This window comes from Schistocerca serialis, chromosome 2 (assembly GCF_023864345.2).
Source record: "Schistocerca serialis cubense isolate TAMUIC-IGC-003099 chromosome 2, iqSchSeri2.2, whole genome shotgun sequence".
In the NCBI taxonomy this organism is placed as follows: Eukaryota; Metazoa; Arthropoda; class Insecta; order Orthoptera; family Acrididae; genus Schistocerca; species Schistocerca serialis.
In genome coordinates this window covers 891,467,455-891,754,797 of record NC_064639.1, presented here as the reverse complement: position 1 = coordinate 891,754,797, position 287,343 = coordinate 891,467,455, and the positions used below count along the sequence as shown (strand labels likewise).

The following is a 287,343-nucleotide window of genomic DNA, read 5'->3' as shown; positions in this document are numbered from 1 at the left end:
TGGGAAATTGAAGATTTCATTCTCAGAATGTATGTAAATTATAGTGTAAAATTGCATCACACACAGTAGGCCATACTCTGTTGATAGTAAACATTCTCTAATATCAAGGAATACTTGTAATAAGTAGTGACTAAAAGCTACATATTATTGTGAATAAGTTAATTAACAGATGCTGCATTTAAGTGAGTGCTGAGTTCTCATTTTAAGTGGAAATAATTAACTTTGATGTCGTATCATATGCCTGAAGCACTAACCTTTAGTCCTAATTTTTGCAGCTCATATATAACATAATTTGTCCAGTGGAAAGTGGGTTAAGTGATTTATTATACTTTTACCATGTTCTACAGATTATAAGAGGTACCTAAATTTTTAAGCAATTTCTTTTTAAAAAAAATAACATTTTACTCATTTTTATTACTAGACTGCAAAGCCAAGTTAAAAAATTCTTAGTTTATAAAACTGAACTGATCTTTCTTCTTCTTCTTCCTCTTCATCCTCATCATTGTTCTCTTGATATGTACAATGGTCTTCACTGCCATCAAGAGCGTTACTTATGCTGCACTTCTTGAAAGATTTAGCAACAATGTCTTCTCTCACTTTGGACCACAACTCTTTTATCCACTGGAGCACTTCTTTGATTATATGAATTCACGATGAGTTCATCCATTTGTTCCATTCCTCCCTCACATACACTTTAAATGGTTCTATCAAGACATCAAGAAGTTGCAATTGTGGAGTAAGTCAGCAAGCTCTGTATTTCCCTGTCTCAGTTTCTCTTTCACAGAATTTTTCAAATGACTACTAAATTGGTCTAGCACAAGAAGAGAATTCTTCTTCAATAAAGCATCTTTCCTTCTCTCCCATGCTCTGTTAATCCATAATTTTGTACCAACCATGTTCATCCAACCCTTGTCATGTACATGAACAACAACACCTAGCGGTATTTCAGAAAGCTATGGCATTGTTCTGCACTTGAAACTGACCATTGGAATAAGTTTAGTACCTTCTGCACAACATGAAAGACTACAGTGTAATGCATTTTTTCATGTCCACTTATTTTGATAGGTACAGTTTTAGCACATTTCATGGCAACAGTTCTGTTATTCGGCACATCAAATGTCAGAGGAGTTCCATCCATAATTTAGCTTAGTTCCACACTGGTTTTCTTTCAATGTTGAATAATAAAGTGATGGAAAGATAATATTTTCTCTTCATACTGTTCTGGCATTTTCTGATATATTTTGGTTTTCATTCGCATGCTAAGTCCATGATGCTTTATAAACCTGTAGCAACAACAAACTCCACCCTTAAAGGCTGTTAAGTTCCACTATAGCACTAGCTTAAGAGCCCATATTTTATCAGTTTTGTATTAATTCCAATGCCAGTTTGATGGCGCCTTTGAATCCATTTCAATATGTCGTCTTCAAGTTTTGGCCATTCTAGATTCAGTGCTTTATTTGCACAATTAGTCTTCCCCATCTTTTTCAGTTTTTCTTTACTAGCCCACCAACTACAATTCGCCCTGCCCCCGACATGCTGCTCTGTTTCCATGTTCTTCTGCATATGCAATTACTTTCAATTTATAGCTGGATCAGATGAATACCTTTTTTGCATTACAAAACTAGCTACTAACAAAAATATTGTACTGTTACCAATAACACAAATAACTTTGAATTCAAGTTCACTGGCACTATGGACTGCAATGATGCATCATGGGCTACGGTGTTCTGGGTTTGTGATGGCGGGGTGGGAGCGAGATAGTCAAGCTCGCCAAACCCAGCAATTCACTTTCCTCAGAGTGGTGCACTGCTGCTGCCAGTTGAATCCAATGTTGCCCGATTGAGATAGGTTTTCTGCAGCATTGAATATGTATCCATTTTTAAGACTGGTGGTAATTTTAAATAACCACTGGACTTTTTATATTAATTTTGAGTAAAAGGCACACCTAAACTTTAGAGGCAATTTTTAGACTAAAAAAGGTGCGTCTTATAGTCTGTAAAATACGGTAATTGTTTAATCTGTGTTGTAATGTGTGATAAGTGTGAATTTTGGCTTGGGATAGTCAGATATGGAATGGTATGTAGATTGTGGGTTGGAATTCTATTGGAGCAACTGTGTTTGGTGAGGAAGTGAATGAGGGGAACTCAATGAGGCTTTCCCATGGAACTGTAGGCTCTGCAAAAAAGTTAAAAGAATTGCTGAACAGAAAGCGAAGATTTGTGCCTGTCAGGCTGAATCAGGTTATGTGGAATTTGAACTAAACAGCTTAAAGGTGGAAAAAAAACTGTGGGAATGGGCTAAAGCAACAAGTAATGGGCAGAAGGCGAACAACACTTCAACTTCTTCATCTATATTTGATCTCACAGTATCTAATAAGTCTGCCTTGTTACCTGAAATAGGAGGGAAAGAGCCTCATCCAGTTTTAGGTCACAGTAGGGTGCAGACGACTTCTAGCGAAGAAACTAAGTGTAGGTCAATACCAAAAGACAGTAGGAATAAACGAGTCTTCCTGTTAGGTAGTAGCCATGGCAGAGCAGTATGCCAGATGGTACAGGATGAATTAGGAACAGGGTTCCAGGTCACAAATATTGTGAAGCCAAGTGCTAGTCCCAGCCAGATCCAGAGGACATAGGGAGTTCGTGTAAAGATTTTAACAAAGAGGATCAGGTTATTACCGTTAGTTGGAGCAGGGAACAGCTTGGGTAAGGTCAGAAACTATAGCATTAGGGGTGACCTGGATGAAATATTAATAGCAAATACACACCCAAGTGCGAGTTGTGTGGAAGTTCTACAAGCCATAACTAGCCCTGGTAAACACTTTGGCGAGCCGTGCGAACACTTGAGTTGAGCAGGCTGCTGCCGACTGAAATTAAATCTCATATGAGAACAGTACCTGTTGCTACAATTGAGAGATGGCGCTATACTAGACAGGGCCTACACCTGAGTAGGAGGGGGAGAGAGAGGTTGGCTGAGCTTCCTGCAGATAATATATGTCTCTGGACATCTTCTTGGATTTTTCCTTGAATTATTGTCAATTATATATAATCTGCTTCCCACGTACATCATGTCACCAGTTAATCATGTAATATAGTACCCCTGCCTTGTAATTTTACCTTAATGCCATTTTTATCTTTATAATTTCAAAATTCACTTGGATATAGAGATCAGTTTTTTTAAGATTTCTGGGGTTATATTCTTTTGGCAGGTCTACAATCTGGCTTGCTCATGGTGATGTTTTTGAATTATGTACTGTACCAGTAACTGTCTTGATATTTACTAATGCATGTCACCATATGACTACATCTAAAGATGCTTTCCAATGCATATTCACTATTTTGAGCAGTATGTTATCTTATAAACTTTAATATATTTAGTATTACACCGTTAAATGGATTTGTCAAACATTCACTTTTATTATAGGAATTGGTTCCCCATTATATTTTTGGGCAGCTTTTATACAGTGTTTTTATATACCATTTCACTGTACAAAATTTTCTTACACTACTTTCCTCCATTTGTTTGCAGATTTGAAGATAGTTGTAGATAGCAACCAAAACTAGTTATTGTACTCTAACTGCAATAGGAAAATTGTGGTCTAGGCACTAAAGGTTTTTTAAAGTGAAAAACTGTTGTCGGTAACAGAACAAGTACCAGTAGACAGTGTTGTGGGAGCTTAGCTCGGTAAAGAGGAAGAAGCGGTGGATTTGATGATGCTAAATAATGTGACTGATGTTTAATGGGCATGGTGAGAAAATGGCAAGGATATATAAGAAAGGAAGAATTTAAATTAACATTTGAGGAAACTCGAAAGAAAATCGTGATGCTATTTGAAGAGGGAGAAGAAGTGTAACACACAGATGTAAGTAATGAAATGCAGAAGCCATGTACTGTTCTTACAGAAAAATAGTCCTAGTGGAGCACAAAGAAGGTGAATATGCTCTTATTTAAAAGATTCTGGCTGAAATGTGCGGTACTAGCTGACTCATTCTACCTCCCTCCACACCTTTAAAAATTTTCCCAAAATTTTTGGCATGACAACATATTCGCACTCTTTTTAACAAGCAACTCACCTTTCACTCCCTCAAGCTCCCCTAACTGTAACTCATTCACACCCACAAGTCCATCATTGTAAGTTGCTCATACCCATCCACTCTTGCTGACTTTTCATACAAAAATCATAAAGTGGATGAATTACAAATTATTCTGTCTGAATGTAGAAATGTCAGAGTTATTTGCCTCAATGAACATTGGCTTACATTTTGTGACGAAGCAAGCTGGGATAATTTTAATTCCCCTCTCGTTACGCCATCTGCCTCTTTAAATTTGTTTTGTTACTTTTAATTATTTACCATTAGCATATGTGAATATAATCTGCATTTTTCATAAAAGAGAAAGGTCGGCCCTTAGGCTTAAAGAATATAACTCCAGACCTAATGTTGTGCTTAGTTTTTTGTATGTAATTGAATTTCCAATTTATTTCAACTATTCCTACTAGTTGTGAATCTTCAGGTTTTGGTGGCGCAAAGACTGTTCCATTAAGTTTCGGGTGTGCAGCCGCAAGAAATCTCCTTCTTCTCCTAATCTGTGGCCGCATGCGCAGTCGTGCGGTACAACAGTATAAAGGGACAAAGCGAGCACTGGAGGGGCAGTCTTGCGGCTCACTCTGAAGATGGCTGAACGTTATACAGCCAAAATATTAGAAGAAGAAGGAGATTTCTTGCGCCTGCACACCCGAAACTTAATGTAACATCCCTACTAGTGTCTTTCATTGTAGGGTGAAATCAGTAATTGTTTCGTAACTTAAATTCTATTGTTGACATATAAACAAATGTAAATTCTGTACTAATTGTAAACACATGGAAGATGAAATACTAGTAATCTTAAAGTATCTATTTGGCTCTATTTGAAAACATGTTAGCAAAACCAGCCCTTCATTAATTCCAAAGTAATTAACAGTTTTGTACAAAGTATTGTTTGCGTACTTATATTTGTTAATTTCATGATTTAGACAAACAATTCGGCTAACTCTTGCAGGAAAAGAAAGTGTTAAAAGGAATGAAATTTACATTGTATTCAGTTAATTTAATGATTTAGTTTTAATTGTAATTTCTGTAAATTTAACTTTGAACAATGCGTAGTTTCAGCACCTATTATTGTGATGATATATAAGGGCCCGATTTTTGGTCATGAGACAGTCAGTCCACGGCCGAGTTTCAGATGAGGAACCTGTGTTGCTTATAACAACAACAATGTATCAACTTAACAGCGAAATAAGTGTTACATCAATAGGCCATGCGTAAAAACAAAGACATTGTCTGTTTCCATACGTACCTGTTTATTCTTCAAGAACTGTGAACATTGTGGTTAGGTTTTACTGACCATAGATGTTCAACAGTAAACTATAGTAGCAGTATGTGGAGGTTCGCCTGCTAACTATTAAGGAGGCTTATCGAAAGTTTAAACAATAGTGCACTGGCCATATAACTGTATATTATGAGGGGGTTGAGAAAAGTGAAATTAAAGTACTGTGAAACGCAACTGTGCACCAGTCGGCTACATTATTTACAGTACTCAGTGTCGGAATCCACAACCCAGTTGTCAGCCAGTGTAGCAATGCAGTACATCGCCACTGAGGACAACAAACGAAATAAATAAAACAGGCAGAACCGTTACAATTTGACAACATTAAAATTCTTAATAAAACTGAAAACTTAAAATCAGCCAACGGCTTTTGTTAAAGAGTGAAATCACATGGAGGCTCTTGCGTACTTACTCATTCTGATATGACATGAAATAATAAATGATTTTAATCATTTGAATAAAGAGTGTATATTTGAAAGCTGCTGTATTGAGTTGAAGGACCTAAATGTCACAGTATTTTCTGTTTACAGAGTACCAGAAAAAGCTACAATTGAAGCTATTCTGGTGAAGTTTCATTCCTTGCTTGAAAAACTCAATAAAGAGAAAAGGAAAAGATAGTAATAGCTGCTGACTTCAATATTAATATCATAGTTGAAATCAATGATGTGCCCAAATTCAATGACTTAATAAAAAAACTTTGGCTTCAAAATAAACTTCATGCAACCCACTGGACAAATGCACAGTCAGCTACCTGTCTTGATAATATTCTAACAAATTATGTATTTGAAGATATTTACAAATTTTTGCATAGATTTAGGAATCTCTAACCACTCTGCATTATTAATTGAACTACCAAAAATTAAGAATAAAACTTCATGTAACAAAAGCCATATGAATAGGAACTTCAATGAAAAAAAATCATTTACATTTAGAAATAAGTTAAGAGAGGTTGAATGGCCTTACAACAGCTGTATTTTGAGTATGAGTAACTTAAACTATTTTTAAGTACCTTTCTTGAAATATTTAATGAAAATTTTCCACTTACAACCACATGTAAGGAAACGACTAATAAACTTAAATGGTATAAAAATTTCTAGTGACAGAAGGAGGAAACTTCATAATGAATTGAAATATAATAAAAACAGACATTTTACTGAGCATCTTCATCATTACAAAGCTTTATTTAAAAAAGTTGTGAAGACAGACAAACAAATGGCAAACAAGAAATTCATTGTAAAACATAAAAGTAAAACAAAATCAATGTGGTCAGTTGCCAAATCAGAGTTAGGTATTAGAGTTGGTAGTAATGAAATATCTAAGATTAAAGAAGATAATAGAGTGTTTACATGAATTCATCATAAATGTGGCAAAGTTAGATGTTGATGTAGCAGAGTATCAGAGTAAAGTAAATCCCTTTGGAATCCACCAAGAAGCTGAATATCTTAAAGATTTTAAAAAAGTCACAACAAAGAATGTAGAAAATGTTATACTATCATTAAAAATAAAAACTCTGCTGGGAGGTATGGGATACCCACTGAAGTGATTAAAACAGTGTGTGGCATAATAGCACCTCCCCTAACTGAAACATTCAACCAGTCTTTTGAACAGGGATGCTTTCCCGATGTTTTGAAGTATGCCAAAGTCAGACTACTGTTGAAGAAAGGATCAAGGGAAGACATGAGAAATTATCAGCCTGTCAAAAGTGTTAGAGAAAGTATCCGCAAACCAGAGAAAGCAGCTGCAAACTGGATCAAAAACTTTATTGTAAAAAATGATATTATTACTAGTTACTAATTTGGATTTCAAACAGGAAACTCCCCTCTGGATGCTGTGAATAACTACTGAAAAGATAGGCAAATCTTTGGATCAGGGGAGTACAATTGCAGGTACCTTTTGCGATCTCACAAACGCATTTGACTTCATCAACCATGACTTGCTTATCTACAAATCAGACAAATAAGGGATTAAAGACAACGCTCTAAATTGGCTGACATCATACTTACACAACAGAAAAAAATGGGAACTATCACCTCAGATGCAGGTAATTATTATTCCAAATGGAGTATAGTACCACAAAGTGTGCCTCAAGCCACCGTTTTGGGCCCAATGCTGTTCCTATTCTACATAAATGACTTACCTGTAAATACAAACTCGCCATCAGTTATGTTCGCAGATGATACTTCTGTTTTAATTGAAGATGATGATGCAGAAAAAATTCTGAGCTCCAAAATAAGCACACTGGATACCTTAGAAAACTGGTTCCAGTTAAATGGGTTGAAACTGAACATCGCAAAAACACATATGGTACATTTCAGTACCAAGGATTCAAAATGTGTGGAACTCGAAATACAATGTAAATTCAACCTATGACAGAAGTTGATAGGGTCAAATTCCTGGGACTAAATGTGGACAAGAACTTTAGCTAAAATACACAAATTGACTTCCAATCAAATACACTAAGTAGTTTTGCATTGCAATGTGAATACTAGCAAATTCATTGACCTCAGTAAACAAAAAATTGCTTATCATAATTATTTTGAATCTGTCATTAGATACAGGATCATTTATTCAAGAAGTTTGAGTAGTGTACCTCGAATACTGAGACTGCAAAAGAAAATTGTCCGATACATGTGCACTGCACAGCAAACAGTCTCTCCCATTATTTCAGAAACTACAAATCCCAACTGTTCCGTCCATATACATTTAGGAGAATCATTTTAGCCATACATATAACACAAGAAATGAAAATAATTTTATGCTACCCACATACCAGTTGAAATTATCCGCATGGACTCCACAGTATATGGGGATGACGATATATAAGAAGTTAATGGCCAAAAACATATTTAATATGAAGCCAGAAACTTTAAGAATGAGGCTAGAGCAGATTCTGGGGCAGAAATGCTAGTATTCAATAGAAGAATTAATAGAGGGTGTTAGATTTTATTGGATGTACATACAACAAAACTGTCTTATTTTTCTTACAATCATATTGAACAACTAGGATCACATTAACAACTTCAGTTCCTCTTCTTCCTTTGTTGTTGTTTCTTATTTTTCCAGTATTCCCTCATTGTCTCACCATGAAGTCCTTCTTCTGTCCACGTTATTCCCGATTTTTTATTTCTTCTGTTTTGAAAAAGCCTTCCAAATTTACTATTTTATTTTTAAAATGGCTTCTTTCTGATATTCCTGATTCTTTGATGTTGTTTCTTTCTAGATCTTTCCTTACTTCTGTAATCCATGCTGTTGTCAATTTCTTCTTCCTTATTATTATTTTTATTATTATTATTATTATTATTATTATTATGCTGTTTGTTAACAGCTGTTCTTTGTTTATAGTGAAATTTTACCACAATTTGACATGTCTCCTGTATCTGAATTAAATGATTTATATCATGTATGTTATGAGACAAATAAATCACAATTAACTTGCTCATTCTCACTCACTCATTCAGCGCAGCTCATTGTCATTAGCTCTTTGTGTCTCTCGAACTGTCACTGTATCCTGTTTCACAGGCGGTCTCCTTCGTTCTATCCTACTACTACTGCCTCCTCTCACCGTCTCCCTCTTGCTTTCTGTTAAGGCTGCTATCTCATTTGTTCCTTCCCACTGTCACTATCTCTCTCTTCTTCATTGCCATTGTCATAGACTCTGTCCCTCATTATCACTGGCTCTCACCCACTTTCAGTCTCTCCATTTCTTTATTGCTATTCCACTGGCACTCTCTCCTTCACTCTTTTCCCAGCAATGTTTTGTTACTGTCAGATATGTTCCACTGCCAGTGTGTCCCTCTCTTTCTCTCATACTGCCACTGTCACCTTCCCTCTTTCTATACCACAACCACTGTCTACTACCTCCCAGTATTTATTACTTTCTGATCTATTTCCCACTGCCACTGTCTCTCTCGTCGTAAAAAAGCATGTATATGTTCACATGATTTTATTTTTGGGAACATTTTTAAAGGTGCTAAGGAAAGTAGAACAAGGCAGCTGGTACTGCACTATACAGTCAGAGTCTTTTAAATAGGAGCATATTCACCTTTTTTGTGCTCCGATAGGAGCATTTTTCCACCGGTTCCCTTTTTTTCCCTACCATGGCAGGGAGAGACACTTGTATGAAAAGAACTTTATGGGTCAGTACAATTTTGATAGTTTACTTATGTGAAACAGAAGCAATGAACAACTAATTTTAACCTCAGATCAGATTTTACACGCACAAAAATTCAGCATGCGCTCCCTTAGTACAAAATATGGTTCCCAGAATCCTCATGATGATAATGGAGAAACTTTACAGCTTATTTCTCCAGGTACTTCACTTCATAAACTACGTTTTAGATTTAAACAGAGAGAAACTTTGAACCTCTGTATCTCAGAAACAAATAAATATGTCACGAAAATTTTCAACGTTGTTAGAGATTGGGATCTTAGGAATATATTGTAAAATTTACACCCATTTGCTGTGTGTAACCAACCGGGTATTTCTCGGTAATGGAAACAGATTTTTGAAAATGGTAAGCTGACATATCCAGATAAGTGTGTAGAAAACATAACAATAAAATTTGAGGAAGTTGCTGTGGTCACTAGCGGTGACTAGGTAAGCCTCTTAAAGGCCACTGTAGACCACATCATATGTAAACAGAACCAACTGCTCTGCTTCATTTGCATTAGCAGGAGAAAAGGTGTAATATTCGTACTTTGATCCTGTGCTGTAGGATAGTGATGCTAAGGCAATCCTTCTGTTGGGTTTAAAAATGGTCCCTGGCCCAAAGACAATTCAAAACAACTCACCCTACCTTTCTATCACCAACAGAACCTGAGTAATGCATGTGTTGCATGTGTACCTATTACCTATGGAGTCACATTTGGAAGCAGCTTCAGACACATACTACTTAACTGAAATATCTAGTTCTGACGTTAGCTTGTCATCCAGAATGACACAGATACTACTATCTTAGATGATGAAATGAGTAGTACATGAACAGACGGTGAGAATAGTGAATTGGATGCTTACATTCTCAGTATGGATTCAGATGTATTGTCCATGGTATAAGAGGCACATATTCACATTAGGCACATGGTCAGGATTGTTTAGTAGCACAGCATGTTCTCTCAGTAAAGCTACTACATCTGAGTCTGACAGCCGAAAAATAACTAAAATAACAAGAAAGTAGCTTTACAATGTCACTATTGAATTAAATGGAAGAGCTACAAATTATCAGTAACATATAGCACATACATGTAATCATAATTTACTACATGTAGTGGAAAATAAAGGGGCAAACAGTTCATGAGAAAACTCACAGCACTATTTTGAAAATGCAACTCTCAAAAAAAATCAATCATATGAATGTTTCCTAATTTCTCCTTCTTAAATGGGGAGAATTATACAAGGTGTATCGAAAAGAACCACCTGATTTGGCACATCTATATTTCTGAAGCTAAAAATCAAATGCAATTAATTTTGTTTTTGAAGAATGGGAAACTTGAAAAGTTTATTTTCATACCTTTTCATCGGTGTTCAATATGCCCCCCCTTGAGATGCGCAGCATATGTCAATGTCTTATTCAAATTGTTCCCACATTGCAGTGAGCATGTCTTAAGTTACAGCTTCCATAGGTGCTGTTATGCGATGTCTCACTTCATTCGCTGTTGTTGGTAATGGAGGCATATAAACAGAGTCCTTTATAAACCCCTACAATAAATAATCACACACAGTCAGGTCAGGTGACCTTGGAGGCCAGTAATGTAAGGCTGAATCATTTGGTGCAGTGTGACTGATCCATTGTTCAGTAATCCTTTCGTTAAAAATTCCTACACCTCTATATGCCAGTGCAGAGGTGCCCCATCCTGTTGATAAATAAAGTCACTCAAATCAGTCTCCAACTTTTGGATAAAAAAGTTCTCAAGCATATCGAGATATGTCCTTTCTGTAACAGTGTTCTCGGCATTCAACGTCTGTGTCAAGACACTCATGGACGGTCCGGCGATTTGCCTTTACACAAACAATCTGTTTCTCAAAATTGTTCATGACATCATCTAATGCTCTGTGCTGTACGCGGATCCACATCATACCTAATATGAAAGTCATGCTGAACACTTATTACTGACCCACACTGTGCAGACATAGAACATAAAATGCTTTCTGTTGTCCTGACACCATTTTTACTAGAAATCCTGACACCATTTTTACTAGAACTGAAGTGGGTGCACACTGCTGCTACCTAGTGGGAACCATGTAAGACTCAAGAGTTTGCTCTTTCCAACAGTGCATTGCTCACACACATATCTTGAATTACATAATAGTTATGATTTTTTAAAAATCAGATGATTCTTTTCGATACACCCTGTACATTCTCCAGAAGTGAAAGCTCATTTGGATTTGATGGTGTTTCGAACTCAGTACAAGAGATTTGTTCCCATATAACAAGCCCTGTTTTATCTGAAATATGGAACGCATCTCTAACTCAAGGAATTTTCCCAGAGAGATTGAAACGTGCCATAAGACAGGTGATGGAGACATATTAATAACTACTGACCTATTTCACTACTGACATCACTTTCAAAAATTTTTGAGAAGGTGATGTATTTTAAAACAGTATCCCACCTGAGAAATAATTTTATCCTCAATAAATCACAGTTTGTATTTCAGAACTGTTGCTCAACTAAGAATGCTATTTACACATTCAGCCACTAAATTTTTCAAGCATTAAATAACAAATACCATTGACTATTATTTTTTGTAACCTATCTAAGGCATTTGACTGCGTGAATTACAATATTCTTGTAGACAAATTTCCTATCTAACCAAAGACTGCAGAAAGTTGTACTCAGTAATTCAACCAATATAATCAGTGAAGATTTTCTGATTGGAGTGAGACTGTGTAAGGGATTCCCCAAGGGTCAATCTTAGATCCTCCACCACTCCTCATATATGTAAATAAACTTCTGTCTAATTGTTCCTCAAATACGTAAATGAACTACTGTCTAATATACAATAAGTAGAATTAGGTATTTTTGCAGATGACACTAGAATTGTAAGGGGATGTCCATTAATTATGTGAGCTCAAAATGGGTGGGAAGGGTCTGGTAAAATCTCATTTCAAGGGGGAGGGCGGCAATGAAAATCTCACATAAGCTTTTTAATTCAGAAAATATACATTACTATAACAGGCAAAATTAAAATGCCTCTCTGACTGGACTGAATGCCTTACATGTGGGCCTGCCTGGGATTCAAATTCTGCACCAAGTGTCAGATTTCATTCATTTCAGGGAGTTTTCTGTCACACTGGTTGAAATAACTGCATGTCAAGCAGTGGTATTCTGTAACGAATATAAACCTGATGCCATTATGTTCAACATGAATTTGTATCAAAACTCCTACAATGTGAATCTTAAGCTGCATGCCAACAAGTCGAAATACACGTGCGAACAAGAAGTTCATTGCTTGTGGAAGGAAGCTAAGTTTGAAGTTCACTAACAAGAATTCTCTAAGTGAACATACAATTCAAGACATAGAAAAAGCTACATAATCATACCGTTCACAGGAAGGTACAAACAATGTTGTATTTCATCTGCAAAGTGAGAAAATGTTCAATGACATGTAATATATATAATATACTGATAAGAGGCCAATTTTTTAGGGATCCACCAAAATGGTTAATATAATATTATGAGCAGGGGAGACTGAGAGATGAATCATATGCAGGCACAACAAAAAGACTGCTAAACAAGTGAGACTCAACATATGCGCTGTACAGTGAGTAGTAATCTATCCTTTTCACAATATTGTCATTATTCCATGCTGGATTTTCCATTGTTTGATTTTGCACCACAAAGGTTAATATTATTTTCTTGTAGAGTTTTTTGTCCATCTGTCTCTGCCTGTCCGTCTCAATAGCACAGAGGGTGGTCAGTTTATTTTCTGGTGCTATGTCACTTTATAAACTACGTTCCCACTTCACACTAGATTTTGCATGTACATTTGAATCCCTGTATCTCAGAACCAGATAAAGATGTCAAGAAAATTTTCAGTGTTGTTTGCGATCGGGCTCTTAGGAATATATCATAAGAATTACACCAATTTGCCTTACAGAACCATCTCGGAATCCATGGCCATTTTTAGTACCAAAAGCCATGTTGTTGGGATGTTTCTCAATAACTGATAATATTTTTTAAAACAAGAAAATGGCACTTCTAGATAAATGCATTGAGAATATATTGTAAAAAGATGAGAAATTTACTGCAGTTAGTTATTTAGATATCCATTGCTGATGGTGAAAAAAATGATGAAAAAGGCTTTTTTCAGGTTTTCTCAGGAACTGCCCATTAACTAATGGTGCCTCCATAACTCCCACCAAGCCCACAGGAGACCGAATCACATGCAAAAAGAACCAACTGATCTGCTCCATTTTCCTAAGCTGGAGGAAGTCCAATATTGATACTTTGGCTCTGTACTGCAGGATGATGACACTAAGATGATCCTTCTGTTGATTATACAAATGGTCCCGAGCCCAAGGGCTATCCAAAACACTTGAGACTGAACCCAAGTATGTGCAACGGAAAATCCCGCTTTTATGCGTAGTGTTTTGGAATATGTTAAGTATGCTGTTACATGCATACCGATAAATGTGAAAAAGTTTTACAACTTTTGCTATAAGAACATACACTAGCAAGCTTTGCTTGCCTTGAGTATTCATGAAGTTTAGGTAGAAGACTAGACCGGAATGAATGCTGTCTTCGCCGGCCATTGTGGCCAAGTGGTTCAAGGCGATTCAGTCCGGAACTGCGCTGCTGCTACGCTCATAGGTTTGAATCTTGCCTCGGGCATGGATGTGTGTGATGTCCTTAGGTTACTTAGGTTTAAGTAGTTCTAAGTCTAGGGGACTGATGACCTCAGATGTTAAGTCCCATAGTGCTCAGAGCCATTTGATTTGAACGCTGTCTTCTGGGCAGAAAAATCTCACGCTACAATGCTAATGTTTCTGCAGGATGACCACAGGCTCCGGCCTCATCGTCCAATACACTGAAGAGCTGCGAAAGATACACGGGTTGAAATTAGTCACCTGATGCGAAATGGTGGTGTCAGTAACAGCTCATGCATCCAAGTTGCTGACAAGAAAAATATACAAAAGAGTGAAAAAGAAAACTAAAGATCTGTTACATGACGATAAGTTTGGTTTTACGAAAGTTAAAGTCACCAGAGAGGCAGTTGGTGACGTTACGGTTGATGATGCAAGCAAGCGTGAAGAAAAAATCAAGACACACCCGGAGGTTTTGTCATCCAGGAAGAAATGTTCAACAATGTAAAATGGTACAAGATATTCAAAATTCTACAAAAAATAGGAGAAAGTTATAGGGAAAGACTGGTGATATACAGTATGTACAAAAATCAAAAGGGAACAATAAGACTGGAAGACCAGAAATGAAGTGCTCGGATTAAAAAGGATGCCTCTATCGTGCACAATATACAGATGAAAGAAGCAATGACAGAAAGAAAAGAAAGGTTCAAGAGTGGGATTAAAATTGAGGTTCAAATAGTATCAATGGTAAGAGTCACTGATATGTTGCTAACCTCACTAGAGGTGAAGAAGAATTACAGGTTCTGGTGAGTGTAACGAACAGTCTAATGTGTACAGAATAAGGATTAGAGTAAACTGAAAAATGAAAAAAAGTAATTGGAAGCAGTGAAAATGAGAATGGCGAAAAAACTTAACATCAAAATTGGTGAACAAGATGTAGACAACATTAAGAAATTCTATTACCCAGGCAGCGTAATAACAGATGATGGACAGAGCAAGGAGGATATAAAAAGCAGACTAGCATTGACAAGAAAAGGGGCATTCCTGGTGAAGAGTAGTCTATTCGTATCAAAATATAGGCCTTAACTTAGGGAAGAAATTTCTGAGACTGTAGGTTTAGAACACAGCATTGTATGGTAACGAATTATGGTCAATGGGAAAACTTTAACAGAATACTGAATTTTCTCATTTACAGAGTATTGAAAGGTGATCTGTTTCAATTGTTTAAAACCATTCAAAAGCCAAGATAGCATAAAAAATCACAGGCTCTCACCCACTTCCCCTTCCTCCATCTCTCTATTCCTCTCCCACCGGCACTGTCTCCTTCACCCTTTTCAACCACTATCTCTCACTGACTGCTGTGTTCCGCTGCCACTGCATCCCTCTTTTTCCCTCATACTACAGTTGTCTCTTTCACTCTTTCTATACCAGAAGCACTGTCTAGTATCATCCAGCATTTATTACTTCTCCGTCTCTTTCCTGCTGCTGCTCTTTCCTTCTCTCTCCATATGAAAAAGGTCGAATATGTTCACATGACAATATTTTTGTGAAAAATTATAAAGGTGCCGAAGAACGTGAACTGAGGCAGCTGGTATCCTACTTTTCCGTCAGATTCCTTCAATAAAGAGGAGCATATTCCTCTTTTTTGTGCTCCGAAACGATCATTTTTCCGATGGTTCCCTTCTTTCCCCTGCCACAGCAGGACGTCTCTCATACAAAAGGAACTTGAGGGGTCAGTAAAATTCTGATAGTTTACTTAAGTGAAAATTAAATAGTACAAAACTAATTTATCATCTCAGACCGGAATTTACGTGCACAATAATTTTACATGTGCTTCAGTACTACAGCGTGGAGTTCCCAGAATGCTACTGACAATAACGGAGACATTTTACATCATATTTCTCCATGCTATATCACTTTATAAACGAAATTCTTGTCTTACATAATATTTTACTATTTTACGTGGACAAGTAGGTTAACTCTAAACCTCTGCATCTCGCAAACGGATAAAGAAATCTAGAAAATTTTCAAGGTTGTTTGAGACTGGAGTCTTAGGAATATATCGTAAAAATTACAGCCATTTACTGTGCATAGCCATCTTGGAATCGACGACTGGGGTTTGGTTTGATACTTGCAGCAGAAAAATGGTGAAAAATGCTTTATCAGGGGTTTCCTTCGGAAACATCCACGTAATGCATCACTCGTTCGTTCATTCATTCATTCATTCATTCACGGGTATACCTGTCAGTTTAATTGAACTGTGGGCTTATCATAGATATACCATCATCAATCAGTTTATTTAATTTTTACATAGATATTTTATATGTACAAGTTGGGTAACTCAGAACCTTTGTGTCTGGGAAAGGAATAAAGATATCAAGGAAATTTGGAAGTTCATTCGATATTGTGATTTTATGAGTACAATTATAATTTCATTCATTTTCTGTGCATAGCCATCTTGGAATCATCGGCTGGATTTTGGTCCACAAGTGAAGGTGAAAATATAGTAAAAGAAACCTTTCTTGATGGTTTTGTGAGGAATCGCCCATGAACTAATGATGCCTCCATAACTCCCATCAAGCCCACCAGAGACCATATCAAATGCAAAATAACCAGCTGATCTGCTCCATTTTCCTAAGCTGGGGGAAGTGCAATATTGTTACTTTGACCCTGTACTGCAGGATGATGACACAGGTGATCCTTCTGTTAGATACGTTAATGATTCCTAGCTGAAGGGTTATCGAAAACACTTGACCCTATCTTTCTATCAACAACAGAACCTGAGATATGAGCCCCAGAAAAATCTTTGTTTTAAAGAAAACATTACATGAAATGTTTGTTTATTAGTCCTTTTCATTGACAATAACACCGACTACTGTAGATACTGAACATGTCAAATACACTTAAGTTGTGCATATCTACTGGGGCCTGTGGGAACCATGCCCTTCTGGTACTGTACAGTACTGGTGCGAATTATGTGGAGGTTTTTGTTCTGTTTGGTATTACTGCATACACTAAAGTTTCTAAGCAGTCTTGTACTTTAAAGAATATAAATACATTTTATAAGAAAAAATGCTTTGAAACCAGGTTTCCATGATTCTTTTTTTTGCACTCCATAAGCATAGACTGCTATTGAGGAAGCTTCCTCTCAATATTGCACAATAATACTCATAATTGTTCCCACATTGGTGCAAAGTTGCACAGTTCTTGTGGCATAATACATGACTTTGAGCATGTTTCAGTCTTGAGTAAAGCGAACATTATTTACAGAATTTCACTTTTGTTACATGTAGACTGTCAGTTAAAATTATGTCAGGTATCAGTTGTCTCATGACTTACTGTTAGAGATCATTCATATAACGTTTTGTATCCAACTTTGTACATGCAATAAGTTACATTCAACCGAATAATATATTAAAAAAAATACACTCACAAAATATAAGGGGCATTCAAAAAGAAACAAGCCAGAGGCATAATTACAGAAACCAGTACCTGTATGTTAGAAGCATTGACCCTGGCTGTTGAGACACTTGTTCCACTGTGACACAAGGGGGTGAATGGCTGTCTCATAAAATTCCTGGGCCTGCAATGTTAACCAGTTCCACACGTACAGCTGGCCGTCGTAATCTGAAGTGAATTGTTTGCCCCTCAGAGCATTTTGAGTGGAGCAAAAATGGTGTGATCACAGGGAGAGAGGTCTGGACTGTATGGAGGGTGGCTGAGAACCTCACATATGAATTTCTACAAGAGTGCCACGACTGTGTTGGCCATATGAGACTTTGCATTGTCATGGAGCAGAATGACCCCATGAGTGAAACTGCCTGGTCGTTTTGATTTGATCACTTGGCAAAGGATGGTCAAGGTCTGCGAGTAATTATGGTCACTCACTGTTGTCCCAGGCTGCAGGAAGTGAATCAGAAAGAGGCCATCTTGGTCAAAGAAGAACATCAGCATAACCTCTCACGCACTCGTGTGGATGGCCTTGGCTTTTTTTGGTGACCAGGATTCATCTCCAGCCACCACTTGTGCCAGGAATGCATTCCCTTCCAGAGCATAGCACTACAGATGAGCAAGACAGTGAGCCATTCAACATGCTTCCTGGTGTGTTGGAAGACAGTGGGGCATCCATTGGGCACACACTTTGCACATGTGCAGTCGTTCCTTCATGATGGTGTCAACACTTCCGACACTAAACCCGACCACGGCGGCTATGGCTTTCACTGTCACTCGGCAGTCCTGGGTAACGAGTGCATCCACTAGCTGGAGGATGTAATTGGGAATGCAGTGTGGTACTCCAGACCGTGTATCATCGGATAATGACACCCGTCCTGCCCTGAAGTGATTGTGCCACACACTGACCCTTGCAAGGGACATACAGTGTTAGCTGTACACTAGTGACATTCGTTGATGAATGTCCGTTCCTCCGACTCCTTCCACAGTCAGAAATAGAACAACACCTCTTTGCTCTTCTTTTGACGCCTCCATGTCACTGTTTGCAATGTGACTGGCAGCTTTGGACGATTGATGCATGTTGCTGCTAGGTCTGTATAGTCATGTGACGTGCACGCGTGCCCTCTAGTGATGGGCTGTGAACTTCCAAGCTCTGGTCAGATCCACACCTCTTTACACACACCATGATATTACCCTCCTGTCACCGGTTTGCACATTCCAGACTCTGTTTCATTTCTTTTTGAACGCCCTTTATACGATATTAAGCAATGGAAAATCCAGGTTGGAATGTCAGCAACTACGGAAAGAATAGATTGCTACTCACTGTAAAAGTGACACACAATGAGTTGCAGACAGGCTCAAAAAAAAAAAAAAAAAAAAAAAAAAAAAAAAAAAAAAAAAAAAAAAAAAAAAAACACTATTGTTCAAAATCTAGCCTTCCACATCAATGATACCAATCACTTCTTTCGCCGACTCTCCACCATCCCCACCCCTTTACCTCCTGCATTCCTATTCATCACAGGTGAGCCAATCCTCAAGCCCGTGGTTTTGCCACTAATGAGCACAACCTCTCTGAATGTCCTCCCTACCTCATTTCCCATTTACCTTACTAACTACATCCACATCCATAACTACTTCCCCTTCGCACGGAAGGTACACAAACAAATCCATGGCACAACCATGGGAACCTGTATGGCACCCTACCATGTCAACCTGTTTGCGCACTGTCTACAGAAAACCTTCATAGCCTCCCAAACCCTTGATCTGGTTCAGCTTCGTGGACGATATCTTCATGGTCTGGACTCAGGTTCAGGACACTCTATCCTAATTCCTTCACCACGTCAAAACCTTCTCTCCCATTCACTTCATTTGGTTCTTCTCAATCCAGAGTGCCACCATGGAAGGTGGAACGCTGATCTGCCCCTCTCTGAAGGCTCCATCTGCACCTCTGTCCACATCAAACCCATCGACCAACCATCTGCGGACAGAGTATCTACAGCAATGGCAGCTCCCTTACCCAGTATGCTGAAAGTCTCACAAAGGCCTTCACAGACAGGCACTATCCCCCAGACCCAGTCCACAAACAGATTTCCCATACCATATCCCAATGGATCATATCCTTGTGAAAGACCCAGGTGCAATACCTGCTGAATCCACCCCCCAGCACTTCCTATTCCAGTCCTGTCACAGGCTTATCTTACCCCATCATAGGCAGGCCCAGCTGAGAAAGCAGTCATGTAGTGTACTAATTCTGCTGCAATCATAGCTCAGTTTTTTGTATAGGTATGAGCACCAACCAGTTACGCAGCAGAATTAATGGCCAGTGCCAAACTGTAGCCAAGAGCATTATGGACCATCCTGTTGCACAACATGCAGTTATCATAACCTCCTTGATATCAGTGGATCCTCCCTTCCATCGCCTTTTCTGGACTGCAAAGATGGGATTGATCCTTACAACAAATTCTCCACTCCCAAAATAATCCTGGCCTCAACCTACAGTAATCTACTGTCTCTGCGCCCTCCACCCGATAATTTCTGCCCCCTCTAACCTACCACCTCCTCCCAGCTCACATCCCCTTGCCCTCACTGTGCACTGCTCTCTTCCAATGCACACACTGATCTCTTCCCCTTCTCTGTCCTCTCCTTTCAGCTCCCTGTTTTTTCCCTTTCCTTCCTTCCCACAGCTTCCCGATGGGGCACCAGGTATCCTTGTCTGCCACCTCTAGTCCCTTCATGCTCCACCAGGAAGCACTGTTCCTCTTCCCTCACCCACACTCTGTTATGCCTACCCCTTCCCTTCTCCACTATGGATTGTTGCTCTCATTCGACGCATTTCAGTTATAGCCTGGCCTGAACTGCCAGAGATAGCGGTCAGGTGTATGTAAGGAGTGTTTGCTTGTGTGAATACGTTTGTTTTTCTTTTCTGATGAAGGCTTTGGCCGAAAGCTTTGTGTGTAACAGTTGTTCCTGTCTACAACTCAACATGTCATCCTTACAGTGAGTAGCAATCTATCCTTTCCATAATTGTTAAAAACACAGTATTAGATACAGAAATTAAATGAGTTTTTTATAATAGGCCAATGGTCTTGCCGCAATGGATACACCGGTTCCTGTCAGAACACCAAAGTTGAGTGCTCTTAGGTATGGCCAGCACTTGGATGGGTGACCATCATTACACACAATTTCAAATCTTTATGAACCTTTTTCTCACTTATAATCTCGGCAAAATGATGAAAGGAAAAAGGTTTACTGCTTACTACATTTTTGCTGTTCATGCAGTGAGACTGCCTGATGTTTTAATTAATTACTACTTTACTACTAACTGTATTTGTGACACATTTTGCAGACAGTTTCTCGTGTACCACTCAATGTACTTGCAAAATTATATCATTGTATGACACACAGTCCAGGATATATGACATCATAAACACCGAGGTGCGTGAAAAATTGCCACATCATGCATGATATTTAAATTATTGTTACTAACCCACTGAACTGATTTCAAAGAAACCTTGTAAGGAGATAGCTTGAACTCTGTGGAAGAAAACATACTACTTCATAAAATGTGTAGTGCAATATACTTACTGATTTGAAGAATATTACACAAATTATGAAAAAAAAATTTATTCTTTGACTTTTGATCTTCATCAAATTTGTGAAAACGCTTTTATTGGTTGATCTGTGCTACATGATACAACTCAAAGTAATGAATACAATGCTTTAAAATCTTCAGTGTATTTAATCCAGACTTCTATGCTACTTCAATAGCACAATGCACAGATGTGCATTCCTGCTGATGATCCACTGTTCCCACTGTTTGGCAGCAATGCTGCACACGTCAACGCATCATGTATTGGGACAGCTTTGGCGGGGGGAGAGCAGGGAGTGTATCACAAGCTATGTTTACCCAAACAGGTAAAAATGTGAGGTATCTGCTGTTACTGCACATAGAGCAGAGCAGCTTACTTATTCAATATCACTCATCATAACAAAACTACTGATACACGAGTGCAGCTGTGTGCAACAGCTAGTGCTATAGAAATAAACATTATGACTGACACAATAACATAAGTGAGTTACAAATTACTTACAGTTCTTTCACCTGCACCTCCTCTTTCATCAGAACAGGTACCATTAATATCTGGATCAGTCACAGCAAAGCCACTCTCCTCTTCTGCGGAATGTTGTTCATTTGCTTCTTCTCCCAGTGTAATATCTAATTGTTCATGGTTATTAATGGTGTTCTCTTGATTAATGGAATTTTTGTTTTCTTCTCCTATGCTAGGAGACTTGCTATTAAAATGTGCTATTTCACTTTGTTCGTTCAGATGGTTGGATTCAAAATACAGATTGTAATTAGTTTCCATAAAATTATGTATCAGGACACCAGTTTCCTTGATGATGTTGTACCTAAAATCATTAATTAATTAACTCACTCCACATATCAACATAAGGCTTTTATCCACAATGTCTGCAATATACCAAATGTCAGTGATGATTTCAGTGACATATTCTGAAACTCCTAAAACTTGAACATACCTCTTTTGCACATTTTCCAAACGGTCTTCAATATTAAGCAGAGCAAATTTCTTTCGCTCCTTCCGTTCATATAATGGAGTTGTAGACCAAGCACCCATAAGATCTCTGATTTTTTTAATATTTGATTGTGCATTAGTAACTCTCTCATGAAGTTGTTTTACCATGCTTTTGAATTTATCAACAAAATCCCAAACTGAAAATAAGTAAAAAAGCAGAAAATCTTGCAAAAGGTTTTTAAGGTCTGCAGCCATTCTTCCTCAGTTGGCAAAGAAATGCAGTTTATCTGGTATATAATATCTATTACTTACCTTTTGCAACTGAAATGACCAAATGTATCTTGCCTGACTGTTTAGACATCTTCAGTGGTTTTAAATTCTTCCCATCTTTTCTATATGTCCACTGGCTCTTCTGTGAGTAGTTCTGATCTCATGAAACTGGATGTATATAATTTTCTTGTATAAAAGTTAGCTTTGTAACAAAATTAAATGCAGCAGTAAGAGCTGTACCACATAATACAGTTCAGTACAAACAATTATACAAAGAAATTTCATAATTGTGAGTCCAGAAGCACTACTAGAGGAGCTAGTAGACGTATACAAAATATGAAAAAGGGGGGGCAAAACCATAAAAGATGCCTACAACAACTAGGCGCAAGACGTTCAAAAACCATCAGTTGCAAAACACAAGTAACAATTATTTTTGTAAACAAGGAAACAGAACTGATTCCTAAGAAGTTATGAAGAATTGTTCTACAGACAACATGAGTTCAAAACTGTACATGACATAGAGGAATACTTTGATTGTGCAAACAAAGATCTTAAATTTTAACTCATACTCTTTGGATTTTTGCATGCAAATCAGTATGGTCTGGCTGTTATCTTTATTATCTAAGTAAACCACTGCACATGGCAGTGGGTATGTCCCATTATACCAATTGTTAGTGCTTTCTCCCATTCCACCCACGTATGGATAATGGAAAAATGATCACTTCACTGTCTGTGTGTATGCTGTAATTAGTCTAATTATGCTGTAATTAGTCTAACCTTGTCTTCACAATCCCTACACAAGAATTCCACAGGGGGTTGTAATACATTCCTTGATTCATCGCTCAAAATTAGTTTTAGAAACTTTCTAAATAGGTTCCCCACGGGCTAATTTGCCTCTAACTTAAAACGTCTGCCAGGTCACTTATTTCAGCTTTTTCCTGATACTTTCCCAATGGGTCAAACAAATCTGTGACCATTCGTGCTGCCATTCTTTGTATCCATTCAATATCATGTTACTCCTATCTAGCATGGGTTCCACACACTTGAGCAGTATTCTAGGATTGGTCACAAAAGTCTTTTTATGCAATCTCTTTTGTAGACTGACTGCATTTCCCTAGTTTTCTACCAATGAATTACAGTCTGCCACCTGCTTTACCTATACTGAGTCTAATTGATTGTTCCATTTCACATCCCTACAAATTGTTAACCCCAGCTATTTGTACGAGTTTACCAATCCCAACTGTGACTCAATGATATTATAGTCATAGGATATTAGATTTTTTTTTCATTTTATGAAGTGCAGAATATTACATAGCAGAACATTTAAAGCAAGTGCCAGATCTGATTAAATATTCATGCAGCTTCTTTCAGACAGTATTTCATTATAGATAACCGTTTGCTGCAAAAATCTGAGGTTATAATAATATTGTTTGCAAGGTCATTAATATGGAACATACACAGCAAGGGTTCCAACAAGATTCAGGTGACAAAAGTCATGGGACACCTTCTAGTATCATGTCGGACCTCCTTTTGCCTGGTACAGAGCACCAATTTGACAGGCCCAGAAGATGTTCTGAGCCATGTTGCCTCTGTAGCTGTCTATAATTGCAAAAGTGTTGCCAGAGCAAGATTTTGCTTATGAACTGACCTTCGATTATCTCCTATAAATCTTCAATGGGATTCATGTCAGACGATCTGGGAGACCAAATCATTTGCATGAACTGTCTAAAATGTTATTCAAACCAATTGCGAACAACTGTGGCTCGCTGACATTGCACATTGTCATATAAAAATTCCATCATTGTTAGGGAACATGAAGTCCACGAATGGCTGCAAATGCTCTCCAAGTAACCTAACATAACCATTTCTAGTCAATGATCAGTTTATTTGGACTAGAGGATCCAGTCCTTTCCAGTAAACACAGCCCAAATCATTATCAAGCCACCACCAGCTTGCACAGTGCCTTGTTGACAACTTAGGTCAATGGTTTCAGGGGTCTGCGCTATCCATAAATTAAAGTAGCTTTCAAGCTACATACATCCATGTGTAATAAAGCTGGTTTCTGATATACTATTTCTGGAAAATGAGCTGTACACAATGCACTGTCAGAGTATTTTCAACATACATAATTAAAATATCTAAACAATCATTATTTGTCTAGTTATTTACCTTAGATATATTTGTTTTGTGTTTATAATTATTATTTTATGTTTTACATAGTTTACATTTTTTTAAAAAAATTTCTTAAATACATACAACCTGTTCATTAAAAATAATAAGTAACTCATTATTATGATATAAAATCATTACAATAGTGATAATCTGCTTAAAACATAATATTTTCTTACACCATGCACATAAAATGAACAAAATTTCGTTACATAACAGGCGCAATAGAGAACGTAATACTAAACAAAATTTTGCAGGATTTCAAATTATCATGGATGATCCTCAAAATACACTGATTTGCAACAGGCATATTTCAGTACACTGGTAAGCCTTAGTCAACAGAATGAATTATGTACTAGTGACTGCAGCTTGATTATATTGTTTCTAAAATTGAGACTAACACCATAATCATTCAACAGAACTAAATTTGAAAATCTCCTCACAGAGGTCTTCCAACATTGAAAGCCGTATACATCCCGACTGTAACTGTGCTGTCAAGCCCTTTGGAACCACCAGATGAACAAGTTCCTTGTCCCCAGTTAAGATGGTCAAAACAGTTGTCTCACAGTGACAACCTGCCTTTTTTAGTTTTAGAAGAATCAAATGGTGAGTCTGGACAAATAATTCAAAAATCTCATGTGAAGCATTTGGTGAACAAATGTCTGACCAGGTCAAAAGATATCTTCCAATGAGGGAGAAATATCTGTGTTATTGTTCGAGTCGTGGGCTGTCTATGTGAAATAACTGTATAGAGCACTGTACCTGAGGACAAGGAACTTGTTCATCTGGTGATTCCAAAGGACTCAACAGCACAGGCACAGTCATGAGATGTACACAGCGTTCGATGTTGGAAGAACTTTGTGAGATTTTCAGACCGAGTTTTGTGGAATGACCATGATGTCAACCTCCATTCAAGAAACAATATAATCACACTGCAGTCACTAGTATTATGATCAATTCCCTTTGCCAAGGGTTATCAATGTACTGAAATATGCCTGATACAAATCAGTACATTTAGAGGGTTACCCACAAAAATTTTAAATGCTGCAAAATTTTATTTTATATTGTGTCCTCTCTTATGTACATTATGTAAAGAAATTTCATTCATTTTATGTGCAACATGGAATAAAATATTATGTTTTAAGCATTTCTTTATGTCTTACTATTATTGTAATGATTTTGTATCATAGCAATAAGTTACTTTTTATTCTGAACTAACAAATTCAACATACATGAAATGGTACACAAAGGGTATGTAAAACATAAAATAATAGAGATTATATTAGATTAGGTTCAGTTCTCATTCCTTAGGCCCAAAAAATGAGATGATTCTCATGGGTGTGGAACATGTCAGAAAGTAGAACATAAAAACATAAAACATTTGAATATAATACTCACTACCCTGATCAAACCAAGTTTTTAATGGTTGCTGGCAATTTATTCAAAATGTGTGTTCCTGAATATTGGACCCCTTTTTGGATGAAGGTAAGTGATTTTAGGTCTTTATGTAGGTTGTTCTAATCATAGTATTGATACTATGTATTGAGCTATTGGTTGGAAATAGAGATGTATTACTTGCAACAAATTTCATTAAGGAATAAATATACTGAGAAGCAGTGGTTAGAATACAAAGTTATTTGAACAGGTTTCTACAAGATGTTCCTGAATTTACACCATACATGATTCTTATCACATGCTTTTGCACTCAAAAATTTTGCTCAGTTTGATGAGTTGCCCCAGAATATGATTCGTTATAACATAATAGAATAAAAGTAAGCAAAGTATGCTAGTTTTTTTATATTTATATCTCTTACATCCGACATCATTTTCACGGTAAATACAGACTTGTTTAGGCACTTAAGCAATTCTGTGGTATGCCCTTCCCAACTGAATTTATTATCGAGTTGTAATCTCAGAACTTTAAAACTGTCAGCTTCTTTGATCTGCATGTCTTCATATGTTACACACAAAGGAAATTTCTTACAGGTTCTGAACTGCATATAGTGGGTCTTCTCAAAGTTTAATGACAGTGAATTAGCTTTAAACTACTTATTAATGTCAGTGAAAATTTGATTAGCATCTATTTATAAATCTGTACTTGACTTGCTACTACTGCAATGTTTGTGTCATCTGCAAACAAAACAACTTAGCATCTGGCAATGTAACAGATGACAGGTCATTAACGTACACAAGAAAAAGCAGTGGACCCAAGATGGAACCTTGAGGAAAACCACATGTAATTAATTCCCAGCCAGATGAGGACTGACCCCTTACTACAAAGGTATTTCGCAAAAACACCCTTTGTTTCCTGTTAGATAGATAAGACTCAAACCATTTTGTAGCACTGCCGGCGACACCATAATATTCTAATTTACTTAAGAGAATGCTGTGGTTCACACAGTCAAAGGGTTTTTGACAGGTCACAGAAAATGCCAATAGCCTCTAATTTGTTATCTAATGAATTAAGTACATTCTCACTGTAAGTATAAATAACTTTATCTATATCAAGACCCTTAAGAAATCCAAACTGTGACTTGGAAAATATATTATTTGCAGTCAGATGCTTAAGGAGACACTTGAACGTAACCTCTTCAAATTTTTTTGAGAAAGCCAGCAAAAGTGAAATTTGTCAATAGTTTGATGGTATCTCTTTATCCGCCATCTTGTAAAGAGGCTTAACTTCAGCATATTTTAGCCAGTCTGGAAATGTTCCACTGATAATAGATTGAGTACACAAATAACTTAAGACAGAATTCAACTTGCATGAGCACTCTTTGATTAACTTCGTTGATATGTTATCATACCCACTGGAATACTTAGATTTTAAAGATTTTATGATGGATGCTGCTTCTCTGTGAGACATGAGTGTCATTTCCAATTTACTGAAGTTATTTTTAAAGACTGGTCTCAGATACTCCATTGCACTGTTCACCAAACCTGATAACCACAAGCTGTCAGCAACAGAAATGAAATACTTGTTTAAGAGGTTTGCAACATTACATGTACTTGTTACCAAAGTCTCATTTATTTTTAGAGCTATCTGCTCCTCTTCCTTTTTGGCCCCACCTGTCTCTGTCTTCACTATATCCCATACAGCTTTTATTTTGTTGCCTGATGTAATTATCTTTTTCTCATAATAAAGCTGCTATGGTTTCTGGATTACTTGCTTTAATATTTTGCTGTATTCTTTGTAATATATTACAATTCTAACATCAGAGCTGTTCCTAGATGGTAGATATAGAATCCTTTCTGTCCCACATGATATCTTTATTCCTTGTGTAATCCAAACTTTTTTTTTTTTTTTTTTTTTTTTTTCTGTGCGATTTGAGTTATCTTTAGGAGAAATCAGTTTTCGAAAGTGGAGGTAGCTTTATTAATGTACACTTTGTATTTTGAAAGTCAGAAATACTGTAAACATCTATCCAGTGCATGTCTTTCAGCAATTTCCTGAATTTCTCAATTTTTGACTTATTTATTACACTCCTGTACTCAGATTTAATAGATCTTTTTTATCCTGACAAGTTTCAACATTTAACACAAGATGCTGCATGTCATGATCAGATAGCCCATTTACTATTGGTTTTGGGATATGACTTTTTTCCCTAGATTTGTCTACAAATATCTTGTCAATAGAAGTCTCAGAGCTCTTACATATCCTAGTAGCAAAGTTCACAGTAGGAACTAAATTGAAAGATAGTGTTTCTGATGGCAATAATTGTTCACTGACAGAGATTTTCAATAAATACACATTAAAATCATCAGCAACCACTATTTCCTTGTATTTAACCATGGGATGGGACAGCAAAGCTTCCAGATTTTTTATGAAGAGGTTACAATTTCCTGAAGGTGATCTGTATATACCTACTATTATAAAAGGCTTATCATGAAATACTACTTCTATTGCACAAGCTTCTAAGTGCTGCTCTGAGCAAAATTTATTAATATCAATATTTTGAAATCAAAACAGTTTCTGACAAATATGGCAACTCCTCCTTTCTCTGTATTTTATCTACAGAAATAAGAAGCTAACTTGAATCCTGTAAGATGTAACATGATGTTCAGAGAGGCAGATTATATCAACTAGTGTGCTCAACTCTAATACTTGAACAAAAATTATTTAAAACATAAAGCAAATATAATAAAATAGATAACTAGACTAATAATGACTATTTAGAGATTTCAGATTTGTTGAAAATAGTGTGACAGGACACTGTTTACGGCTTATTTTCCAGAAATGGTATTTCAGAGACAAGCTTTATTATTACACATGGATGCATGTAGGTTGAAAGTTTCTTTAATTTATGTTATAACAAATGTTTTGTTTTTTAAAAATTAATGAACTGTGGTGGAGTATTCTGCAAAGTTTCAAATTACTACAAAATTCAATTATATTGTTTACAAGAACATTAATTATATATCAACTTTTATGAGAAACATTTTTTACATATCATTGTTTCGAAGATATTCCCTCCAAACCTAACATGCCAAATTACTTTTCAGGGTTTATTTTAACCCTTAAAAGTGAAATCAGAGGCAAATAAAAAATACGTACATACTACATTCTTTTGCCCCCTCTAGACATCTGCCAAGTTTCATCAAGATCATTTACTGACACTTGGGAATGTTCCCTGGTGAGTCAAATGTTTTTTTATAAATCGAAGAATACTGCAACTGACTGACTGCCTCGATCCATGGCTTTCAGTATGTCATGTGAGGAAAGTATGAGTTAGGTTTCAAATGATAGATGTTTTCAGAATCCATGCTGGTTGGCATGGAGGAGGTCATTCCGTTCAAGATACCTTATTTCGTGTGAGCTCACAATAGTTTCTAAGATTCTAAAACGAGTGGATGTCATGGACACTAGAAGATACTTTTGTGGATCACTTCTGCAGCTCTTCTTGTAGATGGATTTGACCTGTGCTTTCTTCCAACCACTGGGCACAGTGTTTTGTTCAAGAGAGGTTCAGTATGTTGTGATTAAAAGAGGTGTTACCTCATCTGCAAATTCAATATAGAATCTGATAGGTATTTCATCAGGTCTGGAAGCTTTGTTCAATTCTAATGACTTCAGCGGTTCCTCAACATCACTAACATTTATCTTTGTATGAGAATATAATTCTGGCATTACTCCTAGGTTTTCCTATTTGAAGGTGCATATAAAAACTGAGTTAAGCATTTCTGTTTTTGTTTTGCAACCTTCAATTTCCATTCCTTTCTCATCTGTGAAAAACTGGACATTTAACTTTGGTGCCACCAACAGCCATTACATGTGACCACACACACACACACACACACACACACACACACACACACACACACACACACACACATATATATATATATATATATATATATATATAAATACAAAGATGAGGTGACTTACCGAACAAAAACGCTGGCAGGTCGATAGACACACAAACAAACACAAACATACACACAAAATTCAAGCTTTCGCAACAAATTGTTGCCTCATCAGGAAAGAGGGAAGGAGAGGGGAAGACGAAAGGAAGTGGGTTTTAAAGGAGAGGGTAAGGAGTCATTCCAATCCCGGGAGCGGAAGGACTTACCTTAGGGGGAAAAAAGGACAGGTATACACTCGCACACACGCACATATCCATCCACACATACAGACACAAGCAGACATATGAATATGTCTGCTTGTGTCTGTATGTGTGGATGGATATGTGCGTGTGTGCGAGTGTATACCTGTCCTTTTTTCCCCCTAAGGTAAGTCCTTCCGCTCCCGGGATTGGAATGACTCCTTACCCTCTCCTTTAAAACCCACTTCCTTTCGTCTTCCCCTCTCCTTCCCTCTTTCCTGATGAGGCAACAATTTGTTGCGAAAGCTTGAATTTTGTGTGTATGTTTGTGTTTGTTTGTGTGTCTATCGACCTGCCAGCGTTTTTGTTCGGTAAGTCACCTCATCTTTGTATTTATATATAATTTTTCCCACGTGGAATGTTTCCTTCCATTATATATATATATATATATATATATATATATATATATATATATATAATGGAAGGAAACATTCCACGTGGGAAAAATTATATATAAAAACAAAGATGAGGTGACTTACCGAACAAAAGCGCTGGCAGGTCGATAGACACACAAACAAACACAAACACACACACAAAATTCATCGTGCAGCCCGCCTCCAGTGGTGTCGCGACAGGCGTGAATGGAGGGACGAATGGAGACGTGTCGTCTTCAGCGATGAGAGTCGCTTCTGCCTTGGTGCCAATGATGGTCGTATGCGTGTTTGGCGCCGTGCAGGTGAGCGCCACAATCAGGACTGCATACGACCGAGGCACACAGGGCCAACACCCGGCATCATGGTGTGTGTGTTTGTGTTTGTTTGTGTGTCTATCGACCTGCCAGCGCTTTTGTTCGGTAAGTCACCTCATCTTTGTTTTTATATATATATATATATATATATATATATATATATATATATATATATATATATATATATATATATATATATATATATATATATATAGACACACACTCCTGGAAATGGAAAAAAGAACACATTGACACCGGTGTGTCAGACCGACCATACTTGCTCCGGACACTGCAAGAGGGCTGTACAAGCAATGATCACACGCACGGCACAGCGGACACACCAGGAACCGCGGTGTTGGCCGTCGAATGGCGCTAGCTGCGCAGCATTTGTGCACCGCCGCCGTCAGTGTCAGCCAGTTTGCCGTGGCATACGGAGCTCCATCGCAGTCTTTAACAGTGGTAGCATGCCGCGACAGCGTGGACGTGAACCGTATGTGCAGTTGATGGACTTTGAGCGAGGGCGTATAGTGGGCATGCGGGAGGCCGGGTGGACGTACCGCCGAATTGCTCAACACGTGGGGCGTGAGGTCTCCACAGTACATCGATGTTCTCGCCAGTGGTCGGCGGAAGGTGCACGTGCCCGTCGACCTGGGACCGGACCGCAGCGATGCACGGATGCACGCCAAGACCGTAGGATCCTACGCAGTGCCGTAGGGGACCGCACCGCCACTTCCCAGCAAATTAGGGACACTGTTGCTCCTGGGGTATCGGCGAGGACCATTCGCAACCGTCTCCATGAAGCTGGGCTACGGTCCCACACACCGTTAGGCCGTCTTCCGCTCACGCCCCAACATCGTGCAGCCCGCCTCCAGTGGTGTCGCGACAGGCGTGAATGGAGGGACGAATGGAGACGTGTCGTCTTCAGCGATGAGAGTCGCTTCTGCCTTGGTGCCAATGATGGTCGTATGCGTGTTTGGCGCCGTGTAGGTGAGCGCCACAATCAGGACTGCATACGACCGAGGCACACAGGGCCAACACCCGGCATCATGGTGTGGGGAGCGATCTCCTACACTGGCCGTACACCACTGGTGATCGTCGAGGGGACACTGAATAGTGCACGGTACATCCAAACCGTCATCAAACCCATCGTTCTACCATTCCTAGACCGGCAAGGGAACTTGCTGTTCCAACAGGACAATGCACGTCCGCATGTATCCCGTGCCACCCAACGTGCTCTAGAAGGTGTAAGTCAACTACCCTGGCCAGCAAGATCTCCGGATCTGTCCCCCATTGAGCATGTTTGGGACTGGATGAAGCGTCGTCTCACGCGGTCTGCACGTCCAGCACGAACGCTGGTCCAACTGAGGCGCCAGGTGGAAGTGGCATGGCAAGCCGTTCCACAGGACTACATCCAGCATCTCTACGATTGTCTCCATGGGAGAATAGCAGCCTGCATTGCTGCGAAAGGTGGATATACACTGTACTAGTGCCGACATTGTGCATGCTCTGTTGCCTGTGTCTATGTGCCTGTGGTTCTGTCAGTGTGATCATGTGATGTATCTGACCCCAGGAATGTGTCAATAAAGTTTCCCCTTCCTGGGACAATGAATTCACGGTGTTCTTATTTCAATTTCCAGGAGTGTGTATATATATATATATATATATATAATGGAAGGAAACATTCCACGTGGGAAAAATTATATATAAAAACAAAGATGAGGTGACTTACCGAACAAAAGCGCTGGCAGGTCGATAGACACACAAACAAACACAAACATACACACAAAATTCAAGCTTTCGCAACAAACTGTTGCCTCATCAGGAAAGAGGGAAGGAGAGGGGAAGACGAAAGGAAGTGGGTTTTAAGGGAGAGGGTAAGGAGTCATTCCAATCCCGGGAGCGGAAAGACTTACCTTAGGGGGAAAAAAGGACAGGTATACACTCGCACACACGCACATATCCATCCACACATACAGACACAAGCAGACATATTTAAAGACAAAGAGTTTGGGCAGAGATGTCAGTCGAGGCCGAAGTGTAGAGGCAAAGAAGTTGTTGAAAGACAGGTGAGGTATGAGTGGCGGCAACTTGAAATTAGCGGAGATTGAGGCCTGGCGGATGACGAGAAGAGAGGATATACTGAAGGGCAAGTTCCCATATCCGGAGTTCGGACAGGTTGGTGTTGGTGGGAAGTATCCAGATAACCCGGACGGTGTAACACTGTGCCAAGATGTGCTGGCTGTGCACCAAGGCATGTTTAGCCACAGGGTGATCATCATTACCAACAAACACTGTCTGCCTGTGTCCATTCATGCGAATGGACAGTTTGTTGCTGGTCATTCCCACATAGAATGCATCACAGTGTAGGCAGGTCAGTTGGTAAATCACGTGGGTGCTTTCACACGTGGCTCTGCCTTTGATCGTGTACACCTTCCGGGTTACAGGACTGGAGTAGGTGGTGGTGGGAGGGTGCATGGGACAGGTTTTGCATCGGGGGCGGTTACAAGGATAGGAGCCAGAGGGTAGGGAAGGTGGTTTGGGGATTTCATAGGGATGAACTAACAGGTTACGAAGGTTAGGTGGACGGCGGAAAGACACTCTTGGCGGAGTGGGGAGGATTTCATGAAGGATGGATCTCATTTCAGGGCAGGATTTGAGGAAGTCGTATCCCTGCTGGAGAGCCACATTCAGAGTCTGGTCCAGTCCCGGAAAGTATCCTGTCACAAGTGGGGCACTTTTGTGGTTCTTCTGTGGGGGATTCTGGGTTTGAGGGGACGAGGAAGTGGCTCTGGTTATTTGCTTCTGTACCAGGTTGGGAGGGTAGTTGCGGGATGCGAAAGCTGTTTTCAGGTTGTTGGTGTAATGATTCAGGGATTCCGGACTGGAGCAGATTCGTTTGCCACGAAGACCTAGGCTGTAGGGAAGGGACCGTTTGATGTGGAATGGGTGGCAGCTGTCATAATGGAGGTACTGTTGCTTGTTGGTGGGTTTGATGTGGACGGACGTGTGAAGTTGGCCATTGGACAGGTGGAGGTCAACGTCAAGGAAAGTGGCATGGGATTTGGAGTAGGACCAGGTGAAACTGATGGAACCAAAGGAGTTGAGGTTGGAGAGGAAATTCTGGAGTTCTTCTTCACTGTGAGTCCAGATCATGAGGATGTCATCAATAAATCTGTACCAAACTTTGGGTTGGCAGACTTGGGTAACCAAGAAGGCTTCCTCTAAGCGACCCATGAATAGGTTGGCGTACGAGGGGGCCATCCTGGTAACCATGGCTGTTCCCTTTAATTGTTGGTATGTCTGGCCTTCAAAAGTGAAGAAGTTGTGGGTCAGGATGAAGCTGGCTAAGGTGATGAGGAAAGAGGTTTTAGGTAGGGTGGCAGGTGATCGGCGTGAAAGGAAATGCTCCATCGCAGCGAGGCCCTGGACGTGCGGAATATTTGTGTATAAGGACGTGGCATCAATGGTTACAAGGATGGTTTCCGGGGGTAACAGATTGGGTAAGGATTCCAGGCGTTCAAGGAAGTGGTTGGTGTCCTTGATGAAGGATGGGAGACTGCATGTAATGGGTTGAAGGTGTTGATCTACGTAGGCAGAGATACGTTCTGTGGGGGCTTGGTAACCAGCTACAATGGGGCGGCCGGGATGATTGGGTTTGTGGATTTTAGGAAGAAGGTAGAAGGTAGGGGTGCGTGGTGTCGGTGGGGTCAGGAGGTTGATGGAGTCAGGTGAAAGGTTTTGCAGGGGGCCTAAGGTTCTGAGGATTCCTTGAAGCTCCGCCTGGACATCGGGAATGGGGTTACCTTGGCAAACTTTGTATGTGGTGTTGTCTGAAAGCTGACGCAGTCCCTCAGCCACATACTCCCGACGATCAAGTACCACGGTCGTGGAACCCTTATCCGCCGGAAGAATGACGATGGATCGGTCAGCCTTCAGAACACGGATAGCCTGGGCTTCAGCAGTGGTGATGTTGGGTGTAGGATTAAGGTTTTTTAAGAAGGATTGAGATGCAAGGCTGGAAGTCAGAAATTCCTGGAAGGTTTGGAGAGGGTGATTTTGAGGAAGAGGAGGTGGGTCCCGCTGTGACGGAGGACGGAACTGTTCCAGGCAGGGTTCAATTTGGATGGTGTCTTGAGGAGTCGGATCATTAGGAGTAGGATTAGGATCATTTTTCTTCGTGGCAAAGTGATACTTCCAGCAGAGAGTACGATGGTAGGACAGTAAATCTTAGACGAGGGCTGTTTGGTTGAATCAGCCCTCATCAAAGATTTACTGTCCTACCATCGTACTCTCTGCTGGAAGTATCACTTTGCCACGAAGAAAAATGATCCTAATCCTACTCCTAATGATCCGACTCCTCAAGACACCATCCAAATTGAACCCTGCCTGGAACAGTTCCGTCCTCCGTCACAGCGGGACCCACCTCCTCTTCCTCAAAATCACCCTCTCCCAACCTTCCAGGAATTTCTGACTTCCAGCCTTGCATCTCAATCCTACTTAAAAAACCTTAATCCTACACCCAACATCACCACTGCTGAAGCCCAGGCTATCCGTGTTCTGAAGGCTGACCGATCCATCGTCATTCTTCCGGCGGACAAGGGTTCCACGACTGTGGTACTTGATCGTCGGGAGTATGTGGCTGAGGGACTGCGTCAGCTTTCAGACAACACCACATACAAAGTTTGCCAAGGTAACCCCATTCCCGATGTCCAGGCGGAGCTTCAAGGAATCCTCAGAACCTTAGGCCCCCTGAAAAACCTTTCACCTGACTCCATCAACCTCCTGACCCCACCGACACCACGCACCCCTACCTTCTACCTTCTTCCTAAAATCCACAAACCCAATCATCCCGGCCGCCCCATTGTAGCTGGTTACCAAGCCCCCACAGAACGTATCTCTGCCTTCATAGATCAACACCTTCAACCCATTACATGCAGTCTCCCATCCTTCATCAAGGACACCAACCACTTCCTTGAACGCCTGGAATCCTTACCCAATCTGTTACCCCCGGAAACCATCCTTGTAACCATTGATGCCACGTCCTTATACACAAATATTCCGCACGTCCAGGGCCTCGCTGCGATGGAGCATTTCCTTTCACGCCGATCACCTGCCACCCTACCTAAAACCTCTTTCCTCATCACCTTAGCCAGCTTCATCCTGACCCACAACTTCTTCACTTTTGAAGGCCAGACATACCAACAATTAAAGGGAACAGCCATGGGTACCAGGATGGCCCCCTCGTACGCCAACCTATTCATGGGTCGCTTAGAGGAAGCCTTCTTGGTTACCCAAGTCTGCCAACCCAAAGTTTGGTACAGATTTATTGATGACATCTTCATGATCTGGACTCACAGTGAAGAAGAACTCCAGAATTTCCTCTCCAACCTCAACTCCTTTGGTTCCATCAGTTTCACCTGGTCCTACTCCAAATCCCATGCCACTTTCCTTGACGTTGACCTCCACCTGTCCAATGGCCAACTTCACACGTCCGTCCACATCAAACCCACCAACAAGCAACAGTACCTCCATTATGACAGCTGCCACCCATTCCACATCAAACGGTCCCTTCCCTACAGCCTAGGTCTTCGTGGCAAACGAATCTGCTCCAGTCCGGAATCCCTGAATCATTACACCAACAACCTGAAAACAGCTTTCGCATCCCGCAACTACCCTCCCAACCTGGTACAGAAGCAAATAACCAGAGCCACTTCCTCGTCCCCTCAAACCCAGAATCCCCCACAGAAGAACCACAAAAGTGCCCCACTTGTGACAGGATACTTTCCGGGACTGGACCAGACTCTGAATGTGGCTCTCCAGCAGGGATACGACTTCCTCAAATCCTGCCCTGAAATGAGATCCATCCTTCATGAAATCCTCCCCACTCCGCCAAGAGTGTCTTTCCGCCGTCCACCTAACCTTCGTAACCTGTTAGTTCATCCCTATGAAATCCCCAAACCACCTTCCCTACCCTCTGGCTCCTATCCTTGTAACCGCCCCCGATGCAAAACCTGTCCCATGCACCCTCCCACCACCACCTACTCCAGTCCTGTAACCCGGAAGGTGTACACGATCAAAGGCAGAGCCACGTGTGAAAGCACCCACGTGATTTACCAACTGACCTGCCTACACTGTGATGCATTCTATGTGGGAATGACCAGCAACAAACTGTCCATTCGCATGAATGGACACAGGCAGACAGTGTTTGTTGGTAATGATGATCACCCTGTGGCTAAACATGCCTTGGTGCACAGCCAGCATATCTTGGCACAGTGTTACACCTTCCGGGTTATCTGGATACTTCCCACCAACACCAACCTGTCCGAACTCCGGAGATGGGAACTTGCCCTTCAGTATATCCTCTCTTCTCGTCATCCGCCAGGCCTCAATCTCCGCTAATTTCAAGTTGCCGCCACTCATACCTCACCTGTCTTTCAACAACTTCTTTGCCTCTACACTTCGGCCTCGACTGACATCTCTGCCCAAACTCTTTGTCTTTAAATATGTCTGCTTGTGTCTGTATGTGTGGATGGATATGTGCGTGTGTGCGAGTGTATACCTGTCCTTTTTTCCCCCTAAGGTAAGTCTTTCCGCTCCCGGGATTGGAATGACTCCTTACCCTCTCCCTTAAAACCCACTTCCTTTCGTCTTCCCCTCTCCTTCCCTCTTTCCTGATGAGGCAACAGTTTGTTGCGAAAGCTTGAATTTTGTGTGTATGTTTGTGTTTGTTTGAGTGTCTTTCGACCTGCCAGCGCTTTCGTTCGGTAAGTCATATCATCTTTGTTTTTTGATATATATATATATATATATATATATATATATATATATATATATATATATATATATATATATATATATATATATATATAGAGAGAGAGAGAGAGAGAGAGAGAGAGAGAGAGAGAGAGAGAGAGAGGGAAACATTCCACGTAGGAAAACTATATCTAAAAACAAAGATGATGTGACTTACCAAATGAAAGTGCTGGCAGGTCGACAGACACATAAACAAACACAAACATAACATACACACAAAATTCAAGCTTTCGCAACAAACTGTTACCTCATCAGGAAAGAAGGAAGGAGAGGGAAAGACGAAAGGATGTGGGTTTTAAGGGAGAGGGTAAGGAGTCATTCCAATCCCGGGAGCGGAAAGACTTACCTTAGGGGGAAAAAAGGACGGGTATACACTCGCACACACACACATATCCATCCACACATATACAGACACAAGCAGACATATTCAAAGACAAACTCTTTGTCTTTAAATACGTCTGCTTGTGTCTGTATATGTGTTAATCCTACTCCCAACATCACCACTGCTGAAGCCCAGGCTATCCGTGATCTGAAGGCTGACCGGTCCATCGTCATTCTTCCGGCGGACAAGGGTTCCACGACCGTGGTACTTGATCGTCGGGAGTATGTGGCTGAGGGACTGCGTCAGTTTTCAGACAACACCACATACAAAGTTTGCCAAAGTAATCCCATTCCTGATGTCCAGGCGGAGCTTCAAGGAATCCTCAGAACCTTAGGCCCCTTACAAAACCTTTCACCTGACTCCATCAACCTCCTGACCCCACCGACACCCTGCACCCCTACCTTCTACCTTCTTCCTAAAATTCACAAACCCAATCATCCCGGCCGCCCCATTGTAGCTGGTTACCAAGCCCCCACAGAACATATCTCTGCCTACGTAGATCAACACCTTCAACCCATTACATGCAGTCTCCCATCCTTCATCAAAGACACCAACCACTTTCTCGAACGCCTGGAATCCTTACCCAATCCGTTACCCCCAGAAACCATCCTTGTAACCATTGATGCCACTTCCTTATACACAAATATCCCGCACGTCCAGGGCTTCGCTGCGATGGAGCTCTTCCTTTCACGCCGATCACCTGCCACCCTACCTAAAACCTCTTTCCTCATTACCTTAGCCAGCTTCATCCTGACCCACAACTTCTTCACTTTTGAAGGCCAGACATACCAACAATTAAAGGGAACAGCCATGGGTACCAGGATGGCCCCTTCGTACGCCAACCTATTCATGGGTCGCTTAGAGGAAGCCTTCTTGGTTACCCAGGCCTGCCAACCCAAAGTTTGGTACAGATTTATTGATGACATCTACATGATCTGGACTCACAGTGAAGAAGAACTCCAGAATTTCCTCTCCAACCTCAACTCCTTTGGTTCCATCAGATTCACCTGGTCCTACTCCAAATCCCATGCCACTTTCCTTGATGTTGACCTCCACCTGTCCAATGGCCAGCTTCACACGTCCGTCCACATCAAACCCACCAACAAGCAACAGTACCTCCACTACGACAGCTGCCACCCATTCCACATCAAACGGTCCCTTCCCTACAGCCTAGGTCTTCGTGGCAAATGAATCTGCTCCAGTCCGGAATCCCTGAAGCATTACACCAACAACCTGACAACAGCTTTTGCATCCCGCAACTACCCTCCCGACCTGGTACAGAAGCAAATAACCAGAGCCACTTCCTCATCCTCTCAAACCCAGAACCTCCCACAGAAGAACCACAAAAGTGCCCCACTTGTGACAGGATACTTTCCGGGACTGGATCAGATTCTGAACGTGGCTCTCCAGCAGGGATACGACTTCCTCAAATCCTGCCCTGAAATGAGATCCATCCTTCATGAAATCCTCCCCACTCCACCAAGAGTGTCTTTCCGCCATCCACCTAACCTTCGTAACCTCTTAGTTCATCCCTATGAAATCCTCAAACCACCTTCGCCTACCCTCTGGCTCCTACCTTTGTAACCGCCCCCGGTGTAAAACCTGTCCCATGCACCCTCCCACCACCACCTACTCCAGTCCTGTAACCCGGAAGGTGTACACGATCAAAGGCAGAGCCACGTGAGAAAGCACCCACGTGATCTACCAACTGACCTGCCTACACTGTGACGCATTCTATGTGGGAATGACCAGCAACAAACTGTCCATTCGCATGAATGGACACAGGCAGACAGTGTTTGTTGGTAATGAGGATCACCCTGTGGCTAAACATGCCTTGGTGCACGGCCAGCACATCTTGGCACAGTGTTACACCGTCCGGGTTATCTGGATTCTTCCCACCAACACCAACCTATCTGAACTCCGGAGATGGGAACTTGCTCTTCAATATATCCTCTCTTCCCGTTACCCACCAGGCCGCAATCTCCGCTAATTTCAAGTTGCCGCCACTCATACCTCACCTGTCATTCAACATCATCTTTGCCTCTGCACTTCCGCCTCGACTGACATCTCTGCCCAAACTCTTTGTCTTTAAATATGTCTGCTTGTGTCTGTATATGTGTGGATGGAGATATGTGTGTGTGTGCGAGTGTATACCCATCCTTTTTTCCCCCTAAGGTAAGTCTTTCCGCTCCCGGGATTGGAATGACTCCTTACCCTCTCCCTTAAAACCCACTTCCTTTCGTCTTTCCCTCTCCTTCCCTCTTTCCTGATGAGGCAACAGTTTGTTGCGAAAGCTTGAATTGTGTGTGTACGTTTGTGTTTGTTTGTGTGTCTGTCGACCTGCCAGCACTTTCATTTGGTAAGTCACATCATCTTTGTTTATAGATATATTTGTCCTACGTGGAATGTTTCCCTCTATTTTTATATATATATATATATATATATATATATATATATATATTTCCCCCTCGTTTTGTGAAACATCTTTTAACAATATTCTGCTACACTAGTTTCTGAAAGCTTCATGCACTGCTCTCCTGGCAGCCAAACACGTTTCATTCGACATCGTTCTATAGCGCACTGCTTTCTGTCTCCTGTGGGCACTGTGTCCTCTGTAGGAAATACAGGATCTATCACTATTTGTCCACTTGAGTGTGAGTGGCATGTCAGTGGTAGGCCTCGACATTCTGTGCAAGTGTACCAGGATCTAGGAAAAACTCAGAATTTCACTTACATCCCCCATTCTAACAAGTTCGAGGTACTATCATCCACCAAAACCGAGACAGTGAGACTCATTACACTTCTTGGGAAATGTGCTGAGCCCATGTCAAGCGGAGGCAAACACAAAAGGATAGGGCTCTATTAATCATCAGTAGTTTAAACGTATGGTGAATAATGGTACTCCTTAGGAAAGTGGCAGTGAGGGATGGCAGTAATCTCTATTTCTTTTGGAGTGCCTTTACAGTGACTGTATACCATGCCACTGAGGTGTCCAATCATCTGAACTGTTATACTGGGTACATATCTATTTAGTGAATTCAGTTATTGTTTTAAACTTAAGCCATAATTGCTCTGTTTGCTCCTGATCTGAATTAAAAGTTTCAAGTTCCTCCCTGAGGTATGACGATCTGGTTCTTTGTCTAGTTTGGGTTCGGTTGTTTGGGGAAGGAAACCAGACAGCGAGGTCATCGGTCTCATTGGATTAGGGAAGGATGGGGACGGAAGTCGGCCGTGCCCTTTGAGAGGAACCATCCCGGCATTTGCCTGGAGTGATTTAGGGAAATCACGGAAAACCTAAATCAGGATGGCCGGACGCGGGATTGAACCACTGTCCTCCCGAATGCGAGTCCAGTGTCTAACCACTGCGCCACCTCACTCGGTGGTTTTGTCTAGTTTATTGAACATCTTCACTACATGGTGAGTAGTAATCTATCATTTCTATAATATTGTCATTATTCCATCCTGGATTTCCACAGTTTGATTTTATGAACATATCCACCTTTCTACTTGTTTTGTTGGCCTTCGTACAATGGTTATCATTGTTGCTACAACTGCCTCATGGCCACTGATACCAGTTTCGATGCTTATGTCCTCAAAGACATCAGGTCTATTTTTCCCAATAGATCTAATATATTTCCATCATGAGTGGGTTTCCGAACTATCTGTTCCAGGAAGTTTTCAGTGGAGGTATTTAGCAATGTTTTATGGCACATCTTGACAAACCCACCACTAACAAGGCTGTAATTTTTTCATTTGAATGTTGGATGATTGAAGTTTTCTCCAATGATTACAGTTGGATTGGGGAAGTTACGTACAAGTGAACTGACATTTTCTCTGAAGTTTTCAGTTCCCTCAGGAGGTGAGTCTGGTGGACAATAGAAGGAACAATTACAATTTTATACCCAAACAATCTTGCATGTGGCTTCAATTTCTATCACTGTAGATACGAGTTTCTTTCTACTGCAGCAAATATACCATTTCCATTTCCAATTAGCTTATTCTTTCAATATATGTTTAAATTTGTTCCAAAAATCTTACTCTGTCACTCTCTGGTTTTAACCCACTTCCTGTACCTAGTATCATGTGAGCTTCATTGCATTTTAGGAGCTCTTTTTACACTGGCACTATGTTGGCAATGCTTTGGCAGCTGACTACTAGGATCTTATTACTCTCGCCTGTGGGAGGGCATTTCTTTGGGGCTCATACTGATATTTCCAGGTCTCCTACACTTAAAATTATCTGGAGTGGATGGAGAGCCACCTAATTTAAAAAACCATTGTGTATGACACATAAACAATCAGCTACCTGTGTAGCAGCATCTGATAAGTAGTAAGCACCTGATCCATTCTGGGATCGCACAATTTTTGGCTTAAGTCCAAGACATCACATACTAGCTAATCACAGAACCTTGGTTCAAAGCTTCCACTTGACTCAGAACCAGTGGGCCACAAACTGTTCTGGGGTCAGTGCTGTAAATTGTGAGCTTTGTTCAAACTTCACAAGCAAGGCTGGTATTCTTAACATTCTCTGCCAGTCACTGGGGTGATCAAGTATGACCTCAGAGCACCAACAAGAAGCATCGTTTGTCCCAACATGAGCCACAATCTTCAGTTGGTTACACCTTGTTTTTTCAGTGGTTGCTGTAATAAGCTCTTCAACATCCTGAATAAGGCCTCCAGGCATAAACAATGAGTGCAGATGGTGATTCTCACCATCCCTTACTGCCACTTCCCTAAAGGGTACCATTATTCTTTTGGGGTACCATTATCCTTTTGTGTTTGCCTCCTCTTGACATGGGACTCAGCACATTTCCCAAGAAGTGTAATGAGTCTCACTGGCTAAGTTTTGGATTCGACGGATGAAAGTACCTAAAACTTATTAGTTTGGGGGATGTAAGTGAAATTCTGAGTTTTTCCTAGACCCTGGTACACATGTACAGAATGCCTAGGCCTACCACTGACATGCCTACCACTTGATCACAGTCAAGTGGACAAAGAGTGATAGAGACTGTATGTCCTACAGAAGAGAGAGTGTCCACAGGAGATAACAGTACTTGCAAGACATTTGGTATCTCTTGGCACACAACTCTTACTAGCTCTCCCAACACAATCAGTTGCAAAATCTTCCAATTGCTTGACAGTACTCAGGATGATTTCCAGCTGCTTATGAATAGCAGCTAACTCATCCTGTGCCTGAGAACAGCATACACAGTGGGGCCGCATTATGCCTCGTGTAATATTTTACTGAACAGTAAGCAAATAACTTTAGAAGCTTGCCAACTACCTTGCAATTAATGGGTCTGAAATGCTATAAATATCAGAAGTAGTCTTTCAGAACTGAAGTAATTAATGGCTGAAATAAGATCTTTACAATGAAAATAGGAAAACTTGGTACAAAATTTGCTGTTTCTTTGAAACATTTGCCCTGTTACAGTTGCTAACAAATTTGAGAATAGAGTTAATTTATGATAGTTGCTGATAATATGCACTCTTGGTAAAAGAGAAACTAATATGGCATGATATGTTATTTATTGAAAGTAACTGTAAATGACAAATGCTGATTTACTACTAAATTGCTTACGCACAACATTTACAACTTATGAAAACTCACAAAATTAATACGTTTGCAAGTGTCCAAAAATTATCAAAAATATACCTTTTTCATGTAAATATATAATAAAATTAGGGAACAGCTAGTTTTGAATGAGGATACTGTGGCTTAGAGTTTCTACAAAGCACAAATTAAAATTACAATTGATGATAAAGTACAAGCTGCCCCCCCTCCCCAGTACTCGGAAATGTTCAAAAAAGCACAATATATCACAATACAGACAAGTAATGACACAATAAACAAAAGATATTGTGAAAACGATACAAACAGTTTTGCAGGACATCAGACCTATCTGCGATGTGCAGTCTCACACAATGAAAATTCCTATGTTGACTTAAGCATGTACATAAATGTCTGAACTGCATGGATTTTTTTATGTAGCTAGAACTGTGATGACCTCTGCTCTGGCTTGCCAAAGATTAACACTGCAGCATCAGTTTATCTCAGTCAAAAATGCGAAAACTGTGAAGCACCAACAGAGCACTTCTTCTGTTTGTGGCAAGATGTCAATGCCAGGTAAAATGCAAAAAAATGAAAATAAATATCTTCATTGAAAATATATTCATAAATATACCATGATAATAATTTGATTAAATAGTGATCAATCGAGTCTGAAATTTGACTAAGAATACTGCCTATAGAAAAAAAGTAGATGTCTGTATAAATATACAAGAAATAAAAGAAATAAATATACAAGAAAATGAAGATAATAAATCTTATTTATGATTTAATGTTAGTATCAGAGATCTCATCTGCCTAACAAATCTGCAATTGTTTTCATTAGAAACAATATATTTAGTTACAACCTGCAAAACTGTAGTTATAATCCAGATTCATTATGTTCTCTTTTGTCAGACAAAAAACTTAAAACTGCAGTATAACACACTAGTTTTATAACACAATATAGCAATCGATTCATTAGGAATCTAATACTCAGCACTGAAAACTATAATTTCGTTCCTTGGAGAACAACAGTTCTGTTGTGTAAATTTTACATTATCATTGTTCAGAATCATAGTGGATGGATCCCAACACGGCTGTCCATGCGAAACACTAAAAGCAGCTCTGGTGTGCCACATTGCCGGGTGGACAGAACTTCTGCTGATGGTTCTCCTTGACCTGTGGAATACATACAAACCTGATCTAAATGATTCATCTGCAGAACTGGTGTATGGTGAGGTGCTGCAACTGCCAGTGAGAATTTGTATATTTGGCTCTGAAGTCTGTAACAGACCCATCTGCCTTTGTCGGTTGCTTTAAAGATCACATCAAGAAAATCTGACCTCCACAGCTGTCCAGACATGGAACTGTTGTCACATTTGTCCACAAAGACTTCAGTGAGTGAACACATATGATGTTACGTTTTGATGGTGTCAGACTGGCTCTAAAACCACCATAGACCAGGTTGCATAATGTTGTCAAGAGGGAAGATTGCACCCTTGACATTCTGGGCAATGTCAAGCACCACACAGAGTAATGGCAACAGATAATATCTGACACTGTAAAGTCATTAAGCACTCTATAGTCACTGCATGCATACCATGCATCATACTACTTTGACACTATATGCTGCAGTGAAAACCAAGGACTACTGGACAGTTGCGTGATGCCCTCTCAAGTCATGCTGTCATATTCTGCATTTGCAACTGCTAAGTGATCCGGCGCTAACAGCTGTGACCTACAAAGTAACAGGGCTCCCTCAGTAGTCTTTATATGTGCAAGATGTTGTGCTTCACATCTATAGGCACACATGGCAGTCTTGTCAGTGCCAGGAAATCTCGAAGCAGTGTTGCATACTCACTGTCAGGAGCTTCTATTACCTTCGCAGTCTGGTGATGCAGCTTCTATTATCTTGGTGGACTGGATGATGGTGTGGCTCCAAATCCAGTGATGTGGTCACCCAGGTGTGTGTTGGTGATGTCAGACAACAGATTGTAGTGTGCCGGTAAACTCAGTGACAACCATAATTGTGAAATTTCACATGAACATATGGTACAGGCCTACATCCAGCTTGAAATGTTGCGTGTCGCACATTGCGATCAAAGAGTTGTTTGAGGCATTAAGTCAGAATGACATTCGTGGTCTACACCAGTATAGCATCGACCGTGGGAAGATACACAAATCAGAGCCTGTGTCAATCAGAAATTTCCGCCCAGTACACCTGTCACTTACAGACACTGTGACTCAGAAAGTAAATCAGATGAAGCATCTACATCTGACTGCTGGTGGCATTTGGGTATGCACAAAGTTTGGTACAACGACTTGCTTGATCACCAAATCTGCCCCGGAACCAACACAACTCCTGCTGTGTTTCTGTCCCAGGCATAGTGGAGGTGGTCGATAATCTGCTGTGTGAGGACTTCTGGAATCTGGATTTTTTTTTTTTGTGTGTGTGTGTGTGTGTGTGTGTGTAAAAACTCTAAAGTCAAAATACAAAAGCTGGGTTATTTTGAAACCTCTTTTTTACATGTCTATTTGCTGCTTAATGTCTTCGCTATATAATGCATCACAAAGAAAAAGATTATCTCTTACTACACACATTGCCAACAGAAGACTTACCTGCAGAATTCCAGTTTAGTGATTCATGTGCCTCAGAAATCAATAAGTCAATATGTTCAATATCATCAACAACCAAATCAAATTCAACTGGATGGCTGCATTGCCTAATCTGGTTGTACCTGCATGAGAAAAGATATGTAGGATGTGGGCAGCATATATCATGAGATTTAACACATTCACAAATAACATGTAAACTCTACAATTTTGTGTATATCTTTTTCTGGTACTACACGTGTAACTGGTGATCACTGGTGATAAAGTATGGTCCTCATAGCATATATACAGACATATACAGGATACCCTAAAAACAAAGATGATGTAACTTACCAAACGAAAGCATTGGTATGTTGATAGACACACAAACAAACACAAACACACACACAAAATTCAAGCTTTCACAACCAATGGTTGCTTCATCAGGAAAGAGGGAAGGAGAGGTAATGACGAAAGGATGTGGGTTTTAAGGGAGAGGGTAAGGAGTCATTCCAATCCCGGGAGCGGAAAGACTTACCTTAGGGGGAAAAAAGGACAGGTATACACTCGCGCACACACACATATCCATCTGCACATATACAGACACAAGCAGAGATATATATAAATTGTGTGTGAAATTTGTGTGTGTGTGTGTGTGTGTGTTTTTTATTGTGTCTATCAACATACCAACGCTTTCTCGTTTGGTAAGTTACAGTATCTTTGTTTTTTATATATATTTTTCCCGCGTGGAATGTTTCCCTCTATTATACATATATGGTGTTGTCTCCTATATGAATGCTGAAATGTGATTTAGTTATTAATTAAATACATTTTTCAAATCAGTTCATTTGTTGTACACCAGATTCCTCAAGATTTACAATGAAATACTTTTCCACTATAGGAGTAAACAGCAATCTTTCAGGTCTATCAAGCTCCATGTCAAATATATTCCTGCCTTTTAATTCACTGCAAATGTTTAAATCCATATCCTTTGATGTTTTGGCATAGGGTTTTAAACAGCATGCGGGAAGTTTAAAATTCTCTCCGTGGTAAGTGCTACAGCTGTGGTGAAAATTTAAAGTTTCAGGTGTATGTTGTTTTTCTATATAAGAAAATCAAGACATCACAAATATGCAGGAAAGAATGGATAGTATTTTTCAATTTTTTAAACAATGGATGACCAGATGGCCTCTATTTGGCAAAACATATGTTCCATCTCATTTTCTTTTGCAATATTAGTACCCATGTGACATCTGTTGAGTTCTCCCAAAGATTGTGCCATAATGAAGACTCAAAATAAAAGTGATACACTATCTTTCTGGTGTCTGTGTTTGTGGCACCTGAGAAAATACACACTGAAAATGCTAAATTATTCAATTTACTTGCTATCTTTTCACATGAGTAACCACAGACAAAATGTGCCCAAGAGAAAGCTGGATGACCCAGTTGCAGAACAGGCAGCCCAACACACAATATGCTTCACTTCAATGACTGCTTCACAGCCTGTGCCATCTGGCTGCTTCCTACCAAGACCAGAATTTCTGAATTGATCAGGTGGGAAATCTCACTGCAATATATTCTATGTTCCTGGATCCCCCCCCCCCTCCCCCCCCCCCCCCCAGCTTTCCCTAACCTCTGTCCTTCACCCATATATCCCCTTCCCCACTCCCATCCCAGCATTACACAGCCTTCTATTTCATCAATGCACCCACCCGTCTTTTTCCCCTCAACTACTTCTCTCCTTTTCCGCTCCCACCCCTTTCCCCCAAATCTTCTGACACACCCTTCCCCAACCTGCTGTCCCTCCTCCTCCCTGCCCTAGCTTCCTCCTTACCCCACCACCTATGGATCGTTTCTCCCATCAGTCACAGTTGCTTGCAGTCCAGCCTCAGTAGCCAGAGACAGTGGTCATGTGTATGTGAGTTGTTCTTGTGTGAATGTGCGTGTGTTTTCTACTTTAGAAGAAGGCCTTTTAACCAAAAGCTCAAATGTATAGTAGTCTTTTTATTCTGCCTGTCTGCGACTCAGCATCTCCACACCATTATTAAATACTGAGAATACATCAAACAGGTTGTCTGGTCACCAAGGTATCTCAATAAAATTGGAGTTGTGCTGCTGTATCACCTCTGACAAAGCTGGGAGTTATCTACAGGAGTTTAATTTAATTAAAGATACCCAAAATTTAGAATTGTTTGGATTTAAGTTGTATCACAAATCCTGGATGTATTCAATGAGGATAATACTAATAAGAAGGCAAAATTATTTCTGGGCATTGTGGCCCATTATTTTAATATTGCCTTTCCCCTTAAAAGACTAGTAACTCTTCTAGAACAAATTAATCAGTTTTAAAGGCCTGATTACAAGGGGAATAATCACCTCTTGTCCAATGAAAAGAAAACTGTATGCAGAAAGCAAAGCAAGGAATTATTCCAGTTTTTATATATTTAAAAATATACAAAAGATACTTAGACAACTCATAAGGGTAAGAAAATCACAAACAATATCGGTATAAAAAATTCTAACAACATACATAAGGCAGTCTGGGATGTAGTTAGAGGCACCCGTGGAACTTGAGGTTTTAAAGAAGGTCCAAATGACCTAATACATGGGTGGGCAACCAGGGGCCCATGGGTTGGATCTGGCCTGTGACTGGTTTCAACTCAGACTGTGGAAAAAATCCGCAGGAGAGAGGGTGAGGCACTTGCATTGTATTCCATCCAGGAAGCATTTTAGCATATTTCTGTGATTTGTCATCAACAATATTTTAAGACATATATTTAAAAAATATGTGTTAATACTGTTTGTGGATATCAACACACTAAATTCCAAACACTCGAGTGGTCTGACTGTAACCAAAAATTGCTAAGTTACTCCTAATTGCTTGTCGACTGGAACAGCCTCTCTCATTGCTGTATTTGGTTTTTCCCTCCTTTCTCGTATTTACATTAGCAAATAATTCTTGTCTGTTGTGCATTTATTAGAACAGTGCAACCATTGAAACTGATGTAATTCATAATCAATCAGCTGCAGCCAGTTGCTTCTATAGGCATTTATTTTTCCATGATGACATTGCCAGATTCCTGGCATTCCATCTTCAGTGAACAATGTTTCTTTATCAACGGTGTTGCAAAATTTTGCAACAGAAGTTTCAAAACAGCTATTGTAAAACATCATAAGTGAAAAATCAATGTTCATATCATGTAAATAAATGTAAACATCTGAAGATGGGGTGAATATAAAATAAATGTAATTAAAAAAATGAGTTTTGAGGCACAATTTGTTGGCATGGCATGTCAAGAAATGGGTAGCAAAAATGTTGGTGGATCACCCAATACATATGGAAATGGACACTATAGGTTTGACTTTATGTGCTAGGAGCATTGCTGTAGTGACACATGATGAGGCAGCCCATGAGCCTAAGTAGGTATATAATCAGGTCCACAGGTCACCAAAAAAGCGACCATACTTGATACAACTAAAACTAAATGGAACTAAAATATGAGATGCAAAGAAAATAAGTAAATCTCTTAACAAGCATTTTTCAAGTATTGCTTTTAATATTTCATCACAGATTATTTCACAGGCACTGACTTTTCCCACTGAGTTTAAAAAATCAAGCACGTCAATGTTTCTAACTCCAGTACCTCAAGAAGAAGTGCTGAAAATTATCAGCGGCAGTAGCAATTCAACTTATATTCATCTAGTATTGATGGCATGTCTGATTTTTTATTAAAAAATTGCTTTACTAATTATAATTCCACTTTGTGATGTAATTAACAGTTCCCTAATTACAGGCTGTTTCAAGATGTTTTCAAAATTGCTGGATTTATTCCTCTTTTCAAAAAAGGAGACAAGAATGATGTTAACAATTATTGACCAATCTCCATTCCTTCTGCCTTATCAAAAATTCTACAAAAAGTAATGTACTGAGATGTAATGTTATGAATATTCTTTAAAAGATTTTTTTTAAAATTATCCACATTTATTTTATGTAATTTATTTCACAGTATCCTTAATGGTAATTTTTGAAGCTCTGTAGACACATTTGTCCCATTCTATAATCAGGTACACTAAATACCTATTCTGACTCCACCCTGGCTCTTACTGAAAAACTACATACTTAAAAACTGGTTCTCAATATTAATTAATGTCAACAAAACTCTTCTGGTAGTGTGGTTGTATCAAGTATGTTAATAAAGCTTTTGACATATCAGCTATTACTGCAGGCAGCATCCATCAGGGTGACTATGTGTGGTTTGCAGTTGTGCTATACATCTATTATTTGAAAATGACGAATGGACATTTTGGCAAACTGAGGTAAATCAGGTGCTATTACTGGAATATTTGATGTGAATTATTATTGTTTGTCATCAGCGAATCCAGTGGAAACTGACATCATGATATACTGTTGCTTACTTAGTGGCCGGAAGCTCCTTAGAGCAGTCATTAGCGCCTGTCACCTGCAGTGTGGGGTTACGGCTCCAAGCACTTTCAGTCCACCAGCTTGTAACAACTGACAACTGTGACAGTGAGAGTCTGTAGCACTCCTCACTGTTCATGTTGTACAGTCAATTTACTATCCTGACAGGCTTTCTTATTTCACTTTGTGATGAGTAACTGCCAAGCCAAAACAGGGACTTGTTTATAATGAAACAATTCATGAATGAACAGCTGGATGTGTGTGTCCAATGGGCACAATACAGGGTGTCTCAAAAAAGTGTACTAACACTTTACTGTCCATAACGTGCTGAATTTTTTGTTTTTCAGGTGTAACTAAAGAAACACAATGACAGGAGAACAATTTAGCTTTGAACAGAGGAAGTTTGTCCCTAAATGTTATTGGAAAACTGAGAACACAGTGGAAGCACAAAGACATTTCAGAAGGGGCTTTAATAAACTGCCACCACTGCATAAGAGCATTGCTCACATCAGAGATACATTTGAAGCAAATGGAACTATACAGGGTGGTCCATTGATAGTGACTGGGCCAAATATCTCATGAAATAAGCATCAAACGAAAAAACTACAAAGAACGAAACTCGTCAAGCTAGAAGGGGGAACCCAGATGGCACTATGATTGGCCCACTAGATGGCACTGCCATAGGTCAAATGGATATCAACTGTGTGTGTGTGTTTTTTTTTTTTTTTTAAATAGGAACAACCCATTTTTTATTACACATTCGTGTAGTACGTATTGAAATATGAATGTTTTAGTTGGACCACTTTTTCGCTTTGTGATAGATGGCGCTGTAATAGTCACAAACATATAAGTACGTGGTATCATGTAACATTCTGCCAGTGCGGACGGTATTTGCTTCGTGATACATTACCCATGTTAAAATGGACTGTTTACTAAAATGGACCGTTTACCAATTGCGGAAAAGGTCGATATCATGTTGATATATGGCTATTGTGATCAAAATGCCCAACAGGCATGTGCTATGTATGCTGCTTGGTATCCTGGACGACATCATCCAAGTGTCTGGACCGTTCGCCAGATAGTTACATTATTTAAGGAGACAGGAAGTGTTCAGCCACATGTGAAACGTCAACCACAACCTGCAACAAATGCTGATGCCCAAGTAGGTGCTTTAGCTGCTGTCATGGCTAATCTGTTCATCAGTAGCAGACAAATTGTGCGAGAATCGGGAATCTCAAAAATGTCGGTGTTGAGAATGCTACATCAACATCGACTCCACCCGTACCATATCTATATGCACCAGGAATTGCATGGTGACGACTATGAACGTCGTGTACAGTTCTGCCACAGGGCACAAGAGAAATTACAGGACAATGACAGACTTTTTGGATGCGTTTTATTTAGCGATGAAGTGTCATTCACCAACAGCGGTAACGTAAACCGGCATAATATGCACTATTGGGCAACGGAAAATCCACAATGGCTGCAACAAGTGGAACATCAGCGACCTTGGCGGATTAATGTGTGGTGCGGCATTATGGGAAGAAGGATAATTGGCCCCCATTTTATCGATGGCAATCTAAATGGTGCAATGTATGCTGATTTCCTTCGTAATGTTCTACCGATGTTACTACAAGATGTTTCACTGCGTGACAGAATGGCAATATACTTCCAACATGATGGATGTCTGGCACATAGCTCATGTGCATATGAAGCAGTATTGAATAGCATATTTCATGACAGGTGGATTGGTCGTCGAAACACCATAGAATGGCCCGCACGTTCACCGGATCTGACGTCCCCGAATTTCTTTCTGTGGGGAAAGTTGAAGGATATTTGCTATCGTGATCCACCGACAACGCCTGACAACATGCGTCAGCGCATTGTCAATGCATGTGCGAACATTACGGAGGGCGAACTACTTGCTGTTGAGAGGAATGTCGTTACACGTATTGCCAAATGCATTGAGGTTGACGGACATGATTTTGAGCATTTATTGCATTAATGTGGTTTTTACAGGTAATCACGCTGTAACAGCATGCGTTCTCAGAAATGATAAGTTAACAAAGATACATGTATCACATTGGAAGAACCGAAATAAAATGTTCAAAGGTACCTACGATCTGTATTTTAATTTAAAAAACCTACCTGTTACCAAGTGTTCATCGAAAATTGTGAGCCGTATGTTTGTGACTATTACAGCACCATCTATCACAAAGTGCAAAAAGTGATCCAACTAAAACTTTCATATTTCTTTACGTACTACATGAATATGTAATGAAAAATGGGGGTTCCTATATAAAAAAAATGCAGTTGATATACGTTTGACCTATGGCAGCACCATCTAGTGGGCCAACCATAGCGCCGTCTCGTTTCCCCCTTCAAGCTAGACAACTTTCGCTCTTTGTAGTTTTTTCGTTTGATGCTTATTTCGTGAGATATTTGGCCCAGTCATGATCAATGGACCATCCTGTATACATCGTCAACAAGAAACTTTCTGGATGACCACAGTTGTCCACCAGCCTCAGAAAAGAAAAGCAGACACAGGAAACCCTCATTGGATCCCCACAGAAAACTCTATGGCAAACGACTCAGTCAACACACATCTCAAAAGATAGCATTCATTGCATCTTGAAACATCCATGCTGTAAATACTACATACCAGCGGTAATTCATGCTCTCAATGAAGATGATACAGACCGGAGAGTTCAGTTCTGTGAATGGTACCTGGCAGAATTTACAGAAGATGCAGGTTTCCCACATATTGTTGGCTGGAGCTCTGAGGACACCTTTAAATTAAACGACACAAGTAATCGCCATAACTGCCTGGGTCCTGTTAATTCCCATATTATTGCTGAACAATATTTAAACTTACAGGGGATAACAGTGTGGTGTGGGATACCAGCATTGGGCATCATAGGACTTTTCTTTTTTCTTTTTAATTTTACAGAACTGCCACTGGTGACAGGTACCTAACCATGCTGCAGGAGTCCATCGGTCCACCCACTGAGGAGATGTTTAGTGATGATGAGATTTACTTTCATCAAGGTGGAGCACCTCCCCACTACCACTGCAATGTAAGAGCCCAACTCGATGCAGCTTTTCCAAACACATGGTTTGCATGAAGGGATAGCATTAAATACATTACCCAGACCTCACACCAATGGACTTCTTTTTATGGGGATGCCTCAAGTACAGAATTTATCGCACAAAACCCAGAACAAATGGTGCTTTGAAATTGAAAATTGAATGACAATATCACGAAATTCCAAAAGAAATGTTTTATGATGTCTGCCAATCCACTGGTTTGCATTATCATTTTGTCTGGAAAATGATGGCCATAAATTTGATCAATTGTGAACAAGTTTCTTTTAAGCACATTTTTTTCTGTAATTCAAGCCTTCAAACTTGTCTCTATTTTCATAGATAAAGTTTTTAAATTGATTCAAAGTGTTCATACATCTTTTTTAAGATACACTATGTGTCAGCAATTGACCTTAATGCCAACAACAAGTGTGCTGATGGACTTACTACTTAGGGGTTGGTGCAGTGTTACTATCTTTCGCTTTCCTCCCTCCAATCTGCTGCTCTGTCTACCATCTGCACCCAGCGTCTCTTTCCCATCTCCCTCCCTCCCCCCCCCCCCTTTTCTCCAACTGACATATTGCTCTATCTCCGAGGTTTCATGCCAAGGGATGTGTGCTGGCAGCACCCCTGCTGTTACTCCACTTGTCCCTGAAGTCTGTTCATTGTTGATTATCTCCTACCTCTTCCTAATCACTACCTCTTCCTAATCAGACTAAGTGCAGGTTCCCAAGCCTTACTATGGATGTAGCCACCATTAAAACTGATCAGAGATTCCCTTATTTGAATTTCAATAGATCTTCATATGATCAGAATTCTTTCAGTGTGATCAGACAGGCAATGTTCCACGACCCTGCAATCTAGTGTGTTGTTGGTGTTCTCAACAATGATCTTTGACAGTATACATTATCTAACCTTTATGTGTGTTGCCACATTGTCAATACATATGGTACACCCCAGGTTTCCAAAGTCCAAGATTGTCTTCAACACTACCAAACAGTGCTGATATTTTAGCTGGGAAGAGGAAGAATGTCTTCACTTGGTCTTTCTGGAGAAATCATCCTATCTTTAATCTTTAATGGGATAAACAGAATGACTGCATTCTCCTGAGCTTTCACTTCTGTTCCTCCAGTTGTTCAGTGAGTGTAGGACCTAGGGCTCTCTGAATTAGCCACTCTGTGCAGCTGTTCTTCCAAATCACTGTCCTCAGATGTTCAAGTTCTTGGTTAAGACTTTTATTATCAGAGAGGGTACATGCCCTATGTACCAATGTTTTGAACACCCCATTCCTCTGTGCTGGGTAGTGTCAGCTGTCCACATGTAAGTAGTGGGGTGTGTGTCTTCTTCCAATACATGCTGTGGTGCAATGTGCCATCTGCTCTTCTTTTTACTGGGACATCCAAAAAGAGGAGAACTCCATCCACTTTGACTTCCATGGTAAAGTTGGTGTTCTAGTCGATGAAACAGTGATTTATGAAGAACTCATTCAGCTTGTCTCTTCCATGTCGTCGTGCGATAAAAGTATTGTCTACATATTGCAAAAAATAGGTTGATTAACACTGGGTTGACTGAAAGGTTTTGTCTTCATGATCTCCCACATCCATGTTTGCAAAAACTGGTGAAAATGGACTCCCCATTGCTACTCCTTCCATCTGCCATAGTAACCATTGTTGAGAAGAAAGTATGTCAACACCAAGATATGCATAAAAAGGTGTGCCATCTCTACATCAAATTTCTAAGCGAACAAGTTCCAAGGATTCTTTTTATGGCAGTCTGGTGAAAAGAGACAATGTCAGATCTCACAAGGACATTGTTATCATTAAGGTTAAAGTTGTTAAGACACCCAACAAAATTCACAGAGTTTTGAATATGAAATGAACTCTTCCCAAAGTAAGGGCTAATCATATCCATCACGTATTTAGCAATTGATTAAGTTAGGGCACCAATGCTACCAATTCTGATAACAGTTTTCATGAACCTTTGAAGTTCATTAAGTCTTGGTGGAACTGAAGCTCTCTATTGTAGTTTCTTAACAACTTCGTTTGGCAAACCGGATTCTTTCCAAAGTACCATAGTGTTCCTCCCCACCCTCTTGGTAGGATCAATGTTAATCTTCCAGTACGAACAGGTCCGGTATCTTCTCAATGTAATTCTGGTGAGACAGGACCACAGTTGTTTTGGCTGTGTTTTCTGGTCAGACAACAATATATGGATCTTCTCTTATTTCCTGTATGGCTGCCATCTCAGTGCTACAGATGTTTGTTTTCATAGGTTTCTTTCACATGAGAGCATGATAGGTTTCCCGCCATGTACTTCTTCAACTGATTCAGGTGTCATACATGCAGATGATGATGTCAGAGATAAGTGTGGATTTAGGAGTGGGTGCAAACCTGTGGCCCATGTGACACCATCAATCCATTCCCATGTCCAGGAATTGAACTGGTTGGACAGCTGGAGACATAAGTTGAATAGTAAAGGTGGTCCTCCACCCACCATCTAGAACACAGGTTCTGCTTGGTTGTGTCACAGACAACCTTGGACTATGGACTATGGACCTTGGACTATGGAAATCCATCTACAAATGCAACAAGACACATATAGGTCAGATGGTGTGTAGTGCCAAAGATCATTCCGAGAACCCCAATGGCACACCAGATCGTGGCAGCTTAACAAGCTGGCAGTCATGGAACACTACCTATCGCAAATGTACAGAATGGATTCTGACCATACTAAGTTCCTGACACAGCCATTTAACTTCTGGGACAGTGTCATTAAAGCAAGATTTGAATAAGTGATAGTGGCTACATCCCTAGTAACACCTCAGAATGGGCACTTTGATTAAGAAGAGGAATCTTACAACAAGCTGACTTCAGGAGCAGGTGGAAGCAACAGCAGAGGTGTAAACATCCACTAGTGTGAATACTGGATGGAGCAACATGCCAGCGGGAGGATGGGGAGACAAGATGCTGGGCACAGACAGTGGACACAGTGAGAGGTTGGATGGTTGGGGGAGAGGGGGGGGGGGGGGGGGGGATAAAAGTGCCGCATCAACCCCAATCAGAAAATACATCAGTGCACATGATAATGGTAATATGATCACTTGCTGAAATACAGTGTCTGTTGGGACACTGACATCCGGCTGTTCATCCATGAATAATTTCGTCATGAATTATGCCGGAAGAAGCTGAATAATCACAAGGGCTTGTTTAAATTGTATGGATGTACCACATCTGTCTGACATTCTCCCACCATCAATTTAGTACTCCAACCAAGCCATTTGTATCACTTGTTCTCCATATCTCACTAATAGAGACTAGTCCACCATCATAGCAAAACTCATATACTCAAGAAGTCTCTTATTTCATTGTTGTTTTAGTAGATGAGTCTGAGCCCCCCTCCTCCATCAGTGTAGGATCTTTACCATCCTATCACTAAAGCCTTGTATGTATGGTAAGTCACCAAACTGCCTCAGCATGTTTCCTGGTACTCTTTATCTTTATTTTTGTTGTCATAGCATGGTAGCCATTTTCCCTGAATGAGGTTTGTACTTTGCAATGTTTCCTCTCAACACTGTCATTGTTGTGGATTGAATGCATTGTTAACATATGGATCACTAAGTCAGGATAACTTCCAATCGTTCAGTCTGACACAGATACAACAGATGCAAGACATTTCGGAAGCAGTACATGCTATGGGAAAACATCTGTTTCTCAGCATCCTACCAAAGAAACAATGCCTGGCACCTGATTTGTAGGTAAGCAAATCTAACTGTTAGTTCCATTTGGTATTTTATGCACTGTTACTATCAAGTATTCATGTTAAGCTACTGTAACACAAAAGTGGCAAAGCAGTTTACTACAGATGTGTCCTTGCACTGTATACTTACTAAATGCCTTCAATTGGTAGTTGTTGCCTTTGGTCTAGAACCCATCTGAGTCCACACATCTCAGCATATGCTCCTTTCATTGCTGCAGCTGTTCTGCATGTACTTTTCATGAAGTTGTGCGGGAACTCAGCCAATTTTGGCTCCCAACATAATCTCAAGAACAATATAATAAACTGTTTGTCCATGATCACTGAGTTGATTTTGACAAAACTTCTTAAACTTAAGGGAAGAGTTTGAAAAGCAGACCTCCACTTATACATCACAAGTAGTTCCTCAGCAATGTAAGCAGCATCCCTCCCATACTTTATTTATTTATTCATTGAAATGAAATGATCGTATGGAATTGCTGACCGGGAGGCCCCATGCGGGGAAGTTCGGCCGCCGTATGGCAAGTCCTTTTTAGTTGACGCCACTTCGGCGACTTGTGATGAAATGATGATGAACACACAGTCATCACGAGGTAGAGAAAATCCCTGACCCCGCCGGGAATCGAACCCGGGACCCAGGCGCAGGAAGCGAGAACACTACCGCATTTTATCAAGGTAGTACGAAAGATCCCACTTTTAAGTTATTATTTCTCAGTGAAAGGCTGTTTGGAACCAGTCCATGTTCTCTACTGAAAAATTATCAACATTTGACTGAGTGGATGTTTTCATTGTAATTAACTATGTTGAGATTATAGATTATACTGTCTAATGAACTACTTCTGCAAAATGTAGAAAACAATGATTACATCATGCAAGTTACCTTTGCACACTGGTGGAATAGCCACCAGAGTGTATTACTGGAATTCATGTTTAGTGTTGTTACCATGTATGGTATGGTATATGAGAGGCATTAACAGAATCAGTTGCTGAATGATCACTGTGATGTACAAGAGATGCCGCATACTCATGTGAGACATTGCTTATTATGATTACAGTGGATATCATTAAAATTGGACTGTGGATCAATGTAAACATCTCATGGGGTCACAGGAATCACATTTCTTGTTACACCAAGTCCAAGATCATGACCAGACACGTCATCATCCAGATTGCTCTTTCCCAACAGATTGCATCTCCCAGCAGAATAACTATCTATGTATCAAGAGCAGATTCATGCTACAGTGATTTGAGGAGCATTATAGTGAAGCCACATTAATGTCTTTTCAGCCAAATTCGACTGAGTTTTTTACGTTTTCTGTGATTTCCCTACATTACTCCAGGCAAATGCCAGGATGGTTCATTTACACAAGAACACCCAAGTTCCTTCCCCATCCTTATACTACACATACCTCTGGGAAACAACCAAGTACTTGTCAAATCCATCCTATGCAAAACTGTTACTTTATCATGTTCCAAAGGTGAGCCAACATGCTAATAATGTTTTAAATCACCAGTGTGTGTGTGTGTGTGTGTGTGTGTGTGTGTGTGTGTGTGTGTGTGTGTGTTTGTTTGTTTTCTAAATTATGCTATCGAGAAGAAGGTGCTTGTCAACCAAATGATGTCACAACAGCACCCACACATTGGTATTTGTACAAACAGGAAAATAAATTTAGGCTATAGGTAGTTTTGGATTTCATAAACTAATTATTGTTGTGTATAACTACAACAGAAGTTTCTGAGTGAAATTGGAGAACAGGAAAGTAATAGGATAGAGGGGGGGCAGGGGGGGGGCAGATACCACATTCACTGAAATGCTTACACATTGAGATAAGTCGTGAGTAATATTTCATCACACATCTGCTGTCACCAATCACCCACAGAGTTAGCTACTTACCAGAGATTTAACAACACTAATAACAATAAGTCACTTAACAATGTGAACACCATTTCCTTGCACCAGTGACTACAACAGATTGTTAATCACAGCCATTGTGACTGTACACTCAGTTTCAGCCAGGCTTCTGGAGTTGGTTTGAAGCTAGTGATCTAGCTAGAAGTTGAATTCTAATATGTGTTCAGTGGAAGTAGTTAACCAGGTTTAAAATTAAGTGATCCATCCTCATGGATAAGAGGCTGATCTACAGAGGTAACAAGAGATCCCACTGATGTGATTCACCCTATTCTTCAAAAGTATACACTTCTTTAAAAAGTAAATTCTTCTATCATTCAAAGTTGGCAACACACATCAATACCAGAGACAGGGAGGGTTCACTGCAATCTGTAACGATATACGGGAGGCACTCCTAAAGAACACATGTCCCCTATTAGCATACTAGTACCCTCATGCTGAGGTCAATATAGTGTCAAGGTAGCAAGAGCTCTGTCCCAGTTTGGGACTTCATCTGAACGAGTCAACATCATAGTCTTGGACTTGTTCATTTAAATGTAGAACCTTATACTGCAACAGAACAGTTTGTTAATCTGTGTATCAAATGATGCTTTAATAGTCAATTTCAGTAATAACTTATCAAGTGATCGTGTGGCAAAGATCTGTCTCAAAGTTAAGTAAATCTTTTATTCATATATGTAACAAAGTGAAATAATATTTAATCTGTCCTTGGTTGATGAGCCTTCTTGTTGAGCAACCAAAGACGAAAATAGTTTCTCCTGGTTCTCCTGGTCACAACAAATAGCAACAATGATCAGCATTTAACTGGTTCATAATTCATGCCAGCTGCCTGCCTGTTGTGTACATCTTTTTTCTGAATTTTGGTGCTCTGCTACTTGTCAGTTGTCTTACTGTATTGTCCTACAACATTTCAACACAGGGTGTCTACACGGACAAGGGAAAAAAATTCCCGGATTTCACGGTTAAAAATACACTTTCTCCCGGGTGAAAATACACTTTTCCCGTGTTAAGTGACCGCATACTATTCCTTGGCACTGTAAAACTCATCAATCCTCTGAATGTTTATGGTTCTATATACCGACGTAGAACTACCTGCAACTTTAGAAAACGAAACTCAGGGGAAAAAAACACTTTTTGAAACACCTTTAATGTGCAGCAATATGTAGGCTGCATATTTTCGTATCATGAAGGTATAAATTCGAATTCCACCAAATACCGCATGTTACTTTTTGAAGCATTGAAAAGGAGATTGCTATGCGCTTTTGTAGGCCACTCGTAACTCATGTCACGTGATCTCGCCAGCTGATGACAGCATAGGAAACGTGATGTAGTAAGCCAATAGCAAGATCACTGTTAAGTAGCGCGAAAACACAAATAAGAAAAGTAAATGGTTTAAATTAATATACATAGCATTCACAAATAATATTGGTCTCCAAGATTAATGAGCTGGAAGAGAAGCTAAGCTTCCACATATAATGTTGATCTTTTCTGCGCGTGATACACTTTAAAATACATCACACAAATGTGCCAGTAAAATTTTTAATACCAACATAAATGTGTGATCTTCTGAGCTCGAAATTCTTCTAAATGGCTGTCCTCAAAGAATTGATTTTTAAATGAGAGTCAAACACTTTGTTATTTAAGAAATTCATCATACATTCTCGCACATAGTTCATCTCACGTAAAAGGAAATTTGCTTTTAATGTATGTAACGCTTTTCAAACCACCGTTCGCAACCTTTTCCCGCTGCCTGTTACAAATAGGTTCGTTTCAGTAGTTGCAAGAGAGCACCAGACAACAGTCGTCACCATGCGATGACACAGGAAGGTCATATGTTCATATGTGTAAAACATTAAAAGATCTTACATTATGTCATAAAAGAAACAAGACATCAAAAGATACTTCAAGAGCATCGGAATTTCGTGAACCATACTAAAATGGATAATTCGGCTTAAAGTGCACATTCGTATGTCCAGATTCGGATGTAAATTTTCTTGGAGTACCAGTATTGTATTATCTCATGTTTAGTTCTTTATTATGACATAATGTCATACGTGCACTTGAAATCAGCGAACAGTTGAAACCAGCCAACAGTGTGAAATTAAACAGTTCGTTTCAAATAAACTGACTACCTCAGCAGAAAAGATTAATAAAAGCCAAATCTCTTTAGCAAACCGACAAAGATAACTTCATTGTTCTGCAAGGCGATTAATGCTTGACTGTCCGAAACGTGGAAATAAAATCTGAAACTAATGACATATTTTGGCCGGCCGTAATTATGCGAACATATTTTAATTCATTTGATATCTCCTGGTCACTAAATTCCATTTTATCATTTAATGTGAAAGCAATAAACGAAGAGGAAACAACAAAATCACTGAATGTAAACACAGGTCACTTGGAGATGACCCACCTCCCCACCACAACTCAGACTGCTCTGTGCATCAGGCCCGGATTTACTATATTTCCGAACCGGGGCAATATTAGGTAGTGGCGCCAAGCCACACTTCTGTAACAAGAAGCGGGAGAAGGTACTACTCATATGCAACTCAACTGCGCATGTGCAAGACCCCGCCCGCAACCACTCAAAGGAATGTAATTGAAACGGTTGTCACGTCACACTCATCGGAGGCAATTTGTTGTTATGAAGCATTGCACAGTCTTCCAAAAGCCTTTGACACATTTTGCTGTTGGCAGACGCTTGTATGAGCACTGTGTTTTGTTGTTGTATACGGCGCATTTCCTTAGCAACTTAAGTTTATTTCACGGTTTTTTTTTTTCTTCTTCTCTCGTTCATGTTTCGTTGCTGCAGTGTTATTCTGCAGTAGCGGGGTATAGTAATATCCTTTGTTAGAGTATTGGTTCTTACCACTCAAAATCACGAAAATTTATTTGAAAACTAAAACAATGAAAAATTCCCGGAATTGTGAACAATTCACGGGTTTTTCCCGGTTTTCTCCCGGATGAAAAAATTCCCGGGTTTTTGCCGGATCTCCCGGTTGTCCCGGATCGTATACACCCTGCAACATTTCTGACCTGCCACAGGATAGTCTCTAACTGAACTTGCACAGTTTCAGGTGCAGCAGACACAATGCCTGCTGCTCACTGTCAGACAACTGACATCACTACTCCACGAACAAGCAGCACCGCTGCCAGTAGCTGCTCCAAAATTTTGCCAATATCACAGCCAAGATGAAGAATGGTCAGACTACACTGCACAATTAGAGGCACACTTCCCAGCCTACAGATTAACAGGTACAGAGCACAATGCCTCTTTTTTGTCCACCTCTGGTCCCGAGGTATACCACTTTTGTGTTAAACCATGCGTGGAACCTATTCCTGAGAAAATCATGTACGATGAGTTTGTAAAATTGTTACACAATTATTTTGACAATCACGTCCATGAATCAGCTGCGTGTTTAAATTCTTTCATCTGAAGCAGCAGCCTGCTCACACAGTCAAACAGTGGATAGCCGAACTTAGAGGTCTCACCACATATTGCAAGTTTAAATGTTCATGTGGAATTAACTATATCATGGTAACGTTACGTGATGTCATTACACAGAACGTATCCAATGCACATATTTGCACTGCAATTCTGAAGCTGCTTGACACTGATTTAAAATCAGTTCTGTCTATTGTGAAATTTCAAACAACTGTGGACTCAACAGACATTGATTTTAAGGCTTCTTGTGTTTCAGTTGTGCATAGTGCACCACACACTCAGTCTCATGTACAGATAGTGTTCAGGTAATTAAGAACAGTGCTCTGACAAATTAAGAACAGCTGAAGTAAAAACTTTCAGTCTGGCAGCACATGGCATGTGTTACTAAACTCTGGGAGAAAATCGTGTCCTCTGCATTTTTTGAGGCATGATCGGAAATATTGCCCATGCCATAATGCTAGTTGCTTTCAATGTGGACGTGAAGGTCATATTCCAACTGTATGTTTATGCAGAAGGGGCAGGGCAAAGGCAACAGCCGCTAGTCCCCCCAGTGTGCTAGCACACAGTAACTACAGTTTCACTGTCAACAAATGTTCATGGTGCAGGCAACACCTCTCATCAAATGCAAGCCACACCAAGTACTCCCGCAATGCAGTGGTCTTTTGCTGCTACATGCCGGCAGGCAAACAAACTTTTTGTTCAGTTACAAGTGAAAAATAAGATAATTAAATCACAGATGGACACTGGTGCTTCTGTTTCCCTGATAAATAAAGTCACTTATGACAGAATGGGTAGCCCACCACTAAGGCAGCCTACTTCAATTTTATCTACTTATAACGGACAAAAAAAATACCAGTTCTTAGCATGAGTAGTTTGCCAGCAACTTTTCAGGGAGTGACGCAATGTCTTTCTTTCCACACACTAAGTTCTAAAAACAGGGAAACATATTTGGCTTAGATTTATTTGATTTATTCAATTTGTGCATTCAGAATGATATGTTACAAATCAGTGTTTCTGTGCCTCACAGTAATGTTTCTGATTTGCGTAGTAAGTTCATGGAACTATTTTAACCAGGAATAGGAAGAGCTAATAACTTTGAAGCTAACATTACTCTGCAAGGCAATGCACAGCTGCAATTTTTTCGTGCACGACCTGCATTATGTGAACAAGTTGCTCAGGAATTGCAAAAATGGCAAGACAATGGAGTTATCAAAGCCATTTCTGCACTCCAATGGACATCACCCTCGATCATTTTGAAGAAGTCTCAGGTGGTTTACGTTCATATGTGGACTTTACGGCAACAGTAAACACACAAACTGTAGTGGGTTCTTGGCCTCTTCCACTTCTGAAGGAATTGATGAACAGACTGGGATGGGGCAAAGACTTTTCAAAGATAGATTTGCAGGAGGCATACATACAGTTACCACTGGGTGAACGATCCAAGCAATACTTTGTAATAAACAATCGCTTAGATTTGTTCCAGTTTCAAAACTACCATTTGGAAGTTCTTCAGCTCTGGCAGTTTTTCAGTGGTTCCTGGAACAGTTAACAGCAATAGTCCCTTCTTGTAAAAACTATATTTTTGTATTTAGGCAACATAATAAACACGCAGGTTATAAACCTAGCTACATCACACCTGTTCCTGGAACAGTTAACAGCAATAGTCCCTTGTGGCACAACTATTTAGATAATACTGTTGTATTTAGCTCACATAATAAATACACAGGGTATAAATCCAACTAGGCCACATCTGTCTGTGATTGGAGGTCCACTGGCACCCCGTAACATTAAAGAGCTACAATCAGTCCTGGGGAAGTCCACCTATTATACAGAACTTATTCCTAACACTGCGCAAAGTGTTCCCCCACTTGACCAGCTGTACCAGAAAAATGTTCTTTTTGTGGAGTCTAAAGAAAGTCAGAAAGCATTTCAGCAACTGAAAGAGGCAATGTTAAGTCATAGATATTTGATTCACTTTGATCCAGCTAATCCTGTTACAGTTAGGTGTGGACACGTCTACTTATGGGATCGGAACAGTGCTCTCCCATAAAATTGGTTCTTCTGACCATTATCTATGGTGTTACTAGTATTTGTTAAGTCGGAAGTTCTATTTGTCGACATATCATCGGCCTTTGAGGGCCTCGTTCAATCCTATCAAACGTGTCCCACCTCAGACAGTACAAAAACTGCAACACTGGGCTCCGATATCGTCTGATGCCAGTATGAGTTGTTATGCAGGCTACTGCCCAACATTCGAATGTTTACATAGTGGCTCAGCTACCACTCAGTACAGACACAGCATTTGATTCATCTGAGTAACTATGTTTTCAAATCGATTCTCAGGATACTGACTGTCTTCAAAATTTTCACCTTAATGTTGGGGCTATTGCCTCAGCAGTTGCTTCTGAAATAGCTCTTCAGGTTGTTTTATAATAGTTCTTCAGGTTGTTTTACAACATGTGCACCATGGTTGAACATGCAGTTTGAAAGAAAATTTCCCACCCAGTGTTTTCAAATCGATTCTCAGGATACTGACTGTCTGCAAAATTTTCACCTCAATGTTGGGGCTATTGCCTCAGCAGTTGCTTCTGAAATAGCTCTTCAGGTTGTTTTATAATAGTTCTTCAGGTTGTTTTACAACATGTGCACCATGGTTGAACACGCAGTTTGAAAGAAAATTTCCCACCCATGCAGCTTCCACACTCAGGAATTCTGCTGTGGCATACAAAAAAGTGTGATGTGCAGGTTGTGACCACTCAGCAGGAAGTTCTGTCTTAACTCTACCAACATCACTGGCATGTAGTTTGCAAGAATCAACTCGCCCTCCATCACTGTACTTGGCAGGGCATGGGCACTCAGACAGAGCAAATGACCACTCGTTGTGAAGTATGGGAGGCACTCCTGAAGACCACGCCTCCCCTATCAGCATAGCAGTGCCCTCATGCTGAAGTCGATATACTGTAGAGCTAACAAGAGCTCTGTCCCAGTTCATGACCTTTTCTAAAGGAGTCAGGATTATAGTATAGGACCAATGTGATAGTTAAAAGTTTCTGATGGACTTCTTCATTTAAATGTGGAACACTGTACTGCATCAGAAAACTTTGTTAACCTGTGCATCAAGTGAAGCTTTATTAGTCAATAACAACTGTAATTTATTGGGCCTGTGGCAAAGATCTGTATCAAAATTAAGTAAATCTTTTATTCATTTGTGGAATAAAGTAAAGTAATACTCCATCTGTTCTAATACAATGAGCGTTCTTCCCACAGTTGTACCCAAGCAAAAGTAGTTTTGCCTGGTCACAACAGACCATCTCAGCAACATTAGTTGTAAATGGAAAACCAAAGTGTGTAAACATCTAGTTGATTAAATGATAATTAAATCAAAACGATAAGCTGCAGACAGGTGTTGTTGATATACATCAATGGGGACAGCTGAAAACGTGTGCCCCGACCAGGACTCGAACCCGTGATCTCCTGCTTACATGGCAGATGCTCTATCCATCTGAGCCACCGAGGGCACAGAGGATAGTGCGACTGCAGGGACTTATCCTTTGCACACTTCCCTTGAGACCCACATTCCCAACTGTCTACAACCTACATTCGTAGTGTTACCAATAGAATGTTCTCACGGGAAGCGTGCAAGGGATAAGTCCCTACGGTCACACTATCCTCTGTGCCCTCGGTGGCTCAGATGGATAGAGCGTCTGGCATGTATGCAGGAGATCCCAGGTTCGAGTCCCAGTCAGGGCACACATTTTTAGCTGTCCCCATTGATGTATATCAACAACACCTGTCGGCAGCTAAGGGTTTCGATTTAATTATCATTTCATTCTAGAGAAGCTGCACACTCATCAATGGTATCTATTCTTTCGGAAACAGATACCATCTTCATATAGTTAAAAGACTACCCAGCCATTGCCTTCTTCCGTGCGAATGCGCACGCTTTGCCCAAACTCTTATGGGACTCGTCAGATTACTCTGGCGCGAGTAATGAGTGAATGGGCAAATATCTATTAGGAACACTACGAATGTAGATTGTGGACAGTTGGGAATGTGGGTCTCATGGGAAGCGTGCAAGGGATAAGTCCCTGCAGTCGCACTATCCTCTGTGCCCTCGGTGGCTCAGACGGATAGAGCATCTGCCATGTAAGCAGGAGGTCCCAGGTTCGAGTCCCGGTTGGGGTACACATTTTCGGCTGTCCCAATTGATGTATATCAACAACACCTGTCAGCAGCTAAGGGTTTCGATTTAATTATCATTTCATTCTAGAGAAGCTGCACGCTCATCAATGGTATCTGTTCTTTCGGGAACAGATACCATCTTCATCAAGTTGATTATTAGGTGTTAGGCTTTACCAGTAATTACATTTATGTGTTCATTGTTTGGAAATTTTAACCAACGATAGCTTGATGCCTATAAAACTAGAAACACCTGCAGATGAAACACACAGATTCACATTTTTATTAGTCATTCAACATTTGTATATGCAATACACTTTCTTCAGTCCACTTACTTATTCATATTACATGATACCTACTGACATTATTTACACTGTAGTATTTAGCATATCTTAAAATGTTTCTAAAGAATAAAGTGGGTTTATTAGAAAGAGCTGTGGAACTTTTCCTTAAATGATTTGATTGTTATGCTTGTGACATGTTTACACAGTTTGTTACATATTTTGATTGCCCTGTGGGTCTGACTATTGTTTGTTTTTGCTAGTCTTCAGGGTTAACACTTTCTAGAATATATAAATTAATTATACTTAAAATAGTACATTCATTGAACAAAATCTCTGCAATGAGTTCTGCTTTCTCCTTTTGCCATCATTCTAATTGCTTTCTTCTGAATTACAAAAATTTCCTTCATTTATTTATTTATTTATTTTGCTATTTCCCCAGAGTATTAATCCATACTTTAAAACAGATTGAAAATAGGCAAAATACACTGTCCTATTTGAAGATGACACATGACATCAGTTTCTCCAGCATGAATATTACTCTTGATAACCTAACTGTTACTTGTTCTACATGGTTCCTTCATTGTAGCTTGTTGTCAAGTGTAATGCCTAAAAATTTTACATTTTTTTCTAAAACTGAATGATATATTCTGCATCTTATTTACAGTTAATAGTAAACCATTTGCCCTTAATGGATGCTACTTTTTCTTCAACTAATTCATTCTTTTGACAAGGACTTCACATACATAGTTAAAAGGCAGCAAAGTAGCGTCATCTGCATACATACAAGGTGCGGCAGTCAAACCTGCATTTATTATTATTGAGCAGAAGTGTTGGAAGTAGTGGGGGGGGGGGGGGGGGGCGAGTAACCAAGGTCACCACTGCATTCCCCAACACAAAGCATTTCAGTAGCCATGGAGCAGTGGACTAAGCAACAATGGTTGTTTGCAGTGAAAACGTTCTACCAAAGCAATAGCTATGCAGTTGCTCAGTGTCGTTTCTGGGCGCATTTGCAAATTAATCATAATAAGCCGGTGCCTTCAGTTAACTCAATAAAAACTTGCATCCTAAACTCTGAAAACGTTGGTGAAACAACAAGGAAAAGAGGTGGCAGAGCGAACACAATGCGTACTCCCGAAATGTGGAACGTATAAGAATTGCTGTGGGAAGATGCCCCTGGAGATCAGCGCGTAGACAGAGTGTTGTGCTTGGAATTTCTGAAAGGACTGTCCAAAGGATTTTGAGATTAGACTTACATCACAACCCATACAAAATCCAGTCCAACAGCATTTCTGTGAAAGTATTTTGCAAATGATTTAAGAAAACGAGGCTCTTGTTCACAACATCTGGATGAGTGATGAGGCAAATTTTCACCTCAATGGATATGTGAACAAACAGCACTTTAGATACTGGAGTGATCAGAACCCTCACCAACTCCATGAAAAATCCCTGCACTCAACCAAGGTAACAGTTTGGTGTGCAATGTCCTCGTCAGGAATAACAGGCCCTTATTCTTTTTGAGAATGAAAGGGGGCAATCTGTTACTGTGAATGCTGAGCGCTATTCAACAATGTTAAGGACATTCTTCATACCTCAGCTTCGTCAATATGCAATGAATGATGAAACATTATGTCAACAAGATGGAGCAACTAGTCACACAGCCCATGTGATCATGAATGTTCTCAATGAAGTTTTTCCTAACCAGGTGATTTCCAAGACTGGAGGGATTGCTTGTCTCCCCCCCCCCCCCCTCTCCCCTTTCCCATTTACCTGACCTTACAGCTTGTGATTTTTTTCTTACCTTAAGAGCAAAGTGTACAATGAAAGACCTCACAATGTTGGTGATCTCAAAGCAAGAATCCAGCTGGAAATAGAGGGAATTCCTCAGGGTATGATCCGTCATATTATGGGTAGCTTCATAAATTGCCTGCGAGAATGCCATGATCGAGAAGGACGCCATCTTGCTGACGTTATTTTCAAACAATGAAAAAAATGTGTTGATGTTTCTTAAATCCTTTTCAATTTAGAACAAGATTGTATGAATTAAATTTTGATATTTGCATCCATGTTTATTTTGCACTTATTTAAAAAAATGCAGGTTTGACTGCCACACCCTGTACATGTCTTTACATTTGCATTATTTGGTAAGTCGTCTACTTGTAGCAGGAGTAGAAGAGCTCCTAATTTTGATCCCTGTGGCACTCCATGTTGAATCTCAAGTGTATTTGATAACTGACCTTCTGAACTCACCATGTGCTTTCTTTTAGTGAGGTATGATTTCATTAGTTTTAGACTTTTGCCACAAATTCCATAGCATTCCAGTCTGGAGAGCAAAACATGGTGGTGAACATGATCAAAGGCATTACTCAGACCGCAGAAGGCTACCCATGTAAGAGCATGGTCCTCAAATGCTGATAAAATGTCTCTAACTAATAGCTCTACAGCTTACATACATGACCTTTCTTTCCTGTAACAAAACTGTGATGTACTTAATGCCTTGTTTAAGTTCTAGGTACTGTAATAAAATTGGTTATGGTGTGAGAAATGTACTAACCAATCTTGGATCGTATGAAATGACTGATTCCCAAATTGAAGACAAAACCTAGAAATCCACTACCATATAGCTACCGGTATATGAAAAAGTTGCTTTCCATTAGAACGTTCTAAACGGGGTACTAGCAGTAACAGGCAGCCCAGGTGGCTGACTAGTGGGATAAGGATATCATGTAGAACAAAGCGGGAATTATATCAAAATGTTAGAAGTAGTCACAATCAAGCTACAGTAGCCCAATACAAACAGTATCGTAAGGTGCTTAAAAATCTTATTAAGAAGGCAAAGAGTATGTGGTATGCAAATAGAATAGCTAATTCACAGGATAAAGTTAAAACCATATGGACGGTTGTGAAGGAAGTGTCTAGTCAGCAGCTCAAGGTCAACAATATAAAGTTAGTTCATAGTAAAAATATTTCTGTTACCGATAAATCAGTTATATGTACAGTATTTAACAATTATTTTCTGATCATTGCTGCTGAATTAAATAAAAATTTAGTTTCTACAGCGAATCATATAACTTTCTTGGCAAATGCCTTTCCGAGATTGGTGTCTGAAATACTCCTCTGTGATACAGACAAGGTAGAAATTGAGTCAATAATTAAATCATTACAGAACGCATTACAAAATGCAGCATGTCATTCTCAATGGAGAGAAGTCTTCTGAAGTAAGAGTGATTTCAGGTGTGCCACAGGGGAGTGTTGTAGGACCGTTGCTATTCACAATATACATAAATGACCTTGTGGATAACATCGGAAGTTCACTGAGGATTTTTGTAGATGATGCTGTGGTATATCGAGAGGTTGTAACAATGGAAAATTGTACTGAAATGCAGGAGGATCTGCAGCGAATTGACACATGGTGCAGGGAATGGCAATTGAATCTCAATGTAGACAAGTGTAATGTGCTGCGAATACATAGAAAGAAAGATCCCTTATCATTTAGCTACAATATAGCAGGTCAGCAACTGGAAGCATTTAATTCCATAAATTATCTGGGAGTAGGCATTAGGAGTGATTTAAAATGGAATGATTATGTAAAGTTGATCGTCAGTAAAGCAGATGCCAGACTAAGATTCATTGGAAGAATCCTAAGGAAATGCAATCCAAAAACAAAGGAAGTAGGTTACAGTACACTTGTTCGCCCACTGCTTGAATATTGCTCACCAGTGTGGGATCCGTATCAGATAGGGTTGATAGAAGAGATAGAGAAGATCCAACAGACAGCAGCGTGCTTCATTACAGGATCATTTAGCAATCGCGAAAGCGGTATGGAGATGACAGGTAAACTCCTGTGGAAGACTCTGCAGGAGAGACACTCAGTAACTCGGTACGGGCTTTTGTTAAAATTCCAACAACATACCTTCACCAAGGAGTCAAGCAATATATTGCTCCCTCCTACGTATATCTCGCGAAGAGACCATGAGGATAAAATCAGAGAGATTAGAGCCCACACAGAGGCATACTGACAATCTTTCTTTCCACGAACAATACGAGACTGCAATAGAAGGGAGAACCAATAGAGTTACTCAAGGTACCCTCCGCCACACACCGTCAGGTGGCTTGCGGAGTATGGATGTAGATGTAGATGTAGATGTAGAAATCACTGAAGACTAAGAACTCACATGGATACTATGGCATGCCTAGCAGAATATTGAAGTACTTTGCTACAATTGTTAGCCCTGTATTTAGTCATATTTGTAATTTTTTGTTTAGGAATGGTCAGTTTCCTGAATGATTAAAGTACTCAGTAGTAGAGCCGCTTTATTAAAAGGCGGAAAAGGATAATGTAGACAATTTTAGGCCTATTTCTATGCCATTAGTGTTTGCTAAAGTTATGGAAAAGCCTGTATATGTAAGGATTGTTGATCATTCTATATCACACAATTTGCTATCAAATGTACAGTTCGGCTTTAGAAGTCGTTTAACAACTGAAAATGCTATATTCTCTTTCCTCTGTGAGGTACTGGATGGGTTAAACAAATGTTTTCAAATGATAGGCATATCTTTTTATTTAACTGAGGCATCTGATTGTGTTTATCACAAAATATTGCTCCAGAAGTTGGACCATTATGGAATATAGGGAGTAGCTCACAACCTCTTACTTCAGCAACAGACAGCGAAAGGTCATTATTCACAATGTTGAGAATGGGTCTGATGTGGTGTCTGAGTGGAGTACAGTCAAGTGGGCAGTGCCCCAGGGATTAGTGTTGGGGCCACTCCTGCTCCTTATTTATATAAATGATGTACCCTCTAGTATTACAGGTAACTCTAAAAAATATTTCTGTTTGCCAATGACACTAGCTTGGTAGTAAAGGGTGTTGTGTGCAACATTGGTCCAGTTTCAAATAGTACAGTTCATGACCTAAGTTCATAGCTTGTAGAAAATAAACTAATGCTAAATCATAGTAAGACTCATTTTTACAGTTTCTAACATATAATTAAACAAAAGCTGATGTGTTAACTTCACAGAATGGGCATATGATTAGTGAAACTGAACAGTTCAAATTTCTAGGTGTTCAGAAAAATAATAAACTGTTGTGGAAAGTCCACGTTCAGGATCTTGTTCAAAGACTTAATGCTGCCATTTTTACTATGCGAACGGTATCTGAAGTGAGTGATCGTTCGACATGAAAATTAGTCTACTTTGCTTATTTTCATTCACTTATGTTGTATGGTATTATATTTTGGGATAACTCTCCCCATTCTAAAAGGATATTTTTGGCTCAGAAACGGGGGGTTCAGGCAATAAGTGGTGCAAGTTCATGAACCTCTTGTCGACCCCTGTTCATGAGTCTGGGTATTTTGACAATGGCGTCTCAATATATATATATATATATATATATATATATATATATATATATATATATATATATATATATATATATATATATATATATATATATGGGTATTTTGACAATGGCGTCTCAATATACATATATATATATATATATATATATATATATATATATATATATATATATATAGACACACACATCTATACTCCGCGAGCCACCTTACGGTGTGTGGCGGAGGGTACTTATTGTACCACTATCTGATCCCCCCTTCCCTGTTCCATTCACGAATTGTGCGTGGAAAGAACGACTGCTTGTAAGTCTCCGTATTTGCTCTAATTTCTCGGATCTTTTCGTTGTGATCATTACGCGAGATATATGTGGGCGGTAGTAATATGTTGCCCATCTCTTCCCGGAATGTGCTCTCTCGTAATTTCGATAATAAACCTCTCCGTATTGCGTAACGCCTTTCTTGAAGTGTCCGCCACTGGAGCTTGTTCAGCATCTCCGTAACGCTCTCGCGCTGACTAAATGTCCCCATGACGAATCGCGCTGCTTTTCGCTGGATCATGTCTATCTCTTCTATTAATCCAACCTGGTAAGGGTCCCATACTGATGAGCAATACTCAAGAATCGGACGAACAAGCGTTTTGTAAGCTACTTCTTTCGTCGATGAGTCACATTTTCTTAGAATTCTTCCTATGAATCTCAACCTGGCGCCTGCTTTTCCCACTATTTGTTTTATGTGATCATTCCACTTCAGATCGCTCCGGATAGTAACTCCTAAGTATTTTACGGTCGTTACCGCTTCCAATGATTTACCACCTATGGCATAATCATACTTGAATGGATTTCTGCCCCTATGTATGCGCATTATATTACATTTATCTACGTTTAGGGAAAGCTGCCAGCTGTCGCACCATGCATTAATCCTCTGCAGGTCCTCCTGGAGTACGTACGAGTCTTCTGATGTTGCTACTTTCTTGTAGACAACCGTGTCATCTGCAAATAGCCTCACGGAGCTACCGATGTTGTCAACTAAGTCATTTATGTATATTGTAAACAATAAAGGTCCTATCACGCTTCCCTGCGGTACTCCCGAAATTACCTCTACATCTGCAGATTTTGAACCGTTAAGAATGACATGTTGTGTTCTTTCTTCTAGGAAATCCTGAATCCAATCACAAACCTGGTCCGATATTCCGTAAGCTCGTATTTTTTTCACTAAACGTAAGTGCGGAACCGTATCAAATGCCTTCCTGAAGTCCAGGAATACGGCATCAATCTGCTCGCCAGTGTCTACGGCACTATATATATATATATATATATATATATATATATATATATATATATATATATATATAGAGAGAGAGAGAGAGAGAGAGAGAGAGAGAGAGAGAGAGAGGGAAACATTCCACGTGGGAAAAATATATCTAAAAACAAAGATGATGAGACTTACCAAACAAAAGCGCTGGCAGGTCGATAGACACACAAACAAACACAAACATACACACAAAATTCTAACTTTTGCAACCAACAGCTGCTTCATCAGGAAAGAGGGAAGGAGAGGGAAAGACGAAAGGATGTGGGTTTTAAGGGAGAGGGTAATGCCTTTACAAATGTCTGCTTGTGTCTGTGTATGTGCAGATGGATATGTGTGTGTGTGTGTGCGAGTGTATACCTGTCCTTTTTTCCCCCTAAGGTAAGTCTTTCCGCTCCCGGGATTGGAATGACTCCTTACCCTCTCCCTCAAAACCCACATCCTTTCGTCTTTCCCTCTCTTTCTCTCTTTCCTGATGAAGCAACCGTTGGTTGTGAAAGCTTGAATTTTGTGTGTATGTTTTTGTTTGTTTGTGTGTCTATCGACCTGCCAGTGCTTTCGTTTGGTAAGTCACATCATCTTTGTTTTTAGATATATTTTTCCCACGTGGAATGTTTCCCTATATATATATATATATATATATATATATATATATATATATATATATATATATATATATATATATATATATATTACTGTCATTTCTTGCTAACAATATTAGCTTACTTTCAAGAACAAGCAGCTTTCACTCAGATAATACTCGGCAGAAATCAAACCTGCATTTGGATCGGACTTCCTTAACTTTTGTGCAGAAAGGTGTGCAGTATACTGCTGCATCCATATTCAATAAGCTACCACTCAAATTCAAAAATCTCAGCAGTAATCCACGCGCTTTCAAATCAAAACTTAAGAGTTTCCTCATGGGTCACTCCTTCTATTCTGTCGAGGAGCTCCTTGAAAAATTAAGCTGATTCTTGTGTTTACTGGAACTTATGGACTGACCTTTTTGGGTTCATAAACATTTATTCTTATCTGTTATTACTTTTATGTTGTAATTTCATGTACTGACATGTTCCATGAATTTGGAGGTTTGCTCCTCAATTTGGTCCTACAGAACTTGATGTGTAAATAAATAAATAAAATGTATAAACATCAACATATATAAATACTTAATGTAATTATGATGATGATTATGGACTTCTCAAAAAGATAAGCAACAATAAACAATTATTTGTACTTTATTTTTTAAATGTATGTTTTGCACAAATAGGTCTATATATGACAGTGTTTTCTTTGCTACATGTTGTTAGAGGTAAATCTTCGTCTTTGGGAACTTTGTAGTATGAGTTTGAAAGGCAAGAATGGAGTACAAGTTAGTGTGTTGTGTTAGCATTGTGGTTGATTTTAATTTGTATTCTGAAGTGAAACAACAGAAAATATATCTATTTAACAACATCAAGTCCACCAGTGTTCATGTTATTTAATAAAATGAAGCTGAGCATCCTATAGACCAGTATTAAAAGTTGCATTTCAGAATGGCCTATGGTCTTCCAACTTTGAAGAACAAAGAACAATTAAAAGACGATTATTATGTAAATTTTTTATACAAGTTCTACCGTTGCTACCTCTCGCTGCACTGTGTCACTTTGGCTGGTGCTTTCAAAGACTTTGGATAGTAATGGGATCAGTGAAATTGGCCTGTAGTTTGCAGGCTGATTTGCTTCCCTTACTAAGGACGAGACTCACCTTGGATAATTTGAGGGGATCAGGAAAAATATCCTCTGTAAGACACAAGTTTATAGAGTATGAATGGCACTACAGGGTAATATATAACTTTTTCAGTAGGTTATTTGATACATGGTTTACCTCACTAAAGCTGCTTAATGAAGGTCCAGCCTGATCATGATTTAGGTTTGTGCTCTTAAGATAATCCGTATATGTTTCATTAGATTTTCTTACTAACTTTTTGATTTCCTCTGCATAGGTTATGAAGTGCTGGTTGGGTGTATCTGCTGGTACTGCCACTGTGTTATCAGAGGTTCTGACTACATCTTAAATATTATTAATTAATGACCAGGCTGCTTTGCATTTGTTTTTACCGTATTTTTATGAAATTATTATTGGGTCTTTGTTTAGCCACTCTTTCTTGTACAGTTTCTTGGCAATTTTTTGTAGATTCTTAATTTCATCAGAATTATTAATTTTTCTTCTACCTCTTTAGATTCTCCAATTCTTGGGTGTGCCATGGCTTTCCCTTTCTACTTAAATGCCTTTTTTTTTTCTTTGGAACAAGATGAGCATTTAAGATACTAATTAAATAACTGTGGAAGGTTTCATAAACAAGTTGGGTATTGGAACCACATCTTAGAAATAATTTGTCCTAGAACCACATCTTAGAAATGATTTGTCCTAGTCTTTATGCTCAGTAGGTGCACTAGTTTTTTCAGACTGTATTTTGTTAGTAGTAAGACATTTTTTTTACTTAGTTAACTTTTGTTGGGACATGTTCCTGTCCACTTTTATACTATGTTTTAACTATACTGTTAACATATACTGTCATCTGGGAAAATAAATTATTTCACACTGGTGGAATACACGTCATGAGGACACTTAATAGAGACACTACCTACGCATGCTTTTAGCCTAGTAGGTTTTGAATTAAAATAGTGGAAATTGTGCTGCCTTAGGATATTCAATAACTTTTTTACACTAGGTATGTTCCAGTTACATCAAAGCTTGAATTCATGCCTCCCCCACCCCCACCACCACTTTGTTACATAGCAGAGTACACCATCTAAGTAGTATGTTCATCTGAGTTGGGAGCAAGGCAGACACACGCTAAAATAACTTTCATTACATCACATATTGTACCCACAATTTCAAAGTGTTTCTCAACACATGCCCAACTGAGATCAAGTAAACACACTGAATATTTGAAGCGGCATGTGGAACAGATTCCTCAAAAAACAGTTATCAGTTTCTAATAAAGCCAAAACAGCATACCTACAGGTATCCTATTTAATTGCAAAATCCATCTCACTGCACATTATTGGCGAGAAATTACTTTTCCCTGCGGCTGTCAAAGGTTTGTGTAAAAGTATGAAGTTGATACCGCTCTCAGATGATAGTGTGGTTCCTCATATTGATGCAATAGCCACTGACAGGAAAAATCAATTGCACATCTTCATGACAGCCCAAAATTTGCCAGCATCTTGAAGACAGAGCTCTGGAAGGGACACTATACGTGAAGATATTTTCTTCCTTGTGAATTCCTTTTTTGTTGACAATAATCTGATATGGACAAATTGACTTGGTATATGTACGATGGGATGGCAGCACTTACTGAAACTAAAATGGGGCTCATGGCTGTTTCTCCTTCAGTACAATTCACACTTTGCATGATGCATAGGAAGGCATTGGCCTCTCGAGTAGTACAACAGGAAGTCAATGAAGTGCTGAACGATGCAATTAGTGGTGCAAATTTTGTGAAACCAAGAGCTTTAAACAGTAGCCTTCTTTCAAGGGGATGAGTTTTACTCATGATTCACTTCTACTGCACACAAGTACATTGGTTGTCTCGTGTTAGCTAGTTCCTCATTGTGTTGTGGAGTTGAAGGATGAACTTTATGTGTTCCTGTTGAACAGATTTCACACACTCACAGCTCCATTTCTAGATGAAAAATGGCCTTTAATGTCGTACCAATGGGCTGATGTTTTTGAGAGACTGATTGATCCTCATAAATCAGTTCCATGCGGAAACAGTAATATCTTCTTTCTAAGCAAGTAAGAGCTTGAGTCTCAGAGAAAAACTGAACTTTAGAATACCCAGATGGAGAAGAGTAATGCGAGATATCTGCTCATCTGGATGATTTCATGAAGGAAAACAGCCTGGATGTAGGTAAAATTAGTAGATTGTCACAGTGCAACTCGAACACCTTCATCAACAATTTGACGATAAATTTCCAAAACCTTCATCTGAGAATGACTGGATCCACAATCACTTCAATATGATCATTACAGACCATTTGTTAACAGCAGAACACAAAGAACTAATAGACCTCTCAAGTGAGCTAATAGACCTCTCAAGTGACAGAACACTTTGAAATGAATTTAAATTGAAGTCTCTTGAAAATTTTTGGGTGCAGACTTGGAATGAATATCCCAATTTAGCAAGATGGACAGTGGATGTGTTATTACCCTTCACATCAACTTACTTGTCTGAGTCACCATTTTCTAAAAAAATGACATTATCAAGACAAAACACTGGTCTTGACTGCAATTGAAAGAGGGTCTGCGAGTTGCTATTTCAAAGATGCAACAAAGATTTGATCTGATTTCTTCACAAATTCAAGAACAAACATCACACTAAATTTGGAAATGTCAGAAAATTTCCAAATATTGAATCTTGGGCATTTTTACTCTTGATTATTTCCTTTCTGGATGATCAGTTTGAATATAACAGTTTTTAAACTGGCATTTAAATGTTGACTATTGTTTTATCATCAAACTCTCTCTCTCTCTCTCTCTCTCTCTCTCTCTCACTCTCTCTCTCTCTCACTCTCTCTCTCTCTCTCTCACACACACACACACACACACACACACACACACACACACACTTTCACACAAACGAGCACACCTGCCGCACACATAACTCACAGAAGCCAGAATGCAACTGTCACATTTAATAAAAGCAGCAATCTGCAATGGGGCAGGCAAGAGGAAAGGATAGCAGTGTACGGAGAGAGAATAGCAGTGGCTTGTGGAGCATGCAGGGACTAGGTGGTGGCAGGATAAGGGTCCCAGGTGCAGTGTCGGGAGGCCGTGAGAAAAGGAGGGGGAGGGGTGACGGGAAGTGGAACAGAGAGGAGAAGGGAAAAAGACTGCTGGGTGCACTGGCAAAGAGCAATGAACAATGAGGGTAGTGGACACGAAATGGGACTAGGTGATAGGACAAAGAGGGCGGAGACTATTGGGTGGAGGGTGTGGGGAGACTAGGCCAGGATAATTTTGCTTGCAGAGAATGTGTTGTAAGGATAAGTCCCATCTGCACAGTTTAGAGAAACTGGACGTGGACAGGTGGATCCATATGGCTCGAGTTGTGAAGCAGCCGTTGAAATCAAGCATGTTATGTTCAGCTGCAGGTTGTGGCACAGAGTGGTCCACTTTTGCTCTTGGCCACAATTTGGTGGTGACCCTTCATTCTAATGGACAGCTGGTTGGTAGTCATATCAATATAACAAGCTGTTCAGTGATTGCACAGATCTGGTATTAACATTGCTGCTTTCACAGGTGGCCTGCCCTCTGATGGGGTAGGACAAGCCTCTGACAGGATTGGGATAGGGAGCACTGGGTGGATGGATTGGGCAGGTCTTACACCTGGGTCTTCCACAGGTATATGATCCCAGTCATAAGGAGTTGGTATTGAGTGTGGCACAAGGATGGACTAGGACATTGTGGAGGTCGGGTATGCGATAGAACACCACTTTAGGATGGGAGGGAACGATCTTGGGTAGTATGTCCCTCATTTCAGGGCATGATGATAGATAATCAAAGCCCTGACAAAGGATGTGGTTTAGTTGTTCCAGTCTGGGGTGGTACTGGGTCATGAAGGGGACTCTCCTTTGTAGCTGCTTCTTGGGGTGATGGGAGGATTGGGGTTGTGTGGAGATTATGGCATGAGAACTGATTTGTGAACTAATTTGTAAAAGAATATGTAGTGAAATACACACATTTCCTCAGTTCCATTAATTGCACATACATACATGGTTATTTATAAACTAGCTGTAATTGTTAATTTTCACCCCCTTTTAATTATACTTATATATGATCATTTTTTGAAAAAAAGAGTTTAACTATGATGTGATCAAAGGACACTATTGTAACAATTAGACAAAAGTAAATAGGTATCATAGGCTGCATTTGTGTCAAGTATGAGAAGTGCCACGGAAGGAAAGAAAAATGGGGGAGGGGGTTGGGGGACAAAATGATTTATGTTGTAGATGAGAGTGCAATGGAAAAAGTTTGAGAACCTCTGCTATAGCTGACTGATGTGTGGCATACAGAAACACATAGCAGAAAACAGTATTTATACTAGCTTTTAAGCTCTTGCTCTTTCTCTAGTAGAAGAACCCACATTCACATGAGCAACCGCACAGACATCCAAATGCACACACCAGCAACTGCTGGTGCGTGTGTTTGGATGTGTGTATGGTTGCACATGTGAATATGTGTTCTTGTACTAGAAAAGAGCAAGGGATTGAAAGCTAGTCTAATTATTAATATTTAACTGACACGCTATTATTTCTCAACAGGTATATGTTGCATACTTCTGGTATTACAGTACGTTTCTATATAAGTTTTGGTACAGCAAAAACTACATTATTGATTTAGAATTCTGAACACTAGCGACCTTCATTTAAACTGGTTTCATTACTTACGAGTTAATGCAAGCATTCAGGCTGAATATCCACTGTCTAAATGTTTCATCCCTCTGATGCAGGTTGATGGCCTCCTCAGGGATCCCATCTTTCCCCAGCATCTTTAAGTATCTCACTTCTCGGAGAAGTATTACAAGCTGAAATATTAATGAAAATCATCATCAATTTCTAACAAATATGCCTTGTCTCAACGAACAGTCTTTTATGTTAAGAGTTGTTCTCTTCACGATTCTGTAGCTTGTGAAAACAATGACAAACAACCATCAGAAATAACTACAGCCACTGATTCAAGAATACTAATACATTTAAAAGTAAGTGAGCATGAACAGCTTAACCAGAAGTAGAAAATTTTATTGACTGGGGAGAAATCATGAAGGGAGTACCATAGGGTTCAATTTTGGGTCCACTCCTATTCCTTATAAATGTGAATGACCTTCCATGTAACATTAATCCAGCAGAACTGGTACTTTTTGAAGACATTATTAATGTTGTAATAAATCTCATTAGAGAGAAAGAAACAAAAGAGATAGTTATTGATGTTTTTCAAACAATTATTACATGGTTCTCTGAAAACACTCTCTCTCTAAATTTTTAGGAAACATGCAATGGTATATTGAGTTCTGTGCAACAAAGAAGAGTCATACCAAGAACTGATGTAGGACATGAGCTGAAGTTAGTAAAAGGGTAAAATGCTCCAAGTTTTTTGGTGTACATATTGATGAAACTTGGAAGAAGCGTATTACTGAGCTGGTAAACAATTTGGTTCAGTTGCTTTTGCTCTCTGTCTAATTCCTAGCATTGCAAACAATAACTGCTAATGTTGGAAACAAACAAATCAACCTCCTAAGACATTTTGCACATTTACACTCAATAATGTTTATGGAATAATTTTCTGGGGTAACTCTCAAATAAAAAGAAAGTACTGATTGCACAACAGCGAACAGTAACAATAATATGTGGTCTTCATCTGTGATCATCACGTAGGTACCTCTTCAAGGAGGCATTTAGGCTCCACATCCTCACACATATATTCATAAATAATCCATCACAATTTCAGAAGAATAGCAGTGCACATACCTACAACACTAGTGGAAAAAAAATCTGATTTATTACCCACTAATGAAGCTGTCACTGACTCAGAAAGCAATTCAATATGCAGCAATAATTTTTTTCATTATTTCCCAATAACATAAAATGTCTTACAGGAAGCAAAGCAAGTTTTAAATCTAACCTAAAATCACTTCTTCTGTGCAACTCTTCCTCATCCATGGACGAATTGTTATTTAAACACAGGTGTGTTTAATAGTTGTGTGAGTAAGACTACTGAAAAATAATATGTTCATTAATGTTAACAATAAAACTGACTCATTCCACATAACACTGGTAGAAGAATGATTCATATGATCTATGGAACATGTAAATAACCAACTAATTCATTTTTAAAATAAGTTCTTCATGTGCTTGAGAAAGTTGCAATTGGAGAAAAAAATTCTTTTCAGTGAAAGGCTCAACAGTCCTTCAGTAATGAAGACCAACTGAAATGTAAATTTTAGCAAATGGACACAACTGATTTGAATTTGGGGCAACAAATCAAATATATCTATTACTTACTGAAGTGGCAAGGAGTGAAGAAGGTGGGTGTGTATCATTAATATAAATCCCTACTTGTAACACTTACTTCTTCACTGAAGTTTAAGTTCAGAGTAAAACCCTTCTTTCTTGTTAATATGGTTTTATTTAGATTTTCTGCACAGATGTTAGGAACGGTGGTCATCCAATTAGTGAAAATATAATCTTCAAATGAATCAAGAGATTCAAATAAATTATCACATCTTCTTATGAGGTTTTCTGCTTCTTCAGACTTCCTCAGTCTGCAACAAGACAACAAATTTATGATATCCAGCAATAAAAATAGCAGCTTATTATACAAACTAACACTGTACAGTTTTTTTCCAGATTATGTTTTTGCTTTTTTGCAAATAACATGAAGATGCAGTGCACAGCACACCTTTCCTCTAAACTGAAGAAGGGAATTCTGCCTGAACACACCATTCAGTCCTGTAATCAGCACGACCTCAGGCATCACTGGCAGACCCTGTTCTACTTCCACCTCTGCCCATATTCCAGCCTCCCCTCCAACCCCCACTCACAATTTATTACTTTTCTTGCTATACTCTCATATATTACATTGGCTTATAGCTCTATGGCTCTCCATTTCACTGTTTTCTCGGCATTCACTCACCCTCTGTACCTATATTCTATCCTATCCCACCCCACCTCTAACCCCAGCTAGCTGTCGCCCAATATGCCACAGTGGTAACCTTCCTTTGCAACCATATTCTAAACATTTTCCCCCACTGTCCTTCCCTCTTACTAGACTTAGCCCCATCTGTCCCATCTGTCACTCATCTCTTCCATGGTCTCCTTCATTAATAAACTCAATCCAGTTTAAATGTTCAAGTTCTTGTTTATGCATATACAAACTGCCCAATGCCTTCACTATATGGTGAGCAGTTGTCTTTAGTGCCTTTGTCTGTATTCCACCCTTAATTTCCCATTTTCATATTAAAGTAGTTGATCAGTTGGATAATTTGACCACATATAAACCTTTATAGAGAAACTGTTCATTATTCTGACGAGCATTAACATGCAGGTCTGTTCTAGAAAGCGGTGTGTGTTTTTGGAATGAAGTAACATCAGTCAAGGAAAAATCCAGGATGGGATAACAACAATATTATGAAAAGGATAGATCACCATTCACCATATAGAGCATACGCTGAGTCGCAGAGAGGCACAAGTGAAAGATTGCTGTAAATTTAAGCTTTCAGCCAAAAGGCTTTCTTCTGAAGTAGAAAACATGCACACATTCACATAAGCACAAGCCACACACACACAACCAGTGGTTCCAGCCACTGTAGACTGCAACTATGCAGCAATATGGCATTTGTGGTGGAGAGTAAGGAGGAGCCACAGGCAGGGACAGTGAGAGGTAGCAATTTAAGGGTTGGGCAAAGCTGATGGGTTGTGACAGCATAGTGCTGCAAGGTGCAGTCTGGGGTTTGGGAGGGAAGGAGGGGGGAGGGAGGGGGGGGGGAGCTGCACCTAGCAGCACTATTCTGTCTCCAACATGTCTCTGCCACTCCCACAGGCAACACAGCATCTTTCCCCAACCCTTATCTTGCTACCCCTCACCATCCCTACCTGCGTCTCCTCCTTACTCTCCTCCATGCATGCCATATTGATGCTCCTATCAGGCATAGTTGTAGACCATAGTTCAGCCACAGCAGCCAGAGATGGTAGTCATATGTGTGCGAGTTGTGCTTTTGTGAATGTATGTGTGTTTCCAACTTCAGAAGAAGGCCTTTGAGCCAAAAGCTTAATGTATAGTAGTCTTTTCACTGTGCCCTCTGCAACTCAATGTCTTTTCTATATGGTGAGTATAAATCCATCCCTTTCATAATATTATTATATGTCATAGGAAAAAGGACAGATTCACATGTCAAAGTAGGGATAGGATTTTTTTAATTAAAGAAGTAATAACATCTCAGTACATGGTCTGCTCCATGGATTTGAAGATAGCTGCAGTAAATATCATCATCATACCTCATACAAACTCTCTCTCTCTCTCTCTCTCTCTCTCTCTCTCTCTCTCTTCTCTCTCTCTCTCTCTCTCTCTCTCTGTGTGTGTGTGTGTGTGTGTGTGTGTGTGTGTGTGTGTGTGTGTGAGTGGTGCACACTGAGACAGCATCAAATTCAACCTGTATCTAAAAAGTCAGAATTGAGATCCAGAATAGTAAAAAAAAAAAATGCTACAAAGAAATATCCTATGGGAGTTCTAAATGAGGTGGTGCTCTTTGCATATTAGCCTTCCAAAATATGTGGGACTGAGACTTAACTGATACTGAAACATTACTCAGTAAAATATTTTCTACAGTCTACTCTAAATATGACAAAAGTGTTCTTATCAATGAAGTAGGCATGGATTTGCAAGGTGCAAAATCATCATATAAACCTCCTTTTATAACACTAATAAGATTTCCAATAAATGTCTTACAATGGGACATTCAAACACTTTGATTTGTGGAAGAATGAGCTAAACTTTGACTAGCAAGAACAACACAGAAACACATTTAGATAGCACAAACTACATGAAGGGGAAGGACAAGTTAGAAATATAAAACAAAGGGTATATACATGTAGAAGACTTCCCACCAAATTGAGGAAGCCCACAACATGAAACTTCCCAATTCACCCATTGTTGTTTAATTGAAAGATTCTAGCTGTGACTTCAATAGCACTTAGAAACTAATTTTGCTACTGTTACAGTGTTTAATTCTTATGAAAGGTTTTCTGCGAAGTTATAATACAGAATTGTAATTTGCCAATTTTTGCAACAGCCTGAATTTTGTGCATATAAGAACATTCCTGGCAGCACATACACTGTTAACAGTTTTCAAATGTGGAGCACTAACAGCTGCAGGCAAAAACAGTAGCACTGTACACAGCTGTGTCAACAATGACATTTTGCCATAGAGATGGTTACAAATTCGCTAACGTTATTGGTCGAGGTAAGCCCACAAAGTTGTTGTGCACAGTCCACTGCAACTGACAGGGAACAACTTATGCTGACTCAACTATAGTTTATCCACAAAATTTGAAACTTCTTGGCAGATTGAAACTATGCCCTCAAAACTTCACTCTGTCATACCTCTTAACCTTGATTCCAAAGAGGTGTTGGCAGAAGTAACGCTCTGAGGATGGATCTTGAGTCACCCTAGGATAGCTCAGTCGGTAGAACGCCTGTCCATGAAAGACAAAGTTCTCTGGATTTGAGTCTCAATCCAGTATATAGTTTTAATCTGCCAGGAAGTTTCAAATCGGCATTCTTTATGATGCAGAGTCAAAATTCAATCTCTATCACAAAGACATTTGATGATTTCATTGGATTCATGTCAGAGTTTTGAGCATTTTCTTCCAACTACAGTAACAAAAACAAAGTAGGAGAAGCTATTAATAGCGGTAGTGCTACTAATTTAAATATGATGTTATTGTATATGGATATGAAATTTAACCACACAGCTATACACTTGTTTTACATATACGTTTCAAAGCATTACAGCTTCATTCCCAACACAAAAAATTCATCTGCGATTGTACAAGGTGAGTAAACAGACAACATTACTGATAAATTCCACTGACAAGTGTGAAAACAATACAAGTGAACTGAAAAACAGCAAAAGCTGATTTGTGTGTACATGAAACAACAGTGATGAAAAGTTACAAACTTCTGTAGTGAGACACATTAGTAGGTGAACCTCATGGCAATACTGAGTGGCAAGTAAATATCCTATAGACCATCACAAATGACTTAAGATCAGAGATAAAACTGCATATTAATTTCAAGATTTCTTTAAATGTTTGAGTAGTTCAAGGGATAAATGAGATACATACATAGTAAGTAATGAGAGTAATTGGTTAGGGATATTTTTTCAAGTGTAGACACAATATTTTATTTTTCTGTTAACATCCAATGCATTTAGGAGCTAAAACTGAATTTTTAATGAATGTGATGATGTTTTTGAGAGCTGCATCTGCTTCAGGTCATCACCTAGACATAAATAAACAACACAGTTTGTAATTTCATGAGGAAAGCATCTTAGACAAGATTAACCAACAAATGAAGTATTATTAGTGGTTACCTGCATTTAACCAAAAAATCTTCATCTTCTGCATTGGTAAAAAACTTCCTCACTTGAATTTATATGTAAAATGATTTAATATGTATCAGAACACTACAGTTTTCAAACAATGCATATTAATTTGCGATTCAAGAATTTATTAATGTAGCAAGTGATGTATTATTTTTGTTTGTTTGAACAGATGAAATAAAATAAAATAAAATTACACAAATTAGTGTAAGTTAAAAGTATTTATGCTTCACTGAAATTAACTGAGTTAAAATACTTCCAGTATCTTACACATCCCTTTTCATCAAGTGTTATAATTATAAACATCTGAAAAATTCTCAGGTTCGCCACAGATAGCAGTCTTTCATAAAACACCTCATCTTTCTGCAATAATGGTGTTTATTTATGACGTATGTTTAATCATTTCCACAAAAGGCATTGTGTCTTCAATGGATGCTATGAAATAGTGTACAGTTCTGTTTGACCTAACATTTTACACAAATAAAATAGTACATACTGTTATATTAAATTGGTGCATTAGTCTGTAGCAGTTTTGTTTTGCATGTTGGTATTTTTGTTGTTATGGGTTTATTTACTGACTGCCATTTTTTATTTGTAGTTCACTGTTGCTATCTGAGTTTACATATTGTCATTTTGTAACCTGGAAATAGCTAGTGGAGCTTTGGACACTAGAAAATGGAAGCCAAGTAGAGAAATATGAACATTCTGACATATTCTCCTGTTTTAGTTGAACAGAGGGGTTAACAGCAGCACAGGCACCAAGAAACATTTGTGCTGAGTATGGGGATAATGTCATTGGACAGAGCATGACCAGAAAATGGCTTTCTCATTTTAAGGAGGATCGTTCTGACATTAGTGACTCTCCGCATTCAGGATGACCATTTGTTGATGAAGATCATTTAAACTCTTAACCCACAATGATAGACATCAGTGTACTTGAGAACTGGTAAATGTGATGAACTGTGATCATGCCTCCATTGCACTAATTTGCACCTAATGGGGAAGGTTCAAAAATCAGTTGTATGGGTACTGCAAGCTCTAAGCCATATCCAAAAAAATTTATGGGTGGCCCTATGAGGTCTCTGCATGCTCATCATCAACTGGCTCATAAACAACACTGAGTATTCCTATCCTGTGTCATTACTGATGACAAGAAATGGTGCTTTATGCTAACATAAGGATAAGAAAGGAATGGTTAGCCCAAAAAAAGCACCAATTCCCGATACAAAAACCCGAAAGTATTAATAAACCAATAATATTATGCATGTGGTGGAGCAGCACTGGTGTGGTGCACTACAAACTGCTTCCTCAAAGTGTAACCATCACTACTGACATTTATCGTCAACTACTGAGATGTCTTGTAGATGCAATCTACGAAAAATGACCGAAGACTGCAGGAGCAGCACTGGTGTGGTGCACTACAAACTGCTTCCTCAAAGTGTAACCATCACTACTGACATTTATCGTCAACTACTGAGATGTCTTGTAGATGCAATCTACGAAAAATGACCGAAGACTGCACTCCATGATAATGCCTCCCCACATTCTTCTAGACTGACAAAAACCACTATCACAATAGCTGGTGTGGGAATTCATTCCACATCCATCTTATTCACCTGTTCTTTTGCCCTCAGATTTTCACCTTTTCGGCTCTCCATTCAACAACCTTCAAGGAACTTTCTTTCCCTATGAAAATGCACTCCAAACATGGCTTGAAGAGTTCCTCGCCTCAAAGGCATGTCATTTCTACAGTCGGAGAATCGAAAAGTTACCCCAGCATTGGAAGAGTATTGTAAGTAGTGAAAGAGAATTTATTACTGATGACTAAAGTCTCTATTATGTGTAACTGTTGTGTTTATTAAACACTTATGGAAAAACGCTATTAACTTATGCATCAACCAAATAATTTTCTTGCCTTGATGCCAGTGCTTCCTTCCAAGTGGTCACAGGTTGAAAGATGTATTTCCACTTCATGTATGAAATTTTGGCACATATTTTCATTGAAATTGCCAGTTTCTTTTCCTTTCCAAACTCTGATCCATGTTACATGTTCACTGATGTTCAAGTAATCAATAAACAAGATCATCATGTTAGCTGTAATAGTTATGAAGGAAGAACTGTTTACTTCCTTGGTTTCTGTTTCCTTGTCTGTATGCAGCAGCGCTGTTAGTCTCCTGCCTACAATTTTTTGTTCTTTTCCTTCCTCCCTGTGTTTACTGTGTATGGGCATTGAGGCTCTCTGGTGGAGACAGGTGACAGGATGGGGCTCTTGCAACTCGAACACCCCTGAGACCTTTATTTACTTTGCAGAAGTTCATTATAGAGGACCCGTGCCTATAGGCACTGAGTGGTGGGTACTGAATCAAAGGACCATATGGCATGACACAGGGACAAGGTGTAGCAAGCAATTGCTAAGTCTGGCTCACCTCATCAGTGAGGCACCTTGGCAACACATGCATTTGTTGGCTGATTGTGCTGGCTCAGCTGTAGGCAAGGCAGCTCAGATAGGCTAAGACACAGACAAGGCTGGCTGGTGGATAGCCCCAGCGTGTGGCAGTGGAGCCATCTGGGTGTGAACCCCAAAACTCAGTCTGGCTGGTGGCACCTAGCATTACCACACACCTAGTGGTTCAGTGGCTGAGAGGGCCTAAGTTTAAGCCTTGGCCCATTAGTGATAGGACTGGAACCCCAGGCAGGTGAACCTGCCAAGACGGTGGTACAGCCATGATAGCCTCACAGTGGAACCCCACACTGCAGTAGACACCATCTCAATGACTAACTGAATCCGTGCCTAGCCTGGCCAGATACCCAGCACTTGCATGTGACAGGGCAGTCTTGTTGCTGATTGGTTGCCTCAAGTTTGCCACAGTAACCGGTGCCATGGGAACTGCACCGGTCATTAGCTGGACAGTCATGTTGTGACACCTAGATGGAGGGTGTGGCAAAATGTTGCACCACTGGGTTACGGAAAGTAACATGATTACAGCAGCAGGTCCTTGCCTTGGCTCACAGAACTACAAATGTTTCTATTTGTTGTAAATTTATTGTTCAGTTTTTTAGTATCATTACCTAGGTATCCAATATTTGTAAAAATGTGCTGGAGTGCTGCTTGGTTTTGTGGATGCGGGTGAGTTGAGGTTTGGTGTACGATTGCATCAGAACTGTGAACTTTCAATAAATTTCAAATAATGGAACTGCATCTTTTATCCTGTAGCCAAATTAGAGAAAGCAAATACACCATCAGGATAGGGGAAAAAAAGAGTGTAAGTGTCATTTTAATCATGTAAAAAATTAGGACAAGAACTGTGTACCATGCCAGCACATACACTGAAGCCACCTGTCATACATAGGAAAAATGCAAAATGTATCTAGGTAACTAACACCCCAGCAATGCAACAAGAACATGCTACTTTACAAATATTTACAAAGCTAAAACCTGCTGGAAGATCAAAACTGTGTGCAGGACCCAGTCTGACACAAAGTTTTCATCTGCCAAGAGGTTTCAAAACAATGCACAATTTGCTATAGAGTGAAAGAATCAAGCAGGAGTATTTATGTAGAGCTTGCGGTAAATGGCTATTCCAATGAGTTTGTTATAAATGGCAGACTTTCTAGAATTTTTTAAACCTAAGTAGGCACATCTAATGTACATCTACACAAATATCCTGCAAACCATTTATGGTGTGTGGTGGAGGGTATTTTGTACCACTACTACTAGCTTGCTTTTCTGTTCCATTCACAAATAGAGCAAAGGAAAATAACTGCCTACACATCTCAATATCAGCCCTAACTCCTCTTATCTTTATGGTCCTTATCTGAAATATAGTTGGCTGCAGTATAATTGTTTTGCAGTCAGTTTCAAGTGTTAGTTCTCCAAAAGAATGTTGTCTTCCCTCAGGGATTCCCCTAGAGTTCACGTAGCATCTACATAATACTTGCGTCCCGACTGAAGCTACCAACAACAAACCTACTAGCGCACCTATGAACGGCTTTTATGTCTTCCTTTAATCCAACCTGGTGGAGATCCCAAACACTCGAGTAATACTCAAGAATGGGTTGCACTAATGTTCTATGAGGGAGGTTTGATACGTCTGATAAATTTCCACGAAGGAATGGAACATTTCTGTTGCACCTTCATAGTTGGCAAGCTTAATCATGATTATTCCCAGATTTGTATAAAGGATTTCAAAAATGTACAGTGTACAGTTCATTGCTGACAGCCATCTGAATTGGTCAGTGAGTCGTCTGGCGATCGAAAATGGAGAAAATGGAGTTTTGTGCTGTTATTAAACATTTTCATTTGAATGATTGGACTGTCACACAAGTCAAAACAGAACTGGATGAAGTTGACATGGAGTCTGCACCATCATTGAAGACCATTTACCTTTGGATAAATGAATTTAAACTTGGTCAGACAAGTACCAAAGGTGAAGCATCCTCCAGTTGTCCATTGGAGGTCACCACAAAAGAAACCATTGACAAAATCCATAACATGGTAATGCAAGACCGCTGAATAAAAGTTAGTATTCTGGCCTGAGCTCCTGGAGTTGGCATTCATGTGTGCGTGAGGTGTGCTTGCTCGTGTGTATGAATAGTTTCTCTTTTATTGATGAAGGCTGTGGCCGAAAGCTCTGTGTAAGTGTCTTTTAACAGTGCCTGCCTGCAATTTAATGTGTCTTCTTTATGGTAAGCAGCAATCTATCTTTTCCCATATTCTTGATAAAAAGTTTGTGAGATTGCAGGACTGTAGGCATCTCAATTGAGGGAGAGCATAATATCCTGCACAGAGAAATGGCTACGAAGAAGCTCTAAGATAGGTGGGGGCCACTATCGCTTACAATGACCAAAAGTGCATCCAGCAACACATTTCAACAGTGTCTGGCAAAGTTTAATCACAATCAACAAGACATTTTGCACTGATTTGTGACAGATGATGAAACTTGGATACATTATTACACATTGGAGTCAAAATGGCAGTCTGAACAATGGACAAAAGCTGATGAAAGTGCATCAAAGAAGGCAAAGACCATTCTGTCAGCTGGTAATGTGACAGTCACTGTTTTTGAAAGTTCCAAGGAATAAACCTCATAGATTACTTGGAAAAAGGCAGAACCATAACTGGACCCTATTATGCTTCATTGTTGGAATGTCTGAAATCTGCATTGGCTGAGAAAAAACCTAGCTCGGCATGTGAAAAAGTGCTCTTTCACCAGGATAATGCACCATACCACACATCAGTGATAATGATGTCAGTGCATGAGCTGGGTTTTGAATTATTTCCTCACCCATCATATTCACCAGATTTAGACCCAAGTTATTTCTTTCTGTTACCTAACTTGAAACTTTGGCTTATTGGGATGACATTTTCATTAAATGAGGAAGTGATAGCTGCATTCAAATAGTATTTTGCAAGGTTTTACACAAACTGTTTTTCAGATGGGATGAAAAAGGTTGAGGTTCACTGGACCAGATGTATATCCCTCAAAGGTGACTACATAGAAATTAAGGTGAGCCGCTTAAAAAAATATATAAATAAATAAAACTTTTTTTCTTGCTTTTTACCAGACCTACCAAACCACCGCATGCATGCAGTCTCCTCTACAGATGAACCACACTTCCCTAAAATTCTTATGACAAACTTAAGTCAACCATTCACCTTCCCTTCTACCATCCTTACCTGCCTTTCCATTTCACACTGCTTTGCAAGGTAATGTGCAGATATTTAATGAATATGACTGTATGAAACAGCAAGCAGTACACCACAAATGCCGTATTCCAAAATTATTGGATTGTTTTTCCCACTCTTCTGCATTAACTAACATTTTTCTACATTTTGAGGAAGTTGTCATCCATTACATCAACTAGAAATTTGCATTGATGAGAAACTGAATTGGAAAAACACATCAATGATCTGCTGAAATGGTTAGGTTCAGCTACTTACGCTGTTAGGTCTATTGCAAATTTTGATGATAAATATATCAGTAAATTAGCCTACTATGCCTATTTTCATTCACTGCTTTCATATGGCATCATAATTTGGGGCAATTCATTATTAAGAGAGAAAGTATTCATTGCACTAAAGTGTGTAACCAGAATAATAGCTGAAGCCCTCCCAAGATCACCTTGCAGACATTTATTTAAGGAACTCGGGATATTCACCGTACCTTCGCAATACATATATCCTCTTATGAAATTTGTCATTAATAACCAATCCCAATTCAAAAATAACAGTGTACTGTATAGCTACAACACTAGAACTTCACTATTCTGGATTAAATCTCACTCTGGCACAGAAAGGGGTGAATTATGCTGCCACAAAAATCTTTGGTCATTTGCCAAATAGTATTAAAAGTCTGACAGATAGCCAACCAACATTTAAAATCAAATTAAAAGAATTTCTGAATGACAACCCCTTCAACTCATCAGATGAATTCTTAGATATGAAGTAGTACCTGTAAATAAATAACTAAATAATAAAAGAAAATAAGATAAAAAATTTAATTAATTATTTTGTGTAAAGAAAACTTAAGTTAAAAGTGACACGTTGCACGAATGACAACCCCTTCAACTCATCAGATGAATTCTTAGATATGAAGTAGTAACTGTAAATAAATAACTAAATAATAAAAGAAAATAAGATAAAAAATTTAATTAATTATTTTGTGTAAAGAAAACTTAAGTTAAAAGTGACACGTTCCACATCATTACAAAATGTCATATTCATGATCTATGGAACAAGGATTAATGTATGTATGTATGTTTAAGTCATCTTGTATCCCCCTACATTTGCTCAATGATGACACCGTCCCATGCATCACAGTAAACAGCCTCTGATTGCTGCTCACCCCATCAATTAGATCATTTATGTACGTATAAAATAAGAGCACTCCCATCAATTCCCTAGAGCAATCCTGATGATAGCCTTGTCTCAAATGAACACTTGATATTAAGGACAATGTACTGGGTTATATTATTTAACAAGTCTTCGACTGTGTCAAGCACTTTCCAGAAATCTAGGAGTATGGACCCTGCCTGTTGCCCTTCCTCCTTGGTTCACAGGATGTCACGTGAGAAATCAGCAAACTGAGTTTTGCATGAATCACTTTCAAAATCGAAGTTCATTTGTGACGAGAAGCTTTTCTGTCTCAACGAAATTTATTATATTCCAACTGAGAATATGTTCAAGAATTCTGCAGCTCACTGATGTTAAGGATGTTGGTCTATAATTTTACGGGTCTGTTCTTTTACCCTTCTTATATACAGGAGACACCTGAGCTTTTTTCCAGTCACTTGGGGCTTGGCACTGGGCAAGAGACAATAAATGCAAGCTAAATAAGGGGCCAAGCAGTGGAGTACTCTCCGTAAAACCAAAGAAATTCCATCTCAACAGGGCAGCTTATTAGTTTTCAACTCTTTAAGTTGCTTCTCTATGCCAGGGATGCCTAATATTATGTCCTCCATATAGCGAGTCTGTACAACGATCAAGTGATGGTATGTTTATATGAACCACCTGTGTGAACAATTTCTTAAATGTGAAATTTAAAACTTCAGCTTTACTTTTGCTATATTCTACTGCCACATCAGACTGGTCAACAAGTGACTGGATAGAAGCCTTAGACCCATTAACCAATTCCATGTAGGATTAGAATCTTCTCGGGTTCTCTGCCAGATCTTCCACTTACTTGGCATATAATACACCAGGGAACGATTTACAATATATTTATACTTCATCCCTAATTCCTCTATGTCCTTCATACTGGAACAAAATGATCTCAATCCACTTTCAAAGTGAAATGCTATACAACTGCTTATCTGCTCTTTCTAGAAAAAATGCTCTCCTATGCTTCTTGTTGGATTTATTAACTATAGTAACCACTGTTGCTATGATGACAAGAGGATCACAAATGCCTGTCTCAATACTGATACCACTGATAAGGTCAGACCTGTTGGAAGCTACAAGGTCTGAAATATTTCCAGAGGGTATGGGCTGCCAAACCAGCTGCTACAAGGAGCTTTAGGAAAACGTGCTCAAAATTACTTCACAAGACCGCCTGTCTGTACCACCTGCAGTGAATCCATAAATGTCACATTCTATACACAGTAGGTTAAAGTCACCTCCAACTAATACTGCATGATTGGAGTATTTCTGCACTGCTGAATGTAGACTTTCTCTGAACACTTCCAAAACTGCCACAGTGGAATTGGTTGGCCGGTAAAAACATCTAACAACTAATTTGATTTCTCCTAGACCTGTTACGCGCATCCAGATAACTTCCCAGCAGCCTAAATTTTGACCTTGACAGACACAACATTCTTGTCAGCTGCAATGAATGCTGTTTGTCATGTGGCACCTAATCTGTCTTTTTGACATACTTTCCATGACGTGCAAAATATTTCAGAGATTTCTACTTTGGGTTTCAGCCAGCTCTCGGTTGCAAGAATAATTTGAGTGTGAGTTAGTTAGTTATTTATTTAGTTATATGTTCCATACATCATTTCCACAATCATTTTATCGAAATAATGTGGAAATACTCAGTTTGCAGGTTCTGTATATGGGATTAATTTAACTTAATAAACACACTATTACTATTAGTCCTACTCATGCAAATACGCTTAAAAACAAGGATGTTTTTATCTGGCTACCAATTTTTAATTAGAAATTCATCAATGGATTAGAAGAAGTTGTCCAGGAAAAATGACCTTAGGTTAGATTTAAAACTTGCTTCACTACCTGTCAGACATTTTGTGTTATTGGGCAAAGGATCAAAAATTCTTTTTGCTGCATACTGAACTGCTCTCTGAGTCACTGACAGCTTTGACAATGGATAATAAAAGAAATTTTTCCCTACAGTTCTGTACGTAAGTACATCACTTTTCTTCTCATACTGTGACGGATTGTTTATGACAAATTTGATTAATAAAAACATGTATTGTGATGGCCTTGCTCCTTGAAGAGGTGCCTACATGATGTCTGTGGGTGACCACCACATATTATTCTTACTGTTCACTTTTGTGCAATCAATACTTTCTTTCTATGTGATGAGTTGCCCCAGAAAATTACTCTGTATGACATTATTGATTGGAAATATGCAAACTCTGTGTGGAGGTTGAAACGTTTCTTTCCAAGATCAGCAATTATACAAAGAGCAAAAGCAGCTGAACTTAATTGTTTGAGAAGCTCATTAGTATGCATCTTCCAATTCAAGTTTTCATCAATATGTACACCCACAAATTTGGTGCATTCTACCCTACTTACTGACTCCTGCACATGTGCAACATCAATTGTTGGTAAGACTCTATTTGTTGTAAAGACCTGAATGTAGAGTCAATATATTTAGGGTAAACAGCAACTTCAGTCGTAAATATTGATCGTAAATATTGAAACTCTCTTCTTCTTCTTTCTCCCCCCCCCCCCCCCCCCCCCCAGACTGATTTCAGTCACTGTGTGATAGTCTTCAGTGCAAATTACTCGAATCTTGTAGGCCCTACTATGGTTATTACTTGCATCAGATACCTTCACTCACTTTTACTTCATACAATAATTTTTAAATTTACAGAAAAGCCTATCTTGTAACCTTAGCAGTTAACCATAGCAGTTGCTGATACAAAGTATTGTACGAGCCCATTGGGAAAACAAGCTACACTTAAGTTGTCTCCTTAGTGATTAAGGTTACAAGATAGGCTCTTCTGCAAATTTAAAAATTGTCGTACGTAGTAAAAGTTAAGATATCTGTTGGAAGCAATCATAAAAGTACATGTTACTCTTCATAGAAAATATTGTGCTATTATGATATGGGCCTACAAGATTCAAATAATTTGCACTAAAGATGGTCACACAGTGATTGAAATCGATCTGTAAAATAAAGTATTCCAATATTTATGACCCATGCCCCCGTTTATCCAAAATATACTGACAACAATAGGTCGTGATGCACATGGTTCCCACTGGAATTAGACAGCATGAATGTAGAGTGTTTTTTCAACATCTGAGGAGAATCCACTTTCAGGGAAACACTTCATAATTCTTTGTAAAATATTGTTTACTATCTCTTTTGTTGCTTTCTCTCTAATGGGATTTATTATATCACTAGTATTGTCTGCAAAAAGTACCAATTTTGCTTGTTGAATGTGAAGTGGGAGGTCGTTCACATATATTAAGAACAGCAGTGGACCCGAAATTGAACCCTGTAGGACTCCATTTGTGATTTTACCCCAGTTACTAAAATTTTCTACATTTCAGACATTGTCTGGCGTATTCAGCATGTTGTTGTTGTTGTTGTGGTCTTCAGTCCTGAGACTGGTTTGATGCAGCTCTCCATGCTACTCTATCCTGTGCAAGCTTTTTCATCTCCCAGTACCTACTGCAACCTACATCCTTCTGGATCTGCTTAGTGTATTCATCTCTTGGTCTCCCTCTATGATTTTTACCCTCCACGCTGCCCTCCAATACTAAATTGGTGATCCCTTGATGCCTCAGAACATGTCCTACCAACCGATCCCTTCTTCTGGTCAAGTTGTGCCACAAACTTCTCTTCTCCCCAATCCTATTCAATACTTCCTCATTAGTTATGTGATCTACCCATCTAATCTTCAGCATTCTTCTGTAGCACCACATTTCGAAAGCTTCTATTCTCTTCTTGTCCAAACTATTTATCGTCCATGTTTCACTTCCATACATGGCTACACTCCATACGAATACTTTCAGAAATGACTTCCTGACACTTAAATCAATACTGGATGTTAACAAATTTCTCTTCTTCAGAAACGCTTTCCTTGCCATTGCCAGCCTACATTTTATATCCTCTCTACTTCGACCATCATCAGTTATTTTGCTCCCCAAATAGCAAAACTCCTTTACTACTTTAAGTGCCTCATTTCCTAATCTAATTCCCTCAGCATCACCCGACTTAATTAGACTACATTCCATTATCCTTGTTTTGCTTTTGTTGATGTTCATCTTATATCCTCCTTTCAAGACACTGTCCATTCCATTCAACTGCTCTTCCAAGTCCTTTGCTGTCTCTGACAGAATTACAATGTCATCGGCGAACCTCAAAGTTTTTATTTCTTCTCCATGAATTTTAATACCTACCCCGAATTTTTCTTTTGTTTCCTTTACTGCTTGCTCAATATACAGATTGAACAACATCGGGGAGAGGCTACAACCCTGTCTTACTCCCTTCCCAACCACTGCTTCCCTTTCATGTCCCTCGACTCTTATAACTGCCATCTGGTTTCTGTACAAATTGTAAATAGCCTTTCGCTCCCTGTATTTTACCCCTGCCACCTTTAGAATTTGAAAGAGAGTATTGCAGTCAACATTGTCAAAAGCTTTCTCTAAGTCTACAAATGCTAGAAACGTAGGTTTGCCTTTCCTTAATCTTTCTTCTAAGATAAGTCGTAAGGTCAGTATTGCCTCACGTGTTCCAGTGTTTCTACGGAATCCAAACTGATCTTCCCCGAGGTTGGCTTCTACTAGTTTTTCCATTCGTCTGTAAAGAATTCGTGTTAGTATTTTGCAGCTGTGACTTATTAAGCTGATAGTTCGGTAATTTTCACATCTGTCAACACCTGCTTTCTTTGGGATTGGAATTATTATATTCTTCTTGAAGTCTGAGGGTATTTCGCCTGTTTCATACATCTTGCTCACCAGATGGTAGAGTTTTGTCAGGACTGGCTCTCTCACGGCCGTCAGTAGTTCCAATGGAATATTGTCTACTCCGGGGGCCTTGTTTCGACTCAGGTCTTTCAGTGCTCTGTCAAACTCTTCACGCAGTATCGTATCTCCCATTTCATCTTCATCTACATCCTCTTCCATTTCCATAATATTGTCCTCAAGTACATCGCCCTTGTATAGACCCTCTATATACTCCTTCCACCTTTCTGCTTTCCCTTCTTTGCTTAGAACTGGGTTTCCATCTGAGCTCTTGATATTCATACAAGTCGTTCTCTGATCTCCAAAGGTCTCTTTAATTTTCCTGTAGGCGGTATCTATCTTACCCCTAGTGAGATAGGCCTCTACATCCTTACATTTGTCCTCTAGCCATCCCTGATTAGCCATTTTGCACTTCCTGTCGACCTCATTTTTGAGATGTTTGTATTCCTTTTTGCCTGTTTCACTTACTGCATTTTTATATTTTCTCCTTTCATCAATTAAATTCAATATTTCTTCTGTTACCCAAGGATTTCTACTAGCCCTCGTCTTTTTACCTACTTGATCCTCTGCTACCTTCACTACTTCATCCCTCAAAGCTACCCATTCTTCTTCTACTGTATTTATTTCCCCCATTCCTGTCAATTGTTCCCTTATGCTCTCCCTGAATCTCTGTACAACCTCTGGTTCTTTCAGTTTATCCAGGTCCCATCTCCTTAAATTCCCACCTTTTTGCAGTTTCTTCAGTTTTAATCTACAGGTCATAACCAATAGATTGTGGTCAGAGTCCACATCTGCCCCTGGAAATGTCTTACAATTTAAAACCTGGTTCCTAAATCTCTATCTTACCATTATATAATCTATCTGATACCTTTTAGTATCTCCAGGGTTCTTCCATGTATACAACCTTCTTTCATGATTCTTAAACCAAGTGTTAGTTATGATTAAGTTATGCTCTGTGCAAAATTCTACCAGGCGGCTTCCTCTTTCATTTCTGTCCCCCAATCCATATTCACCTACTATGTTTCCTTCTCTCCCTTTTCCTACACTCGAATTCCAGTCACCCATGACTATTAAATTTTCGTCTCCCTTCACAATCTGAATAATTTCTTTTATTTCATCATACATTCCTTCAATTTCTTCGTCATCTGCAGAGCTAGTTGGCATATAAACTTGTACTACTGTAGTAGGTGTGGGCTTCGTATCTATCTTGGCCACAATAATGCGTTCACTATGCTGTTTGTAGTAGCTTACCCGCATTCCTATTTTCCTATTCATTATTAAACCTACTCCTGCATTACCCCTATTTGATTTTGTGTTTATAACCCTGTAGTCACCTGACCAGAAGTCTTGTTCCTCCTGCCACCGAACTTCACTAATTCCCACTATATCTAACTTCAACCTATCCATTTCCCTTTTTAAATTTTCTAACCTACCTGCCCGATTAAGGGATCTGACATTCCACGCTCCGATCCGTAGAACGCCAGTTTTCTTTCTCCTGATAACGACATCCTCTTGAGTAGTCCCCGTCCGGAGATCCGAATGGGGGACTATTTTACCTCCGGAATATTTTACCCAAGAGGACGCCATCATCATGTAATCATACAGTAAAGCTGCATGCCCTCGGGAAAAATTACGGCTGTAGTTTCCCCTTGCTTTCAGCCGTTCGCAGTACCAGCACAGCAAGGCCGTTTTGGTTATTGTTACAAGGCCAGATCAGTCAATCATCCAGACTGTTGCCCTTGCAACTACTGAAAAGGCTGCTGCCCCTCTTCAGGAACCACACGTTTGTCTGGCCTCTCAACAGATACCCCTCCGTTGTGGTTGCACCTACGGTACGGCTATCTGTATCGCTGAGGCACGCAAGCCTCCCCACCAACGGCAAGGTCCATGGTTCATGGGAGGGTATTCAGCATAACATTTTGCATTCTGAATTTTTCTATGAGAACATCATGATCTACACAATCGAAGGCCTTTGAGAGATCACAAGAAATACCAAGAGGTTATACATTACTATTTGAGGGTTGTACTATTTGATTAAGAAATATATAAACAGCATTCTCAGTCGAGCAGCCTTTCTGGAATTCCAACAGTGATACGCAAAGTAAGTTGTTTCCACTTAAAGTGTGCAACTACTCTTGAGTACACTACTTTTTCGAATATTTTGAAAAAAAAAAAAAAAAAAAAAAAAAAGATATCAGTGACGAAACTTTCTTATGAAGAGGTTTAATAATTGCATATTTTACCCTTTGTGGAAAAATTCCCTTTGCCAGTGATGCATTGCATATACCACTGATGCTACATTAGAAAGTGATTGTTAAAACTACTTGCAACGTATGAATTATCAGCCACAATGCTGCCATTTAGTTTATTTGTTATGGAGCCTTGTACTCTGACTGGCTGTTCTATCTTCCATTTGACAATGTCCCATATAGTTTTAATTTTATTATCTCCATTATTTATTTCTGTCAGAACACAAAGACTTCTGGACATTTTAATGACTTTCCTTAAAATACTACAATATTTTCTGTAGTATGCAAGTAATGTCTGATTCTGACTTATTCTAGCCTTTACATAAATTTCCTTCTTCCTCTTACATGAGATTTTAATTTACTTAGTTATCAATGGCTATATCTTACCTGTTTCTTTTAATGGATCTTTTGGATAATTTTCTAGGAAAGCAACTTTCAAATACTGACATAAATTCACTGTGGAAAAAATTGAATTTGACATTAGCAACTCTTTCTACATATACCCCATCCCACACCACCCCTTTTAGCTCACGCTTAAAACAATGTATCCTGTTTTCTTCAAGTAGCTTCACTGCTTTGTATGAACCTGCCTCTGGGTTCTAAGGCGCTGTACTGTTTATTTCCATTAATTGTGCATCATGATAAGAGTCCATTAGCAGCTGGGTACAAATTAATTGTTTCAGCCCAAGCATCATTCATGAAAATGTTATCAATAGGTGTCCTAATATTTTGCTGCACACAAGTTGGAAAACTGACTACTGCAATAAATACATTGAAACTCCCAATCATTGATTCTAGTTAATTTCTCCTCTCAACATCTTTTAAGAAGTCTAACCTGAAATCTCCACAAACTACTAATTGTTTCTTTTTGTCTGACAGGCAGCTCAATTACGCATCTATATTTTTCATAAATAAATGTAAGTTTCCTAGAGTGGATCTGTAGATTGTTACAATTATCGGAGAAGTATTTTACTTCTTGGTTCTGATCAACACAAAAACTATTTGTTTTGATATTTTTAACTTTGTGTCCAACTTTTACGTATGTTGCAGCTCCTCCTTCTTCCAGGTTGACTCTCCATGAAGATGATGCAAGTGTATAATCCCTGATATTTAGCCTCTACATCCCTGTGGTTATGAGGTGTTCAGAGAGGCACAGAAAATCTATCCATTCAAAATTTTCCACATCTTCTAGGCAACAAATAAGCTCACCTACCTTTTTTCCCAACCCTCTAATGTTCTGATGAAACAAATGAATTTTATTTTTCTGGAAACAGTTACACTTATTGTAGTCTTGTACTGCTGTAATTTCTTTCAATATTCTCTGTCTTTAATGTGACACTAACCTGAAAAAATGTGCCCTTTGATTCCAGTAATCACATGGATTTTGTATTGTGTGCTTGTAGTCCGCCTTACACCTTCTGCAAGCTGTTCAGTTAATCTTCACTTCCCCCTCCTATTTAGATGCAGGTCATGATTAGTCCATCAACCTCTCCCAATCGTGGCAACAGTCATGACGCAGATATGAGACTTTGTTTCAGTCAAAACCAATTTGCTCAACTCTTTGTTTCATGGCTAACAGCAGTGTTAACCCAGGGCTGGTCATGTGGCTGCAAAACTTTGACAAATCCCACATGAATGTGTCCTGTTGCTGCTCTTCTTTTAACATTACACTGTAATTTGTTAGCCAGGCTGTTTCCTGCACCTCCGACAATAAGTCCCTCATCCTCACCACCAAAATCTCTACACAAGGCCCCTATGTTCTCCATCACCTGACAGCTTTCTGGAGGCCAGTAAATTCAGGAATTTTATTACTAATAATCTGACAATTTACTGTCAAAATTTTGACAAAGTGGCTTTAATTTGTACATGCTCTGATTTTGTTCTCTGCGTAATGAGTGGTGAGCATTCATCAGAGGATATCAAGCTACCATGTAACCTAGAAAAAACCCTATGTGCAATTCAAGTACGATGCTACCCAAGGAGCAGTTTCCTTCACGTAGTGCACCTCTGACCTATCAGGGGGAGTGCTGCAATTCTCTACTCCATAATGCTGGTCCAGTAATCTGCAGCCAAAACTGTCACAGAATTGATGGGGCCTTTGACTGACACTCTCTACTTGGCTCCAAAACAAAGGACCCCCAATCAGTTTGTGAATAATGTTGCAAATTGTGAGCTCTGCTTGCACCCAATGTGCAAGGACAGCAGTCTTCAACACTTCCACCAGCCACCAGTGTGAACTGAGGACCCTCAGAAAACAAGTGACAGACATCACTGGTACTGACATGAGCTACCAAGTTGCAGATGACTGAACACTGGCACTCTCGACAGCTACAGGCAGGGCCTCCTCCACTACTCGAATGAGGCCCCCTCGCAAACATACTGACTGCACATCGGATTTTTCATCAGCTCTGATTGCTATTTCCCTAAGGGGTTCCATAATGCACCTAATGTTGGCGCTCCCGGAAAGTAGCAAATGTCTCCCTCCTCCCCCTTCATGTGCCTGCTCAGACCCTGCTGAAGATGTGGCCCTCTGTTCACTCACAGGGAGGATGGGTTTATTCAGTTGAATAACCTGAAATAATTAAAACGTTTACTAAAAATTTTGTGCATTAACTTGATTTAAATGTCAATATGTTTTGTGAAAAAATTCTGCATAGATTTTTATTACTAATTTTAACAGATAATCTGCCCATCTACAGTAAAATTTAAAAAAAAAAAAAAAAAGAAAAAAGAAAAAAAAACTGTGGCATACAGAGTGGAACTTGACAGTTAGAATATCACCAAACTGTTTCTTTTAGTGGAGTTTTTCCCCTAAGCAATTTGGTCTTTTCTTTGTACAGTCTGCACACTGAGGGGTGGGTCTTCTTTTATGCAGAAGAAATTCTGTCAGAAAAATGCTTTTCTAAAAGTCTGTTGTTAGGCACATTTTGAGGAGAAGCAGTATGTTGTTGTATATCCCCTTTCCTTGTAAACTGAAAATTTGTCAAATGTAAGCCTTTGTCATTATCATCTGAAAAAAAACTGAAAATATCAAAAGACTACTGCAACTATCTACTTCTACCACACACTCATTTTCTACTTTGAATTCAGACAATGCTGGTTGCTCATCTGTTGTATTCCATCTAAATTTAGATTTCACAGGAGTGGAACATCTTCTCTAACATGGTGGCTCTACAGGTAGGAGTACATTTGAAATACTAGTTAGTCATTAAGAAGTATATTATCCACTGCTGAAGATAGAATTTTGACTGAAAACAGACTGTAAATATAAGTGACACAGCTGAGTAAGCAAATAACATTATGGAAAGCAATGGGATGGTAACATTGAAATAATGTTGTTTTCCCACCAGAATCTGATTCAGAAGCAACATCACATGAAAGTAAAACGTTTCATGTTATGGGTCTAGACGGGTCAATTGAGCCTGACTGAAAAATAGCATGGTACGGGTGGGGGGAGGGAAGAGTCTTGGCTGTCTCATCATGCATCTGTCTAGTCCCTGCATGCTCTGCTGGACAGAGCTCTTCCTCACTCCCACCTGTACCTTGCTATCCTTCCCCCTTTCTCGCCTCACTCCAAATTGCTCCTTTCATTCAACATGACAGTTGCATTCCCATCCGAGGTGATAAAGATGTCAGTTATATGTGTGTGAGGTGTGTCAGTTATATGTGTGTGAGGTGTGCTTGCTTGTGTGAATGTGCCAGAGTTTTCTTTTATGAAGAAAGCTTTGGTTAAAAACTAAATGTGTAAAAGTCCTTTCCTTGTGCCTCTCTGCAACTCAGCATAGCACCTTTACGGTAAGTAGCTATCTATAATATTCCTAATACTGTAAAACTAATTAATATAATGGAAGGAAACATTCCACGTGGGAAAAATTATATATAAAAACAAAGATGAGGTGACTTACCGAACAAAAGCGCTGGCAGGTCGATAGACACACAAACAAACACAAACATACACACAAAATTCAAGCTTTCGCAACAAACTGTTGCCTCATCAGGAAAGAGGGAAGGAGAGGGGAAGATGAAAGGAAGTGGGTTTTAAAGGAGAGGGTAAGGAGTCATTCCAATCCCGGGAGCGGAAAGACTTACCTTAGGGGGAAAAAAGGACAGGTATACACTCGCACACACGCACATATCCATCCACACATACAGACACAAGCAGACATGTCTGCTTGTGTCTGTATGTGTGGATGGATATGTGCGTGTGTGCGAGTGTATACCTGTCCTTTTTTCCCCCTAAGGTAAGTCTTTCCGCTCCCGGGATTGGAATGACTCCTTACCCTCTCCTTTAAAACCCACTTCCTTTCATCTTCCCCTCTCCTTCCCTCTTTCCTGATGAGGCAACAGTTTGTTGCGAAAGCTAGAATTTTGTGTGTATGTTTGTGTTTGTTTGTGTGTCTATCGACCTGCCAGCGCTTTTGTTTGGTAAGTCACCTCATCTTTGTTTTTATGTAAAACTAATTACCTACACATGGTATTTACAGTACTTAGTTTAAAGACAAATTACTACATACGGATTATCAAATGATTTCAAGTTCTCAATATGCGGTCGAACTCTCTCTCGTAATTTGTGGATTGTCATAATGGCTCCAGCAACTGGAGGGAAATTCATATCAGCGGGCACATACTTCCTCTGTGAGTACAGCATCTGATGTTCTTCAAAAAGTTCCTGCAACCAATTTTGTTTATTTACAAGGAAACTTTTTTAACAAATCTCATGTATATGGCATACACAAAGGGGAACTCACCTGAACAGTGGCCATCTCTTCCCCTAACATTGTGAGAATGACAGAGTACTTTGGCTCAATTGCCGTCTTAACAATATCACGTTCAAGAATGGTCCCAGCTATGTTGATAAACTGCAACATTACCCAGTAAATAATGCTATACCACCAATAATTTCTTAAAAATATGGCATACTAACATCAAAGTACATTTGTTGAAAGAAGACCTTCAAAATCATGTTGCTAACAATAGCAAATATGTGTGAAGATCTTATACTTTTTGGTTGATTTTATGTAAAATTTGAGTGCATTTAGCCTGCCCTATAGTTCACCATCCACAATTTTACAGGTGAAGTTTCTCACTGTTCCCTACACTCCTGCTGGTGTTCTCAAGATACCTGCTGCTTGAGTTTCTCGGTGGCAACTGCAGTTCAAGTATTAGACACAATATGGTGTTTAATAATATTCTGAGAACACTATACTTATTTTCACAAATATCACTGAAGGAAACATTGCAACCAGTCAAAATCTTTTTGTGGGTCCTTGCAACAGCATGTTTCTGTTACACAGGTTCAGTTGCAACATCATGAGGTGTAATTTGATTACACTATTCTTGATTTTGTGGATACTGACAAATTTTAAGGCAAATTATGTTTCAGATATCGTTCCCGTAACACAAGCTTACACATTTATATTATTATAATGTCCCTCATATTGGAAGGTGCCTCTTTGCAGAGCTAGAGAGAAAGTGAGATATGGAATCATGAGGGGGATGAGTTTTGCTGAAGTGTGGCAATAGAAAGAAGGCGCTCTTCTTCCACACTACCAAGCCTTACAAAGAGTTGCTGCAGAGCAGGCAACAATGAGTACACATGAATCACCACTGAAAACATTGCTTCATCACTATCTGCAGGAGAGCATTTATCACCATCCAGCACTATTCACAGGAAGCCACCTTGAAAGATTAAATCTCACTGGCTCCTGAAATAATATAGATTGGGGGTGCACTGAATGAAAATTTAATTCTGTCGAATTCTGTCGCATGGTATCACATTGTGGAGGAACTCTACCTATTCACAAAGAACATTATTAACCCCAAAAAAGTGTGGTAGAATTATTTGCACCATCAGTTCTCAAACCTCAAGCAGTCCATTACAGAGTTCTTACTCAGCCAATCCTGTACATTAAGTCCCTCATTGTATTTATGGTTAAAAATAAGGTCTCTTTCAAATGGAACTGTCATATTTGCTAAATAAAAACTAAATGGAAAAACAATTTGCATTTGGACAACACAAAGTAACGTGAAATGAGACAAGTATGTGGAATACGTTAATTCAAAGTTGGGTAAAGGTTGCTATGCCATAAGGCTACTGAAATGCCACATAAGTGAGCAGGTAATGTGAGTGCATATTATGCATATTTACAATCATGTCTAAAATATATAATAACATTCTGGCTTACTCTACTGCAGATCAGAGTACCCTCAGAATACAAAAGAGAGTTATAAGTATCATTATTGGGAAGAGCATTAAATATTCATGCAAGAATTTGCTTAAAAAATTGAAACATACCATGACCGCCCACTATGAACATCTTGGAAACATTACTAATTGACAAAAAACATTAAATTAATAAGGAAAGCAAGAAAAAATCTGATATTCACAATCGTTGCACAACACTGCAAAATAATCTCCATGTTACACCTACACACATACACTACTGCCCATTAAAATTTCTACACCAAGAAGAAATGCAGATGATAAACGGGTATTCATTGGACAAATATATTATACTAGCACTGACATGTGATTACATTTTCACACAATTTGGGTGCATAGATCCTGAGAAATCAGTACCCAGAACAACCACCTCTGGCCGTAATAACGGCCTTGATACACCTGGGCATTAAGTCAAACAGAGCTTCGATGGCGTGTACAGGTACAGCTGCCCATGCAGCTTCAACACGATACCACAGTTCATCAAGAGTAGTGACTGGCGTACTGTGACAAGCCAGTTACCGGCCACCATTGACCAGACATTTTCAATTGGTGAGAGATCTGGAGAATGTGCTCGCCAGGACAGCAGTCGAACATTTTCTGTATCCAGAAAGGCCCGTAGAGGGCCTGCAACATGCGGTCGGGCATTATCCTGCTGAAAGGTAGCGTTTCGCAGGTATCGAATGAAGGGTAGAGCCACAGGTCATAACACATCTGAAATGTAACATCCACTGTTCAAAGTGCCATCAATGCGTACATGAGGTGACCGAGACGTGTAACCAATGGCACCCCATACCATCACGCCGGAAGATACACCAGTATGGCGATGACAAATACATGCTTCCAATGTGCTTTCACCGTGATGTCACCAAACATGGATGCAACCATCAAGATGCTGTAAACAGAACCTGGATTCATCTGAAAAAATGACATTTTGCCATTCATGCACCCAGGTTCGTCGTGGAGTACACCATCGCAGGCACTCCTGTCTATGATGCAGTGTCAAGGTCAACCGTAGCCATGGTCTCCGAGCTGATAGTCGATGCTGCTGCAAACGTCAAACTGTTCGTGCAGATGGTTGTTGCCTTGCAAACGTCCCCGTCTGCTGACTCAGGGATCGAGACGTGGCTGCACGATCCGTTACAGCCATGCGGATGTCATCTTGACTGGTAGTGATACGAGGACGTTGGGATCCAGCATGGTGTTCATTCTGCTAACAGTCATTGGATCTTAAACAATGCTTTCAGCAATGTCTTGATACAATAAACCGCCGTCGCGATATGCTACAATCCGACCTTTATCAAAGTCGGAAACGTGATGGTACGCATTTCTCCTCCTTACACGAGGCATCACAACAACATTTCACCAGGCAACGCCCGTCAACTGCTGTTTGTGTATGAGAAATCGGTTGGAAACTTTCCTCATGTCAGCACGTTGTAGGTGTCACCACCGGCACCAACCTTGTGTGAATGCTCTTAAAAGCTAATCATTTGCATATCACAGCATCTTCTTCCTGTCAGTTAAATTTTGCGTCTGTAGCACGTCATCCTCATGGTGTAGCAATTTTTTAGGCCAGTAGTGCAAATATCCTATCACAAGGGGATTAAACTGTTCAGTAAAGAACCACTAAGAGTACATTTTGATTAAATGTAATAGCACTATATGTTTCAATATTTTAACAATTTATCAATAAATTTGAAACTCTAGTAGGTTTTTGTCAAATACTATTAACTTCAGAATAAAATAATGGAAGATCCAGATTGGAATATCAACAATACTATGCAAAGGATAGATTGCTGCTCACTATAAAGGCAACACATCAGCTTGCAGACAGCACAATGAAAAGACCGTTACACATTGAGCTTTCAGCCATAGCTACTTTCACACAAGCAGGCACACTTCACTCACGCATGATGGCTATCACTGGCCACTGCGGCCAGAATGCTGGCCTACTTTTGTGAATGTGTGTGTGTTTTCTTTTCTGACAAAGGCTTTGGTGGACAGCTCAGGCTTTGGTGGAAAGCTCAATGTTTAACAGGCTTTTCACTGTGCCTGTCTGCAACTCAACGTGTCATCTTTACTGGCTGTAGCAATCTGTACTTTTCATAACAGTATTAATTTCAGAATGATTATTTTTGTTTACATATGCTTAGGCTTTCACAACATAAAATTACCAAAATTAAAGTACCTTGTAAATGCTCTCAAGATTGTAGCAATCATCAATGGCTTGACACAAAAGAGTAGCAAGTTTGCGATCAAAGTCCTCAATTTTCTCTCTGAAGACTGAATAATCTTTCACAAAACTTTCATCAGTGGGGTCAAATGGATTGTATGTAATGCTCCCAAATTGACCATATAAGTCACAAAAATCAGAGTAAATTTTTTGTACTTTTGGGCCAAGTACTCGCCCCTTCCCTCCTCCAATCTCAACTTTCTCAAGTTTAAAAAATTCAAGTGCTGTCACAAAGAACTCCTGAAACATATGAAGCAGATGCTTATGATATATCTTAACTTTCTACCTGTACTACACATTTAGCCACAATAAATTCAGAAAAGTAAAACAATTACAAAGCCAATCAACATGAACACAGAACTTTAGAAGCCACTGTCTTATAGTGAGCTGCATCCTTTTGCCTTCTTTGAAATCAAAATGCATAGTCAAGTTGTCAGGAGCGAAACTACGCTTAAGGATGAAATCTGAGCCACAGTGCGACTTACCAACTTTCACATTATGGGAGCATATTACATAACTTAGTCAATAAGTTACTTGTAATGTCTAAAAGAATTTTGCACTGTACTGCAGTGATTAGTATTGATAACTAATATTGTTGAGGCCACAGATTCAATTTCTGGTACCTTTTACACAATTTTTTATGATTATTTTTCCCAAAGATGAAATGTGTGGAGCAGCATTCACTACAGCTGCGGCCAGTTACAAAGCCATTCTTGGGTTTCATGCTTGAAAAAGAACACTTCTTTGAACTATAGGATAAATTATTCAACTTTTTGTTTATGTCCTTATTCATCACTTTGAATCTCCACTATACATAGTGTGTCTCTCTTTACCCGCTGTTTAAATTTTATTAATAAATGATTGGCACAGTAGTGGAGCTCAGTAAATGGCGTACACACTATAGGTATTAATCAGTATATTACTTTGGAAATTACAGTTGTTATGTATGTTTTAAACAAGTTTGAACTTTCAGCTCTGATTACTACCTTATGATCTGCTAGCTAAGAAGAAAGGAAAAGACAAAAAATAGGAAGCAATGTGATGTATGCAGTAAAATAAGGAAACAAACACTAAATAATTGAAAGAATGAGAGAAAGAGAAGATACACAGTTCAAAAAATACTGCAATAACATGAGAAAAACAAGCAAGATGAATGAAATACAAAGTAAACCAAAAATTAAACAGAAGTGATGAATCATTTAGAAATAAAATATAAAAATTTCACTGGACTAATACTCAGATTTGATGTAAATACTGTAAGCATATATTTACCTTAATTAGCTTCAATCTGTCCATAAATTGATTTTCATATTCAAATACCAATTTTGTGTCAAAAGTCCAAGGAACTGGTTCATTATTTCCCTTAAAGTATGATGCTAGAGATGTGCGACATTCATCAAAGATATCACTGAAAATAAAAACAATTAACATTATTAACTACCACTCTTTATCACAAGAAGTTACAAAACACAGTAATCCTTAAAAAAACTTTGGAATGACATTAATTTAAGACAGCTTATACTTTTAATGTGGCATGAAATCACACAAGCAAAAGCATGATGATAAATTTAAAACTTTACCAGCATACAATTGTTCCATTAAATTTTGGATGAACTGCCAGGTGTCTGCAACTTCCTGCCATGATAGCTTGGTGCCAAGTCTTCTGGTCATCCTCAGGTGAATAACAATGAAATTGCACTGAGGTGCTGTATTTAAGAGCCTGTGGGTACATATGTGGTATACCCAGTTGACACTGTGGAACATTCATGTGGGCAACCATGTGTCCAGTGGAGCTTGTGGAGGGCACCATAACAGCCCAGGAGTATCGTACATAGGTTGCAGACGGTGGCAGTGACATTCTTCAACAAGACAATGCACCATGTCACAAGCCCAGAAGTGTGATGGAGTGGTTTGAGGAAATCAGTGGCAAGTTCCAATTGATGTGCTCGCCCCCCCAACTTGCCTGAGCTGAACCTGATCAAACACATCTGTGTTGTGATTGAGGCCTCAATGCATTCATGCCATGACTCATCGGCACTGTTATCCATGCCAAAGGTGGACATGTCGGCTATTAGGTACGTGGTCATAATGTTCTCACTGAGCCCCTTCCCAATCTCAACAAAAGCCTGGCTAGACCCTATGCTCCTTCTGCACCCATTTTCCTACCCAATGGCTCCTGTGACCTCATCACTGTTAAGATTTGCCCTATGCACCCTCCTACCACCGCTTATACCAGCCCTGTAAATGGAAAAGCATACACTTTCAAAGGGAGAGGCACATGTGAAATGACACGTTGTATACCAGCTGTTATGTGAACATTGTTCTGCCTTCTACATTGGTATGACTACCATTAAGTAATCAGTTAGGATGAATGGGCATAAACAAAGGGTACACACTGACAACACACAATATCCTGTTACAGAGCATTTTCTGCAACATGACTGTCATGACCACAGTGCTTATCTCACCAAATATACCATATGGATTCTTCACCATGACAAAAGTTCTTCAGAGATCTGCAAATGGGAACTGGCATTACAACATGTCCTTGGTTCTCACCACCCACTTGGCCTTAATTTACATTAATTTATTTCTTTATTCACTTCCTTTCAGTTTTCTATATCTTTTATTTTCTGACCTATCTACACTCCTGGAAATGGAAAAAAGAACACATTGACACCGGTGTGTCAGACCCACCATACTTGCTCCGGACACTGCGAGAGGGCTGTACAAGCAATGATCACACGCACGGCACAGCGGACACACCAGGAACCGCGGTGTTGGCCGTCGAATGGCGCTAGCTGCGCAGCATTTGTGCACCGCCGCCGTCAGTGTCAGTCAGTTTGCCGTGGCATATGGAGCTCCATCGCAGTCTTTAACACTGGTAGCATGCCGCGACAGCGTGGACGTGAACCATATGTACAGTTGATGGACTTTGAGCGAGGGCGTATAGTGGGCATGCGGGAGGCCGGGTGGACGTACCGCCGAATTGCTCAACACGTGGGGCGTGAGGTCTCCACAGTACATCGATGTTGTCGCCAGTGGTCGGCGGTAGGTGCACGTGCCCGTCGACCTGGAACCGGACCGCAGCGACGCACGGATGCACGCCAAGACCGTAGGATCCTACGCAGTGCCGTAGGGGACCGCACCGCCACTTCCCAGCAAATTAGGGACACTGTTGCTCCTGCGGTATCGGCGAGGACCATTCGCAACCGTCTCCATGAAGCTGGGCTACGGTCCCGCACACCGTTAGGCCGTCTTCCGCTCACGCCCCAACATCGTGCAGCCCGCCTCCAGTGGTGTCGCGAGAGGCGTGAATGGAGGGACGAATGGAGACGTGTCGTCTTCAGCGATGAGAGTCGCTTCTGCCTTGGTGCCAATGATGGTCGTATGCGTGTTTGGCGCCGTGCAGGTGAGCGCCACAATCAGGACTGCATACGACCGAGGCACACAGGGCCAACACCCGGCATCATGGTGTGGGGAGCGATCTCCTACACTGGCCGTACACCACTGGTGATCGTCGAGGGGACACTGAATAGTGCATGGTACGTCCAAACCGTCATCGAACCCATCGTTTTACCATTCCTAGACCGGCAAGGGAACTTGCTGTTCCAACAGGACAATGCACGTCCGCATGTATCCCGTGCCACCCAACGTGCTCTAGAAGGTGTAAGTCAACTACCCTGGCCAGCAAGATCTCCGGATCTGTCCCCCATTGAGCATGTTCGGGACTGGATGAAGCGTCGTCTCACGCGGTCTGCACGTCCAGCACGAACGCTGGTCCAACTGAGGCGCCAGGTGGAAATGGCATGGCAAGCCGTTCCACAGGACTAAATCCAGCATCTCTACGATCGTCTCCATGGGAGAATAGCAGCCTGCATTGCTGCGAAAGGTGGATATACACTGTACTAGTGCCGACATTGTGCATGCTCTGTTGCCTGTGTCTATGTGCCTGTGGTTCTGTCAGTGTGATCATGTGATGTATCTGACCCCAGGAATGTGTCAATAAAGTTTCCCCTTCCTGGGACAATGAATTCACGGTGTTCTTATTTCAATTTCCAGGAGTGTATTTTCCCTGTCCACTACATCTACCACATATAATAAACTTAGCTTTCTGCTCTTACTAACTATTTCAAGATGTTTGGTCACTGACCTCTAACTTTCTTATAACCCTATCTCCCGTCTTTAAGCTCTCAGGTTTTCAAGTCTTCTCGTCCCATGAAGCAAGTCTCCCATGACCTGGGGTTCTGTGTGACTTTTCCATAATTCCCCTCATTTCCTAAACCTCATTGGCCATTTTCCTTCATCACCCTTCCTTCCTTTTCAACCCTTCTGCCAGAAGAATGAGTTACTGCCTGCACATTTCCTAACTTTTGTTTGTCTTTGTTACTGCCACGTGGTGAATAGATCCAATTACGCTACATAAGATTTGCCACATTTGCATGGAATCCTGTAAATACCAGTCTTGTACAACTCTAAATTGTCTTTGAAAGATCTCAAAAATACCAAGTTTTGGAAAGAGGACAAAAGTTCACTTTAACCTTATGCCTTTTTAGCATTCTGCATATTTTCACGGAAAATATGTGGTAGATAAGCACTCATTTTGAAACCCTATCCTTTTCCTTTTTCAGTTGTTTGTGCATCTGTAGCACACTCTGTACTTGAATACAATAGAGGGAAACATCCCACGTGGGAAAAATACATCTAAAAACAAAGATGATGTGACTTACCAAACGAAAGCACTGGCAGGTTGATAGACACACAAACAAACACAAACATACACACAAAATTCTAGCTTTCGCAACCAACGGTTGATTCATCAGGAAAGAGGGAAGGAGAGGGAAAGACGAAAGGATGTGGGTTTTAAGGGAGAGGGTAAGGAGTCATTCCAATCCCGGGAGCGGAAAGACTTACCTTAAGAGGAAAAAAGGACGGGTATACACTCGCACACACACACATATCCATCCGCACATGTGCACCTAACTGCTTACGCGCCCAAAAAATCAAGAGTTACAAGTACGTCAAAGATCATAGTGACAAAAGAAAGAATACACATAAGAATAATATCATGGGGACATAAACATATCGATGTATCAAAGTACCTCTACATTAATTAAATCAAATTTGAATGTTGTCTCAGAAATATGTTAACTACTTTACAGAAACACATTAGAATATTGCTGGTATCGAGAGGTTGAGTTGAGGTGCCGTAATAGTTACGTAATTCAAGTACCATTACAAGTTCCACTCGCTAACAACCAGAGAAACAAAATCCATTGACGGGTTCCCTTCAATGTGATGCAGTATGGCATCTTCCAATCTGGGTGTGTGGTGTCCCCTTGGAGCACCACAGTCATGCCTGCTGACAGTGAAGGTACCCCTTTCTCAATGCCATAGCATAAATGTGGTGAAAAGGGTATGCACTGGAGTTGGATGTTGTGGATAATGAACACGAGGAAGTCGATGAGCAGCTCTTCCATTACTGTGACTTCAACATATAGAAAGATAATGTCAGTGTATTCTGCAAATGTGTGCTCAACCATGTTGCTCTAACACTCACAGACAAGTGAATGAGACTTGAACCAATTCAGAGGTAGGACTGATGCCAAATGACATCAGCCGAACCTACGTAGGCACCACTAGTGATGAGAACAACCGAAGGAAAACAACTGATTCGGTCAGTTGTTAGAAAACAATAGAATCACTCATTTGGTTGCAGCTTTACATACCGGTTGAATTATTCATTCATTCCTTTCAAACAATGGAAAATCCAGGATGGAATGTAACAATATTATGAAAAGGAAAGTTGCTACTCATCATATAACAGAGATGTTGAGTCGCAGTCAGGCACAAGAAAAAGATTGTCACAAATGAGCTTTCACCCAGCACACACACACACACACACACACACACACACACACACACACACACGCGCGCAAACGCAACTCACACACACAGCTGTAATCTCTGGCAACTGAAGCAACACTGCGAGCAGCAGTAGCAGTGCATCATGGCAATGGCGACAGGGTGGGAGTAAGGAGGGGGCTGGGGAGGGGAGGGGGAGGGATAGTAGGGTAGGGGTGTAGGGATGTGGGACAGTGAAATGTTGCTGGGGAGTGCAGGAACGAGGTGGAGAGAGGGTAGGGTAGATATGTGCAGTTGGGAGGTTAGACGGAGAGCAGGGGAGAGATGAGGGGGGTAGTAGAACGCACGCTCCTCAGCACAACTGCACTGTATGCCATCCCTACCCTTCTATCCCTCCTCCTCCCCACCCCAGACTCCTTCTTACCACCACCCATTCACCACTCCCATCATGCACTGGTGCTGCTGCTCGCAGCGTGGATGCAATTGCCAGAGATTGGAGTTGTGTGTGTGAGTTGCATTTGCATATGTGTGTGTGTGTGTGTGTGTGTGTGTGTGTGTGTTTGTGTGTGTGTCGTCTATTTGAAGGCCTTTTGGTCAAAAGCTTATTTGTGACAGCCTTCTTGTTGTGCCTATCTGTGACTCAGCATCTCTGCTATATGGTGAATAGCATCATTCTATAAGAGCAACCGAATGGAAACAAATGAATCAGTCAGTTGTAGTTTTACATATCGGTGGCATTTTTATTCATTCATTTCTTTTGCATGTACCAGTCTCAGGGAGCAACTGAATGCAAACAGTCGACGCAGTCCAGTGGCATTTTGTGTACCACTGACTGAGTTATTCATTCTTTCTTTTTCACGTGAAAGCAGTCTCTAGTTTTTCTGTCAGTTAAAGCTTGCATTCATTCGTTCATTCAATTGAAAGCACTGTTTAGTGGTTTATGTGATGACCGAGTTATCCAGTTATTCTTCTGAGTGAAACCAGTCTGTAGTATTTTCATTAGATGCTGTAACATAGTGGCATACAATACAAACAGGGGTGCACATACCCTCAGGTGTACACGAAGACAAGCAATAAAGACATTCGTTTCATTATGTGCTGAAAATCTAATTCTAACAATGGAAACTTCCAGTAGGAATATCAACAATGTAGGAAAAGATAGATTGCTACTTACCATAAAGAACACACATCAAGCTGCAAACAGGCACAATTAAAAGACATTGACCTATAGCTTTTGGCCACAGCCTTCGTCAGTAATGGATTCTGGCCCCAGATGCTGGAGTTGGTGGTCGTGTGTGCTTGAGAGTGCTTGCTTGTGTGTGTGTGTGTGTGTGTGTGTGTGTGTGTGTGTGTGTGTTTTTTACTGACAAAGACTGTGTCCGAAAGCTATATGTGAGTCTCTTTTAATCATGCCTGTTGCATCTTGACGTGTCATCTTTATGGTAAATCTATCTTTTCCTACATTAATGAAAGACTGATTCTTCTTTTCACCATTTAAAACTGATAAATACATTGCTGTGCATTAAATTGTTCGAGGTGGAGTAAACACATAACTAACAAAGCTTCATTGGAAGTACAATACTGAGCAAGCATGGGAGTTCTCTTAGGGACATACGAAGAAGAATGGAACATAGACACATTTTTGCAACTGTTTTACTGAAAAGAGATGATGTCCATAAATGAAATTAAAATCTGAGATAGTGCATGTTTGGTACAGTCAGCATCCTGCAGCTTCCAGGGCCAGGGCTGCAGCTGGCGCAAGGAGGTGACGTGGTGGCCAGTTGTCGCTAGTGCAGGTCCCAGCAGTGATGTGCTCGCACCAGCTACCACACCACCTTCTCATGCCAGCTGCAGCCCTGACCCTGGCAGCCAGAAGAGGAGGCCACCCCAATGACCCTACGGAAAAAAGTGAAAAATTAAGTTTGTAAAAATCATTCAAACCCAAGGGCCAAGTGAAAACATTAATATAATGGCCCAACCAACAGAGACTTCAGTAGTCAGTCAGTTCTCTCGCACCGAATGAAACCAGTCAGTGAGTGAAAACATTCATATAACAGCCGCAACTGACAGGGACTAGTTTCAGTCAGTTGTCTCGCTTTGAGTGAAACCTCTCAAAACCAGTGAATGTTTGAAAACACTCATGTAGCTGACATGGCTGCAAAGACAAGTTTCACTTGGTTGTTTCATTGGACTGAAAAAACCGCCTGAACAGAAAAACAATCAGTTGACCAGTTGATTAATAAAAACAGTCGGCTGTCCCATCACTAAGAAACCCCACCAGCAAACTTGTCTTTAAACTACTGCAGTGCGGATCCAGTAAATTTCCAGGCATCAGTTACAATTCAAAATATTGTCTACTCAGTCCCCTCCACCAGTCCTAAGGGGAATTTTCTAATAGCACACTTTATATTACCACAGCTCAATAAGGCAATGTAAAAGCCATTAACTACAAGAACAGGAAACAGAATACAAGCAGTACCACTGTATACCAGGTGTACCGGTATGAAATGAGCGTTAAGATACAAATGTGTCGATAGGGAACATTTGTTGTGAACGAGCCTTAATTTTTTGTTTTGTTTGGTTGGTATGACACCTGTCAAAGATATTTAATATACATCAAGTCACGGAACAAACATCATATGTTTTCATCGTGTTAACAATGTCGAATTTTGTACCAGAAAGTGATGATTTGCGGAAAGCATTAATTTTTTGTTTTCATTTGAAAAAAAGTGCTGCAGAGTCGCATCGAATGCTTGTCGAGGCATATGGTGATCATGCTCTATCAGATGCAACATGCAAAAGATGGTTTCAACGGTTCAGAAATAATGATTTTGATGCAAGAAATGAAGAATGTGGAAGACCACCAAAAAAGTTTGAATACACTGAATTGCAAGCAATATTGGATGAAGATGATACTTTGAATCAGAAGCAAATGGCAGCAATGCTAAATGTTGCACAACTAACAATTTCTGACCGTTTGAAAGCTATGGGAAAGATCCACAAGTGTGGAAAATGGGTGCCACATGAATTGAATGAAAGACAGATGGAAAACTGAAAAACCTTTGTCAAATTTTGCTTCAAAGACATGAAAGAAAATCAGTTTTGCATTGAATTGTTACTGGCGATGAAAAATGGATTTATTTTAAGAATCCTAAATGGGAAAAATCATGAGTTAATCCGGGACAACCATCAACATCGACTGCAAAACCTGATCAATTCGGCAAGAAGACAATGCTCTGTGTTTGGTGGGATCAGAAAGGTGTGGTGTATCATGAGCTTCTAAAACCCAGTGAAACTGTGAATACTAATCGCTACAGACAACAAATGATCAAATTGAACTATGCACTGATCGAAAAAAGACCAAAATGGGCCAGAAGACATGGCAAAGTTATTTTTTTACACGACAATGCACCTGCACACAAAGCAAAACTGGTTCAGGATACAATCAAAACACTTGGCTGGGAGCTGCTACCCCACCCGCCGTATTCACCAGACTTGGCCCCTTCCATCTACCATTTGTTTTCATTAATGGCACACGCATTGGCTGAGGAACACTTCGATTCCTACGAAGAAGTCGAAAATTGGGTGTCTGATTGGTTTGCTTCAAAAGATGAACATTTCTATTGGGGTGGTGTCCACAAATTGCCAGAAAGGTGGTCAAAATGTATGGAAAGCAATGGTCAGTACTTTGAATGAAATGTTTTTACTTTTCAATTCAAAATTACTGTTTCATTTTCACAAAAAAAACACTGATTTCATACTGGTACACCTGGCATTCAGGAGACCAATGGAGCCCACACAGCAGTATGTCAGATACACATCAGGCACCTATCAGAGTTTTCCAGAGACACGAGTCAGTATCTCACAAAATGTGTGAAAGAATTTGACTGAGTCACAAAATGCAACAGGTAGGAGGACATGAAGTGTCTGAAAAGTGTGTACTTTTACTTGGATGACACAGACCAGCACTGATTGTAGCTCAACAGCTGCGATAAATTCCAGGCTTAACCGATGAAAGTGTTCTGTAACAATGAGCAGCAAGTCTGCTTAGCAGAGGAACAACTGAGGAACAGGGCACAACATCATGGGGAAACAACATAGTCGTACATAAAGAATATTTTGGCTCAATGCCATATAGTAAATCTGAACACGTCCAAAGCTGACAAAGTCTAACACTTGATGAAAGAAGTTTCAACCAATTGACAGAGCACCGTACAAGAGAAATTATGATCCAATGGGGCAGAAATGGTTGCTCGTCATCCCAGCTCAACTATGGCCAGCTACGTTGAAGTTTTCCCGTGATGCTGCAACATCTGGTCACCCAGGATTTGTGAAGACTCTAGACAAAATCAGGTACAAGTGTCAGGTGCCAGTCTTTTCCAATCCATTAGACACTAAGTCAAGCCAATGTACGGAATGCTGACAGAAGCGCGTGCCACAGTTGCCTACAGGGCATCTGGTACCAATCCCACCTGCAGCAGCAACACTCCACCAAATTGGAATCGACCTCTTGGGGAAGCCCCTAAAGTCAACAATCTTGAATCAATGGATAATAGTCTGCCATTAATACCTCACCCATTTTGACACTTAAGCAGTGCTGGCTAACGAAGCACCAAAAATTGCGAAGTTCCTTTTAGAAGACATCATTTTAAAGCACACAGCACTCCAGAGAGCACCAATGCTCTCTCCTCATGGAAAAGTTAATGAGCATTTCACTGTAATTCAAGTATATGACCAAAAGAGTCAGCCTTCAGGAATTGTGAAGCGAACCTTGTCATCCAGGACCGGATGTCACAAAGAGTGCAGATTCACCATGAGATGGGGTCTACTGTCTAATTAGACCTAAGCGTTGTAATGTGCGAATGAGACAGACGAGAACCTATGTCATACAGAAACCCAGTAGAAGCCATTTGTGGCCAAGAAGATGTAGCAGTGTTAAATACGACAGACCTAAGATCGGCCATAAAGGGAAACATTTACGAAAACTATTTAATTCTGTAGTAGTGCAGGGAATCAAGCCACAGTAATTTTAATCTGCCACCCTCCACAAATTTTCATGGTGATCCGAATAAAACTTGAATATTGATCGTATCTGTAATAGTTAAGGGATTTACTATTAAAGTGAACATAACAAGTTTTGTAACAAATACCTGAATGCTAAAATCTGAACGCTTTGGTCGATCTTAGCAATCGACAATTCATACAAAAGCGCATCATTAAAATGACAAATGTTATAAATATCAAATATGTAACTTTATTTGTTTCAAAGGTACAGTAAATTTAAATTATCACTATTTTCAGTTAAACATCAGATCATCATTTCCTCCACACAAAACACACTGAACGATGACAGCATGACACCTTATTGAATCATTAGGTAATAGAATATTTGTTGTAAAGTTTAGTGCATAATAGTTAATTTATTTATTTATTTATCAGAAACGATATTGGTGCACGGCTGCTGGCCATGGCATTCAAAGCTAAGAAGGAAACTGTATTGGTTATATGTAAAAGAATTTAACGTTTATTATGTAATGGATATTATTGATACTTTATTTAGAATGTGAAAGTGGTCAAGCTTTGACTATTTAAATATGTTAAAATGTAAAATAATGTAGAATAAGCAGTAGCCAATCAGATGGTTGGCTTCAGGAAAAGGAACTGCCCTAGTTATTTGAGTGAGGATATTCGGTGCGCGGGAAATGCTACTGGGGACGGGCAGGGGGAGTGCTGGAGCAAATGCGAAAGCAGACAGTTCAGCTGGAGACACCAAAGGGTACAGTTTGGATTGAGACGCAAAAGCAGGCAGTCGGTCTTTAGGTAGCTAGGAAGTGAAACAACTTAGAAAATTTCACGTTGTGTGGTATTGTGGGACTTAGTCTCTGAGAGGCGAGCAGCTGCACGCCTGGTGTGAACTCTTAACTTTTCACATAGTTAATGAGGTGGAGTAATTCACGATGAGATTGTGAACGTTCAGACTATGTCAAATGTATATGCGCTCGAGTGTAATCATCATCATCATCAGTTGAAATTTTCTCCGCTCAGGGGCTGGGTGTTGTGTTGTCCTAATCATCATCATTTCATCCCCATCAACGAGCAGGTCGCCGAAGTGGCGTCAAATCGAAAGACCTACACCAGGCGAACGGTCTACCCGACGGGAGGCCCTAGCCACACGACATTTCTATTTCCATCTGCTATATTAGCAGGTCCTTTGCCTCTCCATTTTCTGCGATCCATTGCTTCCTTCTTAAGGCTGCTGTATGTTGTACCGTCCATCATGTCATCCAGTATCTGGAATCTCTTCCTTCCTCGCTTCCTTTTCCCTTCTACATAACCTTCTAAAACTGTTTTTATCAGTCCGTCATTCTTTCTTAATATATGCCCAATCCAATTTCTTTTTCTTCTCTTTATTACATCTAGTAACTGCCTTTTCTTTCCCACTCTTCTCAGTACCTCTTCATTTTTTACTCTGTCCATCCAACTTATTCTTTCCATCTTCCGCCATGTCCAGATCTCAAAAGCCTCCAGCCTTTCTCTGTCTTTTTTCCTCATAGTCCATGTTTCAGCGCCATATAGAAGAACACTCCATACAAGACATTTTATGAGTCTCTTTCTGAGTTCTCTGTCCATACCGCTGCAGAAGATTCTCCTTTTCTTATAAAACGCCTCTTTTGCCATTGCTGTCCTTGTTTTAATTTCTGTGGTGCACTTCCAGTCGGTGCCTATCCTGCTTCCAAGATACTTAAAATTTTGCCCCTGTTCTAGTGTTTCTCCATTCAGCACAATTTTTATTTCCTTATTTCTTCCTATTGCCAATACTTTTGTTTTATTTGTGTTAATTTTCATTCCATATTTTTTTCCGTTAGTTGGAATGGTGTCCACCAAATCCTGTAATTCTTTTTCCCCTGTGGCTAGAAGGACCATGTCATCAGCAAATCTCAAGCACCCTACTCTTCTTCCTCCAATTTCTACTCCTTTGTCATCTAATGAGCATTGGTCAATCATATTTTCCAAGTACAGGTTGAAAAGAGTAGGTGATAAACAGCATCCTTGTCTTACTCCTTTCCCTAGTCTGATCCAGTTTGTACTTTCTCCTCTCACTTTAACTGAAACTTTTTGATTAAGTTACAATGAGTTTATAAGTCTTCTGGTTTTCCAGTCCACTCTCTTTTCCCTCATAATAGTCGCCAGCTTGTCCCAAACCACATTGTCAAATGCCTTTTCTAAATCGATGAAGCACATATATAGGTCTCTTCCTTTTTCAATAAACCTTTCTCCCAAGATTCGTAGGAGCCCTATTGCATCTCTGGTGCCCGTATTCCATCTAAAGCCAAACTGCTCCTCGCCGAGATTCTCCTCTATTACTTTTTCAAGTCTTTTATTAATTATTCTTAACATCACTTTGGCTGCATGTGAAATGAGGCTGATTGTCCTGTGCTCGCTGCATTTCTTGGTTCCTTGTTTTTTCGGTAATGGAATCATTACTGTTGTCAAAAAGTCCTCAGGCCATTCACCACTGTCATATATTTTATTACATAACCTCAATATTTCTCTTATTCCATTGTGGTTCAAGCATTTTAGTATTTCTCCCGGTATTGTATCTGTACTTACTGCTTTGCCATTTTTCATTGCAGCAATGGCAGACTTTACTTCTTCCATTATGATGGTCGGTCCTTTCTCTTCATCACTTACACTGTTGTGTGATTCAAGTTCCAGAGTTTCTGGTTTGCTATTTGTGTCATATAGCTCTTTTATATATTCTTCCCATCTCTGGAGGACATCGTCACGATCTTTATACACTACCTCTTCGTCTTTACTCAAAATTTCCATAGTAGCACTTCCTGCTCTGTTTTGTTCCCATGTCATAGTCTTTACTCTGTTGTATAGTAAGTCGTATCTTCCTTTCCTGTCCAGTTTTTCAATTTCATCACATTCCTCTTTTAGCCATTTTTTCCTAGCCTGCTCTGTTTCTCTTCGCAGTTCGTTATTTAACCTTCGGTATATCTTTCTTGCATCTTCAGTGTTCTTGTTTTTCAATTTTCTTCTCTCCTCCATCTTGGAAATCATTTCTTGTGTGGCCCATGGTTTTTTTGACCTTTCAGCATATTCCAGTACTCGTTGGCATTATCAGGTGCTTCTTTGTCTCGTAATGTGTTTAGAAAGTCCCAAGACAGCATTTCTGTAATTTGTTCTTTGTTGGACCTTGTCTTCTCTAGATCCCATTTCTTCACCATTGTCGCCTTTTTCAGTTTTTTCATTCTTATTTCTATTTCTGCCATAAGTAAGTTGTGGTCACTATTAATATCTGCACCTGGTAATGTGTGCACCTTCTTGATTCCATTCCTGTATCTTTCTTCTACCAGTATAAAATCGATTTGGTTTCTATATTTATCCCCTGGTGATTTCCAAGTGTAGAGCCTCCTCTTATGGTTCTTGAACCATGTGTTTGCCACTATCAGCTGCCTTTCCCTGCAGAAGTCAATTAACCATTCACCTCTGTCATTTCTCTTTCCAAGACCATGACTGCCTACTATGTTTCCCTCTTTCCCTTCTCCCACAATGGCGTTCCAGTCTCCCATTACTATTTTGCAGCATTTTTCATTTTCGTCCATTATTCTCTCTATTACATTGTACGTTTCCTCTACAATTTGGTCATCATGTTCTGACATTGGCATATACACCTGGACAATCAGTAAATCTTTTTGTGCTCCTTTCAGCCTTACACCAATAACCCGGTCATTTGCATAGTCTACATATTCTACACATTTAGCCAATTCCTTTGTCATAATCATTCCTACTCCATTAATTCCTTTTACTTCTCCTCCTGAGTAGAAGAATACATATTCATCTGACTGCAACTCTCCATGTCCATTCCATCTTACCTCAGCAACTCCTACGAGGTCCATATGATTCTTTTCCATCTCTCTTTTAAGGTTTTCTAGTTTTCCTGCTTGTAGCAGAGTTCTGACATTCCAGGTACCAATTCTCGTTTTGATTTTTTGCCTCCTTTCAAGTTGTCCCCCCCGGAGATCCGAATGGGGGACTATTTTACCTCCGGACACTGATTTAACATGAGAGGAAGCCATTTTTTGTGCATAAAATGGAGACTGCATTATGCAGGGAAGATAAAGTGTAATAGTAATTCTAAATATGACCACTTTCGCTATTAGTTTGCTTTCTGAATAAACATTATTCTAACCAAATTGCAACTGTGTGGCCTACATCACTTATGGGTCATTAATTTAGTTCCTGATATCATTATCACTATTATTATATGTTACGTTAACTTTGTATTTTGCAAACTTGCCATCAGCCAGACAATTTAACCAAAGGGTAACAAGTGTCTAACTTAGGGCATGTAATGCGACACGTGTGGTTCAACCCCTAGACAAGTTTGAGCCAAGACATTTAGACAAAGAGGAACTGCATGTGAGCCTGAACATCTTTGGGGACGTTAGCTCGCAACTAGTGTCAGAGGTAATTTCACATTGCAACATCACACACAAGGTGACAACTGACTACCATCCACAGGCTCATGGCCTCGCAGAACCCTTTAATAAGACACTGGCAGATATGCTTTCAATGTACACTGATGTTGAACGGAGAGATTAGGTTACAATACTACCCGTTGCGATATTTGCATACAATTCAGTGAAGGAATATGCTACAGGATTAACACTGTTCTTCCCACTCCACAGTTGCAAGGCTGAAATGACAATGAATACACTGTTCCCATTACAACCAACTGATACTTAGAAAGACTATGTCAAACATCTCATCACCAAGACCCAACAAGCATGTCAGCTGGCTCATACATGGACCTGGACACCCAGAAGTAAGAGAGAGAGTACTACATGGCCAAGCACTGACCAGTGAGATGCAGCCCAAGAGACTTTGCTTGAATTTTTGCGCCTTTGTAGAAAGTAGGATTATTGGGAAAAAGTTACTAAAATGCTGCTTTGAACCATATTGTATCCCTTGTCACTTGCCAAAAGACAAAAGCCCAGAGGTGTCCTGTAGATGAAACCCTACTAAAGTCCAGAGAAGCAGATTGACGACAGGATGTTAAAACAATCTGAAGACTCACTTGACAGATGATCTATCTTTGATGCCCATCACAGTAAAGAGGATGTAATAACACAAACAGAATGCAAGGACCCACCAGTGCTGACATAGGGTAGACTACTGTCAAGATCTAGATCCATGGTGCAGTAGTCAGCTCCACTGAGAATTCCTGTAACAGTGGGGGTCACTGTTTTTCCAGGAGACTGAACAATGGTGTGAGCTACAGGCCACACAATATGGTGTAGTGGTTAGTACCATTGTTGGAGTGCTGTGGGTTGCCAGTTCAAACCAACCATTGACAAATATTTGTTATTCAGTATTTATTGCTTCTGGAATATTTGTGTATTCTCGAATATTCATTGTCTGCTACACTCTCCGTGCAATTCAGTTCTGCTCTGGCTGTATGCTGGTGTATGTAATAAATGTGCTTTCAGTTCTATGTGTTTTACTTCAGTGGCGACCCTACCTCTAGATTTGGACTTGACTGTGGTTTCTATGTGACAATATCATACACACATCTGGCATCAAAAATTGAATCAGTAGACAATACAACATCTTTCATGTCAATAAATATGCAGAAGTTCAGCAAGAAATCAAGTTAATAAAATCAAAACACTTATCAGGAACAGATAATATACCAGATATTGCTGTAAAATAAGTACAGACATAATTTCTAAACCACTGATTTAGTTTTTAAATCTGTCCGTCTCAACTGGCGACTTTCCAACAAAACTGAAACCACTTCACAACAAAAAAAGTCAGAAAGAGGTGTCAACTCTAGACGTGATTCTCTACTGTCTGTATTTTAAAAAAATTATTGATTTAAAAAGATAAAAGACTAGGTCCTTAAAGAAATATAAAATACTAGCTTAGCAGCTACTGCTTTACTCATGTAGACCATATGACCCACAGAGATTTTTTTGTTTTTGTTTAATCAATTTTTTACATTTTTCACAAACTGCAACACCTTCTATGTTTCTCACACTAATTAATGCCGTATAAGCATGGTCTTTATTAAAGTACTTCTGGCCAAAAAGCAATTCTGACAGCTGAAGTCCATAGTTTTTGTTAGTCATGCATTTTGTGTTCTTCTGGAGTTATTTCCATAGCAACTTTCATCCACTAACAAATATTTCTTTATATCTAACCAAGACATGAAATACCAACTTTCATAAATTTATCTTTAAAGTTTTTTTTAATGTAAGGAAATATTTTCTTAAAAATTTTCATTCTCTATTGCACTCCCTTGCGAGCTGAATTTCCAGAAACAGTGAAATGTGTATTTTTCTATTTCTAACCCAGAAATAAAATATCAGTTGTCATAAATGTAGCTTTAAAAATCCTTTAGTAGTTCTTTAGTATTTATTGATTTTCAAAAAAACTTTCACTCATTGTTTTACACCCCCCCCCCCCACCCCCCCCCCCCCTCCCCACCGTAGCAGTCAAATTTCCAAAAATACTGAAATAAGCCTTTCATCCCCTATTTCACCCACATAGAAGTGGAATTTCAAACAATCCCTTCTTAAATGATGCCTACAGTATAAGATCCACACCCTCTCCAAACTTTGACTTCCTATCATTCTAAGCTGGGCTTAGTCAGTGAATCAGTCTGACCCTATTTCACCCTCTTAGGGGTTGAGTATCCAAAAACAGTGAAACACATATTTTTTCATCTCCAACCGAGAAGCCAAACACTAATTTTCAAAGATTTAGCTTTAAAAATGCTTCCACAATGAAATATTTTCATAAGATGTTCTGTCCTCTATTTCACCCCCTTAGGGGTTGAATTTTCGAGAACAGTGACATGCATACGTTTTATTTCTTACAGAGAACCCAAACACAATTTTTTGTAGATTTAGCTTCAAAAATGCTTGCACAGTGAAATATTTACATAAAAAGTTTTCATCCTCCATTTCACCCCCATAGGGGCTGAATTTCCTAAAACAGTGAAACATGTACTTTTTTTTTATTTCTGACTGAGCAGCCAAGCTTTAAAAATGCTTTCATAATAAAATATTTTCAGAAAAAAATCTCATCCCCAGTTCACCTCCTTTGAGGTTCAGTTTCCAACAACACTGAAACACACTTTTTTTTTATTTTTGTAACCAAGGAGCCAAATACTAGTGTTCAGAGCTGTAGCTTTAAAAATTCTTTAGTAGTTCTTTAACAATGATAAATCTTCAAAAAAGGGCTTTCACCCACTATTTCACCACTGTTGTTGTTGTTGTTGTTGTGGTCTTCAGTCCTGAGACTGGTTTGATGCAGCTCTCCATGCTACTCTATCCTGTGCAAGTTTTTTCATCTCCCAGTACCTACTGCAACCTACATCCTTCTGAATCTGCTTAGTGTATTCATCTCTTGGTCTCCCTCTACGATTTTTACCCTCCACGCTGCCCTCCAATACTAAATTGTTGATCCCTTGATGCCTCAGAACATGTCCTACCAACCGATCCCTTCTTCTGGTCAAGTTGTGCCACAAACTTCTCTTCTCCCCAATCCTATTCAATACTTCCTCATTAGTTATGTGATCTACCCATCTAATCTTCAGCATTCTTCTGTAGCACCACATTTCGAAAGCTTCTATTCTCTTCTTGTCCAAACTATTTATCGTCCATGTTTCACTTCCATACATGGCTACACTCCATACGAATACTTTCAGAAATGACTTCCTGACACTTAAATCAATACTGGATGTTAACAAATTTCTCTTCTTCAGAGACGCTTTCCTTGCCATTGCCAGCCTACATTTTATATCCTCTCTACTTCGACCATCATCAGTTATTTTGCTCCCCAAATAGCAAAACTCCTTTACTACTTTAAGTGTCTCATTTCCTAATCTAATTCCCTCAGCATCACCCGACTTAATTAGACTACATTCCATTATCCTTGTTTTGCTTTTGTTGATGTTCATCTTATATCCTCCTTTCAAGACAGTGTCATTCCATTCAACTGCTCTTGCAAGTCCTTTGCTGTCTCTGACAGAATTACAATGTCATCGACGAACCTCAAAGTTTTTATTTCTTCTCCATGAATTTTAATACCTACTCCGAATTTTTCTTTTGTTTCCTTTACTGCTTGCTCAATATACAGATTGAACAACATCGGGGAGAGGCTACAACCCTGTCTTACTCCCTTCCCAACCACTGCTTCCCTTTCATGTCCCTCGACTCTTATAACTTAGTATTTTGCAGCTGTGACTTATTAAGCTGATAGTTCGGTAATTTTCACATCTGTCAACACCTGCTTTCTTTGGGATTGGAATTATTATATTCTTCTTGAAGTCTGAGGGTATTTCGCCTGTTTCATACATCTTGCTCACCAGATGGTAGAGTTTTGTCAGGACTGGCTCTCCCACGGCCGTCAGTAGTTCCAATGGAATATTGTCTACTCCGGGGGCCTTGTTTCGACTCAGGTCTTTCAGTGCTCTGTCAAACTCTTCACGCAGTATCATATCTCCCATTTCATCTTCATCTACATCCTCTTCCATTTCCATAATATTGTCCTCAAGTACATCGCCCTTGTATAGACCCTCTATATACTCCTTCCACCTTTCTGCTTTCCCTTCTTTGCTTAGAACTGGGTTTCCATCTGAGCTCTTGATATTCATACAAGTTGTTCTCTTATCTCCAAAGGTCTCTTTAATTTTCCTGTAGGCGGTATCTATCTTACCCCTAGTGAGATAGGCCTCTACATCCTTACATTTGTCCTCTAGCCATCCCTGCTTAGCCATTTTGCACTTCCTGTCGATCTCATTTTTGAGACGTTTGTATTCCTTTTTGCCTGTTTCACTTACTGCATTTTTATATTTTCTCCTTTCATCAATTAAATTCAATATTTCTTCTGTTACTCAAGGATTGCTACTAGCCCTCGTCTTTTTACCTACTTGATCCTCTGCTGCCTTCACCACTACAGAGTTAAATTTCCAAAAATGCTGAAATGCATATTTCTTTATTTCTGACCGAGAAACCAAATACCAATTATTGTAGGTGTAGCTTCAAAATTGCCTTAACAGCGATTTAAAAAAAAAACTCCTATTTCACCCCCTTATGATTCGAATTTTGAAAAATCTCTTATTAAACAATATCTACAATATAAGATCCACTCATTCTCTTAATTTCAAGTTTCTATCCTTAGTACTTTGGTGTGGGCGATGATGAGTCAGTCAGTCAGTCAGGACATTGCCATATAGAGATTAAGAGATTCATAAAATGATTTTAAAAAAAGCAACTCAAAAGAAACAGCTATTTTTTCTATATGAAAGCTACAAGGACTAGACAAGCAGGAATATACCTTGAGCATATTGCTAGACTTATCAAAAGCCCTCAGTACAATCATGATCAATTACTTTTATTTGACTGAGAACTGGGAAATTAGGGGAGCAACACATAACTGACTTAAATGATATCTCTCTGAAAGAAAGTAGTTTACAGATTTAATATATTGTGTGGTCAACATGGAGTTCCCCAAGGTTCCTCATCTAGTCCAATCCTATTCCTACTACAAGGTGGGCAAGAATTACACCCCTATTGAAAATTGTTTATAACTTTGTAAATACTTAACTAATTTTCATAAAAGAAAAGATATTTTGTTCCTTTCACTGGCACAATTTCATTTATGTCATTGCAGATATCAGTGGCAGATCATGGCACAAAATCTAACCTGGTGTGAGTGGGCTCAGCTGGCATCCCAGTACGAAATAGCCTAAAGCGATCTCTGGTACAAGCACAGAGATGGTGGCAAATTGTGAAAGGACCTTGTGCCTTGATAAATAGAAAGACAATAAGGGATTGCCACTTGAAGCTAACGGTCACATGTTCTGTATCAGACGGTAGGAGAAGTAGTCGACCCTCAACAGTTCACTTTAAGTCCTCAAAAATCACAAAGACAGGCACAAAGACAGGCATCTCACAAAGATGATTTAACCTGACACACAATCAAAATTGTTTTGTAAAAGAGAGTTGAATTTTGGCTCATGGAAATCACATTATTTCCAGGAACTATCGCCTGAAGACTGTGATCAGCGATTGGAATATGGGGAGATGATGCTTGCTTGGTGTGAAGACTGTCCCATACTTTCAGTAATATCCTGTGGTCAGATGAAACCGCATTTCATACGGGAGAGTTTGTTAACTGGAACAAATATAATTACTGGGCAATAGTGGATGTTGAACAAAGCCAACATTGCCCAAAAGTCACATTGTGGTGGGTGGGTGGGAGCATATGTCATTCAGGACACGATGAATACAGAACAGTACCTAGTAGGTGTCTTTTAATTGAATTTTCTATTTCAGAAACCAGTCAAGCACCAAGTTTGTCCATTTTGGGAAAACACAAAAAACTGTCTCCCATCATACTTCATGTTTCGGTATGTTTTTCTGAAAGTAGTATGTATTGCAAATCATTGTATCAAAGAAAAAATATTTTGGGTTATTTAATATTGTTGTCAATGGAATGAAAAAAAATTTACTTAACTGGTTTCTGCAGTAAACGAGTAGAGCAAATGTATTTTTATGATATAATTCACCATATTTTTAGGATTTACAAATAAATTGGAAAAGGACAGAATTTTTAATGATACTGAGACTACATTACTAATACACAGATGAAATAATCATCTACTTCAATCATCACAGTAAGAGCTACTCAATCCTCATAAACAAATTCCACAGCACATTCTGCCTCTGTAGTAGGCCATTGTAAAATGCTGTCATAAAATGTTTCATACCTAGCCAGGGAGGTCTTAGGGCATTTAGATCTCGCAGTTTCTGGATATTGATAGGAACCTAAAACAATAATGAAGGGATTAGGGCTCAGACCTAAACATGAATGGAGAATGGCCAAAAAATATATTATTTCAGACTGCACTATAATACTTTAGGTAAAGGTTTGAATAAAAGAAATTGGTTACACCTAACAGTAATTTTTGTACAAGTTGCCTAATATATTATACTATTTATAAGCTTACTTTTCCTGAAGGGTAGGCAAAATTGGTGGATAAGTCAGGAGCAGGCTCTGTTTTCAGCACTGCGAAAGTTGACTGAATGATTCCATCAATATCTGGTTTTACAGCCGCTTTTCCAGATGTATTACTGTTGTAACAAAATTGTTTGTATGCGGATATCTTGAAATTCACCTTTTGGTTTTAGGAACACCTCTACCAGAAGTTTTGTCTGAGTTTGTAAGCTTTTTGTATGCATGAGGCCACCATGTTTTGAAACTTCTGTTACCTTGGAAGGAAACTTCCTGTACAGTAAAACAATTTGTTTTACTTGCTTTCAGTATAAGCTCCATGTATTGCTCTGATGTATAAATTAGATCCACTTTCTTCATGATACACTTCATAGCCCCAAAGTCTCTGTTATATGGTGAATTCGAGTGACCACAAACAGGGAAGTTGTGGATGATACTGTCATATCGCCCTTTGTCACAGAGGTTCATCAAAAACCTAACAATAGTGTGGTTCTTGTTCTGTCCTAATGGATCATCACTAAAAAGAGTCAGTCTCTTTACTCTACTGGATATTTCTATGTTATTCAATAAAAAAACTGCACACCTCATCTGGATACTTGTCACCCTCACCCTCATGATAAAGGCAGATTTTGGACTTGTTACTTTTCAAATCATGGATACTAAAAACGTTAACCCATAACTGCCGTATGTAAAAAATTTCCTGAACAAGAATATTTTGGAGTGGCAAGTTTAGCATATAATCAAAATACAAATCGGTGGTTTCTTCGTCATCCATTTTGAGATGCTTCTTTCATACTACACTCCTGGAAATGGAAAAAAGAACACATTGACACCGGTGTGTCAGACCCACCATACTTGCTCCGGACACTGCGAGACGGCTGTACAAGCAATGATCACACGCACGGCACAGCGGACACACCAGGAACCGCGGTGTTGGCCGTCGAATGGCACTAGCTGCGCAGCATTTGTGCACCGCCGCCGTCAGTGTCAGCCAGTTTGCCGTGGCATACGGAGCTCCATCGCAGTCTTTAACACTGGTAGCATGCCGCGACAGCGTGGACGTGAACCGTATGTGCAGTTGACGGACTTTGAGCGAGGGCGTATAGTGGGCATGCGGGAGGCCGGGTGGACGTACCACCGAATTGCTCAACACGTGGGGCGTGAGGTCTCCACAGTACATCGATGTTGTCGCCAGTGGTCGGCGGAAGGTGCACGTGCCCGTCGACCTGGGACCGGACCGCAGCGACGCACGGATGCACGCCAAGACCGTAGGATCCTACGCAGTGCCGTAGGGGACCGCACCGCCACTTCCCAGCAAATTAGGGACACTGTTGCTCATGGGGTATCGGCGAGGACCATTCGCAACCGTCTCCATGAAGCTGGGCTACGGTCCCGCACACCGTTAGGCCGTCTTCCGCTCACGCCCCAACATCGTGCAGCCCGCCTCCAGTGGTGTCGCGACAGGCGTGAATGGAGGGACGAATGGAGACGTGTCGTCTTCAGCGATGAGAGTCGCTTCTGCCTTGGTGCCAATGACGGTCGTATGCGTGTTTGGCGCCGTGCAGGTGAGCGCCACAATCAGGACTGCATACGACCGAGGCACACAGGGCCAACACCCGGCATCATGGTGTGGGGAGCGATCTCCTACACTGGCCGTACACCACTGGTGATCGTCGAGGGGACACTGAATAGTGCACGGTACATCCAAACCGTCATCGAACCCATCGTTCTACCATTCCTAGACCGGCAAGGGAACTTGCTGTTCCAACAGGACAATGCACGTCCGCATGTATCCCGTGCCACCCAACGTGCTCTAGAAGGTGTAAGTCAACTACCCTGGCCAGCAAGATCTCCGGATCTGTCCCCCATTGAGCATGTTTGGGACTGGATGAAGCGTCGTCTCACGCGGTCTGCACGTCCAGCACGAACGCTGGTCCAACTGAGGCGCCAGGTGGAAATGGCATGGCAAGCCGTTCCACAGGACTACATCCAGCATCTCTACGATCGTCTCCATGGGAGAATAGCAGCCTGCATTGCTGCGAAAGGTGGATATACACTGTACTAGTGCCGACATTGTGCATGCTCTGTTGCCTGTGTCTATGTGCCTGTGGTTCTGTCAGTGTGATCATGTGATGTATCTGACCCCAGGAATGTGTCAATAAAGTTTCCCCTTCCTGGGACAATGAATTCACGGTGTTCTTATTTCAATTTCCAGGAGTGTAATATAGATCTTCTTGGCCCTCTTGTGTACAACAAGCTCTGCAGTTGCCGTACGTTTGGCATTATCATTCAAGGATTTATCTGTTAATTTTGCGTTTAGGCTTTCACACTGACTGCATACATCAACCTGTGGTCAACCAAATGAGTACCCAAAGTTTTCATGAAAATAAGAATAGTAAAAATGGTACTTGACAGTATCTTTTATGTCAGGGTTGTCATTAATGAACATCTTATGAAGTTTTGTGACATTTAAACAAGCATCCAAATACTTTTTGTGTTGCCCACCATAATGGCTGTCTTTAACTTCAAATTTTTCAATATGATCGTGGATACATACACAAATGTTGCCAGGAAGAGCATTGCCCCTCCTGCTCTTGCCCCTCATGTCTTTAATGGTAGTATTTTGAAGTAATAATTGGCAAATTCTCCCTAATCTGTTATGTGGTATACCATGGATTTTCATAAAGACATTCTTGCAAACATGTTTCAGTACATTGCCAATCTTTACGTTATATCTGTAAGAGTGATTTCTTTTAAAACTGCCTTCAGTATGCCTACCACTTTCTTTGTCTGACCTTTTGTCTGGCCCTTGTTTTCCCCATCTATGCTTAACTTCATTAACCTCAATCAAAGTCTGAATATAGATATCCTGACAGTTTTTATTTTCAAGAGAATGAAAATATCTCCAAGTTTCATTAATGATGTCCTGGTTAATGATTAAATAACAATTTGCATTGCACTTACAAATGATACTGCTGGGCTTTTTCTTCATAGGTACTCTTGCCAGAGTAAGAAACATAACTTTCTCTCCTTTCATCCTTGCATTCTGAATATGATTTTATTTGTACGAGTCATCGTTCGTCTTCTGAACCTGCAGACATCTCATTTTCATATAGGCATACTGTTATCAGAAACATATGAACACTGGAAAACAGCACAGACTTATTCGAAAAGCTCAAGTTAACTGATCAGTGATTACAATGAAAACATCTGAATATCGACTATTGTTGATTCAGAGTGCGAGTACCAACTGACAACAAAGAAGCATAAAGTGTCCCCACAGTTTACTGCAGAAACCAGAAAAATGGGATCGTTTGACTGGTTTCTGATGTAAACGTGAAATTAAACGTCATGCAAGACAACAACAGTTGGAGATATTTAACTGATTTCTGCAATGAAATGTGCAATTACCCTCAAAGACAAATATGGTGACATTAACTCATTATTCTGGTTTTGACACTTGACTGGTTCCTGAAATAAACCCTTCAATTGTGCCTGCCTGTAACTTGACATGTCTTCTTTATGGTAAGTAGAAATTTGTCTTTTTCTACATTGTTGAACAGTACCTTGATATGCTTGGTAATGTATCCATGTGGGACAATGACAGTGACTTAATCTTTATGCTAGATGGAGCCTCATCTCACTTATTGTTAGTGTAACCCGTCTGAGCTTAGCTTGACACCCGTTTTCCAGGACACTGGTTGGAATGTCACAGCCCCTTCGAATGGCCAGCAAGGAGTCCTGATTTAATACCCTGCAATTTCTTCCTCTGTGGGTGGGTGAAAGACAAAGCGTATTGCACAGAACCAAAAACTCTTGACAATTGGAGAAGTGAATTCGCCAAGTTCCTTGAAATGTGCCACTGGATTATCTGCAGAAGTCTGTCACAAATATTCACATCAGTTTACAGAAACTTATACATAATGAAGGAGCTTATGTTGCATTTTAGCACTGCATAAGCATTCTACCATTGTAAGGAACAAAATGTTTTTTTTCCCAAATTGGTTAAGTGTTAAAAAAGTTATAAACAATTTTATTAGGGAGTTAATTCTCATCCAGCAGGTATACGTAAATGATTTAGATATAAACAGCAGTAATAGGAAATTATACAAATCTGCAGATGAAACCAATATCTTTTTATTTACAGAAAATACTGGAAAAAACTTTGAAAACATTAAGACTATCATAAAAATTTGTTATTGTACTTTGATGTTAACATATTGATGATAAATCTGGAAAAAACTATGTAACGGACATATTCAATGCCCAGCTAATCATCATGTTGAAATGAACAGACAAAAAAGAAAAAGAAAACAGAGAGTACAAAATTTATCAGCATATGGATACAAATAATGTGAAACTGAGCAACAGAAAACTGAGCGAAACATTTTCATAGTATGAATATTAAGGAAATATATGTCGTATGATAACCTCATTTAATTTAAGTGGATAGATAAAAATGATTTATACGATAACCTCTGTATCATATATTTTGCTGATGGTCAGTCAATTCTGAAATATGGGGAAACTGTGGAGCAAGTCTGAAATAATTTAGATTACAGGGAAAGATTATTAGATTAACGGAATTGGTAGACCAAAGATTATCGTGTAGGCAACTATTTAGGAACAATAAAATATACCACTTGCATGTATATAAGAAAATTTAATTATTATAAATAAAAATTAAATACTACCAGTTCCTCCATCACCCATAACAAATCTATACACAGCTACTAGAAAAGACAAATAAATAATGTAAGTGCACAACAGCTAAATTAGCACTATTACGGAAAGGTCTAATCCAGTCCATCATTATAATGTATAATGCATTAACACTTTGTAGACCAAGACCGAGCATAGCAAGGGCCAAAACTTTGTATTAAAAAGGATGTACCTGAATATAGGTTGGGCTGAGTTTTTTCTCGACACGAGAGCCATCTACTGTTTGAAACTGGACTTATTACATATGAGAACATTGTACAGATATCTCGCTACCTGCCCACTGACTGGTGCTATCTTGTGTTGTGAATTTCTAGAATTATTTTGAAAGAAACATTAGCAAGCAAACGTAACAGTTGCTGTCACGAATGGCTGAGCCAATATGATCGTACTGACATAGTTTTGTGCATGTACTCATTTGGTTACACAGTTTGCTGTAATTTCTGATACAAATACATCATGTCTTTGAGTGGGCGAGAAGAAAATTTGGAAGCTCAAGAGGAAGAGTTTTCTTTTTCAAGGACAAGTATACTTCCTGTCCTCATTATTTTTAAATCTGTAACCTACGAAAGACTTAAACTAAAGATGAAAAATAAACGTTGCAGCTTGATTCTTTTTTTAGTATCTATTACTCTTACAGATGCATCAGTTACATACATAGCAGCTAACATTTTAAATAATAACATAAACTGTCTGTTTCATAGGCCTGATATTCTTCTATCTGGCTGGTCTCAACAGTATTACCCATATCCATAAAAAATAGCGTTTTGCAGAAACCATTTCAAATCAAGCAGGAAGGTTTACTTAGTCAAGCACTGCTTCTATGCACTATTTCTATACAAAAACAGAGTATCTATCAAAACAAAACTGCATCACCAATTATGATTGTATTTGTAAAGTGTACAGAGTAAAAAAATTTGTTTGCGAAAAATGACGCGTTTAAAAATTTCAGAAAATGTGTATAGTAATTAACGAACGGTACAATACCTTTTTCACATTTTGCAGTCCTAGATTCACAGAACCAATCAATAAATAAATTACAGTTAATAGGTGTAAGTTTCATGACAAGATACAGAGACAAGAGAGAGTGAGAGAGAGAGAGAGAGTCTACATTGCATAAAAGCAGTACAACCAACTCAATTTATTTATCAGTTTCTGAGAAACAATCTTCATATGAAGCAATACTTACTGAAAAAGTTCAAGTGTATCGATACACTTCAGAATCTTGTCATATGACTCTTCAACTTCTGCTTGGAAAATGGTAGATTGATCTAGGTATTTAATTGCCTGAAAATATACAAAATTTACAGCTTGTCATCATTCAGCCTTTATATCACATACATGTAATGACTAGAACAGCTACATACTTCTAAAGAGGTGCATCAGTAATAAGTACTTTCAAATCAATCATCTGCAGCATGGAGGAAATTATGATGATAAGGAAATAACTGAAGCAACAACTCATTTAGTTTTTCAATGAAGTGGTGCTGCAACCAGATTCAATTCATTTCACAATAATACAATAATATTTTGTAAGAATTTTGGTGGTTTCTGTAGTTTAAAACATTTACACAATCTTGAGCCAATGAGACTAAAATATAGAGCTTCAACTTCACTCTGAAATAGACCGGCAATATCCAAAATATAAAGTCATAGTTGCCAAATTACAGAATTGCAGGATGAACACAACAAGAATCCTCTCCATAATGCTTTTAAAAAAACACAGCAAGTACTCCACAATCTAAAATCATGCACTTGAATTTGTTCACAATGCTGTTTTACTCAATCTTAATTCTCAGATTTTTGTTTGGTCAGAACAATTTTAAAAAGTATGTAACACTTCACACTAATTACAAAATATTTCTGCAGTGTTTACAACATGTTTCACAAACAGCACAATGATTTTGTGTTGTGTTTCAACTGAGGATAATTTCTAGTCTCCTTAGCTAGTCAGCCTGAAAGTCAGTCTCTTTTCCCATGAACATACAATATTTCTGCAGTGTTTACAACATGTTTCACAAACAGCACAATGATTTTGTGTTGTGTTTCAACTGAGGATAATTTCTAGTCTCCTTAGCTAGACAGCCTGAAAGTCAGTCTCTTTTCCCATGAACAACATTACTGCCTATGATATTTCCTTTCTGATGTAACAAATGACTTTTCAAAACTAATGTGATAGAGTTTCTGAGTCTATGATATATTAAAAATAAAGGTTACAACATTCGTGCACAAAATTTAAAACAAGCCACATCATCTGCATACTCAATCTTCTTGAAGTAAATAGCTGGTATGCCACGGACATACAAATTTAACAGAATGGGAGCCTCTCTCCATTCAGTATTTTCTATGTAGAAAAATTTTATTGTGATAAATATAGCGATTAAAAAAGTAGATAAATAGATGTGGAGCAGAGTGTTAAATCACTGCAACATACAAGTTAAAAGAGAGATAACTTACATAAAAATATTTGGAAGCATCAGAGCAGTAACACTCAACATTCAGATTACAAAACATAATGAATTTCTGGAAGTCAATATGTGAAAGATCGAGCAATAACTACAAAAAACACGTTAGGAATATTGCAACTTGGTCCCCGTAGTAATTTCTTTCTAAAGCATTGGGCTTACCATAAGATATAAGCATAAGTATATGAAGAATTATATATAAAAAAACAAAGATGAGGTGACTTACCGAACGAAAGCGCTGGCAGGTCGATAGACACACAAACAAACACAAACATACACACAAAATTCAAGCTTTCGCAACAAACTGTTGCCTTATCAGGAAATAGAGAAGGAGAGGGAAAGACGAAAGGAAGTGGGTTTTAAGGGAGAGGGTAAGGAGTCATTCCAATGTGTGTCTATCGACCTGCCAGCGCTTTCGCTCGGTAAGTCACCTCATCTTTGTTTTTTTATATATAATTTTTCCCACGTGGAATGTTTCCCTCTATTATATAAGTATATGAAGACATACACAATTTGTGAACAGTTACATAGTCATAAGGGCCTCTCTGATTATGATGTGACACAATCATAATTCATACATGAATTAGTCCAAATACGAAGACAAAAATCAAGAACAAAACACAGATGCACAGCTCCTGACCGGTGTTAAAAAACTGCCCTACTGTCATATGACAGTTCGTAATATTAAGAAGACAAATGAAATTAACACCTATCCATACACAATGAGATGAATAAGAATGACTAAGAATGTCAAATCAAAACGAAGACACAAATCTGTCACAAAAATAAATTACAAATCCAGTTATCAGGAAGATTCATAATGGTTGGATCCCAATGGGTATAAGGATGTCATGTAAGACTAATAGGTTACTCACTCTATGGACAAAGCACAACTACAGATGATCTGAATTTTCACAGTTGTTCCTGTATAGGAAAGTACTTCATAAAGTAGTATCTAAGGCAACAGAACTAACAAATAAAGCCAACATAAATGATCCAAATAAAAAATATAAAGCCATTTTTCATACTGTAAGAAAAATTTTACAAACTGATGTCTACATCTAGGAGGTCTGCTTAAAAAGTTCCAGAACATTTGTAATTTCGCACCAATCATGTGTTGGAGCAAAATGCCGTTGGCATCCATACACACACCTGTATTTAATGTTTAACTGCCAGAAGTTTCATTTTTGTATGTCTGTTAGTTATTGTTCAGTGTTGTACTGAGACGAACGCTGTGACACACAGTTTGCAAATTTCGAGATGGCAGAGTTAGCGGAGCATTACATTTTGCATGAAACTCAAGAAAACCTTTACAGAGATACACCCAATGCTGCAGGAAGCTTACAGTAACGACTGCTTAAACCATACTCGGTGTTACAAATGGTTCACGCAGTTCAAAAATGGCCAGCTGAAGATGACCTTCATTCAAGACATCCTTCAACATCTACTGACGATGCTTATGTCAGGAACATCAACGAAACTGTGCATGCCAATCAAAGACTGACTGTCTGAGAGATGGCAGAAGAATGTAACACTTCACTTGGATCATGTCATGAAATACTGACACAGCATCTAGGAATGCATCATGTCGCTGCTACGTTCGTTCCGTAGCTCATGAGTCGAGACCAGAAAGACCTTAAGAGAATCATAACTGGTGATAAGACAGTAACGATGTTGAGGCCACGAGTCAATCTTCACAATGGGTTGAGAAACGTACTCCAAGACCAAAAAAGATTGTCAGGTCATGTCAAATGTCAAAGCCAAGGTGATAGTTTTCTTTGACTTTGAAGGATTCGTTCATCATGATTTTCTGCCACAGGGAGAAACTGTTAATCAATGGTACTATCAGGACATGTTGCAACACCTGCGAAAAAATGTGAGAAGGAAATGGTCTTAAATGTGCTGAGACAATTCATGGCTCTTGTATAATGATAGTGCACTCGCACATTCGTCCCTGTTGGTGCACAACTATTACACAGAAAACGAAATCACTGTTTTGCCTCATCCTCCGTACTCTACAGACCAGGTCTCTACAGACATTTTTTTACTTCCAAAGTTGAAGACTCCATTGAAAGGACGAAGATGTGCAACAATAGATGAGATAAAAGAAAATTCAAAGACAGCGCTTTGCGCGATCCAGCAAAAGGTGTACCAAGACTGCTTCCAGAAGCAGAAACAGCATTGGGAGTGGTGTATCAATTGTGGAGGAGAATATTTCAAAGGAGACCATGAACAATACGGAAACGGTAAGCACAGAAAAATTTTGTGGACAAAGTTCCAGAATTTTTAAACAGATCTCATACATCTACAACATATTCCCCAGGCCACAGTATGGTGCACAATAGAGGGTACCTCATTTCCTTTCGTGTTCCACTCACAAACAGAGCAAAGGAAAAACATCTATCTATATGCCTCTGCACGAACCCTAATTTATCTTATCTTCATAGAACTTAAGCAAAATGTACGTTGGTGGCAACAGAATTGTTCTGTAATCAGTTTCAAATGCTGGTCCTTTAAATTGTCTCAGTAGTGTTTCATGAAAAGAACATCATCTTACCACAAGGATTCCCATTTCAGTACATGAAGCAGTTCCTTAATATTCGTGTGTTGATTGAACATACCGTTGACATATCTAGCAATTGTTTCAAAGTATTCCTTATATTTAGTCTGGTGGGGTGCCAAACACTCAACCACTACTCAAGCATTGGTTGCATTAGTGTGTTATATGCAGGTTGCTCTAGTGTTTTATATGCAGTCTCCTTTAAATGTGAACTACAATTTCCCATCTTCTCTACTGCATCTTTATATGAAAAGGATAGTTGCTACTCACCATATAGCGGAGATGCTGAGTCGCAGATAGGCACAACAAAAAGAACATACGACTGGAGTCTCAGGCAACTGTAGCCACACTATGAGCAGCAGCACCAGTTGCCTGAGACTGCAGTCATGTATGTGAGTAGTGTTTATGTGTGTGTGTGTGTGTGTGTGTGTGTGTGTGTGTCGTCCATTTCTGACATAGGCCTTACCGACCAAAAGCTTCATTTGTGACAGTCTTTCTGTTGTGCCAACCTGCAACTCTGCATCTCCACTGTATGGTGAGTGGCAACTTTCCTTTTCATAATATTGTTACATTCCATCCTGGATTTTCCTTTGTTTGCATCTTTAAATGCTCATTCCATTTCATATTGCTATACCACATTACACCTAGATATTTAGTCGACATGAGTGTGTCAAGTAGCACAGAACTAATGCTATATTCAAACATTACAGGTTTGTTTTTCCTATTCATTTAAATAAACTTATATTTTTCTACATTTAGAGTAAGACACCTTTCATCAGACCAACCAGAAATTTTGTCTATGTCACTTTGTATCCCTCTACAGTCATGCAATGATGACATCTTCCCGCAAAACAACAGTGGCATTAGCAAACAGCCCACAGATTGCATCTCACCCTGTCCAGAGAATAAGAGCACTCCTGTCTCATTCCCCTGGTACACTCCTGATGATCCCTTGTCTCTGATGAACACTTGCCACTGAGAACATACTAGGATCTATTATTTAAGAAGTCTTTGAGCCACTCACATATCTGGGAATCGATTCTGTATGCTTGGACGTTCATTAACAATCTGCAATGGGGCACTGTGGTGTCAAACACTTTACAGAAATCTAGAAATATAGAATCTACTTGTTGTCTTTCACCCATAGTTCACTGGATACCATGTGAGGAAAGGGCAAGCTGAGTTTCAGACAAGCAACACTTTCCAAATTCGTGCTGATTCATGAGCAGAAACTTTTTCTTTTCACGGAAATTTATTATATTCAGACTCAGAATATGTTCAGGAATTCTGCAGCAAACCAATGTTAAGGGTATTGGTCCTTAATTTTGCAGATCCATTCTTTTAGCCATCTTATGAGGTCATTTAAAACATCCTGCACACAGTGCACAAGTCACCGTTATGGTGGCACGATCAAGCTGAAATTCATGTCAGTTGTAAGCAAGATTTTAGTTGAGATTGTCATATATTTGTTTGTTAATTCATGTCTCTGTGTAGTGAGTAATTCAGATTTAAAACAGATGCTGAAACCAAGTTAGGTCACCTTACACTTGCTGACCAGCATTCCTACATCAAAATTTAATCTCTAGGTTGAAACAACCCGAGAAGTGTGTGGCAATAGTGTAGTGGATTGTAGCACAGTGTCATAGTTGTTTGCTCATTCTGTGAAGGCAAGGCAAGGAATGAGACGAACCCAAGAAGCGGAAGGCCATTAACTACAATAGACTACATCTTTCAGGTTATTGTTAATCAAAAGGAATGAGAAGAACCCAAGAAGTGGAAGGCCATTACCTACAATAATCTACACCTTTCAGGTTTTGTTAGTGAAATTTTGAGAGAGGATCAACAAAAACAACATGTGAGGAAATCGCGTATAAGATCAGAATGTCTGTCACTTCAGTTTACAGAATCATAACTGAAATGTTAAAGATCAGAAAAGTTGCTGCCAGAAGGGTTCTGCACGCTCTGAGTGAGGAGCAAAAACATGCAGGACTGTATATTGCCCCATCAGTGAGAAATAATGGACAAATATGGATGGGAAATACTTCCTCACCCACCATAAAGCACTGATATGAGCCCACCAGACTTTCATTTGTTTCCCAAACTGAAGGAACAACCCTGTGGAAAACGTTTTGATACAATTGATGGAGCTTCCAGTGAGGTGACCTGAGTAATCAGACAGCTCACCAATGAAGGTGCCCTATCTGGAATACAGTAGTTGGCGAAACATTGGGAAGCTGTTATAAGCAAGAATGAGGATTATTTGGAGGCTTGTAAAGGTATTTTGCAAAATAAATTACTTTTTTCAATTCCATCTTACCTGTACAGTGTGGAGAACTTCTAAAATGGCCCTGGTATATACAGGAATCACTTGCACTTTTTTCCTGTCTCTTAAGACTTTGTGCTGAGTGAGAGATTCGTGATAAATGCAAGATAACTTAGCTGCCAATGCTATAGAGTTGTTGTTGTTGTGGTCTTCAGTCCTGAGACTGGTTTGATGCAGCTCTCCATGCTACTCTATCCTGTGCAAGCTTCTTCATCTCCCAGTACCTACTGCAGCCTACATCCTTCTGAATCTGCTTAGTGTATTCATCTCTTGGTCTCCCTCTACGATTTTTACCCTCCACGTTGCCCTCCAATACTAAATTGGTGATCCCTTGATGCCTCAGAACATGTCCTACCAACCGATCCCTTCTTCTGGTCAAGTTGTGCCACAAACTTCTCTTCTCCCCAATCCTATTCAATACTTCCTCATTAGTTATGTGATCTACCCATCTAATCTTCAGCATTCTTCTGTAGCACCACATTTCGAAAGCTTCTATTCTCTTCTTGTCCAAACTATTTATCGTCCATGTTTCACTTCCATACATGGCTACACTCCATACGAATACTTTCAGAAATGACTTCCTGACACTTAAATCAATACTGGATGTTAACAAATTTCTCTTCTTCAGAAACGCTTTCCTTGCCATTGCCAGCCTACATTTTATATCCTCTCTACTTCGACCATCATCAGTTATTTTGCTCCCCAAATAGCAAAACTCCTTTACTACTTTAAGTGCCTCATTTCCTAATCTAATTCCCTCAGCATCACCCGACTTAATTAGACTACATTCCATTATCCTTGTTTTGCTTTTGTTGATGTTCATCTTATATCCTCCTTTCAAGACACTGTCCATTCCATTCAACTGCTCTTCCAAGTCCTTTGCTGTCTCTGACAGAATTACAATGTCATCGGCGAACCTCAAAGTTTTTATTTCTTCTCCATGAATTTTAATACCTACCCCGAATTTTTCTTTTGTTTCCTTTACTGCTTGCTCAATATACAGATTGAACAACATCGGGGAGAGGCTACAACCCTGTCTTACTCCCTTCCCAACCACTGCTTCCCTTTCATGTCCCTCGACTCTTATAACTGCCATCTGGTTTCTGTACAAATTGTAAATAGCCTTTCGCTCCCTGTATTTTACCCCTGCCACCTTTAGAATTTGAAAGAGAGTATTCCAGTCAACATTGTCAAAAGCTTTCTCTAAGTCTACAAATGCTAGAAACGTAGGTTTGCCTTTCCTTAATCTTTCTTCTAAGATAAGTCGTAAGGTCAGTATTGCCTCACGTGTTCCAGTGTTTCTACGGAATCCAAACTGATCTTCCCCGAGGTTGGCTTCTACTAGTTTTTCCATTCGTCTGTAAAGAATTCGTGTTAGTATTTTGCAGCTGTGACTTATTAAGCTGATAGTTCGGTAATTTTCACATCTGTCAACACCTGCTTTCTTCGGGATTGGAATTATTATATTCTTCTTGAAGTCTGAGGGTATTTCGCCTGTTTCATACATCTTTCTCACCAGATGGTAGAGTTTTGTCAGGACTGGCTCTCCCACGGCCGTCAGTAGTTCCAATGGAATATTGTCTACTCCGGGGGCCTTGTTTCGACTCAGGTCTTTCAGTGCTCTGTCAAACTCTTCACGCAGTATCGTATCTCCCATTTCATCTTCATCTACATCCTCTTCCATTTCCATAATATTGTCCTCAAGTACATCGCCCTTGTATAGACCCTCTATATACTCCTTCCACCTTTCTGCTTTCCCTTCTTTGCTTAGAACTGGGTTTCCATCTGAGCTCTTGATATTCATACAAGTCGTTCTCTGATCTCCAAAGGTCTCTTTAATTTTCCTGTAGGCGGTATCTATCTTACCCCTAGTGAGATAGGCCTCTACATCCTTACATTTGTCCTCTAGCCATCCCTACTTAGCCATTTTGCACTTCCTGTCGATCTCATTTTTGAGACATTTGTATTCCTTTTTGCCTGTTTCACTTACTGCATTTTTATATTTTCTCCTTTCATCAATTAAATTCAATATTTCTTCTGTTACCCAAGGATTTCTACTAGCCCTCGTCTTTTTACCTACTTGATCCTCTGCTGCCTTCACTACTTCATCCCTCAAAGCTACCCATTCTTCTTCTACTGTATTTATTTCCCCCATTCCTGTCAATTGCTCCCTTATGCTCTCCCTGAATCTCTGTACAACCTCTGGTTCTTTCAGTTTATCCAGGTCCCATCTCCTTAAATTCCCACCTTTTTGCAGTTTCTTCAGTTTTAATCTACAGGTCATAACCAATAGATTGTGGTCAGAGTCCACATCTGCCCCTGGAAATGTCTTACAATTTAAAACCTGGTTCCTAAATCTCTGTCTTACCATTATATAATCTATCTGATACCTTTTAGTATCTCCAGGGTTCTTCCATGTATACAACCTTCTTTCATGATTCTTAAACCAAGTTTTAGTTATGATTAAGTTATGCTCTGTGCAAAATTCTACCAGGCGGCTTCCTCTTTCATTTCTGTCCCCCAATCCATATTCACCTACTATGTTTCCTTCTCTCCCTTTTCCTACACTCGAATTCCAGTCACCCATGACTATTAAATTTTCGTCTCCCTTCACAATCTGAATAATTTCTTTTATTTCATCATACATTCCTTCAATTTCTTCGTCATCTGCAGAGCTAGTTGGCATATAAACTTGTACTACTGTAGTAGGTGTGGGCTTCGTATCTATCTTGGCCACAATAATGCGTTCACTATGCTGTTTGTAGTAGCTTACCCGCATTCCTATTTTCCTATTCATTATTAAACCTACTCCTGCATTACCCCTATTTGATTTTGTGTTTATAACCCTGTAGTCACCTGACCAGAAGTCTTGTTCCTCTTGCCACCGAACTTCACTAATTCCCACTATATCTAACTTCAACCTATCCATTTCCCTTTTTAAATTTTCTAACCTACCTGCCCGATTAAGGGATCTGACATTCCACGCTCCGATCCGTAGAACGCCAGTTTTCTTTCTCCTGATAACGACATCCTCTTGAGTAGTCCCCGCCCGGAGATCCGAATGGGGGACTATTTTACCTCCGGAATATTTTACCCAAGAGGACGCCATCATCATGTAATCATACAGTAAAGCTGCATGCCCTCGGGAAAAATTACGGCTGTAGTTTCCCCTTGCTTTCAGCCGTTCGCAGTACCAGCACAGCAAGGCCGTTTTGGTTATTGTTACAAGGCCAGATCAGTCAATCATCCAGACTGTTGCCCTTGCAACTACTGAAAAGGCTGCTGCCCCTCTTCAGGAACCACACGTTTGTCTGGCCTCTCAACAGATACCCCTCCGTTGTGGTTGCACCTACGGTACGGCTATCTGTATCGCTGAGGCACGCAAGCCTCCCCACCAACGGCAAGGTCCATGGTTCATGGGGGGGGATGCTATAGAGTACTATATGCTAGATGCTAGATGCTAGATGCTAGATGCTAGATGCTAGATGCTAGATGCTATAGAGTACACTCTGCAAAACCAAACTGGGATTGGTGATTTATTTGTTTTCAACTCTTTCAGTTGCTTCTCTATCCCAAAGATGTCTATTAATATGTCCTTCACATGAAAGTCTGTGTGATGGTCAAATGACAGTATGCTGTACAATCCTTCTGCGTGAATGATTTCTTATGCGCAAAATATAAAACTCCAGTTTTCCTTTTCTATTGCCCTATCACACTGATCAATCAGTGAATGGATACAAACATTAGACACAATTACCAATTTTACCTACACCCAGAATTTTCTCAGAATATCAGCAAGATCTTTTCCTTACGTATGAGAGGGGCAGTTGTGCACACTGCACATTGATCTTTTTACAGGTGAATCAATTCTATTAACTTTTGGCTATTGTCAACACCGTATTATCTTTTAGCCAGAGAATACAACTGTTACTGCTTTCACATTTTCCAAATATTGTTATTAATCCACGGTGGATCTTTTCTGTTCTTGATACACTTACTGGGCACAAACTTCTGAGTGCGATATACAGTCAGTATAAACTCTGCCCACAATTCCTCTACGTCCAACATATTGAAACTAAATGATGTTCATTCATTGTCTAAGTTGGATTCTAACAACTACTTATGTACTCTTTCTACGAAAAATACTCTGTTAGCCTTCTTGACGCATGTATTAACTTTAGTAAATATTGTCACTTAGGTGACATCATGATCACTAATCTATCTCTATGCTGACACTGCCGATGAGCTCAGGTCTGTCTGTAGGTACAAGACCTAAAACATTTCCATTGCTTACGGTCCATCAAACTAGCTGCTCAAGACAGTTCTCAGAAAACATGTTTAGGACTTCACACAACTGCCTGTCCATAGCACCTGCAATACTTCACACAACTGCCTGTCCATAGCACCTGCAATGAATCCATAGATGTCCCAGTATAACACTGCATGATTGGAGTATTTCTGTGCTACTGGTGTAGCATGTCAGGCAAAGGTCCCAAGTTCGAGTCTCAGTCCGGCACACAGTTTTAATCTGCCAGGAAGTTTTATTCTTTGAATGTTTTTAAAACTGTCACAAAGGAATCATGTACCCAGTAAAAACATCTAATAATTAAGTTGAGTTCACCTCGACCTGTTACTCACGTCCAGATAACTTCATGCCAACGGCCTTGCCACAGTGGTAACACCAGTTCCCGTCAGATCACCAAAGTTAAATGCTGTTTGGCTGGGCTAGCACTTGGATAGCTGACCATCTGGTTTGTCAAATGCTCTTGGAAAGTGGGGTGCACTCAACCCTTGTGAGACAAACTGAGGAGCTACTTGATTGAGAATTAGCGGCTCCGGTCTCAGAAACTGACATACAGCCGGGAGAGCAGTGTGCTGAACACATGCCCCTCCATATCTGCATCCAGTGACACCTGTGACCTGAGGATGACATGGCAGCCGGTCAGTACTGTTGGGCCTTCATTGGCCTGTTTGAGAGGAGTTTAGTTTAGTTCAGATAACTTCACACACAGTCTCAGTTTCAACCATGACAGATACATTATTTTTGCTAGACTGCAATGAACACTTCTCCTCCTGCAGCACCTTATCTGTGTTTTCAATATACGTTCCATGCCTTGCTAAATATTTCGGAGCTTTCTACTTTGTGTTTCAGCCAGCTCTAGGCTCTCAGAAAAATTTGAGCATGACTACTTTCCTGGACAGTAGTAAACCAGGAACTTCATTAAATACTAAGACAACTGACAGTTAATATTTTGACAGTCAAACTGTTTTTACTTTCTATATGGTCTAATTTCCCTCTCTGTGTGTCAACTGCCGAATGTTCATCAGAGGACCTCAAACTAACGCCTAACCTAAAAAGAAACCATGTGCACTCCACAAGTACTCTGCTACCTGAGTAACTGCTGCCTTTGTGTAGTGAACACCTGACCTATCAAGGTGAGGTCTAGAATTCTCCATCCCATAATGCAGGTCCACAGATCTGCAGCCGAGATCGTTCAACGGAGCCTTTGGTTGAGACCTTCTCCTCAGCTCCAAAGCAAATGACCCCCGTCATCTCTGAGTACATTGGTGTAAACTGTGCACTCGGCTTGCACCCTGCCAGTGAAGTCAGCTGTATTCACCATTTCCACCAGTCATTCATACAAAGTGAGGATGGCCTCAGTGTCCAAGCGACAAATCCCGTTTGTGCTGTTGTTAGCCACAACTTGAAAATGACTGCACCCTGCATCCTCAACAGCAGCATACAGGCCCTGGTCCACATTTCAGATGCATTCCCGTCTCCATGTACCTTCTCAGACCCTACTGAAGGAGCAGCCACCTGTCCACTCACCAGGTAAATGGGTGAGGTCAGACTGCCAGCTCCTACATCGACTCACAGTTTCATGCAACACAACTGTGTCACACTTTTCCGATGTAATAATGGCTTCAGCAGTTCTCAAGCATTGCATTCGATGATGCTGTGAAAGCTGCATGATATTTTAATGAGACAGCTGCTCATCATCTTCAGGTGCTCACTGACATGTTGCTGCAGTGACTCACCATGTGCTGGCTCCCTAGAAAAGTGCAGGAACCAAGGGGTGGAATTATAACATCATCGTAGACAAATTGTATGGGTTGACGATGTACAATGGGGGTTCCAAGGGGTGGAACTATAACATCATCGTAGACAAATTGCATGGGTTGACAATGTACAATGCCCTCTGCTAGAGGAACAGTTCAGGTTTTTGCATGGATGTGTGTTGGTGGCCACTTTCAGTGTCCCAACTCCAATTCCCTTCCTGTGTTGACTTCCTGAATTCGTTCTTCTGTTGCCGACGATGCCTTAGTACCGCCAATGTTGGTTCCCATGCCTTGCTAAGTTGAAATTCCGTGTCTTTATTAATCATGTCATTACTTACACATACTTCGGCTGCATCTGTAATGGTGGAGTCCCAGTACGTGGAGGCAGACGGAAGGATCTTCGTCTCTCCTTAGTTCACACAATGTCTGGTATCAAGACAGTGTTCAGCAACAGCAGACTTTTTTGGCTGGCCATTCTTAGTGTGATGTATATGTTCAGTATATCTATCTTTAACAGTGCGACATGTCTGGCCAATGTAGAATATCCCGCACTGGCTCAGAATTTTATACATCCATCTTCTCCTTATAACTAGGTTGTTTTTCACAGAACCTAGCAACATTTTTACTTGCATTATTAGAAAAAAAAGACACATTTTATTTGATGTTTCTTGAACAGCCTGTTGATCTTAATTACCAAGCAAAACATCTGGCTTCCCTCTTTGAGTCCTTTGGTACAAAAATGCGAGCATAATTTTTGAAACTCAGAAGATTTTACACAGCGACTGAAGAGTTTGTGTCTCGAACCAGCTGAAGTATTTGAGAGTTTCAGTGTGGTCTCTTTCTTCACATGAGTATATCTGGTGGATTCACTACAACTTTTAGAAGCTAATCTGGAGGGTAAAATCTTACATTTATTCAAACATGTGCTTATCTTGACTTACTTTTCATTTAATGAATAATATTTTCAGTAATCTGATGGGATTTCTATAGGTAGCCCTTTGTCTCCCAAAGTAGCATATCTTTTTACGGAATACTTCGAAGAAAAAGCACTTCAGTCAGTGGTTTTGAAACCTAAATGTTTCTGGAGCAAAGTGGATCACGCATTTGTAGTATGGATACATGGGGCAGCAACACTTCCTGCTTTTCTGGAACACCATAAATCCTTCCATCCAAGCATCTTCCACATGGAAGTGAAGAAAATGGGGATCTCATATTCTTAGATGTCTTTGTCCGCAGAAAAGAAACCGGTTCATTGGGTCCCAATGTGTTTCATATACCAGCTTACACTGACCTATATCTACTTGTACAGGCTATGAGCTATGAGCTGCTGTCATCCGTCCCAATGCAGTAGTGTATTACGGACTCTTGTTCATGAAGCTAGAGTTATCTCATATCCAGAGAGCTTGTTAGCAGAGCTATGTGTTTGTACAAAATGGATACTCCAACAAACAGATTCAAAATGCATTTCAACCTGCATACAATAAACCTCAAGAACAGCCAGAAGAAATGGAGAACTCCACGAGGATGGTTTTTTGAGCCTCTGTTGATTGCATGTCCTTTAAGATCAGAGCGGGATGTTAAAGCAACATCAAATAAAATATGCCTTCTGCCCTCCAGGGTGAGTGGAAATGATGCTAGGTCGTGTTAAAAACAATGTAGGTCCAAGGGAACAAAGGATATATAAAATCCTGTACCAGTGTCAGAAATCATACATTGGTCACATGTGTCACATTATTAGAGATAGATCCACTAAACACAGACATCACACCAGACTGGTTCAGCCAGAAAAGTCTGCTGTTGCTGAACACTGTCTTGAAACGAGACTAGCATGAACTATGAAGAGACAAAGATCCTTTCATCTGTCACCATACACTGGAACTCCATCATTAAAGAAGCAGTCACGATACGTATAAGTAACGACCTGATTAACAGAGACACAGGATTTCAACTTAGCAAGGCATGGGAACCTGCACTAGAGATACTAATGCACTGTCAGCCACAGACAAATGAATCAAACAAGCCAACACAGACAGGGAATTAGAGTCCAGACACTTAAAGTGGGCACCTACAAACTGCCCATACATGTGCTGGGCTGCATCTTGGGCCGGTGCTTTTCCCACATCGCACATGTAAAGACCTGGCCCATTTCCCTAGCAGGGGGCATTGGATGTCACCAGCATCTATGATTTGTCTACAATGATGTTACAGTCCCACCCCCTGCCAGCTACACTTTTCTAGCAAACACATATATTGGTGAGCCACTGCAGAAAAACATCAGTAAGCATCTGAAGACAACAAGCAGTTGTCTTGTTGAAACATTGTGCAGCTTTCACAACATTATTCAATGTGATGCCCCTGAATCACTGAAGCAAAAAACATCAGAATCTCTCCAATGTAATTGTCAACAAATAATAGACGCTGAACACATTTGCCTTATACTTAACAAACCTTTTTTGGTATAGCAAGCAGTGTTTCAGTTTTTCCACTCTCTGCCAACAATCTTTCCCTACAGAGTGTATAAGATTTGAGAAATCAGTTTGTCTAACACCTGCACCTTTGAAGGAGGTTCTCCTAAGTATTAAGAATATGGGAAATTCCCTGTTATCTGGCTTTGATGGTTTACCTAGATATGTAATAAAACAGGTTGATGATTAAATAATGCAACCACTTTGTTACATAATCAGCTGTTCCATGAGCAGGGGCCTTTTTCCTCAGCCACTCAAAACTTTCAATATATTTCCTTCACACAATAACCGGGACAAGCACGAGGTCAAAAACTATCAACTGATTTATCTCCTCTCAAGTGACTCTACAATAATATAAAAAGTTGTATATTCTCAAGTAATGTCCTTTGTTGAAAGAAATTTCCTACTAAAAGGACAGCAGTTTGGTTTTTGAAAAAATAAACACATCAATGAGGCTCTCTTTTCATTTACTGGCTGATGATTCATGCACTTAATAAAAATTGCTATGCTTCTGAACTTTTTATTGTTTTAAAAAGGCATCAATCCAGTCAATCGCATTCTGCTCCTATGCAAAAACTAGATGCTTATGGTACAAAAGGAGTCTGTAATCAGTGGTTTTCAGTCATATCTATCAGAGGGCAACAGGTTCAAATACCAACACAATATTTACCTCTTGAAAAGGTTAGCTTATTTAGAAATTAAACACATCAACAACAACAAAAATCTATTGCTCTGCAGTGGTATGCGCACAGTTTTGAAACTTCCTGGCAGATCAAGAATGTGTACCCACTACGGGCACCACTATTGACCTGCCCTCAAGTTTCACTTCTGCCCATATCTCTCTCAAACTTCCCAAACTTCAAAGAAGCTATGATGCATACCTCGCTGTACTAGCACTCCTGGATGAAAGGAGTTTTAATCTGCCAGGAAGTTTCAAAACATTTTCAACTCTTAAAATTTGATACTTAACTTCCAGTCTCCCTTATTACTATACAAATGGACCTCTGAATGTAAGATAAGTTTTAATTGTACTTGTGCTGTAAGGCTGAACAGTATTAAAAGTAACAGAGCACAAAAATGTGATTAGCTTCAGGTAGGTCCACAACTGTCTTAATCTATTTGAAAATACAAAACCTACCTCTTGAATAAGCAGATTACATATTTCCTTTATAAGTACAGTAATTTTTGAATTGTTGCAGTAATATCGGCTGTTTGCCCACACGAGGCACACTGTATGCATAAGTGGCCACAAAATAGGTTGACATTCACAAAAGATGGTATTTTCTAACTGATCAAAATATTTTTGCAGTGGCTTCAAGTATATGACTATGTCACGTGCTTCTGCAACAGCTGGAAAAGAATATTGCAGTATAAAATACATTATGTTGAAAGTTTATCTTATGTATAAAATTTTGCATTTTGAATAAGTATGTTACTAATTTTATTTACCTAGGCCTGACCATTTTTTAAATATTTTGATATATAAATATTAAACATAATATTCTTCAAATACAAGATAGAATGGGAAAGATGTATAAAAGACATTCTGAAAAGTAGCATTATACAACAGGATGGTATCTCCTTCAAGAACACAAAGGTTTCTGGGATGGACTTGTCACAGAATCTATAGCAATATCTGTCCAGACTACTTCTGCACGTGTTCAGGCACCTCAAGGTGATAGCAAACAAATTATTAGTACTTATATGAATCTGAACAACAAACATTTATTAACATGTACAAGTTGAAGATGAGTAAGAACTTGTGACTTATGAACTGTAGCAAATTAACTCTAAGGACGATGAGCCTCTGACAAGCAAAGAATATCTCATTGTTATTCTCTTGGAGCCTCACTATACAAAACAACTACTGAAGCTGAAAAATAAGCACCTCTGTTGACTGGACCATGAACTCATTCTTAGCTACAAAACACAGTAGGCGACTAGTCCAGTAGCAGATACTGATGAATTCACTGGGTGGTGAAACTGTTTTGCCATATACAAGCTCCGCTAATGATTAGTCAAAGACTGTTTTGCAAGTACTGCAAAGGTCAAGTATGATCTTAGGTAATGCCATTGTCCAGCTTGTGGTGTGACACATGAATGCAGCCTTTACAGAATGCTACCTTAGTAAGACAATGCGATTATTTGCCAGACGGCAACTGGTTGATGCAGGTCATGCTCGGGGCCTGAAGATAACACATTTTGGTGTCAAAACTGGTGGCATGTTCTGAATAAACAAAGTTGGATTACAATAAGGCTGTTGGTTTTAATCATCATTATTCAATTACCTCATGTCCAGCTGCTGACCCACTGTCCTCAATGGATTATCATAGGCTTGTCCTGCAATTAGATGCAACTGCCACTGCCATCTGAGTACGTGCAACGTGAGGAGCATTTGTGTGCCTGCTTCCTAAATTTCTGTCGATAACAACAGATTCCCAAATTTTCACTGACACTAACACGTTATAGGTGACTGCTCTGTGCCATTTACAGCCCATGAGTTCCTTCTGGAATGAGCATGTGATTCTCTCCAGTAACATTCTCTATCCTTGCTGTAACTGTGTTGAGCCAGCAGTTAATCATTTGGCTAGTGAGTGTGTCTGAGAGGCAATCATAATCTGCTCATGTCACTGGCAACAAGGCACTGCTGCACAATGCCACTATGGTACTGACTGATTGCTACTGCTGGACCTGGATTTCATGGCTTCAAAAAAAAAAGAGTGACACATGTAAACGCTTATGGAAAAGGATTATATACATTTAATATGGTTTTTAAAAAAATAGAATATGACTATCAATAAGTTTATTTAGAAAATTCTTGTTGGTTTTTTTAATATACCATGAAATAAAAAATTCACTTCTGAATAAATTGTGAGTATAGTAATTGCTCTTTGCAATGTTTGAAACTATCACTTATGACAATATTATGAAAAGGACAGACTGCTACTCACCATGTAGCAGAGATCCTGAGTCACAGGTAGGTAGAACAAAAAGACTGGCAAACAAGTAAGCAATCAGCCAAAAAGTCCTTCATCAGAATTAGACAACATACACACAAACATGACCAAAGTCTCTGGGTGCTGAAGCCGGATGTGTGTATGTTGTATGATTCCAATGGAGACCTTTTATGGCTGAAAGCTTACTTGTTTGAAAGTCTTTTTGTTGTGCTTATGTGGAACTCAGCATGTCTGTCTTATGGTGAATAGCAATCTATCATTTTCATAATATTGTCATTATTCCATCCTGGATTTTCCATTGTTTGAAACTATCACTTATTTTTGAAATAGCTGTATGTGTCACGTCGATAGACACACAAACAAACACAAACACACACCAAATTCTAGCTTTCGCAACCAACGGTTGCTTCGTCAGGAAAGAAGGAAGGAGAGGGAAAGACGAAAGTATGTGGGTTTTAAGGGAGAGGGTAAGGAGTCATTCCAATCCCGGGAGCGGAAAGACTTACCTTAAGGGGAAAAAAGGACGGGTATACACTCGCACATACACACACACACATATCCATCCACACATATACAGGTATAAGCAGACATATTCAAAGGCAAAGAGTTTGGGCAGAGATGTCAGTCGAGGCGGAAGTAAAGAGGCAAAGATGTTGTTGAATGACAGGTGAGGTATGAGTGGCGGCAACTTGAAATTAGCGGAGATTGAGGCCTGGTGGATAACGGGAAGAAAGAATATATTGAAGAGCAAGTTCCCATCTCCGGAGTTCGGATAGCTTGGTGTTAGTGAGAAGTATCCAGATAACCCGGACCGTGTAACACTGTGCCAAGATGTGCTGGCCGTGCACCAAGGCATGTTTAGCCACAGGGTGATCCTCATTACCAACAAACACTGTCTGCCTGTGTCCATTCATGCGAATGGACAGTTTGTTGCTGGTCATTCCCACATAGAAAGCTTCACAGAGTAGGCAGGTCAGTTGGTAAATCACATGGGTGCTTTCACACGTGGCTCTGCCTTTGATCGTGTACACCCTCCGGGTTACAGGACTGGAATAGGTGGTGGTGGGAGGGTGCATGGGACAGGTTTTACACCGGGGGTGGTTACAAGGGTAGGAGCGAGAGGGTAGGGAAGGTGGTTTGGGGATTTCATAGGGATGAACTAAGAGGTTACGAAGGTTAGGTGGACGGTGGAAAGACACTCTTGGTGGAGTGGGGAGGATTTAATGAAGGATGGATCTCATTTCAGGGCAGGATTTGAGGAAGTCGTATCCCTGCTGGAGAGCCACATTCAGAGTCTGATCCAGTCCCGGAAAGTATCCTGTCACAAGTGGGGCACTTTTGTGGTTCTTCTGTGGGAGGTTCTGCGTTTGAGAGGATGAGGAAGTGGCTCTGGTTATTTGCTTCTGTACCATGTCGGGAGGGTAGTTGCGCGATGCGAAAGCTGTTGTCAGGTTGTTGGTGTAATGGTTCAGGGATTCCGGACTGGAGCAGATTCGTTTGCCACGAAGACATAGGCTGTAGGGAAGGGACCGTTTGATGTGGAATGGGTGGCAGCTGTCATAATGGAGGTACTATTGCTTGTTGGTGGGTTTGATGTGGACGGACATGTGAAGCTGACCATTGCACAGGTGGAGGTCAACGTCAAGGAAAGTGGCATAGGATTTGGAGTAGGACCAGGTGAATCTGATGGAACCAAAGGAGTTGAGGTTGGGGAGGAAATTCTGGAGTTCTTCTTCACTGTGAGTCCAGATCATGAAGATGTCATCAATAAATCTGTACCAAACTTCGGGTTGGCAGGCCTGGGTAACCAAGAAGACTTCCTCTAAGCGACACATGAATAGGTTGGCGTACGAGGGGGCCATCCTGGTACCCATGGCTGTTCCCTTTAATTGTTGGTATGTCTGGCCTACAACAGTGAAGAAGTTGTGGGTCAGGATGAAGCTGGCTAAGGTAATGAGGAAAGAGGTTTTAGGTAGGGTGGCAGGTGATCGGCGTGAAAGGAAGTGCTCCATCGCAGCGACGCCCTGGACGTGCGGGATATTTGTGTATTACGGAAGTGGCATCAATGGTTACAAGGATGGTTTCTGGGGGTAACAGATTGGGTAAGGATTCCAGGCGTTCGAGAAAGTGGTTGGTGTCTTTGATGAAGGATGGGAGCTGTTGATCTACGTAGGCAGAGATACGTTTTGTGGGGGCTTGGTAACCAGCTACAATGGGGCGGCCGGGATGATTGGGTTTGTGAATTTTAGGAAGAAGGTAGAAGGTAGGGGTGCGGGGTGTCGGTGGGGTCAGGAGGTTGATGGAGTCAGGTGAAAGGTTTTGTAGGGGGCCTAAGGTTCTGAGGATTCCTTGAAGCTCCGCCTGGACACCAGGAATGGGTTTACCTTGGCAAACTTTGTATGTGGTGTTGTCTGAAAGCTGATGCAGTCCCTCAGCCACATACTCCAGACGATCAAGTACCACGGTCGTGGAACCCTTGTCCGCCGGAAGAATGACGATGGATCGGTCAGCCTTCAGATCACGAATAGCCTGGGCTTCAGCAGTGGTGATGTTGGGAGTAAGATTAAGGTTTTTTAAGAAGGATTGAGAGGCAAGGCTGGAGGTGAGAAACTCCTGGAAGGTTTGGAGAGGGTGATTTTGAGGAAGAGGAGGTGTGTCCTGCTGTGACGGAGGATGGAACTGTTCCAGGCAGGGTTCAATTTGGATAGTGTCTTGGGGAGTTGGATCATTAGGAGTAGGATTGGGATCATTTTTCTTCGTGGCAAAGTGATTTTTCCAGCAGAGAGTACGAGTGGAGGACAGTAAATCTTTGACGAGGGCTGTTTGGTTGAATCTGGGAGTGGGGCTGAAGGTGAGGCCTTTGGATAGGACAGAGGTTTCGGATTGGGAGAGAGGTTTGGAGGAGAGGTTAACTACTGAATTTGGGTGTTCTGGTTCCAGATTGTGTTGATTGGAATTTTGAGGTTTTGGAGGGAGTGGAGGTGGAAGTGGGAGGTTGAGTAGATGGGAGAGACTGGGTTTGTGTGCAACGAGAGGAGGTTGAGGTTTGCTGGAAAGGTTGTGAAGGGTGAGTGAGTTGCCTTTCCGGAGGTGGGAAACCAGGAGATTGGATAGTTTTTTGAGGTGAAGGGTGGCATGCTGTTCTAATTTGAGGTTGGCCTGTAGGAGGATGCTCTGAACAGCTGGTGTGGATGTGAGAGAGGAAAGATTGAGGACTTTTATTAAGGATAGGAGTTGACGGGTGTGTTCATTGGCTGAGTTGATGTGTAGGTGAAGGATTAGGTGGGTGAGGGCAATGGACTGTTCAGTTTGGAACTGATATAGAGACTGATGGAAAGAAGGGTTGCAGCCAGAGATGGGAACTTTAAGTGTGAGGCCTTTGGGGATAATGCCAAATGTCAGACAAGCCTGAGAAAATAAAATATGCGAGCGTAATCTGGCTAGGGTGAAGGCATGTTTGCAGAGGGAATGTAAATAAAACTTAATGGGGTCATTGTGGGGGTGTTGTGAGGGTGACATGGTATTAGAAGGTGGGAATGACCAGCAACAAACTGTCCATTCGCATGAATGGACACAGGCAGACAGTGTTTGTTGGTAATGAGGATCACCATGTGGCTAAACATGCCTTGGTGCACGGCCAGCACATCTTGGCACAGTGTTACACCATCCGGCTTATCTGGATACTTCCCACTAACACCAACCTATCCGAACTCCGGAGATGGGAACCACTAATTTCAAGTTGCCGCCACTCATACCTCACCTGTCATTCAACAACATCTTTGCCTCTGGACTTCCGCCTCGACTGACATCTCTGCCCAAACTCTTTGCCTTTGAATATGTCTGCTTATGTCTGTATATATGTGGATGGATATGTGTGTGTGTGGGTGCGAGTGTATACCCGTCCTTTTTTCCCCCTAAGGTAAGTCTTTCCGCTCCCGGCATTGGAATGACTCCTTACCCTCTCCCTTAAAACCCACATCCTTTCGTCTTTCCCTCTCCTTCCCTCTTTCCTGATGAGGCAACAGTTTGTTGCAAAAGCTTGAATTTTGTGTGTATGTTTGTGTTTGTTTGTGTGTCTATCGACCTGCCAGCGCTTTCGTTCGGTAAGTCACCTCATCTTTGTTTTTATATATAATTTTTCCCACATCGAATGTTTCCCCACACACACACACACACACACACACACACACACACACACACACACACACACACACACATCCCTTCAAACCCAGAACCTCCCACAGAAGAACCCCAAAAGTGTCCCACTTGTGACAGGATACTTTCCGGGACTGGATCAGACTCTGAATATGGCTCTCCAGCAGGGATACCACTTCCTCAAATCCTGCCCTGAAATGAGATCCATCCTTCATGAAATCCTCCCCAATCCACCAAGAGTGTCTTTCCACCGTCCACCTAACCTTCGTAACTTCTTAGTTCATCCCTATGAAATCCCCAATCCACCTTCCCTACCCTCTGGCTCCTACCCTAGTAACCGCCCCCCGGTGTAAAACCTGTCCCATGCACCCTCCCACCACCACCTACTCCAGTCCTGTAACCCGGAAGGTGTACATGATCAAAGGCAGAGCCACGTGGAAAGCACCCACATGATTTACCAACTGACCTGCCTACACTGTGAAGCTTTCTATGTGGGAATGACCAGCAACAAACTGTCCATTCGCATGAATGGACACAGGCAGACAGTGTTTGTTGGTAATGAGGATCACCCTGTGGCTAAACATGCCTTGGTGCACGGCCTGCACATCTTGGCACAGTGTTACACCGTCCGGGTTATCTGGATACTTTCCACTAACACCAACCTGTCAGAACTCCGGAGATGGGAACTTGCCCTTCAGTATATCCTCTCTTCTCGTTATCCGCCAGGCCTCAACCTCCGCTAATTTCAAGTTGCCACCGCTCATACCTCACCTGTCTTTCAACAACATCTTTGCCTCTTTACTTCCGCCTCGACTGACATCTCTGCCCAAACTCTTTGCCTTTACAAATGTCTGCTTGTATCTGTGTATGTGCGCATGGATATGTGTGTGTGTGCGAGTGTATACCTGTCCTTTTTTCCCCCTAAGGTAAGTCTTTCCGCTCCCGGGATTGGAATGACTCCTTACCCTCTCCCTTAAAACCCACATCCTTTCGTCTTTCCCTTCCTTCCCTCTTTCCTGATGAAGCAACCGTTTGTTGCGAAAGCTTGAATTTTGTGTGTATGTTTGTGTTTGTTTGTGTGTCTATCGACCTGCCAGCGCTTTTGTTTGGTAAGTCTCATCATCTTTGTTTATATATATAGGGCTATTACAAATGATTGAAGCGATTTCATAAATTCACGGTAGCTCCATTCATTGGCATATGGTCACGACACACTACAGATACGTAGAAAAACTCATAAAGTTTTGTTCGGCTGAAGCCACACTTCAGGTTTCTGCCGCCAGAGCGCTCGAGAGCGCAGTGAGACAATATAGCAACAGGAGCCGAGCAAGCGTATGTCGTGCTTGAAATGCACTCACATCAGTCAGTCATAACAGTGCAACGACACTTCAGGACAAAGTTCAACAAAGATCCACCAACTGCTAACTCCATTCAGCGATGGTATGCGCAGTTCAAAGCTTCTGGATGCCACTGTAAGGGGAAATCAGCGGGTCAGCCTGCAGTGAGCGAGGAAACGGTTAAACGCGTGCCGGCAAGTTTCACGCGTTGCCCGCAGAAGTCGACGAATAAAGCAACCAGGGAGCTAAACGTACCACAGCCGACGGTTTGGAAAATCTTACGGAAAAGGCTAAGGCAGAAGCCTTACCGTTTACAATTGCTACAAGCCCTGACACCCGATGACAAAGTCAAACACTTTGAAATTTCGGCGCGGTTGCAACAGCTCATGGAAGAGAGTGCATTCAGTGCGAAACTTGTTTTCAGTGATGAGGCAACATTTTTTCTTAATGGTGAAGTGAACAGACACAATGTGCGAATCTGGGCGGTAGAGAATCCTCACGCACTCCTGTAGCAAATTCGCAATTCACCAAAAGTTAACGTGTTTTGTACAATCTCACAGTTTAAAGTTTATGGCCCCTTTTTCTTCCGTGAAAAAAACGTTACAGGACATGTGTATCTGGACATGCTGCAAAATTGGCTCATGCCACAACTGGAGACTGACAGCGCCGACTTCATCTTTCAACAGGATGGTGCTCCACTGCAATTCCATCACGATGTTTGGCATTTCTTAAACAGGAGATTGGAAAACCGATGGATCGGTCATGGTGGAGATCATGATCAGCAATTCATGTCATGGCCTCCACGCTCTCCTGACTTAACCCCATGCGATTTCTTTCTGTGGGGTTATGTGAAAGATTCAGTGTTTAAACCTCCTCTACCAAAAAACGTGCCAGAACTGCGAGCTCGCATCAACGATGCTTTCGAACTCATTGATGGGGACATGCTGCGCCGAGTGTGGGAGGAACTTGATTATCGGCTTGATGTCTGCCGAATCACTAAAGGGGCACATATCGAACATTTCTGAATGCCTAAAAAAACTTTTTGAGTTTTTGTATGTGTGTGCAGAGCATTGTGAAAATATCTCAAATAATAAAGTTATTGTAGAGCTGTGAAATCGCTTCTATCATTTGTAATAACCCTGTATATATATATGAATATAATAGACGGAAACATTCCACGTGGGAAAAATATATCTAAAAACAAAGATGATGAGACTCACCAAACAAAAGCCCTGGCAGGTCGATAGACACACAAACAAACACAAACATACTCACAAAATTCAAGCTTTCACAACAAACAGTTGCTTCATCAGGAAAGAGGGAAGGAGAGGGAAAGACGAAAGTATGTGGGTTTTAAGGGAGAGGGTAAATAGTCATTCCAATCCCGGGAGCGGAAAGACTTACCTTAAGGGGAAAAAAGGACGGGTATACACTCGCACACACACACATATCCATCCACACATATACAGACACAAGCAGACATATTTAAAGACAAAGAGTTTGGGCAGAGATGTCAGTCGAGGCGGAAGTGCAGAGGCAAAGATGATGTTGAATGACAGGTGAGGTATGAGTGGCGGCAACTTGAAATTAGCGGAGATTGAGGCCTGGTGGGTAACGGGAAGAGAGGATATATTGAAGAGCAAGTGCCCATCTCCGGAGTTCGGATAGGTTGGTGTTGGTGGGAAGTATCCAGATAACCCGGACGGTGTAACACTGTGCCAAGATGTGCTGGCCGTGCACCAAGGCATGTTTAGCCACAGGGTGATCCTCATTACCAACAAACACTGTCTGCCTGTGTCCATTCATGCGAATGGACAGTTTGTTGCTGGTCATTCCCACATAGAATGCATCACAGTGTAGGCAGGTCAGTTGGTAAATCACGTGGGTGGTTTGTACCTGGAAAAGGTCTTCACATCACAGGAGCATATGCAGTTGGTGAGGTCACTGCACGACAGTTTTAGTTAACTGTCTTCAAATGTGGTGGCATTCTCAGAAAGACTATCAATAATTTTGCACATTATAGAATATCCAGGATTCCGCTGGAAAACACTTTGCACTTTATCATTCACTTTCTCAGCCACATGACCACGAGCTTGCCCAACTCACTCTGGATGTGTCACACAATATCCAGGGCATCACACAGTTCAGAACCAGCACCTTCCAGTCATATGAAGGCTTCTGATACCACTGAAAAGTTGGTATTGACGTATGCTGGGTTTCCAGATGAGGTTTCTGTAAAGACCTCTTTCAGAATTTTGATAGCATTTGATTCATAGCTATCAAGCTCACAAATTGGTGCAGTAATACTCAGCAGCACCGAACCAGGAACTCCATAGTGTAAGAACAGGCTAACGGGGAAGGAAAGTGATGGTGCTTGTTCTTTGAATTTCTGCACCTATAGCAGAGCTTTCACATAGGTTTTCTTGCCACAGGAAATTAATTTGTCCACATCAAGGTAAATTGATTGCACCTCTTGCATATGCAAGGTAAATGACATACACCATACGGGGGTAGAATATCTGAAGCCCTTGTCTGCTTTAGCCATGTATCAAACACCATCTGTTACTAGCAGCAATACGTATGTTATTTCTGTTCACACCATCCAGTCACAGTAGCTTCACAGAATTGTAAAACAAAATGGCAATTATCAAGCTGTTTACCCTGTCGAGAGCGTCACATGTTAGGAGGAACATTTCTCCAGACGTTTAAGAAAACAGCAACATCATTTGGAACATAACACACACACACATTGTTAATTTCACCTATGGTCACACAGCTTTTGGTCAGCAGCATTAATTTATATTTCGTTGCACACCTCCATGCAGCACATGAATAAATAGTTCTTTCTCAATGTAGATTCATCTGGAACTGAATTTGTTGTGTGCTTCACCAATAATTGTCTGAATCATGGCTTCTTCATCTTCTAAAATGGCATGTTGCAAGATACTATCATCCCACATAAGTCCTTGAAGAAAGATTGCATGGTTGAAGCTGGACCTTTCTGTTCAAAATTATAGTGTTTGTCTGCTGTCATTTTCAGCACTTCTCTTTACACAGCTGCTGTGATTGGCAGTATTACGGTGTTGTTGCATATGAAAGCACTTCCCTGCACTAAAATTAACTTCATATAGTCCACAAAATAATGCTTCCCCAAACTATAGTCCTGATTGACAAAGCTCTGCAGCAATTGTTGTGCTTATTTGTGGCAATATCATCTGAAAGATTGCCATGTGAGCAACATAGTCATGCTTTTATTCTAGTGTCCTTAAATACATGACAAATTCATGCTTTTTTGGGAAAAGTTGGCTAAAATATAGCATATTGTGGCAAACGTTGGCCAAAATATGAATTATTACTGAAAAAGGTGTGAACATGACTTTACACACACAATAAAAATACATTTATCTACACTAATTTATCTGGATTCATGCATAAATTGTTGTAAAATTCATCCTAAAGTTCAGGGAAAATATATGACTTGTCATTAAAATCCAGGTCCCAATTATTGCACCTTGAATCCTGCCACCCAGATCTGTGATGGTGTCAAAGGACATTTATGCTATCATAGCTTTAACCTGAGTCAGAAAACGGCTACTCAACAGTGTACAAAATTATGTGTCGAATATAGTCCTAAATCAACTTTACTACGCAGGTGTCTTAGGGATTGTGACGGCCTCCTGTGTCTGATACCTTCTTGCATTAGCACTTTATGTGCATGCTACTCTCATGATGCAGATACTCAGTGCATACCTGTGCAAACCAGATTGCTTCAGCACTCACGGAGTCTTGCATTTTAATAGTTTGAAAATTCTGCTGTCCATCATGATAGTTTGTACTTATTTTTCTAGTATCTGTAGGCTGATCACATCCAAGTCAGCAATGTCAGAACAGCTGTAATATATTCATCCAAACTACTTCTGCATGTCTTCCGGTACAATGGCCATGACAGCACATAAATTACTGGCATTCATATAAATCAGAACAATAAACATATATAATGACAAGTACATATTGAAGATAAGCAAGAACTTGTGATTTATAAACTGCAGCAAATTAATATTAAGCATGAAGTGTCTCTACTAAGCAAAGAGGTTCTCGCTGTCTAATCCCATGGAGCATCACTAAATAGAACAACCACTGACACTGAAAAAAGAACACATCTGGTGGCTGGCCTTTGAACTCACTGGCACCTACAGAACACAGTGGGTGACTGTTTTATTCACTACAGTCTATATAAAGAAACTACAGTCTGTATAAAGAAGACAACAAACTTGTTCACAATATATTATCAAGAATTGATTTCTGTGCAAATTTCATTACTTTGTATTAATACATATTTAATTTCACAATCTTTGGTTACTTCTATGATCCAAAAGTGTCTACTAATTTTGACTGATCCACAAATGATTAGAAGGTCTGTACCAGTTCATATTCAAAGTCCTCTTTGTGGTAGACACCAGCAATAATTTCCATGAACATATACCATAAAGTATGCATTTACGACATTATTCTACCCTCGATTTTCCATTTTTTTAAATGTACATTTGAGTTTACTGAGACTCCTTCGATTCTACTATAACCACTCTTAGTTAAGGACTGTAAGACTGTCGAGAAATGCTGCACACCATGCTCACTGATCACATAAATATGTTGCAGAATATCTATGACAGAACATTGGACATACAGACAAATACAATGTCTGAAAACGAACTAGTTATAACTTTGAAACTCAAGTCACACTGTGACATATTCACAGGTTAAACTGAAAACTGCAGCAACATTGGTCTTCAGGAAACATACACGTATTTCTAAGAATGTACACATGATAACACAACTACTGGACATACACTCCTCGACAATTCTGTGTGATAAAACTTATTTGCCTAGTCTGTGTGATTATTAAGCAATACACGAGCTGATACTTATCCTGCATGAAAGAACACTTTTGTGTGAGAAAAATTTAAATAAAAATTAATATTTAGTAATTTTAACTTACGTTTCTAGATAGTTTCCAATAAAATTAAATATGCAGATGATCAGTCAGTGTTGGCTGAGTCCAAGAAAGAACTACAATTAATGAGAGTGAGCATTGTAAAAGCGAGAAAAGAGTATGGCCGGAGGATAAAAATAGGAAACATCAAAGTGATGGAAATCAGAAAACATGAAAAATCATTTGGGTATTTGGGAAGTTTGGTGACAGGGAATAGAAGCTGCTTAGGGAAAATAAGATATTCTATATCTACAGATAAAAGAACTTTTGAAATAATGAATGGCTTGTTGGTAGCAAAATGCTTTCTGACAGAGTTAAAAAAGGGATTCACCAAGTGTCTTATCTGAAGTGAAATATCATATGGAAGCAAATACTGACAATCAAAAAAGAAAGAGGAAAATTACCAGAATACTTTTGAAATGTGGTGAAAGTGCTAAAAGTGAAATGGACTGACAGAATGACAAATGAAGAAGTATTTCCAAGAAGAAGACAGCGAAGAGAACTAGTGTAAATGATATGTAAGAAGAAAACATCCTGGGTGTGACATGCAATGAACTGCGAAGAAATTGCCTGCAGTGAAGAGTTAATAAAGGAAAATATTGCTGGGAAGAGAGGAAGAAGAAGACTTGGTATACTAGATGGCACTAAGAAAAGGACAAAGTTACAGGCAGATTAAGGAAGAGGTACAGGACAGAGAGAGTGGAGTGTGCTCATTTACTATCTGTTGTAAGGTATACAGGTTTACATAAAGTCCCAGAACACTTTCAATTATTTATTGCACAAGAACTAAACATTGTATAGATGTCATACATATTGCATTTTGAAGAGAAACTCTGAAAGTTTTTTTTTTTACAAACATTCGATATGCGAACCATGAGTGACCCGGCAGACATCAATACAGTAATCAAATTCTTGCCAGACCTGTCCCAGTATGGCATTGTCGTGTATTCTCTCCCAGAGCTCTGCTACATCACGTGGTAGAAGCGATCTTTAATGTGTCCCCACAGAAAAAAGTCACAAGGAGTTAGATCTGGTGATCAGGAAGGCCATTTCTGAAACAGCTTGCTCCACACCTGAACTCGCCGTGTTTGCGACTAGTGCTAACTACCGGCACAGTAACAAACTGTGCTGTGGTGGTATACATGAAAAAAAAACTTTCAGAGTTTCTCTTCAAAATGACATATGTTTGATATCTGTACAATGTTGGTTCTTGTGCAATAAATAATTGAAAGAGTTCCAGGACTTTATGTGCACCCTGTAATATATACCAAAAAGAAGGATGTTCACTAAAATAATAATTAGGTACACTGCCACAAACACATCCAGTCCTATTAAACATGATTCCTGCTGTTTTTAGGTTTCAGTTTTATTTTTATAAAAAGACAAAGGTCTCTGCCTACCATCGCCCTCATTACGGGTGGGTCCCTCTCATTGTGGGATCTGAATGACCAGCCCTTTCTTTTAACCTCTTCTCCCCCCCCCCCCCCCTGCACCCTCTCAGCCCTGCCACCCTTCCCCTAGGAAGAAACTATTATTTCCAAATGCTAGGCATTGTGCCCATTTTATACATGTGTACCAGTAGTTTTACTCATTTTGCCTCCTGGAAGTAAATAATGGCTACCTATACCTATTCTGTCTCATAACTTCTTAGTTTTCTCGAATGAATTTTCTACTGATACAATTAAAAGAGAAAATTGACATAAAAAACAGTGATTCTTCAAAAGCCCTAAGCTATGTAACCTTTCCAAAGAAACCACTTCATGTAAACAGCTGATAGCACAACTTCAACAGTTGCATCACGTGCCATCTGCAACACATTGTTCACAGGCACCTGCCACATATCAATCACAACTAAACCATTAATGATATACTGGATAAACTGAGAGTCACATATTTAGTTGTAGAATTTCAAACCCATTTTATTTCTAAATTTCAATTGTCGTATGTTCACTATTTACAGTACTGATCTTAGCTTCACTATGACAGTGACTTACAAAGCAAGACTTTAAAAATGTTAATTATCAGTCAAAAATTACAATATTACCTGCTACTACATTACGGAACATTGACTTGAAGCAAGGGAAATATGCACTATCAGTCAGCTCTAGTATTGAAGCCATATCCACAACTCGAGGGTCACGCATCTGATGGTACAAATTTTCCATGTTCTTCAGACGGTTATTCCAAAACAAAATTTCTGCACACAAAAGAAAAAAAAAACAGTGTCATATGTAGCTCTGAATGAAATTAAATAAGCTCTTATTACTAAGAAAGGATTTGTAGCAATCTTTAAATACTTTATCTGTAATGTACAAAACAGTTGTGTTGTTCCATAATCGATTATGAAGAAAATCATGTCAGAAATGGTTCCTTCTGTGATAAACATTGGAAGTGAAATAATAGTTCATCTGATGTAAAAACAAAATGACTGTCAGTATAATTCAAGATACAGATAAATGTATTGCTCTCCAACACGGAAACAAGATGGCTGATGTAACATGATATAATAAATAAAATGGTTTACACTCCTGAAACAGAAAAACAATACATACACAATGAGACTAGCAATGCACCAACTTGTGTGTAAGGTGTACCACAACTGTTCGTGAATACATGAATATAATGACTTGCTACTAGGTTGCTGAAGGTACTCTACACTGTAATAGCAGTTGGTCATTAATAACTTGAATACTGCTTCATTAAATGTACACAACTTTTTCATTTCTTTTATATGGGCTGTAAGTTTGTAATACAATTTTATATCTTTAATGTTTGTTAGCTTTTGTGTAGTAGCCTTGTTTACTCTTTTTATATGGATATCACTGCACATTCTTATATTATATGAATGCAGATTTGGGTTGTTTTTGAAATTTTCAATGCCCCTTTTTATGTTACTTACACTTTTTTGTATGTAGAGGCATGGTAAAGGTAGAATATTTAGCTGTCAAAATATATGCTTGGAGGGTTTTTGTTATAACTTCAAGTTGAACAAATATATTTCAAGGAAGACGCAATACATGAAAGTCACAGATCAAGTAAACAGAGTAAGACGTGTGTACACTTCAACAGTCAAATCATAACTGAGTCCAAGTCTAGCGGCCGCTAGCTGACTGGCCGCTTATGTGGCACTGCTGCTGTATGGCTGGCAGACAGCGCCGCATGAGCGTAACTGCGCGGCGGCACTTTGAAAGATCGGCGAGTCACAACACTTTCCCCCCCTATGAATTTTTTGCACAGGTCTTGATGGAGGTGGCCTGTAGATTGCTAACGTCCACAGGTGTTGTTTGACTGGCCATAAAGTCTCGAGGAGGAGGCTTCCCGTACGGACGGAAGTGTCCCTGATGATAATGGGTCGAGATGACAGGAGGCATGGGGGTCATATCTGCTGGAGCCCCGTGCACCAATCTGCCCACTGCGGCAAGTCCGGTTGTTATAACAGGAGACATGGGTGATGTGTCCGCGTTCGTAGGAGAAGGAGGCGAGTAGAGTTGCTCCGACAGATGATGGTCATCTGGTTCCTGCATGGGCACGTCTCCTGGTGGCGTCAGTTCTTGTGCTGGCACTGATATGATGGTAAGAGCACTGCATTGTGAGTAATGAGAGATTCCAGTATCCCGAGCGTCAGGTAGAGCCAAAGGGGTTGTAGCAGCATCCGGAACAGCCGTTGCCAGCACACGAGGCCGAAGCTGGTCCGAATGACGCACTGCAACAACCGTGTCCATCTGGATTTCAAACAGGCGTTGGCCATGGTGTCATAAGATGCGGCCAGGACTCCATTTTGGCCGCCTGCCATATCCCCGTACCCATACAAGGTCGTCGACGGTGAACCGGCCAAGCGAAAGCACCCACGGCCGTGAAGTGGAAGGCCACAGAATATGAAGTCGCGTGCGGGGCTGTCGGCCATGTAAGAGCTCAGCCGGGCTGTGGTCGCCCATGGGGGTGAAATTGTAAGAAGCCAGAAATTGGAGAAGCGCATCATCAGCAGAAGAAGTCAGGAGTTTCCTCATCTGAGCCTTAAATGTGCGGACCAGTCGTTCAGCCTCACTGTTTGACTGTGGATGGAACGGAGGGGTCGTGACATGCATGACGCCGTGATGCGCTTAAAAATCCGCAAAATCAGAAGAGGCAAATTGCAGACCATTATCAGTAACAAGAGTAGAGGGAAGGCCTTCCAAAGAGAAAATGCGAGCTAGAGCATTGGTGGTTGCTGCGGTGGTAGGCAACATGCAACGGACAATGAAATGAAAGTTAGAGTAGACATCAATAACGAGAAGCCAATAAGTACCTAAAAAAGTCAGCATGAATACGCTCCCAGGGCTTCTCAGGCGAAGGTCACGGTGCTAAAGATGACTTCGGGGCGGCGGCCTGTGACACACAAGGGCCGCAGGCAGCGACCATGTGTGCGATTAGAGTCAATGCTGGGCCAATACACATGACAGTGCGCCAGAGATTTTGTGCGAGAGACACCCCAGTGCCTTGGTGAAGGAGGCGCAAGACCGAAGCACGCAAAGATGCAGGTACCACAACACGCGGCGAAGCATTTTTGGTGGAAAGAAGGATAACACCATCCCTAGCCGTGAGGCGGTAATGCAAAGCGTAGTAGTTCCGCAATGGATCAGAAGTCTTAGCGGATGGACGATCTGGCCAACCCTTCTGAATATAGCGTAAAACCCGGGAGAGGGTAGGGCCAGAACTCGTAGCAGCCGCCAGCCGGTCCCCAGTGATGGGGAACCCGTCCACAACCCGCTGCTCGGCAACATCCAGGTGGAAACACAAAAGTTTGTCCCTATCGAACGCCAGATCAGGACCCATGGGAAGGCGAGACAGTGCATCAGCATTCGAAAGTTGAGCCATCGGCCGGAAATGAATCTCATAATTGAAACAAGACAAGTAAAGAGCCCAACGCTGGAGGCGGTGTGCAGCCTTGTCGGGAAGTGACGATGGATGAAACAAGGAAACAAGTGGTTTGTGATCCGTAACAAGATGAAATTTGGATCCATAGAGAAAAACACCAAACTTATGAAGAGCATAAATAATGGCCAAAGCTTCTTTTTCAATTTGAGAATACTTTTGTTGGGCATCCGTGAGCGTTTTGGAGGCATAAGCAATGGGTTGTTCAGAACCATCAGAAAAACGGTGCGCAAGGACTGCACCGACCCCGTATTGAGAGGCGTCCATGGCAAGAACAAGAAGTTGGCCAGGTCGATAAGTAGCCAGGCACAGGGCCTGTTTCAGCATAATCTTCAATTTCTGGAAAACCACATCGCATGAAGCAGACCAGTGAAAAGGCACGTTTTTATGCAACAGGCGATGCAACGGCTGAGCCATCGAAGCAGCAGATGGTAAAGATTTGTGATAGTATGCTATTTTCCCCAAGAAGGCCTGCAGTTCCTTTAAAGATGTAGGGCGAGGAAGGGCATCGATCGCAGCGACAGTTTGCTGAAGCAGACGAATACCATCCCGAGAGAGTTGAAACCCCTAGTATGTGATAGATGCCTGAAAAAATTTTGATTTCTGAAGATTACACTTAAGACCGGCAGTCTGTAAGACATGAAAAAGTGTGCGGAGATTTTGAAGATGTTCATCAGTGGTGGAGCCAGTGACAACAATGTCGTCCTGGTAATTTCTACACCCAGGGACAGTGAGCAATAATTGTTCCAAGAATCACTGAAAGAGAGCAGGGGCACTGGCAACCCCGAATGGCAATCGTTGGTATTGATAGAGGATGAAAGGCGTGTTAAGGACCAGAAACTGCCAGGAAGCAACATCAAGAGGAAGTTGATGATAAGCTTCTGACAGGTCAAGTTTAGAAAAATACTGGCCTCCAGCAAGTTTAGTGAACAATTCTTCAGGTCGAGGCATAGGGTAGGTGTCGATAAGGCATTTAGCATTTACAGTGGCTTTGAAATCGCCACAGAGACGAATATCACCATTTGGCTTAGCAACGACAACGACAGTAGAGGACCACTCACTGGAAGTGACAGGAAGCAAGACCCCTGAAGCAGTGAGACGATCCAGCTCCCGTTTGACCTGATCACGAAGGGCCACAGGAATGGGCCGAGCCCGAAAAAACTTAGGCCGAGCAGTGTGTTTGATCGTGATAAGAGCATCAAAGTCGTTTGCACGGCCTAACCCAGGAGAAAAAAGGGACGAAAATGCCATCGACAAGAAATCCAATTGAGCATAAGGAATAGCATCAGAGACGATATTGACAGAGTCATCTATGGAGAACCCAAAAACGCGAAAGGCATCGAAACCAAAAAGATTCTCCGCATTACTATGGTCGACCACAAATATGTGAACAGTGCGAACGACAGATTTGTAAGATACCTCAGCATCAAATTGTCCCAAGAGAGAAATCTGTTTATTGTAAGTCCGTAATTGCCTAGTGACAGGTGACAGGATTGGAGAACCCAACTGAAGATATGTCTGAGAATTGATGATAGTGGCAGCAGAACCAGTATCCACCTGCATGCGAACATCTCGACCAAGTATTAGGACAGTGAGGAATAACTTCCCTGAAAGGGAAGAAGTACAATTGACAGACAACACAGAATCAGAATCAGCATCATGTTCATGAACATCATGTATGCAGTCGGATTTGCAAACAGATGACACATGACCCTTTTTTTTGCATTTGTGACACACGGCCCAATGTTGTGAACAATCTTCTCGTGAATGTTTCGTAAAACACTGCGGACATGAAGGAAGTTGCCGTGGGTTTTGCTACAGTTTCTTAGTGGTTTGTTTAGGTTAGGCCGAGGCTGCGCTTGGGAGTGTACTGCGGCCACGTCGGCCGGCGGGGACATGCCACACGCTTTGTCAAGATCGCACAGAGGTTGTATTTCCCCGACGTCACCCCATCCCTCTATTTGCGCTCCAGCGGCGCGAGAAATTTCAAAAAACTGGACTTCATCTAGAGGGACTTCATCTAGAGTCAGATTTGCCAACTGAAGGGCTCATTGCCTAACTTCTTTGTCGGGCGCCGATTGGATAATAGCATCCCGTACCATGGAATCGGCATAGGATTCTTTGTGAACTTCAGTAACAAATTGACACTTTCTACTGAGGCCGTGAAGTTCAGCAATCCAAGTGCGATAGGATTAATTCTGTTGTTTTTGACAACGATAAAAGGCAACAGATGCGTTTGCTTTTGAAAATAGACAGACAGAAGTGATAGACATACAGAAGTGAGCACATTTCAGCAAAGGACAAAGACGCAGGATCTTTCAAAGGAGCCAATTGTGACAACAATCGATACATTTGAGGTGAAATCCATGAAAGGAACAGACACTTACATGTTTGTTCAACCGTGACATGAAATGCCAAGAAGTGCTGTCAAAGACGTTTTTCGTAATCAGACCAGTCTTCCGCCGTCTCATCGTAAGAAGGAAAAGTAGGTAGAGAGAATGATGAGAGACACCCCGCATTTGATGCCGCGACGAAATCATGAATCGCATTTGTGAGAATCGTTTGCTGTTCTATGAGACCTTGCAATAGTTACTCTAAAGTAGCCATCGAAACATGTAGGTCAATGTCGGAAAAGAAAAATCCCATCCTCGTTGTCAATTGTTATAACTTCAAGTTGAACATATATATTTCAAGGAAGACGCAATACATGAAAATCACAGATCAAGTAAACAGAGTAAGACGTGTGTACACTTTAACAGTCAAATCATAACTGAGTCCAAGTCTAGCTGCCGCTGGCTGGCTGGCCGCTAACATGGCGCTGCTGCTGCATGGCTGGCAGACAGCGCCGCATGTAGAGGACGCGTGTAACTACGCGGTGGCACTTTGAAAGATTGGCGAGTCACAACAGTTTTAGCCTGGAACTGTTTGTAATTATTCTAACAGCTCATTTTTGTAGTGCGAAGATGGTTCTTGTAGTGTGAAGATGGTTTTTAGATTTTTCGTATTATGACCCCAGAAGGTGAGGCCATAGGTAATAGCAGTGTGAATGTAAGTGAAGTAGACTGTTCTTCTATATTGTTTACTAGACACATTACTAATTACACATAGTGCAAAGCCAGCGAAATTAACTTGCTAGTGACATGTGGGCTTTCCAATCCAAATTTTCATATATGTGGACACCTAAAAAATTTTGTGACAGCTACTCTCTTAACTTCTTTATTTTGTATTCTGAGATCTAGGTCATTTTGTGACTTTGTTTTCATATAATGGATGTAATTAGTTTTGAAATATTTAAAGTTAACTTGTTCATTCAAACCAATTTTCTAAATATTAAAAACTATAGTTGCAGACGTTGGCAATACTTGGCCTTTGAAAAACTGTTCTGATTTACAGGCAAGGGATTGAATTTGTCAAGCAAATTTGTAATACAATGTTTAATGACTGTCTATATTACTTCTGAAACAATAGATAACAAAGCTATTGGTCTATGATTTCCAACTTATTGCCCTTTTATACAGTGGTTTTATTTTTGAAATATTTAATCTTTGTGGAAACACTCCTTCTGATAATGATATATTTATGATATGTGAGAGCAGTTCTGACACGACACTAGCACATTTTATTACGACCAAAGCAGGTAATTCATCAATCCCTGCAGACAATTTATTCATCATTGTTTTTGTTATTCTTAGAACGTCTGGTTTATTTGTGGGGCACAGCAATATTGAATTGATACTTTGTTCTCTTTGAACACAGGTTTCACTATTCCTATGGCAATTTTTACTCAGATTGATGGGAGTATTTATGAAGTAGTCATTTATGTAATTTACAAAGGTAAGATTTGTGAGTAAAACACCACGATCATCTTTTAAAACAATGTCTTCTTCATTTTTAACATTTTTGTTTATTTCTTTTTTTTCTTTTTTACTTCATTCCATATTGATTTAATGTGTTCGTTGACCCTAAAATTACTTTGTCAATGTGGATTGTTTTAGCATTTTCAATCACCTTCCTATAAATGTTCTTATATGTCTTAACATAGTCTGCAAATTGTTTGTTTTTGTTGTCTTTTTTTATTTGACTGAGATGTTTTAGAGTTTGACTAGATACTATGACAGCAGGCGACACCCACTGGCTGTCATTTCTTGGCATGACACTGATTTTTGTAAGCTTTCTTGGAAAACACATCTCAAATAGGTACATGAAAGTACTACAAAAAGCATTGTATGAGTCATCAGTTGTTGTTTTTGAAAATATATGTTCCCAGGTTCCCTTTGCTAAAGTCTGAAAAAAGTATTTACTTTTTTTGTGCAGAAGTGTCTTTTATATTCTCACTTTTATTTTACTACCTAGGGTATAGAAGAATTTATACATGTGACAAGTGTGCTGTGATCTGAAAGACCTAAGTTTACATTCTGTGCCTCAGTGACACTATCTTCGATGTTTGTGAAGATACTATCAAATAGGAAAGATGAAAACTGTTATTCTACTGGGTTTCACACAGGGTGGTTTCATGTGACAGCTGTTTAGGGTACTCAGAAGCTGTCTCTTTTCTTCACTTTCAATCAACATGTTTATTTTAGATCCCCACATAAAAATAATACTGACAAAATAGTGGGGCTATGGATAAAACTGAAAGATAGGAAAGGCTACAGAACACAACCAACAAATGTCTAATATTAAAATTCAACCTAGCATACTGAAGTACTTCAGAATATCCAGTAAGAAAGACAGAGTGAAACTTCACAGACGGGTCAAAATTATTCAGTCATTTCAGATGGAAAATGGTAGCGTAAACAAGTCAGAGCATCTGATAAACTGTCACTGTCTCAATTGTTTGTAAACGGGAAAGACCAATATAGCTAAATATGCACCTTAAATTACCTCATGTGGTAATAGTACTTATACACATCACTTAGTTAAAATGATACAAATAGCTTTACATATCTTCAATATTCCTCGTGCGTTACTGCTAAAGACTCGACATAATATTGCTCAATTGCAAAATGAGGATCTGGTATGACCTTAAACATCTGTGGACCGAATGAAATGTGGAGGGACTTCCTAGACATTATCTAGTTTCAACTTAAACTACTCATTAATTGTAGAAAACACATACTCCTTTGAATGCTTATCAGATTCCCTGAACCACAAAATAAAATCAGCATGTGTCACCTACTACATACATACATTAATTCTTGTTTCATAGATCATGAATACGACATTTTGTAATGATGTGGAACGTGTCACTTTAACGTAAGTTTTTTCTTAAACAAAATAATTGATTAATTAATTAATTTTTTCCCTGTTACTACTTCATATCTAAGAGTTCATCTATTGAGTAGAAGGAGTTGTCATTCAGAAATTCTTTTAATTTACTTTTAAATTCGGTTCGCTATCTGTCGGACTTTTAATACTATTTGACAAATGACCAAAGATTTTTGTGGCAGCATAATTCACCCCTTTCTGTGCCAAAGTGAGATTTAATCCAGAATAGTGAATATCATCCTTTCTTCTAGTTTTATAGCTATGCACTTTGCTGTTATTTTTTCATTGCGATGGGTTATTAATGACAAATTTCATAAGTGAATATATGTATTGTGAAGGTACTGTGAATATCCTGAGTTCCTTAAATAAATGTCTGCAAGGTGATCTTGGGTGGGCTCCAGCTATTATTCTGATTACACGCTTTTGTGCATTGAATACTTTCTCTCTTACTGACGAATTGCCCTAAAAAATGATGCCATATGAAAGCAGTGAATGAAAATAGGCATAGTAGGCTAATTTACTGATACGATTATCACCAAAATTTGCAATAACCCTAATAGCATAAGTAGCTGAACCTAATCGTTTCAGCAGATCATCGATGTGTTTCTTCCAATTCAATTTCTCATCAATGCACACACCCAGAAATTTTGAGTATTCTACCTTAGCAACAGACTTATGTTCACAGTCTATATTTATCAATGTTGTTATGCCATTTACTGTACAGAATTGTATAAACTGTGTTTTCTCAAAATTTAGTGAGAGTCCATTTGCAGAGAACCACTTAATAATTTTCTGGAAGACATTATTTGCAATTTCCTCAACTGATTCTTGCTTCTTGGGTGTGATTACTATACTTGTATCATCAGCAAAAAGAAATAACTTTGCATCTTCATGAATATAAAGTGGCAAGTTGTTAATATACATTAAGAACAATAAGGGAACCTGTGGGACACCATTCTGATACCTCCCCAGTTAGAGGACTCTGCTGGTTTTTGTAGACTATCTGTACTGTTAATTTCAACCTTCTGCATTCTTCTATCACAACACAGTTATAAAAAGAACGTAAAGCAAAAGTAGTTGAGGAACAGATCTATGACAAATCATTAATATTCATTATCTTACGTAAGAACACATCTCACTATCCCATCAAAACCATGGTACCACTCTAAGTGCCTTTGGCAGGAAAACACTTGAAAAACTACTAATTCTCATTAATCTAAGGGGAGTAAAATATGAAAATACACCAAGAAAGTAAAAGCTCTAGTGCTCAGGATAATACATGGATTCAATATTTTTCCCAATAGTGTCCCTCAACCACAATTTTCTAAATATCTGATACAACAATTATTAATAATCTGTTTCTCTACAACTAAAATTATAACTAGAAACACTGCTGGATTATCAACTCAAAATGAAAATCAGTTACAACTTTATTTTTTCCTCCATGATGACGAAGTTCAAGAAAGATGTTCATAACATTTTCAATTTTCAAATTGCCAGGGGAGGTTCAACTAGCATAAAAAAAGCTTGTAAAATGTCAAGTTATAGGCATGGAGAAATGCATATTCTGGGCCTATTTGTAGAACTTCACATAAAGGAAATGAGAGAACGTAGTAAGCATATAAGCAGTTCATAAAATACAAAAAGATTCATGGTTAGGTTGCAGTTAGGTGTAACAGAAGCACATGCATGTAAACAAACTTCAGATTGACAGATGCATGCACCCACATGGGTCACAAGCCAGGGAAGGTAATATATGTTATGTGATATCACTGAAACATAATGGCAACTCAAAAACTTGAGGGACAGGAGGGGTAAAGCTCTGAACGGCAGTAGGGCAACTGTATGTTGTGTGTGCATAATGGGGAGGCAAAAGGGGAGGATAATGGAGTATCACTAGGAAGAGGGGAAAGCAGGGAGAAGAGGAGGAATGGGTCCCTGTTAAATGGTGTGAAGGGGGACGCGGAGGGTTAGATGCAAGGAAGGAGAAAGGACAAGAGTGGTGAGAGGAAGGTGGTGCTTCCAGCACTCAACACAGCACAAGTGTACTTGCTAATGTGACGTTGAAGAAAACATGTTTTTTGAAGCACAGCTGGTGGCATGTACCTACGATACAACACTAAGTAAATGTGAAAACAGATTATAGACTAAGTTATCTGGCAGCAGGTTAAACATCAATAACAGTTTGCACAGAACAACATCAAATTTGTAGATGGAAGGATCTTAACTTTTGTGTGACAAAAAACAAGGTTCAGGAGGGTTTAGTTTGGATTCTTAGTACAGTACTTGCACTAATTTTGAACAGTGTATTTCTGCATTGACTTTCAGCAAACACAAAATTCAGAAGACGCTGGCAGTCACCTTATGAATTCACTATGGCATGAAAAGCACAACAGAGTTGCTTCAAGTCGATGAAAATTCTGTTATGTACAGATCAGAGTTCAACAGAAATTACTGCAGCTCGAACTTCAGATTCCATGTACAACAAGTCAGTAAGAAAAGAGTGCATATTAATTTTACTGGGCACAGGTTAGAAAAATTTTATAAAGAAAAACTGAAGGAAACGGTCAATTCAGTGCAGATAAGAATTAAAAACTAGCAATCACTTTTAACCCTTACGAGAGGCGCTTTGAATGAAAATAGGAAATAAATGCTTCTAGACTGACTATGGCATCAGCTCATCTGCAGACGAGCTGAACATTAGTTACAAAAGTTACATGAAAATTCATCCACAAAGCAGAACTGCAAGGCAAATAATTGCAGATGAACATTAGTAAGGTAAACTTTATGCATTCTGTTGAAAGACAAAACAAAATCCTAGTCAACAAAAAAAACCTACAATGCAACACATGCAACAAAGCTGAATAATGCACAATGCCTGATGTCCAATGACAAAGACCTAAACAACAGATGAGAGAGGATAACTTCAAAGACCTCAAAAGCTTCACAAATACTTAACTTCTCTGAAAATACAAAGAAGTATGTACCTGTACAATTCTTTTCACAAAAAATTTATTGTTTACTTACGACCACTTCAAACTTAAGCACTATATAACAGTCAACTGAGCAAGTACATTGTCCCAAATAAATTCTTAGTGAAAAACTACAGTTTACAACACAGGCAGTAGACAAAAATTCTTTCAAATGACGATGGGATATTTTCCCACGAAGTTCATTACAGTTTATGCTCACAGAAAACCTATCCAATATGAAAACTAAACTTAATTATGATAGGCAAGACAAAGAAGAGGAAGAGTAGCACTAGTGTGTTGGTGCGTAGCTGGCTTGTCACAAGCAATAATGGTGCCAATCCACAAGGTTTGCATCATGTAGCCTCTGTTTACAGCAAATGTTCACAGGTAACAGAAGATGCAATTTAAATCACTTCAAAGACACACCGCTGTCTCAACCAGGAACTTGTTGTGTGGCAGAATGAAATATAGTTAGCTGTTCTACTCTGACCTCTGGGTGACAGCATAAAATACACCATTTACCATTACTCAGTCAGCTTCTCTCATACAATTAGCAACATCATTACCATTCATTGTACCTTCCTTTGCTTCCACCACAAAACATTATTTGTACAACAGAAACACCACCACTTAAAACAAATGACACACCAGCTCTTGACTGTACATTGCCTTCAAACACATTAACCCACAGGACCTCTTGCCTGCTCACAAATAACCTCAATAAAAACAACCTCCTCGCACATATCTTCATATCAACAAAACTTTGGTATCCTCTGGGGGATAATAGATAAAAGTCGTCACACCCCTCCTTATCAACTTACAGGGGTACATCATCCTCCATCATTCATTACAACTCATAGTACAGTAAATCACTTAATACATCGTAGCTTCATGCATCGAGTTAACCAATTCAGCAACTGCCACTTATGAAAGAAAATAGGCGTGGACAGAAGAAGACCAAAAAGGAGAGAATGTAATGGGACTCATAAAGAAGAGAAAAGGAAGTCAGAATAAGTTCAGTCCTTTCGTTCCGCAATTTGGTACGTCACAAAGTATCACAGTGGTTTCGGCAAAACAAGTGCTAATCGTGTAATTCCAGTGTGTACATTCACAGCTCTCGTAAAGATAAGTGTTTAACTGAGTAATAACAATTAATTTAGGCAATATTACTTCACTAATAAGTAAATTAATACCTATTGTAAGCTATCAACTGAAGGTTTCACATTTTTTGAGTATTTTCTGGAAAAAGAAAACATTTCATAGGCATGAATTTTGGACTAGGATTTGTTTACATTGTCATATACTATAAGTTATATGATTACATCAGTAAAGTAAAGTTTGTGTTGTTACTGTATTCTTACACACTATCCATTTGATTCTCTAGTAAGTAGCCGAAGTAAAAAGTTCTGAAGTAAGTGAAAAGTTTATATAGTGTAGGATCAATTCTTTTTCCAGAAGTTTTAAATTAATATCCGAAATTTAGGCCTAAAATTTCTAATAAATTTAATATATTAATTTAGTAGTCTAGGAGGTTATTCTTGTTTTAACTTAGATTAAAGCCGTAGAATTGATAGTTCTGGAGTGTGGTGTGAGGGTTGTTGCAGTTTCTTTCATGTGGGTGACTGTAGCAGCGTGGGGATTGGGCAAACAAACAAGGCTCACTGGTTGTGTAGTGGAACAGGAGGAGAAGATTGCTGCCCTTCAGGCAGAACTAGATAAAGCGAAACAAGATCTGGAAAAGTTAAGGGGGGAGAAGGGAAAAGAGGGGTGGGAAGTGACAACAGGTCAAAGAAGAAATAGGAATAAGACTTTCTCAGACAGTCTTGTTGTCAATGTGGAAAACAGGTTTGATCTGTTGTCACAGTTGGAAACAGATGAGCCACAAGTAGATTTAGGAATACACAGGACGCAGCAAACTTTCAAAAAGTGTTTGCAAGGTAAGAAGTCAGAAAAAGTTGTGAAAAAGAAGAAAATTTTGTTCTTAGGTAAATCACATGGTAGAGGTGTTGGCCAACTGTTGCAGGATGAACTAGAATTAGGTTACTAGGTCACAAGTTTTTTTAAACCTACTGCAAGTCTGGGTCATGTGACAAAGGATGTAGGTTCACTCTGCAAAGACTTCACACAGGAAGGCACTGTGGTAATAGTGGGTGGGGTGCGCAACAGCATAGATAGGAACCCTAATTACTGAACTGAGAGTGACCTGGTAAAGATAGCTTCAGCGCCGAGACATACTGGTGTTAGGCTTGTGTCTGTTCTGAGGCACCATGACTGGCCTCATTTAAGCTCTTCTGTCGCGAGAGTTAATTTAGAGGTGGACCAGCTGCTTGGATCAGGTATGGGATCTCATACTGGTGTGGTTTCTATTGACTCTTTAACAGCACATGGGACTATACTAGGCATGGCCTTCACCTCAACAAAAAAGGGAAGGGAAAACTGTCTGGGCTAATGGCAAATAACTTAAGGGGAGGAGGGGGGGGGGGAGGGACACTGTCACAAGTGGTAAAGTACCAGTGGTTACAAGTGACAGATTAGCAATTCTTTTAGGGTGGGGAGGGGAGAAACAAAAGATGTTCAGAGACAGACTGAAAATGACATTCACATTGATAAAACAGGCAGCCAGAAAGCAAATTTTTAGGTACACAATTCCTGCACGCACCCTCTGATTGAAACTACAGATACTCAAAAATTGACAGGAAAATTTGGTTCATCCAGTTTTAATTCAGCCAGTGCGCAAAATCAGTTATTCTTACTGCATCAGCATATCCAAGGACTAAGGGGTAAGCTTAATGAGTTGCTTGTTTGTGTTGAAGAATTTGAGTTGAGCAAACCAGCTGATATAATCTGCCCCTCTGAACATCATGTGCCCACTGGTATAGATATGTTAAATGTTGAAGGATTCAAGTTAGCTTCTTACTTCTGTAGAGAAAATATGGAGAAAGGAGGAGTTGCTACATTTGTCAGAAACTATTTTGATTTCAAGAATACTGATATTCATAAATTTTGCTCAGAGCAGCACGTAGAAGCTTGTGCAATAGAACTAGTATTTCATGAAAAGCCCTTTATAATAGTAGGTATATACAGATCACCTTCAGGAAATTTTAAGCTCTTCATAAAAAAATCTGGAAGCTCTGTTGTCCCTTCTCACAGTAAAAAACAAGGAAATAGTGGTAGCTGGTGATTTTCTGTGGATTTATTGAAAATCTCTGTCAGTGAACAATTATTGCAGTCAGTAACAGTATCATTCAATTTAATTCCTACTGGGAACTTCGCAACTAGGATATGTAAATGCTCTGAGACTGCTACTGACAATATCTTTGTAAACAAATCTAGGGAAAAAAGTCATATCACAAAACCAATAGTAAGTGGGCTACCTGCTCACGACATGCATCATCTTGTGTTAAATGTTGAAACTTGTCAGGATAAAAAATCTGTTAAATTTGAGTACATGAAGGTAATAAATAAGTAAAAAATTGAGAAATTCAGGAAATTGCTTACAGACATGAACTGTATAGATGTTTACAATACTTCTGACTCAAATGGAAAATACAAAACATTCATTAATAAAGTTACCTCCACTTTTGAAAATAGTTTTCCGATAAAGGTAACTCAAATCATACAGAAGTCAAAAAATAAACCATGGATTACACAAGGAATACAGATATCATGTGGGACAAAAAGGAGACTGTATTTACTATCTAGGAACAGCTCTAATGTTAGCACTGAAATGTATTACAAAGAATACTGCAAACTATTGAAGCAAGTAATCCAGAAATTGAAGCAGCTTCATCATGAGAAAAAAATAATTACATTGGACAACAAAATAAAAATTGACCACAATCAACCCTGGGTACGATGCTGCAAGTAGACAGCTTTGCCTGTGCCCCATCTGCATTGCTATTTGCCTTCACCAAATCAGCAAGATGCCAAAAAGAGTCGAGGATGGCCTCAGAACCCAAGTGGCAGGCGTCATTCGTGCCGAGATGTGCCACTACATTCATCCGGTTGCATCCCGTGTACTTGATAGCCGCTGGCAGGGCCTCATCCACATCACGGATGAGACCTCCTGCCAACCATACCAAATGCACACTGGAACTCTTTCCCACCTTGCCTGCTATCTCCCTGAAGGGCTCCATCACCCGCTAACATTGAAGCTACCAATGACAAGCATACTCACCCTCTGTAATTGTCTGGACTGGGCAGCAAAACTGACTGCTGGCCCAACACGAGAGGCATCCCATGCTGGCTCAGAGTTAGCATCAACACTGGGTAGCACCTTGTACCTGTTGGCAAGGCATAGGGAGCCAGCCACCACACGGCCTGCTCTCTCTTTGCCTTCCACCCAGTGACACGCGAACCCACTGCTGTCTGCCGCCCACTCTGGAGTGAGGATGGACCGGTCAGATGTTTCGCATCAGAAGCCACAGTGACGTCCAGGTCACCAGGAAATTCCAGTGGCACTAAAGGTGTTTCAGATCCCGTCACTGGCGCCCCGACATTGCCAAAACTTTGAGCATTACCTAAAAGCTTGTCGATTGTAGCCAATGTAGCTATCAGCTGTTTACGGACAGCAGCCAACTCTCCTTGTGTCCACTCACAACAAGCACAGACCCTAGCCATATCGTACTGTGTACAAAAAAAAGATATGCTCTCAAATGGTGCTACTGAGTACTGTGTACAAAAAAAAGATATGCTCTCAAATGGTGCTACTGAGTTTGAAAATATACCAAAGGAGAATAAAGTAACACTGAAAGTCGCTGTGCAGATTTCTCACTGTACTCTGAGACCACAAGATATTAAACAGAAATAAATTTCTCTACTGAAGTTGATGTATTTACAGACATCTGTCATTAGAAATCCTGTTTGCCAAGTTAGTGCATGAGATAAATATTCAAACTAGAATGCGCTGGACTGTGTGCTGTCTACTGGCACAAAATTAAAACTTAAGTGGCATGAGGGAGCTTCTGGTGATGGGAAAACTTACACTAGGAAGCCACCCTACACAAGGATATTCACAAGACTTATGCAAAAACAAAAATTATGATTAATTTTCTAACTGCTAGTCTACACAGTAAAATACACATATAGTTCACTTCTTTGTAGAAGCATGTGGAGAAAAAACTAAGACTAAATTAATTTACTGTTTATCACACAACAGCTGCTGCTGCTGCATCCTCTCGGCTCGCAACACTGACTCAACCGAAGATCAATGTTGAATCCTGCCTGACTCCGTTCACTCCTCCATCCAACAGTGATCCACCTCCACTGCCCCAAATCACCCCCTGAAAGTTTCTAGAATTTCTTAACCTCAAACCTTACCTCACCAATTCCCCAAATCCCTCGCATGCAAACTAACCTTACACCCGCAGAAAGAACTACGATCCACTACCTAAAAACTGACCGTGACATTATAATCCTACCTGCTGACAAAGGCTCGATCACTGTTGTTTTGAACGGCAAGGATTACCTGGCCAAAGGACTCCACCAGCTGTCAGATTCATCTAACTACAAACCCTTCCACAGTGACCCCATTCAAAAAATCCAGTATGCTCTCCAGTCTCACCTCAAATCCTTGGGCCCATCCCGTAACATCTCTCCAGAGTCCATCTCTCTCCTCACACCTTCCACTCCCCACACTCCTACCTTCTACATGCTTCCTAAAGTCCATAAACCAAACCACCCAGGATACCCCGTAGTAGCCAGTTACTGTGCCCCCACTGAGAGAATCTCTGCTCTCACAGACCAACACCTTCAGCCAATTACTCACAATATACCCTACCACATAAAAGTTACCGACCATTTCTTCCACCAACTCTCCACAGGTCCTGTTCCTTTACCACATGGTGCCCTGCTCGTCACTATTGATGCCACCTCCCTTTACACCACCATCCCTAATAACCCATGACCTTACATCTATTGAACACTACCTTTCCCAATTCCTGACAGATTCCAAACCTACAATCTCCATCCTAGGTGCCATGACCAACTATACCCTCACCCACAATTACTCCTCCTTTGAAGGCATGAACTACAAACAAATCCACGGTACGGCTATGAACACCTGCATGGCACCGCGCTATGCCAACCTATTCATGGGCCACCTGTAGGAATCCTTCCTAAACACCCAGAATCCCAAACCACTCACCTAGTTCAGATTCAGTGATGATATCTTCATGATCTGAATCGAGGGGGAGGGTACCCTATCTAGATTCCTCCAGAACCTCAAAACCTTCTCCCCAATTTGCTTTACCTGGTCCTATTCAACCGATAAGCCACATTCCTCAATGTTGACCTCCACCACAAAGATAACTACATCAGTACCTCAGTCCATAAGAAAGCTATCAAACACTAACAATACCTCCCCTTCAACAGTTTCCATCCATTCCAAACCAAGAAGTCCCTTCCATACAGCCCAGCCACATATGGCCATCGCATCTGTAGTGACAAAGCGGTCCGTCTCAAAATTTACCAAGGCTCTCAATGACCCCTTCACAGGCCATTATTACCATCCCAACCTTGCACAAAAACAGATCTTCCGTGCCTTATCTCCCCAGTCACCCACCACCTCCCAAAATCCCATTGTCTGACCACAGAGGAGCATCCCCACTGACCCTCGTGACTCAGTGCCACACAGGACTGGAGTAACTAAATCACATTCTCCTCCAGGGTTCCTACTACCTCTCCTCATGCCCTGAAAGGAGGAATGTCCTACCCACTATGCTCCCGACCCCTCCCATAGGGGTATTTGCTGTCCACTGAACCTACACATTATACTTGTCCATCTCTACACAACCCCTGCTCCCAAACCCTTACCTCATGGCTCATATCCCTGAAATAGACCTAGATGCACGACCTGTCTCATACATCATCCCACCATCACATACTTCAGTCCGGTCACAAACATCACCTATCCCACCCAAGGCAGGGCTACCTGTGAAACCAATCATGTAATCTACAATCTAAGCTGCAACCACTGTGCTGCATTCTATGTGAGCATGACAACCAACAAGCTGTATGTCCACATGAATGGCCACCCACAAACTGTGGCCAAGAAACAAGTGGACCACCCTTCTGAGCATGCTGCCCAACATGACATCCTTCATTTCAGTGACTGCTTCACAGCTTGTGCCATCTGGAGCCCTCCCACAAACACCAGCTTTTCTGAACTACGCAGGTGGGAACTCTCCCTACAATATATCCTACACTCCGTTAACTCTCCTGGCCTTGATCTTCGTTAGTCATTGCCTTACTCATCTTGCCCCTTCCCTGTTCCCATTCCAGCACTACACAGCCCTCTGCTCTGCCAAAACACCCACAGTCTTTTTACTTCCTCCTTTTCCACTACATCCTGCCCTGCCCTCCATATAACCACCTGACTGCACCTAGCTGCCCTGCCCTCTCTCTACATCGTCCCTGCATGCTCCCATAAGCAGCTCTTTACTGTTCCACACCACTATCCAGTTACACCTCCCCCTCCAAGCCCTAGCCTTCTCCTTACCCCCACTACCCAGTTGCTTCTCCACTATATGGTGGGTGGCAACTATCCTCTTCATACACAATACTGACACATTCCATCCGAAAATTTCCATTGTTTGATTTTAATTATGAAACTAGCAACTTTTCGCTATTGTAATAACTGTGTTTATTGTCTGCCTGCTTATCTGAGTTGTAACATGTTTACCTTGCATGCAGCGGGCCTGGGTTCAATTCCCAGCCGAGCTGAAGACTTTCTTCGCTCATGGACTGGGTGTTGTGTTGTCCTCACTATCATTTCATTATCACTGATGTGCAAGTCACCGACATGTGGTGTCACCTGATATAAGAAATGCAATCCGACAGCCAAACCTTCCCAGATGGGGGCCTCCCGGCCATCAATGCCAAACAATCATTTCAGGTCATTTTTACCGAGTTTACTTCCTACCATGTTTAATATTATACAGTATAATGCTCTAAGTTACCCAATATAAATAAATGCTTCAACTCCTAGAGCTTAAAAAATCATGCCACTGTATTGGTGTGTTTTATGGCACACAACCCAGTCATTGCATCGTGTATCGTTGCAAATAGTGGCCTCCCTGAGCATCCTGTTTCTCTTCCCAGAAAACTAACACCTCTTGTTCATTCAGCTGAGCATTGTTATTTAATCTGCACAATACCACTGTTACCACGTTTACTAACTCTAACAATATTTAACTACTTATCTTTTTTACTGTGTAACCTAATGGAATATTACTGATTACTGGCAACTAATTTTCTCGCTGAGCCTCTCCTAAGTATGATAATGTGGTAAAACAAGTGCTGTATCATTTGAGAGATATAGGGGGGAGCAAGTGTGCTGGGACTTATCCCAGTTCACTGCTACTAGAGCCACATCATCATAAAGCACCTGTGTGCAGCATTCAACTGATTGCAGTATAGTCTAAGGATGAAATTACAAATTAAAGTAGCTTTTCCAAACTTTGTCAGCATACTCTTCAGTATATTAATTTTAAAATTGCTAAATCCCAGAGTTATCAGATGAACATATTTACCTAAACACATAGTTTTAAGGAAAAAAAGGCACTAAATAATAAAGCCAGAAAACCAAAAATTGTTGAGAATGTGCAAATGTATGTCAAAATCAACTGTTACAAGTTTCAACTTGACCAGCACAATATTTTGGTCAAAATTGGCATTTTTAAGAAAAATTGAAGGTGCTAAATAGTAACTTACAAAGATGAAACTCAGTATGAAGTGTCAGTTTGATATAAAAATATTAACTATGTGACCCCATTAAGCTACCTCTAACAGTTTTCGAATAATTTTCTGAAAACAAAATTTGGAACAAAAAGTCCTTATTTGTAATAGATTAAGTATCATTTTTATTAATGATAGAAAGTTCTGATTACAGCACCTGATGAAACCCATTAAATAATAATGCTACAACAAGTTTCAAGATTGTAATGTAAATAATAATCAATACAAGGTCTCTTAACGTTGTAGCTCAGAGGTCATGTTCTACTGTCAGTTCCATTTCAAAAATTCTAGACAGCAAAGTTTAAATGCAGGCAAGCTAAAACTTTTTCTATGATTAAAGCCAACTTAATTCCATTCACATAAAATTATTAAGATCCTAAATTGATTCATGACAGTGTTAATAACTAATGTGTCCAATAAAGTGACCATTTAGAGTTGCTACTGGGACATAAGAGCGAATGACAGCAGGTGTTCCCTTCAGCTGTGTGCTGAACCCATATATAAATACACAGCTGAGAGGCTGTGGCACACACTTTGCACCCAGTTACCACATGGTCCGCATCAGTCAAACGTCAGCTTATGCACTGCCTCAGATGACGTCATAGCCAGGCTGCAACTAAACACGTTTTCAGTAAAGACAGGAAATGAACTCGCGACGACTGTACACCATCCTGGATTAGTTAGATTTTGGGGAAGTAACTGTTTGTGTGCTACCCATAATGTTTCAAAACTGCGTAGCAAGTTGTGAGATTATTTTCCACTTTTGTGGCGAGCAATTAACTTTGATTATTAAAAGTCAGGGCGAAAGACCATTTAATGAGAAGTTATCGTAGAGGTTGCCTCTGAACTGCTGCTATTTATGATAAAGACATCATTATTATTATTAATATGAGGAATATTGCCATGTCTCGTGTGTGAATTTTGTAAAAATATAATTGAATCAGTTAGAACTCAAAACTTTTATTACAAACATAGTTCCTGATCCTGCTGAGTAAACAGAGAGTAGAAACACCTTTTTCATTAAGTACAAAAAGAATTTGGACTTGCAGCCTGGAAATTATGGTAAATGTGTTTTCCATCATTTTCTGGCTGACCGCAGTAGTAGTTTTCAGGATCTCATGAAAAGACGGTGCCATCACCCCACAATGAGGATAACACTGCTTGACATGCAATAATCTCTGCATACAAAAAAGGATATTACACTAAATACACTGCACTGCCTAACTTGTTTTATCCTTACCACAGTAGTCAATGCATTATAGACTGGTACTGTAATACCTTACAACTGTCCCTCACAAAAAGATACTAAGAAGTGTGGTCACCAGATATGAAGGAGCAATTTAACTTTATTCGTTCAGAAAATATTTAATTGTTACTAAAATGAATTTACTTTCCTACAACTAATTTTCAAAGTTCTACTTGGAATCAAGATATATTTGCAAGCTGCGAGGTTCTTACACAGGTCAGTAGCTGAAACTTCCTGGCAGATTAAAACTGTGTGCCCGACCGAGACTCGAACTCGGTACCTTTGCCTTTCGCGGGCAAGTGCTCTACCAACTGAGCTACCGAAGCATGACTCACGCCTGGTACTCACAGCTTTACTTCTGCCAGTACCTTGTCTCCTCCCTTCCAAACTTTACAGAAGCTCTGGAAACATCCGCAATATCCTTTCTTTCAGGAGTGCTTGTACTGCAAGGTTCGCAGGAGAGCTTCTGTAAAGTTTGGAAGGTAGGAGACGAGGTACTGGCAGAAGTAAAGCTGTGAGCACCGGGCGTGAGTCGTGCTTCGGTAGCTCAGTTGGTAGAGCACTTGCCCGCGAAAGGCAAAGGTCCCGAGTTCAAGTCTCGGTCGGGCACACAGTTTTAAGCTGCCAGGAAGTTTCATATCAGCGCACACTGCGCTGCAGAGTGAAAATCTCATACTGGAAACATCCCCCAGGCTGTGGCTAAGCCATGTCTCCGCAATATCCTTTCTTTCAGGAGTGCTAGTTCTGCAAGGTTCGCAGGAGAGGTTCTGTAAAGTTTGGAAGGTAGGAGATGAGGTACTGGCAGAAGTAAAGCTGTGAGTACCGGGCGTGAGTCGTGCTTCGGTAGCTCAGTTGGTAGAGCACTTGCCCGCGAAAGGCAAAGGTCCCGAGTTCGAGTCTCGGTCGGGCACACAGTTTTAATCTGCCAGGAAGTTCCATATCAGCGCACACTCCGCTGCAGAGTGAAAATCTCATTCTGGAAACATCCCCCAGGCTGTGGCTAAGCCATGTCTCCGCAATATCCTTTCTTTCAGGAGTGCTAGTTCTGCAAGGTTCGCAGGAGAGCTTCAAAGTTTGGAAGGTAGGAGACGAGGTACTGGCAGAAGTAAAGCTGTGAGTACCGGGCGTGAGTCGTGCTTCGGTAGCTCAGTTGGTAAAGCACTTGCCCGCGAAAGGCAAAGGTCCCGAGTTCAAGTCTCGGTCAGGCACACAGTTTTAATCTGCCAGGAAGTTTCATATCAGCGCACACTGCGCTGCAGAGTGAAAATCTCATTCTGGAAACATCCCCCAGGCTGTGGCTAAGCCATGTCTCCGCAATATCCTTTCTTTCAGGAGTGCTAGTTCTGCAAGGTTCGCAGGAGAGCTTCTGTAAAGTTTGGAAGGTAGGAGACGAGGTACTGGCAGAAGTAAAGCTGTGATTACCAGGCGTGAGTCGTGCTTCAGTAGCTCAGTTGGTAGAGCACTTGCCTGCGAAAGGCAAAGGTCCCGAGTTCGAGTCTCGGTCGGGCACACAGTTTTAAGCTGCCAGGAAGTTTCATATCAGCACACACTCCGCTGCAGAGTGAAAATCTCATTCTGGAGGTCAGTAGCTACCATCTTTAATATTGGCAGTTATGCATTAATGAAAACTGAATAACTGAAAATTAACTGAAAGTAATCTCAAAATCTGAAGCTGTTAGTGAATTAGCAATGCAAAAAGATAATTTTATGTCCACAAAAATAAATTTAAAGCTGTATTTTCCAACTCAATATACTGGTGACAGTCTTCTATTGTCGTAATTTTGAAATTGTTTTATATGCTCTTTAGACTGTCTAAATTTACTCAAAATTATTTTAGCACAGTGACAAGGAAATAAGGATTCATTTTGTGACTTTAGGATAATGACTGTACCCCTCGAGTGGGCACGCCGAATTTCATAACAAAAGCAGGCGGGTGGCATACTTATTGTACACATGTAAAGAATAGCTGTCTTTATGTTACCAAGGTAAACAAGTAAGAGAAAAATTCATAGTTCAAGCTTAGTTTGGTTAAACAACAAAAAATAAACTTTCATGATATTAGCTAAAGCACTGTTTAACTAAACAATGAAATAAAATTCCATTATATCACTCTGTTGACATGCACAGGTGTTATCTCACAGTAAGGCCCCAGTCGAAGCATTAAATGGCACAGTTGCATCAGATCACATACAACTGCTTATTCAATTACTCATTATCTCATAGACAAATGCGTCATTGGGGGATTGTGATGCTAGCTCTTAATGTGGGTCATTTTCTTGCACAGTTTGTAAACCTTTTCTGATCTGGCTTGCTGTTTTTTTTTTTTTTTTTTTTTTAAGTGCTGCTCACTTGGACATATGACAACACAATTTATCACTGTGTTAGGTACAGCAATAAAAATGAATAGGTATGGGCTTGTGACCATGAAAAAAAAAGACAAGGGAATGATGCAAAACAATTTTATTTGTGTTTGGCACATTTTATACATAGGTGCACTCACTCAAGGGTTAACAGATACTTTTAAACAAAACTGACTCTGTTCAATAATTAGATATGAGACTTGCGACTGTAATATTCAAGACACTTCTGATTATGCAGATTTAATAAAAAGTGTTGCCTTGTTTATAGGGGCTGTTGTGGTGCTGTAGTTGAAGACTGCAAATGATAATGCTTTTCACATCTCCAGTTAATACAGAATTAATTTGTTACTACCACGCTGCTTGCAGTAGCCATTATCCTTGAAGCTGCATCCGTTACAAATTTCATCTTAGATAATGTTGGATATTCTTGCTTTCCATAAACTACAATTTTGGAAGACAACTTTATGACAAAAATGCCGCTATCTCGCCAACTTTCACACGATTATGGAGTTTTAGCACTCACTTAATTTTGACACTGCCATACATGGCACAGCCATGTGTGTACACCAGGCCACCCTGCCTGCAATTGCCGACTTTTCATTTCATTCTGTCCTTTCTGTGCCACTTAGTGCCAAGGTCATCCACACAACCATAGGTTGAAAACCCAAAGTGGATTTCCAACATTCTTATTTGCTTGTTGGCAGTATCATACATTTTCAATTAACCTATGAATATTACAGTCACTATAAAGACAGAAAACATTCATTAGTATGCTTTTGCTTTCTGTAAACAATATCCGTAACTCCATTTACTTTTAATAGACTGTCAAAGACATTTAACATCACTAGCAAACATCGATACATTTAAAATTATTTGAAAACATCAATACTTTTATTTATCAATTTTTATAGTTACAACTTAATTGAAAAGATTTAATAAAATTTTGGTCAAATTTAAGCTTTTACATTACATATTCCATCACTGTGTTTAATCTTTGTCTTTTGGCCTACTGTTATTTGATCGCACAACCCTATTTACTTCTTTGCCTGAATAACCATTTTTCTCAAAACTCTGCTTCAGATGTTTTCATTCGGCATCCAAGTGTTGCAGCATGGAAATTCTTTTGGCTCTGTCAACAAGACTTTTAATGACACCTCTCTTTTGTTGTGGATGGTGGTTGGAGATCTTATACAGATTTCTGTCTGCATGGGTGACTTTCTAAAAGAACTTATTTTTCAACCTTCCATTAGTCTGTCTCATAAATAAAACTTCCAAAAAGCATACTGTACTGTTGTTTTCCATTCCCAAGGTAAACTGGATTTTTGGATTTATATCATTTGGATGGACAAACCACAAATGTATCATACACAAATTTATGCCATCGACATTGTTTCTTATTTGCTTTTTATAGAGCTGACTGTTCAAATTTTTCCATTAAAAAAATTGCAATTGCAGGGTTTAATGGCTTAACCATTGCAACACATTCAACTTGCTCATAACATTCACTGTTCATTGGACCTGACAAGAAATAAGAAAATGTCCAAAGAGAGCAGTCAGATTCCCTACAAAAAAGAAACGTTACATAGATCATAACTTTGTTAACTCAGATCATAGTGAATAAAAACACTATGCCAAAACTTACAAGAATATCTTTCAAATATCTCATCATTTTACCAAGAAATCTAAAGAACTAATTTTAACTCCTAAGATAATCTTTAAGTTTTGACACGGTATCTTTATTCACTATGATTTCCATTAATGAAGATATTATTTACACAACCGAAGTTTTCCCAAGGGATTTGATGGCTCTTTTTAGACACTAGTTTACTTCTAGTCATTTCCAATGGGATAATGCATATTATGAGGTAACCCACAAGGTCCTGTGATCACTAATTTTTCTAGAGAGAAATTCTAACGGTCAGCTCTATCAAAAGGAAATACAAAACCATGTTGATGGTATCGATTTGTGGATGATAGATTTGTGTTTTGGCTACATGGTAAAATGGCTTTAAAAGAATCCTTTTGTTATCTAAATGATGTTGTTGTTGTTGTCGTTGTCATAGCTGTGATGTCCAGTCTGAAGACTGGTCTGATGCAGCTGTCCATGCAACTCTATCCAGTGCAAATCTCTTCATCTCTAAATAACTACTACAACTTACATCCTTCTGAATCCGCTTATTGTATTCCTCTGTACTCCACAATTTTTAACCCCCCCCCTCCCCCCCTCTGCCCCCTCCCCCCCCCCCCCCCACCCAAAAGACACACACACACACAAGAAAAACTTCCAGTACTAAATTGCTGATCTCTTGACGCCTCAGAATGTGTCCTATCAAACGATCCCTCATTCTACATTCTACACATGTGGTGCCACAAATTTCTTTTCTTCCCAGTTATATTCAGTATCTTCTCCTCATTAGTTATGTGACCTACACATTTAACCTTCACCATTCTTCTGTAGGACCACATTTCAAAAACTTCTATCCTCTTCTTGTCTAAACTGTTGATCGTCCATGTTTCATTTCCATACATGGCTACAATCCATACAAATACTTTCAGACAGGACTTCCTAAAACTTAAATCTATAATCAATGTTAACAAATTTCTCTTCTTCAGAAACACTTTTCTTGCCATTGTCAGTTTACATTTTGTAACCTCTCTACTTCAGCCATCATTAGTTATTTTGTTGCCCAAATAACAAAACTCGTCAACTACTTTAAGTGTTTATTTCCTAATCTAATTCCCTCAGCATCACCTGATTAAATTCAATGACATTTCATTATCACTGTTTTGTTTTTGTTGATCTTCATCTTATACCCTCCTTTCAAGACACTGTAAATTCTGTTCAACTGCTCTTCCAAGTCCTTTGCTGTCTCTGACAGAATTACAATGCCATCAGCAAACCTCAAAGTTTTTATTTCTTCTTATGGAACTTTAATTACTATTCCAAATTTTTCTTTGGTTTCCTTCACTCCCTGGTCAGTGTACAGATTGAATAACATTGGGGATAGGCTACAATCCTCACTCCCTTTTCAACCACTGTGTCGTTTTCATGCCCCTTGACTCTTATAACTATCGTCTGGTTTTTGTACTAGTTGTAAATAGCCGTTCGCTCCCTGTATTTTACCCCTGCTGCCTTCAGAATTTCAAAGAGATTATTCCAATCAACATTGTCAAAAGTTTTCTAAGTGTACAAAGGCTATAAATGTAGGTTTTCCTTTCCTTAATCAATCTTCTAAGTTAAGTCATAGAGTCAGTAGTGTCTCCCATGTTCATACATTTCTCCAGAAACGAAACTGATCTTCCCTGAGGTCAGCTTCTACCAGTTTTTTCGTTCTTTAGTATTTTGCAACCATGACTCATTAAACTGATATTTCGGTACTATTCTCAACTGTCAGCACCTCCTTTCCTTGGCATTGGAATTATTACATTCTTCTTGAAGTCTGAGGATATTTCGCCTGCCTCATTCATGTTGCATACTGGGTGAAGAGTTCCGTCATGGTAAGCTCCCCCAAGACTACCGAGAGTTCTGACACAACACTGTCTACCCCTTGAGCTTTGTTTTGACTTAAGTCTTTCAGTGCACTGTCAAATTCTTTCAGTGCTCTGTCAAATTCTTCTCACATTTATCATATTTCCCACCTCATCTTCATCTACATCCTCTTCCATTTCTATAATATCACCTTCAACTTCATCTATGATATTCATACAGCTGCTTCTCTTATCTCCATAGGATTCTTTCAATTTTCCTGTAAGCGGTAACTATCATTCCCTGGTGAAATATGCTACTAAAGCCTTACATTCGTCTTTCACTGATCCTGCTTAGGCATTTTGCACTTCCTGCCAATCTCATGTTTTAGACGTTTGTGTTCCCTTTTGTCTGCTTAATTTGCTACATTTTTATAATTTCTTCTTTCATTAATTAAATTCAGCATCTCCTGTGTTATCCAAGGCCTTGTCTTCTCACATATTTAAGCCTCTGCTGCCTTCACTATTTCATCTCTCAAAACTACCCACTCATTTTCTACTGTATTCCTTTCCCCTGTTAACTGTTGCCTAATGCTCCCTCTGAAACTCTGAACAACCTCCAGTTCTTTCAACTTATTCAGATTCTATCTCCACAATTTTCTACCTTTTTGCAATTTCTTTAGTTTTAATCTATAGTGCATAACCAATAAATCTACATCTACACCTATACTCTGCAAACCACCATGAGGTGCATGGCAGAGAGTAGGTCCCATTGTACTAGTTATTTGGTTTTCTTCCTGTTGCATTAACATATGGAGCATGGGAAGAATGAGTGTTTGAATATCCTGAGAGCAATCATTTAAAGCCGATTCTTGAAACTTTGTTAACCGATTTTTTCATTGACTCTTAAACCATTGCTGTATGGTTTAAAGGAGATGGACTTTGTAAAAAATTAAAGTTTCTGCTGATGTTACCTTCTATTATCGCAACTGATATAAATTATGTTTCCTTTCCTTATCTCCTATGAATTTCTTATATCATACTACACACTGATCTTGCCAAAAGCCAAGAAGCGATTCTTCTTGGTGTTGTAGCTCTCAGGGGCACCCTGGGATGCTCTCTGTGCGAGGCACCTCTGAGCATCTCCGTGAGCTGACATCACTTTGGGCGTGACGCTCATGCAACTATCTAGTTTTACTAGGAGTTGAGTGGGATTTTATTCTGCATCTGGCCAGGGCAGAAACTGATAAGGCTGAAGGCCGGCGCAAGGCTAAATAAGTAATGTATCTGGAAAGACAGCATCAGTTGTTGTGCAGCTGCAAGTGCAACAGCATTGAACAGTGAATGGAGATGCCATGCTATAGGAGGAGCTTTAGGCATTCTCAGCTGTTGGTCTATAAGGCCATGGATGACATAGAAGTTATACGAGTAGTAATGTCAGAGCGCAAGGGATTCAACAAGGCCTGTCATTGTGTAGCAGGTGTGTTCTGAATTTTATACTTACGCAGAAAGATAAACCTCAACATGCTAATGGTTGGGTTACTGCTGCAATTGTGCAGTATCGTGTGACACAGTAAAAGCCATTACAAGTCTGGAGAGTTTTACTAGCACAGATGTGATTGCTTATTGCACGTTTCAAGTGAATGAGGTGTACAATCAGGACATTTGTCAGACACGATAGTTTACATCTCTCTTCAAGAGTCTGCCGTTTCAGTTCCTTCAGTATTTCTGTGACACTCTCCCATGGATTAAACAAACCTAAGTGTGTTTGTGCTGCCCTTCTCTGTATATGTTCAATATTCCCTGTTAGGGCTATCTAGTATGAGCCCCACACACTTGATCAATGTTCTAGAACCAGTCACACAAGTGATTTGTAAGCAATCTCTTTTGTAGACTGATTGCACTTCCCCAGTATTCTACAAACAAACTGAAGTCTACCACCTGCTTTACCCATAACTGAACCTATGTGATCATCCCATTTCACATTTCAACAAAGTGTTACACCTAGGTACTTGCAGGAGTTGGCTGATTCCAACAGTGACTCACTGATATTATAGTCAAAGGATACACATTTCTTTTTTCATTTTGTGAAGTGCAAATTGTGGTCAGAGTCCACATCTGCCCCTGGAAATGTCTTACAACTTAAAATCAGGTTTTGAAATCTCTGTCTTAACATTGTATTACCAATCAGGAAACTTCCACAGTCTCCTGGTCTCTTCTATGTGTACAACCTTATGTCATTGACTCTTAAACCAAACGTTAGTGATGGTTCAATTATGTCGTTTGCAAAGTTCTACCACGAGGGTCCCTCTTTCACTGCTTTCTCCCAGTCCATTTTCACATAGAATTTTTCCTTCTCTTCTCTTCGCATTATCGAATTCCAATCCTCCATCAAAATTACATTTTCATCTCCTTTAACTATTTAAATAATTTCTTTTATCCAATCACATATTTCTTCAATCTGTTCATCATTTGTAGAGCTAGTTGGCACATAAACTTGTACTACTGTGAAGGGTGTTGGTTTTGTGTCCATCTTGGATGTGACAATGCGTTCACTATGCTGTTCATTGTAGCTTACCTGCATTCCTATTTTCTTATTCATAATTAAACCTACTCCTGTATTGCCAACAGCCTTGCCACAGTGTAACACTGGTACCTGTATCACCAAAGTTAGGCGCTGCCAGGCTGGGGTAGCACATGGATGGGCGACCATACCATCTGCCAAACGCTGTTGGCAGGCAGGGTGCACTCAGCCCCTGTGAGACAAACTGAGGAGCTACTTGATTGAGAAGTAGCGGCTCCAGTCTCACACACTGACATGCAGCTGGGAGAGCAGTGTGCTGGCCACATGCCCCTCCATATCCGCATTCAGTGATGCCCATGGGCTGAGCATGACACAGCAACCGGTCAGTACCTTGGGCCTTCCAAGGCCTGTTCGGATGGAGTTTTCAATACTCCTGTATTGCCGCTATCTGGTTTTGTATTTATAACCCTGTATTCACCTGATCAGTAGTCCTGTTCCTCCTGCCTCTTTCTTGGATGATCTACCAGCAGAATGGTGCATACAAGACTAAAAGAACATGAAAATCTTCACTGACTAGGGGAAATAGCAAAATCAGCTGCAGCAGAGCGCACTCTTCAGTCAGAATATCAAGGAGTGAAGTTTTCTGGAACCAAAAATTTGTCTACAATTACTAAGTCTTTTCTGAGAGTATTTGTATGGCGTGTAGCTGTACATGGAAGTGAAACATGGACAATAAGCAGTTTCGACAAGAAGAGAATAGATGCTTTTGAAATGTGTTGCTACAGAATAATGTTGAAGATTAGGTGGGTAGATCACATAGCTAATGAGGAGTTACTGAATAGAACTGGAGAGAAAAGAAATTTGTGACACAACCTGACTAAAAGAAGGGATCGGTTGATAGGATAGATTCTGAGACAATCAAGAGATCACAAATTTAGTAGTGGAGGGAAGTGTGTGTGTGTGTGTATTGGGAGGGGAGAAATAAAAATAATAAAGGGGAGATGAATACAGTAAGTAGATTCAGAAAGATGTATGCTGCAGTAGTTATTCGGAGGTGAAGATGCTGGTACACGACAGAGTAGTGTGGAGAGGTGGTCAAACCAGTCTTCAAACTGAAGACCACATCATCAACAAGAACAACAACATGACTAAGTATTATCCACTGCTATATAGAGAAGCCATCGAAATACATAATCACAAGGATAATTGTAACAGAAAAGACGAAGCCATGAAACTTAGTGGTATATGGGCAATGGCTCTGCAGAATCGATAGATTGGGTCATACAACCTGGAAGACTTAATAGGAACTAAGACATCTGGTCCTGAAAGCCTTCATTGTACTTAAATACAATATAACTACACAGCTTAAAAGACCAACTAATTTTTGTTATTGCTCCTCCTGAGGCTCCTTAAAAATGAAATCATCTTTAAGTGGTATATTGCAATACAGTTATTGTAAATTCTCAAAGTTTACAGTTTTATATCTAAGATAATCAGCTTTGCAAATACAATAAAATATGGAAAACAGATAAAAATGTACAATAGTTAAAGCAAACATCATAATCCCCAAGTGTTGCAGCTTATCAATAATTCAGCCGATTTTCCTTGATACAGCAGGTGATCTCCTCTCTGAGCAATGTGCTAAACTTTTAATGCCACAAATTGTAATTACGTATCTTTTTCTACTTATTAAGGCAGTATACTATGGAGGTTAAGCCACTGGATTCACATTCAGCAGCAGCAGGTTTCAAATACTCAAGCAACATCCAGAAATATGTTTCCGATAATTTCCATAAAACAATTACATTGAATGTTAGAATGATATATTTCATTCTATCATTGTCCAGTTTAAGCTTGCCCTATCTCTGACAACCTCACAATCAGCTGAATTTTACCCACCAACCTATCTTTTTTCTTCACATCATTTTCATAGGGCGCAGTAATGGAATTCCTTTGGACAGAGCAGTTCACAGGCAGTTGTCAATCAGCATTGAAGAACACAGTCACTGATTCGGTTATAGCTACAAATAGTGAAAGAAACTGCATAGGACATATGAAGAATGGAAATAATGACTTGAGGGATCAACCCCGTGCAAGTCACCATCAATCTGGTACCATTACAACTACGTGAAATCTGTGGAAGAATTATGGCAAATAGGCCCATTTTTGTAAATGATATTAAATGTATCACACAGGACAAAGAAATGTTTCAAGACGTAATCATAGTATGTTGCCTTTAAGTAGCACAGTTGTTGACTCTGTACCCAAAACAGAAAAGAAAAAATGTTTATCCACACTGAACTTGTGAAACCTGTTACAGGGGACAGTTTCAGGGTCCATGTATATAGCCAAAAAGGTAGCTTCTGATATTTCACAGGTGAGTGAAGGACTAATTCTGTAAATAATCTCCTAGGCTGTGTCTCAGCTGTTTCTCCACTATATCTTTCTTCCAGGAACGCTATTTCAGTATGATACATAGGAGAACTTCTGTGAAGTTTGTAAAGTAGAATGGGCCCTGGCAGAATTGAAGCTGTGAGTGTGGATCATAATTCGTGCCTGGATAACTAGTCGGGAAGAGCAATGCCACTGAAATACAATGTTCAAGGTTTGTGACCCAGTCTGATACACAGTTTTAATCTGCCAAGACATTACAAGTCTCCACTTGTCCTAATAACACTTGTCCTAATAAACCCAGTCAGTACTCCCATTTACTTGCAGATTTTGTTTCTATGTTAATAGCAGGTTTGGAAATGATACAGATGACTGTAATTCTTCAGTTTTTCTGACATATATCATGTATGAAAATTTTTTGGGCACAAGCAGATCTTTATGACAGACATGCACAACTACCTGACCATCCACCTGAGAACTTTCTGCAGTTTTCTTTGTAAGTAATACTCTTGGATTACATGCAAACATACTCAGTAAACTATACACTGAATAGACAAAAGTCATGAGATAGTGATCTACACATACACAGGTGGTGGTAGTATGGCGTACACGAGGGGTAAAAAGGTATTGCATTGGCAGAGCTGTCGTTTGTACTCAGGTGATTCATGTGAAAAGGTTTCCAACTTGATTATGGGTGCATGACAGGAATTAACAGACTTTGAATGTGGAATGATAGTTGGAGCCAGAGACATATAACATTCCATTTCAAAAATCATTTGGGTATTCAGTATTCCAAAATCCACCTGAGTGTGTCGAGAACACCATGTTTCAGTAACACAGTGGCCGACAGCCTTCAGTGAATGATAGAGAGCAGTGACTTTTGCATAGAATTGTCAGTGCTAACAAACAAGCAACACTGTGTCAAACAACCGCAGAAATCAATGTGGGATGTGTGACAAACATATCTGTTAGGACTGTATGGCGAAATTTGGCATTAATGGGCTATGGCAGCAGATGACAAACGCAAGTGCCTTCGCTAAAAGTACGACATCACTTGCAGCACCTCTCCTGGGCTCATGACCATATGGGTAGGGTCCTACACAACTGAAAAACCATGGCCTGGTCAGATGAGTACTAATTTCAGTTGGTAAGGACTGATGGTAGGGTTCGAGTGTGGCGCAGACCCCACGAAGTGAAGGACCCAAGTTGTCAACAAGGCACTGTGCAAGCTGGTGGTGGCTGTGTTTACATGGCATGGGCTGGGTCCTCTGGTTTAACTGAACCAATAACTGACTGGAAATAGTCATGTTCGGCTACCGGGAGACTATCTGCAGCCATTTATGGACTTCATGTTCCAAAACAAAAATGGAATTTTTGTGGATGACAATGCGCCATGTCAGTGGGCCACAACTGTTCTAGATAATTCGAGTGAATGCAGGGCCACTCAGATCGCCCAACATGAATCCCACCTAGCATTTGTGGGACATCACTGAGAAGTCAGTTAGTGAACGAAATATTGTTTCAGCAAGATTTTTGTAATTATGGACAGCTATAGGGGCATAATGGCTCAATGTTTCTGCAGGGGCCTTCCAACGACTTGAGTCCATGCCACATCGAGTTGCCAAACTATGCCGGGCAAAAGGAGGACCGACACGATGTTAGGAGTTATCCCATGACTTTTGTCACCTCAGCTTACAGCTGGTGATTACAGCCAACGGTTCCTTTGACACTTAAAGTTTTGAAATTGAAGCAATAATCACTTACACAGTAAGAATAAATGCAAAAAAATATTTTTTGTTGGTAGTATTGTTTCTATTTTCAGTAACAAAAAGGGTGACTGACCAGCTGCAGGTGTTGGGTGCTGACCATTTACAAAGGCATCAGAAGATTCTTCCTTTACAGCTTCATTTATCTGTGTTGCCCATTTGATGATCACTCCTTCAATTGCACTTTTCAAGTACAGGTCTACTTTTTCGCCTTTGCTAAAATGGGGGGTAAAAAAAAGAAAAACATTTTACTGTAACATTATACGAATCCCGTAATGGACATTGGTTCAAATTTTGGATATGCACTGAAATCAAAAATTAAAAATTTTAGTGCTACAAAGAGGACTGACATTCCCCTCCTAAAAGAATATGCTACCAACTAAAAGATCAAATTTAAGTGAACAGTTCATAAACCTATTATCCTCTCCATTTTTCTTCAACAGTAGTGGCCAGTAATGGGAGATTAATAGCCATGCACTAGTGTCTACTAAATAATTTGTTGAAATAACTAACAGACACCAAAGAAATGAAGATGACTGTCTTATGGTCACAAATCACGGAGGAAAAAAAACGAATTCATACAAGCAAAACAAGAAGCCAGGGTAAGAAAAGGTCAAAAGAATCGTGCTACTGCAAAATGTGGAAAGGAAATCAGAAATGAAGAATTAGTTATACAGAAGGACCTTGACAAGGCACCTACGGGGAAAAGTATGTATGAATTGATTGGAGTAAGGATGAAGTAAAAGCCCAAAGAGGAAGAGTGTATAAAAAAGTACGAGAGAGAATAGTTTTTAGTATAATAAAATGCTACTGTAAATTCAAAATGCTGGCAACAGCACAAAGCTCTCTGTCACAACTACCGTGCTTTTACTCTGCATGATATATCACTAAAGCACTGCAACATTATTAGTATCACACTGGTTCCGTGTACATGGACCTATACCCACTGCAAGCAAAACATACATACATACATCTCTAATGTAGAATGTCATTATGAGGGGACTTAAAAAAGTAAGTTACACATTATTATGGAAGGCCAAGTAACTTCTGCTGAATACTGCACTACATTTCAAAATGACAGAGATACATGATACTATTTTTCAATGTAGTTATCAAGTCTCTGTAAATAATGGTCAGAACATTCTACCATCTGTTCAGTTCCTCAATGATAGAAATCTGCTCCTTGGTCACAGAGCCATTTGAGGACTGCTGTGGGAACACCCTCATTGCTGAAAAAGATGCAAATTGCTGCAAATCAGTTCCTCAATTGCCTGTGCATCATCGTACGAGGAAAATATCTATGGCTTGCCTTCTGATCAACATCACCCACATCTGTGAAGCTATGGTCAAATTGTTAGCACAATTTCACTATGACTGGACACTGCATTTGGCCCAGACTTTCACGGTGAATCTGTGTGTAATTTAAATTTTTTGCCCACAAGAATTGTACTGTCCCATGTATTTCAAGTTTGAAGTACATTTACAGTTGCCATGCCATTTCATACCACACTGTACAGCAACTGTTATCCATACTACAGCAGAATTGTGCCTGCTGGATATCCAGAAATTAACATTCTCTTTTGACAATGCATCACTCTTGTTGCACAATGGTCTTAGTGTGAGATGACTTGTGTAACTTACCTTCGACATCAGCACAAGCCAATAAAAAACATGCGCTGTGATGCATTCATTCTGCAGTTAATCATGTCATTTTATAACAACAGGCCATGTGAGGTGACAGAGACTATGTTATAGTTCATCTTTTAACCAGAAAAAAGATTAGGCCACATCCTAGATAAATTACAATACACGACAACTGTGAGAGAGGAGGTGTTATTAGATAGAGACTGCATTAGCTATCTGTGGGACATAAGGCATTACTAGACAGAGAATGGATCAGCTGATACTTTTCTGAATTTAAAGTCATCTGTAAGTAAGCCAATATAAACAGCATGCTGTGCCAGGACACAAGAACTTACTTCAGTTACAACGTGAAAACTGCATTCGTGGCATTATTGTTGAACATTGTACTGAATTGCAGAATAAAAGGAAAACTGCATTAGTCACTACAGGTCAGTATACACACTCCCATTCCAGGCATTGCCAGAATTCAATGTGAGTTGCTAGGGCAAAGTTAGCCTAAACTGCTTGGGGGAGGGGGGAGGGGGGTCACCTATGGTGAACACAGTAATGGAAGTTCTAGTAATACCCCCTATGGCATCCAACATACAACTCCAGTTCTTCTCCATATGTTTGGTGTTCTTAAAACGAAGAAGAATGGTTGCCAGTTTCCTTTAGATCTGACAGCCAAGAATGCTGTCACTGACTGTTTTTCCTCTTTTAATCGATTTTTTGAGTCTTCCATAGCATTTAACCTCATTTCAAATTTCTGAAGCAACTATGCCTGGAAGTGTGGCAGATAATCTAAGACGAGTAATGAATACTCACAGCAACAAAGTGAATAACAAATTATTTAAGTTATAGCAAAAGTCAATTATTTGTACTGATAAATTCACAGAGCACCAATAGCATTCTTAGCTTTTGTAAGTGCAAGTTATTTCCTAAGAAAGGAAAGATGAATAATGGGGGTAATAGATAGAGTAATAACCTATTGAACTTTATTCCTGCACAGATTGGAATCAAGCTTCAAAGGCTTCTTCAGCATCTTGTATGAGTGTTGAGTGAAGGCAAGTCAAACTAATTGTTAAAGTGAATTGTGTCATTCTGTGGCTGTATGAAATTAACTGTGTGATACAAAGTCTCATCTACTGTGATGTCAGAGATGTTATTTGATTTATGAATGGCCAGGCATTCAGTTAATAGAAATTTATCATAAACTATGGGAAGTGCATGATAATAAAGTAATGAATTACATAAATGTGCAAAATCAATGTGAAATGTTTTGATAATACAGTAACTAATGAATGCAATGTGTGAAAGCGATGTGAATTGTTCAACAATGGCCATAGATGATTTGAAGACTTAACTGAAGAATGAAATCAAACAAATGGCTTTTCACAAGATTCATAGATTTGCTAGGCAGGAAACATTTTGGAAGTGATGCCAAGGTAAACAATACAATGAACAACTGGGTTAACAGAGTGGTAGCAGCAGACTACAACATGGGAATTCTGAAGGTTTCTGACAGATACGACAAATTGTTTAGTAACAGTGATGTTTACGTAGAGAAGTAAAGTAAGATTCAATTCATTGAGTGACATATTTCTTGTTACTGTATTTTTTTTAAATTTATTGTAGCCAAAAAGCAATTACTTCCTGGACTAAGCAAAATTATATGGACTACAGAGGGGCGAGGAAGCAGGAGAAGAGGGAGGAAGTTATGTCACTCAAGATCCAAGCTGAGAGAGCCCATCTTGTATGAGGAAGGCGAGAGGTAAATATGAAGGGCAATACCTCAGAGGCAGTGGAAGCTTGGTACAATATTTTAAATTCTGAGTTAGACAATTCATTGGTAGCCCTATGCCAGCTTCAGTTCAGATATGCCATCTCATTGTGGACTGCCATCACTTATATTGTTTTTGTACTTTGTAACAAGTATTACAAGTCACTTCAGCAGCAACTTAACAGATAAGGTAAAGAGTTACACAGTCGGGTAAGCCTGTACCTCTCAGTAATATCAACTAGGGCTTGGTGAACTCTCTCCACTCCAGCTGGCATTGGCAGTAGTGTATGGCCAGTAATTTTTCCTCTAACTTCATACACAATGCTTTTGAGTTCATGTATATGTCTTTGTATATCCTCTGCCACAACTTTTGGCCATCCTCTGTGATTCCCAGGGTTTGATAGAAGAGGTACAAAAACCTGTAAATAAGAAATGATAAAATATGATAGCAAAATGGCAACTAACCTCCAAATGACACCACAGAATAAAATAGATCTGAGGGCAACTGTAGGTCATAGCTGAAATCACTGACTTTCATCCAGTTGTATCAAACAAAATAGTATGAAAACAATGATGTAAAAAATGACAAATATTTAAGTTTGTATACCAATATAAGTTAATGTAGTCAAATATTTAAATTATTTAATGAGCAGAATGTAAGAAGACTGTGCAGAAATTTTACAATTTATATATTATGCTATGAGTCCAAAATGCTGCTGTGTTTGAATATATCATTTATTACAATATGCCTATTCTGGCAGGATTGCCATCTTCAGGTTATCTGTGGAAAGCACATCATTTGGTACAATATTTTAAATTCTGAGTTAGACAATTTAATGTATTATAGAATTATGGTTTGTTACATATATCAGGTGGTCTTGACATCCATATGACATTGATGTCTCAGTTGCTGTCACATTACTGTATAAGTTTGGTCCTTTGCTGTTGGTGGAGCTATAGTAGGTGTTAAACTTTCGCTGGAGCAGTTATTTGTGAAGATGTTTAATTATGACAGTTTATTTCATAATGATGTTGCTTGACAGCTGTATTGACAGTAGAGCCAGCAATGTTATATAGTTAGAGGCTGTTTGCTTCTGTGGTATTCTGCAAGTCGTATCTTTGTTCTTACCAGCAAACAGCTTGTAACCATACAATATCGCCGACTCAACTGTCGGATTCATGCTAATGGCAGCCAAAGTGTAACACCCAACTAGAAACTAAGGTGGAACCTAAGGTCTCTGCTGAGATGATGTCTACTGGTGCAGCTTCTGGCCAGTGGGAGAAGCAGTCTATCAGTGTTAATAACTAACATTGGCCATTCCTTGGAAGTAAGGGGCCGAGCACACTGATATGAATGTGTGCAAATTGAGCTGTTGTATCCAGAAAATTGCCCACTGGTAAATGCACATCTGTTGACTTTGCTGATTGTCGTGTTGCTGCACCAACTCCTAGATGGTGCAAGTAATGTCTATTAACAAAATCCAACGCCTAGTGCAAGGGTAGGAAAGGGTGAGATTTGTCACTGGAAACTTTGCGGTACAACCTGGCGTTGGCACCAGGAAACTCTACTGTCTGAAATTTCAGCGATGTTTCAGAGTCTTTAAGCAGGTCGTGCAGCTCCTGGTCTGACTGTTGTGCTGCCACGAGTTCTGTAAAATCCATGAAACGAGTGATGGTCCCAATGTGGGAGAGGCAGTCAGCCACTATATTCCAGAGATGTGTTCTATATCTGTGCTGCACTGAGAAATGTAGACCAACTGGTTGTGCCTCCGAGGTGAACAATTCATGTTATTTTGTCGGAAGGCATATGGGAGCAGCTTATGGTCAGTAGAGATGGTAGATTCTCTGGCCTCCAGTTGAGATCGTGAATATTTAATGGCTTCCTAGATCGCTAAAAGCACTTTGTCATCGGCATTCCATTTCTGTTGAGACGGAGATAGCTCATTCCAGAAGAATCCTAGTGGCTGTCATGCTCCATCACAAAGTTGTTGCAGTGCCGTGCTGACTGCCATCTGACTCGCATCAAATGCCATTGCAAGTGGTGCAGTCAGTTGTTTCAAAAGCCAAGATCATTTCATCCATTCATGAAACTGGTGAGTTTCCCTTGCCCTTTGTGTCAGTGAATGCCGCTGTTAACAGTGCTTGCAACTCTGGTGCATGAGGTAGATGTCGCCAATAGAAATTGTGGACACTTGAGGGAATGACGTAGTTCCCTGCAGGTCTTTGGACGGGTCATCTGCAGAATGGCTTCACCTTTCTCCAGCATGGGCAGCGAACCTGATGGTGTGACGCTGTGGCTCAAAAAACCAACTTGTTCCAGGCTGAAGACATACTTGGGGGTATATAGAACAATGCCATACCATTCCAATCTTCTGAACACTTTGATAAGATGCTGCTAATGTTGCTCCACAGAGATAGAAAAGAACAAAATGTCACTGAGATAAGCAAAACAAAGTTTTAGCCCTTGTAGCATGGAGTCGATGAATCTTTGCCACATTTGCACTGCATCTCATGAGCCAAATGTTATGAACCAACTCTCAAAAAGGCTAAAAGGAGTAATAAGGGCTATCTTTTGCGTGTGTGCTCCTGCCAACAGAATCTGCTTATATGCCTTTGCACAGTCTAAAACAATGAATCCAGTCATGCCACACAATGCATAATTATACTCCCAAAGCAATGGGACGGGATAACGATCAGGGACAGTTCTAGCCTTTACAGCCCAACAGTCACTACAAGGGTGCCATCCACCATTCTGCTTTGGTACTAAGTGTAGTGGACATGACCAGGGCCAACTCAACAGCCGCATCACACATTCACAAATTATGCCATCAAATTCTGCTTTTTTTGCGGCAAGTCAACCTGGTACCAAGCGGCAAGATCAGCATGAGACTGTATGTGATTACAGTGTCATGGGGTATTTCCTTTGGTGCTCCCGGAGGTCTAGCCAATGTTGGGAATCTCAGCATACTCACAACTGGTGTCTTGCATGAGCTGAGCTGTGTCCACTGCCCCATCTCAACGAAAACCTGCAGCTATTAACCCAATGACGCCATTGACAAGCCACATATTTGTTATGTCAGGAAGCAGTTGATAATGTGCCAAAACATCCACACCTATTATGGGTTCTGACACGTCTGCAACCGCGAAATCCCATGTTAAGTCACACTGCAGTCCAAGGTCCAAGCTGATTCATAGCATTCCGTATATTGGTATAACTGAATTGATGACAACAGTCAGGCAGAAGGCAGTACAGATCCATTTGCTGGGCATCTTCATGCACGGGAACACACATTAAGTAAAAACCAGTATCTATGAAGTTCATTCAAACGAAACCCGGTCAGTGCGTCTACCTTTGCCTTACACTTAAGGTGGCACCACATAGCTGCGGGTATGGTAGCGCCATCTATTGGTAGGAAGATTGATATGTGCACACCGTTTGATGCTGCATAGCGACAGTGTGGTTTCACGATGAAGAGAAGGTGGTCACACAAGTTATCGTACACTACCAAACATGCAGGCGAGTAACCAGGAACAACGAGGAGTGATTCGATTTTTGACGGCGGTCAGAGCTGGAGGCCGTGAAATGTGTCAATGAATGAAGGCTGTGTATGGTGAGTACATTCTGAGTTGTTCAAGTGTCATGGAATGGCACAAAAGATTCCTCGAGAGGCGCAAGTCACTAGAAGATGATGCTCATCCTGGCCAGGCTCATTGTGTCATCACACTGGAAATGGTTGAGGAAGTGAATGCTTTCAGTCTTGGACAACAGCAGAATCACTGTTGACAAGATCCATTGGTTACTTTGTGTTATCGGTTGCACAAAGAAGTGTGAGATTGGTTTCAGGCCTGGATCTTACAGCAGCCAACTAGTTTCTTCAAGGATTGAATCGAGAGGCTAGTGTCGCAATGGGATAAATGTGCCAACAGTTTTGGCGACTATTTTTGAGTTTGTATACTGTTTATAACTACATTTTTGAGTTAATAAAATCATTGCCCTTACTCTACACTAGCGACTGGGTTTCACTTGAATGCCCCTTATACAAGTTATTTCTGCCCAGATTTACAGTCACTGATGAATAGGCACTGACACGATGCCCAGAAACTTATCAGCATGTCTACATCTGATTGCCACCAGCATTTGGGTGTGAACATAGAATTGTACCTTGCCTCCCAGGTCCCCAAATCTGCTGTGATACCAGCCAACAGCGGGCTTGTCAGTGACTGACGTCGACAAAGAGGAAGATGAGCGGCTCCTTGATGTCTTGCAATAATAACCCCTGTCTCTGCTGCAGTCACCCCTAGTCAATAATTCTTCCATCTTCTTGGTTAGTAGATCCACTTTGGCGGAAAACATGTCATAATCGGCCAGTGTTACCATGTGCAACGACAAGCTGTTGCACACCACCATAACTGTATCACTGGTGCAGGTGTTATAGCATAAAATTTGTCAAATAACTCCACTACAGCATCTAAGGGCATGCCAGTTTGTGACACAATAATGCCTTTCACCTGTGGTGGCAGAGCAATTACTCTACAGTGTGTGCAAAAGACTATCAGGCACGGCTCCCACGTCCACCTCACTCAGCAGGTGTCATAAATATTGTGAACATCTTTTGTCGCCAATGTCTTATTGGGTTAGAACTTGTCTGATGTCTTCTTCCTGTGAAATGGAAACCTGTCATGTCAGTTTCATTTTTAACTTCTCATCTGCATTCATCGTAGGCAAAGTGGTGATCACATCTTCACTCTCCATTCCGTATTTCTGATCCAGCTGGTGAATTTAGTTGCATCTGCGATTATTCCAGCATAGAGAAAGCTTGCTTCCACCTGCAAAAATCATAATGCTGAGTTATGTGGCCAAAATAGTGGCAAATGATACTGAAGGCACGGGCTTCATCAATGCATACATCATGTTGAACGCAGGTCCTTCCTGTGATATAATGTGGCTAATTCTATCATGTCATGATCACCATTGTTGGTAAGGACTTGTGTCTGTGGCTGTCTGAACAAATTACTATGTACATATTATTAGCCAGCAATATAATAAAAGATTGTCTTCACATCAGATTCAGCAACACTTTATTCTGATGTACAGAGACTTGGTAAATGACGAATGTTGGAGGCATTTTACATGGAAGGAGAATTGACCCAACAACTAGAACATACAACAGTCAAAAGCAACTCTATAACTAATTAACAAAGGAATAAAAAACTATTCTAAGAGTAAGTGCGTAAACATCACAGAACACAGCACCTTTGGCAGCCAGCATGGAAACACTTTGACAGTGTTACAAAATTAAATGTGAAAACCACATGACTTGCACAGCACTGTATTGTCACTTCTGTCTGCTACACCAGTTTGCAGCATCTCGTCAATCGTTTCATTAGTGACACGCAAGATAGCCAGTGCTAGGAAGTGTGCTGTATGCCATACAGGTGGACCATTGGATTTGCAGGAGAAAATATCTGTGCTAATTTTTTAACAGATTTTATTCATACGAACTTTCCACAACATGAAACTGTCTACCATCACCCACAGAAACTTGCTGCAATGAACTTCTCAAATATTTGACACCTCAACACGATATCAAGGTTGTCTGGTTTGATTGCCTTATTTGCTCCATTTATAAAAAGACTGCATCCCCCCCCCCCCCCCCCCCCCACTCTCTCTCTCTCTCTCTCTCTCTCTCTCTCTCTCTCTCTCACACACACACACACACACACACACACACACACACAAAATATTTGTACACTCTCTCTCTCTCTCTCTCTCTCTCTCTCTCTCTCTCTCACACACACACACACACACACACACGCACAAAATATTTGTATGCCAAATCCATTTCTGAACGTGTCCTAATTTCTACATCCTTTGCAGATTCGCTGGTGGTTACTGGAGATACATCATCAGCATACATGATCACTGTTTCCTTTACAGCTTCTGGCATGTCATCTACATATAGAATAAATAGTAATATGGTCCCAATACCAAATGTTGGAGTATACCGTATTATAGCTCTTTGAATACTGAAAGCACATTTTCGATTCTGTTCCCATGTTTGTATGTTATCTCTACATATTCTTGCCTATTTTCAATAAATGATTTGATAATATTTACTGTTCTGCCTCTTATGCCATACCGGTTAAATTTTTCTAATAGAAGTCTCTGACACACGCAAGCAGAAGTCTTTGATAAGTCAAGGAAGATACTACAGACTTGTTTCTGATTTTCCAGTACCCTGACTACATATGCTGTGAAGTCTACAACTGCTATCTTTGTGGATCGACTGACTGCAAATTATATTTTATTGGCCTATTGTCTACAAAAGTAACTTATGCATAAGACATTGTACAAGTCAGTTTACAAGTATACAGGCAAAAATAATTTCTATGCTTCCTCATTTAAGATTACAATAAAACACTTCATACAGGAAGTATTTACAGTACAACTTGCTCAAAATGGAATCGCATGGGACAAAAATAATTTTCCAAACTGGAAAAGTTTCTAGATTACACAGAACACAATAGGTTACAAAAAATTTGTCAAGTGCTATGCACACAAGTATAAATTTGTAGCTTTCTACATATTTACTTACCTTTACTCTTGTACAGTAGATAGATATTTACTTACTGTATACTGTACAATAGAACACACTATATTATTATACTAACTGATACATAATATGGCATGTCTGTGTTTTTACCAACTGATACATAATATGGTATGTCTGTGTTTTTACTTTAACTTCAGATTCATATATTGTTGTACACACACACACACACACACACACACACACACACACACACACACACACACATTATTCCTGTGTTTGTTTAATTTACATTTCACTTTTTTTTTTACCACATATCAAGGAGGGAAACTTCTTTGAATATCCTGTTCAGAACTGTTTTTTCTACAAAATTTTTTGTACTATACAGTAGATCCACCTGCTTGGGAGAATTTGTGTGTGTTGCAAATTGCAAAACACTGTTATGCATGCTATTGCTTCTTCAGGCTTGTTAATTTCTCTATGGACATTATTTTGCTCCTCCTCCTCTTGCTTTGTACCCTCCTCAACATTTTATATGTTGCTGATGTCTATTACATCTGTTGCCAAAGTAGAAGAGAAGTGAGTAGACAGAAAGTCATCACTCTGAACATAGTCATCTGGACTACATGAAATGTTTTTCAGTTGAATTAATTCAACAACTACTGCAGGATTTTCTTGAGTTTTGATGAGTAAAGAAGCATCTTGTCCATCACTTCTAAACCCTGCTTTGTTCAAGCACTTGATGACAGCTTCGGGCTTTATTTCCCTTACTGCTAAGCCAATACAGTTTACTACATCCAGGACAGGAACTAACTGTGCAAGAGCAAACACACTTTCAGTCGCAAAGAATAAGCGACTACATCAATAATCGCCTACAATGGAACTTGAATGCATAAATAACCTCCTGGTCCATGGGTTGTGAGAGACTGGTTGAACCTGGTGGGAACTTAGTCAATTTCAATCTAACTTGACTTCTGAGTGGCAGGTTGCACTGTCTGTGGAAAGGAGAACTTAGAGATTTCCTTTTTTCATTTTGGCAATGAAAGAGCCCAGCCACTCTTCCATTGAACTATTTACAATGCACACCTTCTTATAGCTTTGTCATGCGACACGAAGTTTACTGATGTCTATATTCTCAAAGCAATGGGTTTTTGCTACCTTTCCAATCACCAGTGGCTTCTCCAGTTCACTCAACATGTTTCCACACAGCAGTACAGTGAGTCTTTCCTTGGACATTTTCCACTGATGCACTTTTCACCTTGAATTGCTAACAATTTTGAAGGGAGTGTGCGATAAAACTGTCCCATTCATTGGCAATGAACATGTCTTTTGCGTCATAATTCACAATTAGATTGTGCAGTACTTGCTTCCATTCTGGTGCTACATTTTCTTGCACATCCTTAGCTTCCCACACACTTCACTCGCCCCGACGTTGTGTCTAGCTTTGAAACTGGCCAGCCATCCTGTAGATGCCTTGAACTCCATATTCTCAAGCTCTTCATCAACTTTTGAAGCCTCACACTGCAACATGGGTCCAGGCAAATGTAAGTTGCCCACAAAGACTTTGTCTTTCTCATTCATCTCGATTACCTTAATCCTTTTGTCAAGTGTTGGGAATACATACTTTTTGTTCAAAGTCATGTTGTCACTCAAGGTGTTACAAGTCAACTGAAACTGGTAGAAAATAATGCAGGTAAGGCATTTCTTTGGAATGCTTCACCTCACCTGGTAAAACCATTGTTTAAGGGGAAAACAATCATATCTTTCACATAACAGCATTGTCAGGGCTAACTATTTTCATATTAAAAGTAGTGTCCTTTTATAGTCATGAACAGCTAAGGTATACTGTAACACAGTAGTACTGTATAACATTATCTGTGGCTATACTCTGCAAACCATTGTGACATTCATGGCAGAGGGTACATCTCACTGTACCAGTTATTGGGCGTTTTCCCATTCAATTCATGTGTGGAGTGTGGGAAAAATTATTGTTTAACACACTCTGTCTGCTGTAATTATTCCAATCTTATGTTCACGATTCCTAGGGGAGTGATACGCAGAGAGTTCAACAGACAGCAGTAAAAATATTTGATCATTTGCCCAATAACATAAAAGTGTTTGATAGGTAGTGAAGCAATGTTTAAAAAATCTAATTTAAAATCATTTCTCCTGGACAACTCCTTCTATTCCATTAACATATAATATGTTCATTAATGTCAACACTAATCCTGTAAACTGACACATTCTGCATTATTTTGATAAAAGAATTGTTCAAATGATCTATGAAACATGTAAGTAACTAACTAACTTGTCAGTAGACTTCCTCGAGATAGTTTATGTCTATCTTCAAGAGTCTGCCAGTCCAGTTCTTTCAACACCTCATCTCAGTGACACTCTCCCATGGGTCATACAAACCTGTGACCATTCAAGCTGCCCTTCTCTCTATACGTTCAATATCCACTGTTAGTCCTGTTTGGTATGTGTCCCACACATCTGAGCAATATTCTAGGATGTGTTGCAAGTGTGGATTTGTAAGCAACCTCCTTTGCAGACTGATAGCATTTCCCCTGTATTCTACGAATAAACCAAAGGCTGTTGCCTACTTTACCCACGACTGAGACTATATGAACACTCCACTTAATGACCCTACTAGGTGTTGGACCCAAGTATTTGTATGAGTTTACAGATTCAAATATGACACAATAATATTATATTCACAGGCTACTAAGTTTTCTCATTTTGCGAGGTGCTCAGTTTTACAGTTTTGAGCATTTAAAGCAAGTTACCAATCATTGCACCACTTTGAAATTTATCAAGATCTAACTAAATATTTGTACAGCTCCATTCGAACTGCACTTAGCTACAGATAATTGAATCACCTGCAAAAAGTCTGAGGCTACTATTAATATTGTCTGTAACATCATTAATACACATTATGAACAACAAGGGATCCAACACCCTCCCCAGGGATGCACCTGAAGTTACTTTTACACGTGTCGATGACTCTCCATCCAAAATAACATACTGTGACCTCCCTACCAAGAAATTCTCAATCCAGTCATGTATTTTGTCTGATACCTCATACGATCATACTTTTGATAATAAGCATAAGTGCAGTACTCTTTCGGGAATTGAGAAATACAGCAACTACCTGACTGCCTTGACCCATGTCTTTCAGGAAGCCATATGAGAAAAGTGCGACTTTGGCTTGGCTTGATTGATGTTTTCGTAATCCATACTGGTTGGCATGGAGCAGATCATTCTGTTCAAGATACCTAATTACATTTGAGCTCAGAATATGTTCTAAGATTCTACAAGAAATCGGTGTCAAGGATATTGGACGATAGTTTCATGGATCACTTCTGCTGCCCTTCTTGTAAATGGGTGTGGCCTGTGTTTTCTTCCACCTACTGGGCACAGGTTTTTGTTCAAGGGATCTATGAAAGATTACAGTCAGAAGAGACGCTAGCTCAGCCACAAATTCAGTATTAAATTTGATATGGATTCCATTGAGCCCTGGACATTTATTCACGTTTAACAATTTCAGCTGTTTCCCAACACCCTTGACACTAATATTTATTTCACTCATCTTTTCAGTTGTATGAGGATTAAATCTGGGTCATACTTGTAGGTTTACCTACGTAAAGGAACATTTGAAAACAGGGTTAAGCATTTCTGATTTTGCTTTACTACTCTCCATTTGATTTCCTGTCTTGTTTATGAGTGACTGAACAGTAATTTTGGTGCCACTAACAGCCTTTACATACAACCATAATTTCTTTGGGTTTTGTGAAAGACCATTTGACACTGTTATGCTAAGGTAGTCACTGAAGGCTTCACACAATGCTCTCTTCACTGTTACTGCATCTTTCTATCCATAGCAGTAGGCTTTGTTTGCACATATGATGCAGTAGTCTCTGTTTCTTTGTAAGTTTCTTTACAGTGACTCTATACCATGGAGGATCTCTCCCATCATGAACTGTTCTATTGGGTACATATCTATCCAATGCATAGTCAAACAATGGAAAATCCAGGATGGAATGTAAAAATTATATGAAAACGAAAGTTGCTACTCACCATACAGCAGAGATGCTGAGTCGCAGATAGACAAAACAAAAAAAGTCACAAAAAAGCTTTTGGCCAGCAAGGCCTTCATCAAAAACAGATGACAGAAACCCATACACACACTCCAGCAAATGCAACTCACACTCACAACTGCAGTCTCAGGCAACTGAAACCACACTGTGAGCAGCAGCACCAGGGTGCATGATGGAAGTGGTGACAGTGGGGATAAGGAGGAGGCTGGGTCGGCAGGGGAGGGGGGGGGGGGGGGGGGGGGGGGGGGAATAGTGGGATAGGGCTGCAGGTTACACGAAAGGGCAGGGGAGAGGTTGGAAGGAGGGGGGGGGGGGGGGGGTTAGCAGAAAAGGAGACAAGTGAAAAGATTGGGTGTGGTGGTGGAATGAGGGCTGTGCAGTGCTGGAATGGGCACAGGGAAGGCGGTGGATGAGTAAGGTCAGGGACTAACAAAGGTTGAGTAGAGGAGGGTTACTGAAACGTAGACTGTATTGCAGGGAAAGTTCCCACCTGCGCAATTCAGGAAAGCTGGTGCTGGTGGAAAGGATCCATGTGGCACAGGCTGTGAAGGAGTCATTGAAATGAAGGATGTCATGTTTGGCAGCATGCTCAGCAACAGTGTGGTCCACTTGTTTCCGGGCCACAGTTTGTTGGTGGCCATTCATTCGGACAATCAGCTTGTTTGTTGTCTTGCCATTAGGCAAGGGGTTGGGAGCAAGGGTTGTATCCGGATGGATTAATATATTGTGTAGGTTCGGTGGATGGCAGAATACCACTGTGGGAGGTGAGGAAAGGGTAGTGGGCAGAACATTTCTCATTTCAGGGCACAACGAGAGGTAGTTGAAACTCTGGCGGAGAATGTAATTCTGTTGGACCAGTCCTGGGTGGTACTGAGTTACGAGGAGAATGCTCTTCTGAGGCTGTACTGTGGGGCTTTGCAAGGTGGTGGGAGACTGGAAAGATAAGGTACAGGAGATTTGATTTTGTACAAGGTCAGGAGGATACTTATGGTCTGTGAAGGCTTCAGTGAGACCCTCAGTAAATTTCGAGAGGGACTGCTCGTCACTGCAGATGTGGAGACCACGGGTGGCTAGTCTGTGTGGAAGAGACTTCTTGGTAAGGAACAGGTGGCAGCTGTCGAAGTGAAGATATTGCAGTTGGTTTGTAGGTTTGATATGGACGGAGGTACTGATATAGCTGTCTTTAAACTGGAGGTCAACATCTACCCACCTTCCTAGATGTTGACCTCCATCTTGTCGCATCTGAAGTGACGAACAGTCCCTCTCAAAATATACAGAGGGTCTCACTGAAGCCTTCACAGACCGTAATTATCCTCCCAACCTTGTACAAAAACAAATCTCACGTACCTTATCTTTCCAGTCTCCCACCACCCTCCAAAGTCCCACTGTCCGGCCATGGAGGAGCATTCCCCTTGTAACTCAGTACCACTCAGGACTGGAGCAACTGAGTTACGTTCTCCGCCAGGGTTTCAACTACCTCTCGTCATGCCCTGAAATGAGAAATGTTCTGCCCACTATTCTTCCCATGCTTCCCACAGTGGTATTCCGACATCCACTGAACCTACACAATATACTCATCCATCCCGTCACAACCCCTGCTCCCAACCCCTTTCCTCGTGACCCATATCCCTGTAATAGACCTAGATGCAAGACCTGTCCCATGCATCCTCCCACCACCATCTACTCCAGTCCGATCACAAACATCACCTATCCCATCAAAGACCTGTGAAACCAGTCATGTGATCTACAAGCTAAGTTGCAACCAATGTGCTGCATTCTATGTAGGCAAGACAACCAACAAGCTTTCTGTCCACATGGACGGCCACCGACAAACTGTGGCTAACAAACAAGTGGCCCACCATACTGCTGGGCATGCTGCCAATCATGACATCCTTCATTTCAGTGACTGCTTCACGGCCTGTGCCATATGAATCCTTCCCACCTACACCAGCTTTTCTGAATTGTACATGTGGGAGATTTTCCCACAATACATCCTATGTTCCCGTAACCCTCCTGGCCTCAACCTTCGTTAGTCACTGTCCTAAGCCATCCAGGCCCTTCCCTGTTCCAATTCCAGCACTATACAGCCCTCATTCCACCATCGCACCCCGTCTTTTTACTTATCTCCTTTTGCACTAACACCCTCTCCACTTCTACCCTGTCCTCCGTACAACTTGCAGCACCTCACTGTCCATCACCCCTGCTCTACTATCCCTCCTCATCCCCATCCAACCTCCTCCTTACCCCCACCCAGTCGCCATTCCCATCATGCACCGGTGCCACTGCTCGCAGTGTGGTTTCAATTGTTTGAGACTCCAGTCGTGTGTGTGAGTTGCGTTTGTGTGAGTAGCAACTTTCCAGCGCTTAGTCAACTATTCTTTTAAATTTAAGCCATAGTTCCTCTCCATGCTCCTGTCCTGAGCTAAAAGTTTGATGTTCCTCATTGAGACTTGACACTACTGTTTCTTTGTCTAGTTTGCTGAATGTACAAATCTTTCTGCTTGTTTTAGTTGTTTTGTTATTCACTGTTGCTATAACTGCCTCATGATCACTGATACCAGTTTCAATGTGAGCTTCCTCAAAGAGGTTAGGTCTGTTTGATTGCCATAAGATCTAACATATTTCCATCATGAATGGGGCTCTGAACTATCTGTTTGAGATATTTTTCAGAGAAAGCATTCAGTAACATTTCACAGTATATCTTGTCATGTCCACCACTAACAAAGCTACAATAATCCCAATTGATTGCTGGATGATTAAAATCTTCTCCAGTTATTGCAGTACAATTAGGGAACTTATGCACAAGCAAACTAAGGGTTTCTCCAAGGTTTTCGGTTACGTCAAGAGGAGAATCTGGTGGTCGGTAAAAGGACTGTATTATAATTTTATGTTCATCCTTGATACTGAGTCTAGCCGAAACAATCTCACATGCAGCTTCAATTTCTATTTTGGTGGATTCGATTTTCTTGTCTACTGTGACAAATACCGTTTCCATTTCTCATTTTCCTATCCTTTCAATTGAGGTGTTTTTCTTGTTGTGAGTTGATTCTAAGTGATTGACATATTGCACAATCCAAGTCTTTACTTGTTCCCTTCTAATAACAGTTACTTTCTTTCCTGAATTTCACAGTCGCTGCCTTTCCTCTTGATGTTGTTGTCCTGCTAGGCAGTGCCGCATATTTGACTACTGACTTCTTTTCCGACTGCAGAGGGGCGAGGGCTATAAGAGACTTCTACATTTAAACAACTCACTACAAAGTCACAAAACATGGTACCTGTTATTTCCAAATCCATGTCATTCATTACACAGGATATTGTTTTCATTGACAAATTCCATAAGTTTGTCATATATAACTTTTTCTAATATTTTAGAAATGAAAGAGGAAATTGTGATGGGTCTGTAGTTATTTACATTATCTCTCTCACCTTTTATGTACTGGGATAACTTTAGATGTTCTCCATACATCAGGGAAAAGTTCCTGCTTGAAGTGAGCAGTGATATAAGTATGTAAGTATTTCAATTAGTGTGCTCTTCTTTAAGAATGTTGCTGGGACACCACTTGCATGAATATATCTCTCTCTGTGTGTGTGTGTGTGTGTGTGTGTGTGTGTGTGTGTGTGTGTGTGTGTGTGTGTGTGTTCTATTTTGGAAGAAGGACTTGGCTACCACATCTTGTGAGACAGAGGTGATGTTCACTGGCACTCTACATGCACTTACTTTATATTAATTGTCTTGGGCGTTTTTATTTAAGTTTATCATGCTAGCAGCAACACCTGTGATAAGTTGTTAAATGTGGTCACTACTTTCAAGTGATTCATTGCTTTCTTATTTTCTTGTGACAGTGTTCTATTTTTACACAATGGAAAATCCAGGATACAATGTAACTATAATATGAAAAGGAAAGTTGCTACTCACCATATAGCAGAGATGCTGAGTCACAGACAGGCACAACAAAAAGACTCTCACAATTACAACTTTCGGACTTTACGGCCTTCGTCAACAATAGACAACAGACACAAATACACACACACACACAAACACACTTACTCATGGAAACGCAACTCACACACATGACTTTTTGTTGTGCCTATCTGTGACTCAGCATCTCCACTACTTGGTAAGTACCAACTTTCCTTTTCATAATAGTGTTCTGTTTTTTTATGATTCTATATTTTCATCAGATTGACTTTTTTAATTTTAAATGTATTCATCATTATGCATTACTTTTGCTATTATTGTCATTTTTCTTAGTTTTTCGGAATATTTTGTATTAAATAATGGAAGGTCTAGGATGGAATAAAAACAATATTATGAAAACGATAGATAGCTACAAACCACGTAGAGGAGGTACTGAGTTTCAGAGAAGCACAATGAAAAAACTGCTAAGCATTTAAGCTTTTGGACAAAATGTCCTCCTTCCAAAACAGAACACAAACACGCACACACATCCAAGCAAGTACAGTTCTCACACACACACACACACACACACACACACACACACATGGTTGCCAGGGCCCGGCCAGGCACAGTATCGCTGTGTGAGTGAGTTGTGTTTCCGTGAATGTATGTGTTTGTGTTCTATTTTGATAGAAGGACTGTTTGTTCGAAAGCTTAAATTGTATGAAGGTAATCCCAAAAGTAAGGTCTCCTATTTTTTTATAAGTACAGAACTCTGTTTGTGTGGCAGTTGGTCACACTGTTACGACGAGTGCTTCACGCGCTGTGTGTAAACAAGCGGCTTTCGGCCATTAAGGCCTTCGGCAACAATAGACACACACACACACACACACACACACACACACACACACACACACGACTGCAGTCTCAGGCAAAAACCACACTGAGAGCAGTAGTACCAGTAAATGATGGGAGTGGCATCTGGGTGGGGGTAAGGAGGAGGCTGGGGTGGGGAGGGATAGTATGGTGGGGGTAGCAGACAGTGAAGTGCTACAAGCTAGACGGAGGGCAGGTGAGAGGTAGGGAGGGGGGGAAGTAACGGAAAAGGAGAGAAATAAAAAGACTGGGTGTGGTGGTGGAACGACAGCTGTGTAGTGCTGGAATTGGAACAGGGAAGGGGCTGGATGGGTGAGGTAAGTGACTAAAGGAGATTGAGGCCAGGAGAGTTACAGGAATGTAGAATGTATTGCAGGGAAAGGTCCCACCTGCGCTCATCAGAAAAGATGGTGTTGGTCGAAAGGATCCATAGGGCACAAGCTCTGAAGCAGTCATTGAAATGAAGGATATCATGTTCGGCAGCGCACTCAGCAACTGGGTGGTCCACTTGTTTCTTGGCCAAAATTTGTCGGTGACCATTCATGCAGACAGGCAGCTTGTTAGTTGTCATGCCCACAAAGAATGCAGCACAATTGTTGCAGCTTAGCTTGTAGACCACATGACTGGTTTCACAGGTAGTCCTGCCTTTGATGGGATAGCTGATGGTAGTGACTGGACAGGATGCTGTAAGTTACTCAATAATACAAAAGCTCTGCCACACTGTGTAAGAGCAGTTCCATTAGGTGTTATGAATATATCAGCTGTTCCATATACCATGTACATAACACATGTGTAAACACTTCAGTCTTTATATCATTATTCACCTGCTCTATACTGTATATGATACATGGAATAGCTGTGAATTTATCAGCTGTTCACTTCAGGGTTTACATCATTATCTCTACAGCTCTGTAATGTAGATGGTACATGGAATAGCTCATAAATTCACAACACCTAGTGCAACAGCTCTTACACAGATGGCACAGCTTTATATTGGGTTGGGTTGTTTGGGGAAGGAGACCAGACAGCGAGGTCATCGGTCCATCGCATTAGGGAACGAAGTCAGCCGTGCCCTTTCAAATGAACCATCCTGGCATTTGCCTGGAGCGATTTAGGGAAATCACGGAAAACCTAAATCAGGACGGCCGGACACGGGCAGCTTTATATTATTGGGTGGGTTAGAACATCCCATAATGCTTGAAAATGAGAACATGCCTAAATTGTTTTGGTAATAAATAATGTTTTAACAGCCAAAAGTGGATGATTTCACTAAAAATAATTTTTATACTGAAATATAAATGATTGTAGGAGTCTATCTAAAATACAGTGGGTGGTAGAGACAAATTGTTTGCATATTTTGAATCAGCGTGTTTCACTTATCTCAGAACAAGTGATGGATACCAAGATATCACCAATTATTAAAATTTGTTTTCCAGTTTTATGATCAGTTCAACCCTCCTTCTTGAAAATAGGAATGACCTGTGCTTTTTTTCCAGTCAAGTTTTGAGTCCAAACAAGTTGTTTATAGATATAAAATTTCTGCTTATTATTTTAACCAAAATACTTGAGTAACCTTTTTATCAACAAAATAGATAAATTTCATTTTGTTTACAGAATTCCACTACAGCTAAGAGAGAAAATTCAGTTCTGTAATAGCACTCTCAATTTCAAAGTGACTATTTTTGATTAAATTGTACGTTATTATTCACTGCTCAATAAGATACAAAAAATAAAGTAGCTCATTTTGTGACCACTGATGATAATGTTAGAAGTTCTTGGGTATTGATAGCACATTCTGCATACAGAATCTTCCAGTCCAACTTAAAGACTTTACGCTGAGGCCTTCTTCCATGAAATTGAACCACGCAGGCAAGCACAGCAAGCAGACCAAAGTACCAGATTATAAGAGTGAGTGTGATGCAGCACCAATATCCAAGAACTTTCAGTTTCAAAGTAGCTCACTGCTTTCATCTAAGTCACATTATTTTTTAACTAAAAAATATTTTACGCACCATCTTACCTCTGCAACTAAAACAGATAACTCATCAATAGGTTTCGATGACATATCTCCACAAAGCAATACTTTCTGATAGTTCTGAGATGTTACTGGCTCTTTGTAACATTTGATAAAATAACAACATTTTGTTTTACTGTTAACTGGGAAACTGTTGATAGGTATAAGCTGTCCAGCAGTATTGACTGTGACAATTAACAAATATTCTGTTGTCTTATCCAAGAAATCCATCACAATTTTCTGTAACAAAATAAGAGCGGAAAGAAATGTAATACAAGTTCAACAGATGTCAATACTTTCTGACTTAAATGAGTGACTACAGCATTGGCATTGACATAAAACAGCTGCAACCACCTACCATAAAAATCAGCAAACTACAGAAAAAATAGCTTTTTGTACAGCTCTCACTTAGAATGAAATGTTAAAGACTGTCATTATTGGAGGAAACAGTTTTCATAGCTTAGTGATAAAGTGACCACAAAAATGTCTCCATTTATTCATTCCTCATGTTCTGTACATATCCCAATAGGAAGGTCCTGCCTCTTAAGCCGAAGTCACTAACTTATGCTTTCATGATGGAGTTAGACTCAGAGGTATGTTGATCCGAAGCCCAGTGGTGGAAATTTTTTACTGTCAGTATTTGGCCAGCAGGTAGATGAGGGGTAGTGGTGTAAAATTCCTGATCACCAGTATCTGCACCAATGTCTTGCATTAAATTTCCATCCACGCTGCAGTGTCTCATAAAGTAAGCGACACACAATACTGTTGATGATGACCCATCCAGCAGATTGGGACGCTAAACTCAACGGATCGCTTGGTGCTATTCGAAAGGAGTATGCTGTGTGCCAGCACTGGGTTTCATCCTTTTTGTTCACTTCATCCACAAACCGAATACTACACTTACGAGACTCAACACAGTCATCAAGTCAACATGGATACACACTTGACACTACATAACAGCTCAGAGGAAGGCAACAGCAAACCACCTACACTAGGACCTCACCTAGGAGTGGAATGCAGGATTCTTGCATATGTTCCCCCGCACTCGTTCTGTAAGAATGGGACTACTTTGGCTTGACAACAAGAATGAGCTGCTTTCAGGGAATTGAAATAAAATTGAAATAACCCAAGGCATGCATGAAAAAAGAGAAACTGAATCTGCACACTGTATTAACAATAAACTATCACTAAATTCTTAATACTAATTGTTCTCATCCCAGCTAAATGTAACCTAGTCAATTACTTTAAAAAACTGCTCCTCCCTCGGTTTTATTAGATGACATCTGTATATCTCCTACTCGTAGCTTTTTTTTTTTCTTTGGAAAAATACACTATTATTTTTTGAATAAAAAACTTACCTTCATTTGTAACAACAGATACCTGTTTACAATACACTGCTGTAAGTCGCACATCTAAACATTGGCATTTACAATGCAGCCAACTGGAAATTTTAATCCTTTAATCCAGATGCATAGATTATTTGTAGACTGGGTGGCTAAATGATGCAAGCTTTTAATTTTCTTCTGGATTTTCTTTTCCTTCTGATCTTGCTTTATGTTAGACTGGAGCTTGTTGAAAAACTTTCCACCAAGGTCTGAAAGTGCATTCTGATTCTATACAATGAGACAAACTCTACATGAAAATTAGTTTTCTGTACAGTATTTTGATTGTGCAAATCCCATTTCGGCCGAAACTAAATATTATTAGAAGCCATATGCAATATTAAGCAAAAAAGTTCTGATAAACATGTGTAACAATGGCAAGGTCCTTACAGAGGCATCCACAACATGTGCTGTTATATTCTTTACATATTGTAATATTCTCACTGCTCCCTTCTATAATATAAACACTTTCCAAACTTCAGCTTCATGTCCTAGATATTAATTTATTAAGACAACAGGAAATGAAAATATGGAAAATTAACCAACACTCTAGCCTTCTTATCAACACTATGAAAAATACTTGTAACATTAGCATTTCTCTGCATTGACTGCATTTCACTTGTTATTAAGGATGATCCCAAGGAATTTTACAAAAAGTGTTTCACTTAGCGTATGACCATTTATTTTTATATCTGTAATCAGAAGATATTTTTGTCTTGTATGAAGTTGGATTATATAAGTCTGTGTGAATTAGGACTTAAATTGTTGACTATGAACCACATGTAGTCCTGTTCGACTAACATTTGGGTTATGTCTGGCAAAGATTGATTTCATGCCCTGGATTTCATGCTTATATAATCAGCAAAAATTACAGTTTTTGACTGTGCTTTAAATCTGTTTGGAAGATCATTTCTATAGGTCAAAATAAGCAACAAACCTAATACCAAACCTTGTAAGACCTCACAAGTAGTGTCCTCCATTCTAATATTAGCTTTATCCCTGGGAGACAGTTTGTTAATGTGACTTATTGCTTTTTGATATGAAAGCAAGAATTCACCCATACTAAAGGGGTGCCACTGATCACAAAATATTTTATTTGACAAGTACTTTATGGTCCACACTGTCATGGTCTCACAACACTTCAACATAATAATTTTCCTGTTTAGCTGTGCCAGGACTTCATTTATGAAGTCTTGTATAGCTTTCTCCGTGCAGAATCCTTTACAAAATCCAAAGTGAGAGTCAGTTAACAAGTACTGCTCAGAAAAATGAGACAGTATTCAATAATTAATCATTTTGTAAAAACTTTTGGAAAAACTGGAAGGAATAAAATAGCTGTGTAATTATAATGTGGTTTGAGTATGTACAGTTGTATATACAGCTGTTACTATAGCTTATTTAATTCTCAACAAATATCCACTGAGCTACTGATGATAGTGCTATCAAGTCAGCCAAAGGTATCATCATTTCTTAGTGTCATAACACAATTTTTATTCCCCTTAGAGGTTGTATTTTCTTAATCCAAAATCTATTAGCACGGGATGGCATATCTGTCAAAGTAAATCTAATGCATCTCTTTGTAATTGATCATTCATATGTGAATACAGAAGGACCTCCAGTACCATTCTACTGTAAGGCTGTGTATACCATTTGTGAGCAAGATCTTGTTCTGTACTGCTCAGCCTGTTGGCGCCTCCTTGGGGTAACCTAATGATACCCCATCTGAGCAAACATGTCATTCTGGATTTAATTTTAAAAAAAAAGCATTCACACTAACAACTGTAACTTCTCGGTTTAGAAAATGTGTAATTTATCGACTTAATATCAACATCTTCAATGAGTTGGATTTCCTCATGTTTGCGGTTTCAGATGGTGTGCCTGATCCGATAGAACCACTGGATTCAGATACATGTGTGATCCCTCCAAGAAGACGATATCTGGGAGACAATTTGCAAGATGTTGAGGCAGCCAGTTGCAGTTTATATACTAGAAGCTATAGCAAATCATATATCTTAGTGAAGGATTTTAGTTGTATTCCAAAAGCTCCTACAAAAACAAAAAACAACAAAAACAACTGGACATTTTAAAGGGAGAAGCATCATATTGACTTCAACAGCTAAAAAAATGTCTATTGAAGAAAAAACTTCAAGGAAAATGGTAAAGTTAGAAGTAAATGAGAAGAAAGCATGACAATAACCAACAAGCAGAAAATTAAACACAAGCAGAAAACTAAGCAGCGTGATAGTAAAAGGGCTTCAGACATAAGTGATGAAGTGTCATCCAGTAAATCAGAGGAGAGTTCATCACTAGAGATTTTTAATTTGAAATGGGATGTTGTGATTGTTGTCTATATTTTGGTAAAACTCAAAATTAGCTATTTTTAGTACTAAAGTGTTGAAGGCAGTAGATGGTGATGATGAATATGAGGTCTCATACATTTAGTGGGAGGAGGATTACAAAAACACATTTTATATCCCTAGTAGCAGAAGACATGGCTTGTGTATCACATTAAGGGCACATTAAGGGCATTGCGATGATTCTGCCTCTAGCATTGCCGATAGCTACAATTATAACTTCATTTGTTAATTGGCTGCCAAATGATATTTGTTTTATTCCAAAATATTGACAATGAATTATTCTTTTAAATAAATACAAACTTTGTTGTGTAAGAAATAATTTCTACAAAATCATCAAAAATGTCATTTTTATTTCACAGTACACTACTCTCGCCTGCATTATACTCGTGTTCAATGTATTGCAGTCTGACATAAAGGTCTTACTTATGTAATGCCACACCTTAAAGATAAACTAAAGGAATATCAACTGAAAACTATTTCTACTATCTTGCTTTTTTAAATGTAAATATTTCTCCATAGTCATTTAGGAATGACACACTATATGTGTAATTTTTGTTATTACCACTTTGTAAATGAATACAATAGCCCACCTTATCACTGAAATTTTTATGCTCAGTTTAATTACATACTTTAAGTTCAAGACATTTATAACTTATGTTGTGGAATAGCTGCAATTTATGATTTTATTGTTTAATTCTTCAGCTTCATGGTAGCAAATGCTTAAGTTTGTAATTATTAACCTATTTTGTTCCTGTAAGCATGTTATTTACTACAGTTAGTAATTATTAGCTTAGGCCTATTTAGTTAATTTTCAACTTTTTTTTACTTCATGTAACATGAATCTTTCCCTTTGAAGCAATTATTTTATTTACCAGATCAACGGATAGGAATAAACAAATAAATAAGAAATTATGTAATAGCCACTTTGTGAGTAGATTTCTTATCTATCCAATTACATTATATTCTCAAAAACTGGTTATTGTTGTTTATAAATTACATAACAAGCCACTTTTACACCAAACAAATTACATTTCTAAACAGAAATTCTTTAAATCTGGAGTTGCTATAAGAGTCTATTTCATTGGCTTACTTCCAAATTTTGCTTTGCTGCCTGTTAGAAAATTAATATTATTGAATAAGCAGTCACAGATTTTGATAGCCATATTATTCAACCCTTTCCAAGACAAGGTCAATTTTTTACTTATAGTTATTTTTGCTTCAAGAACATACTGTAATTTTGGATGTCATCATTTTCTCTATACTCTAAGGAATTATTAACAAGAAATCATATAACAATAGTTAAAATACTAAACTCTTTAAACAGTTGTTTACAAGTTTCATGCACCTCCTGACCTCCTGAGGAAACTATAACATGATAACTGATCCGTACCTTATCTACTAGTAATGATACATTATTCACTGTTTGAAAGCCATTGGGGTCATTCTACAGGCTGCAAGAAAGTACTTAAAAAAAAAAAAAATAAATAAATTAAAAAAAAAACATGTAGGAATGACGACAATTTTCAGTCAGCCGTCTCACATATGTGAAAGAAAATCATGACGCGTTCAGCAACTGGAGTGACATCCACAATTATAACATGCACAATGGTAAGAAAGATGCAGACATGCAAAGCTGTTGATGCTCCATTACATGGGACAGTTTTCCAGCAGTGGCCATTAAAATGTTCGTCCATCTAAATACTGAAATGGAATTTGTGAAGTTTCGGGGAAAGATGTGGCACAATCTTCACCAAAAGCCACTACACAGTTTGAACGAGTTTTCTGACGCTGAAACAGAAAATTGGACTGCCTCAACAGTCCACCACTAAGCCTATATGAAATCAATTGAACATATAATGGTCAAAAAATTCCCACTCTATATGTGATTAAGTGTTATGCTATATTTGTGCTAAACTGTCTACATTCTTATACTAATTTGTTCTTGTATTATAATGCTTGTGTAATGTTAACATTGACGGAGTCTATCCACTCATAATTGATTACGTTATACTATGTAAACATATTAAAGACAGGGTTAGGTGCTGGAATATGGATTTTCGCTACTCTGACCACAAATGCCAGCTTGTAGAGTATGTAAACAAAAGCATCCCAAAAATGACAAAAGTTATCGAAAATAAAAGAATCCTACAAGAGGGTAACAGCCGTGCCCTAAGAAATAAATTAGCTATAGAGGACTGGGATCTGGTTTACCAGACTGAAGGATCTGAAAACAAATGGGCCAAATTCTATGATACTATGCTAAGACACTTTGACTGATGCCGCCCTGTTAAGAAAATACAAAGAGTGTTCACCCATAACCAAAACGCAAAAACCAACAGACTGATACTTCCAGCAAATACGATAAAACTCAGGCAAAACATCGAGGACCTGGATGTGTTATACAAGTCAACAAACCTGCAGGTTTTTAAGGCCAAGTACAACGAAGCCAAGAAAATCTTTAAGAAAGAGCTTTCAAATCTAAGAAAACAGATATACAGCAGTGAAATAGCTCAATCAGACAATATAGCCAAGATCTCATGGAGAATTGTAAATCAATCTCGCAAAGCCACACCGAAGCCAGAAACTGAAATTGTAAATATAAGACATGAAGGAAACACAATGAAAGATCTTAATAAAGTCTGCAATGTTTTCAATAAATACTTCATATCTGCAGCTGTTAGTCCAGTTAATAACACAATTGTGAGTAGTGAGGTAAAGCTCTGTCCCTTTGAAGAGCCACCTTTTGAATTCAAACAAGTAAGTGAAAAAGAAATAGGCAGGATAATAAATAACCTAAAGAATAAGTTCTCACATGGATGGGACGGTTTGAGTAGTATCGTGATTAAAAAATGTAATAAGGAATTAGTTAAAATAATCACCCACCTGGTAAACTGCAGTATTAGAGAACGTACATTTCCAAATGTATTGAAATGGAGCACAGTTAAACCAGTGCATAAAAAAGGATCCAAGGAAGAGGTTTCAAATTTGAGGCCCACATCATTAATACCTGTCTTCAGCAAAGTATTTGAAGTTGTGCTGCTGACACAATTTAGTGACTATTTCTTGAAAAATAAGTTCCTAACAGAGACACAACATGGATTCCGAAAAGATCATAGTACTATCACAGCAATTACGGAATTTCTTCACAAAACGTATGGTGCCCTTGATCAAGGAATGCAAACAGCTGGCATATTTCTAGACCTTACTAAGGCATTTGACTCGGTAAACCATGAGTTCCTTTTAAGTAAACTTGAGTCATACAATGTAAATGCTGCATCCATGCAATTGCTGGCTACAGATTTATTTAACCGCAAGCAGTGTACAAAGCTGACTTACAAAATCAATAATCAGATCATTAATTTCCAGTCCAAATATGAGGCAGTCACACAAGGTGTACCCCAGGGCTCAATTTTGGGCCCTTTCCTTTTCCTAGTGTACATAAATGATATAGAGCAACCTTTCGACTCCCAATTGGTAACCTATGCAGACAATACCTCACTGTTATTTCTTGGTAAATAAAATCACGAGTTAACGTTATTAGCAACTGAGGGACTAAGTCAAATAACTACTTATTTCCAAGATCAAGGTTTGAAAGTTAATATCAGTAAATCTCAGTTATTGCCATTTAAACTTACAAACTCACACCAAAGGATTGGAAAAGGGCACAGGTCATCCCCGTTTTCAAGAAGGGACGTCGAGCAGATGTGCAGAACTATAGACCTATATCTCTAACGTCGATCAGTTGTAGAATCTTGGAACACGTATTGTGTTCGAGTATAATGACTTTTCTGGAGACTAGAAATCTACTCTGTAAGAATCAGCATGGGTTTCGAAAAAGACGGTCATGTGAAACCCAGCTCGTGCTATTCGTCCACGAGACTCAGAGGGCGATAGATACGGGTTCACAGGTAGATGCCGTGTTTCTTGACTTCCGCAAGGCGTTCGATACAGTTCCCCACAGTCGTTTAATGAACAAAGTAAGAGCATATGGACTATCAGACCAATTGTATGATTGGATTGAGGAGTTCCTAGATAACAGGATGCAGCATGTCATTCTCAATGGAGAGAAGTCTTCCGAAGTAAGAGTGATTTCAGGTGTGCCGCAGGGGAGTGTCATAGGACCGTTGCTATTCACAATATACATAAATGACCTTGTGGATGACATTGGAAGTTCACTGAGGCTTTTTGCGGATGATGCTGTGGTGTATCGAGAGGTTGTAACAATGGAAAATTGTACTGAAATGCAGGAGGATCTGCAGCGAATTGACGCATGGTGCAGGGAATGGCAATTGAATCTCAATGTAGACAAGTGTAATGTGCTGCGAATACACGGAAAGATAGATCCTTTATCATTTAGCTACAAAATAGCAGGTAAGCAACTGGAAGCAGTTAATACCATAAATTATCTGGGAGTACGCATTAGGAGTGATTTAAAATGGAATGATCATATAATGTTGATCGTCGGTAAAGCAGATGCCAGACTGAGATTCATTGGAAGAATCCTAAGGAAATGCAATCCAAAAACAAAGGAAGTAGGTTACAGTACGCTTGTTCGCCCACTGCTTGAATACTGCTCAGCAGTGTGGGATCCGTACCAGATAGGGTTGATAGAAGATATAGAGAAGATCCAACGGAGAGCAGGGCGCTTCGTTACAGGATCATTTAGTAATCGCGAAAGTGTTACGGAGATGATAGATAAACTCCAGTGGAAGACTCTGCAGGAGAGATGCTCAGTAGCTCGGTACGGGCTTTTGTCAAAGTTTCGAGAACATACCTTCACCGAAGAGTCAAGCAGTATATTGCTCTCTCCTACGTATATCTCGCGAAGAGACCATGAGGATAAAATCAGAGAGATTAGAGCCCACACAGAGGCATACCAACAATCCTTCTTTCCACGAACAATACGAGACTGGAATAGAAGGGAGAACCGATAGAGGTACTCAAGGTACCCTCCGCCACACACCGTCAGGTGGCTTGCGGAGTATGGATGTAGATGTAGATGTAGATGAAACCTCTATCAGTAACATAGGTGGAATTAAAGTAGTGGACACAGAAGGCTGCAGATTTCTAGGTATTCACCTAGATGAAAATCTAAGATGGGTAAACCATATCAAATTTTTATGCAATAAAATCAGCAGTTCATTACATCTAATCAGCCAGTTATCAAAAGTAGTCCCACATCAGGCATTAAAAACAATTTACTATGGAACCATTTTGGCACAGATTAATTATGGGATAGAGATATGGGGTTTTGCTGCCGACATACATATGAACAGAATATTTAACCCTTACAGAAAAGAGCAATCCGAATTATCCATGGATTAGGGTATAGAGATTCATGCAGGGAAATCTTTGTTCATCATAAATACTTCACAGTCTACTCACTGTATCTTTACAAATTAATTATATTTTTGTGACACATCCAAACAAAGCAACAAAGTGCTCTGATATGCATGCCTATAATACAAGAAATAAAGACTGCTACTACAGGCAAAGAACAAAATTAAAAACAACAGACCATAGTCCATGCATTAGTGGTCAAATATGGCACAACAGATTACCGAGCTCTATAAGGTGCCACAAAGGGAACTTATTCAAAGTGAAACTGAAATATTTCTTGATTGACAAGTGTTTATATTCTTTAAGTGAATATTAATATTAAACTAAAATAAATTATTTGGTGTCTCCATGCAAAAAAAATACAATAAATAAATAAATAACGCTGCTACAGTAATAAATGGTAACGATCCTAGTACATTCTTACTGCGCACTTTTTAACAATGAAAACTATACTTCTAAATCGATAGGTTATCTCAAAATATAATTATAGGAGAGATTACTGAATGAAATACGGTGAGTCTGCTAAATTACAGATTTCTTTCTCTCCAAAACAACGTCTAGATGTGGATCGTCTAGGATGTTTAAGCAAATATATATATATTTTTCTATTTAAACTCTTATCGATACGTACAACCAAAAATTCTACACTTTCTATCTTGGTTAATAATTCTTCCTCGTGCTTTAACTGCAGCATTGGTGTTGTACGCCTCGTTTGCATTATATTACATTGTTGTTTGCGCAATGCGGGGTGTATCTGCTCTCATTAATAGAAAAAATTAATATGACAATTCAATTAAAATTTTAATCGCTAATCAAATTACCCATATTCACAAATTCTGGAATCACGTTCGGTGTACCCAGTACACAGTATCGTTCAGCATCCATTTCTTATAAAACACCGAGCGACATATGAAACAGTACACCAAGCTAATTTGAACTTTTCTCTTACATTCGTGTCTTCGTTGCTCAACATTTTCGTCCATTTTTCGGATTTTATTCTCAGCGATCTTGCGAGATACGCAAAGATGAAGTCCAATCGCGGATCTTCGTCATCTTCCTTTTTCTCTTCCTTCGCCTCACTCATTGTGCAGTTGACACCTGTTAAAATAATTTGTATTTCAATACCTAATCACACACATAACCAAAGATTAATTACTTCCTTAAGTACCCAAAATAAAGTGCGAATATCGCAACTGACAACAAAGATACATTGTTGTGATAGTACCAGCCACTTCCATGAAATACATATTTAACAAGAATACTAACCAGAAGCGTTCGTCGATTAAATTTTACCGCTTTCTTCACGCTACCTAATCAATTTTTTCGTTCCAACCACACAAACATACGTATATTTCACTACATCGTCCTTACTCAGTAGCGCAAGGTGTTAGGTCGATAGCAGTCGCTATGGCGATTCGATTTACCTGTACTATTTACGGAGGTGTTGGTCTTGCAATATCAGCAGTACCTCCACTGACCTTGTGCGGCTGACATTCAATTGCTCTCATTCCTCGTGCTTTAATATCTATTTCTAGCACGGCATACAACTAGCATATGTCCAAATTCCTGTACAATTGATCGATTTTTTGCATTTTATCGAATGGACAGTCCGTTAATAACAACGAGTTTTTTTAAGTCCCATAGTGCTCAGAGCCATTTTTGAACAACGAGTTTTACAGAAATAAAAATGGAAATTACTAATGAGGGGGAAACACGGATGTGCATTTCGCCACAGAAGAGGAAATAGAGGGCATTTTCGAATTTATTAGTTTTCAGAAAAGATCTGACTGATAAGTGGCAAAAGTATCGAAAGCCCACATGCACACAAACTCTTACACCATGATTCGGAACATCATTCGTGACAGAATAGTAGGATTGTAAAACTTTAGAGGAAATGATGGAGAAATACTGTATCCGTAAACTGAAATTACTTGGGAAGATGTGGCACATCTTAAACAATGGTTCGCTGTTCGTTCTAGGACCTAGAACATACGAAGTGCACTGCGACTGTCAAGTAAAGGTTCATACAGCCTTTTACGAAACCCAGAATATTTTTATTTTTCATTAAATGTCTTACTGACCGTATAGGGAAGTTTGTGGAAAAATGTCATGTCACTGTAGTGTACTACAAATCCGCAAGCAAGCCAGAAGAATGTTTCACGTCGGCAATATATGCTCGCCAGTCGCTACAAAATACCGGAGTGGACCATACAGAATGTCGTGTGGTTGTATGTACATTGTATGTACATGTATGTGGACAGGACTCCTACGAAGAGAACGGCTGCTGCTGAGGAGAAACATGTATATCAACTGTAGTGGAACACGATTTGCGGTCAGGAAGCTACAGGATTTTGTTCGTAAGACCGAGTTCCTGGCAGCTACTTCAGTGACGGGCTACACAAAGACGCTATACAGATTGCTAAACAGGATAATATCGGCAGCCGCAAAGAGGAAGTCTTAGGTTGCCAATAATCACATACAGATTCCCTAATCTGTGAATTATGCTGAAGTATGTCTCATACAAGGAAGTAAAATAGGAAGAATTGACATTACCAGATCTCTCTTTGAAGTAAGCATTGCCATTTCTACAGGCATTCAGGGAAGAGCAAACTATAAAGAGACCGTTGTAGGTCGAGTGAATGTAGGCTCTCACAGCATACTACGGATGAAAACTCTCGGGAAGTATAAAATTCCGATTTGCACCATTCGTCTTAGTCTCAGTCATACACATCCTCATCAGGGTTTGAGAACACACAAGGCGAGGTTTTCCGCATAAAATTCCATGTCTACAACGAAGGAGCAAGCAAACTTGTTTCACTGCAGCCTTGTCCTGCAGCACGGAATATAACGAGGCGCCGGTCTGGCACTGATATAAACTGATCGCCTCAGTATGCATTCCGCTCAAGTTTAAAACCATAACGGCGTAGTTCAGCGTCAAGCAAACCACCGAGACGACCAACAGCGCCACCGTTCAGCGGCTGTGGCCGCGCGTCAAACGGCTCATAAGCCTGTAGCATTCGCCATTGACAGCGCTTTTAAAATGCACTGCTAAGTGGCTACGCCTAAAGAGACCCTAATTGGTACTGACTAGTAGTGGATGTACCCATAGTCAGTTGTGAACAACTATTTAATCATTTTCCGAAAAACAAACATAAGTCTTCATTGTCGCCCCCTTCATTGTGACACCGTCCGGCTCAGGTCCCGGATACACTCTTTGTTACATTCTTTTTGAACTTACTGCCCGTTTCAGCTGTTGAAACAGATGTTTCTTGCTGAAACAGATATTGCACATCCCTGCATTACCAAACAAACAGAAGTATTGTGCCAGAGCGACACAAACATCCGACAATAGACCCGATTATTCCACATGTCAAGATCTCGCCGGGAAACCCTGAAGAGTTGCATTTAAGTTATTTCAATGCCCATCATTTATCAAGTAAATAAAAAATTGCTGTTTGGATGCATGTAGTAGCGTTTTCATGTAGAGAGTTGTCTTCTGGCATCTCATCCTCTAGTCCAGAAACAAAAAAGTGTGTCATCGAACTTACACCCATCTCTTTTTTGACAAAGTTATGCAGAAGGTGCAAATTTCTATTGTAATTGCTGCCAAATCTTGTTGAACATCTAATGAAATATCCTCCACTTATTGCTCAGTATTTTACACAAGGTGAGCAGAGCTTGCAGCGTCATTAATGCCCACTTTGAGCACCTCTCACAATGGGTAAATGCTCCACTATAACTTATTACTTTACTTATTTTATTACTAGATCTGCACTGTTTACCAGTCAAGACTGAACATCCTGGTCAAGATTACACGCATAAATGTGATTTATTTACAATTTTTTGATACATACATATATGCATATATTAACAAAAATATCCACTGTATGTAAGATGAAATAATATTATTTTGCCCATTCACGTTTGCCACCATTGAAGAATTCTCCAATGGAGTATAATGGGTACTCTTTCAGGTTCTGCGCAATTTTCCTTTTGAATGTTCCTGGTGGTGGGGATTGCACTTCTCGGGGTAATGAGTCGAACATTTTTAAAGCAACCATTGGAAAAGTATAATGTGTTCCAGAGAGTCGACTGTTTGGTGTATCAATGTTCCTCTTGTTTCAGGTACCATGATTATGTATGTCTTGCCACATGCTGAAAACCCATTGGTTTCTTTTACACTGATGAGGCATAACACACGTACTGTGCTGAAGCTTGTCTTTATTCCTAAACTGCTGAATATAGGCTTGCAGTGCTCCAGTCTTTTGTTTGATGCAATGATTCTGACTGCTTTCTTTTGTAGCATTAATACATCCAAGCAACCTGTTGAGTGTCCCCATAACAGTACACCACAATTTATGTGGCCACGAAATAGTGTATAATATACTGTTATAAGATATGTGTCAGTTAGTGTACCTTTTAGTCTCCTCAGAGGGTGTATTAAATGGGAGAGCTTGGAGCATGGAGTGCTGCTTGCAAACCACAGAGCAGTGCTGTAAAGTGGCCCTATGTGAGGCTGGCCTTACAAATTGTAGTGGTCTTCAAACTGACTCCGACTTGATAAATATGTCAGTTTAATGAGCCGGAATGTTAGTCTGATTTGTGAAGAATTTTTTCTAAGAATGGGTGAGCTCCCCTCCTCTGTCCCTCACTGAGTACACCTTTCCACAAAGCTCTTGTACATCAAAGTAAACTGAAAGAAAGAATTGACTCTCCAGACTATTTTCAGATGAACATGGTTTTTCTAACAAACCATTACTTTCTATTTTTTCAAACGCCATGCAAGAATTTTCTTTCTTTTCAAGTAGGCTATCAGTAAGTCCTGTTTCAAATATGTACGGGAGCAGCCACTACACTAATATGAATAAGCTGTTATAGAGATACTGTGACTAATTGAACATATTATGATATGTAAATAACTTTAGAACATGAATAGTTTGAGAAAAATGTAAATATGATTATGATGTAGTATGTAAATAATTTTCAGGGCCTAAAAATGGGTGAAAAATATAAGCAACATTATTATAAGTATTGCCACTTTGATGTATTAAATTGTAATAAGTAGGTTAAATATTGCAAGAAAATAGGTGTAAGTTGACTTGTCCTATATTACAAGCACACACTTTGTACAAAATGTAATCAGATAAAAATCAATCAATATTTTACCAATTAGAGGCTCTGCCATTGTCACATCCCACCTACTGTGAAAGGACTATTCAATCAATCAAACGATTCCTGTCAAAGGTAGATTCTCTGCCAACCTGTAACCCCCCGTTCCAGTGATACTTTAGAGAATCCAACTCCCATGTATAAAACGGCTTCAAGCGTCTAATTACTTTACAAATGAGTTAATGTACTAAGCTAAATTTTCAAGTATCTCATTGTTTATGACGCCATATCTCCTAAACTATCCATCATACAACAACATAATTGAACAGGTACTTTCAGTGGTATATGTGGATACTTCCTGCATAATGTCTTGCAAATAGACTTAGTGGTAAGAAAGTAAAAACTCCCAGCGTAAGACTGACCTTGAAGATTTACTGCAGGAACAGCGAAAACGAAGTAAGCGCTACAATTAATTTGTTTCCTTTGATTATTCATTCAGATTGAAAAAGTTTCTAAAAGGTTTGAAAATATGCGTAAAGTTTGTTGGAAGTCAATATGTGCTCTCATTACCAAACACCGGATGAATATAGTCTGGGTAATTTGTGCACTGCGAGTTACATGGTCCCAAGACATATACACAGTTTCCAACTTTGTATTAAAACTTTAAGAAAACACTATAACTCTTTTTCAATTTGTAATTTATGATTTTAAATTTTTAAATTCTGTCAGGAATTATATGAAATACTGGAAATCAAATTTCTGTTGCCTCTGGAAGCCGTTTGATAGGCACCCTGCAACTGGAATTGGGTGACACTCTTAGCCATTTAATAATATGCTAAATATGGGGATGTCTCACAGCAAATAAGTATTCTAGTTGTAACTCTGCGTAATTCTACTAACATTTTCGGCTTTGATGTCTGTCCAATCTTTGGGTTTAAAATCCAAACTGTCGTGAATTTAATATCTTCCGTTATTCGTTTTGAATTCTCAGTCAAATTGTACCAAGAATATGTTTATATTTTCACCTGGGTTAGGAGATGCATGTCAAGTCGAAGCTCATAATAACGCTTAAGCAAACGGCCACATCTAATTTCGTTCATCCACAGCCTACACATTTCTCACTGATTGTGAGGGATGTCGAAAGAAGAAACTATTCAAAGAAAAGAAATGAGGCTAACTGAACCAACGAGAACAACACCAGTTGTTATTGTCAAATATCCTAATAAGTACCTACACCGACGTACGTGGTGATTGCAAGAGCACCATAAACGCTGTCAGTAGTAGATTTCCTGCTTGCCAAGTTATCTGCTGATACGTATTTGCCGAAAACTGGCCTCGCAGGTGGTTACCTGCAGCTGCTGTTGAATGATGTTCTCTAACGTAGTAAGTAATAGACTTATTAGATGGATGGATACCAAAATTGTCATTTGGAATAGCAATTGCGCCTGCAATTTTTCAAACATTCTTTGAGAAGCTAAACCAAAATGTAGCAATGTGCTTGATCTACTACCTTGACATCATCATAGTCACAGAAGTGGACCAACAGAACTATCTGAGCAGTTTGTGAACCAGCTTCTCCAAGCTGTACGATGCAGAAGTAAATGCAAACTCGAAAAGTGTAAATTATTCCAGGATCAAATAGAATAACTAGGCCACATCCCAAGGTCAAAAGGAATCTCTACAACACAGTGCCATTTAGTAGCCACACATTCATCGCCCAAACAAAACAAAATCTAACGAAGCTGATGGCTCTCCAGGCAAAATGAGCCATTATGCGAAGTTTATTCCAGACGGCAAAGAAATGCAATACATTTGGTCCACGGAATGTGACAGAGCTTTTCTCATTATGCAATGGAAGCTGCAATCAGCCCCATGAGTAGCAACACTTACGTCCAGCAGTAATTTGGTTCTCGCGACAGATGTATCCTTGTATGGGATTGGAGTTATCTTAGCCTAGCCATTGGGTTCAAACCAAGTAGTCCCATATAGAACATGACATATTCGCGAGTGGTTATGCAGTAAAGAAGTTGCGTGTTTACCACTATGGCGTCAAGTAACGCTTAATAATGGGCCAGAAACGCTCAATAGTATATATTTGAGCCCTGCAAAAATGTAACAAAGAAAAGAGTAGCAGTTACAGCGACTGGTACTACTTTTTAGCTTCTACTACGATGTTATGTCCAGACATATGAATGTGGATTCATTGTCCCGATCGCCAATGGTCATAGATCACGATTCTGATAAACAAGACGTTGTTGAAGTGGGAGAGAGCTGGTTGCTGAGTAGTAAGGTGCTGCACAAATTATGTCGTATTTCCATAAATAATATTTTATTCTCTCTGAAACAAAGCAATCTCTTAACAGCAAACGATAACAAGGTGGAGGAATCAATCACCTTTAAGCAAAAATGAACAAAAAACAATTAAGTATAATTTTCGAAATTTTAAAAGCACAGAACAATATTGTATAAGTACGGCGGCGCCTAAAATGAAATTCAAAAACGAGTCAAGGTAAAATTAGCAATATGAGAGAAAGAGTTTCAGTTCAAGCGATAATGGCAATAAGCTAATGACAGACCCCCAGTCAGGTTGTTACAGAATATTTCAGTATACTACAAAAAGGTCCATCAAAAGTATGTCTATAATGTTTATCCAAATACGCCATTCCGGCGGATAGGTTACAATTTTTTTAATGCAGTTAAATTCTTAGCCCATGGCTAGTAAATATTTGTGATAAGTGAGACCTCTCAAAATGTTAAACATACACAGAGTACTGAACTTAGGTACAGGGGAGGACCATTGTGAACTCGAGAATTATTTTAAATTTTGAAATGCCCTTTTATCGGCAAATTCAATAACATACCAACACACGACTATCGATTGCACTATTATACATCTTCACATAGCTGTAGCAAAAAGATTTGACATCAACAACAATGATTAACGAAGCTTAGTACCAGTCATTCAGATTATTAATAAAGTTATAAAATCAACTGTGAGCGCTATTGGCTATTATAGCAAAAGATCACCTGCCAGCAAGGCAGTGAAATCAAAATACACCGAAGAGCCAAAGAAACTGGTACCTCTGCCTTGCATCGTGTGAGCCCCCCCCCCTCAAAAAAAAAAAAAAAAAAAAAAAAAAAAAAAAAAAAAAAAAAAAAAAAAAAACATGCAGAAGTGGTGTAACAGGACGTGGCATGGACTCGACAGGGGAGGCCAACAGTGAACTCGAAAACGATTTTAAATTTTAAAATGCCCTTTTATTGGCTAATTCAATAACATACCAACACACAAAAAAGTGGTTCAAATGGCTCTGAGCACTATGGGACTTAACATCTATGGTCATCAGTCCCCTAGAACTTAGAACTACTTAAACCTAACCAACCTAAGGACATCACACAACACCCAGTCATCACGAGGCAGAGAAAATCCCTGACTCCGCCGGGAATCGAACCCGGGAACCCGGGTGCGGGAAGCGAGAACGCTACCGCACGACCACGAGCTGCGGACCATCTTCTGGGCTTCCTCTGGAATTTAGTACGATAATATTTATGAAATGACTATTAGCAAGTGGCTGACAGTTCGAATTCCAACCGGCGTCTAGCGACAACAACACAAACGCCAAGCCGACTTGACACGATGTTCAGATCACAGGTATGTCAACACATCAGCGGCCACAGCGGACACCGAACTATACACCGTTCCATTGACAAGCCAAAACTCCCTAAATATATGGCATACGGCGCCGCCTCCCTGCCCCTGGCGGGAAGGCGTTCTTACGTTGCCCAGCAACTAGTCAGGAACATTCGCCTTGTGTGGCTTTATCTGTACAAGGGAGCAGCCCCAATATGGAAGGAATGCAGCTCAGTTGTGTCTTTCCAACTAGACAGAGATCTACACTCCTGGAAATGGAAAAAAGAACACATTGACACCGGTATGTCAGACCCACCATACTTGCTCCGGACACTGCGAGAGGGCTGTACAAGCAATGATCACACGCATGGCACAGCGGACACACCAGGAACCGCGGTGTTGGCCGTCGAATGGCGCTAGCTGCGCAGCATTTGTGCACCGCCGCCGTCAGTGTCAGCCAGTTTGCCGTGGCATACGGAGCTCCATCGCAGTCTTTAACACTGGTAGCATGCCGCGACAGCGTGGACGTGAACCGTATGTGCAGTTGACGGACTTTGAGGGAAGGCGTATAGTAGGCATGCGGGAGGCCGGGTGAACGTACCGCCGAATTGCTCAACACGTGGGGCGTGAGGTCTCCACAGTACATCGATGTTGTCGCCAGTGGTCGGCGGAAGGTGCACGTGCCCGTCGACCTGGGACCGGACCGCAGCGACGCACGGATGCACGCCAAGACCGTAGGATCCTACGCAGTGCCGTAGGGGACCGCACCGCCACTTCCCAGCAAATTAGGGACACTGTTGCTCCTGGGGTATCGGCGAGGACCATTCGCAACCGTCTCCATGAAGCTGGGCTACGGTCCCACACACCGTTAGGCCGTCTTCCGCTCACGCCCCAACATCGTGCAGCCCGCCTCCAGTGGTGTCGCGACAGGCGTGAATGGAGGGACGAATGGAGACGTGTCGTCTTCAGCGATGAGAGTCGCTTCTGCCTTGGTGCCAATGATGGTCGTATGCGTGTTTGGCGCCGTGCAGGTGAGCGCCACAATCAGGACTGCATACGACCGAGGCACACAGGGCCAACACCCGCCATCATGGTGTGGGGAGCGATCTCCTACACTGGCCGTACACCACTGGTGATCGTCGAGGGAACACTGAATAGTGCACGGTACATCCAAACCGTCATCGAACCCATCGTTCTACCATTCCTAGACCGGCAAGGGAACTTGCTGTTCCAACAGGACAATGCACGTCCGCATGTATCCCGTGCCACCCAACGTGCTCTAGAAGGTGTAAATCAACTACCCTGGCCAGCAAGATCTCCGGATCTGTCCCCCATTGAGCATGTTTGGGACTGGATGAAGCGTCGTCTCACGCGGTCTGCACGTCCAGCACGAACGCTGGTCCAACTGAGGCGCCAGGTGGAAATGGCATGGCAAGCCGTTCCACAGGACTACATCCAGCATCTCTACGATCGTCTCCATGGGAGAATAGAAGCCTGCATTGCTGCGAAAGGTGGATATACACTGTACTAGTGCCGACATTGTGCATGCTCTGTTGCCTGTGTCTATGTGCCTGTGGTTCTGTCAGTGTGATCATGTGATGTATCTGACCCCAGGAATGTGTCAATAAAGTTTCCCCTTCCTGGGACAATGAATTCACGGTGTTCTTATTTCAATTTCCAGGAGTGTAGAAACAGTTGTAGATGAATTTCTGATCAAAGCACGAATAATAGTTAAACTCACTCGTTTTTGACAAAAGTGATGACTGATTTGTAAACAATACCCTGAAGATTCCTGGTGATAATACCCTGTAACACATCCTCTTTTCTCAATGGCACACATTGTCAGTTATACAATGTATCCTTGTCAAAAGTATTGTGTGTTCACAACGTCCTGACTCAGGAACTTCTCGTTTTGGATCAGCGGAAGTCAGTGGAAGTCGGTCGATTTTGGGTTCCTAAGATTTTGTGTACGGTTGCTGTCAACACTATGGATCTAACAGTACAATATCCGTGTGTAGTGTAGTTATCAAGTAGTGACTGTCGTGCTGTGACTAACAAACCAGTAAGCACACGCATGAGTAAAGTGCGGATTGTTCCCCTTCACTGCCAATGTGCAGCGACTAATGTCAGTGATTAACGAAAGCTACCACAGCCTGTCCATAAAATTCTTCTGGGTTTGAGGCTGCATTATCATCTGTAAAATTTCGACGTTTCGGCGACTGTTGCAAGGCGCCTTCCTCAGGGTGTATTGCTAACGCTGTTAGTTAGCAGTACAACCTGAGGAAGGCGCATCGCAACAGTCGCCGAAATGTTGGAATTTTACACATGACAATGCGGCCTCAAACCCAGAAGAATTTTATTGACTGTGACAACGGCTGCGGAAGCCTAGGTTTACATCTACCACAGCCTGTTTAGAGAACTGGCATTTGTAAATGACTGTAGAACGATTGTACTGCTGACAACGTAAATTTCGTGTAAGGACCTTGAAGACAAGGCTAGAGAAATTAAGACTCATAAAAAGGCATATAGACAGTCGTTTTCTCCTGTTCCATTTACGAGTGGAATAGGAAAGGGAATCACTAGTAGTGGTACATGATACCCTCTACATACAACAAATGGTGGCTTGTGGAGTACGTATGTAGTCGTGTGTAGGTCCCATGATGAACTAGGAACAGCCTCTTCACTTATTTTGATATCTAATATTGTAAAAAGTAAAGAAATAATGGCTGCATACAATGTGCTAACTAGCAAAATTTTGCCGTTACCTATACGAGTGAGTACCGGCCAACATCACTGGCCTTGCGACGATTTTCACCGTCACTGGGCAGCACCAGCACCAAGTGTCTTCTTGTCTTGGAAAAACTGTACGAACATAGAAAAACAAAGAGTAGTGATCCCACAATGACCATGGCCCCAAGTCCTATCACACTTGCACGAAGAATGAAGAATGCACACCATCACATGTATTCACCACAGATATAGACTCCTACTGAGAAATTAATGTGCCCCTGCAAACTCCGCACTAAAAGCTATTCAGCACCACCAACAGTCATGCACTGTAGCCAACACACTCACAACTGTAGGAACGCACCCACACTGATAACATACATCATTTTCTAAAATCTATGCATGTAGTCAGTGTATATGCTTTGTCAAATTTCCCTGCATATTTTATATGGATGCTAAAACGGCTACAGAAGAAACTGAAGAAGTATTGTGTCGGGATTCGCCACAGTCAACCTAGCACAAACTATGGCTTTAAACAATGAGGCTCAGTGTACTTCGCACCAGTTCCAAACGGTTAGCACTCATTGCGTCTGACCAGTTCGATCCAGAAAGAAATAAGGATATAGAAGACTTAGTTCACACTTTGAAAACCCCTAAGGCGAAAAAAATTACAGAATTTTCATTGATAATTGTTACATCTCTGCCTGTCGATTCCTCACACACCAGGCAGGCCTTGTGGGCAGACTCCCCGCCAGGAGAATGGGGTAAACTGATCTCATCAACATCAAGATATCTTCCTTGTATGGTCTGTGCTGTTTACCACGGGGTTACGCATCGCCTCCACAGCGTCTGGAGGCGGCAACCTCGCCGACAGGCAGCGCACTGTCGCAGCATATAGCGCTGTCGATAGGCCACTATTTTGCTGCGCTAGTTCACGTGCCTTCGGAGCGCCACATAGATATCTATGCGTTCCTAACTATTCAGGTTACTGCCGGACTGTACGATGTCAGTTACGCCCTACGCCTCAAGTCGGCCGTAAATGCAGTTCCATCCGGCCACATCAGCAGTTAGGTCCCTTCTTGGCAGTACCACTGCAGCAGTGATCCAACTAATTTATTACTGATCAACAGTTTAACCCAAAGGGCACAGTATTTACCAAAAATTTTCTACAAGTGTCTCTTATTCACAAGTCATAAAAATGCATTACACAATACCTTTCTAATTGAATTAGGTGCAAACAAGAACTTCTTGTAACTTCTATACTAACTGTAAGCACTTCAATAATAAAAGATAAAATCAGTTTCATTTAACAAAGGGCACTTGAAAAATAAAGGTGAAATAAGTTTCTTTTAAATAGGTCACATGGGCAAGCGGAATAGGACAATACACATAACTTCCAATTTCCGCTACCCATCAAGTATTTCTCTTTAACATGTACATAAGTTCAACTCCCGCTGCACATAAGGTGTAATTCAAAACACTAGTCTCCTTCCTTTATGGTTTTGAAGGTAAATATATAAGCAGTACAGCAAATGGAACAGACGCCTTGGCATCCCAATGCAGAGGAAATTTAACTTAATGCAAGATCCCCACTCACTGCAACCCGAAGAACTCAGTGGCCGCTGTATCGGTTGCCATTTTCTCTGCGGCCAAAAGAACCTCCCCTTCCCTCTGGTACTGGTTGGCCAAGGCGTCATACTCCAGACATCGATTTAGACATGGAGTAGGTGCCCGCAGCAGTGCTGCAACAGAAAAGCACAAACACACAGCCACAGCCAAAAGAAATAATGTTAACAGCCCCAGAATATAGTAAGATAAAATACTGCAAAGATAGATCACATCAAGTCAAATGCAAATAAAAATGGTTCAAAGAATTAACTGTAGACCTCAAATTTCAAAATAATATGTAAAATAGCCCCAGCACAAACATACTAGTTTTAAAAGTTCAATGATAAGTCAATATCATAATATTATTACACCAGTACGTCGCAGTTCCAATACAATATTGGCACTCATAAAAAAAGGTAGAAGCTAGCGATAACACGGGTAGGCCTGAGTGCAAAACTAGAAAGCTTGAATGTCTACTTCTTCAATAGACAGCTGCGTGGTACATAGTTCAACTCCACTAACTAAAATGAATAACACATTGCTCAGCGTCCTGTGTAGAAGACCATGGCCCATTGACGTCTCAAGAACTTGCAATAACAGGCCCGCTTCCGCACTCCAAACCACATACACCGGTAAAATCCAGCTAACTCCGCGCAAACACAAGTTTCACTCTCTGAGCAGCGACACGTACCAGCCGTTCCGAAGTCAAAACCCAATCTGCCCGCCAGCCCACCAGCACCACCACCGGCCGACGAGGCAAAGATAAGCAACGCCAGAGGGAAACAATCGATCCGGGTGAATCGAACAGAGAAAGCGACTGGCGCCAGCGCCTCCCCACGTATCATAGGTGTGTGGATATTCATCCAAGGACATTATACACTGAAGCGCAAAAGAAACTGCTATAGGCATGCATATTCAAATTGAGATATATGTAAACAGGCAGAATACGACGCTGCAATCTGTAACGCCTGTGTAAGACAACAAGTGTCTAGCGCAGTTGTTAGACCTGTTACTGCTGCTACAATGGCACTTTATCAAGATTTAAGTGAGTTTGAACGTGGTGCTATAGTCGGCGCACGAGCGATGGGACACAACATATCCGAGGCAGCGATGATGTGGGGATTTTCCTGTACGACCATTTGACGAGTGTGCCATGAATATCAGGAATGCGGTAAAACATCAAATCTCCGACATCGCTGCGGCCGGAAAAAGATCCTGCAAGAACAGGACCAACGACGACTGAAGAGGATCGTTCAACGTGACAGAAGTGCAATCCTTCTGCAAAGTGCTTCAGATTTCAGTGCTGGACCATCAACGGGCGAACCATTCAACGGAACATCATCGACGTGGACTTTCGGAGCCGAAGGCCCACTCGTCTACCGCTGATGACTGCACAACTCAAAGCTATATGTCCGACAGGGCCTGTCAACACCGACATTGGGCTGTTGATGACTAGAAACATGTTGCCTGGTCTGGAGAAAACCTCATGAACCCATTGACACTGCATGTCGGCTGGGAACTGTTAGAGCTGGTGGAGGCTCTGCAATGGTGTGGGGTGTGTGCAGTTGGAGTGATATGGGACCCCTGATAAGTCTAGATAAGACGCTTGACAGGTAACGCGTACGTAAGCATCCCGTCCTACCACCTGCATCCATTTTTGTCCATTGTGCATTCCGACGGATTTGGGCAATTCCAGCAGGACAATGTGACACCCCACACATTCAGAATTGTTACAGAGTGGCTCCAGAAACACTCTTCTGAGTTTAAACACTTCCGCTGGCCACCAGACTCCCCAGACATGAACGTTATTGAACAGATCTGGGTTTTCTTGCAACATGCTGTTCAGAAGAGATCTTCACCCCCTCATACTCTTAGGCGTATATGTACACCCCTGCAGGGTTCATGGTGTCAGTTCTCTCCAGCACTACTTCAGACATGCCACGTCAAGTTGTGGCATTTCTACTTGCTCACTGGGGCCCTACACGAAATTAGGCAGGCGTAACAGTTTCTTTGGCTCTTCAGTGCAATTCAGTTATGGTTTTGTTAGTAAAAAGTTATTCTTTTAGTGTCTTAGATTACTCTTCAGTATGAGCATACTTTATTGGCGTTGAGGAAACGCTTTTTGTGCGGCGTTACAGTGGTTTAGCATATAGAGGTCTTCTGTTTTCTCCCTATCTCGTCTACTGTACATCATTAGCGACGAGGAAAAGGTTTTTTCAGTGTTATTCTATATCCGCCATACTTTGTTGGTGAAGAGTTTGTTGCCATGTGGGACAAGTGCGTTTTGACGTTAACATCTCTCACAGATTTCGTGTTTCATTGTTATTTCAGTCTGGTTTTAGAGTTTTTCTGTGTATTGGTTTGTTTTCTGGAGCAGGTCTTGTTTTCATATTGCTCGTTGTGTGCTAGTTAGTTTTACTGGGGATGTGTTTTCACGCTTTTTCAGTTGCCCCCTGTCAGAGGGCAGTGTTCTTCGCATTCAAGGTTCCTCTACGTGCATACGGGTTTCTGGCCTTGCGGCAAGTTTCTCAATAGTTGTCTTTTCTGCTTAGTTCAGGCAGTTCACTAAGGTGTGTGCCAGACTGAATTCTCGTTCCCACTGCTGGTCTACGTTATTTACAGTGTTGAAAGGTTAAAGTTTCTTTTTCGCTTACAGTTTTCTCATGCACTGTCTACGTGTTCAAGTATATCGTAATGTCTGTCTCATTATCAGAGCAAGTATTGTCTCAAATCGTTCACTTGCAGGATCAGCAAATTCAGGGGTTGCTACAGTATGTAACTGAGCTTACTCAGGTTTAAGCTACTGCAGCTGCGTCTCGCAGGCCGTTCCAGCATCAGCTCCGCTTTTCGTGTGCTCGACGGTCAGATAAAGAACTGGGGTCTGTACTTTCAACAGTAGGAGTTGCACTTCAACGCCTTCAGCACGAAAGTTGGACATTCATGATTCTGCTGAGTGTATACATAAACTCTGCATCTGAGGTGTTATTATCGCGAGTAGTAACGAGCGAGCAGTTGAGGGGGAGTCGTAAGTGGTCGGACGCTGGGTGCGGTGGAAAGAAGCCGCACGGCATGAGAGGTCGCAGCCTGCCGTGATCGTACTAGCAGCGCCAGAGGAGAGTTTGGTATTGAATGAGAATTTTTTGCTAATTTGCCTTCTCGCTGCACGTAGCTGTTGTTTGCGTGTGCACTGGCGGGATTTTGTCAGAGGTATGTATGGATAAACTCAGAATAATATTCGTATCTCTGTTGTGGCCAGAAAAGTGTTTTTTTTTAAAAAAAAGTATAGACATTGTGGAGTAATTAAAAGTCCATGTAAAGTTTGTCAGCATTTAAATCATCAATTTTATGAATATAGCAAATTAAAAGTTTTTATTGGTTTCTTTCATTTTTCTTTACATCGTTTAAGGTTAGTTGATCAAACCGCTCGTGATAATTCAGTTTCTATGTGTAAAAGTATGCCTGTAATTGTTGCAATTAGTCCATGGATTGCGATCCACATGGATCGCAGTATTGCTTTTTGAAATATTTTAGCGTGTTGCTGATCACACAGTTGCAGCGGCAAGACGGGGTAAGTTTTCTGTTGAACACAGGAGCATTGCAGAACAGTTGTTAGGAGACATCAGAGGATGTGAATTTTAAAATTTTTCCAGCGTTTTGATTGTTCAAACAAATTTCTGGTTTCCAGCCGGTCGTCGATCAATACTTCGCACGATATTTCAACTGGGCACTTGCCAGTCATCTTCAGGTGAGCCGTCGCAGACTGGCGAAAACGTCCTCCGTTCCGCAATATATAGCATACTGTAACTATTCTGCGCATGCGACGAAAACTTGATAGATGAACCACACTGCCCGTCGGCAGCGCCCTCGCTGGTGGAATAGCGGAACTCAGTCGCCCTCTGCGTTGCTGTTTGTCACGGCCGTCGAGGCACTGTCGTCTTCGATTTGAGCAAATCGTGGAGATGATGGGATTCCATGCACTGTCCAGCTGGTAGCCGCTGTCACGGTTTAACAGATCTTCCGCTAGTCGTATTTCTACGGATTCTTTAATAATGGAGTCCCAGAAAGACGTTGCTGTGGAAGAAATCATTGTTTTCTCATACTCCATTGAATGTCCAGTAGAAATACAATGTTCAGCAATAGCGGACTTGCTTGGCTGCAAAAGGCGGGTGTAACGTTAATATTCAGTGCAGCGTTCTTTTACGGTGCGCGTGGTGTGACCTATGTATACCATACCACATTGGCACGGTATCTTGTAAATTCCGTCCTTTCGTAGTAACAGATTGTCCTTAACTGATCCCACAAGGTCCGCAATTTTCGATGGTTGGCGGAAAACCACTTTTACCTGAAATTTTCGGAGGATTCTTGCTATTTTAAACGAAGTGTTGCCAACGAAAGGAAGAAAAGCTAAAGATTGTTCCGGCATGTTCACCTCTTTATTCACTTCCTGCTTTTTAGTTTTAACTGTTAGTGCCTTTCTTGGATGTCCTGGTTCGAAGGAAGAATGATGGTTCTCTAGGGCATTCAGTTTACTGGAAACCCACTCATACTGATTTGTACCTGCAAGCATCGAGTTGCCATCAGCCATCGCAAACCATGAGTTTGCTTAAAACACTTGTTCATAGAGCTCATACTGTCTCAGATCTAGATAGCTTACCTCAACAACCCGCCCATCTAAAGACAGTATTCAGCGAAACTGGGTATTCCATCCGGCAGATTAACAGGGCACAACACTGAAACTGACACTCATACAGTACATATACAGGGTTATGCAGGTTAGATTCCGTTTACTGATAGCTCCAGTTGCTTATCATTTTCACTGACGAACATCGGCATATTTGTTGTAGCTACACATATATTAGTTGCATAATCGTTAAAATGTAAATGTAAGTGTGCTCTCTGTCAGGAATGAGTTTTTTCGATTTGGTGAACTTTTATAAGGTGATGTCCTTATTGACTCGACGTGCATATTTCATTTTCGTCATATTAAATGTTCACAAGCACTGAAGTTTTTATTTACGTATACCACGGACAGAACACGATAAGTAGCATATGGACAACAGAGGAAATGTAGGTTTTAATGGATATAATGTAAGAATTTCACTAGGGAGGTCCATTTTCGTGAACAACGAGTATGGCCTACAACTGCCGCTGGAGAGCGCTGAGGGCGCAAAATCACGTTAACCAGCTCCTCCCGTGAGCCGAAGCTGTATATCCCATCTCCAAGCACGTCAACGGTAAGTGCCTTGCTCTCGTGTGGTGACGGCTTAAGCGATGCCGAGAAGAATGAAAGTAGAATATGGCAACTTGTTGCAAACAACACGTGCAGGTTTCTGCTGAACAATATGTATTGAATTTGTGTCTGTTTGACAACAGAAATAAAGATTATTACGACAGAAACATATGTGGTACAACCTTAAGTGGAATATGTGTACGGTAAAGAAATATGGGCATATACAACAGTGGCAGAAATTAAACAGAAAATAAAAACTCTTCGTTCACAGTACTGCCGAGCAAGACTTGACATTGAGACCTCGAAGAGGAATATTGCTGATAGTGAGGAGGTTATGTGCCAGATTTATACACACATCAAAAAACGTTTTGCATCACTTCGATTCCGAGAGTTCCGGAACCTGTACAGAAAATTGGAATAGAGATCAACATAAACATCATTTCCGCCCTATTTATTGCTCATGAAAACCACACATTGCATGTTATACCACCATACAGCGAGACCTTCATAGGTGGTGGCCCAGATTGCTGTACACACCGGTACCTCTAATACCCAATAGCACGTCCTCTTGCATTGATGCATAGCTGTATGTGTCGTGGCTTCCACAAATTCATCAAGGCACTGTAGGTCCAGATTGTCCCACTCCTCAACAGCGATTCGGCGTAGATCCCTCAGAGTGGTTGGTGGGTCATGTCGTCCATAAGCAGCCCTTTTCAATCTATCCCAGGCATGTTCGATAGGGTTCATGTCTGGAGAACATGCTGGCCACTCTAGTCGAGCGATGTCGTTATCCTGAAGGAAGTCATCCACTGCAGTAGTAGCCATTGGGCGGTCTGAGCGAGACATGTCATCGGCAGTTCCTGTATCTCCTGCATGTCCGAACAACATCGCTTTGGTTCAGTCCTAGATGCTTGAACACTTCCCTTGTTGAGAACCCTTCCTGGCACAAAGTAACAATGCGGACCTGATCGAACCGCGGTATTGAAAGTCTAGGCATGGTTGAACTAGAGACAACATGAGCCGTGTACCTCCTTTCTGGTGGAATGACTGGAACTGATCAGATGTCGGAGCCCTCTGTTTAATTGGCGCTGCTCTTGCATGGTTGTTTGCATCTTTCGGCGGGTTTAGTGACATCTCAGAACAGTCAAAGGGACTGTGTCTGTGATACAATATCCATAGTCAACGTCTTATCTTCAGGAGTTCTGGGAACCAGGGTGATGCAAATCTTTTGTTGATGTGTGTAGTTTTCTTGACAAACTTCGATCCACCAGTGGCACGCAATATTTGAGTAGCTGATAACTTCTCAGAAGAATTAATTGATTGTCTCATCAAAATGTCCTGGTTTCGCGATTTCTGTTGCACAAGATCCGGTGGAAATCGATAATTATCCTCGCTCATAGTCATTTAATTTGGATACGAGTATTTGTCATCATAAAAAACTTATTTTCGAAGATATGTCAAGCTTCCCCTCACCTCTCACTTGCTCTTCTATTTTTGCATCTATTGTTGCCGTTTCAGTCTATCCGTGGTGTTCACTGCCACAGTATGTAATGTAGTGACTGTAGGTAAAAAACAAATTGCTGATTTCCTTTTAGCACTAAACGTCATGACACCTTGCTCTCTGTGCATACAGCAGGGCACAGACGTGTGCTTTGTGGAGCATGTAACTGCATGCGACTTCCTGGTCGCTTTAGCGCACGATTTGTTGCGAGCTTTGAGATCTACTGTATGTAAATAGACACTTCAGAGAGTGACACAGAGAGGGAGTCAACTGAAACTATTCTGGTACTGAGCTGTCTACGTCAGCACCAATGCGGCTGACTGAAATAGTCATGTGTCCCTCTGCCTCCAACCCCCTCTGGTGAATTATTATTAATAAGGGATACGGCCCATAGGTCAAACACACTCATTCCTGAATATCTCTGATTCTGATCAATGTATTCCACCAGCCAAGAATTATTACAATGACTCGGTACTCTATGGCTTTCACCTAAAGACTCATTTTCGACTCAGCCACTGCCGACTCACACTACAACAATGAGCCGACTTCTATTTGGTATCACTCATCTCCGCAACTATACCACCAAACCGCTACTTCAGTGGAACTCTCTCACATAGCAGTTTTCCTTCACTGACTACTCATGCAAACACTTGTGTATTTGTAAATACCTGGAGGTGCAGATACAAACTGTGTATTCCTATCTAGAGTGCAGAAGGGAGCTTCATATTCTCGTGTAATCGTGTAGACATATAACAAGTGGCCAGTAGACATCAAGTAGGAAATTAAAAAGGCTAGGATATTGAATTATAAATTAAAACAGTACCTTATTAGCCTCTCCTACTATAATTTATAAGAAAGTACGTGTGATAGGCATGCGTTGCAGTGCGTCTTTTCATTTCTAAGTTAGTACACACATACAAAGCAGACAGATTTACGTATTGAAAATAAATGAAAGATAATGATTTTTTGTGTGTTAAAGTAATTTGAAAAAAAGTTTATTCATGCGCTTCAGGATGTACAATATTCTTGGTCTTTCCATCTTCTGAAAAAAAAGTTTTTCGCATGTCCCATCCCGAGTTTTCAATAGCACTGAGGTCTAAAAAGTCATGGGATACCACCTAATATCGTGTAGACTCTCCTTTCGCCTAGCGTAATGCAGCAACTCGACGTGGCATGGACTCAACAAGTCGGTGGAATTCCCTTGCAGAAATAGTGAGCCATGATGCCTCTATAGCCGTCCATAATCGCGAAGATGTTGCCAGTGTAGTACGTTGTGCAATGCCCGCCCTGTTGGCCGTGCGATCTAACGCACAGCTTTCCGAGCGGGAAGAAGCGCCTGGTTCAAAATGGCTCTGAGCACTATGGGACTTAACATCTATGGTCATCAGTCCCCTAGAACTCAGAACTGCTTAAACCTAACTAACCTAAGGACATCACACAACACCCAGTCATCACGAGGCAGAGAAAATCCCTGACCCCGCCGGGAATCGAACTCGGGAACCCGGGCGTGGGAAGCGAGAACGGAGCGCCTGGTCCCCGACACGAATCCACCCAGCGGATTTGTGTCGAGGTCCGGTGAACCGCCCAGTCTGTGGATGGTTTTTAGGCGGTTTTCCATCTGCCTCGGCGAATGCGGGCTGGTTCCCCTTATTCCGCCTCAGTTACACTATGTTGGCGATTGTTGCGCAAACAAGTTCTCTACGTAAGAGTACACCACCATTATTCTACCACGCAAACACAGGGGTTACACTCGTCTACTGTGAGACGTTCTCTAGGGGGTCCACCGGGGGCCGAACCGCACAATAACCCTGGGTTCGGTGTGGGGCGGCGGAGGGGTGAAGTGGACTGCGGTAGTCGTCGTGGGGTTGTGGACCACTGCGACTGCGGCGGAGACGGAGCCTCTCCGTCGTTTCTAGGTCCCCGGTTAACATACAATACAATACAATACAATGCTGTGCAATCAACTGACCTCTCGAGTATGTCCCATAAACGATCTAAGGGATTCATGTCGAGTGATCTGAGTGGACAAATCATTCTCTCGCAGTGTCCAGAACGTTCTTCAATCCAATTGCAAGCAACTGTTGTATGAAATCGTTGCCCATGAACGACTTTAAATGGTCTCCAAGTAGCCGAACGCAACCATATCAGGTCAATGATCGGTTCAGTTGGACCAGAAGACCCAGTACATTATATGTAAAAACAGCCGACACCATTACGGAGCTATCACCAGCTTGCACAGTGCCTTGTTGACAACTTAAGTCCGTGGCTCCATGAGGTCTACGTCACACACGAACCCTATCAGCTCCAACCGAAATCGGGACTCATATGACAACGCTACCGCTTTCCAGTCGTCTAGGGTCCAAACGATACGGTCACGAGACCAGGAGAGGACTGCAGGCGATGTCGTGCTGTTAGTAAAGGTACTCGCGTCGGTCGTCTGCTGCCGTAGCTCATTAACGCCACATTTCGTCGCACTGTCCTAAATGATACGTTCGTCGTACGTCTCACATTGATTTCTGCTGTTATTGCAAGCAGTGTTGCTTGTCTATTAGTACTGACAATTCTACGCAAACCCCGCTACTCTGGGTCGTCAAGGAATGGCCGTCGGCCACTCCGTTGTACTTGGTGAGATGTTGGTTGGTTGTTTCGGGGAAGGAGACCAGACAGCGAGGTCATCGGTCTCATCGGATTAGGGAAGGAAGTCGGCCGTGCCCTTTGAAAGGAACCATCCCGGCATTTGCCTGGAGCGATTTAGGGAAATCACGGAAAACCTAAATCAGGATGGGCGGACGCGGGATTGAACCGTCGTCCTCCCGAATGCGAGTCCAGTGTCTTACCACTGCGCCACCTCGCTCGGTGGGTGAGATGTAATGCCTGAAATTTGGTATTCTTGGTACACTCTTGACAATGTGGATCTCGGACTACTGAATTCCCTAACGATATGCGAAATGGAATGCCACTTGTTTCTAGCTGCAACTACCATTGTTGGTTCAAAGTCAGTAAATTCCCGTCGTGCGGCCATAATCACGTCGGAAACATTTTCACATGAAGTGTTTGTGTACTGATGATAGCCCCGTCAATGCACTGCCCTTTTGTACCCTGTGTACGTGAAACTACCGCAATTTGTATATGTGCATATCGCTATCCCATGACTTTTGTCACCTCAGAGTGTAACTGACCATGTAAAATGCATTGACTTCCCAGGTTTAGGTCACTCTCGTCATTACTGCCTGTGCCTTTGCCTAGGTATGCGCAAGTCACATACATTTCACACATACATAATTTCACTTATATTTAACACATGGTATTTCACACATATTTGTACCTCATGTCATCCGTATCTATAGCGAATTTCGCCCTGCAGTTTCATCTGAATTCTGGCGAAATTTGTAATTCTGTCAGTAACTAATCGTGTTTTCGAGAAAAAGGGCTGTCTCCGGGAATTGACTGATCCTCTGCTGTTCTAAGCCGGGTTTCCACATCCAACAAAAATGACGCCACTATAAGTGGCGCGACAGCTGATACGGCAGTGACACCATGTACTGCTGTTTCCAAACGCACCTGTCAAAATTCATGTGGCCCTGTTATCAATATGGGATTATCTGGAATTATTTGTGCAAGCACTGGTGTTGCACAAATTCATGTCGTAGATATCTGAGGTAGATGATCTCTACAGTAGCAAAGTAGAGGTGGGATGATTGTTGTCAGGGTAATGACCGATGGCTGCTCACAAGGGAACCTCCCCATCGCACCCCCCTCAGATTTAGTTATAAATTGACACAGTGGATAGGCCTTGAAAAACTGAACGCAGATCAATCGAGAAAACAGGAAGAAGTTGTGTGGAACTATGAAAAAATAAACAAAATATACAAACTGAGTAGTCCAAGTGTAAGATATGCACCATCAAGGAGTATGTAAGCCCAAGAGCGCCGTGGTCCCGTGGTTAGAGTGAGTAACTGCGGAACGAGAGGTCCTTGGTTCGAAGCCTCCTTCGAATAAAAATTTTACTTGCTTTATTTTCGCAAAGTTACAATCTGACCGTTCATTCATTGACGTCTCTGTTCACTGTAATAAGTTTAGTGTCTGTGTTTTGCGAGCGCACCGCAAAACCGTGCGATTAGTAGACGAAAGGACGTGCCACTCCAATAGGAACCGAAAACATTTGATCGCAAATTCATAGGTCAACCGATTCCTCCACAGGAAAACACGTCTGAAATATTCTATACGACACTGGTGACGGCATGTGCGTCACATTACAGGAATATGTTGTCGATCCACCTAACTTGCACACTTGGCGAATGGGTAAAAAGATTCTTCTACCTTGCCCGATTTAGGTTTTCTTGTGGATGTGATAATCACTCCCAAAAAAGTGATGAAAACATAAGAGTTTGGCCCGCATCTCGTGGTCGTGTGGTAGCGTTCTCGCTTCCCGCGCCCGGGTTCCCGGGTTCGATTCCCGGCGGGGTCAGGGATTTTCTCTGCCTCGTGATGGCTGGGTGTTGTGTGCTGTCCTTAGGTTAGTTAGGTTTAAGTCGTTCTAAGTTCTAGGGGACTGATGACCATAGATGTTAAGTCCCATAGTGCTCAGAGCCATTTGAACCATAAGAGTTTGTCACATAAATGGCAACAAATGAATGCAACAGTTTCACAGTCGCACAGTTTTCCCTGTGCTCTGTCAAAACATACGTTTTTAACGTTTTCAAGTTTTTCCGTGTGTAGACCGTCAAATCCTGCATGTGTCCAAGCAAATCTGATCATGTCCTGGAATTTTGGAGAGCGAAGTTGATCATGTCTGAGTGCATGAACTTTGATAATTGTCTGAAAATAAAAAATTAAAACTTCTCACTCGGGGGAGGATTGAACCAGGGACCTTCCGTTCCGTAGCTGCTCACGGTAACCACGGGACCACGGTGCTCCTTAGTGTACACGTACCTGGATGTGGCTTATCTTGCACACGGACTACTCAGTTTGTATATTTTGCTTATTTTTTTCATAGTTCCATACAACTTCTTCCTGTTTTCTCGATTGATCTGTGTTCAGTTTTTCATGGCCTATCCCTGTGCCAACTTATAACTAAATCTGAGTGGGGTGCGATTGGGAGGTTCCCTTGTCAGAAACACATCACTATTAGCCATACATTTTACTGAAGAACGTTCTATAACACTTATACCTGCACTATATTGTGACAAGGTTTTCATGGGCATCTGCTGATAACAGCGAGTGGGCAGGCGCTATAAAATGAGCGGCTGTGGCCTGCTCTTACATCACACCGTCATCAGAAAAACGCCATAAATTGCTGCTTACCCTGTCCGCCAGATCATTTACGTATGTAGAGAATAACAGTGGTCCTATCACACTTACTTAGGGCACTCCTAACGATACCTCTGTCTCTAATGAACACTCGCTGTGGAGGACAGCTTACTGGGTTATTTCTCCAGAAGTCGTCAAACCACTCACTAATCTGAGAACCTATTATGTATTCCCGTACGTCCTTTAACAGTCTGCAATTGTCCGCTGTGTCATTTGCTTTACAGAAATCTATAGTTGGAGTCATGAACAATGGCGGTTGTGTTTAGGCTTGCTCTGCGCACGTCCGTCACGCGTTTTCCGAAAGCCAGTGAGCGTTCAGTAATGTTCTGAGCGCTCTGTTCCGTATTCCGTAGCTAATTTGAGCATTAAACGCGATCGTAGAGAACTGTTCAGTGAATTTTTATTCCATTTGTTGCTAGTTGTCATCGCCGATGGTGGTGGTAAGTAATACATTCCGCATAAGCAAGGGAGACACATAAGTTGCAGAACATATGCTTTCTTCTCTCGTGGTCGTGCGGTAGCGTTCTCGCTTCCCACGCCCGGGTTCCCGGGTTCGATTCCCGGCGGGGTCAGGGATTTTCTCTGCCTCGTGATGACTGGGTGTTGTGTGATGTCCTTAGGTTGGTTAGGTTTAAGTAGTTCTAAGTTCTAGGGGACTGATGACCATAGATGTTAAGTCCCATAGTGTTCAGAGCCATATGCTTTCTTCGAGAGGAAAGCACGCGCATGCATGTACGGCAACTGTCGCTTGGAATCATGAGCAATGCAATCCTCGTACGTGCCTAGTAATGAGCGAACCGCCATCGTTCGAGGATCGGCCTGTAGTAATCTGGAATCTCGTTGTTGCGCTTCATCCATGATTCGCAGGACATCATGTGAAAAAAAGGGTAATCTGAATTTCGCACTGGTGATACTTTCTAAATTCATGCGGATTTGTTGACTGAAGTTCTTCCTTATCAAGGAGATTTATTATATTCGAACTGAGAATAACTTGAAGATTTCTGGAGCAGATCGATGCTAAAGATATTTATGTGTAATATTGTGTGTTTCTTCTTATGTACATGAGCTACCAGCACTTTTCTTCCAGTTGTTTGGGACTTTGAACTAGGAGAGAGTTTCATGATAAATACAAGGCAGCGCCTTAGAGTACTCTCTGTACTCGTAAAACATGCTGCGCCTAACTGGTGCTTTACGATCCCGCTACACGCCACGCAACACTGTGCTGCGGGTTGCCGCCCTCTCAAGATCTCTGCAAGTCTACACAGCTTATGTTGCCTGCGGCAGCCGCTGTAGTATTGGGGGGGCGACGCATCCACCAGACATAGTCGGCACTAACTTGCGTCCATGAGTCACGTGACATTCATCAACTTCCCATTACTCCTTCGCCGGGCGAACCCTTATAGAACACCGCCCTGCAACTCGCCAGCCAGCCAGTGCGAATACCAGTCCCGACCTCGAGGCTTCTACTCATCAGAGCGCAGCGGACGCTAATAAAAACATAATCGCCAGTCCCACGAATACAGACTCTACCTACGGCAGTATTTTCTCGATAGTGACCGACAGTGTATTCTGCTTGTACATTCAACGACTGTTATCGTGTTTTTGACAAACCTTCATTATATCTAGCTACTATGTAGAGGTGTGGGCCAGCAGTTGCAGGAAGTGTTGGGGAGTGAGTACTAGGTCACCAGCATTGTGAAACTTAATGCAGGGTTGGCTCAGATGACTCATAGCATAGGGGAGTTACGCAGAAATTTTACGAAGGAGGATCAGGCAGTGATAGTGGATGGAACAGGGAACAGTCTTGATAAAGATAGCTACTCAAACTGGTGGCACTAATGTGCATTTCGTACAACTGTTTCGGCTTCATGATCGGCCTCATCTTAATGAGGCTGCTAGACGCGTTAACACGGGGCTGGAGAGAGCACTGATGGCAAAGATCATGGGTCACATTTCAGTGCTGCTAGTCGGGTCTATCGGTAGATCGGGTTTCACTAGGCATGGCCTGCACCCTAATATGTATAGGAAGGAGAGGCTGGCAAAGCTTATAGGTGACAGTGTAGTGGGTGGTGGTGTGATCACTCATGGAAAAATTCCTGTAGTAGTTGCTGTAAGATCTGCACCTTTTTTAGATTGAAGTCAGCTGTAGGTATACCTGCTTAAAGGAAGTCCCTCTAACTAAGGGTTCACCTCCAGAGGACATCATGTTTCCAAGTATAGAAGGAATTAGCATATTTCATCAAAATGTAAGAGGTATCAGCGACAAAATTAGTGAACTGCCTATAGGTGTTGACTCTGAAATTAGTGGTATAACGGAGCACCACTTAAACAATTTGACAATTCAGAGGCTTCCTTTATCAAGATACAGATTAGCTGGCTGTTTTTCACGGAGTTCCTTGCAGGGTGAGCGAGTGCTTGTGTACGTAAAATACAGTATTCCATTTGAGTCCATAGACGTATCACGGCACTGCACAGAATAGATATTTGAATGTTGTGCAAGGGCAACTGAATATAATGATACTAAATTTCTAATTGTTGTTGTTTATAGGTCCCCTAACTCTGACTTCAGAGCATTTCTGCTCAAGCTAGAGAGGGCTCTTGATTCACTTTGTAGGAAGTACCAGAAATTAGTTTTATGTGGTGACTTCAATATAAATATAATGCTGCAAGAAAAAGGATGTTGGTAGATCTCCTAAATTCATATGATCTGATGCAGACTGTATTTTTTCCAACTATGGTGCAGGGGAACAGTAGCACAGCCATAAACAATATTTTTATTCATTCTTCATTACTACATGGTCATTCTGTTAGTAAAAGCGTGAACAGCCTTTCAGACCATGGTTCACAAATTTCAACACTAAAAGGCTTTTGTACTCAAACAAATGTCACATGTAATTACAAACTATGTAGGAAAGTTAATCCAACAGCAATAGAGAGTTTTTTAAACCTTGTCAAGAATCTAGAGTGGCAGGATGTTTATAGTGCCTATAACACAGATAAATATAACGCTTTCCTTAACACATTTCTCTTGCTCTTTGAGAGTCGCTTTCCATTAGAACGTTCTAAACGGGGTACTAGCAGTAATAGGCAGCTCGGGTGGCTGACTAGTGGAATAAGGATATCACTTAGAACAAAGTGGCAATGATATCAAAATGTTAGAAGTAGTCACAATCAAGCTACAATAGCCCATTACAAACAGTATCGTAAGGTACTCAAAAAATCTATTAGGAAGGCAAAGAGTATCTGGGATGCAAATAGAATAGCTAATTCACAGGATAAAATTAAAACCATGTGGTCAATTGTGAAGGAAGTGTATGGTCAGCAGCACAAGGTCGACAATGTAAAGTCTGTTCATAGTAAAAATATTTCTGTTACCGATAAATCAGATATATTTACAGTATTTAACAATCATTTTCTGAGCATTGCTGTTGAATTAAATAAAAATTTAGTTTCTACAGCGAATCATATAACTTTCTTGGCGAATGCATTTCCGAGATTGATGTCTGAAATACTCCTATGTGATCTCGACAAGGGGGAGATTGACTCAATAATTAAGTCACTGAAGACTAAGAACTCTCATGGATATGATGGAGTGCCTAGCAGAATAAGAAAGTACTGTACTGCACATGTTAGCCCTGTATTTCCATTTAGGAGTGGTCAGTTTACTGAAGGATTAAAGTACTCACTAGTAAAGCCCCTTTATAGAAAGGGAGAAAAGGATAATGTAGATCATTTTGAGCATATTTCTATGCCATCAATTTTTACTAAAGTTATTGAAAAGGCTATGCATGTAAGGATAGTTGATCACACAATTTGCTGTCCAATGTATAGTTCAGCTTTAGAAGTCGCTTAACAACTGAAAATACTATATTATTTTTTCTCTGTGAGGTACTGGATGGGTTACACAAAAGGTTTCAAACGCTAGGCGTATTTTTTGATTTAACTAAGGCATTTAATTGTGTTGATCACAAAACATTGCTCCAGAACTTGGACCATTATGAAGCAGTAGCACACAACTGGTTCACCTCTTACTTTAGCAACAGACAGCAAAAGTCATTATTCACAATGTTGAGAATGGCTGTGATGTAAGGGTCTGAGTGGGGTACAGTCAAGTGGGGGGTGCCCCAGGGATCAGTGTCGGGGCCACTGCTGTTTCTTATTTTTATAAATGATATGCCCTCTAGTATTAAAAGTAACTCTAAATTATTTCTGTTTGCTGATGACACTAGCTTGGTACTAAAGATTGTTGTGTGCAACATTGGTCTGGTTTCAAATAGTACAGTTCATGACATAAGTTCATGGCTTGTAGAAAATAAACTAACGCTAAATCACAGTAAGACTCAGTTTTTACAGTTTCTAACACACAATTCAGCAAACCCTGACGTTTTAATTTCACAGAATGGACATATGATTAGTGAATCTGAACAGTTCAAATTTCTAGGTGTTTAGATAGATAGTAAACTGTCGTGGAAAGCCCACATTCAGGATCTCGCCCAAAGTCTTCATGCTGTCATTTTTACTATTCGAATGGTGTCTGAAGTGAGTGATCGTTTGACACGAAAATTAGTCTACTTTGCTTATTTTCATTCGCTTATGTCGTATGGTATTATATTTTGGTGTGATCCCTGCCATTCTAAAAGGATATTTTTAGCTTAGAAATGGGAGGTTTGGGCAATAAGTGGTGTAAGTTCACGAACCTCTTGTCGACCCCTTTTCATGAGTCTGGGTATTTTTAAAATGGCCTCTCAATATATATATATATTCCTTACTATCGTTTCTTGTTAACAAGATTAGCTTTTTCCCAAGAATAAGCAGCTTTCACTCAGTTAATACTAGGCAGAAATCAAACCTGCATTTCAATAGGACTTCCTTAACTCTTGTGCAGAAAGGTGTGCAGTATGCTGCTGCATCCATTGCCAAGAAGCTACCCCTCAAATTCAAAAATCGTAGCAGTAATGCACGCGCTTTCAAATCGAAACTGAAGTGTTTCCTCGTGGGTCACTCATTCTATTCTGTCGAGGAGTTCCTTGAAATATTAAGCTGATTCTTGTTGTTTTGTTGATTGCGTTTACTTAAACTTATGGATAGACTTTTTTCAGGTTCATAAACATTTTATTTTTGTCTGTTATTACTTTTATGTTGTAATTTCATTTACTGACATGTTCCATGACCTTGGAGATTTGCTCCTCAATTTGGTCGTACAGAACTTGATGTGTAAATAAATAAACAGAAATCTTTAAGCTGCTTTTAATCGAGAGCTGTTACAGTTGCTAATGTTATCGTCTACTTTCTCTGTGGTAATAAAGTTATGTTGTTCTTGGCTAAGTGACATCTTTCTCCACTTGTGCATGCATCACCCACAGTGGGATACTACAGTAGTGACGAGGGTACACTTTTCATGACTGTATTGTCTCCGGAACTTTATTCCCAGTGTCTTGTGCTCAGCTAGGTAGCCTTCTTCTATGCATTCATCTCTCTCCACATGTTGTTTTGATGGCTCTACTTCATGTTCAGTCAACGTTGTTACTGTTTACTCTGGCTTGCCTTTGACTGTGCCCATTTTTCTCTCTCACGTTCTGTAATTTTATGTCGCATGCCTACTTGTTTTACCTTGTCTCTGTCTCGTGTTAGTGCAGCTTCATTTCTTGGTTCTAGTGTTTTTCTGCTAGTGCCGTTTCATTGAATCTGTCCCCTTCTCTCACTTCCTGTCAGAGTCTCTCACGCCATAAATTTCTCTTCTGTAGCTTTTCCAGTTGCGGGGTCAACAGTTGCTTCATTTGACTCGGGGTACCACATACTTGACACAACACTGATCGCTGGCGACGCCCCCTCATACTGCGGATAGGGCATCACAGCTTCTGCATCATGCACAGCACTTCCTGCGCACCTCAGAGCTTCTTCGACGTCTCCTCCCCTCCTCCCCAATCAGCACAAGGCTCCATATCAACGTTACAGCTTCCTACCGACTTAGACAAAGCCTTAGGATCATGGCCCTTCTTTGCGTGTCATCCTGATGTTTCTCTCCAGTCCCCCTGGCTTCTGGACTCTCTGTCTCTTGCGCACTCGCTCCCAGTGCTGCTGCCTCTCTCATTCAAGACTCCCTGTTCCAGTGCCCCTGCTCGAGTGCCTCGGGTTGCGACACCTCCTATTTCAGCGCCAAGGGCGCCGCCTATTCCCTCACTGCCGGCACCCTTGCCATTGTACTCAGTACCTTTTCGAGTTCTAGCTCCATCAGAGCTCTCAATGCTGGCCCTGCTGTCATTACTGACTCCATCACCGCACCATCAGCCACTTGATGGCTGACTCATGGACTCTCGCCTCTTGCTACATCTCCAATCATTCTGCCTATCACCGATGCTTCAAACCCGCCTCCAGTGTCCTCTTTCCACTCCCTGGCCTCCTGCCATCTTGGTGTGGGTCTCCCACTCTCGCCTTCTTCTCTGACAGGCAGCTCCAACTCCATGACGCCCTTTCCACCTTCTGCAGCGCCCTGCCTGGCGCCACCTCCGCCTGGTAGCCACCCTCCGAAGTCTATCATCGTGGTCGTCTTATATAGCCTCATGGACTTCTCTGCAGCTGCTTTTTCTGGTCTTGAAAGTTTTACCATAAGGCTCAGCCGTGCCTGGTCTCTCCACCTTCGGAAACCTAGTTCCCCTTTCTCGACAATCGCCCTGGATGTGTCTCAACCTTCATGTTGTACTCCTTGTGTCGTCGACTCCCCCCCCCCCCCCCCCCCACTGCCCCCTATCTTCCTGGCAGCTGCCCTCCGTTTTCGCGCCTGACGCTGTTTACTCCGTCTGCCGGAAGCCCATAGCCATTGCCTGATTTCCTTCTATGGGTGTCTCAATGCCCAGGGCTCCTCCTACCGCTGAGCACAAGACTGATGATCCCCAGGGGCGTTTCGGTTCCATTGTCGTGTCTGGACGCAGTTACCAATGTGTCCTGTCCAGAGGTTTCTGCCTGGCTGGCCCCATCAACACTTTTGTGAAGCAACAGCCGCCGTTGTTTCAAGCATCTGTCTCCTAGCAGCCACTGGCGCCCTCCTGGCCAGCACTACACAGCACACCTTTTAGCCTCCACAAGAGGCGCCTGCTGTGCCCTGTTCCAGCGTCATCGCCACTATCGCTGCTGCCGGCCCCAGTGCCTTCCTACTTTCCATCACCACCAGCAACCATCACACTGCCCGCACACACACCGCAGGCCCACATTCTGCTGCTCCACACCCTGCTGTCCTGTGTGCCTCTGGCCTGCACAAAGGCAGCCCACATATCTCTGATCTCCATGCCTCCAGCCTGTATGCCTACAGTCTGAATGCCTCTGGCCCACCTTCCTCCAACCCAGGTACTGCTGGTCCACACATGGCTGGCCAGTGCACTTCTGACCTGTACACCATTGGACCGCACACAGTGAGCCCACATAACACCAGTCTGCAAACTGCTGGCCCACATGCTGCCTGCCAAAATGCTTCTGGCCTGCATGCCATCTGCCCATATGCTGACAACCCACTCACCATCCTCCACCATTACTCCCTTCCTGGTGTTTCCTGTACTATCAGGGTCAGTCTCCTGCATACCGACACTTTCTCGGTCCAAAGGTGGCACATCCGCTTCTAGAGGATGGCACTGCCGTCCTCTCCATGGAGAGGAGGAGTGTGGCGAAAAGGGATTCCGCATCCTTGGCTGTTGTCCCCGCCACAGGTACTGTATACATAGCATCCCTTGCCACCTCTGCTGTCTCCCCCAGACCTGTAGCCCTTTGTTCCGGCATTCTTCCTGTCTGTTTCTGGTGTTCAGCCCCTGCCCTCAGGGCCTACTTCCTTCCTGGGCTGCTTCTCTTTGTAGTGTGACTCTTGCATGTCTCCTGCATTGGGTCTCTTCTCCAACAGGCGCCTTTGCGACCTACCATGTGCTTTCATCTGGATCTCACTCTGTGACGTTTTACCCTGATCATGGGTTGCGGATATCTCTGTTCTTCTGTTCAGGGCACCCCATCCAGGTCTTTGGTTGGTCTTTGCTTGCACTCCTGTTCTCCACTAACGAAAGTTTCTCCGCAAGCCTGGCTCGCCTGTCACGCCACCTTCAGCAGCTCAGTAGCTGTCCTGAATGACGGCCCTTGCTTAGTTCCTGCCTTTCTTCTCAGGTCTGCTTTTCCCAGATGGTTCTGCCATTCCCTCCGTGGAGAGGAGTAGTGTGTGGAAGAGGGGTGCCGTATCTTTAGCTGTCATCTCCGCTACAGCCACTGCCTCATAGCGAGCTGGTTCCGCCAGCTCCTTCGTGGGAGGAGGTCTGCCTCGTCCTCGACTGTCGTATGCAGTAAATCTGCTGTCCACGCAGCGAGATGGTTCCGCCATCTTCTGTGAAGGGAAAACAAATGTTGCTTCTGGCTGGTGCTGTGTAATCCAGCCATACGCTACAGTACAAAGTGCTGTGATGTGCCGCCCTCTCAAGACGCAGCTCATCTAACCTGCACCAGCTGCTGCATTACTGGGGACGCCACAAGAACCTGATACAGCCGGCACTACATTGCGTCCACAGGACACGTGACATTAGAAAACTTCCCGGTTTTCCTCCGCCTGGTGGCCTTTCAGTGGCGATCCAGAATTTTGGTTTGGAAGGGGCTTGACTTTGGAAGGGGCCTGACCGCTGCTGAGGGTAGGCATTATCAAAATAAACACTAAAACATGAAAAAAAAAACACAAAACTTTATTTTCCTCATTTAACGCATAGCGAGTCTCATCGAACAACTTTTAGAAAATTCTTTAATGACAGCTAATTAGAATGATTCTACAACATAGAATCCCTGCAACAATGGTGACAAGTCCAAACATAACCATCGCCACTAGTAAAGACGACAATCCATTTCAACAATTTCTACGAAGCCTTCCACACTAAATAACACCAAGTATAACCCGTGTGGAAGCACGGCATTTAGCACTGTACTACATTCGAGCAAATTCTGCCAGATATATCTCGGTGAATATACAGGGCAGCCAAACCGTTCAACCTGTCTTCCAACATTCTCACACAAAGGTACAGTTTCACTACTTTAAGAGAAGAGAAACTGCACTCCACGCTACGAGTGGATACTGGTAATGTAGCGATAATTTGTAAAATACTTTTTATCTTTGAGAGAAACTCATTTGTTTCTTAATGCCCCTCTGCTGCTATTTGGGCGATGTGTTCCCTGTCTCTCCAGGACTCCTTCTAAAGAATTATTTCTCCTGATAAAGAGACAGGATGAGGCAAGTCGCGGCTGTACACACGTGCAGCTGACACTACCGAGTTCAGATTTTCTGTTCTTACTATGGTGTTTGGTATAAGGGTGAACATGTCGAGAACTGAAAAGTGCTGTGCTCTCGAGCAACGACTCCTGAACTGTCCCAATACAAAATCGATGACAGGAAAGAACGATTTGATCGCTTAATGCAGCACCAGACACGTCAGTTGCAGATAAAAAGCGTATTAACTCTTCGTGTGTTGCGAGCTTTTGCATACGCAGATACCTGATACATACAATAAGTTTTTCTGTACGACTAGTGTCGCTAGTTTCGTCGCTAGGGACAGCATAATGTTTTGCTTGTTTTACTTTTTTCTGGTGCCTTTTTGAAAGAATGACAACTACCAAGCGGCTGATTCTGAGATGTTTTGCTCAGTTATGTAGCAGTTTTTGACGCTGTCTCCAAACGATTTTGGAGAGATGAAACATTTGAGTCGATGCGAAATTTTAAAAGTTCTCGAAATTTTCCTTGGTCGATTTCTTCACTTTTGTACCATAATCTCGGTATCCTCTTTAAGGAACATTTTCACGACCAGATAATATGGTCGCCTTTACTATAGAAATCAGCCACTGTCTATGTGATTTAATTATTTTCAGTTTCTCAGTTACAATTAAAACATTGACAGCCTTTTCAGGGTTTTCATAACAGCTTTTGAATCAGGTACTTTTTAACACCGCTGTCTTGTGATAATCGGTAGCAGAATGATTTCTGAAGATTTCCGACGCTCTTTTTTTAAAATTTTTACAAAGTGGACGAGTGACTAAAGATCCTAGAGGTGCAGAATGCTTGCCTCCACCATCTGCACCAGAAAACAGCATACACCTCTCAGTTGTTGGCTATAAACTACCCAAGAGTATTCGTTTAGCTAATCAAATACACTCCTGGAAATTGAAATAAGAACACCGTGAATTCATTGTCCCAGGAAGGGGAAACTTTATTGACACATTCCTGGGGTCAGATACATCACATGATCACACTGACAGAACCACAGGCACATAGACACAGGCAACAGAGCATGCACAATGTCGGCACTAGTACAGTGTATATCCACCTTTCGCAGCAATGCAGGCTGCTATTCTCCCATGGAGACGATCGTAGAGATGCTGGATGTAGTCCTGTGGAACGGCTTGCCATGCCATTTCCACCTGGCGCCTCAGTTGGACCAGCGTTCGTGCTGGACGTGCAGGCCGCGTGAGACGACGCTTCATCCAGTCCCAAACATGCTCAATGGGGGACAGATCCGGAGATCTTGCTGGCCAGGGTAGTTGACGTACACCTTCTAGAGCACGTTGGGTGGCACGGGGTACATGCGGACGTGCATTGTCCTGTTGGAACAGCAAGTTCCCTTGCCGGTCTAGGAATGGTAGAACGATGGGTTCGATGACGGTTTGGATGTACTGTGCACTATTCAGTGTCCCCTCGACGATCACCAGTGGTGTACGGCCAGTGTAGGAGATCGCTCCCCACACCATGATGCCGGGTGTTGGCCCTGTGTGCCTCGGTCGTATGCAGTCCTGATTGTGGCGCTCACCTGCACGGCGCCAAACACGCATACGACCATCATTGGCACCAAGGCAGAAGCGACTCTCATCGCTGAAGACGACACGTCTCCATTCGTCCCTCCATTCACGCCTGTCGCGACACCACTGGAGGCGGGCTGCACGATGTTGGGGCGTGAGCGGAAGACGGCCTAACGGTGTGCGGGACCGTAGCCCAGCTTCATGGAGACGGTTGCGAATGGTCCTCGCCGATACCCCAGGAGCAACAGTGTCCCTAATTTGCTGGGAAGTGGCGGTGCGGTCCCCTACGGCACTGCGTAGGATCCTACGGTCTTGGCGTGCATCCGTGCGTCGCTGCGGTCCGGTCCCAGGTCGACGGGCACGTGCACCTTCCGCCGACCACTGGCGACAACATCGATGTACTGTGGAGACCTCACGCCCCACGTGTTGAGCAATTCGGCGGTACGTCCACCCGGCCTCCCGCATGCCCACTATATGCCCTCGCTCAAAGTCCGTCAACTGCACATACGGTTCACGTCCACGCTGTCGCGGCATGCTGCCAGTGTTAAAGACTGCGATGGAGCTCCGTATGCCACGGCAAACTGGCTGACACTGACGGCGGCGGTGCACAAATGCTGCGCAGCTAGCGCCATTCGACGGCCAACACCGCGGTTCCTGGTGTGTCCGCTGTGCCGTGCATGTGATCATTGCTTGTACAGCCCTCTCGCAGTGTCCGGAGCAAGTATGGTGGGTCTGACACACCGGTGTCAATGTGTTCTTTTTTCCATTTCCAGGAGTGTAGAATGCCGGCCGCGGTGGCCGAGCGGTTCTAGGCGCTTCAGTCCGGAACCGCGTGACTGCTACGGTCGCAAGTTCGAATCCTGCCTCGGGCATGGATGTGAGTGACCTCCTTAGGTTAGTTAGGTTTAAGTAGTTCTAAGTTCTAGGGGACTGATGACCTCTGATGTTAAGTCCCATAGTGCTCAGAGCCATTTGAACCTCTGTGTGCTCTGGATGTTCATAATTGCTTGGTGGTTGTGAAGACATCGTCAGATGTTCAAACTTTTCCTTGTCACTGAGTACTTTTCCTATTACACTGGAGTGCCAAAGATACTGATGTAGGCATGCGAATTCAAATGCAGATATATGTAAACAGGCATAATACGGCGCTGCGGTCGGCAACGCCTATGTAAGCCAAGTGTCTGACGCAGTTGTTAGATTGGTTACTGCTGCTACAATGGCACGTTATCAACATTTAAGTGAGTTTGAACGTGGCGTTATAGTCAGCGCACGAGCGATCGGACACAGCATCTCTGAGGTAGCAATGAAGTGAGGATTTTCCCGTACGACCATTTCACGAATGTACCATGAATATCAGGACTCCGGTAAAACGTCAAAATCCGACATCGCTGCTGCCAGAAAAGATCCTGCAAGAACGGGACTAACGACGACTGAAGAGAATCGTTCAACGTGACAGAAGTGCAACGCTACCGCAAATTTCTGCAGATTTCAGTGCTGGGCCATCAACAAGTGTCAGCGTGTGAACCATTCAACGAAACATCACCAATATGGGTTTTCGGAGGCCCACTCGTTAGCCCTTGATGACTGCACGGCTCAAAGCTATACACCTCGCCAGGACCCGTCAATACCGACACTGGACTGTTAATGATTGGAAACATGTTGCCTGGTCAGACGAGTCTCGTTTCAAATTGTATCAAGCGGATGGACGTCTACGAGTAAGTAGACAACCTCATGAATCCATGGACCCTGCAAGTCAGCAGGCTCTGTCATAGTGTTGGAATGACATGTGACCCCTGATACGTCTAGACGCGGGTCTGACAGGTGACATGTAGTAAGCATCCTGTCAGATTACCTGCATCCATTCATGTCCATTGTGCATTCTGACAGACTTCGACAATTGTGACTGCAGGAACGCCCTTCTGAGTTTAAACGCTTCCGCTGGCCGCCAAACTACCCAGAAATGATGCCTTGCAACATGCTGTTCAGAAGAGATCTCCATCCCCTCGTACTCTTACGGATTTATGTACAGCCCTGCATGATTAATGGTGTCAGTCCCCTCCAGCATTACTTCAAACATTAGTCGAGTCCATTCCACGTCGTGTTGCGGCACTTATGCGTGCTGGCGGAGGACCTATACGATATTAGGCAGTTGTACCAGTTTGTTTGGCTCTTCAGTGTACATAACAGATAGGAAACGATTTTCAACAGTGGCTGTACTAGCCACTCCCGCTGGCGCTGATTCCACCTCTGTAACAAAAGCAAAGAAAAACTTTCGGTCATTATAATGCAGTTATGTATTTAGGATTCTCACAGAATTTTTGACGGACTTTCCTAATCTCTGGTGTCCTGAGCTCTCACTCGTCACAGATTTTGTCCACTGTTACAACATAACTGTGTCCATGTCGGAGGCTACACTGCAAATGAACAGTGAGACAGTACATGATCAAAAGATCACTTCTGCGAGATGCTTCTGTGTTGGCAACAAGCTCACCCCACATGAGAGGACTTCAGCGGTAGGCGCAAAAACACCGTTAAAGGAACTCCTTACCTTACGCTGGTGGAAGAGCAGAAGGTGCACATCTACACGGACAACAGGGCTCAACGCGCTCGCATTTGAGACAGTGCCGCCGCACTTGCTGTGGTTCAAGGGCACCTACGCCAATGCAGGGTTGACGTCGCGCCCAGTATGACCTTGGACGCAACAGAATGCCAGTTCGGACCGCAGTGCCTAGTACAGCATAACATTACACACCATATTCCAACTACATGAGGACCACTGGTCGTTTACAAGGCCAGTCGGTTGGCTCTGATAAGAATTCTGCTGCAAAGAAAGAGTTTGAAGGATTGTTGGCTATGGGGGTAATCAGACATTCTGACAGCCCTTGGTCGTCTCCCCTGCATCTAGTTCAAAAGAGAGAGGCTTCATGGTGTCTATGTTGGGACTATCATCCCGTAAATGTTCACACCACCATGGATCGCTATTGTGTTCCCCACTCACATTATTTTATGGCCGTGTGACAGGTTTCCAAATTGACTTCTTAAAGGCCTGCCATCAAATTCCAGCACCACCAGAGAATGTACAAAAGGCAGCAGTAATTATGCCTTTTTGCCTTTTTGAACTTGTATGGTCGCCATTCTGCCATAAGAATGCAGCACAAACATGGCAACGTTCCATCTGCGAGGTCTTCTGTGGCCTGAATCTCTGTTTGATGCACCTCGACAACATGTTGAGTTTTTCCGCATCTGCTCCCGAGCACGAAATTCATCTACAACTGTTTTTAAAAGACTATCCGAATATACATTGAAGATAAACAGTGCAAGTGTGTGCTTCACAAACAGGCAGTGGACTGTTGGGACAATGAGTACATTCTGAAAGTATTAGGCCCTTGCAATCTAAATTGGACTAGCTTCAGTCGATTCCCTTTCCCAAAACAAATCAGCAATTGCTTGTTTTCTTAGGCAAAGCTAATTTCTACAGGCGCCACCTGCACGTGCAGGCACTGCTCACAGTTGCACTTAGCAGCATGACAGCACCTGACATGTTGTATGCTTTTTACAGTGTCAAGTTCTTCTTGAGATAGGCAGAACTTTTTGCTGACCCTCTGCCTGCGCTGCTGTTAGCTGCGCTAGCCAGACTGCTGTAGGATCCATGCTGGAATAGAAGGTCAAAGGTTCGTGTCAGCCCCCAGATTTTTTTTCGCGTAGGTTGCCTGATGCACAGACTAAATGGAGTACCTACGAACCATGATCTTTTACTAGCAATTAGACATTTCCGACCACAAAGTGAGCCACGCCACTTCATTGTCCTTACAGATCGTGCACCTGTTTCTTTGACGTTAAACAACCCTCGCAGTTCCTTGTCTTCTCTGCAGTTCCGCCATTCGAAATTCATCGTGCAATCCATTACTGATTTCCGTTACCTGCGAGGAGCCGACAACGTGGTTGCTCACTGTTTCACAAGAATCAATGTGCTCTCTGCAAGAGTTGACCTAACGCACTATCTACGGCACAGGAATCATACAAGGACTTACACAAGTTCCTTACGAAACAAAAGACGGGAATACAGCTCAAGCAATTACCCATGGGCAACTTCCTCGTCTGGTGTGATGTTTCCCAAAGTCGACCCCGATCTTCCGTACGTTTCCATGGTAGGAAACAGGTTTTTGACGCAATTCCTGACCTCATATTCTGAAGCAAACACGAATATTTGGTTGGTAAAAATGGAAATGCCGTGTGGCTAGGGCCTCCCGTCGGGTAGACCGTTCACCTGGTGCAAGTCTTTCGAGTTGATGCCACTTCGGCGACTTGCGTGTCGATAGGGATGAAATGACGATGATAAGGACAACACAACACCCAGTACCCGAGCGGAGAAAATCTCCGACCCAGCCGGGAATCGAACCCGGGCCGTTGGGTATGACATTCCGTCGCTCTGACCACTCAGCTACCAGGGGCGGAATTTGGTTGGTAACGGACGTATATGTTTGGCCGGAGGTACGACATGACTGTCGCTTCTGGATTAAAACCTGCTTACCCTATCATAGTCCACGAGCCTCTCGGTTCATTTCGAGCTTACGAGAACCGACATGGCGCTTTCCTCATATCCACAAAAACCTCAGGACTACTACCCCCCAGTGCACGAATTCAAACAAATTCTTACGACTATAGAAAGGTCTACCCGTTGCGTCGAATCCACGCTTATTATTGACATTTCTGCAGAGACGGTTGCATGAGTCTTTTTGACTACATGGATCTCAAGGTCTCGATGCCCGATATGTGAACACGACAGATCAAGATCGACAATGTGATTCTTCTTTGTTCAATGAACTAGCTACTTTATGTAGATTCACCCATCATCATTCCAGAAGCTACCATCCAGCAAGCACTGGCTTGATGGAGCACTGGCTCAGGGCACTCAAGTCAGCGTCAATGTGTCAAAGTCTTTCTGATTGACCATCTTGTTACTGGTGTTACTCAGGTTTCAGACCGCATTCAGAACCGACCTTGGCACTTCAGCAGTAGAAATGGTGTACAGTGAAACCCTGTGACTTCCGTTGGACTTTTTCTCCATTCAACAAGAAAGCCACGCTGAAGATCCTTGCTCATTGGTGTTATAAACGAGGAACTGCATTTCAAGTCTCCGACGTTCAGTCTCGTCACACCATGCGAAACCTCCCGTTTTCGTTCATAAAGACCTTGCTTAATGATCCCCTATTAGGCATTGCACGGATGGTATTAAAAGCACCCTTACCACAGACTTACTCTGGCCCCCTTCCCAATGCTCTTAACTAACGCCAAACCAGACAGGGTTTCCACTGAATGTGTAAAACTAATATACCTGCTCCCATCAGATGACACTGCCAACAGCAGCCCCTCTATCGGCCGATACCAGCTTCTAGATCTTCCCCTGCTGACTAGACCCTCACCCCACCTGCCCTATCCACAGCCCTGCCATCATCGTCAATGGAATCAGCCACCACAGGTGTTCACATACGGCCGGGCCCTTCTCCTCTCAACGAATGCTCGCACTCAGAGATAATAATGCTGGTCAGCATGAGAACAGGCAGGACATTCGGGCACAAGCTCCCTTTCACCCCAGGAGGGGGGGGGGAGGGGGGAGGGGGGGTTGTGTGCCGATGCAAGCTTTCGAACATGTAATCAAAACTGTGACCAATCGTTCTGCCTATGTGACAGTCTGTCTAGCAGCATCTTTGGTTAAGTTTAACGACTTTGTTTTAGTTATCTCTCTGGTTTCCTCCTGAGTTTTTTTCCCTTGATTTTTGCATCTGTTGTAGTAATTTCATAAAGGCGGTATACCACATTCAGATACTTTTCCAGTGCCTTCTCTACCCAAGACTTTGAGGCGGAAACAGTGTGGAAGAAGAGCCCAAGGAGATTTATGCCCCAATGACCCTGATTTTGAGGAATAACATAATAAATTTACCCAACTGAGTCAGTCAGAATTGAGTGATCTCGCACGAGACTTCGGTTTGTCAAAGAACTTTCAGGGTCAAGATTACAGCAATGGAATCTTCTCCAACAAGATGTCAGAGTCTCACATTATTGACAATATCAGAGGAATCTGCTTCCTTATCTGGAGAAGAAAACAAGCTTGTTGAATGCTGTGACATTGATGGTTTAAGGAAGTCTTTGAATCTGAAATGTGATACTATAAAATGGAGGGCAATTCCGAGACTCCTGTAAGCTAAGTTAGAAGACTTTATTACTTTCCAATGGCAGTCATCTTTCTTGTATTCCTGTTTGTCATGCAGTTCACATGAAGGAGACCTATGCTAACATGAAAGCCGTCTTGACCCAACCAAATACACTGAACACAAATGGAAAATACGTGCCGTCTAAAAATCATAGGTGTTCTCTTGGGAATGCATCTGGGCTACATTAAGTACTGCTGCTTTTTATGTATGTGCGACTGTGGGGACAGAAGGGACCGATGACCTTTGTAGTCTGGTCCCTTTAACCCCCACAAACCAACCAACCAGGGACAGAAAATCACATTATATTCAAGCACACTGGTCTGCAAGAAATCTTATCCCTAGCGAGAAAACTGTTGCCCGTTGAGCCTCCAATGGACTCAAAGATGTTATTCTTCCACCCCTACATATAAAGCTGGGGTTGATGAAAAATTTTGTCAAACCATTTAACCAAGTAGGACGGGTCTTTAAGTACTTAACAGACAAATTCCTTTCATTAAGGAATGCAAAGTTTAGGAAGGTATTTTGTTGGGCCGTAAATTCATCAACTTGTAAAGAATGCTGCGTTTGATCGAGTTTTGGAGGAGAGACAAAGGAAGGCTGAGAAGCCTTCAAGGGAGTTTTTCATGGATTTTTAGACAGCAAAAGAGACGATAACTGTTCTCATTTCGTGGCAACACTCCTGCAATAATACCATTAACTTGAATGCGACATTTCCTTTAAAGTGCGTTTCCTCTATACCTGCCTAGATTTTTCCCTACTCCTTGTGGAGCTGTCAGTGATGAACAAAGGGAAAGTTATATCTCTGGTGCATTTCTCCACAGCAGTATTCCATATTGCAGTTGTGTGTGGAAGACATCATAGTAAGAGTAGAGTAGATGATTTGTACTGATGTTTTATGTTAATTTGTGAAACAAAAATAATAATCTTGCTAGTCTGCTGCTTAGGTAGCATGTGTCCATCCCATGACAGTCTTCTCTCTGTTGCAAGTACAATTAATTTCATAGTCTTACTCCCAGGCTTCATTGTTCCGTGACTGCAATAAAGTTCTTCTGTTTTTGTTTTACTTATGGACACCAGTGATTAGTCCTCTCAGTTATTTCTCTGTTGTAATTTTGAACAATTCATAAGTTTTCACCTGTTGTTATCAGTGTGATATGGTCAGCATACAGCACATTCTCGCATGGTATATGACTTGAGAAATCATTTATATAAACATTGAAGAGAAATTGTCCAAGAACCGGCCCCTGTGGTATTCTACATTTTATTTTCAACAACTGTGACGTTTGATTATTTGTATATACTTCCCTGTCAGTAGGATATGTTCTAAATATAGCTAATGATTTATCTCTAATGCTAATTTTACGAAAGTGTTTGTCTGGACTATGACCATATGTAAGAGGAAAACGTGGATTAAAAACAGTTAATATGGATATAGCGGTAAGTGGGGGGTAGTGCTTAAAATGGTTTTTTTTTAGGAAGGAATAGAAAGATTTGTACAGGATAGACTAGTGAGGAAAATTGTTTGAAACCACACTTCAGAATGAGAGAATTTTTAATGTTGGGCACGATCTTCCACTTGCTCTGAGGGTTCCAGTTCTTTGCCAGATTTTTTCTGTTTTTTGGCCAAATAGTATGCAACAAAAAACTGAAAACGGCGAGCCAGCAGTCACCCAATTTTTCGTTTGAGCTCCCTGTCTTTGGATTCATAGATGGAATGTTGAGTTCAAGGAGCTTAGAAAACAAAATAACCTCCTTGGTTAAGTTACTACGTAGCCAACTAGGTGTTAACTGTCTGGACAACTATAATGGCGTGGTCGAGACACTCAATCAGTTATACGAAATATAAACTCCAGCGTACCAGAAATAAATAACATTTATTAACTAATAAACCCAGAAAAGATACTTGATACTTGAGACTAGTTATCGCTAGAGGAGAGCTTGTAGTAACTCACTTTGTCCTGAAGTAAGATGTGCTGATAAACGGTAACAATGCAAGATACTATATTTCCAATTCCATACAAGAGATCGATATGATAGATCAGCTACTGGAAACTTCATGCACTCGTGTTGATTCCATGAATGTCGATCTGTATCGCCAATATGTCGCCACAGTAGCCATTCTCTTTTGCGTGTGGTATGGTGAGCGACTGGCTGTATCACATTGTCAAGGGGTACAGAAATGGTTCAAGCCGCGCGGGATTAGCCGAGCGGCCTCGGGCGCTGCAGTCATGGATTGTGCGGCTAGTCCCGGCGGAGGTTCGAGTCCTCCCTCGGGCATTGGTGTGTGTGTTTGTCCTTAGGATAATTTAGATTAAGTAGTGTGTAAGCTTAGGGACTGATGACCTTAGCAGTTAAGTCCCATAAGACTTCACACAAAAAAATGGTTCAAATGACTCTGAGCACTATGGGACTTAAATTCTGAGGTCATCAGTCCCCTAGAACTTAGAACTACTTAAACCTAACTAACCGCCGGCCATTGTGGCCCTGCGGTTCTAGGCGCTTCAGTCTGGAACCGCGTGACCGCTACGGTCGCAGGTTCGAATCCTGCCTCGGGCATGGCTGTGTGTGATGTCCTTAGGTTAGTTAGGTTTAATTAGTTCTAAGTTCTAGGCGACTGATGACCTCAGAAGTTAAGTCGCATAGTGCTCGGAGACATTTGAACCTAACTAACCTAAGGACGTCACACACATCCATGCCCGAGGCAGGATTCGAACCTGCGACCGTAGCGGTCGCGCGGTTCCAGACTATAGCGCCTAGAACCGCACTGTCACTCCGGCCGGCGCTGTACCATTTCTGCATCATAGTTGTCATTACCACACGAACCCTGTGCCTCTGCTAATGAAGGGTGACAACTTTTTACCGTTGACTGCAGCGTTTGCTTGCAGAGTCCTGGGGCACCAGGAATAGACAGTAATTTGAGGTATATCTTCCACCCTGCTAGAGTGAACATACCTCGAGAAGGTCTTGACGCCGTAGATGGAACACCATTGTGGGAGATGGTTGTTGAGGGTAGTGAAAATGTTGTTGGTGGAGATTGGTTGTGCCCATCGGACATACTTCGGTGCAGGAGAAACAGTGGGGCGCCCGGTACTGGTTGGTATGTTTAATTTTCTGACCTGCTCGAGTAATTAAATCTGGTGAGGATGTCGGGGAGCTGCATCTCGTAGGTGTTGCTGATGGAACTGTATTGTTAACAGCTTGATTCGGTGAAACTGTGGAGGTGTTCTCCTCTGAGGTTTCTTCACACGGTGGGGTTTGCCTTGAAAAATCTGCATGTTTCGTCTCTGAAGACTCGTCCTAAGGGACACAATCAGGCTTTACTCTCGCGACATAAATTGTTGTGGCCTTGCCATCCCGCAGCTTTACGATGACGTGCAAGCCGCGTTGTAATACTGGATATCGCCCTACGTACAGGTAACACAACAGAGGCTTGAGCGCATCGACCGTTTTGGAGGTCCTTGTGGAAAAATGTTTGCTTTGTGCCATGATAGGTTGGTGCTGCCGGAATAATCGCTGCATTGTGTAATGTAGTGTCTGTGAAAACTCTTGCAGTATGTCGGCTGGGGCGGTTGTAACATCATGGATCTCTATGAGGTCTGCTGCAATACGAATTTGCTATCCATAAACTACGAGGGAAGATCATAAAGTAACACACAATAATTTTACTACCAAAAAGTTTAAAATTGCCAGCTGTCTCACGAACAGGAGCAGGAACACGGGGGCGAGCATTGACATGAAGACGTTTGACACGTCACCAGTAATGTTGTGACGCTTGTCACGAAGGGAACGACATAACTTAACGAAAGTTCTAATGTAGGCTGCAGCATTTACAAGCAAAGCACCAATAACAAACCACGCATATCCCAGAACACTGTCACAAGCACTTTCCGAGCAGACCGAGTAATTTTGAATTTTTCTCGCACTGGGGAACCAGCGTGTTTCCATTCCATAGAGACCTGCTTCGTTTCGGGTGTGTAGTGGTGCGCCCATGACTCATCACCAATGACGACTCCTTTCAGAGAGTCAAGCCCATCTGCGGCGAATGGGTTATTAACTGATCCGAGCTTGTCATCATTCGCTGGCCCATGTGGTCATCTGTCAGGTTCTTAGGCATACAGCGAGCGCTAATTTTTCGAAATTTCCACGTGTCGTTACAATATCAAACACCACACTCCATCATAGAAAATGTTGAACTGCTGCGATAAGGGTCGCAGCTGCACGCGCCGCTCGTTCAAAATTACTGCCTCAATGGCTCCGACATTCTGAGGGGCTGTAGCTGTGATCGCCCGCCCTGAGCATAGCGAATCACTAAGGTTCAGATGGCCCTCTTGGAAGAATACACACCACCTGGAGACACTGTTACAGTCGTCCCTATCAACGCCGCACATGTTTCTGTGAATTTCACTCGGTTTATGCACTTTGGCCTACAAATATCGAACAACACTTTGCTGCCATTCACAAGTTTATGACAGTGACATGCACACCATGATTCCGTTTCCTAGTTCAAGCTTCCATCGTTAGAGCTGCACACGAAAACAAAATACCCTCTGTACTGCAGACTTTAAACAATATCGTCATGAAATTTCAGCAGTCTATACTCCGTTCATCATAAAAATAAACCTCATGTAAACATACAATATGTATTCTTCCCTGTTTGCTGGAACCTCATTGGATTTCGTTTCACGTGGAACGGAAGCCAAGCAGTCTCAAGTACAATCAAGTAAGATAATGTGGATACGTTTTATCCTGTGCGTTACACGTACATCGACTCAGCGATGATACTGGGCAACAGCTTTAACTTGGACAGCACTGGCCAGGTAAGCGACCCAACTAACCCGCAGTGATGTGAACAGTTGCAGTAAAGATGTCAAAAGATACGAGCAGAGAACAATATAGTTTTGAATGGCATTTATTTTTTAAACAGAAGGAAGTTGTACATGGCAAAACCAAGCGATATGCTTCTTAGGAGACCTGACGGAAAGCATACCACGTTCTCAATCTTAGCTAACTTAGTACTGTAATTAAAAACAAGAGAGATGAAAATTTCTAACTTTAACTAGGATAATTTTTCTGTATGAGCTACGCCTGGCGTAAAAGCACACTGTTGATTTGCCATGTAATTAAATATTGATGCCATTGAGGGTATTAAAGTCAACTGTCTGGTAATCTCTGAATTCCTTCCATATTGGACTCCAACGCATACATTTCAGTACTGCTACATTGATAACGAGGCGATCAGCAACACAACACCAAGCCACCAAAAAGTCCACATTTCCTCCTCATCTTTTATGCTGTGCTGTTCTGCATTCCACCATCTTTCGCCGGCGACGTGTCGCAAAGCTTCGTGCATTAGCTCCAGCACGTTTGGCAGCTTAAACGTCTTGTTATTTCTCGCGACAAATACCTTAACTTACCTCTCGATCAGCTTTACTTTCCGATCTTCCCTCATAGTTGACTCGTGCCAGATCAGTGTCTGTCTTAATAGCTGTTCTCAAGCTTAGTAGTACGACAGGGAATGCATCGCTCCAGGTACTGTCGTGGCACATGAGTAACGTTTTGAGTATTCTATGCAGCCGTTCCACCATTCCATTACTCATGGGGTGGTAGCTCGTAATGTTGAGTTGGGAGATTCCACATAGTTTTGTGAGCTCCGTAAAAAGCAAGCAGTCAAGTTGATGGCCACGCTCTGTGCTCACTGTATGTGGAACTCCAGCTCAGGCCATCAACGTGTGAACAAACTCTTTAGCCACAGTCTCTGTCAAAATATCGGTGATTGGCATAGAATCTGGCCAAAGGATAGAGCGGTCTACTAGCATCGACAAGTACTTGTACCCAGTGCATAAATCCTGTTACTAGGGTGACTATGTCTCCAATAGGTGCGAAGATGTGCTGACTGACTTTGTTTTGTTGGCAATGTAAGCATGCCCTCGCTAGCTGGCAGAATTGTTGTCAGTTCCTGGCCATGTTCATGTGGAATCACGAACGCCAGGGTGAGAAAGATCATGAACAACGTGGACTATTTTCTCACAATGTATCGCAGGAATGTATGGACGCGATTGATCTTTGTGATATGTCACACCATAAGGCTTTTTTTCTATGCCAGAAAGAATATTTCCTTAAATTCGTAACTGCAAAATAGCATTTGAAGTTCAGGATCTGTGTGCTGGGTGGCAGCGATGTCTGGCCATGACACTCCACTGATTGCTTTGCATGCCCATGAGGCGCAATCCAACACCATGATTTTTAAATCGCTTATATCGCGAATGTCTGTAGTGAACTATCCTATTTAGTCTAAATATCTTATGCTACGAACGGACTTTGCGACTAATTCTCTGGAAACCATGACGAGTGGTCAGTGATCCAGGAAGAGGGCGAATGTTCTTGCTTCACGTTTCCTGCAGAAGTATTTTACAGCTTCGTACATTGCCAGTAACTCTCGATCTATTGCCCTATTGGCGACCAAAGGCTTTGAGCCTGTTTAGGTTCAAAAAAATTGTTCAAATGGCTCAGAACACTATGGGACTTAACATATGAGGTCATCAGTCCCCTATAACTTAGAACTACTTAAGCCTAACTAACCTAAGGACATCACACACATCCATGCCCGAGGCAGGATTCGTACCTGCTACCGTAGCGATCGCGCGGTTCCAGACTGAAGCGCCTAGAACCGCTGGGCCACCAGCGGCCGGCGCCTGTTTAGGTACATGAGAAAAAAAAATTCAAATGGTTGCCAGGTTCCCGATACCCACTATTGTAATGCTGCGGCAATTGCAGTCTGACTGGCGTCTACTGTCGAAGCTAACTACACGGAAAGACTTGGATGAAAGAGCAAGGCAGCCATCGACAATGCATCCTTAAGCGTGTTGAAGGCTTCTCTCATAGTTTGTGTCTATGCTACCGAGCTCTGCTGGTGGTGTGTTTTCCATTAACAGCGACGTTTCGAGGAGCTTGGATTTGTGCAACATTTGGCAAATGTTGTCGCTAAAAGTTTATCGTGTCTATAAAACGTATTAACTCCTTGTAAGTTATGGGCTGGGGCATATTCAAAATTGCCTGAACATGGTCTAGGAGTGGTCTGATAACTTGTGCTGACACTTCATATACAAAAAATTTAATAGACAGCTTTCCTAATGTGCATTGTTTGCATTTAGGAGGACACCATACTGCTGGAGAGGTTGAAATAGCAACTGAAAATGCTCCTTGTGCTCTTGCTCATAACGATAAAAAAACCAGGCTGTCATCTGTATACATGAAACAAATAATCAGACCTCTCAAAAAGCCACCGGTAAAGCGCTACCAGGTCTGGGATGTGTAACGCGATACGAAATGCGTAACAACAGACAACGGAATAAACAAACAGCGTCCGAACAGGCCTTGAAGGCCAATGGTACCGACCAGCTGCCGTTTCATCCTCAGCCCTTAGGTGTGACCGGAAGTGGAGACGGAGGGGCATGTAGTCAGCACGCCACTCTCCTGGCCGTCGTCAGCTTTCGTGACCAGTGCCGTTACTTCTCATTCAGGTAACTCCTCAATTGGCCTCACACGGGCTGAGTGTAGCCCATTTGCCAACAGCAATTGGCAGGCCCGGATGGTTGTAACGCCGGAAATGCATATCCTCCTAATTCCACCTATTGTACTATAATTTGTTTTCCTTATTTTTGTTACCTGAATATATGACATTTCTGTGTCTTTACATATTGTAATTGTTTTACTATTTGTATATATATATGTATGCATTTATGTCGATGTATAATTGGTTTGTTTCGTAAATATTATTTGTATTTTTACGCTGGGTCTTGCCTAGGGAAAACTGCTATCGAACGATTACATCGATGGGTCATGTGAAGAATCAAAGTGTGTAGGATCTTTGGTAGTGTTAACTCTGTCGCGTGGAGCGCGGGCAGTAGGAGTCTGGCTGGAGTAGCGAGTGGAGCAGGTGTGTTGTGTGACGCTCCCGCGAGTTGCGCGCTTTCGGGGTTTGGTAGCATGTAATTGCGCTCGACTCGCGATGATAGTTTCTGACATGGTGTCGCGGACGGGAAGCATTAGCTGGCGCTCTTGATGTGCGCACATCAAGAGCCCGTTTCGCCTGGTGACCGTGTCGAGAAGAAGGCGCGCCAACATCCAGCTTCTGCAACAGCGACGGCCGACAATGAGTGACTGTCGCCACCTCCTCGATCGACGGCTTCAAACCTTCAATCAACCAACAAGGAAGACTAAAAGCACGTAAAGTTTCAGAACTGTATGGCAGACCTCAGCTTTTCAAATTGTTCCATTTGCCTCGCAAAATTACAGCAACGTAGCATGAACCTTTGTTGCTCATTGTCCCAATTGCATTGCCAAGCAGGGTCCCTTCCTTTTCCGAAATGAACCCGAGTGTCGTTGAAATTCAAACGCCAGCATAATTCCATTCCACTGCTTTAATTTCAAAGTTCACTTTAAGTAGTCATAGCTGGCTACAATATTTAGGTTACACGAGCACAAATTAAGAGTGCGAGTTTTGTTAGCATATTTTAGCTTACCTGTGACTGCAGCTCAGCTTGGTACGTACTAAATTTTACTATTGTTAATTGTTCAGAATCATTTAATTCAAGCTCAAAGTTAAATTTCTTGTTTCTAAATTGCGTAGAGTCAAGTTGCTTTTGAAATGATTGTTGAGGTAGTCCAAGACTAACCGTATTTTACTGGATTTCGATGTGCTTAAGAAAGAAAGCTTCTTATTAATTTCAGTCACTAAATTAACTTTCAGTTTTCTGGTTTTATTAATTCTTCTGCTAAATTAAGTCAGAGTGTAGCAAAATTTATTACTTCTGACAAACTTTCAGTTTTCACACTACACGTGTCAACCTTCAGTTGCCACGCTTCTAGTGCTAATTATATGTGTAATAACCTTTCTTTTTCAGTTACTATAGTAATTGTCCTTAGGACTGGCGACCGTGATTTCCTCCAAATCTCAAATATCTAATTACCGCTAGTTAATTGTTAACGTAACGGCCGCACATTTACTTTCTTTGTTAACTTTACCCCTTTTCAAAATTAATTTCCACCAGTTTCATTTGCATTTTTCCTTTCATTTAGATGTAACCCTTTCCTCCCTCTTTACCGACAGATTAACTTCGGTGACGATTGCTTTTCCCAAATTTCCATTAGGTACACGCGGTTTAATTTTTCACTGTCGTTAAGGTCGATAAGTGAGGGGGAGGTTACACGGTGACTCATCCAAGTGCTAGAGCCAAGCCCGTCAACGCTTAAGTTCAGTGATCTGACGGGAACCGTTCTTATCGCTATGGCAAGGCCGTTGGCACGAAAGGCACATATTGGAATTCAAATAACCCAAAGCTTGCCGCCTAAGGAACGTCAAATGGGGCTGCTGGAATTTGCGTCTAAGTCTTGTCACAGTCTATTGCACTGAAAATCGTAGAACCGTATAAAGCACTTGTAAAGTCCTGGTCTTTTGCAATGGTGTAACTATCTGGGACAGTCCCAGGATTCAGAGCCCTGAAATTGCCGCAGGTTGGTACCGTCCTTTTTAATCGCTGAATGAAGCAGTGATGGCCAAGGGCTGTCCTATCAGGGTGTAATATCTGCGTCCAACAACGAAACGCTGCTTAGCTTCAGCGTAACGTTCTGGCACTGAGCAGCTGGTGTGGGTGGAGACAGGCTGTCCAGGAATTGCTCGAATGTAGTGCAATGATCTCGTGCTTCCGTAATGGGTATGCCTTGTGTGATTAAGTCTGGAAAACTCTGTAGAAGTTGTCGAAAAGAACTGTCATCTTCACTAGTGGCGGTGGTGATATTTCGGCTTGTCACCATTGTTGCAGGGATTCTATGTTGTAGATTCATTCTAATTAGCTGATGATTGTATAAGTTCACAACTGCGGGAAATGGTTTAAAAATCGACCCCAAAGATCAGGTAAGAGATTGCGACAACCGTAAAAGTATATTCGCAGCGTATTTGCATGCTGAAGTTAACTGGCAGTTGAGCTACAGCACAGGTAAAAACAATTGTATCTCTTGCAGCTTCTAGTGTGTACTCCTGCTGACGACGTCTAGGCTTCGTGCAGTAAGGGGAACAACACTAATGTCCGACTCACTGCCAGTCAAATATACGATCCCCTTCACTGTGTCTTTACCAAAGATACGCTTTACTGATTAACTTTTCTACTTGTTTAATTTTCATGAACTGTGAACTTGAGTAAACTGAGTTACTGTTCTATGTATTCGTGCGTATCCATATTGTAATGCTGAACAATAAAAGTGGTGTAATTACATAAACACTACCTGATAAAAAGTAAGTTGCCAAGACCTTTATAACTGTATTTTTAAATAATGAAGTAATCAGAAAATCCAAACTTTGAGCTAATAAAGCTATTCTGTGAAACTACATATTGTGGAGGAGTGATCAATGCTACAATGCATGAGGTCACAATACGTGAGTTGCAATTCCAGCACACAATGTTTGCAGGAGCAAAATGCTGAATAAAGCTACTAATCAATTTATGAAAGATAAATCACCAAAATGTTTCTATGAAATGCCTTGTACATTTACGTAATCAATCCGACTAAACAAAATTCCTAACATAGAATAATGGACCCCCCCATGAACCATAGACCTTGCCGTTGGTGGGGAGGCTTGCGTGCCTCAGCGACACAGCCGTACCGTAGGTGCAACCACAACGGAGGGGTATCTGTTGAGAGGCCAGACAAACGTATGGTTCCTGAAGAGGGGCAGCAGCCTTTTCAGTAGTTGCAGGGGCAACAGTCTGGATGATTGACTGATCTGGCCTTGTAACAACAACCAAAACGGCCTTGCTGTGCTGGTACGGCGAACGGCTGAAAGCAAGGGGAAACTACGGCCGTAATTTTTTCCCGAGGGCATGCAGCTTTACTGTATGGATAAATGATGATGGCGTCCTCTTGCGTAAAATATTCCAGAGGTAAAATAGTCCCCCATTCGGATCTCTGGGCGGGGACTGCTCAGGAGGACGTCGTTATCAGGAGAAAGAAAACTGGCGTTCTACGGATCGGAGCGTGGAATGTCAGATCCCTTTATCGGGCAGGTAGGTTAGAAAATTTAAAAAGGGAAAGGATAGGTTAAAGTTGCATATAGTGGGAATTAGTGAAGTTCGGTGGCAGTTGGAACAAGACTTTTGGTCAGGTGAATACAGGGTTATAAATACAAAATCAAATACGGGTAATGCAGGAGTAGGTTTAATAATTAATAAAGCAATAGGAATGCGGGTAAGCTACTACAAACAGCACAGTGAACGCATTGTTGTGGCCAAGATAGACACGAAGCCCACGCCTACGACAGTAGTACAAGTCTATATGCCTACTAGCTCTGCAGATGACGAAGAAATTGAGGAAATGTATGATGACATAAAAGAAATTATTAAGATAGTGAAGGGAGACGAAAATTTAATAGTCATGGGTGACTGGAATTCGACAGTAGGAAAAGGAAGAGAAGGAAACGTAGTAGGTGAATATGGATTTGGGGGAAGAAATGAAAGAGGAAGCCGCCTGATAGAATTTTGTACAGAGCACAACTTAATCATAACTAACACTTGGTTCAAGAATCATGAAAGAAGGTTGTATACATGGAAGAACCCTGGAGATACTAAAAGGTTTCAGATAGATTATATAATGGTAAGGCAGAGATTTAGGAACCAGGTTTTAAATTGTAAGATATTTCCAGGGGCAGATGTGGACTCTGACCACAACCTATTGGTTATGAACTGCAGATTAAAACTGAAGAAACTGTAAAAAGGTGGGAATTTAAGGAGATGGGACCTGGATAAACTGAAAGAACCAGAAGTTGTACAGAGTTTCAGCGAGAGCATAAGGGACCAATTGACAAGAATGGGGGAAAGAAATACAGTAGAAGAAGAATGGGTAGCTTTGAGGGATGAAGTAGTGAAGGCAGCAGAGGATCAAGTAGGTAAAAAGACGAGGGCTAGTAGAAATCCTTGGGTGACAGAAGAAATATTGAATTTAATTGACGAAAGGAGAAAATATCAAAATGCAGTAAATGAAGCTGGCAAAAAGGAATACAAACGTCTCAAAAATGATATCGACAGGAAGTGCAAAATGGCTAAACAGGCATGGCTAGAGGACAAATGTAACGATGTTGAGGCTTTTCTCATGAGTGGTAAGATAGATACTGCCTACAGGAAAATTAAAGAGACCTTTGGAGAAAGGAGAAAAACTTGTATGAATATCAAGAGCTCAGATGGAAACCCAGTTCTAAGCAATGAAGGGAAAGCAGAAAGGTGGAGGGAGTATGTAGAGAGTCTATACAAGGGCGGTGTACTTGAGGGCAATGTTATAGAAATGGAAGAGGATGTAGATGAAGATGAAATGGGAGATATCATACTGCGTGAAGAGTTTGATAGAGCACTGAAAGACGTAAGTCAAAACAAGGCCCCGGAAGTAGACAACATTCCATTAGAAATACTGACAGCCTTAGGAGAGACAGTCCTGACAAAACTCTACCACCTGGTGAGCAAGATGTATGAGACAGGCGAAATACCCTCAGACTTCAAGAAGAATATAATAATTCCAATTCCAAAGAAAGCAGGCGTTGACAGATGTGAAAATTACCGAACTATCAGTTTAATAAGTCACGGCTGCAAAATACTAACGCGGATTCTTTACAGACGAATGGAAAATCTGGTAGAAGCCGACCTCGGGGATGATCAGTTTGGATTCCGTAGAAATATGGGAACACGTGAGGCAATACTGACCCTACGACTTATCTTAGAAGCTAGATTAAGAAAAGGCAAACCTACGTTTCTAGCATTTGTAGACTTGGAGAAAGCTTTTGACAATGTTGACTGGAATACTCTCTTTCAAATTCTGAAGGTGGCAGGTGTAAAATACAGGGAGCGAAAGGCTATTTACAATTTTTACAGAAACCAGATGGCAGTTATAAGAGTCGAGGGACATGAAAGGGAAGCACTGGTTGGGAAGGGAGTGAGACAGGGTTGTAGCCTCTCCCCGATGTTGTTCAATCTGTATATTGAGCAAGCAGTAAAAGAAACAAAAGAAAAATTCGGAGTAGGTATTAAAATCCATGAAGAAGAAATAAAAACTTTGAGGTTCGCCGATGACATTGTAATTCTGTCAGAGACAGCAAAGGACTTGGAAGAGCAGTTGAACGGAATGGACAGTGTCTTGAAAGGAGGATATAAGATGAACATCAACAAAAGCAAAACGAGGATCATGGAATGTAGTCGAATTAAGTCAGGTGATGCTGAGGGAATTAGATTAGGAAATTAGACACTTAAACTAGTAAAGGAGTTTTGCTATTTGGGAGCAAAATAACTGATGATGGTCGAAGTAGAGAGGATATAAAATGTAGACTGGCAATGGCAAGGAAATCGTTTCTGAAGAAGAGAAATTTGTTAACATCAAGTATAGATTTAAGTGTCAGGAAGTCGTTTCTGAAAGTATTTGTATGGAGTGTAGCCATGTATGGAAGTGAAACATGGACGATAAATAGTTTGGACAAGAAGAGAATAGAAGCTTTCGAAATGTGGTGCTACAGAAGAATGCTGAAGATTAGATGGATAGATCACATAACTAATGAGGAGGTATTGAATAGAATTGGGGAGAAGAGGAGTTTGTGGCACAACTTGACTAGAAGAAGGGATCGGTTGGTAGGACATGTTCTGAGGCATCAAGGGATCACCAATTTAGTATTGGAGAGCAGAGTGGAGGGTAAAAATCGTAGAGGGAGACCAAGAGATGAATACACTAAGCAGATTCAGAAGGATGTAGGTTGCAGTAGGTACTGGGAGATGAAAAAGCTTGCACAGGATAGAGTAGCATGGAGAGCTGCATCAAACCAGTCTCAGGACTGAAGACCACAACAACAACAACAGAATAATGGACACGCAAATGTAACACTGAACTGTGAAAATAAAACTGTCTGCATATGAAATGGAAACTGAAATAAATTTTACCTAAGCCGATCTGATAGTGAATTTTGGTAAGCAAAGCTAAATCATTGTCCTAACTGTACTATAAAACTGGCCCTAACACGTTTTTATGGCTTACCTGTGGCAACAGAAACTTGGTACTGCTTGAAATGGTGAACGCAAAATACGCAGCACAAGAAAGCTAAAAGGAAAGAAATAGCTCCGTGCAGTGCAATGCAAGGACGTGCAACTATATTGAATAAATCATGTCTCAGTTTTAACCATTGTGTTCCGCAGAGTGCAAAGTAGCTACATACATAAGCAGAAAATAAAATTCTCTTGTTAAATCAGTAAAGGAACTGTTCTTCAAAAAACTGTATTGCCAAAACTGAAACTCATTGTCTGACTATTCCAATCATCATTACCGAGATTTATCTTTCCTGACAAACTTTACTCTGCCAAGTTTAATTTCTGAAAATGGTAAAGGAGCGGTAAAATCTGTAACTTCTGAGTGCAAGCAATGTGAACAGAAAACTTTACTAACTCCCATCTGAACAATGAAACCAACTAAACCATACCAAATAAAGAGAGATCCCACTAAAACAATACGTTATTCATAATTATGTACAAGCAAGCAATGCGGCAACACTTTACCTAAAAGAACTTCACTTGTGCAATTAATTTTTACAAAATCATGATTCACAATTCTTTCTTCTCTGTATCTTTAACTCTGTGCTCTGCAAGCCATTTCCATCCGCTCAGTAGTGTAGCTAACACCCGACTCTCCACACGCTACTCTTACACTGAGGCATGTAAATCACAGTCGATGTATTCACACAATTTTCGCAGTACAACTTCTAGAACAAATTTAGTGACTAGAATTTTGTTTCATAAAACTCCTTTTGAATAGACCTCCACTTTCAGATGATCGTCAGTCACAGTAAACACTAAGTAATGAGACTGCACAGATAGAACGACACACATAAAAATAATCCTCTTCTTTCACTGTTTTCACTCAGTTCTACTGTAAAAATGTTACATTAACTTTATCCTTAACTTCCTGGAGGCTGTTACATGAAATTCTTCTCAAATACTGACGACTGGCTACCCTAGTCTTGATGCTTTCCTGCAATACTGCTGCCTCCAGCGTGCTCCTTTTTGCTTCTGGTCCCTCTCTGGATGGTCCTCCAGCAGAAGATAGGTAGGCCGGACAGATTGGAAAAATGCCTGGCACATTATTTGAATCAAGCCGTGGCCTTGAAACTAGAGCAGTTATGGTTTTCCGTTTGTAGCAGATACTTCTCAGATGACGTTGCTATCTTTGAAATGATTGTGACACACCTGCAAAGTGAGCAGTGAA

General features: G+C 40.7%; 1 protein-coding gene across 1 annotated transcript; it reads right to left on the bottom strand.

The window, feature by feature from the left end:
- Nucleotides 1-44,691: 44,691 nt before the first annotated feature.
- Nucleotides 44,692-231,413, bottom strand: LOC126456501 (dynein beta chain, ciliary-like). The gene is made up of 16 exons (XM_050092251.1): nt 231,364-231,413; nt 230,889-231,037; nt 220,867-221,100; nt 203,647-203,843; nt 200,098-200,237; nt 166,427-166,579; nt 152,082-152,293; nt 136,260-136,357; nt 109,724-109,859; nt 108,407-108,691; nt 104,747-104,857; nt 104,513-104,667; nt 82,064-82,256; nt 80,386-80,522; nt 46,239-46,357; nt 44,692-44,798 (listed from the first exon to the last, which is right to left on the bottom strand). The coding sequence occupies exons 2-16, from the start codon at nt 231,021-231,023 to the stop codon at nt 44,692-44,694; spliced, it is 2,412 nt and encodes an 803-aa protein (XP_049948208.1). The 5' UTR covers nt 231,024-231,037; nt 231,364-231,413.
- Nucleotides 231,414-287,343: the final 55,930 nt, after the last annotated feature.

What these genes read in the sequence shown, in the direction of transcription:
- LOC126456501 (XM_050092251.1), bottom strand. Translation starts at nt 231,023, where the DNA reads ATGAGTGAGGCGAAGGAAGAGAAAAAGGAAGATGACGAAGATCCGCGA. An exon ending in ACAGATTGAAGCTAATTAAG is followed by an intron (nt 108,692 to 109,723) that starts GTAAATATATGC and finishes CATATGTTTCAG; the next exon opens with GAGTTCTTTGTGACAGCACT. An exon ending in ACTTAAACTTCAGTGAAGAA is followed by an intron (nt 80,523 to 82,063) that starts GTAAGTGTTACA and finishes TTAATATTTCAG; the next exon opens with CTTGTAATACTTCTCCGAGA.